The sequence below is a fragment of the Pezoporus flaviventris genome, unplaced genomic scaffold (assembly GCF_033815535.1).
Source record: "Pezoporus flaviventris isolate CSIRO_AGI_PZ_B2104156 unplaced genomic scaffold, CSIRO_AGI_Pfla_v1 ptg000063l, whole genome shotgun sequence".
NCBI lineage: Eukaryota > Metazoa > Chordata > Aves > Psittaciformes > Psittacidae > Pezoporus > Pezoporus flaviventris.
Genome location: NW_026892611.1, coordinates 7,086,067 through 7,328,058, shown reverse-complemented (window position 1 = coordinate 7,328,058; position 241,992 = coordinate 7,086,067). Strand labels below are relative to the sequence as shown.

The window sequence follows — 241,992 nt, the reverse complement described above, 5'->3', positions numbered from 1 at the left end:
CAGTGCGCAGCTATTAACTTGTATCGCCGTTGCTTCGTTTCCTGCGCGTGTTGCTTTTGTTTCGGAGTCAACTGGATCTGTGCCCAGTGGGTAAAACGTGGTTGAATGTGGAGACAGGCAGTGGCCAAGTAACAGTAAGATCGTGTTCTCAAGCCATGTGCACTGCATAGCTGACCCTCGACTGTGGGCATTGCTCCTCATCTTTGGTGCCAGCGTGCAACTGAAATGCCAGAATATTCTACACTGATCCAACAGCATCATTTGTTTCCCTGAAAGATCAAATCTCAAACACGTTTGCACGTACCGTGCACAGCGTTGCCTTACAGACAGAATTCTCTTCCGACATTGCCACTAAGTCATCTTTGAGAAGTTGTTTGCCTCGTCTTTGTTTCCTGTGAAAGCACAGCTAGGCCTGGGGCAGCCAGACTGCAGTTTTCTGGAGGCATCATGAAGCACAACCCATCCCATTTGACACAGCTCGGTGACAAGTGTGTATGACTTGACTACATAGCTAACGCACCGCTGCATTATGGGTGCTATCGATCACCTGGAGGAACTGTGAGGCAACAGTTATTACTTGCTGATCACATTTAGGATTAGCTGAGTTTCTGAGTGACAACAGAGATCAGACAGCAAACTACTACTGTGTGTTACATGTGGGAAATTGGCAATCTCATCTGTTGAGGGTTTGCCTATGCAGGAAGCTGCCTTACTGCCACCTTAGTTTAAAATCCAAGCACCTTCTGGTTTGGTTTGCAATCCCTTTTACATGCTTCTGAAAATACACAGACATTACAAGGACTTTGGTGCTCCTGTTTGCATTGTGATGGCACCGTACCAAGAGCAGTGCACCAGATGGGACAGACACAAAAAAAATCCACCCCCCCATCAGCCTCCCCAAAAACCAAAATACACATATAATCACTTCAGAATTAAATGTTCTCCATTTATTGAGCATCTAGTTTCAATCAGCATTTTCTAGGCATCACAGCAGGAAAGAACTTTAGCATGACAGCTGAGCAGCCCTTCTCATTTTTACAGAGGTCTTCCCTGATGTGCAAGGGGCAGCATGGAGACATATAAAAAAGGAATTAGGATGTCCATACTTGTTTGATGCTTATTAAAATTCCACGCTTTGCTTTCCCTTCTCCCCCAGTGATGCAGTGTTGTCTGGAAAGCAGGCCACAATGTGGTAAGAGGAAAAAACAGCACAAAAAACTCAACCATAATTACAAGCCTCCAGGGAACTACAAAGAGTATTGATGACCCAGTACACTGACAGCCTAAGTAAAGCAGTTGATACAAGACCTTGGTACAAGTGAAACTGAGTAAGAATGCTGGTTAACTTGCCGTTCAACAAGTATTCTAGTCTTACATGTACGTACAACATCTCTTCAGCGGTGTTCCTAACTTGAGGCTAAGCAGAAACTTCTGGTTGCATCAGTGACCATCACAGCCAGATGCCTTTCGTGTGTGGGGCAAGAGCAAACAAAAAGCCAACTGCATTCACAGAGAGGTCAGACAGGCCCTTTCCCTGCTAGAGGCTTTCTATAATGTGGGTGTTTAGCACCAGACTCCCAGCTCACTCCTTCCTTTAAACATCCAGCATCAGCCATACCTGCAAGCTTGTACATCTTAACAGTATCCCACAGAAACATTCCTTCCTTTGGGGTATGTGGGTCATGGAAATCACAAACCATCTGGGCAAGAAATGAGAAAAATAAAGCTTTAAACTATTTGGTGAAGTTTACAGATGAGCCTGTTGAGATACTCAGGAAGACAAAACAGAGAACACTGTTGAACTTGCTGAGAGCAGCAAGTTCTAGTTACCTTGAATTGCTGCCAAGTCTCTAGCTACACTGCGGAAAGGGAAAGGCAAAGGCAGGCAGCCCTGGTGGGAAGAAGTCCACTGCTAGGTTTAGGAAGAGAAGAGTAGCTTCTTCCCAGTATTTTGTTCAGGAAAAGAATGGCACTGTGCCAGGGGAATTCTACACAGTCCAAACTCTTAGATAAGTGAAGAAGGGGGAGCCAGCTGGTGGGAAAGAAACATCCTCACAAGCAGTTTCAGACAAGCACTCCAGCAGGAAATAACACCAGCTATTCTCTCTGGGCACTAACAGCGCTGAAGTACTGCACACAGCTGCCTGCCTACACGAGCAGGCTATCCAACTAAAAGCTAATTTAACTACGGATTTCTCAAGATAATTAGTTACCCTATACATAAATGTGAACATTAAACACATCTGTGTTTATCTACACTGCCTGTAGGAAGAATACCTTTACTTGTAAGTCATCTCATACTTACTAAATGGCTTTTTTTTTTATCCCCTATGGCTGTCTTGCCTCTAGTGACCATCATCTCCTTCCACCCCAGCCCACCCCTCAAGAAACCTGTAATACAGTACTGTGTAGAGCCTTTTAGTATTTCATGTTGCACAGCAACCTGAAATAAAGTCCAACCAGCTCACAAATTAGTGCTGAAGGCTTCTTACAAGCTGACTGTAACACTGTAACTCTTGTTTTATTAGTGGGTTATTCAGTGCTGTTAAAAGCTGTAGTAAACCTGTGACAGAGCAGAGAACAGTCAAGTAGTTGCAAGTTCATCTACAGAGTTTCTTTGGTAGAAAGGTATTTCAGGTAGGCTTGGAGAACTCCGATTAGCAGGTACTCTGGGATGGATGAGTATTTGCTCACTGAAGGGTAAAATATAGTTACAATAGGAAGAAAGGTGTGACTTTTGTTTGCTTTTTAATTACTCCAAGATGAAATACAGAATGTCACATTCAAAAGTGTTTGCTGACATTATGTTGTTGAAGATGGTCAGGTAAGTTGTGCTCCCACTGCAGTTACCTTTCCTATTCAGACACGCAAGACAGCCAGTTTGACACATTGTTATTGGAAAAAATTATATTTTGGAAGAACTCACTACAGAAGGTGACAGAATTCCAAAAAAATCAAATTACATGAAAATATACATCGCAATTTTCTTTGTACATTAGGTGAGGAAAACTCTGAAGTAGAAGGCAAAGAATATGAAGCGCCACAGAAGAGAGAAAAGGGAAAAGGAGGGAAGCTATTTTTGATACCAAACCCAGAAGTAGTTAGTTACTTGAAAAGCCTACAGATGTGCATGCTTGAACTCAACCTTGAGAAAAAACAAGCCTCCCATATGCACCTCCCGCCCCACAGACAGGCAATGAAAAAGGCAAAAAAGAAGAATTCACCCATAAAAAGCAGCTCATTCCTACCTTGGACTAACTTAGTCAACTGAACTTCCAAATAAAAGCGCTCAAGTGCCTTGGAAGTTAAAAATCCAGCAGGCTGCTCAAGGGTGCTCCATGGCCAGTTTATTGCTATACCCAAGTCAAGAAGTATGTGCAACTAGGTTTAAAAAGGGGGTGAGAAGGGGAGAAAAAAGCACCTTTGAGACTACAAAGGTCATCATAAAGATGACACAAGTAATTGATAGCAAATCCTTTCAGGGCTCAATTCGGACAATTCTCAGTTCTGACAGGGGGGAAATAAAAGTGAGCACATTTCTCAGGAAAAAAAAACAAAAAAAAACCAAACCCCAAAAAAAGAGATACTAAACTTGAATAAGCAAGAGATTTTAATTAAGCCTCAGTGGGTCAAAGGAAAATTAAAGTGGGGGAGGAAAAAAAAACAACACAAAACCCCAACTTTGTCCTAATCAGTTTTTGTCTGACATGCTTCACAAGGTGGTGTTGGTTTGTCTTTTAAACTGAGAGGAAACAATGAATAGGGAGAGAAAAACCTGCTAAAATCTTTAGAATTTACACGAATCTATTCCTAACTACAGACAGCATTATTTGGTACAATGTGTATTTGTGGATGTACATGAACAGTATATATATTATCCGGATCATGTTGTGCTATGTACACATCTTTACAATTCTTCCTGAAGGTTAAAGCAGTTCATTAGATTTCAAAATGCGTAATCATCTTGTGTTGGCACTTGTTAGGCTCTTGTCAGCATTGATAACTGGCATGTTTTATTGCAGCCCAGTTCCAGCCAGTGTTTGCCAACTTGTAACAACAGAAGTCCAGCAATAGGTGGGTAGAGTGCAGGAAAAAAAACAGTGCCATGTTTCTCAATTGGAGACCTACAAAGAAATCACAGGTATTAAAACCCCTCATCACCCTCAATTATCTTAAAAGATGTTTAATAGTGTTTCAGGCTCAAGGAAGATAATTACTCCTTGTTCAAGAAGTTTACATACCTCTAAAGAGAAGATGCATAAATCCATAATCACCTGAGAAAGACTCTAGTTAGCTCAGCATGCTGTGTATCCATGCTCAACTACCAGACTTTCAGGCTCCTCTTACTGGTGTTGCTTGTCAAGCACATGGTGTGCAAACACTTGATTATTTCCACATGGGGCTAAATGCTTGTAGATTTACCACTGAAACCTCTGTGCATCACTTACTGTGAATGATGGATGCTGCTTCAACAGCAGAGTGCTGTAGAAAATGGCACAGCAGTGCTTTATTAAGCAGTTAACATCACAGCTACCAAGTCAGACTGTACTGTTTTGAAACTAGTTATACAGCCCCTTCTCATCCAGTTCATCCCCCATCACTTAGGAGTCACCAGGACTTTGAAAAGCTTTTGCCTTCCAAAAAAGCAACACAGCCAATTACTTCAGTATTTGTCATGCGCATTGTTTCACCACGGCCGAGTTTAACATAGCAACAGAGCTGAGGTCAGCTGAGGATACGCTGGAGCGTTACTCACAGTAACTCCCTTTCTCCAAGACAGAAAAAAAAAACCCTATCAGCCACATTAACAGTTCTTACACTCTAGTTACAGGCAGCTGTACAAGACACTCAGTTCTCTTGCTTACTCTTTTGATCATTATTAAGCATTTTTCATGCTCTCTCTACACTGGAGAAATCTCTGTTCAATTACAGTGTTGCTGCAGAGAAGAGATACTGCAGTACTAGTCTGTCACAGATGGAGCCTTCCCCCAGCCCCCACAATTCTTACAAAAGCACAAGAAAGGAAGTATCTTCTGTACAACCCTGGTGAAGAAACGCTCACTAGCAGGAGCATTTAGTAAGGTGTTCTAGTTGTTCAGACAGCATAAACCCTTTAAAATAGATGCAGTGCCATCCCCCAAGTCTGTATGCTGAAGCTAACTGGCACATATGGTTTGGGGCTTCTCCAGCCAATGGGTCAGCATAGTTTATTTGCCGATCCAACCTTTAAGAAAAGGCAGCTTCAACATGAAGCTCTGTTTTACTTTGAAAAGCAGGAGTGGGAAATTATTAGCTACTTGAAGTTTTTCCTTAGCATACCAAGGTTAAAGTGACCAAAGGCCAGATATTTTAAAGGACATGTTTTAATACAGAGCTTTCTGCAAGAGCTTATTGTAAAGAAAAAGGTCCCATTAACATTAGGATGGGATTGCTCAAATAAGTACCTTGAGTCAGAAGCTCATTTTTAACAGGGTGGCAGAAAGTACAGCTCTCGGTCACAGCTCTCACGTCAGCTCTCAGGTTAAAACTTGTCCAGGCTCTCAGATATGCCACAGTTCAGCTTCAAGCATAATGTGACTGTTTTTCTGAAGCTGTTTCTACACCTTCCTCAATAAAACAACTTTTGGGGCTGATGAAAAGAACATCACCTTTCTTGATACTACTGATGGGTAAATACCTCACCTTGATCCTTTCTGATGTGCGAGCAGACTTTCTGTTAAAATTCCCAGATACCTGAAACAATCCTTTGTGAATGGTTCCTAACAACCTCAACAAAGTCTTGATTTAAAACCTTCCATGCAACATGCCAGCAACATCTTCAAGACACTCCACAGGTTTATATATGACCTTGAGATAGCAAGACAGGATGCTTTTAAGATTCAAATAAGTGTTCTTCACAATAATGAGCATGACAAAATGATTAGTCCCTTCTATTACAGCTCCAGTAATTCCTAGGAACTATTAACAAAGCAGGATAAATACTGATAAAGAGAATTTCAACTTCTGAACAGCATAAATGCAAGAGAACTAAAAAGGTTCCCCAATCTCAGCAGAAGGGGCTGTTCCTGCACTTGAAATTTCTTTTAGTCTTTATTTCATATCACATACAGCTGAAGAACTCCACTGAGACCATGCGACTGAAGAAAGAGGTCTGGGTGGTTTTTTGCCTTTGAAGGGAAAAAAAATTAGTTCAGCAACACTTGGGCAGGAAATCTTCAACTCAAGTAACTGACTTGTCTTTGAAATGTTACTTACCCTGAAAAAAGTGAAGCTACTAGCTGCTGAATAAGTGTCACTCAAAAGCAGTTTCTTGGCTTTTTCTTACACAGCGGGCAACTTTTCTTTTAAATTCTCCATTTCTGTCTTCTCTCCATTCTTTCTGCAATTGAATAGACAGCTTTCAGTTGCCAGGCCTGTAACAACATACAAGTTCTAGGAAGAGGCTTAGGTGTTTATATATTTTCAGCCATGGGCCATAGGCAACACCTGAATTTGCTTACAGTCAGAGATAGTCACTGCAAACCTGTGTCATCCAGGACATTTGGAAGCTTGCTCTGGGTTTCTATGCAAACTCCCCACAAGAGAGTGAACAGCCCTTCCCCCGGTATTTTAGGCATTCTCCAAGGCTAACCTGGTGGCTACCAATATTTCACAATGTCTAGGCTGAGATCTATTTACTTCAGTCTGCAAGTAGCAGCAAACTCAACCTGTAGACCACAAGCTGTTGTTAATGGGTTAGATAAAGTGTCTTTAATTGCAGTGATGAAAAAAGGTACATGGCTACCGTGGAGTCACACTGAGATTAAGACAGTTGCAACTCCCTCTCAATTTAGCCAGGCACTCCCGCGTAGAAATACAGGAGTCACAGTATTGAGAAGAGACACAGCAGTGTCCTTAGAAAGGAAACACCTCCTAGTTAGATATGGCTGCAAGATACTGGCTCCATGGGAAAAACCTGAATAGAATTCTCAGCACACTTCTGAGGATGTTGTCTGTGACAGGGATCTGATTTCAGAACGGCACAGATGAAGAACAGTGATAGAGATGAACAGGAAGACAGGCAAGAGGCAAGTCTGAATCCAGAGATGTGCACACTACAGGATCATGAAAACCCACAGGGAAAAGTGCAGCCCTTTTTCAGGTTTTTGGGCCAGCCTCATGACAAGCTCAGATGAAAGCACAGGAGCATCATACAACGTGACTAACGCTGACATGTTGAGTACTGCCTTGCAGTTAGGCAAGAAGTGGTGAGAAAACATGAAGAACACCTTATTTCATTTAGTAAGTTCTACAGTTCTTAGGTTTGGATAGAAGCAATATATTCTTACTGCAAGGGTGAGCAAAGGGGTCCCCATTGTTTGACCTGAAGCAACCGAGCACACAACAGCTTTTCACCCCCCTACTCGGAGGGAAGGTTGTAGCACATCCGAATGAGAGAACTGGGATAACTGACACATCCTAATGTTCACACCCCCAAGCTCATGTAGCCAGTCAGCACGTTGGAAAGCCCAGCATGTCTTACCTTCCCAGTGAAAACACAAATAAGGCCACTGATTAATTTGTTCTTTTTCAGCAATTCATCCACCAAGAATTTTGTTCCTTGGACTGGGACATGGGACAGCTTACACAACATGGCTTTGGGCCAAGAAAAGCATTGAATTTGTGCCCTCCTAGCTTCAATTATTAGGCTTTGTTCCCATTTTTTGTATTTGTAGTTCTATGAAGCAAGGGTTCAGAATTGAACAGCAAAGTTTCCTATTTTACAGCAATCTCTCCAAAACTCTCATTTTAGATCAACTGTTCTATCTGCTTCTCAATATTTGTTTATTCAGGCTCCTATCCCTCATTTTAACCCCACTCCAAGAGACAGTACTCCAAGATGTACAGTTCATTTTTCCAGGAAGCAGGTATATGCCCTGCTCCTATAATGCTGTGAACTACCTGTAACACTTTAATCTCTAGACTCACCTAAAACCAGACATTAATGAAAGCAGACAAAGTATCTTTTAGTAACTGCCAAATACTGTTGCTGCAGTAAGCTTGCCCATAGTAAACCAGATAGAAGACATCTTGATAGCAGCTCAGAATTCTTCATTAGACTGTTGAGTATGCTCTGGTTAATATAAAGGAGGCAACCTACAATCCAGAAGGAGATGCTACGCTGCTCAAGCGGCACACCGAGTTCCAAAGTTACTTGGAACATCTAATACCACAGTCAGAAAAATAGGTCCTAGCGTCCAAAATGATGCCTCAGTACTGTCTTCACTGTCTGATTTGGATTTAAGTTTTTGCTCTTTCAAACGGGGCTAGAAAATGCTGTTTTAAAGCAAACCTTTACCCTAAGGTTTAGGTACACAAATGCAGAGTTTTCCATCTAGTATCTCTGAGGCAAAAGTCCTCATTCCTGAAGTAGCTGACAGAATGGGGCAAAGATAAAAAAAAATATAAAAGCCTTGTGATACTAGGAAGGTGACAGGCATAGCTAAAAGTATAAGCTTTCTCCAGCCTTAGGTCAGTTACATTCAACATACATGAGCTTGTAAACTGAGGAATCCTAATTGTACTTTTAGCATTTCATTAATAACTTGCTCATTCCAGTGCTCTCAGGTTTGCCAGCAGAAAAAGTCCATGTTGTCCTGGGACAATACTTCCTCCAGAGCTGAAAGCCAGATGCCTGGGCAGGCTTTTCAAGGGCATTCTCAAAGCACAAACATATACAGTCAATCCTGCTGCTTTAACCCAGGAAGACTCCTGTAGAGGTGGATGCAAATGATTATACTGAGGGATCCCACCACATTTGCTTCTTCCATTCAAATCAGTAATCTGTTAACAGGTTATATCATTTCCAAAACACATTTTTTTGTGCATTATACTAATAACATGTTAAAAAAAAAGTTCCAGAATATGTTAACTTCTACAGCTAAACTTAATGGCAGTTGTAACACCTACGTGTATATATATCCCCAAGATTTTATAGCCAGCTTCCTTGAATTTCATAAGGGTGAAGGAGCTGAAGTTTATCCATTAAGTGTCTCTGTGCACAAGCTATTTACTATAAATAGAAGTATTATTGCATAGGAGAAAATCTACTGCCTATGGAATCTGACAGCTTTCCTTTGCAATCTCCAAGAGATTTCCCAGGTCTAACTAGTAACTGTGTTTCCCAACATGACTACTTTTCCCAACAAAAACATGTGCTAAGAGGTTTTTCCAGAAGTTACTGTACTGTTTGTCAAGCTAGAAGCAAAACTCCATTTCAAGTTTAGGTTTCTACACTGAAAACAATCGGCAGATCAAGGAAAATCTTACCGCTGCATCAACATTAGCAGGAGAATCACCATTGGGATCTGCCAGCATAGAAATAACACTAATCATTATAGTTTCCACTGTGTGAATGGGAAGCCAGCGTTCCTCAGGTTTTTCATAGCCATATTTGTCTTCTCCAGGCTCATGAAGAATTGAAATGCAGACATCACCATTCTTGTCAACTACAAAACAGAACAAGGCATATTTCAGTAATGAACAACACGCTGGCATTTCTTCAGGACAGTTATGGAACTGTTAGTCTTCACTCCAGCTTGTCTGGAAGCATGTTAGTGAAGACACTATGAAAAAGGAAAGTCACTAACTATTACAGAACTCCATCTGTAACAAACAGGGTTTGGTGGAAGTCTGTTATTACACCTGGACTTCTGGCAGAGAGGGCACATGGGGAGGAAGAACTTAATTCTCATCATACTGTGACTTTCAAGACTATTTAGACAGGCTTCCACTAAAGCTTTTTCTGTTCAGCAGACTAGAGAGGGACTTTTTTTCCACAGCAACAGCATCAGCTGGATATTACTGCAGTGTACTGGAATATAGTTTAAGCTGCTGGAATTAGAAACTGCCTACAAGTAGTCTGGTATTTCCAGAACTGAAACTAGCACAACATCAAAATATTCCTTCTGTCCCTTATGATGGGAGCACTGCGCTGGACTCCTCCCAGCTTTCAACATAAACAGCTTCAATAATGACTTTAGGAAGTGAAGGATATTCCTCTTCCCCAGTAAAAAACTTCCTCCATTCTATTTTACCTTCCCATCTATGTCCAGCAGTCCATAAGTGAATGAAGCATTAGGAAGAATCTTCACTGGAGGGACTGAAAGATGCTGTTATCTCCTTTCATGCTTCACCAGAGGAGGACAACCTTGGGCATTCTATACTGAACTGCCAAGCTCGTCACACTAAGCTGAAATATTTGAAGGTATAACAAAAGAGACAGCTATAGAAGGCAAATTTCTCCTCAGACTAGAATTTTGCACTTAGGAAAAAAAACACCAACCCTGAACAGTTAAACAAGAATGCAAGAAGCTACTGACAGGAGCTTCTGAAAATACTTTAGGAGCAGCCTCTTGGAGCAGCACTATTAAAAACTCTGTCATGGTTATTACTCCTTTATGAAGTGATGATGACGATGACAAAGTAAATGTAGTTTCCTATTTCTAACATGAACAGAAATGTATCCATTTGTCTTCATCACATTTGAGCTCTTAATTGCAAAAAAGAAATTGAAACTTTGACATTTCTTACCATTTGGATGCCAGATTTCCGTGATGAATTTCATTTTTGGCGGCCTCAGTGGATAGTCTTTTGGAAAAGTAAGATGAGCCTTGAAAACACCACCTTCACTGGGGAATCAAAAATATCTTAGTAGAGTTTCTTGTAAGCTGAAGATTGGAACTTAGTGATGTAAAAGCTCCGAGTTTACCCCTCACACAGCTTAACGTCATGTTGGTAATTAACAGTACCAACACTGCCATATGCAATACAGAGAGTTTCTAGATTGAGAAGAAACTTTCACAAGATACTGTCAGTTCCCCAACACTGTATCTTTTTTAGAACTGGGAGGATGTTCCAGAGGGGAAAAAGAAAAAAATTACCAAAAAGAAAATTAAAAACTGCAAAGGAATTCACCAGCTGGAATTACATTGTACAGCAAAAAAAATTACTGCCAGTAACTCCCTTCTCAAGTACAGCCCAGCAAATACCTGTTTGTTTTCCTTCTTTACACACCTCAGTCCCAATTCCTTGATGTCAATCTGCAGCAGTAAGCCTCAGTGACAAGTTACAGAAAGCTTTATAGTTGTGTTTACAGCGTTGTTTTGTAAAGACTTCAATGCTACCTTGTCAACACTAAGCTAAAGGGACTCGGACATGACAGTGAAGTGTTCTGCCCACTCAACTGGAAAACAATACTAAACAGGAGACATCCAGTTTTTACATGGATTTACAGGCACGTATTTAACTAAGGCAGCTGTTTGGTTTATTTTAAATAGCTACATTTCAGTACCCAGAATAGTCCCTTTTGAAAAATGTGAAGGGCTAACATTCCATGGAAAGCTTTGCAAATGGAACACTTGGCCAATGGAAGTACCGTAACATTTGCCCTGTTACTGTCATTGAAGGTTATAACGAAATTTGAAATTGTAAAGGCTGAAATGACAAAAACTAGAACATAACATCCAAAGAAGGTGGCACAAGATGTGCAATAAGACGATCTACTCCTCAGTAGCCACACAGACAAAAGAATTGGTGTAAGAAAGACAAAGTTGTTCAGTGCAGTTTGTCCCCCCTGTATTGTAAAGGAGCCAGTATCCAAAGGCCAGAGGCTACTGAGGAAACACCACCTTTTACCACCATTAACCAAAGATGTGCAATTCTAGCAAGTGTCTCAAAAAAACCCCAAACCACCCAAACCCAGAGAGCATTAGCTCTAAACAACCTGGCTCTCAAAATAAAGCAGCTGAGGGTATCTAAACCTGCAGCATTAATTTTCCACGAGTTTTAGAAAAGGCAGGCAGTCTCCAAAGAAACTTTAATCCTGGGAAGGGTTAGAATTCCAGAAACATTCACTATTCTAATTGTCATACTAGTCAAGGCAAAGGAGAGTTAGACTACATTTGATGATAGCCCCAAATTAATTTTCCTTTCAAAGTGAAATAGTTCTTTCCCTTTGCAAAGCAGTAGATCCTCCAGCTATTGGGCTGCACTGGCATCCCTGTCAACCCTCATCATCTACACATAAATACAGCTCTTCAATTGAATACACATTAGAAACCAGTTCATGAAGTACAGCTGTTAATTGACATTTGTGCCATTTTAAGCACTATTCCTGATCACAAGGGGTCTCTGTCAGAGTCTAAAGTCAAACTGAAGTTTGAGAACTCTGAACCACCTGATTGTGTTCAATTATACGTATTTCTGTCACCATAAAACAGACCAGGGAGGAGGATGCTGTATAATACTACCTTGAAACACAGCAACTATGAAGTGGAATAGAAGACAGCTTCTTATCTAAAAAGCCTCAAAACAAGTTCAGCACCTTAAGTGGGAAAAAAAAAAAGCTATTGCAATTTTTAAAATGTAAGAGGTTCAATTTGAAGCAGTATTTCTTTACTGACAGTATTTAGAAAATGGCCACGAGAATATAATAGAGCCACTAAAGACTGGTCAAAAGAGGTCAACAGAAGTTGAAGAATTCATCTCAGGCAAGACTTGAGAGTTATAATGTAGTGAGCTTGCTGAGAAGCAAAGTAATTCAATTACTGTGTTTAAGTACTTCAGAAATCTGCAGACAGAGATATACAGCTTCATGTTGGAACTAAAACTGACCTCAAGTAAATGCCACTAGGCTTTTTGTATTAGTAATTTACCACTGGAACAGTGTAATGAAGGAGAACAGAGCTCATCTTCAAGAGCTACACTTTCAACTGACCTCTTCCGGGCACCAAACCTTTTCCCAGGAGCTAGAGTAGATGATCATGTATAATCTCTATGATAAAGAAACTGCTCTCTCAATTAGCTAATTTTTTGGGGTGGGGGGCATGGTGGTGAGAGGGTTTAAGCCAAACGAAAACCCAAGACACTGCATATGCCAGAATGATTCAGGTACTCTGAATTTCTGTACACTTCAGGTACAACAGTATAAAAACATAGAAAACTTAAGGTCTTGTGTTCAAATGCCAATTAAAGAACCAGTCCTTAGAATAAGGAGAGAAGGTTTTTGAAGCCTGCTGTGCAAGGTTTGCTAACAATTCAACTTTGATCAGCACAGAAGTGCTCTAGGTCACATAGCAAAATCTATCTCAAACTGACAGGACTTGAGGCTAATTCTATGGTCTGATGCAGTTCCCCCAACTACATCCCCCTTGAACAGTTTCCTGCAATCACCAGCATGAAGTTGGAATGGTTTAGAAGTGTACTATCAGGTAAACCGAAGCTTCACAGCAATAACTGAAATCACTGGATTATACCTGCCTTACTTAAATACATAAGGCAACAGAAGCAGGATAGCCTATTCCATCTCATTTCTACACAAGCACAAAGGGATCAGTGTTACCTTTTCCCAGGGGAGCAAAGCAGTCCTATACAGCAAATGTAGCTATTTACAGGTATTTTACTAGCAACAGAACAGCATTACCTAACTTACATCAGTGTAAGATTTAGATTAACTTCTACCCACTCAGACCAAACTAGCACTAGTAAATCCAAGTTCACTTAAGTTTCTGTATAAGTATCAGTACTTACTATAGTGTATCTGGAGGACCAATAATAAGGACTTCCCATCGATAAAGATCATTGTCATCTATTAAGCCCGCTGAAAAGCCTTCCACTGGATTTTTGTTGAGCTCTGTGTAGGAAAAAGAATTTAAGAGTGACTTTAGGTGTCTATGATAAGCATTTGCTGGTTTTGATCATGCCTCTGTACTTGACAAAAAAAAAAAGACAAAAATAAACATGATTTTCAGCAATTTGGTACCTACTGAAGGACTTATGGCCTGGGCGAGTATCCTCAGCTCCCTACCACACACAACAGCATGCTGCCAGAGCAGAGACCCATAGCCTGATTCTGAAGCTATCCAAGTACACCATGAGCAGAAGGGCCAAAGTGACTCAGAGCTGTGGGACATGGTCTCCAAGATACCAACAGGTGGGGGTACAAGTCGAAAAACAGATTTCCTACTAACAAAAAAGCCATACTGCTTTGGAAGAACCCTGCAGAAGCCAGATCAAACTGAAGTCTATTTTGAACTCCAGAAAATGTTAACAGAAAAAACAAAATCACACTATCTTTTTATTTAAAACTAGCATCCCACTTCCCTTTTTTGAGAATCTGAAAGCATTTGAGACCAATGCATTCTGGAGATAATGATTTACTACATTCTGAACTACTAGAAGAGAACACTGAAGATAAAAACCCTGAACAGCGTAACAGCTTATTATTTTATTTCACAGCTTTATCTACTAGTGGTGAGCAATACAGGATTCTAAGTTTACAGGCTACTTCGTATAGTTACTGCCAGATAGAAGGCCTATCTGGAAATAGTTATGCAGAAGTCAGACCTAGGTGTAGACTCTACTGTAGAGTTTCTGTGTCCAGCCTGATTCAGGAAAAGGCATAAGATTCAGAAATAAGCCCTTGAGTTCTGCCTAAAATTCAACTGTGTAATATTCTTCAACACCTTTGGGTCAAAACCTAATGCAAATGCCATACTGATGCCAAATCAAAAATCTTGATCCAGCATTTCCAACAGTACAAACAAAGTCCTAATGGATCTTGGCTATTTAGGATACGGGAAGGGAAGAAAAAGTGATTCCTTCAAGTGGTCAGTAATTTCCAGATTAAATTAGGATTTTTTTCAATTTTGCTTTACAATTTCTACTGCACTTACTTTAGATTGTACAGCCCTCATTATATTCCACAGTACAGTTAGTCTCCATATTCCCTCTTTGCAAACCCAATAGCTGTATTCCATGTCGATTTCTAGGCACTGCAACAGACTGAAGTTCAAAGATCCTTAAAATGCCCTCAGGTATACGCAGAAGAACTCCTGGCAAGAACCTCATACCTTCATGGTAAAAGGCTACCTTTAAGTCCAAATTGGTTTGCCCAGTCACTGTTTGCCAGTTAAGGTCTTGACCCTTTAAAGCACAGTTAAAAAACTGCAAGAAGAATCAACTCAAGCCCTATACAGAAGGGTAAAAGCTTACACAGGGAAAATAAAGTGCTCAGCTCATATGAAGGACCAAGGTCCTGAAGAGGTAGAAAGCAGGAAGGACGACTTTGTGTGGCCACTGAGAATTCAGACTTAAATTCATCCACCAAGTGATTCAATGCTAAAACTGTAATAAATATATTGGAAGGGGTTTTCATAAAAGCTCCTCAGCAGGGGTTTAGTCAACACATGAGGTCAACCATTCACTCTCCAAGTTGCAGGACAAAGGCTTAGTTATTGAACCAAATCATGCTTTCTCAAGACAATGCTTGAGGCAAAAGACAGCATCACAGGCTCTTTAAGCAAGATGCAAGCTTCAAAACCAAGAACTACAGCATGGCCACACCTCACTAAGCAGACAAGTTTTCAGCCTCTGGCATCTATGAAACATTGTGGAAACAGCTGCATGAGTTTGAGTAACAGTTCTATTTAGTTTCAGGTTAAAGGGGCAGAGAAACCAGTCAAATGTCTCACACGGAGCAAGGCCTTCACCAGTCCCCTACTAGACACTCCTCCAGCATCAGACATTGAAAGTTCCTCTACATCAGTAGTTGAATCAACCTCCTTTTTCACACAGGATTAAAATATTGTATTAATTGTGCAGAAAAGCCATCTCTGTTCAGGATACTTCAGACATCCTTCTAGCTATTTATTAGCATTGTAATACAGAATAACCAGCATAACTACAGAAGTCAACCAGAAGAGTACGGATATCAGATTTGAATATCTCACCTTAATACATTCAAACTTGAATTTAAGCCTCCAAAACACGTTCCCTCATTTCTGTGTTCCACAGGGAGAAAAGGGTTTATGCGGAGTTCTGTGCACACTGAAGCTGCTCACATTTAGCTTCCTTATTGCTTCCCAGTTATCACTTCCCACTGATAAGAATGTAAAAAGCCTACCAGAAGTTGACTGAAAAAAAAATCAGCATACTTCTCCCTATCTAAATATACCACACTATTTTTGAGTCCAACACACACCATTTTCTTCTCTGTTTCTTGATCCGTGCTATTTCAATTTCCTTTTACATCTGTTTCAGCCTCCAATAACTTTTTTTATCTTCAAGTCCTTTGAACCATTTTTTATGTATTTGTTCCCACTGAAGGCCAGCTCTTACACTCTGACTCATACCTAAGATCTTGCAGCACTACATTGCAAGAGATCTTGTGAGAAAGAATAAGAGCATTGGATGCCAACTCTTGTAATGCAGACAATCTGTAAACTGTATGAAAGGGACAGCCATTGACAAAAATCTTCTGTTACAGCAGCTATGAAAATCTGCCTAGTGGATGTTACCTATAAGGCAAATTATGATGTTACTACTTTTACAGGAGGGTGGCATCAGTCTCTGCCTTGTAGAAGGTTCTCATTTTCCTTCCACAGTAGCAACACTGAAGCATAGTTCAAATACCTACTGCCTACAAGAATACTTTGAGGTAAAACAAGGGATATAAGTTCAGGCACCTCCTCCACTAAAGGTATGCTGAATTAAATTAAAATGAGCTTTCCATCTAGATTATCTATGCTAAACTTAACATCAGTTAATGGCTGGCTGGCAAACAAAAAAGAGAATCTCGGGGAAGTTTTGCACTGGGACATGAAAAACATCATCCTTGGCTGCTTTACCATGGACAGCTAAAAGCTGCTACTCATTAAAACTTGTAAACACTGAAGCCTAGGGTTTGCTCAGGTTTTTTCCCTGGATGTAACCAATGCCGCATATCAGAGAAGTTAACTAGTAGCATCACTTATCTCTTGCCTATCTCTTCACAAGCTGAGACTCATACAGCAGTGAAATCCATATACCAAAATCCCAAATGAAGAGGGCTGCCCCCACGGCATTGTGCTCAGCCCCCTAGGTCTGCTGCCCAGCACCAAAGGAGCCTCTGGCACACCGACACTGTGCTCAAGAACACCAGGCAACTGTTCTCTGTGTCTGTCAGGTCCCGCCAACTACAGCTGTTAACTACTCACAGCCCAAACAGAGCATTTCCCAGGCAAACACACAAATGACGGATATACTTTGTAAAGTAAAGGATTCAGTTCCCTCCTCCAGGCAGGGAGAGGTGCAACAAGCTCTTGGTGCAGGATCCTCTACAAAGCCTACAAATCCTAGGAAGAGCAGAGAAGTCAGATACCTATAAAGAACTGGATCCCTCCACTTACTTCTTCAATCCTGATTTTCTTTGAGATTTCTTGTTTAGCTAAAGATATGCTGTACTTTTTACACGGAAAAAAGTACATTAACACATTTCCACCCTGCCCATGCCTAATTAAGTGCAATTTACTTGCTTCTATTGTATATTACACTCTATGGCTTAGTATTTGCAAATTATTTTCTGAGTTTCTGACAGTTTAATGCAGTAGAGATTTTTATTCCCAGAGAAAAACAACAATCTTGCATTTAGTCTAGCAGCAGTTTCAGGTAGAGCCCTCCGCACCTCAGGCAGAGGCTGACAGCCAAAACAGTGCAAAGCTGGGCAGCTGCCAAGCACCAACTTACTGGGTACAGAATCCTCTGGCTGCTTATAAATTAGACATTCAGTTCCTTTAATTCCAGTCCTGAACCATTACCTGATTTGGGAGGTGAAGAAGACTAAAGGCCCATAATCTAACAAAGCTTTAAGTCCCAAACAGCCTTTAATATCCTATACCTACCCTCTTACAGGAGCTACCAACACAACACAGCACTCCTTCAGCAGTTTAGCTCTTACTAAAGCAGAACTAAGTTACCACTGCCTTAAACTTGAGCCAAGGCAGTACCATAAACTGTGCTTCCAGTTTCAGTGTTTAGTTTACACCAAGCTACTGATGTTCCCACACTCACTGCCTTTATGTAAGCCAAGAAACTTTCACCAATCCAGAAGCAAAACTGCGTCAACAAAATGACTAAGCAGAAAGAGTCCCATGGCCGCATGGAGCAGCTATGTACGGCATCTCAACTTTTCAGCTTGACTTTTCACCCACCCAGCCACTGCATAGGAACACTTCAGTGTATTTTAAGCAACATTACAGTACAAAGCTTTCAAAAATATAAGCTTCTGTGTTACTTTTAATAGCAGTCTCTTCAATAAGTTGACACAGTGGCTGAGTTGCGTGCTGCCAGTGGATTGAGCCCAGCACAAAACCAGAGACCAGAACATCCTAAGTCCTAGCTAAGACTTCTGGAGAAATTATCTACCCAACTCTCAGTGTCCAGAAAAAGCAGGCTGCAGCAGAGCTTTCCATTTGCTTGGTTTTTTTCGTGGTTGCTTTATGAGAGTCTCAGCGCTTAGCCACGAGCTTCTAACCACTGCATAAACTGGAATCCCTCATTCTAGACTCTTCCCCTCCATACCCCGATCTGTGACTTCCACATAGTTATGTTACTTAACTGAGATCAGTAATGATTTCCAAGACCTCCCTTTCTGCCTGCACACCCGGCTGTAAGTCTCTGATTCTAGATTAGAGCTGAGATAATGATAAAGTAACATGATATCCCTGTACAGATGTATTCCCAGAGCTCCCTTTATTATCTGCTTCCATCATGTTCTGGCTTGCTCCACAAGCTCATCCAAAAAGTTCAGACAAAACAGAGCACAAGATATGCACACACTCCTAATAGCCGCCTTGGCAGTGACAAATTAGATAGCAACTAGAACAGAACACCTCTAGCCACAGAAGGACACTAATTATTTTGTAGTGAGACAGGAGCAGTGAAAACAAACCTGCCTCAAGAAGGGATTCTATCAACCAGTTCAGTAGTAGCTTTAGATTAGACTCTTCACTGTAGCCCGGCAACTAATTTCCAGTGCTCCATGCTCACCCCATTGATAAGGGCAGCACTACAGGCTTTTACAGATGTGATTCTCCTCTCGCTACAGAGGATTTCTAGGGAGGGTTGAACAGTTAGCATTACCTGGCAAGTTGCTATCAGAAGTTACATCAATGCAGTGCTACACAGCTTTGTGTACTGCTGCATCAACATGCTTCGTTTGCCATCTCCTCAGCTATACCTGCATACCCTTTACAAGGATTTGCATAGTGAAGCAGGTTTTGGACGGATGGAAGACATGGCTGCTTCAGCTCTGCAAACAAGAGGACTGCAGCACTTGCCCAAAGGGGAGAGGCAGAAGCTCCTAAAACTGCTACTGGAGGTCTGTGGATTAAGGTGGTTGTTACCAGGGAAACTTGACTAGAGGTTGGGATTCTTTAACTAGTAAGGTGTCACATTATTCTAGGCATGAACTAAAAATAGTTTCTTGATTGTGTTAGTTCTGTAGTTCCATGTTCACATGAGTTGTGGCATACCTGAAGACAGACAATTGAAAGCTCAGGTTAGCTACTTAATTGAAAACTGACTGTTAACACCCTAACCAGAAGCTTGAAAGGTCTTTGGTACTGTCTTGCTTCTTACAGTCCCTTAAGCCCACAGCAGTGGTCACTGACAGACATTGTCAATGCTCCTTTAGACACTGATTTCAACATAAAGGTCTCAAAGCCAGCTCTCTCTTGCAGACCACAGATACCCAGCTACTGATTTGACCCAGTAACCCAGTTTACCTAGACCAGGATCTGTTCCCATGCACCATTTTACCTGAGAGTCAGAAAGACAAGCAAGAATGGGGATGACCTATTTTGAGACATTCGCTTTCTGCAGCAGTCTTCATGCCATAAAAGCCTTCTGTTTACACATACTCAAAGCAGTCCTTTTCCAACATCCCACACTTACCATACGCAGAAGGAAGGTCCTTCCCTGCTCCCTCCCCATTCGCTTGCCAGTAAGCAAATGCCTGAACCCAGTAACTAAAGAGCAGAGTACATTGGGCCTGTTAAGCCCCAAGTCTTCTCTCTGAAGTTGGAGGTGGTGTTCCAGTTACTATCCTGTCCAAATCTGCTTCCATAAAACACTGGAAATAGAAAACATACTGATGAAAACCTCTGCATTCTGTAATACTGTTTAAAGCTCTGGAAGAGTTACGCTGCCAGAATTAAGCTGCTCAGCAGTAAGTTTAGAATGTATATTCAAATTAGTATTGGTCATGTAATTTTGGTAGAAATTGAGAGATCCTGTTTCCTGAAGAGCCTTCTTTGGCTAGCCTGCTTGAAGCATGCTGTGTATCCCATCACACCACAGTCCAGCACAGTTACATCGCCCAAGTTAAAGTGGAGTTGAACAGGTCTGTCAAAAAAAAAAACAGAAACAAAAAAAAAAAAAACCAAAACCACTACCATTTCCAGCAATGTCTGAATTCTGGGGGTAATATGAGGAAGGGAAGAACTGGAATAGTTAAAAAGATTGGAAGAAGTCTGATTCATAAGTTCACATCTAAAAGGAAGCCAGTATCTCACCAGGAAGCATTCAGGGCCACATTGGTCTATCACACCCAGCGTAACAGAAACACCATCTTCATTTTCTCCTCAGTGTCTGATGCATGTTTCCACTCTTAAGGGTCAGACAAGTGTATGGTGGGTACACATATCTGCCTGTATTTGAGACTGTCACCCTCAGCAGCATTCAATAGGGACCTTATCAGGATAAGTGGTTTCTGAGACTATGATCATCTCATCCCAAAGCAATGTCAAAAACAGGTCAGATGAATCACACTCTCACCTACAAAGGAGCCTACAGAGCTTTCAATGTCTACTGCATGCAGCTGCTAGAATTTGGCAAGTCAAGTGTCATCCTAAGTGCCAGTCATATTAATGTAGTCAAGTTTAGCATGGACAGCAGGAAAGTTCATTAACTTGTCAACTTTATGAGTAAAGCTATAAAAACATTCCATCCAAGTATCTTCCAAGCAGTCATATGCTCACTAGTCACAAAACAGCACTCTGAACAGAACTAAGAGCTCTAGGATACTTTACATACAAGAATAGAACACGATTCCAGGAAATCCACTAGAAAGTCTCTACCACAACACTATGCCATGGGGAGATGTTAGCAGCTGAGGAGGTCAGCAGAAGCTTTCCTCATCGTATACGTAAGTTATTGTGCAAGCTGAGGACACTCTTCCAGCTTGTTTTTAATCTTGTTTGTAATATGAATAACAGGTTTGCATATCCTAATTTGAGCTACATTGTTATTCAGAGTTGTTTTAAGACATTTCTCTAAGTGACTCCTGACAGCATCACCTTTTAGGTCAGCACCAAGTGCAAGCCACCTAAAAAACAGCCAGCTTGACCTACTAGGTGTTGTAATAACTGCATGGAAATAGGTTTCCTTAACTAACATTTCACATACAGAAAATCTGTATATGAAAGCCTTTACAAAGGGTTTGTATCAAGAAGTCTAAACCTGTACAAGCACCACGAACATCCCTGCCTAGGAGAGCAGTTATTTTTATGGAATCCTATTTTATTAGATTTCTGTACTTAATGTTCTTACAAGGTCTGGATATCTGATCTCTGTTCTACCTGATATGCCTTGGACCTGGGAGTAGGCAGGAAAAGCAGGTATGAACATTTACACTTTCCAGGCTGTCTAAAGCTCAGACCCACAAGATTCCATAGAGTGATCTTGGCCAAACCAGTTCACTGACAGACATCCACACTGAAAACTGAAGCACAAAGCAGATGCAACATGGCAATAGCACAGGCCTGCATGTGAAGTGCTATCCAGATTCTGCTCCGATACGCTGGGACAAAAAGCAGACAGTGTGAGTGTCAAGAGTCTCTTCCCCTCTTCCTCACCCAAGCCACCTGCTCTTCTTTCTCCAGGCATCTTAGTTTGTTCTAGTATTTAGTTCATACTTCCAGAACAGCAGCCACCTTTCACTTCAGTTCTACTTCATTAGAACCCAGTCTCTACACTGGAAACAAAATGTTCTATTTCAGATCAAAACAGAGGTCATACTAAACATATTAGTGGAATAAAGTTTAGCAAAATGCTTATCTGAGGGAAACAAGTTTTACCTACAAAGTTCTCTTATTTTCCAAGTGTTTAGAACAGGCTTTTGGGGGAACTAAAAAAACCAAAACCTACCACCAAACCCAAAACCCAACAACTTGTACCAACCACAAAAGGGACTGAACAATCCTGTCTTAGTTGAATATGCACAGACTGTTCCAAGTCTCTGATTTTTTTTTTTTTTATTGCAAGAAAGAGCTACAGAAGAGTCAAGGCAGAATCAGTTATAATCACAACATGCGGCTTGAGTTGAAGAGAATTCACTCTACTTCATTTAGCTACGATTAGTTTCTCAAACCAAAGTAGTTTATAACAAATCAACAGATCCTCACAGTTTACACTTCTGGAGCAAATAACTCTTAATACAGAAGTTGGAATCGCTACCAATCACACAAGGCGAGACATTTCAATGGAATTTGTTTGATTTAACATTTCCATCTCAAATAAAGATGTTAATGAAGCAGGATTTCCTCTAATGAAGTATTTTCTCAGTAAGTATTAATTTTGCTCCTATCTCACAGGATCTCCAGCAGCATTCTCCCATTCCACTATTCTCTAACAGAACAGAAAAATCACTTTACTGTCAGCTATGTCTGTACTTTGGTGTAACTTACACTGCCTTGTTTGGAGGAGCAGAGAAGGAAAGAATTCCTAATTTATGATAAGCTTGGTTCCTTCCCTGAAGGATTAGTAAACTGACCTAGCCAGAGCCAACTGGCTGTGACTATAGCTGCCCCATCAAGGGGTAAGCTTATAAAGCAGGCTGATACTGCTTCATCCTGTTAAAACAACTGGTTGAGTCATCAAGGCCCTCCATTCCGAGGATCAGCTAAACCTCACTTCCCAAAACTGCCAGCATGCCTGAATTTTTCCTCTTGTGACTGCTGTCATAAATACTCTTCTTTGAAGAGGCACAGTTCAACTTATTTCTGCCAGAGGAACATTCAAAAAAAACTATTAAGTGCAGCTAGTAAAGTTTGCCACAAGTCACCTCCATTATGTTATTTGCAGTGCAACAGAAATTCAGGCTGCTGGTATTGCTCTAACTCTACACTATAGCAAAGTGTGTGTTTTAGCATGATATTATCTATAGTCAGCATGAGCAAGGAGCTTTGATGATTCTGTCAACACATACTCACAAGAAACAGAATTATCTAATCTGCTGTAATGGGGCCCTACACTGCAAGAGTGTGAAGGTGAGTGGTACACACATGCTGTATCTAAGCATCCCAAAAAGGCATGAGAGCAACAAAGATTGTTATCTAAAAATATAACGAGTCCTTTAAAAAAAGCAGGGTGGTTACAGCATTTTAAGTGGTAGTGAAGTCAAGTTTGACATGGCCAGGACCTTGGAGTCTTAACTATAGAGGATAACACAGAATATTACTGCCATACAAATCTCTCCAAGGAAGCTAACAGACAGACTAGCATCACCTTAATACCTCAGATCAGTGCCACTCAACTGATTATCTTGTAGACAAACCTAGTGTAAGCCAGGAAATAACCAGCACTCCAATGTAAACAAAGGTTTCTTTCACAACCAGCCACCCAAGAGAGACGCATCTCAGCTTTGATCTAGAAAGTGATCTTAATTCTATAATTCCCTCAGAATTTTCACTACTCAAATAATTTAAAAGCAAATCCTGTGTAATTGGCAGAAATTCAGCCCACTCAACATTACACTGCAAGACATTTTCCACACAAGTAAAAACCATTGAGCTGTCACATTAAGTATTTAATAGTTTTCTAACTTGTTAATTTAATTTTTAATTAAGACATTTTCAGTTTGAAATAGGAGCTGTGTCCACTCCAAACTGAAATAATGCCACATTTCTCCTGTTTTAGAGCAGTATTTGTGCAGGGTTTTCTGCATCCTAAGTTGGAGAATATTTACAACCCACTGCAACTGGGGCCAGCAAGGGCATGGCTATTGCCCTGGTTTCAGTGATCCATGTTTATGTTAAAGAGGACTTGCACTTCTGGTTCCACTGTGTGCTACCAATTTAACTGCGTCCTCCCTGCATGATTTTGCTGGTTGAACTAGACAAGTCTGCCTACTCTAACAAGTCTCTGTGTCAGCAAGGATTTGGCAAAGATGAAATAAAAGCAGTCAGAAATGGCTCAGTCTGCAACACCCTTGGGCTTGACAGCTCTGGAGAGTGGAAGAGAAGCATTACACTCAGTTGTCTCCTGCCTCTTTTTAAAGAGCACGAAGTTTTGGGGCAGTATAGAGAACACAGATTGTCCTCCCCCACCTCCCCTGGGGGATGAACTCTGCCAATCTAGTGCTGTACTGATCTGCATACTTGCAGTTGGTTTTGATTTCTTTTTTTGGGGGGTGGGGTGTGTGTGTGTCAGAAGCACTTCACTCTTCTAGTTTTTCCTGCACCTTACCCATAAGAAAAAATAGACAGGTCCCGACTTCTATTTCACATTACTACCAAGGCACAACAAAGTGTCTTTGTTCTTAAAAAAAAAACAACAAAAAAACACAGACATCTATAAGAACAAGCACTACACTGAATTTTAAGACACTTCCAAAAGCTGTTTGAGCTTACAATTAAGTTAATTTGAGACGGAATGGCCATTTATCTTTACAGATAGGCACAGAAAAGAACCTCCCTTCAGCTCCAGCTAGCCAGACTAGTACTCTAACTGGCTTTGGTAGTCAGAGATCCCCATTCACCACTTCCTTTAAACACTTAAACAAAAACTACCCGAAGTTTGGACTGTCATGATTTGAACTGTTCTTGTGCCTAAATGGGGGCAAGCAGGAGTCAATACAAGAACAGCTACTATAGTGATTCCCTGGTGATACAGCTCATTGTTTCATTAGAAAAGGCACTGAGAAGCTTAGTATTTGAGGGGTTGGGAGGGAGAACAACAACCCACATCTCACTTGGAAGTTGGATTTTGTGACTGTCATTGAATATCCCTTCTCTTAGAACATTACCAGCATCCACAACATGCCACTTAAGATGACAAGTGTGTGTATATATGGTGCTGTGATACTATTTACCTGCTCAAGTTACAATACAAGCCAGCTTGCTCAAGAGAAAAATGGAAGCCTGTCTTCATATGCTTATTGAAGCAACCTGGGATTATGTTGTAGAGTTTTGTTCTGCATTTGGGCAAGACCCCTGGTTTTAAGTCTCCCCAACAATGAAGAACTGCCAGTTAACCTTTACTTTAACAAAGTCTTCAAGACTTAAAATAATTCATTAAAGCGCCATGTGCCACAAACACTTATTTTCCCCATAACGTCTTTGTCAAGAAACAAAACATATGGGAGACAGAACAGGTATTCGTGCTGAGAACTACCGTTGTACAGTCCTTTCTCCTCCTGTCACTGTTCTTCCTCCTGGGATCGAAAAGAGCTATCCAAGTCCTCACTCATTAAAAAACTTTAATATTCCTCAACTGCTCCACCTTCATATAGGTTTTGGATTGCCCCTTCAACCTCCCTCCACTTCTGGATGTCTTGCTCCAAGTCCAACAGCTCCAACTGCAGATCCCTTGTGCTTGAGTAATGTTAATTTGACAACTGAGTGATCTAGAGCAATTTAAGGTAGTTTAGATCACATAACTCGTATCCACTGCCTGTTCATTGCCCTCCAAAACCCAACTATTAGGTTCAACCCAGTGACTCACCACACTTGACATAACACAAAAGCCGAATGTAGCAGAAGGGCTGAAGAATCAGCCTCACCAGGGGAAAGAATAAGTGTTGATTTTTGTTTTGAGGTAGAACAAGTAACGTGGGTGTAAACAAAGGGACACATGGGAGCAGCTGACTTGGAAGAATACAGCCAGTAGGGAAGAGGGATCAGACATCATCAAGCTCAGCCTCTGCATTGCAACTTTAAGCAACCTGCCATCAGAACAAGCAGTGTCAGTCTAGTTTCAACTCAGCCCAGATGTTACTTAGGTTATCATAAAGAAACTATTTTCTTTCTTAAGTCAGTTACTCCAGATGGCACTTTTGAAGTACTTCAGTATTCACCACACACAAGTAATGCACAGTCACTTTTAATATTGTTTCAATTTTGTTTCAAACACATATAAAAGGCTGCCAAAGGCACTGATAATACTTAAAACACAACACCAGCACCCCAAAAGAGATGCATGATACATGCAAATGGTTGCAGTACTTGAGTAAGCAGAGTTGAATCAGTAATAGGGGTAACTGGAAAAGCTTACCAGTTTTTACCCTTACAACAACATGAATCCTTCAGAAAAGAAGGATCAGAAAGGTAACTAGAAGTTAACCCCCAAATCTCACAGTCTAAAACTGTACTTACACACTCAAAGAGCATGTGCTTACAGAAGGTCTTAAGACCTCACAAGTTAAAAACCACACACACCAGAAAGCAACAACTAATACTTATTATCAATAGGCTTCAACTAAATGTCAAGCTTGCTTTCATGGAGCACAATTAATCAGTTAAAAGCGACATTCCAAACAGCCAAAGAACTATATTAGGTTACTAAATGCTCATTTTGATCGAGTTAAGAGAGTAACTGTTCTAAACTACTGCTTCCCTAGAGGGATCATTTATAGGAAAGAGAAGCTTTGCATCAACTCCAGCTCCTATATTAAGCCTACACCTAGTGTTATTAGCACATCCAAAGGTACAGCCACCTCACTGAATGTCAGTAGCAACTTCAGTAGTTACTAAGGCATTGAGGGTCATACTTATGGTCAGGAGCCCAGCCACTGTATGTGTTAGGTTCTTATTTTTTAAAAGAATGCCACCCTAAAGGGGTAAAAAAAAAAAAAATAAATCCCCTGCTAACAGTTAACTACGTTCAAGTGTCTCAAACCAATCATCAACTAAAACCTGGAGATAATGCTGAAAGTGCAACAAACATATTACTGTAGCTCGCTGTACCTGGTTATGCAACTTCACCCCCTTACTGCTAACAGTGTTCTCTTCCACCCTCACGCTTTCAAAGACGTTACTTCAGTCTCAGGCCAAATCCTCCTCCGGGGATTGCTGTGCCACACCGAAGCCCCGTCCCTTTGCACAGACACCCAGCACACCCCAGCCGGCGCTGTAACTGCCCCAGTCCGGTGCGCTCAGCACGCATTTCCTTATCGGGGTATGAGGCAATTTTTACGTAAGGGACGAAAAAGGCAATGGGATTCTCCCGAGGAGCCGGGCGGACCCGCGCGTGTTCTCGGGGGAGGGGGTTACTGTACCCCGGCTGGAGGCGGAGGCCGCGAGGCCATGTGCGTGCGGGGCGGGCCCTCCAGCACCCGCTGCCAGCTCCTTTCGCTTTAAATCTGGCAGCGAGCGACACATGGAGCCGCATTGTGCGCCCCGCGCATGCGCGCCGGGCCGGGCCGGGCCGGGCCCCCTCCGCGGCCCAGGCAGGGCCCGCGCTCGACCGGCGGCGCGGGGACAAAGGGAAGGGGCGGGAGACGGGAGCAGCGGTGCGGGGCTGAGCTGCGGGGCTGCTCCCCGCCGCGGGCCCGGCGCCCCGGTTCTTCCCGTCCCCGGGCCCAGTCTCTACAACTCCTCCTTCCCTGCACCCGTCCCGCCCTCTCGCCCCCGGCGGAGCCCCCTCGCTCCTCCCTGTAGACTGCCCCCCGCAGCACGCGGCGAGCAGCCCCTCTCGCCCTCCCCAGGGCGGGCCCTCCACCACCCCTCCCCTCCGCCCCGGTCCTGCCCGGTCCTCTCCCCACAGTCAGGGCCTGCAGAGCCCCCAGCTCTCCTCCTGACAACAAAGGGGGAAGCGGCCTCCCCCTCCCGGCCCGCCCTCCACGGCGCAGGGTACCGGAGGTGAGGGTGGGAGAGGGGAGGCGGGACGGGGGCACCTCAGGTCCTCACAGGAAGGTGAGCGGAGGGGGCGAGTCGCCCCGACCCCGAAGTACCTCTTCCAGGGGGGCTCCCTCGCTCCGTCCTCCGCCGCTTCTCTGTGCCTGACAAACACCCCCTCACACCAGAGGGCTCCCCGCACACAACCCCCGCACCGCGGGGAGCGAAGCCGAGGCTCCCGTCTACCTTGCCCGCGCCGGGCAGACAGGGCTGCAACAGCGGCGCGGGGCGGGAGGGGGGGCGGCAGGCGAGCCACGTCGTTGCCAAATTCCCACTTCCCTGCCGGGACGGGGGCAGCGAAGGAAACGCTTCCCCGCCATGCCGGCCCTCCGCACCCCTCCCCCCGGCTGCCCTGGCAGCGATCGCCGGCAGGCTCCCCCTCCCCCCCTCGGCCTAGTTCCCTCAGCTCCCGGCTGGGCAGCAGAGCGGCGGGGGGGCTGTAATCTCCCCTTCCCTCTCTCACACGCACCCCGCCGCCCGCCCGCACCCTCCCCGAGCCGGCGCCCCTTCCCCCATAACAGGCCCCGGTTCCTGAGAGCCCGGCCGGCCTCCGCTCCCCGACAAGGGATCGGCTCACCTCTCCCCGCCTCCCCGCTCCCGCCAGCCCGGGTACCTGCTAGTTGTCTCCGCAGTAGCAAGGCGGACTGGAGCTCCGTCATTCTCCCCCTCTCTGCCCGGGGAGGGAGTCCCAGCGGCGGCGGGGACGGCGCGGCTCCTGGTGCTGCGAGAGCCCGAGGCGGCGGCGAGTGGCCCTCAGCCCGCCCGCACCGCGCCCCCCGGGGGTCTGGCTCCGCGCCGGCCGCCGCCACAGCACGCAGGGTCCCTGGCAGGGGAGCGCGGCCGTGGCTCCGTGCCTCCCTTCTCCTCCTCCTCCTCAGCACCACCACCTCCTCCTCCCCCCGCCCGCCAGGAATTTCACTGCACTCCGGGCCGCGGCGCGCAGGCGCACTCCGGACCGGCCGCCGGCCCTTCCGCGCCGCCATCTTGAGAGGGCGGGGAAGGCGGGGGGGGAGCCTTCCTTCGGCCGCCATGCTGGGAAGGTCCCCTCTGCACTTCCCCCTTTTTAAAGCCTGCAGTGAGGGAAGAGAAGTCTATTAGGAGGAATGTCCTCAGGAGGGACATAGTGCGCCCTCCTCCACAGCGCGGTGGTTCTGCTGCCTGCCTCTGCTTGGCACCTCTGAGGGCAGAGGGGCTTCTCCTGAGGGACAGCTTGCTGCTCCCTGCGAGACGCGTCTTCCGTCAGCTGCCACTCTGTACAGTATTACACACAGGGCAGCCAGTAACAGAAGTTATCTGGGCATTGTCTCTCCTTAGAGTGCTGCTATTTCCACAGCCCTACAAAACACACCGTTTTCTTGAGGGGATAGAAAGAGCAGCTAAATAGCACAGGCTAAAAAAGAGTTGGCTGCTGGATAGGAGTTGCAAATGCAGGTTTGCTGCAAAATGTAAGAGATTGTGGGTGTGATGGGGATGTTTGTGTGAGGGGGAGCATGCCACTGTGGTGAAGATGTGCCCAGGAACGAGAAGGAGGTCTAAATGCTCAAGTCAAAGCCCTTCTTGTGCTTGTGAGGTAAGGGGGCTCTCCAGCAGTAGTTTATCCCGGAAGGACATAGGCTTGATTTTGCATCTCCACCAAAATCCTTCAGAATAGGAGCTTTTGGAAGGTGACTGCAAGTCACGACAGACACAGCTGACAGAGGTAAAAAGTTTATCCCAAAGAACTAAGTAAATGGTCAGGAAAGGACTGACAAAAATGCCAATTGTATATTCATGTGTTGACTGTGAAAAATATACTGTGATAAATAGGTGTGTGAGACTAAAATGAAAGGAATGGGCCAACTCTGCTCCTCTGCCATTGGCTTTGAGTATTCTGTTGGATTCTTTGATTTTACATTTTAATTCTCATGCAAAAACAGTTTCTGGCTAATTGGATGAACCATTATTGCCAGTGACATAAAGCAGAAAACACCCTGCCCTATTGCAGAAAGAAATGACTACAAAGGGATTTATCCTGTATTTGTTTGCCAAAATACTCAAATTTTCTACAGAAACAACCCCCTTTATTTTTTTCTACTACAAAGGGTTTATTTTGTTTGTGAACAACAAACTCAGCTTGCAATGAAGGAAAGAGATGATGAAGAAGAGAGATGGTTTTAGTTGGCAATGCTAAAGTCTTTTCCCATGCTGCAATTTGTAAGGCCTAATATAGTCTGAGAGTTTCATTACTGGGCTAGTACAATTAATCAGAATACTATTCTCAGATATGCTTGCAGTTCTGATTAAATCTGTCTTCTTCAATGATTAAACTAGGATGATACAAGACATACCACGGTGTACAATACTGTTACTGAAATCCATCTCATAAAGGGTGTTCTTAGCCAAAGAAAATCTCTGTAGACTTTCTTCTTTGTACGCTGACTCTAATTCCCAAATGTATTTTGTATTTGTATTTTGCATTGCTTCAGACAGGTTCATTCGATCTTAAAAAACAATCTATCCATTTTAACATAGAAGTCTATCATGTTCAAGTGCATTTTGTAAATTTACTATGCTAAGAGACAGTCACCCAGATTGGAATCGAGGCATGTTGATGGGAAGCGACACTATTGTGGATGGTATTTCTCTTTCAGGAATAAAAGGCAGGCTTTGTTCCCAATGTCAGTTAAGCCAGCACTAAATTAACTCACTCAACTTTCTGTACCTGATGTCAGTTCAAGCACGAGTACATGTTTCTGACAGCTCTATTAATAGAGGACCTAACTACAGCGCTGAAGACTGAAAGGTTATATGAAACAATTCTATTTCTATTACATTCTGTTAATCAAAATCATCCTGAATTGTTCACCGTTAGGTCACTCACTGGCAGTTATCTTAACAAGTGAAGTGTTTTATGATCTCCTATGGCTTGTGTATTATTTTCCTTGTAAGGAACATAAGAGGCTGTGGGTAGAGAAAGAAAGGATATGCTTTAAGCTGGCATGGATGACCTGGATTCCTTTATTCTAGCAGCAGATTCAACCCTAGTTTATAAGAGCAATACGTGTTTCATCATCGGAAGCACTAGCAACTTAAAGTACTTTAATCTTGCTCTGTCAAATCACCTTGTGTGCAGCTGCAAAATGTAGAATATGGCTCTGGTGGTGAGGGCAGGTGTGTGACCGAGACATACACTAGTTTTGTGTTACCTTACAGCCATAACGACTCTATGGAATCCTGTCATGAAAATGAAGCCATCGTGCCACAGCAGTGTGGAACTAGGTTGGCTCACAGTTCATGTTGCCTGTCCATAAACACAACATGCTATCTGAGAAGAGAGAAAAGCCTTTCCCAGGCTGGATGAACTGATCTGAAGTGTTCTGTTAATATCTACTTTTTGTAATTCCTATGCACTAACACCTCATCCTACTATTTGCTGAGGCAACAAGCAGTACATTTTAGGAAAAGATCTCGAGATAGGAGAGATTGTATTCTTAAATCTGTTTTACTGTGTCTGTGACACAGCCTCTCTGCAACTGTCTCTCCAATCTCTGCATTAAATGGAAGGGCAATAAGAATTTAGATTATTTTCTCTTCCCTGAGATATTTCTTGTATAATGCCTGTTTGGATGCTACATCCATTTGCTGTGGTCCTTACTGCATTAAACTTTTCCCTTGGCAAGGGTATATTATCATAATCATTCTTCTTGTGGTTAGAATAGGAAATCCTGGAAGTTTTCCTGTCACCTTAAAAAGGGTCAAGGTTTCACATTCAGCATCTTGCTTTTCTTGAATATGCTGTCTTTTCTTTGACTTTCTCCCTCAATTCCTCATTCACAACACGAATCACAGATTACACTAGTAGTTTCTGCTCAGTGGAGAGTCTTCCAGCTGGATTCACACCATTAGCAACATTTGCTCCCCTACTTTAACTTCTTGGCAAAAAAAAAAAAGCTGATGGTAAGATAGATATAGCTCCCTGCAACATGTTCTTCAATGTTAATCTGGTTTTACATGCTGGAGTCACTGAAAAGACATTTTAAATGGTAGCAGTGTGAGGTATCATTTTTTAGGATTAAAAAATGTTCCTGTTAGGCAAACAGGAACCATTTGTATACCCATTATAACATCTGCTGGCTTGAGTTTCTTGAAGTTTGTATCTAGCAAAAAAGCAACTTGTTTTCTTAAAGGTTAAACGCTAATTATTTTTAAGTATTTATATTCTGGAATCAAATTGTCATCAGGAAATAGTACCATTTTGTTATGCTGTGGTGTACCAGTCTACCCCCCTTATAGCTGCTTTTTTGCTGTGCGTTTGCTGATACCTTAGCTTGCTTTAAGGAGTCTCTCTTTGAATAAACCTTGACTGAGTTTGTTACTGAGTAGTAAAAAACAGATTACTTCTTCATATATTCTATGCAAAGGTATGCAAAGGTAACACTTGTACAGGACCATGGATATGTATCATAAAGGCAAATGCTCTGAAATTCCTTGTTAAGAGAGAATTTGGGGAAAAGAAGGCAGTGATTCACTGTACTTTTTCTTCAACTCATAGCTCCCTGCTGGCTTGAATAAGAATGTAACAAGGACTAAAAGCTGTTTTGTTTTCAGTTAGATGTGACCTATAAATAAAGTAGGAGACTAAACCTAGGCTGAGAACATCAGTCTGGGCACAGATATTTTGCCCAAGTTCAAGGCTACTCCTACATAACAGGTTCAAAAGTTTAACTGTTACTCAGATGTTTGGCTCATTTTTCAATGGGAAGGCTGGGGGTGGGGGGGAAAGAAGTGGAGTTTCCTGGAAAAAATCGACTGGTGAATCAGTAGCATGGCAAACAGAGAAACCCGGTATGGGAATGCTGCAGCTGCTATGATGCATCTCTTCAGAACATACCTGCACACAGAGTATGATGAAAATGTCTGTATTTACTTGTACTGTAACAATTTTTAGCTTCTCCAACTAAGATCAGAGTCCCACTGGGTTAACAGTAATCCATAACAATCTCCTGTAGAGGTAAGAATCTCCATTCTTCCCTTAGAGTCTAAGTAGTTAGCAGGGACATGTGTGGCAGTCCATGGTGCTAAAGATACCAGAGCAAGCTTGTACTGGATCCAGAAATAGGAGCTTGTCCTGTCTTCCACTGCTGATACATGAAACCACAATGGCTTTAATGTTCAAACCTCACCATGGATCTATCTCTCTGTTATTCCTTCATAAATCCAGCAGTATTCCACCTCAGTCACTGGCCACAGATAAAGGTTTTGTTTGTGGCAGGAAGTACAGAAAATGATTGCTTGAGCAAGGGTGAAGGCACATTGGCGAAGACTATGTTGTTCACTGGGGAGTGAGACCTAAACAAAGTGCTTTGACATGACTTTGGGTAAGATTTCTGGTACAAATCAACCTTGATAGGAATGGTCATGGTAAAACAGTCTCTGGAATTGCAGGAAATCCTTTCAGAGTCTGATGGAGTCAGGCTTTTGGTAGGAAGGCTCTATTTAAGACCTGGGTAACCCAGAATGACCTTGTTCTAAACTTTAATTGTACAAACTGAAACTATTACTTAAACAGATAGCATTCTCAGCTGGGAAATGGAGACTTTGCCTGGGCATTCATGTTAGGATCAGGGTAAAGTGCCTACCTAGAGGTGTTCACTTTACACAACACGGGCATAATTTCTTCCCTCATTATTAGTGAGGAATGAAAGCAGCAGAAATTCAAGTAAAGCTGAAAGGCTGGCTTGAATGCCAGAATAGTTATGGGAAGGGTTAAACTAAAATGGAAATTGCAGTTTTCTAGATCCTATTTCTAAAGAAGTGAGTGTGCAAAAGTTTTCCTTGATTAGCTATCCCAGAAATTTTATTTCATTTACAGGAGAAGGAGTATGTTTATCGTAGTTTATTCAGACTCCTACTGGTTAAAGGAAAGCACAGACAGTGCTGCTAACTGAAGTAAGGTAGTGAGAGCTTGGGTGGCAGAGGAGGAAGCTGTCCATATAAGCAAAACCCCAAATACTGAAGCGCCCAGCACTTTTGGTTGTGAGGGCAGTGCTGAAGAGATGAAGCAGAAAAGGGCTAAGACTGACCCCCATTGCAGCTTTTCTGAAATAGACCAGTTGCCTATTAGAAATGCAGAGACCAGTAGCACTAAGAGGATGCAGAGGAAGATGATAAAAAGCCTGAGACACATCCAGAGAAATACTCGACATGTCCATGGGCACGATCTGACATAATGCACAAGGTCTGGTGCCCAATACTTTGGAAAGGACAGGGCATTCTTTCCACAGGAAAACTGAGAGAATTAACCATGAGTTAAGATTCTTCAGTATTTTGAGAATTTTTATCAACAAGAAGCTTACCAGTAACGTGCCAGGGGCAATCAGTGTCCAATTCAAGACAGTTGACATCTTGCTCATTTTCCCAAACAAGGGTTTTGCTTTGGCTGCAAGAGACGTCCATGTGGTGTTTTTGTTGTTTCTTGATTGCAGAGATTTGGCTGTAGGATTACTGTTTTTTGAGTCTTTGGAGGAGGTGAGGATGGTTTTAATAGTGATGTCATTATGGCCTCTTGTGGGATTGATGGGTCCTCTGCTCCTCCCATTTGATCCCCTTGTGTCTCAGCCTGACCCATTACTTTGGCTTTCACTATGTCCTCGGCCCATTTCTTGGGTGTGAAACTTTGGGGTCGAAAGGTGTCTGAGTCGGTTTTGAAGGAGACTCTTTTGGCATCAAACCCATTGCATCTAAGGCCTGAGGTGGAAACATCACTCCCATTCCAATTCCCCCAGCATGCCTCAGGAACATGTTCATAAGTAACTTGCCTCCATCAGCTCTGGTTTCTGACATTGCCAGATGCTGTCCTTGTCCCATGATGTACAGAGACAAGGTATTGCTGTTCCCAAGGATGTACTCTCCCACAAATGATATCCTGTGTTTCGTTTCACACCTGTACAGTATTCCTGCCTTAAATAATTTATGTAGATATAATTAAACTATTTCCTGGTGACATTTTTCATGGCCCAGGTATTCATTAACTTTGACTCTCTCATTCACTGGAAAGTAAGAAATGCCCTTTGGTCAGCATCAAGCCAGGGTCAAATATTTCCAAGCTCTACTAGGAGCCTCCTGAGTAATGTTTAACGAAAAACCCATTTCAGTAATGTCAGGTACTTTGAATGAGGATTAAATGTACATCCCAATAATTGATATAACCCTGTCAATTTTCCTGAAGAATGTTTACCATTCTTATACCCTCCTAGGAGAAGGGGATTTTCTCCCACCTCTGCTAGGAGATGACCTAGAAGATGTCTGGCATGATCTCAGAGACGCTCAATGGGATGAGGATCCGTATACTGATTTACCTCTCCTGACCACTTTTCTGCAATAATTTTGTCCTCACTTTCCCACCTAAAACTAAACTCCCTTTGTGCACTGCCTTTCCTCTCTGGTGCCCACTCTAGGGCGTGCTGGAGCACAGCCCACAGAGTGCAAACATCTGGCCCCTGCTCCCACAGCCGAGAAGCCAGGACAGAAAGCTGCTGCTGGGCTTCTTCTATGCACAGTAAGCACAACAGTGCCATCAGCATTGCCCTTGCTCCTTGCTTTCCCACTTGAAACTAAACTCCATCTGTGTACTGCTGTTTTGCTGACAGACAGGGTATGCCACAAAGTGACCACACTCTATCTGTATAATATGCAGAGTTTATTAAACAAGCACACTGAAGCCAGTAAACGTATTAAAAACACGCACACTAATGTGAATTAGGTAAATATCTATATATATTGAATAAGTACAATAAGACCAATCAGAGATACGTGAGTACCGGAGAAAGTTAGCAATGTGTCAGATCATTACTGCATAGAAACAACAGAGAATAAGAAGAAATACATTACCAGTCACCACTGAATCATCACCCAGGCCCACACTTCCAGCTGGGAAGCCGTGTTGCAGCCGATGCCAGGAGTCTAAGGTAATTGGAAAGATTCTGATGCGGTGCACCCACCCACAGGTGAGGCTTCTCTCATGGCCACATGAAGGTCCCGCTTTTATACCCGTACCAAAACAACCGGCTTTAAGACAGCTCTCTAATCGTTTACTCGTGTTACCCTCCACACACCACCGAGCTCGTACACGGCCAAACCCGGCTGGACCATTCACACACGCACATGGCCCCGCTCCCTCCCGCGCAGCGCCAGGCCTCGCACGGACACCCGCCTCCCGCCGCTCCGGCCGTGCCGCAACACCTGCTGCCACGGCCCTCACCGGAGGAAAGCTCCCGCCTCAGCCCAGGGGACGCCGCTCCCCGCCGCCTCCGGCCACAGCGCACCGCTACCCTCCGGCCGGAGCTTGCAGCGGCGGGGATACGGAGGATGTGTAGAGGCGGTGACAGGGGAAGCAAGGCGAGGCGGATTCAGCCAATGAGAACACACCGCGGGGCGGCCCCGGCCAAACGGGTTGCAGCGCTGAGCGAACCCGGCCAATGGGGAGGCAGCGCGGGGCAGAGCAGAGCGCGCCGGCCCGGCCGCACGGCAGCCGCTGTTGCCGCCGTGTCCATTGTCAGCAGCACGCACGGGACCTGCGTGAGCATCCTCCTCTGCCCCCAGCTCTCACCAGAAAGACCTGAAGGGACATGAGGGCTGCACGTCTCAATGCAACACATTTATCTCCAGCAAGGGAAACCTAGATTACAGCAGGTGCTCGTGATGGGCTGTCCCCTAAGACCTCAAGAGAAGTCTGCGATGCCCTTATTAGCTATAAAGACCAAATCTTGCTCTGCCTGCATAAAAAAAAACAGATCAGTTCTGAGCACAGATTTCCTCTGTGTTTCCCTGCGTTTGATTTCCCTGTGTTTGATTCCTGGGCCAGGGCACAGGTGATGCTGCTTTCCAGCACCCTCTGCTTGACCCATCACTAAGTGTCCCCTCTGACTGAAGATGCTTCCCATGCTGCTGCAGCACAAAGAATTGCCTTGGCAACAGCAACCAGAGGAGTCTTTAAGCTGTCAAGCAGAGGTGGATGGGCTGAACAAAGCACCTGTGGTGCTCCCCAGTCTCAGGGATGGCAGCGGCATAATCTGTAGGGCTGGGAGAGGGCAGGTGGGGAAGCCGGGGGCAAGGCACAGGCAGGATGGGGCAGCCGCAGGCTGCACGTGCCAGAGCTCCTGCCCTTGCATGACCGTTTCCTTTCAGTCACCTGCAGCTCCCCCAGACTCTGCCCCCAAAAGGCTCCCTTGAGCAGCCCCCTCAAAGACCTCAGCCAGCCCCAGTGCTACAGCTGTGCCCACTGCATGGCAGCACTGGCCATGGGGAACAGGGAAAAAGGTGAGTGTAGGTGGGGCCCAGCTCTGTGCCGGATTGGATGGGCCACCGGTGCGGGCCTGCTCCGATGCCAGGCAGAGCTCATGCCAACACTTCCTCAGCTGAAAGAGAGGAGAGGAAACGCCGTGTGCCCATGGCGGAGAGGGTCCCGTGGCACAGCGCGAGATGTGGCCACGTGCGGCACCCTGTGTGGTTTGTGGTTCGGGTGGGCAGCGTGCAAGGAGCGTCCGTGGTGGTGGGAAGGGGCCGCTGGCCCGTGGAGCCCCAGCGGGCTCTTGTGACAGCTTCCCCATGGATCTCCTGGGGCCAAGCTGCTGCCCCAGGGCATCGCAGCCTTGTCCTCGGCTTAAGGCCCTGTCCCTGCCTCTGCCCTCCGGGATGGGCATCCAGAGAGGAGTGAGAAGGGACAACCCCCTTGGTGCAGGCCAAAGCCTCTGCTGGGAGCTGCTCCTGACTTGTCTCCTCCTGTAGCTGTCGAGAGCCCTGAGAAGTCCCCGAGCCCACCACCTTCAGGGGGGAAAGGAAGGCCACGCAGGAGGAGCATCTGCCTGCTGGTGCCTGGCAAGACCCACCCACTGGCGCTGTCTCACAGCCTCTTTTGCCCTTCTCTGGGGTAGAACGTGCTCAGTGCAACTCCTGCAGGGCGGGGGGCAGGCTGACCTGCCTGCCTCGGGGCAGGAGGTCTCGGCCTTGGCTGGGTGGGACATGAGGCTCTCCCCTGCCCCGGTGCGTGGTGGCTGTGCGTGACTGCTGCCCGCTGCTGGAGCAGGTAGTGGCCTGGGCAAGGCTGCCGTGCCCTCGGAGCCAAGCCGGGGCCAAAACGAATGGGGACCGGAGCTCTGCGGTGGCTGTGGCAGAACCACGGCTTCATGGGTCTGGCACAGGCCTGCTTGCACACCTCCTTCAGAGCGGCTCTGCCGGCTGCCCTCAGAAGGAACTAAGCTACTGCTCTCTCTTGGCAGTTCCCTGAGCTGAATCCCGAGCACCCCATTGTGGAGGAGATCCTAGAGAGGGAGAGGGAGGCAGCATGGCAGCACCCTCAATGGCTCTTGGGACCTAAGGCTGGTAAGGGCAGACTGGGAAGGCGAAGGGCACGGCAAGGAGGAGAAAGCCACAGCCTGGCCTGGCCTGGCAGGGCAGCGGGTGCCTGTGTAGCACAGGCTGAGGAAGCTCCTGGACCAGTGCTGCCGGGGCCTGGGCTCTGACGCTCTTAGAGACTGGTACAGTCCCTCCCAGCAGCCATCACCAGGGCTCCTCAGGCACCGGGCGCACACGGGCAGCGTCCATGACCACAGCATCGGTCACCCAGCCCAGGAGCGGGAGCGCGCCCGTGTTGCCAGGTGAGTCAGAGGGGCCGGGGCTTCTGCAGGAGGTGAAGGGCAGGGCTTTGTTTAGGCAGCGGCTTTGCTGCCGGACCTGGCTGAGCTTTGCCGTGCAAAGGGAAGGTGCTTCCCTCACTCGCTGCCCCAGTCCCCAGCCCTGGGGGGTGCAGGGGAATCTGAAACGCCGCTCCTTGCCCCCTCTCGAGGCACTGGATGCGTCGGCTCCTGCGGGTGCTGCCAGCTCCCTGCAGCCGGGCTCTGCCTCCTCTGCCGACCCCGGCTCACAGAGGTGTGCTGCTTTCCAGGAACTCCTGCGCCCTTCTGGGGCCAGCGCCCCTCAGGCCTTGCAGGAGACGCCGCTTCCTCCGGTAAGGACGGAGTTGGTGCTTCAGGCTTGAGGAGCTGGTGCGTTGCATTGTCCCCTTGGGTTGGGGGATGGCGGAAGGGCCAGGCTGTGCTGTAGGAGCCGGCTCGGGTGGTAGCTACTGGGCTCCAGGGATGGTGGTAACCTGCCATTCCCCCAGGAACAGGGATGGTGGTAACCCCGGTGCCAGCTCAGGGTGCGGCTGCACAGACCTGAGCAACATTTGTGCTTCCAGGTTCGTCCAGCCCTGCCTCTTCCAGCCGGTCAAGATCCAGGGACAGAGCCTGCAAGCGGCACGAGGCACGGAGCCATCATTTCTGCAATCAGTAATGGCCAGTGCTGCTGGCCTCACCCGCAGGGGCTCCGGTCCAGAGCAGCCCCGAGGCGGGACCGGAGTGGTGGGGCAAGGCCTCGTTTCTGCTGCCGGCAAGAAGCCGCGCTGGGTGGCAGCGCCTGGGGTGGGACAGGGGGAACTCTTCCTGCTGGAAGAGTCCCCCAGCCGAGGCTGATGAACCTCTGGGTGTCTGTGCAGCGTTTCCATCCTGGCTTTATTTTGCCGCGTGCCCTAACGTGCAAACTTCTGATGCAGCCCTGGCAGTCTCTGCCCTCCCTTCTCATCCCCTCTCTGCTGGTGCCCCCTCCCCCTGTCAGGGTGCTCTGGAGCCACTGCGGGAGTCCAGAGGGGATGGGGTCCTCCCCATCACCAAATCCAAATTGTTTCTCACTTGTGGCTCATCCCCACCCATTTGGGATTTACCAGCTCCCAGGAGCTGCGGTGCTCTCTGCCCTGGTGCTGTTCAGTGGGAGCGGGGCAGAGACTGCTGGAGCCAGAGGTCACCCGAGAGCTTCCCCCCCCGCCCGTGGGGTCCCCACCACCCCCAGGAGGGCTTCGCTGCCAGCTCTTTTACTCTGAGCCCTGTGATTGTGGGTGTTGGGTGCAGTCTGGATTACTGAAAAAAACACAAACACTGAAACATTCCTTAATGAAATCACACTTTGGTTTTATATTTGAGCTGTTACAGCATCTCCTTCCTTCTAAATTGCGATGTACACGGCTGTGACTAAACCTGTTCTGTTTGGGTTTTTTTCTTCCTGAAGGAGGAGGACCGTAGAGACACCGAGTGGCCTTTTGCACCACCAACGACAAAACGTCGTCGACTTTGATATTTGTTGAAGATTTTTATTGTTCTATGTTTATTCTACAGTTGTTCTAATATTCTTGCTATACTGTTGTTTTGTTCTCATACTGTAGTTGTTTTGTTGTTTTATTGTAGCTTTTTGTTGTTACACTGTTCTTTTGTTGTTATAACTATAATAGTGTTTTTTACCGTAATCTTACTATCATTTTTGCATGTTTTTACTGTCAATATAAAATTCCCACCCTGCCACCTAACCCTCATCCCCTGTTTTTATGTCCCCCACTTAAACAGACTGTGTTCACATCTGCCTTCCCTGTGTTTGATTCCCAGGCCAGGGCACAGATGCTGCTTTCCAGCACCCTCTGCTTGACCCAGCAGCAGCCTTTTCTCCATGATCTCCTCTTGCTGGGTTTAGGTGCCTGGACAGAGACCATTTCTGACCTGGCAGGGCAAACTTTCCCAAGAAGCTGCAAAGTTTAGCAGGGAAGAGGCTCTGGGTTATGAGGCCTTGGAGATCACTTGTCTTCCACACAGCTTTGACAAACCAGCATCTTCCAAGCTCCCAGCTGTACAACCTATGCTGAGGTTACCCAAAACACGAGAGTGGCTGGAGCTGTTTCAAGGAAAAGCCTTCCTCAGGAAACATTCTGCCCTCATCATCAATCTGCTTGCATCCCACCAAGTTGGGGAATGCACCAACAAGGAAGATGTTAGTGACAGCACAGCAGGATGCTCCACCTGGGGTGAAAGCATTCCTGAGCACAGACATCATTCCTGCACAGGCAATGAAGGAGAACCCCAAGCAGCTGCTTGCAGTGCACTGGCTGGAGCAATGCACAGGCAGAAAGGGACTGCCAGAGCCACAGTACAATTAAACTTTATATGGGGTGGTTGATTTAAAGTTTCCTGGGGTAAAAGCAGAAGCAGGACTGCTCCATCAACCCACCACCTATGTGACAAAGAGCACAAGAAACAGCTGTGACCTCTCCTCCTGGCAGTCAAGCTGCTGTATTCCAGACACTGTGACTCCAGCAAGAAAGCACTCCTGGTACAAGAGGAACAGAAGTCAGCCTCAACAAATGCAACCCCTAAGGGGTCAGTCCTGAGCAGCCAGAAGTGCTGCAAACATTACACAGAAAGGAACCTAAACCACTGCTCATCCTGCCTCTTTTATCCCAGCTAGTGCTTCACCCCTCCCCTGCTCCAGGGCATTTTAGGGTGGGGTTACAGATATTACTTGTGTTTGGGAACAGGTGTGTGTTTGGTGTCTGCTTAAATTCTTGCTGTGATCCTGCTACAGTCCTGGATTGTTCTGATCCTCAACATCTTGCTGTGAGTGGTTTGTTTCTCTGCTAGCAGCACATTGAATTCGGAGAAGGAGAAAAGGGGGGAGGCAGAATGGAGTCAGTAAAAACCCAGGGGGCTTGGGTTCTGTTTAGCTTTTCTTGATCAGATTAATCACTTTGATTTGCACCATCTTTATTTTGTACTTTGTATTTCTTTCTTACAAAGGCCTCTTAATGAACATAGAAAACATTCTATTGACATAAACCTCATTGTGAGGCAGAGAAAATTGTGGCTTTTTACAGTTTGGAAACCTGGGTGACTGCAGTTCTTGAAGCTTCTTAAACTCCTGTAACTGTTTCAGGCTTTGAAAAGGAGTTCTGAGCTTCTTAGGGATTTACAGATAATAATTTCCAGTAACATCTTTATTTGAAGTAAATGTACTAGCTAAGTTGACATTAATGCTCTTATTGGCAAGAGGGGTCACATTATTTAAGTATTACATTCTGCTATGTATATTTTTATCTTAACACAGTCATATGTAACAAGGGGGGAACATGATTAAAAGTAAGTATTGACTATTAATGAAAAGTACCTGAAAAGCTTTTTTGAAGTGTGGAGTAGAGACTTTTCTGGTTGCTGGCTCATAAGGACAAAGAAAAGTTCTTTCACTGATGCTGAACTTGTCTTAAGCAGAAGTAGCTGCAAAAGTCATCAGAATAACATTTTCTTACTAGCAGGCTGAGATTCTGTATTGTTTTATTGTAATGAAAGAGTGTGAAGTGTGCAAATGCCAGCAAAAAAGGCCAGATTTTGCTCATATACCTTTTAATTTTATTTAGAAGACCTTCTGAGGTCATCTTCAGACCAGGAGAAAATTACTGGTGGTATAAAGAGTGGGTGGAAGGAGCTTCTGAATGGAATGTATAGATAGAAGTGTAAGATGTGTCTACTTTTTAGTTTGGCATTGTTAAGTAATTAATAAATGTAAATGATTCCTATCCTGGTTTTATTAGTGTGGTTGCAGACTTTGTAAAGACTATTGTGTGTAAAACACAGCCTGAAGAACCAAGGGCTGAAGCCCCAAAACATCTTGTCCATTAACAAAAGTCAGATGTTCAGTATTACAGGAACACTGTGTAATTACAGAATTACACAGGAATTACAGAAACACTGCTTCAAAGTTTTATGTTCATTGTTTTCTCTCTCTCTTTTTAACGATTTGATGGTGCCATTTGCTTTAGAGCTGGGGACCTGAAGTCCCTTTGTTTTAACAAAGGAAATTCATAGCGGAGCAAGGGCTTTTTCCCAACTCTTTGTCTCCCAGATTATCAGTATTACTGAGGCTGGCATTCTCACACTTTACATTTTTTGGTCCATGTCCCTGGATTGTTTTGGTTTTGTTTCATCAGAAGCATACGTTTGACTGGCCAAGGGTTTTACAGACTCCTTTATCGCTGCCTGATTAAAATCAAACAGAAGATGCCCAGGGAAAGAGTGACTCTGGCTGCTTTCTGCATTTGTTCTCTTGTTGTTGGAGTGGAAGCTGCCCCCTTCCTAAGGTGGGTCCCTATCAGTGATAGTATGGATATATTTTAATCCCAATTTCCTATCTAAATTGCTTCATACCTGTAAGAACTTCCCAGTAACTGTCATAAACATCATCATCTTGGGGACAGGGTTAACTAAGAGCTTTGAAGTGTCTGAGCTTTTCTTTTTCTGTGCAGGACAACCAATTTGGGAAGTAAAGAAATTTTCAATACTAAATTAGGCTATTCTTAATTGAAATCTCTATTGATTCAAGTTTTTAGTTAACCCTAACCTTAGCATTCTTGGTTGTGATTAAAATACTATGTTCATTTACATATTCTTTCAGTCTGGAGTTAGCAAGCCTGGGAAGAAAAAGGCCCCCTAGGGAAAGGCCTCCAGTTTTGTGCTGCCAATACTTGGCTGTTTGGCATTACTTGTGACAAATGGCTCCTTATTTCTTATGCTGTCTTCTTAATTAAGTGGGCTCTGGTGTATAAAAGTGAAGATTGCAGTGGTCAACTAATGGTTCTGCTGGGGACGAATGTTTCACTGTGATAGAAAGGTCAAAACATAGGTTAAACAGACATTTAATTCCACAGTTTTCTTCCTGAATCCATGCATGTTTTCACAGCCCTTTTCTTCTGTAATTGTGGCAGGAGCATCTACAGCCTTAAAATGCAAGAACTGTAGTTATCAGATACACCAGCAAAAGTAAGCTTGAGCTAAAATAAAAAGATGTTAAAGGCAAAAGCAGTTCAATGGGTTAGCAAGATAGCACCGTTGATGTACAGTAACGACCTATAGTTAAGTCTGCTTTCGGCTGTGAATACCAAGCCTAGCAGTAGGTGTCAGGAGTGCCGAACATAAGCTGTGCCCCAAGAACTTAGCGGACATTTAGACTAGGAGAGGTTTACGCTATCCGGAGTGAGAGTTAAATCCTGATGAGCCGCCCTGTAGGGCGTTCCTTACAAGGTTTGAGATGAGTCTGGGCATCAAATATAGAACACATTCCTACAGAGGGGCCAGATCTCCTAGCTTCCGAGAAGAACAGAGATGAAAACCAATAGCGCAGCTTGGGCTGTTTCAGTTCTCATTGCTAACGAACCTCCGTGCGCAAGCAGCGCACATCTCTCAGTCTGCATCTCTCACACCCTGCTGCCGGGTTCTTTTCCCTGGCATTCCGCTGGGATGAGCCGGGAGCCGGAGCTCAGCGCACGCGGAGGCTCTGCCCGCTGCCGGTGTTTGAGCGCCCCCCAGCGGCGTGCCGCGGGAGCCGCCGGTTCCCCTTGGCTCTCGCTTTGGGGATGGAGTTAAAGGACAGCGCACGTTCGCCTTCCCCCCTGCAGAGCCCACTGTAATTGTTCAGCGGGATTTGAAAGATCCTTTTCAGACTTATTTATCCACCGTTGTGGGTGTAGGTAAGGTTTTTAATCTCTACAAAATCGTGCTCATTCTTTACTGTGAGTGCAGTCACCTCTTGACTTCATTGGTTTAATACACCAGTGGGGTGCATAGATAATGTGCTGTTTACTCAGTGAAGGTTCTATGGTCTATGGTAGAGCAAAAGGCAGTAGTGATAATATTAAATAGTAAAAATTGCTTCCTAATAGTAAGTTGGCACACTCTGAAATGTTTTCAGACTCTAGCTGACTTACCATGGAATCGTAGAACAGTTTGGGTTGGAAGAGACCTTCAAAACTCATGTAGTCCAACCCCCTTGCAAAGAGCAGGGACATCTTCAACTAGATCAGGTTGCACAGAATGACACCCAGCCTGGCCTTCAGTTTTCAGTTTAGTCTGAAGTGTGAAACACACTTCTTTAAAAGAAACCCCAGCCATAGACTCTTGTCTTCATGCATGAGTCACACACTGCAATCAGACCGCATTCCTATCAGCTGCCTATTAAGCTATTAGTTTTCTCTTAATTTTCACTTTAAACTTTCTAAACAGGGTCAAAAAAAACCAACTACCTTCTGAAGTTTTCAATCCACAAAATGGCTCAAAAGATGTGTGACCAGTTCTGTGTCTAAAAGAATGTTGAATATAATGGGAAAACCAATACTGGGAGAATCAAGTAAGAACACTTGTTCAAATTTGAGTGGCCCAAATAAAGACAAGGAATACAGGTATCTACACACCCTGAAAGAACAAGAATGACTTCCTGCATCCTCCTTTTTTCCCCTTTCAGGCCCCTTTTTGGGAAGAAAAGGAAAAAAATCCTGTTGCCCAATTCAGAACTGTGGAATGTGCACAGTTCCAGCAGGGATGAAGAAGGGTGGCTTTGTTTCCATCTCTTACTGTAACATTCTGGGTTGGTTTTTTTGTTAGATTTTTTTTTGTTTGGTATTCCCTCCATTCAAAGAAACCCAAACCAGCAAATAGTCTGGAGTAAAAGTCTTCTGCTGAAACTGCTGATTTGACCTAAAAACTCTGGACCTTGTTGGGAAGGATTTTGTTCTGGGGCAGGTCCTGGTCCATGCAAAGCAAGTGGTGGTGAAAGGAAGAAGTGACTGGTTGGGTGACAAGGACAAGGCTAGGGAGCTAAGTAGTGTGTGTAAGCAAATGACTGTCAAAGGTACCTTGTCTAGCAAAACTCTCTTCTCTAGAAAAGCCGTTTTTAGTTCTGGCAACTCACTGAGACATTAGTGAAGTTTATTACTTATTTTGCATATGCAGTTCCTGTGAGATCCTTGCAAAGTCATGCACTTCGAGATCTTGGATGCACAATGGAATATTTTGCTGCTGTTTACATTTACTTTTCCTTGTCCTCAGGGTACAGCACTTCAGTGCTTTTGCTTTTGCAAAAACACAGGACTGCAGCTTTTTTTCTCTGCAAAGTCCTTGTAAAATAGGAACTGAAGGACCATTTCCTTTCAGTTTTTAGTGGTTGGACTTCATAGCCGGAAATGACCGTAGTGATTGAAGTTCCTCAGAGCCCCAAACCAAAAGTGACTCATAGCTTGGTGTGCTAAGGAGATACTTCATCTATGGTAGCTTTCTGCACGGGGAAATATGCACAACCCCAGGGCACATGAAAGCACAAGCTTGCAGTCGCAGCCACCTCCTGAAGAGCAGAGTTACGGAGCTACTGCAGCACATGGGAGACAAGATCCAGTTGTGTCTGTGTCAAGGAAGAGTCTGGCAAAGAGAGGTTACCTGATAGCTGCTGTGCTGTGCTACACAAATTTAATCAACTTCATGGACTGGTTCCTTGTACCAGGTGAGAGCCTATTTTCTCCTAAGGAAAAAGAAACATAAGCTTTCAGCAGCTCTGTTTACACCATAGTCACACACATGTTCTAAAATAAGGGTGTGCTTTCTGTCTTTGATCTTTCTCGCTTACCTGCATTAGTCTTTTGGTCATACTTTGAATTAAATACCCAGTTATAAATCTAGGAAGACCAATGAATGATGGTTTAGTTTCTAATGGTTAGTAGAATGCTTATAAACATCTCATCTATTAAATGCTTAAGATGCACGTTTTTAAATCTTTGTCTCTTACAACCATACTTTAGCATAGAGAGCAACTGGTCTATTTTTGTGTCTGGATTCTGCAGAGATTTGGCTCTACTTTGGCTCTACTAGATTAGATATGGCATTCCTTTATGTGAGGAATAGAATCACAGAGTAGTTAGGGTTGGAAAGGACCTTAAGATCATCTGGTTCCAACCCCCCTGCCACAGGCAGGGACACCTCCCACTAAACCATGCCACCCAAGGCTTTGTCCAACCTGGCCTTGAACAGGCATGGAGCATTCACAACTTCCCTGGGCAACCCATTCTAGTACCTCACAGCCTTAGATAGAATAGTGATGCCAGTCTCCCTGTTAGAAGTACAAAACTATGTTGTCTTTGTGCAAGTTTGTTTAGAGGAAGCTTAACTTCCTCATGACCTGCCCGTGGTGTGATTTCTGCAATGAAGAGTGTAAAGGGGATGGAGATCCACTTCCTTAAGCGTCACTTACTAAATTTACACCTTGTTTTCTAATAAATAATATCCTTCTTCCAGAATGTGTTTTTTAGGTGTTTTAATTTTTTTGTTTGTTTTTAACCTAGCCATAACAGCAGGGCATTGCTCCTAGTAAACTGGTGGGGAATCTGAGTTTTCCTCCCATGGATGGGGCTTGGAGCAGGCTGCTCTAGTGGAAAGTGTCCCTGCCTGTGGCAGGGGGTTGGAACTTCATGAGCTTTAAGGTTTCTTCCAACCCAGACGAGTCTGGGGTTCTATGTAAATTGTGCTCTGTGTCAGTTCTTACGTTTAACATTACCCCTAAGCATGTACCATGCTTCCAGGGATCTGATTTGTAAATGAAGAGGAAACACTTGTTGAGAGCTTGCTGTATTTTACTTCCGTGTGGCCTGGAAATCATAAATGTTTCAAAACTTTGAAGAAAACCCAACGGATGGATTGTTAAATTTGGAATTAATATGTGGTGACAGTAGAGTAATTCATTATTTTTACTACTAAGACCATTCAGAAACTGAAGACTGAGTATATCTCTACATTGAGAGGCCGGTGGGTTTAGGAGTTTAAGCTTATTTTCTTTTGAATACTTCTTAACCACACATGTAAGAGGGAAGGAAACAAGTAGGAGTCCATGCTGAATGATACTACAGGACTGTTAGTGAGAAACATCAGTGTAGGAGTTCTGTTGTCAAGGGATTTTGTGAAGGGTAAGGGACAGGAGAGGATGAAAATACCTTCAAGCAACAACAGGCTTCCTGGGAGGAAGTCTTAAATGCAAGCAGTCGTGTGGCTCATTCCAAGCTTTGCAGTATTCTTTAGTTCCTGTACATGCTAAGAGCTTAGAGTTCTCAAGAAGGTTTGTGAAGTGCCTATGTTGATATGCTCAGTTCCTTGAATGAGGTACCTTCAGGGACAGGGACCTCACCCCAGAGCAGAGGTGGGGTAGTGCTGAAGCCTTGGCTGTCCATATGGATGAGCACACTGTTAAATGGAAGTGAACAGGGAAGTGAGGGAGAGGCTTGAGTATTTGTTAAAGAGTAAACTGGTGGCAGTTACGAACTTGTGGTTTCCGGGCAGATTTGCTCACAGGCTTTGAGACAGTTTGCATCAGTCTTCACACAGAAAACAAGCTACTTGTGGAGTTGAGTGCAGGAACCATGTAGGAGCAGAGTAGGGACCTCCTGCTGACACCCCCCTGCGCTCTGCTGTGTGCAGATCAGCTATAGGGAGCAAAGCAGACAATTTACACACAACTCGTTTCCTTCAGGAGTGGCTTCATCCTTTTAAGAAGTTTTGATTTTGACTATTTTTGGCAAAACTGAAGCTGCATGACAAGTTTCTTTTTTACATTATATTGTTCAATATCAGAGTAGAACTCTGCTTATTTACAGCAGTTTCTTCTGCTATTTTGTTTTTAGGATTATAGTGTAGACATGGAAGCTAGGGGAGGTGGTAGATCTGCACCCTTGCCATGATGTAGAGATGAAAATGACTGTTTTGTCTCACAGCATTCATGCATCCACTAGTGCCAGACCCATGGATCTTCCATCAGTTTGTTGCTTGTGTGACTCTCTTCTGAGAGACGTCTGGCTTTGGACATCTCTTCCAACCTTTTTCCACAGCTATTGAATGATTAGAAATCAAGATGGAGTTTCTGTCAGCCTTTTATCACCAATAGAAATGACTGCTCTTAGTGATGTTTCTCTGTCATTGTCACCACTAAATGTTACTGTGTAAATCCAGTTATCTATAGCTCATCCGATCTCTGCAAAATTGGCAGGGAAATACGAACAGAATTACGCAACTGGGACCACAGTGTGAATCCCAGTAGTATTTCCCTGGCTATGGGCTGATTCGGCCACTCTTGGCTAATGAAGGCTGTAGCCATTTGAATCCTGAATAATCCAACAAGCACCAATTTGAATACTGTATATACTGAAAATATTAACAGGTATTCTTAACAGAAGGATTTTCAATTCATCTTAACATTTGAAGGTTAATAGTAATGCTTTAGGATTAGCTGTATGACGATAGCTGGCTGCAAAACTTTGCTACTGTTTTGTTCCACTTGTGTCCATTAAGCTTTGAACTGGAAGTTGTTTCTGTGCTTATGTACTCATGCTACAAAAGAAACAGAACAGTTGTAATTGAAACAGTGGCTAAACTGACTCTTGTAAGACCTCCATAGTGGAAGATCATGACTTTTATCTCTAGTGGTAAGGATTTGTAATCCTCTGTGTGTCTGTGCTCATGGTTTACATCTATGTGCAGCAGCTCTTGCAAGCCCTGTTCTTGAAATAGAGCTTTGAGTTGGCAAATGAAGGGAATTACAAGGAATGAGCAGGATCATTCAGTCTTTGACTCTGTTGCAGGGATCCTGTTAGACATACAGAAATACTTCAAGCTCAGTGATGGGGATACAGGTCTGCTGCAAACAGGTAATAAAATCTCTTCAGTTTGGATAGTTTGCTTTGCCTTGCATCTGTGTGGCCTGTTCCTGAAACACAATCTACTTATTTCTTCCAGTTCCTGCTTGTGTGTGGTGTTGCTTGCTTCCACTTGTGGGTAGGCTGACTATAATGCAAACCTGAATGTCTTTGGTTCAGGGAAGACTGGAGTTGTGTACTTCAGGAATCCCACACTATGTGAATCATTAAAGATGAAGAAATTTCTCAAGAAATACAGAACTCGAGCAATTCCCATATGTTTCATTTTTGTGTGTATATATATATATATTGTAATCTACATTCATCTTTTTCTAAATATCGATCTACATACTTGTTCAAAAACTGAGCCTTTAACCTCTGCCCCCAAAATAACCTGAGTTTGTCTGAGGGGTGAGGAGTACATACAAGGAAGATAATTTGACCCATGTTGTCTTTGATCTTTCTTGGATTTCCAGTCTTCATCCTGTGTTACATGCTGGCTGCCCCTGTCTTTGGGTACCTTGGTGACCGGTACAATAGGAAAATCATCCTTGGAGCTGGTATTTTCTTCTGGTCTGGTGTCACATTAAGCAGTTCATTCATCAGTGAATTGGTAAGTTGCTTTTTTAGAGTCCTATGAAAATAATCTGTGTATGTCCTGCAGGAGTCAATAGTCTTTACCTAATTGCATTTGGAAAAGCTGTCAATGAGCACTTGTTCCCCATCTGAACTAGATGGACTTCGTGCAGGAAAGCTTAATGGGATGCTGGAGTTCAGCCTAGGCAACGAAGAACCCACCCATTACTGTTGCGGTTGATGGGATCTTAGTTATGTCCTGAATGTTTGTTGACCATGACCTTATAGTGTAGCAGCTTGTTCAACAGCCTTGTGTTCTATTGACCATATCCTGTCATTCCCTCTGGGTGTCCCTCTAAGGAATCAGTACTGTGTAGAAAGGAGAAAGGACAGCAGTGGGATGCTGTCCCAGTGCTGTGGGAAGCAGGTGTGAGTGGAGGGAATGCAGATATACAAAAGGCAGTTAATTATTATTTCTTCTGATACATTTGATTCACTAAATTGCATCTCTCTAACAGCAAATGTTCTTTCTTGCATGGGCATTTTTTGGACTGTGATGTGTCTTTTTCCCTACAGTATTACTGGATATTCTTTCTTTCACGAGGACTAGTTGGCATTGGCACGGCCAGTTATTCCACAATAGCACCTACCATCATTGCAGACCTGTTTGAGGAAGGAAAAAGGACCACAATGCTGTCTATCTTCTACCTCTTCATTCCGGTGGGAAGGTTGGTTTTCTTGCTGGTAACTGACCTTTGAAATTCTGTCTGACCACACCAGGCATTCAATATGCCTTGAGCCTTGATTAGATCTATTTTGATGTATATCTGGATTGGCTCTTGCAAAAGGATTTGTCCCTTGCTTAGCATGTTGAAATAGAGCTGGTTAGGCTTATTTCTGTGTTTACCTTGAAGAAAAATCAGGTTTTTTCCCCCCAACATTTTTTAGAGAGAATCTGAACTCTGAAAACCTGTGGGCTTTGAATAAACTATTGAATCAGCTCTAAAAGAAACTTGTGCCTGGGGGAAGGTAATTTATTTCTGGCTTTTGGAAGACAAAAGCTTCCAGATATTTGTTTACTTGACAAATTTGTCAAGAACCCCCCATTAAATCCTCCCAAGGCAGAATTGGCCCTTCCATCTCCTCTTTTAGTTAAACTGACAGTGTCTGATGAAGAGGAGAAGGGTTTTTCTATGCCTTGGACACATACTCTTTATTAAAGCAGGCAGCCAAGGCTGAGCCCAGAAGGCAGATTAAAATTAAGGGAATTCCTGTAGGGTTTTATTCATGTGGCTAGCACAGAAAAGAGCCAATAATGAACTGCTTTATGGGTTATCTGATCTGGGTTTGCAGTGTCATTCTGCAGAATATTTATTCCAAGGGGAACCTGGGACACTGCTGCCACCAGCTCAGGTCGCTTTGAGAAGGTTAAACTCCCTTTTTAATACTGGCTGGCAAGTAAATTGGCATAGAATCATAGAATAGTTAGGGTTGGAAAGGACCTTAAGATCATCTAGTTCCAACCCCCCTGCCCCCACACCTCACACTAAACCATGCCACCCAAGGTTCTTCCAACCTGGCCTTGAAGACCATAGACTATGAGTTGTTTCTGTTTATCTGTTCTGAAAACTCTCAGAGACTGCTTCTCTGTGCTCTCCTTAGCTGGCAAGACGTCATTTCAGCCAGCAAGAATTCCTTGGTGCCTACTGATGATTGATTCCTTTTTGTTGCTTACAGTGGCCTTGGCTATGTCCTAGCAGCTGGCATGGCAAGTCTCACTGGTGACTGGCACTGGGCCTTCAGGGTGAGTTACTCATTGTCACTTGTGGGGCTGAGCCGTTCACTGTAAAATCAGAATCATCTCTGGGGTTGGGATTACTTATGTTCATCATGTTAGAGGTGAAGAGTGGAAGGATCTTCTACTGTCTGACTGGTCATGAACTCGGTGTTTCAGAGTTCTTAGTCATGAATTTGGTGTTTTTCCTTGTGCCTGCAGGACAAAGGAAAAATTTTAGCCTAGTTTTTGCAGAATGGAGGAGGTAGGTTAAATTGTACAGCAGCCAGGGCAGGTGCTGATGTGCCTCTTACCTGAGGACACACTTGGAATGGCTGTCAGTGCATCAAGACCTCAAATAGAGGAATGTGAAAGTACCTTCTGTTCTTGTCATGTCATCATGATGTTTCTCCATAGAGAACACCTAGTGCTTTGGAAGTACTCTGTCAGATCCTCCAAAGTTATCTATAAAATGAATTAGCAGATACATGATGAAGGGGGAAGAATGTTTTCTGGAATAACAGTCTGAAGTTATGCAGATAACGCTGATGGCTGCATGACTGATTCTTGCACTTGTGGCTGGAATATTACAGTACAGTTTTCTTTGTTCACATGTTTTTCTCCTTGCTTGTGTCTACAGATAACTCCTTGCATGGGAGGTCTAGCGCTTGTTCTTCTGATTCTGCTGGTCCCTCACAGGACCCAGAGAAGGACAGCCGCACACAGAGCACTGAGCATCTCTGGCACAATACGAGTAGCAGCTGAGAAGCCAGGAGTACGCAGAACTGCCAAGACTACTTGGTGTCAGGATGTCGTCTCACTTGCCAAGAAGTAAGTGATTTTAGTAACAAACGTCCTCTCCATTGAAGAATGACCATTCCCTTATTAGAAATGTGGTCATCAAATCCCACTCAGCTCCTTTGTGTCGCATGTTGTGTAGAAGATGCTTGAAACAGCATCCGCTCTTTTACATGAATGCTACACAGGAGATCAAACATTTCTCGTGTCTGCTGTTTTCCTCTTTGGAGGGGGAAGGAGGCAGAGTTATGATGGGAGTGTGCTCCTGTTTAAATCCAGCTTTACTTTCTACTAAGTTTCCCCTTCCCTCTTCCTTTAACACATTAGGGTAAGCTAGACTGGTAAAAGTCCACCATTTGACTCTATGTGCCATTCTTAGTGCCTGAGGAAGGTTGGATCAGCATGCTTCAGGCAGTCTTTCTACGGTATTTGTGAGCCCGCTGTGCCTCTGATGAATAAGCTCAGGCTTTATAGGACTCTGATCTGGTTTATGGAGCTGTCGTAGGTGTGTTTTGAGCAGCTAACCTGTGGTTGGCAGATGGCCTCTTCCTTTCAACCATACAAAAATCAAAGTCAACATCAGCTGCCCTGCAGGACAAAGTCGAGTACAGACTGCAGCAGGTTTCCCTCTCCCGTTACCCTGCAGGCCGGGAAAGCCGTGGCCAGCGCCGGGCAGGGAGAGCTGGATCCGGTTTGGGAACAGCAGGTGCCGCTGTGCAGCTGCGCCAGACCCGGCTCTGCGCTGCCGGTGCCCGCAGGCTGCTCCCCGGGCTCCCCTTCAAACGCTTTTGGTTTAAACACTTGCTTTCCTGGGACCTTGGCTGTCTGCGGACTGTTCCTTAGGGGATTCTAATTGACAACTAGATTTGCAGCCTGTGTGCAGCCAGGAGTACACCAGAGATGCAGTCGCATCACAATCTGTAGGCAGTAAAGGCTGAAGTGAGTAAAAAATGAAGTTTCCTGAATCATAAATGAACGCTTCTGACAGTTCAACAACAAGACTACTGTCAAAGTTGCTCTTCCCCAAGGATGTTCCTTATAACCTCCAGCAATACAGTAAAAACAGATTTCAGTTTTTCTTTAGCGAAGGATTTCCAAAGCATTAGGACATGCTGCCAAAACCCAGATGGTTCCACTTCCAATCAAGTCCAAGAGCCCTTTATGTCAAGAAGATGAAGAATTAGGTTCACATCTTAATGAATCCACTAGTTTGGTGGTCACTTGGTGATTTGCAGCACCTTAGTTTTAAGATTTCATACTTCCCCACTGACCTCAAAGGGGACTTTCTCCTAAAGGACTGAGCAGAAAGAGGCCAGTAAAAAGTTAGTTGTCTCCTAGAGCAGGGCAGGAAAGAGGCAAGATTTGGGCAGTTTTGAAGAAGGAGAACTTTTGTCTGCTAAGTCGCTGTGCAGACTGAGAGTCTGGTTTCAGACTCAAGCAGAGTTAAGGAATGCTTCAGCTGCTGCGTCTGAACAGTTCGGAAAACCCAGATGTTATTCTCATTTGTACCAGTTACACAAACAAAAGCATCCTGAGGCATTTAGACCTGCACATAGAACACTTCCATTTACCTACTAAGCAGCTACATTCTTGCCCGCTCTCAGCTGCTGCAGTTCTGCTATCCAAAATTTCCCAGCAATTCTTTTAGCAAAAGTTGGCAATGAAATCTGCATGGTATTTAACATGAAATCAGTGGGTCATATTCCTCACTCTAATTAGGGTTTTCCTGTTCATAGATAAAGCGTCATCAAAGTTTGTATCTTCAAGGGAGTGCATTTTGATTATAAGAAGTCTAAATGAGTTAGGCTGTCCCTATTCCTCACACCCAGTTATTTCTAGTATCTCTCATTTTGTTCTTTGCCTTTCAGCTGGAGTTTTGTCTGGTCCTCGCTGGGTCTGACTGCCATGGCCTTTGTTACTGGAGCACTGGGAATGTGGGTACCGCTGTTTCTTTACAGGGCTCAGCTTGTCCAGGGCACTGTGTCACCGTGCCTCCAAGAGACATGCAATTCTTCTAACAGGTGAGGTGCACACAGCTGTGGAAACACACTTGGGAACACTGCACAGGGCTAAATCCCAGTTTATTTAAAGACAGAAGGCAGGATGTGACTGTGAACACTTCTTGTGAAGGCAGTTGGGTATGAATGTTGTACTACCTTCCTTTCAGGGATGCTGAGACACTCTGTTTGCTTGTTTACAATCACTCAATTAAGTGGAAAGATGCTGTCAGCCCTATTTAATAAAGTAGAAAGAAGCAGTAACAGGAACTCTTGTGTGAAAATAGGGGCAGCTCTAGCAAGGAGACTTCAGGTGACAGTGGACTGTGCACCGCAAGCTACTTAAACACCCATTTAACTGTGCTTAGGTTCTGTGTTTTGGTAACTTTCCTATTATGTTCTTGTTAGTGTGTGTTTACAACTCCTGCTGTGCTGGCCACAGTCATTGTGACTCCCAGCATAAAGCAGCTTGATGAATTTGATGTAGTATCACATCGCTACATCAAAACAGGATAATATGGTCTTGTGAGTAACTGCCAGCAGAGCTCTGCTCACAGATCAAGGAAGATTCATGAATAAGTATAAAGTTCAATGGGCAAAGGGGAATTCACAACAGGAGAGGACTTTAAAGTGATCATAACACATTTTTTTTTGAGATTCCTTTTCCTCAGCTAGGATGAGAATTTTTTTTCCTTACAATGTGTTATCCACAGTAGAAAAATGTATTTGGTCTTCCTCTTGAGTCTTCATGGCTACCCTCAATAATAGTGAGCACTGGGACACTTCTCTGTGCTGACTTCCTACCAGTGGCCTCCATACCTTTCTCCTGGTGGTATCCCTAATCTGTCTCTGCCTTCATAATGGATTTCCAAGAGCTAACTACTTACTACATTGTCTTTCCAGGTAAAGACAATTAAAGAGAAAAGCAGTAATCATACCTTGAGTGTGTCCTGTGGGAATGGTGTTCTTTTGCTTTTCTACAATGGAATAACCGACTCAACTCTAAAGTGGTTTCTGAGTTGCAGTGTAACCAGATGGATTGAGCAGTCATCCACAGCTCCTTCAATGAGAATGTAATCATCCTTGCACAGATGCCACCATTGGCATGTTACTTCATAGTGAATAATGCTGAGGCAGGGAGTGAACTCGGGAGTCTGACTCAGGGTAGGCAGAGAAGGGAAGCTGAACCGTTTAATCTGTTTGGCTGTTTCTGTTAACAGATACAGTTTAAATGCTTCCTTTGCTAAGCTGAAGTTGTTAGTCTATGTTTTGTTTTCTAATCCACCTTCTGAATTATTATTCCACATAGTGTTGCTAAAGCAGACATGGTCTTCATGGAACACCTGATAGTTTAACCTCATGTACTGCTTCTTTCAGGATGCTTTAAAAATAACCTTGGCATAAACTAGTGCCAGAAGCAGCATAAAGCTGGTTTTAGGCTGATATTCCAGGGGGATGTAAAGAAACACAGCATAAACAACCATGTCAGACCTGCAGCTCATGGTGCTGGATGAACTGAGCTGTGCAGTCCCAGACTGCTCAGGGATACTTTTAAGTACGTTTTCCCCTCTGGCTCTTCAGCAGTTGCAGCTTTGTTTAAGGATCAGGGCTGGGTCACTTAGGCTCCCCAGAAACACAAATTCGGATGGCACCAGGGCTGACTCGTGTCTCAATCCCTTCAAGGTGGATAAATAGGCAGTAGGAAGTTTTTATTCAGGTCTTTGTGCAGAGAGTTTGAAGAGATCGGACAGATAAGTGAGCATTTTCAGACCCTAAAGGATCCCGTTGGAGCTTTTCCCCAGGACTAGGCTTCTGTACCTTCCCACTTCCTGTCAATTGAGCTGTGCTTGGATTTAGTTTTGGCTGTTCCCTTTTCTTCCAGCTGTCGGTTTATTTCAGCTGCAGTTTATAACACATGAGTATTCTAAACAGAATGCCACAAATGCTTCAGTCAGCTAATGTCACCTTGGAACTTGCCTCTCCTGGGCAAACCTCTAAGACAAGTTCTCATGACAATCTATATATTCACTATCAAGCTGTAGTGAGTGATGGATCAGAATCCTGAAGAACAAATACGTTTAAAGTTTGTTATCTTGTATAGCAGTACTTCTTGTTTCTGATAGAATGACTGAATTCTTCCTTATCAGCCACAAAGACATTAAACAATAGATGCAATATAGTTTAAAGGAATAGATCACATCCTAGCTGGTTACTTTGCTTTGCAGTCAGAGAAAGCTTAGCACTCTGAAACATTTAGAAGCACTTGCACTCAGAACACAGCTCTCCTGTCCCCGTTTGCCTCGGGAGAATTACGATGCATGAAACAATCAGTGGCATTGCTGGTCTTGATGAAAGAGACTTGCTTTGTTGTTAGGATCTCATTTGGGACAGAGAAAAGCATCTGTGGAAGTCCTTTTGGAAGCTGAATCTTCAAAGCTATTCAAACAAATACTTCTAAAACATGAACTTGTCATTGTTGGAGAACATTTGCATTTGCAGACCCACAAAGCTGAGTGACATTTGTAATTCTGCATCTAGAAAATACTAGGTGGACCTCCCACTAGTTAGCTATTCCATACTCTTTGAACTCTTTTGGGAAGTGGTAGGTGTTTCCCATAGTCAGAGAAGTGAAGTGACTCATCTCAGCTGTGCTAACTAAAGGGTTGTAATTTAGATGTATATAATTCCACGTGATAGGATCTCTTCCAAGACAGCAGATTGTGATACAGAGTTGTTCCATCTGTGTTTTAGAGATGACTGAGTAGGTTGGTTCACAGGGTAACCAAGATGACTGTATCTCCTAAATCACTGGATGTCCAAGCCAGGTCATACCAAGAGTCCTCCTTGAGCCTAGGTGCATAACAGCTACTCTAGAATTGGAAAAATATCTGCTTCACAGGATAAAGCCTCAGTTGCAGAGGCATAGCTTCAACTGAGGCCTGGGATGAAATCCATTTAGAAGGAGTGGGAGGGTTAGATCATCAAATGGAATGAAATTCAAGTTCCCTTAAAGATTCCTCTGTAACTAAAGGTCTAAGCTAACACCATTTTTTTTCCCCCACAGTATGGTCTTACTGTGCTCAACAGCATCCTTTGCTTTGTCACCAGCCTGATATTTGGAGGCATCACCATTGGGACAGGAATGTTTGGCGTCATTGCTGGGGCAGAAGCAGCAAGAAGACTGAGGAAGATAAACAATAAAGCTGATCCTCTGATCTGTGCCACAAGCATGTTCATTTCTGCTCTGTGTCTCCACGTAGCTCTGATGGCGGCCAAGACGAGCATCCTCTCCGCTTTTGTAAGTGCCAGTATATGTGTCATTAGCAAAATGTCTTCTGGGATCCTGGGGGCAGGCAAAGCGTTGTAAACTGGCCTCAGGACCTACAGTCTGCCCACACTACAGAAGAGAGCAGTAAGCCTCTGTAGTTACCTGCAGGAAGCAAGAGTGTTCCTTATCCAAAATGCAGTTAGAGGAAGCCTCAGTCTTATGTTAATTTTTAATGCTATGTGCCTGATTTAGTATTCTTATTTATTTTTGCTCTCTGAATACTTAAAGACTAGTGTACTTGTGACTGTACAGTACGCACAGTTCTTGCTAAGAATAATTTAGCCATCCCCTTCAAAGCCCTAAATCACCAGCTGATCTTCAAAGTCAAGCTTCTGGCAATGCAAAGTGAAGTATAAATCACTTAATTTCTGTTCTCAGTAAAGGGAAAAACAAAAACTTGCTGGGAATGACAAATAGTTCCGAAAGATCCCTGTGAGGGGGAGCTGAATGTAAACCTTATTTTAACTATAATCTTGAAATAGCAAGGGAAAGACTCCAAGGTTTTTCCCTGTGACTCTATAGCTGCAATTACCGTGTTTAACATAAATAAGAGTGATCCAGGTAAAGTTAATTACAGTAATCAACAGTTCCCTGCAAAAAGGTACTTTGCAGGGTTTTTTGCTTCTAAGAATAACACTTACAGAGGTTTTCCTTTTGACTGCTCAGGAATGTCTATTCCTGTGGTAAAACACCTTTAGACCAAGGGAAAAAATGAATGGATTTGAATGTCTGATGCCAATGGCATCCTGGGGTGTATTAGAAGGGGGGTGGTTAGTAGGTTGAAAGAGGTCCTCCTTCCCCTCTACTCTGCCCTGGTGAGACCCCATCTGGAATATTGTGTCCAGTTCTGGGCCCCTCAGTTCAAGAAGGACAGGGAGCTGCTGGAGAGTCCAGCGCAGGGCAACGAAGATGATTAAGGGAGTGGAGCATCTCCCTTATGAGGAAAGACTGAGGGAGCTGGGTCTCTATAGTTTGGAGAAGAGGAGACTGAGGGGTGACCTTATTAGTGTCTATAAATATATAAAGGGGGAGTGTCACGAGGACGGAGCCAGGCTCTACTCAGTGGCAAACAATGATAGGACAAGGGGTAATGGGTACAAACTGGAACACAAGAGGTTCCACTTAAACTTGAGAAGAAACTTCTTCTCAGTGAGGGTGACGGAACACTGGAACAGGCTGCCCAGGGAGGTTGTGGAGTCTCCTTCCCTGGACACATTCAAAACCCGCCTGGACACATTCCTGTGTAACATTATCTAGGTGTTCCTGCTCCGGCAGGGGGATTGGACTAGATGATCTTTCGAGGTCCCTTCCAATCTCTAACATACTGTGATACTGTGTGTGCACAAAGCAAAATGTGGAATTGAAGATTACTGTTAGATTCAAGAGTGGAGATCCCAGTGCCAAAAGAATTAGCCGTTTTCTGCTGCTTCTCAGGTTCCTATGTAGTCCTGCTCTGAGTACATTGTTCAGTTCTTTTTTTGTCTTTAAAGTTGGAGAACAACAGTTGCGTTTGCCAGTGTTGGATGAGAAAATCAATATATTGGGTTTGAATTACCAAAATATGCCTTTTATTAGGAGTGATAAAAAGCAATTTGTTTAAAATGGTTCTCGCTTTGCAAACAGCATTCTGTTTTCAAGCAGGGTGTTATCTGGAAGGGAATTCTGAACTGGGACGTGTCTGAACTTCCTTAATTCAATTAATTCCTCAATTCTGAGCTTCCTTAAGTCTGTACCCATGGACAGACCAGTTGGTCTTTTAACCAGAGGCTTTGCCATTTTGTCCTTTGTGTGATGTGCTTGATTCAGGTGTTGCGAGACATAATGTCACCAATGTGCAGTGGTAATAAATTGTACATAATCTAAATGCCTGATTCTTGTAGCACTTTTACAACTACAGCTGTTTAACCATTGCCTTCTTTGGCACCAGCCATGTCTCTCCTTGCTTTCTAAACAAGACCTGACACTAGTCAGGCTGCTGTGAGAATTGGAGTGGCATGCCAGCTGGTGTGTCTAATCTGAAGGTCCCACTGAAACAAATGTTCCATTTGTGTAGGACACGAGCAGGAATCTGGCTCCCCAGTCCCTGTCTACTCAGTCTCACTAGTCACACACACAGTCAGTGTGTGTGTTCAGGCACACTGATGTTAGCAAACCTGTCTCCATCACTTCACTGCACAGAAGCTGCTGAAGCAAAAAAGCATCCGTGCATCAGTGTGCAATTACAGGGGGTTCTGTGTGGTGCTTTCCACTGGCTTGAGTGGATAATGAAAGGGAACAAGGCACGTTTAATCAGCTATGGCCAAAGCTGGAAGAAGTGTTTCAAAGCATGAGAATTCTCAAGTTAACATGGAAACATGGCAGGACTTCCAGCATTTCTGTTGGTGAGAGGCCATGAGATTCCTCTCCTCTTTCTGGACACCCAGTTCCTGATTTTAAAGACTACCTTTGAAAAGACAAGAGTAAAATTACCTGGCTGTGTTATCTCAGTCTAAATCTGTTCCTGTCTCCAAACCAAGATTAAAGATGTGCTCTCTGCAGTGCAGCAGGTGCTTTGGGAAGTCGTGACTGAACCCTGGGACTGGGTGGGTATTTGGTGTTGCGGTAAGTTAAACAGACTCATCTTTGATGGTGATGCTCTATCAGGGTGCAGACTTGGCCTGCAGCTTGCCTTCGAAGGAGGCATTCTGCAGCTGTTGTTTCTGCCTGGTATGGTTCTTTTTGAGGAGACAGGAATTGCTGACCACATATGCTCCAGCCATACTGATTGCCTGTTTTGTTGTTGAGGTGTGTGACTGTTCAAGCAGAATGTGTGTTTGACACTGGCAGTGATTGCAATCTAATTCTCCTCTTATTAGCTTTAGGTATGAATGTAAACTGTCGTGTACAAAGCAAAATCACCTTAAAATTTGTTCCGGTTGTGTCCTTTGGAGACCAACTTGTGTGGAGAGTGGTTGTATCTACTTCAAGACCAGCCAAGTGTTGTCTGTTGAAGTTGGGGATCCTAGTGAAGGTGACAGCAGTAAAATAGGTTTCACTCTTTCGCAGGTACAATCAGCAGATTGGAATGGACACACCACAAACATGATTGCACAGCTTTAATGGAAACATTTTCTATATTATTTTTTCAATATTTATTTAAAATAAGAGCTTGAGATGGCATGAGTAGTATTGAGAGATGGTAGGAACAGAAAGATAGACTTTAAATAGAGCATTCGTGTGTTGTTTTCCTGCCATCCTCAGCCCTTCTCCCTAATCAAGCACAGTGCTTGCAGGGTGCCTTCAACTGTTTTGGAGAAAAGAACATACAGCTCTCTCCTCTGTACTGATTGCAGTTGTTTTGCAGTTGGATGGCTTAGAATACCAGCTATTCAACCCTATTGCATTTCTTCTGCAGGGGAAAGTATAAAATTGATACTGGTTTTAGAAATAATACCTTGATACAATCTGTGGAATGATTTATTACCTTCCAAAACTGTCTGCATTAAATTTTTCTGGTGACCCTACAACTGCAGTCCTCACAAGACAAGCTAACAAAGTGGTGTCTCTAATGTTAACACAGTTCTGGATGGAATAAATAGCACAGTTCTGTCTGGGCTCTGAGGCCCATTTCTTATCATGGATAATTTTTCATTAATTCTTATTCCTTCAAACTTTAGATTCAAAACGTAACTTATTTCCCAAAGATGAATTTTACTTTCTTTTCTTGCACTGGGCATGACATGTTCTTGTTCTTAGGGGCTTGTGGAGAATAAATAACTTGGAAAACTGCTTAAAGAGAAAGGAAAACTGGAAACACTTTATAAAAGAGCTAAATATCACAAAATTACTATAAGGGAAATAGGCCAACCTCTCATTTGATGTATGAGGGCAGGTAGTCATTTATTATGTCGGTGGTGTCTAGGGACAATTTGGAAGTCTTCAGAACCTTCTGCTCTACCTGTTGTATTTGCATCTTGTTGCATCTGAAATGCCAGCCGGGATTTAAGTAGATCTCTTTGTCCTTTGTCTCCTTCCTGTTTCACTTTGAGCCACGCTATCTCTTGCTACGGCACAAGTGTCAGAATTTACACAAGTTCATGCCATTATTGCTGTATAGCAGGATTCAGCTGCACTGCTGCATTTGCCTAGAGTCCCTTGTGAGTACTGCTTCAGATGCTTCACAGGCTGTAATTCTGAGCTCAACAATAGCACATTGAACGTTTGTTTGTATGGAAACAGGGCAGGGTAAAGCAGGGCTAAAAGAAAGGAATGTCCTTGATGAATTTGGGCCTTCTGAGGTAGTTCAGAGAATATGAGCTTGAAATAAGAAGATGAAGGGCAAATGTTCTCTGGTGGCTGAAGGATTTGACATTGTTGGTCCTTACTGCCAGGTGGCTTGGCAAAAAGCAGAGCTGTGTGATACTGCAACCCATGCTAACAGACACATTTCATTCTGTGTTTGGCCCAGAGTTTCCTAATAAAAGGTGTGTCACTTGCTTTCCAGCTAAGGCTGGCATGTAGCATCCTTTCTGTGGTCTCTAGACTGTTATTGCAGCAGTCATGGAACTGCAGAAGAATGATTGCTTTCTGTCTCTTCAAAGGCAGCGTCTGCCAGAGTTGTACCAGTGGAAAGGCTGTGGTAGTGGAATGTGTGAATCCAAGAACTAAGACAGTAATGGAGTATATGAAACCAGTGATATTTCCTATAAAACTTGAAGAAAAGTAATCACGTATGGAGGAATAGGTTCAGCTGCACATTAGAAAATCTATGTAAAGCGTTTTGAAGGAAAATCTGGGTAATGGTCTATATTAAATATCTCTGGACTTCAAGGAACTTTTTCTCCAGACTGGTCTGGAGAAGAAAACCCATGAACAGTACAGGCAAAAAACACAGGAGAGGAATGGGTATCACAGGAAGCTGTACAACAGGTCTGGCTCTTAGAAGAGTGTAAACTACCCCTCTGAAAGCATCTGATGGTTTGCTACTGTGCTTTTTCATCAACCAGATACCACATCTTACCAAGACCATTCCAAATGAGATGCTGGCATCTCCTGTTACAATGGCTTGTATTTCCTAGGTGCTATCTGACTCTGGCCTGTGTCACTAAATAGATTGTGCTTTCTAGAGCTGTTCCAGCTTCATAGAGCAGCTTTGATGCTTTCCTCAGGTATTGATTAGTCTGCACAGCCTGCTCAAGTGGAAGTCCAGGGCTGGCTGAAAGGGTTAATCTTCTCTCCGACCCCAGCTGTAAGAACTGCTGGGGGCCCTGCCTCTTCCTGATGGCAGGATCTCCATCTATGCTGAATTAGGGAATTCCCACAGGGCACCAGGGCTTTGAGGCTCTGTCTCTGAAGGAGCCTTTAAGGGTACTTGCACTGGATGGAGGTGTTCTATTGGTTTCATTTGAAATCCAACCAAAGGGAGATCTTTGAGCATTTTTAAACCCTCTGCTGAATGTTTCTCTTTGTAGGCTTTTGCTTTCCTCTTCTTGGATTAGCACTTCAATATAGTTTATTTGGGAGGGTGCTATATGTTTTCTGTTTTGGCTCTTCTGCTGTGATTTGTGAGGAACACTTCTCTGGCTCTTCTCCCATTTTAAGGTGAAGTTAGTGTTTGTAAGTATAGGCAGAGACGTATGGAATTAGGTGGGTATGTACAACAGCTCATACACAGGTAAGCACAGTCAGTGAGCCTGCTTTCTGCTTCACAACAAAGAAGGTCAGTGCAGTGTGTATAGTCACTGCTTTCTTCTTTTTGCAGATCTTTATTGCATTTGGAGAGCTGTTTTTGTCTGTAAACTGGGCTGTTGTGACAGACATACTGTTGGTAAGTGCTTGTGAAACTATTTCCGTATATTTTGGGGTTTTCAGCTTTTATAACATAATATTGTTCATAACCCTGCATCTTGGTGGGCAGCAGGACCTCCAGCTTCTAGGAAGAAATGAACAAACTCTAAGTAAGCGTACCCGTACTGGTGTCCTGCTAACGTCAGGGATGTGATCTGTGCAATGAACTGTTGTGCCAAGATTCCAGTGACAATATTGATGGGGTGGTGCTGTAGTCCAAGATCATTGTAAGCCCAGAAAGGAGATGTACTGTTTCAGATGAAACTCGTACATCTATTACAATCTTCCATGTAAAAGGAAGTGAGAGTATATAGCACTGTCTAGTGACAAAAGGTACTAGTGAAGCACTACAGTCTGAAGCACTACAGTCACAGGCGTGACTTTGCCTTCTTGCTGTGAGCCTGTTTAGCCTCACACTTTGTAGCTTGAAGAACCTTTCCTTACATTCTGATTGAGATGAAGGAATGAAACAATTTCATGGTTCTCCAGCAAAGCACTGCTGATATTGCCCGTTGTGTTATGTTCTCAAGTTACTCTTCGGTGCTGCTCTCTACATGTCCATTTCCTGCACTCTGGAATTTCAGTGAAGGACGTTGCAGTCAGCATTGGTGAACTGGTTGCCTGCTGAAGCCACCAGCCAGCAGCAAGAGGGTTTTGTTTCTTCTTTGACTCTCAAAGAATGGTCACAAACAATTACCCTATGGGACGAAAGCTGTTCTTGAAGCAGTGACCAGGTGCAGAAAAACAGCCACTGCTCCAAACTGAAATGTTCTATGAGCTTCCGTTTCAGTTTGTTTTGAAATCACTGCATTTTCCCAACAGATCCAAATACTATTACAATTAACACTCTTTCTTTCCTCAGTTCAGACAACACTCATTCAAATTTCTCAATTCACTTTTCTTCAAACTCTTACATCTGCATTTTATTTCTCTCCTCTGTCATTGTTTAAGAGGAAGGCGACATCCCTGCGTTAGATACTGTTGATATGTGATGGGGAAAGGAAGGCAGGTGATTCCTGTCAGCACACCCCTTCAGTTCCTTGCTGAACCCAACTGCAAAGTCTGCAGGGAGCTTCGGTCACTTGAGTCTCAGCTTGCTTAGAGAATGCCTTATCATGCTACAGCCTGCAAGAAATCATTTGTGACTGTCATTGCCATGCCCCGGATCCATGTGAATCCAGGGAGGAGGAAGTTCTTGTCTCCTGAGAGACCAACAGCCCTCATTTGAATTCATTTTAGAATCTTTTGTGTTTAAGTACAAGTAAAATAGCAGCAAGTGGGGTGGTGGAGCAGAGCTCTGTAGTGGTGTGTTCCCACTGGAAGCAGACCCTGCCAGGGGTTTGTTTCGAGTTGGATCTCTTGAATTCTAAATGTTACTAAGTGTTTTATTGGGAAAATGATGGAACTCAGGTGAATCTCTAGATTTGTCTACTCAGTCAGTGGCAATCCTATTTGGGAGTTGTGTTTCATCCTGCTGAAAGTCCGTGGGTTCTGTGTATTGCTGCTATCGCATTGACTGAAGGGTGCTGTGGATAACAACAAAAATATCTTTTATGCCTTTTTTCCCATGTGAGCTTGCAGGGTTTCGGATAATGTGCCTGGGTTTGCTTGTACATGTTATTTTGACATGAAAATGAGTTTTCTTTCTTGCCACGTGGCACTACTAGCCAGACAATGTAGCTAAGAATTCATTTGTCCTGCAACCTGTGGAGCTGAAGGCAAAGCAAGATGCTGACTGAATGATAAGGACTTTCTTCCTTTGTGGCTATACATCAGGCTGCATTGCTTATAGCAACCTTTTTGCCTCTCAATCAGCTGTAAACATGAAGGCATCTGCTGTGCAGCTACACAATATGCAGTGAAGTGCTGTGGCTGCCTTGCTTACTGGGAGGCTATACTTGCAGTGTCCTTATGAAGCATGTTTACAGGACCTTGTCTTTTAGGGGTTTGGGGAAAGCATGATCAGTCTGAGGGCTTGTTACTAGAGTGGCTACACCTCAGATGGCAAGCAGCAAACTGCTGTCATCAAAGCACCATCAACTGCCTCTTGGTCTGACAGGCTGGGTCCCCTCCCTCTGTCTTCATGTGGTCTGCAAGGTCTCAGCCAACATTCCTTACAGCCATGGCAGCTCCTTCAGGTTCCAGGTACCCCCATTTCCCCCATGCGTGCTGATGCAGTGTCATAAGAGGCTCTTCTCAGAGGCTGAATCTCTTTATGAGTAGATCAGTATGGCTGCAAGGGTTACTGGCTTGAGGCTGCTGTTAGTTGCATGGCCAAGTGAACCCATACAAGCTGTTGCGAGTCTACAAAGGGAGGCAGGTTTTTCCTGCTTTATTGTCATTCCCCATCATGTGTTGCCTTCTTGAATGTTATTTTTATTCCCTAACAAAACATCCCAATCTCTTTTGCTCAGAATAACTTTTCTGTCTCCGAACTTTTAAACAGTGTTTGAATATGAAAGATATAAACCCAAATATATTCATCTCCAGGATGCTGGGCGTTTGTGAGATTCACTCTTGTTAACACACCTTCTCTCATGGGCTGTGCTTTGTTCCAGTATGTTGTGACACCCAGACGGCAGTCTACAGCTATTGCTCTGCAGATTTTGGTGAGCCATTTGCTGGGAGATGCAGGCAGCCCATATCTCATTGGCATTGTAAGTGAATTCCCTGCTTATTGAGCTTTCCTTACGGTAACACGTGGACAGACTGGAAGACAGACGCACACAGAATTGCAGGCACTTCCTGGTCCAAAACTAGATATTGCTCAAATTGATGGCCTTGATACTAGAATACAGAGACATTTTCTCTAAACATTTCTGCTTGCATGAGACTTCTGTTCCTGGCACACTGCAGGTATGTAGAATGTAATCCTATACATACAGGTGTGAGTAGTTCCACGTGGTGTGTAGAACCCCAACTGTCTTTGCAGACATTTATTTTTGCCAAGACAGTGTCATGGGTATTGTACTTGGATTTCAGCACTTTCTGCTAAGTTTTTGAGGTGTTTCATGGAATTAAACAAATACCATAAAGACAAAGAGTTTTGCTTCAAATCTTGAAGTTTGAAATCTTGCAATTGGTCAGTGGTCTCTTGGAAATCAGAACAAGAGTGACTGCAACAGTTGCCTTTTGATACTACTTGGCATTCAAAGCTCTGGTCTCAAATTACCTTCCCCTTGGATTCTGATATTGCTTGAGACCTGATTTCTCTGCCCTTCCTACATTTACCTAAAGACGAGGCTTCTGGACAAAGCATCCTAGAACTGTTTTCTCCTTTGGTTTTCGTTCCAGTGGATGGGATCTGTCAGTGCCATTTCCTTCCTTCATTATTTTTGATTCAGGACACATTACTCCGCACACAACAGCCAAGTGACCACTGACTGGAATTTTTCTGCTTTACTGGACATGGGAGAGGGAATCGTTGTTTAAAAGGGTGTTTTTTTAATATGGAAGTTGGTTTTAACAAGTTCACCTCAGGAATACTTGCTCTTTGTCCCATGCTCACAGTGCTAGGGTTAGGGCCAGACAGAAATACCTAAGTGAGCTGCAGCTCCAGCCAGCCAGGAGAGCCCCCTTGACCTCAGGTGGGTGAAAAATGGAGTCTCAGCTGTGTAATCTGCCTGGCAGAGAAGAGCCCTCCCTCCCCAGGAGATTCCTCCTCTGTCTCCCTTTCTTTTTGGCAAATGAAGAGGCCGCTTTGCTCTTTGATATGTATTAGGAAACTGTTGGCATGGATTTGCCTGTATGCACAGGGGAATGTAAAATCTGACATTCCTGTGTGATGAAAAATGGCTGAAATGATACATAAAAATGGGAGGGAGCTTAAAAGCTGAAGTACTACTGCATTGATTTATTTCTTCTGCCTGAAAGATTAAAGTGTTTGTATCTCCTGCCCACCGCTCTTTGCCATCTTTGAGGAGCAGGCAAAACCAGGGCTTGCTGCTCACGTGCTGCTGCATGCCCTGATAACTGTGCAGAACGCTTCTGATGCACACCTTGCGTGCACTTGCCTTAAGTAGCTACCCCAACAGTGTGAAGACAAAACCAAACTTATCCAGGTGAGATTAACCTCAGGCAACCTTGCGACTTTGCAAAGAACTGACACAAGAAATCCAGGAATAAACCTGCTGTCTGTCCAAGTGGGGTCCTGTGCAATGCACACAACGCTGTCTTCTGGAATGCTTCTGCCATGTCAGCTGGTGATTAAATGCCAAACCTTCTGCAGTCATGTTTTGCTGTTGTTTACTAAGGTGCTTCAGCTAACCCTTTAGCTTGAAAACTGCCTGGAGAGCCAGGGAATAGTCTTTTTCAGAGGCTGTTTTTCTTCCCTTTGTGCTTCAGCAATTTTCTTACTAAGCATTTTAAAATCAAATGCATTAGGTGTGTAGTTTGGCTGTTATGCTTGCTGTAGTCCCTAGGTACCCATTTACAGTTGATCTTGCTCTTATCTACCTAAACTGTCATCAATAATCATACTAAACCCAGCAAAGATTGAAGAGTCTCATATTTGTGTATTTCAAGTCTCATAGCATATTCGAGCCATCAAGAACAAATGTGGGAATAAAAATGACTGCATTCAACATTCATCCTTTTGTTTAGGCTTAAGGGTTACTGAGCTGTTTGAAATCAGCTTTTCTTTCTGTCTACAAAAACAAAGGCCATGTCTATCATTTATAGCTTTTACAACCTCGTGTTTCAGCCAGTGCAAAAAGCAGTTCCTGGTAGCTTTTTCTTCCCAGTTCCTCATCATGTCACTCCATGACTCCTCAAATGCCTTTTGGCTCAAAAGCAGACTCCACCCTTGTCTCAGTCATTTCCAGCTCTTCCCTTTATAATGAGTGTTGCTGCTTGTGCCTGTATTACGCTAACCCCCTGGTTCTACTCCTTTGATGCTGATTAGGGAGATAGAAAGTTAATGAGTTACATAAAGAAATGCTAAGGGTCATTGCCAAATGTCTGTCCTGTGCTAGTTATCTGGAGATGGGCTAGAAAACACTAAAATGAATTGGTGTTTATGAAACATTATAAACACTGGTTGCAGTATTTCCTACACTTGTGACTAGAGGCACTGGAAGGATAAAAGAACCTGAGATTCCCTGACCAAACGGAAGCCAGACAGCAGTGATGTACATTGGGATCTGGGTTTGCACACACTGGTATCAGACTTGTCATCCCTAGCTGCTTGGTTTTATGCTTTTCAAGGACCACACTGTTTAAACCAAGAGAAGATGATGGTGTTATCCCAGACTAATGTCAGCCTTGTTCACCCCCAGATCTCCAATGCAATCCAGGCCAAGAATGATTGCTCATCCCTGTGGAGTTTCCGGAGCATGCAGTACAGCTTCATTGTCTGTGCTTTTGTGGGTGTCTTTGGAGGAGCCTTTTTCCTCCTAACATCTTTATACATTGAAGAAGACCGTAAAGAAGCAGAGCAGCTTTGAGGTTTCTATGTCTCTATAACTTTTAAACCTGTATCTGATTGCTTTCCTGTTTGTACCTTAGCCACGATAATCAGCTCTGTAAAGTTAAAGCACAAATGTCTGCATTATGTTAATGCCACATTGGTTTCTATGAAAAATAAAGGAAAAATCTCTGTGAAATCTCAGATTAAACAAACCTCCTATATTGAGCAAAACACTGCAAGGACCAGGGAAGTGCTCTGAGTGACACCTTCAAAAGGCAGCAGTGTATGAAGGTCATAAAATAGCTTTACTGGAGTGCAGCATTACAGACTTAATGGAACGTGTGGTTCTTTTTCTACTGTGGTCTTCCTGAGCCCACTAGAACCAGTCAGTCCCAGCTCTCTGAATATTCCTCCCTCTTCCCTGAAAGAATCCATATTCAGAGTGTAAAAGACTTAAAGAAAACCTGTTGAATTGGACTGAACACTGTCCTCTATCACCTGTATTCTTACAGCTTCCTTCTGCTCCACCTTGGTTTTCTAGGTACCAGGAACGGACGCTGTCTTTGAAATGAAGATGACCTCTGGGACAAGATTTGTAAAGAAGAATAGAATGTCCTCCCCTTTCTCTTTCCTTTTTGCTTAATGAGACGCAGCTAGAGGAAAAATCCAAGTAGCAATTGCTCCATATGGCAGAAAATCCTGCATGCCGACTTTTTTTGGATGCTTTTGACTGTGAGTCAGAAATTGCTACTGCATTGGCATATGGCTACCCGCCCCCATCTGCAAAGCAGGCACGAGCGTGCTGGGGAGCTGGGAGCTGCAGAAGGCAGCGATAGAGCTGTCACAGGCATGACTCCTGACCCGGACAAGCCAGTGGTGTTCAAGGCAGAACGTCTTGTGGTGATTTGGAAGGGAGGCCTATGAGTTCTCAGGAGCATAAGATCTGCCTGTACAATGTGGAAAATACAGAGAGTACAAAAAGTGTTGCAGCTCTTTGAAATAAGAGCAGCAGAAACTGTCAAAGTCAGTGTCAGATTCCAGAGGGGAGGGATGTGATCGTATATGTAATATGTTGACAGCCTCTTTCTAATCCTTTGAGGTTCTCCAGCATATCCTCAGGCCTTGGGTAAGTATCTCCTCTTATGGATGAACAGTAGTATCTGTAACACCACTTAAATATAACCATGCATTTGAGATCTCATCTCTAAAGTGCAGAAGCCTTGGGATGTGGTATCTTTTATCACAGTATCGCACCAGGAGCCAGACAGGTTATGATTAGTGTAGTCAGCTTCCATTGTTTGATGTTCCCAGCAGCACCTTAAAGCCAAAGCTTGAGGAAGATATTAGCAAGTGAATTGTGAAGTGTTCTGAATCTTGGTGGGTTCTCCCAGTGAACCATAAAGATCGTACAGCACAATATTCCTGTCACAACTGTGAATGTCTGATGTCATTAAATGAGTGGAACTTAGCAACTGTAGGATTTTGTTTCTCCTTCTTTCCCCCTCATTTGAAGATTCTGAAACCCGACTTAAATCCAGGTAGTGAAATGTGGCCAGAGCTCATGCCAGGACGGGAAATAACAGAGCAGCTTTGTAGTGATGCTCAGTAAGAGTGTAAGACTCGTCTGAAAAAGGGAAGTTGGTGTTCTGAAGGGCTGAGCAACTTCTTCTGCTTGTAAAAACTGACCAAAGCCATTATACCACTGACTTTTTGGAAATTCATGTGGTGCCAGGGAGTCCGTGTCCAGCAAGGGATTTGTACTGTTGGATATGGACACATGAGCTTGTAGGGGTGCTAAGTGCTTGTCTTAACATTTTCCAGGCTATTTTTGGGGCTGGTAGCAATGCCTGGATTAAATCCTCTTGCTTATAGTCAGCAGAGCTGGTGAAATTGGTAGAATTTGTCTTCCAGCAAGGGGGAGAACAATTCTCTTTGCCTGGCTGTAAGATGAATTTGGGAGCACCAAAACCATTCTTCAAGGCCTCGACTCACTGCACACTTGAGGTCGGACTCACAGGAGCCTGGGGTTGAGCTGGGACACCAGTACTGTGCCACGTGTGTGTCTGAGATACGCACGTGGCTCTGGCACACAGCTGCTTTGTCAAGAAGTTGAATCCTAAGATGAGGTGAAGTTCACCAACAGAATATATTGTCCAGCAGCACCTTCACCATTTACAGTTACATCCCTCCATGCCTAGAACCTGGTGGAAGAGTTCTGACAAGTCCACATCAGTATTTGAGGCCATAACATTATTTGAATTCTATGATACTTGCTGGTGACAGCAGCACCAGATCCCTTAGCCTTTAATCAGGATTTCTCAGAAGCTATATGCAAGAGAACCACTGTGCTTTCAAGCTCTTGTACCCAGTATGTGATGTGCCTGTTATGTGCAGCCTAATTCCGAAATTGTCTGGGGATATTGGCGTTAGGTTATGATTTGGTTTTAGTAAAGAATTCCTTTCATAGGGTAACCTGATGCTATGAAAGGTGTTGAGGTTGGATTTACCAAGCTCAGAGGCTTAGTAACAGAACCAAAAGATTCTACCCCTGTTGCTAAACTCAAGAAATAAAGTTTGTGATTGCTAAAATCATTGACAGCTGCAAACCAGATGCCCCCAGCACCACAGCTGATTGCTTGAAACACAGGCAGACAGGCCAAGATCTTGAGCCTTGTGTTTCCCATCATTCAGCTATGGTAAGATTTAAGCAGCTTGCTAGCACTTCTCTATGGCTATGTTCATGATTTCCCTGCAAACAGATGATCTGTTTATCGCTTTTGTTAAGTCAGCATTAAAATATTCTTAACAAAAACAATAATCAGAAACTGTCTCTGGAATAGTGCAGAAACACACATTTGACATATGAGCAAGAGCTGCCAAATGGTGTTCTGTAGATATACATGAAGCCCGTGACAAACTCATTCCTACTCCTACTCTTATCTCCTTTGTGGAAGTCAGTGCCTAGATCTTAGCAGGATCATGCTGACTAGTTCAATTCCATCGTTTCAAATGCTTTTCCTTGTAATGTAAGGGGAGAGGGCTTTTACTTCTGTTATTTTTCTGCATTTTAGCTATGTCTCCTCCCTTTACAGGTGAGGCAAGCGGCTCTGTCCTCCACCACTTCCAGCAGACAAGGGGACAAAGAATTCCCTTGCTGAGGAGCTTACTATGCAATTCCCATTGAGTTATCTGAGGTTACTCAGGTTAACTAAAAGGATGGCTGAAAGAGACTGCTTGCAGAGGCTTTAGTGATAAAAATCAGATCACAAACATACTTTTCTAGGATATGATACTGCTTGAAGACTACCAAGCTTCCATCAGCCATCCTTTAGGTGAACTGTCTCTCGTCATTGCTAACACGACAACCAGACTGCTATGTTTACTACAAAAAGAACTGTATTTTTCATCAATCACCGCTTCCATGCTCATACCCACCTACCCTCTTCCATCACACCACAAGGCTGCCTTTCTGCAATGCTCTTAGAGTCCCCCCAGAGATGGGGAGTCCTTTTCTCTGCACTGTGATCCACATTTTATTCCACTACTGGATGCATTCAGAGTTATCCAGATGGGCTGAAGAAACAGTTTTTCACTTGGTTTTACTGAGGAAATATTCCCAGCAAGAACTCAGGTGTCCTGTTTCATTTCACATTCTCTTTTTGCTAAAGCACGGTCTGCTCCCAGCTCTGACACAGCAGTTCCAGTGACATCTGCTCAGTCTGGGTTCTCAGTACGCACAGAAAACACATTCAGTCACTGAAAATGTAAAGTGTAAAGGGAAAAAGCCATGAAGAACTTCACAGCTGCAGTATCTCCCAGACTAAAGATTAAATAGTGCTCGCAGACCTGCAGTTATTTAAGTGATGTTTTCATATTGCAGATGTATAGAGATATTCCTGGAAAAAGTGCCTACAACCAGGATTTCAAAGCTCAGGTGCCTAAGATGAAGCTCTTCTACCAAGAATCAAGTCTTTAAGTAAAGGGCCTGATTTTCTTGAGTGTTGAACACACGGCTGCTGAGCCCATCTTTGTCAGCAACAGAGGGGTTCAAGGCTCTTTCAAAACAGGAATGAAGAAAGGAAAAAAAGCCAGGCCACTTCCTAGGGCACGTTATGCTGGTATTCCATAGCCACCTTGAAGTCAGTGCTTTCAAAAATGGTTACTTTCAGCCTTTTGACATCAGTTTCAAGCCTGCTGCCCACCACATTAAATACTGAAACTGTACATGCATACATGATTGCATTCATTTCCCTTTCAATTCCATTTAAAAGCATTTTTCATAATACAGAAAAATATTAACTGTAGGAAAAAGCCACCGCAGTACAGGAGCAGATGAAGCCAGGTCTCAGTAGCTCAGTGTGAGCTGGACGGGTGGGATTTGCTCATCGTTACGGAGGCAGCAGGTTTCCCAAAGCCTGCTCTGGCTCCCTTGGCAGCACCTCGCCCACTGGGACTTGGGCACATTCCAAGCCTGCATACATCCAACAGTGCTCTTCCAAAGGCCCTTCCCGCAGTGGCATTTGACAACACTTCCATCAATCCCTTACAATTACAGCCACTTGAGTCCTGCAGGATACACAGTGGGTTTACATGCTAATAACAGAACTGGTATGAAAACATTACACATTGCAAGATCAATGCAATTCTGGCCAGCTCTACAGCCTTCAGACTTCATTTCTAATGGCCCTGGAAAGCCAGTGTTAAACTCATTTGTTCCGAGGCAGCATTCAACAGGGGGGTACGAATGTTGTTCTTTATCTTCAGGTAGACTTCTCTGCAGCTGGAGATGCCTCACTCTTCTGATGTCAGCTGAGGACAGGTGAAGGTGTTTGAGAAGAGCACACAGCAGACAGGTATCTCAGCCTACTGTAAGCACGTGTCTTTGCTTTTTCTCCCTCTTAAGCGCTGAAGTCATGGCTGTAGGAAATGAATTACAGTGGCCAGGAAGTTCTGAGGTTCCCAACTGAAGCTGTCAGCCGTGTAAAGGTGAGACCCATGAGCAGGCAGGGCTGGACAAGAGCTGGCCCTCAGCAAGGGTGTGTATCACACGGAGAGGGGACTGCAGGTGTGTGGAGGAAGCAGTTGGCAGAGAGGGAAGAAGTGAGGAGCAATAGGAACGAATAGGAGGAGCTGTAGGGGATGAGAAATGGCCCTGGTCATGAACTGATATCCAGCATCCCATTCAGCAACAGTGATGGTAAGATTTCAATGAAAGGTCCAAATAAATTTGTTCCTTTAAGAGATTTATTTTAATTCCTTATTAAATTAGGAGATAGATGTACATTTTCCCCTCTAGCCTACTGTTTTAATAGGATTACCTTTGGCATCACCACATGGGCTTTTTCACTCTTCATTGCAAATCTTCTATGTGAAGCTGCCCCAGCAGATCCAATCAGGTACATTTCATTGCTCAACAGTAGAGAGGAAATGAATTTTTCTGATGGGGGAAAGCACAGTGAATAGCTTGATGCTCCCTCCCCAATACCATCTGCAATCAGTTTTGTGCTGCAAATGAAGTCAATGTTTTCCTGGGTCAGAGGTGGCTAATTGTTCATAGCACTTTCATTTCCAGCCGTAGAGTCATCGCTTCTCTACCAATCATCATTCCAGCTCTATCTTGTGTTTGCTTTACTTTGCATTGCTCTTAGGTCTGCAACTTTAGCTGCTATCTAGACTTGTACTGTTCTTTGTTGTGTTTCCTGGGCTACTACCAGTAGTGCGCTCAGCTTCTGAAGAGACCCACAAGAGGACTTTGGCACCAGTGTGGTAGTTTCCTCCCATCTCACAAGATCTCGTCTGTTTAAAAGAATATATATATAATATATATATAAGGATATAACAGTTCACTTGTAACTAGCCAAAAGACCAGCTGAGCAGTATTTCACTAAGATGAATCAGTGTCATCTCTGGCTTTTTAATGGCAATAAAGCCCAGAGAAGTTACAGCTGGGATTTAAACCTGACTGTCCTAATGCTTAGGCCACTACACTCCCTGCTAGTGCTTAGTGCTTCTCTGTGATGAGTGTCCAGAGCTCCCATTGTTGCAGCAACCATGGATGGGTTTTACAGTGTCCTTTAGGCTTGTCCCCTGCAGTTTTGCCCTTGGATTTACAGCTCTGTTCCTAACGTAGATGAGAAGAGTAACTGAGTGTTACTGCAGCAAATTGACTGATGCATCAGTAGGGCTGGAATCCCAAAGGAACTTGTCATCCAGCCTTGCATTGTCAGGTGGTAGCAGAGTGCTCTTTGCACAGATCTGTTTAGATTTTAGGAGGGCTCCAAAGTAGATCTGATAATTAAAATGCTAATTAAAAACGTTCCCAATGGTATTCACTGATAGCGTTGCCAGAGCAGGTGAGATTTCAGTTACCTTGCTATTCCTTTCAGAACAACGTCCTGCAGTAAGATGAAGTACCTAAGCCATGCTTATTTCCTAGCATTTAAGTCCAGATCTCTTCTCTTTCATCCTTCTAGTAAGCTTGTTCTGACAAGTCTCATCATACAAGCCTGGGGAGCCTGAAGCCCATCAGCCTCACGGGGGGGTGAGTGAAGCCACGCGTCTTCCTCACGGATCGCTTTGTGAGACTGCCTCACCGCATTTACCTGCTGCCTTCACGCAGGGCAGAGTTGGGGAGAAGGCTGTTCTAAAGGCTTTAAAGTATCAGTGGGGGGAAGTGGACATACAGTAAACCCCAGTGTCTGAAGCTCATGTGATGTAAAACGAGCCAGGCTAATGGAGCTTCTCATGAAATCAATTCCTGTTGAATTCTACCTGGAATTGTGCACTGCTTCTTCCTTAGATCAGAGTAATTTGTATTCCTCTGATACTTCTGGGTAACAGTGAAGAATGTTATAATTGCTGTCTATACATCGTTTTCCTTCACTCCTTGTGATAAGCCCAGGCTGTGTTTGTCTTTCTAAGAGCATGACACCTGTGACACTCCTTTTGTAAGGGAGTGTAGTAAGTTTGGAGACAATTTAGGTCTGTTCCTGAAATCCCTGGGAGCTACCTGAAGACATGCTGAGTTTTCCAAAATCTTTTGTATCTTCAGCTGAGATTTGCTGCACTTGTGGCCAGCATTCCCATAGGATGGATGTACTGAGCAGGGTAGTCTGGAAAATGGGGTTGGGGGGGGAGGCAGGGGGAACTGAATCTTGCCTGTTGCTTCCAAGCAGTTGGAGCTTGGTAAGGGTACTCTTACTTGAGTGCTCAAAAGGGCATCTGTCTTTCCGTGACAGCAGAAGGGGTTTAGGGAACACAGAAAAATCTCTGTTGGCCACACACAGCTCCTGCTCCTAAAAAATGTAATCTGGGGAAAATCAGCTTTAGAAGTATTTTTGTAGAGCTTCAGTGGCAACAAGCCCATTTTCTGCATTACAGGATAAAGCACACGCTAAAGGACACGTGGTGATTACTTTCAGAAATAGATATAGTGACCTGAAGTAGAAAGGGAATTACGTGGGAGGGAGGAGGAAACATGAATGAAGGTTCCTCTCCATGGCTGGCTGGAGCGTGTCTCAGTCTGTCAAGAGCAAACCCTCTCACATGCAGGGAGACTTGGCAAAAGCAGCAGAGGGTTCACTGAACACCCTGGCTTCAAAAACAAGGGAGAGACTTGATGTGCTTTGCAGTGAGAAGAGGCAAAGGAAAGCCATACCCATCTGCTTTTAAAGAGAAGACACTAACCTTGGCCGTAAGGGAATGAAGGAGCTACACACTCCTAGCCCAGGGCAGTGTTACTTTAACACTGCTGTGTGAGTCTGTGTGCCTGTGTGTCTGCAGGGTAGGAATTACCCACCAGTGTGATAACGTCCTGGTGTAACTCCTGCCTAGCACTGCTGGAGCAGTGTACTGTGTACTGCGGAGCTCCTACTGAAAGGCAAACTCAGGGGCAGGGCTGCATTTACTACACCGCTTCTCCTTACAGCAGTCATTCAGAGTGCTGCTAGACCACGCTGTTAAATGTGTCATTTGGTTACATGTCACCTCGAAAAAGTTCCCTGAAAATTAATACTGTCACATTATGTTCGTGCAGCAGGATCCAGACGAGGGGTGTTAAACTGGTGCTAACATCAAACCACTTCAGAATCTTAATCTCTCCGATTTAGTAGGGGAGCAGCAGGAATGGGTTTTCAGCATTGGTCTTTGCAGGGAAACTGCTGAAACCACCAGTGTAGGTTTTGATACACAAATTACATATTCCACATACTTGTAAACCGTATCTTGGGCTGTGTGTTTTGCCCACATTTAGCGTGCTTTCATCAACCACTTCATGTTGCGCTTACATTACTCCAGTTATAAAACTTTATCAAACACACAGTCTTGCCCCATATTACCTTTGTGTTTTATACAAGGACATGGTGCTCACCCAGCCTTATTTTCTAGTTTACAGATACTCTATTGTTACAGGTGACTTTGGTTTTGCTGATTACTCTAATAGCAACCATGTGTTCTCTCTCATCTTAAATTAGACCTCTGCAAGCTTACTTCAGCCTTGCCCCAGGTGTGGGTATCTTTCTAAGCCTTGTAAGAACTTGGGGTGTTTTGCCAGGCTTCCCAGTTTTCTGCTTGTCTCTCTTAGCAGTAAATGATTTACTGTAAATGGCAAATACTTTAATGAAGCTTATGCTGCTCTTTTATGCTCAGGATATTGCTAACTAGAGTGTCTAGCTGCAGGTATGTGTTGGGAAGTTTAAGGCTGGTTTTCGTGTACCAAAACCAATTAAGTATTAGGAGAGATTCCCATATCTTTAGAGAAATGGGAAGTTAGGCAGATGTATGAGATAGAAGGTGTAAGAAGCAGTTTGGAACAAAGAAAGGTCCTGGGAGGCAAGAAAACTGAAGCATCCTTCAGGATAAGTATCTCTGTAGCAGAAAGAAGACTGCTGACTGACTGCAGAAGGGAGCCTTAGCAGTGGTGCTGGTAAGTGCTTGTTTAACTGTCCTTTGAATGAGTTGTTGGCCTGTGGCTGCTTCAAGTGGAATGCAAACCCTGAAGATGAAATGTGCAATTGTCTGTGGTGTATTTGTGAGGTGATCTTGCTGGGATGTATGCAAGACGAGTGCCCTGGTTCCTGCACAACCTTCATACCCAGCAGTGTTACTATATCAAATCACTTCTTCAGATGCCAGATTGTTTCTTATAATCTTTTCTTTTTTTCCCCTTAAACATCATGTGTGCTTATAACTCGTAATTACCTTAGTGAAGTGGGTCTGTTGCTTTAGTAAACAGATATGTGGATTTCCTATAAATCTACTCTTTTCCTGATACTCATCATTCTGGTATTTTAATGTTGTCATAGAACTCCTATGTGTTAGCCTAAATATTTCCACGTACACCTTTCAAACCCTCCTAGCTCTCCCCTGATAACCAATCCCTCGCATCCTTTTAATGGTATTTACAGCTTGTGTATTTACTTTGTCTGTGCTGCTATGGAACTGTCAAAGAGTTTTTGGTGGCAATCTTCCTTGCACTGCAGCTATCAAAACAGCCTGCCACTTTCCCATCTGCTCGGGAGCTTTCCTGTCACACACAGATCACTGTCAGGAGCCCGTGCTCAGGAATGAGGATATTGCCTGCAATCCTTGTCTGGCTGACAAGCCCCTCTTCTGTAACAGCTTGTTTAACTTGTGCTGTGAGTGACATGATCTAAATGAGGGTACCCCACCTTTTTCAAGGGCTGTATTATCTAATACCTGCCACTGCAGGAGCGGCTCTGCTGAGCACTGGGACTTCAGTAGCTTATAGGTCGGACCTATTTTGCTGTTTACAAGCCTTCTGCTGCCTGTGTTTCCACAAGAAGAGGTAGGAACCAAGCTACCAGGAGTGTAGCAGCTGCATTTGGCATCAGTGTTATGAAGATGTCTCTTCCGTTACCCTGAACACGTGCCAGGTGGTCAGTAGTGTGAAACACAGAATATTGAGCTCTCTGGAATATGACCTTTAAAGCATCTCTAACCTGGGTGTGTGTGTTTGGAGGGTGGTGTGCTTGTCCCTATCATCCCTGGAAAATCTGGGATCTTTAGAAGCATTAACAATCTGGAATTGCTGGAATGCTGACAGTGACATTGCCTTTGGTCTCACAGAAGAGCTGGGCTAAGTAGCCCTTCCTTTCACAAGTGTTTTCTTTCATGTTTATGGCTTCCAATGTGATGAAAAGTCCAGATACTCCTGAGCTTTTCTCCCGTTACTGGTAAACTTCTGCCTTCTTTCCAATCTGCGTGAGCCTCGGGGCTTTGCATGAGACTTTGATATTGCCTGTCAGGCCAATTGTCTAGCCCAGCTCCCCTCTTTGGGTGCTTCCTGCTCCCCAGCAGATGGTACTTGTTGGCCTCAGGCCTTTACCGAGTGCTTGTGCTCATGGCACGCAGGCTGCTTTCAGAGGGAGCAAGAGAGAGCTGTCCTGAAGGGAGCACAGTCACAGGTAACTGGAGCAGACAGCGCAGCAGGGAGCAGGCTGAAAGCTCAGGATGTGCTTTGGAGGGCTGCCGCTGAGTGATGCGCAGAGAGCACAGCCACGGGAGCACATCTCCTTCAAGCACGTTCACAGAGCAAAGTTAGGTGGAAATACCTCTTGGTGTGTCCTGACAGGGGCTTATCTGAGCTGCCTCCGCTCCCTCCTCTGTGGGAAGGGCTGCACCCCACTGCTGTGAACTCACCACCTATCACTGCTGGCCAGCAGACAAAATCGCTCTGTGCCGGGTGCCTCGATCTACATTGTGCCTTGCAATAGGAGAAAGGTGTGGCCTGGTACAAGGTAAATTCACTCATATCTAACGTGATCCGCTATCTGCCAAAAGAGAGCACACAGCTGAGTGCTTCACTCATCATTAGTAACACCTCAGGGACCTGGGGAGGCTTTGGCACCGCAATGATATAGTTGCATGCTGGGTACAGTGTTAGATCCAGTCTGGATTGCTGCACAAACATGTGCCTGTGCTGGGGTGTGAAATAAACTTGCTTTTGCTATGGAAGAGAGACGCAACTGCCTTTGAGAGTGCAAATCCTTCCAGGACCTGATGGTGTTCAGCCACTGGCTGTGGCTGGTACCCTCCGTCTGCAGCCATGGTGGAGTCCAGGGACTGAGAAGGGGATGGCAAGTGCAGAGGAGTCTGATTTATCTGTTCAGGCATACACCCAAACTAGTCATGCTTTTGCCTGCTCTGCAGTTCCACTGTGGAAGCATAGAATCATAGAATGCTATGGGTTGGAAGGGACCTTCAAAGGTCATCTAGTGATGAAGCAAAATGGATCAGAGACATCAGATGGCCTTTGTTGGCATCAAATTGAATAAAATATTGGATAAAATACCATGCTGAAAGTAACGATGCTGTGCAGATTTTGTTGTGCAAGTTTTCTGCTACTGCTGCTGCAGTTGAAATTTATTTCTCATTTTAAATGGTTCCCCACTACTGATGGGCTGGGTTTGACTCGGTTCTAGTGGTAAATTCTAGTTTTAAGTAGTCCCGTTGCCAGCAGCAGGGCCTGCTCTTCCCTGCCTGCATCTGAAGCAGTCCATGCTACACAATGGAGGCAGAACATGTCTGTAACTGGTACCAAGTAAGTGTGGCACACTGGGTGCCCCCCAAAGCTACCCTGTCACTGCCCTCCTCAACTGGGCAGGGGAGGGAAAACACAACAAAAGGCTCATGGGTTGACATAAGGGCAGGCAGAGATCCCTCGCCTTGGGGAAAATCAGTTTAATTTATTGTGAATCAAATCAAAGTGAGATACTGAGAAATAAACCCAAATTTTAACACACACCCCACCCCCTCACTTCTTTCTTCCTGGGAAGTGAATTAATGTCACGATTATTCTGATGGTGATGATGATGATGATGATTACTTGGCCACAGTAGTCTGGCAAAGTTCTGCCTTCCCTGGTCCAGCAAAGGGCTGCAGACGTTACGTATCAGACAGGCTTAGTCACGCACTGACAGCCATTCCTCCTGACACAGCTTTAGTTTAAACCCACAGAAAGGACCTTTCTCTCCTGACTAATGTCAAAGGCCTCCCCACCTCTATTTCTGTTTCCTTGTCCTCATCTCTCGCTCCCAGTAGCATTGGCGCATCTTCCTTTCTTGCTTTAGTGAGTTTTGACGATCTTGACCTACAAATGGCAAGGGGCAGAGAAACTCGGTCTTCCATTGCAAAACGTACCCCATTACTTCCTCATTTTTTTCCATTCAGACAGCAAAGCATTTTTCTTACCCCTGTGGCCTCATCTGTGTGTGTGGTGCAGCAGCTTCGTGCGGTTTAATCTCTCTTCAGCTTCTATTTTTTCCGATTTCTTCATTTTTATTGATTAGCTTGGGTAAGATTTGAAGCCTCGACTAGACTTGCCTGCAAAGGGGGTTTTCGTGAAGGCTGAGAAATCTAAACTCTAGGCTCCTTTTGGTGCTGGTTTATCTGAGTGAGTGACAGTTAAACTCACCTTCTGCCTTTGCTTCCCACAGGCTTTTCAGCTGGGGGTGGTGAATGCAGGGAGAGGCAGATCCTCTGCAGCACCGGGAATGGCATGAAAGCTCACATTTACCTGAGATGGGGAGAATCTATAGGAGTGGAGAGCGCTGCTGTTATCTCAACAGATGCCTCTTGAATTACCTGTGTGGTAGCTCAGTCGTTAAGTATAATATAAAAGCAATTTTTCTCACAGGGAGACATGGAACAGTCCTGCTGTGATTGTTCTAAAGGGAAAGATTTTTCGCTTCTGCTTATGATATCAGCATTCCCAAACGCCTCAGCAATATGCAGAGAGTGAAGGGAAAAATCAGTATTTTTTGGAAGATCTTCCTTGTGATTATTTATTCTGATGTGCTGCTCCTAGGTCACAGTGAAGTTGGCCCCAGAGCAATCGGGTATTCTCGTCACTCTAGACCATGTCGTCCAAGGCTTTGTCCAGCCTGGCCTTGAACACTGCCAGGGATGGGACATTTACCCTTCCTTCTGTTGAGAAAGATGTGTGTTTTCCTGCAGTTCATGGAGAAACTGATCCTGGAGCAGCTCGGAGTAGTGCTGAGAGGAATGCTGTGGGTGGTGCCTCAGCAGAGCACAGATGAGTGAGCATGATGCTCTAGAAGGCACAGGACTTGGTGATGACTTGAGCTGTCATCTGAGTCAGTGATACAGTGGGAAGCTACCCTGAGTTAGGGGTGGATGGTAAAGACACAAGTAGGTGCATTCAAATACAGGGAGCTTTAGCTGTTCTCTGTCATTCCTCTTATGTACAGGTGGCTTAACCCTGTTGTGCTGAGGATGTCAGACAGACCTAAGAAGGAATTGCAAGGGGCTGGTAGGATATAGAGTGTTGATACTGGGTAGTACTTGGTAGCTTAAAAAACTGTTGTCAGATGTGATTCCTAAGGATGTGTCCAGACTATAGTGTGCATTATCCCGGGGGACAGTTGCAATGAGGAATGCCACTGCTGTGCTCAGCACCAAATGCCTGCCCTGCTGTGCTCTTTCAAATGCACTGAGGAAGGAGTGAAACAGCTTGCAAACAGGTTTAGCTAAAAATGACAAAAGGGAAAAGGACAGCACTTTTAAAATACTAAAGGATTTTGCCATGAGACTTCCAGGTGAAAACCTGATTTCTGTGTACAAAAGTTTGTCAAGTTTGAAATGGAAAAAATGTCAGTCTTTAAGTTTTACGTATTACAAAGGCAAAGTAAAATACTTCACTTGGGCTGGAGAGATGCTCTTTGCACACAAGCAAAGAGCTTTTTCCTGTGCACTTCGCTTGCTTTCCCTAGAGCAAATCTGTCTCTCCACCTCCCCACAAGGCAGTTTCTCTCTCCCACCCCCTAAATTCAAATGTGCAATTCTGTTGTTGAAGAAGAAATCCTGTATCGGCTCATCCCTGGCCCACAGGACCTGAGGAAGTGAAGCAGTTTTCATGTCATGCTGGTGTATGGAATGGATCCTGCTGCCAGGGCAGGTTGTGGTCTTGTGTTAAGCCTCCCCTCCTACCTGCTCCCATGCCTGTTTTGACAAGAGCTCCATGCCATGCCTATACAGCCCAGCTTCTCCTGGAGCTTTTCCTTTGCTTTTCCTGATGCTGTGTGGAGGCACAGAGCTGGAATAGTTTCCCTTGCATTTACTATTGCATAATTTGAGGAATGTGTTGCCTTTCTGAATATTGCTGCCTAATGGAAGCTTCAGTGGTGGAATTACAGGGCTTGTTATTTATCAAGATCTTGGCAGTCCTGCATTTCTTTCCACCTTCAGGTAATTTTATTAATCATTCCTGTCCTGGATTGTTGCCATCACCTGGGTGGTTTTGTTCTCCTGTGAATTCTGCAGTTATTTGGAGGAAGAAGTGTTGCCAGAGGAGTTGGACTAACCCTGGTGTGACCCCCAAGACATTTATTTCCCAGGTTGCTGTGTTTTGAAGGTGCTGTCATGCTCCATTAAAATCCATTGCAGTTCTGGGAAATGAATGTCAAGTGCTGAGCCCAGATTCCAAAGAGTCTCTATGGCCTTGTCTAGACTGACTCAAAGAGGCAGTGTCTGCGCTAGATTGCTCAAATGCATTAGCAGAGGTAGAGCATACTTTAATGCATGTGTTAAAACGCACTTTTCCTTTGCTATGCTAACGTCCACAGCCAGCTACCATCCCATACAGTCCTAGTCTAGACAAGCTAATGTCCACAGATCTATGTGCCACAGGCAGTGGGGGAGCCCTGAAGGCCTGATGTGTTTGACTGGTCCTTTACCTCAAAAAGGGGACTTTTCATTTAAGCATAGAAATCCTTGTGGAGGCAAAACCTTTGCTGCAGGTAGCATCAGTGAGAGGAGGAGTGGGGTTGGTATTTGGCTTTAGCTGGTTACGTTGAGCTCTCATCAGCCTGTGCTGCTTCTCCAATACAAATTGGCACAGAAGTAGAAAAGATACCTCATTGCTCTGAAGGCAACGCTAAGGAGTAGTCTGTGAGTTGTCTAGACTACACTGAAAGATGTATTTAAAGCCCATTAGCTAAAGTGACTTTATTATCATATTAAAAAGGTGAAGCAGGCAGGATCATTTGTATTCTGTGGCTTTCTGACACTGGGGAATCTCAGGCTCTGCTGCTGTGCTGGAATGGCCAATAGTTCTGTACAGACTAAAGCAGTTGAGCATCTGGACTTCACCCATATCTTGGAGCAATCAAAGGATACAGAATCAGAGTGTGCACGTACCTCTTGCTTCTGAGCATCAGTTAATAAAGTAAATAGCTTTGTTCATTCCCTACCATTGTGGGATGTGAGGTCAACTGGCACTTTATGGCTTTAATGGCTTGTAAGCTTGCTTAATATGTTAGAATCGGTGGAACAGACTGTGTTTAAAATTCAAATAAACCATTTTCATATGAAATCTGTGTGGGATTTGGGCAGTGTCCAAATGAATGCATGGCACGTTTGAATACTGCCTAATTAGGCTTAACAAATCACTAAGAATTGGGCACTGGTGAGAGCTAAACCTATTAAAGAAACACAACAGCAGTTCATTTGACAGAAAATCACAAAAGAAGCCCTGCCACTTTCTATAGTGTTTTCCATGCACTGGGATTTTGAAATGCTGCTTAAAGATGCAGTGAGCTCTGGGATAAAGCATGGCTGAGATATGCCGAGCAGCAAGGTAAAGTCTGAGGAAGAAAACAGCAGAGTTAGTCCTGACTGACAAAGCACAAAGCTCAGGTCCACCTTTGCTGAAGGATTTGTTTTCCAGACAGTAGCAAGAGAAATGAGGTAGTTACTTAAGTGCTGGAGAGGCTCTCCTCTTGATGCTTTCAAGTGATCCCATGCATCCTTCCAGGGTATAGTGAACGTTTGATTCCATGCTATGCTAGGTTGTTTTAAACATCTGAAAGATGTGGTCCAAGGAGTTCCTGCTGGGTCTTCTAAGTGATTTTTACAATGCTTAAATGCTCTTCTAATAGGGAGTGCCCTGAAACAGGATGAAGTCTCACATGGAGAGACCAATGGAAAAAGACTTCAATAAAACTTCATTTTCTGATATTAAAATAGGTGGGTTTGAGTGCTGCTGTCAGACGTGTCTTGTACTCTGTGCAGGATGTGTCTGAGGCTGATTTACTCAGGCTTTCTTAGCAGCAGTCCTGTAGGAGGGGCTCTCTTTGGAGTTGTGCCACTCCACACTGTGGAAAGTTAGTTCTATGTCCAGGTAACCTCCCAGATGTGTTTCCAAGTTGAATGTTTCTGTGGTTTCATGCTGTGTCCCATGTGTCCAGCATTCGAGCAAGAGGAGGATAGCTGAACTGTACTGGAGCCAGGGAACCGGGTGTGTGACTTTGGCTGGAAAACAATGATGTGGGGTTCAGCCACACTTGAGCTGCAATGCTTCCAACAGAGCACTAGAATGAGGTGAGAGTAAAACGTATCTTGTGATATGTTGGGGGTGTTTCTGTTTCTTTGAATTATGATTTCTGCTTTTTGTCAGTTGATGTTGCTCTTAATTGTGGCATCCCTGGTGGACCATCACTGGCACAGGCAAGGATACGCTGTTGGCTATTATCATGTTTTGAGTGAAACAATCCCAAGAGAGACCCAGGGGAGTTCTGCTAAAGGATAACTGGGACTTCATTACACATGAACTCCAATATTCTTCACTAGTCTTGTGAGGATGCCACCGTGCCTGTGTAACCGGTATTTGCATCACTACAGATCATTACAGGGTGCCATGGGAATACAATCCCTTCTATGCTGGAGGAGCTTATGAAGCATAAGAACTAATGCAGGTGGTGGGATCCAAGCAAAAGCCAGAATTTTCACCAGACCAGTTCCATCTCTGAGGTAATCCTAAGGGGTGAACGTACCTGCTCAGCTCTTCTGCAAGAGAGGTTAATTTTGCCCCCCAAAAGGAGAACTATGGCGGGTTTGTCTCACCTAGGCACTATTCTGGTTATCTCACAATGAATTTATTTTGCCTGTATCTATCTACTGCTTTTCCTTAAGGCCTGTTAAATCTTTTGCCACCCTCATTTCCATGGGTAAATTACATGATGTAAAGAAGTGTTTTATTTGACACCAAAGTAGCCTTTCAGCTTCAGCACAGCCAAGTCGGCTGTATGTGTGCACTGGAAGGCATTACTGGACTGTAACATCAGAGATGTAGCAGAATCTCGCACTGAGGCACCTCAGGTTTTCTTTGCTAGTGGAAGGCACAAGGAACGTACAGTAAGAAGACATAAAACTTGGATTAGATTTGTTGAGTATTTCCCAGCAGGCTAAACACGATATATTACCAGTCTATACTGTCATCATAAAGTCAGGAACTGTCTTCAAGGGGTCAATGCATTTAAGCAGCATTTGCAGTAAGTGTTGTCATAAATACAAGCACGTTACGAACCAGTGTTCTTTTAGCTACTAGTCTCATTACTGATATGCACTGAGGCATTGATCCTCTGTTCGACTAAGGGTGCGCATCTCAGATGTACTTTCATTTGCTCTTAATATAAATGAGCCTATTTCAAGAGGGTAATTGTGGAGGTTTTGCTTGTTCCCTTCCACAGAGCTCAGAATTGGAGCAGTGAGATTTAGAGCAGTCTTGGAAAAGAAACGTCTTGATTGTATTTAGCTTTATGTACCTGGCGCTGCAGATGAGATGCTGCACGATGTGCAGATTGGGGTTTTCAGTTTTGCCTTGGGTAAATGTGCCTCAAGAGCGCACGTCAACGACGTGTGGGGGCCCCTGATGCCTTAATGAAAAGGAGATACTTGAGGATTAGGCAGGGCAAAATAGTTGGAGGATGAAAAGGATGGCTTTATAAATTCAAATTATGGAAGAGCAGCAGGACAGATAACAGTCAAGGTCATGAAGATGCAATGGAGGAATTTCATATATTATGTATGGAAATAGCTTGTAATGGTTTTGTTTGTAATGGTTTGTATGCAAATCAAAAGGTAATAGGAACAGAAAAAACTCGCTCATTTATAGAACTTGGCTTTAGAAACGCAGATACACTGGGGGAAAACCTGTGAGCTAAAGCAGATGTGATACTGCAGCATCCCTCAACTTACATCTCTCCCCAGATGCGCCGTCATGTGAAGGGCAGCTTTGGAAGACCTTTATGTGACCTCTTTGATAGTCAAACACACACTTACTATGGTTTCCACTCAAACCATTAGCTGTTTTGAAGCTGTAACTTCCCGTGGAGGACACCTCCATCCCTGATGGTAGAACATTGATTTCTGAGTGAACAAACACCATCGACTGGTTTCCCTGGCCCGATGGGGTGTCTCTCACCTGACAAAGAGGGTGAATTTGCAGTTTCCAGGCTTCGTTTTTATAAAGACACATTTAATCCACACTCTTCCTCATACCCAGCTGTCAAGGGATAGAACCTTTTTAGTGAGGCACTTTGGTTACATGCAGCTTGCCTAGCCAGAACCTGGATTTTAGTCAGTCTGCTGGGTATTTTTTCATAGCTGCAGCCCCTTTCTACTTGTTGGACAGTAGAAAGACTTCTAAGTGATCCTAGATCATGCTAAGCTATTAGGATAGCTATTCTTCAGAGGCTGAGGCAGAATTTATGTGTTCCTGCCATCTCCAGGTCAAATCCTGGAATTAAATGTGTAAATCAAGTGACCGTTGATTGCTGTCTTTGTTACAGCTGTGAAACTGTTCCAGTGTACGGTTCTGAATAAGAGAAGAATAAACTGCTCAACACATTCTCGCTGTAGGCTGCCACTTTCAAATGTGCGTGGCCAAAACCAGACACTTAGAGGTGGGCTTTGTGAGGATGCTGGACTCCTACTGCTCTGTGGCCAGTGAGAAGAGAACAAAATGGTCCAGTGTGAGTGTGTAAATCCTGTCATCCTTCCCTTCTAGACCAGCGTAGTCCAGTTCTTGGGTAAGAAAGATGTGCCCAGGCTGATACACCCCATCACCTCTGACCTGAGAGAAGCATCCATGCTCCCTCAAACCTTGTCCTGGTACTGTGCAGCAATCTAATAGTTACCACACAACTTAGCAAGCAGCGAAGTAGTGCTAGTTCTGCTGCTTGAGTTTTGCTGGGGAGTTCTGTTGGGTTTGGGGTGTTTTAAGCCTAATACCTTAAGCAGAACTAATGCTTCAGGAGTTCCAAAGGCCTCTGAGTATTGAAGTAGTGCAGCCGTTCTGTGATCTGAGATCTGTGAGTATATGTGGAAATGGAAGACCTGGGGAGGGGAAGCACAGCAGTAAAACACCAGTTAGCTTTTTCTCGAAATGGACAAGCCAATTTTGCCATGTTTCCATATAAAAGACAAATGTGGAATGCTTTTTCCCCTTTGTCCTGTAATCGATTGTTAAAGGTGCTATTAGGGATATTGTGTGCAGGGCTGCTCCTCAGCCAGTCTGGCAGGGCTATGTTGGGATGTCCAGCCTGAGGTGAATGGTGCCAGTTCTGCTGCCCCAGAAACGGCTGTGGCTCCCTCATCCTTTGCTGCAGATGGAGGTAAGCAATGCTGGCTCCCCTGGTAGTGCAGGCTGTTAACAGACCTGCACTAGTTTGGGAGTTGCCAGTGAGCTCTGTGAGGTGGAATCAACATGGACAGGCTTTCACTACCTGTGTGGGTTGGGAGCAGCTGTGACCGGTGTTACAGTACAGGTACCACCTGCACAGGACAAAGGGTTGGCCTCCAGCTGCCTTCTCCCTCGCAGCACGTGCAGGGGAGCTGTATCTGAAGGATACAGGATGCTGATTGCACTACAGGAAGTGTAAAGAGCCCTTGGGAGTATTCACTGTATTTACTCAACTATGTAATGCAATGTACACAGTGCTGTACATGCCTGATATCTTTCCCTTGCTTTATTTATTTTGACTGCTACAGCAAAGCTTTCGGGTGTCTGTTCACCCACCCCTCCTTTTCCTCTGTTAGTTTTTGCTCTAGAAGTATGTAAACCAGACCTCTCACTTCACTCAGTTTTCAGCACAGTATGAGCATTTGGCATCATGTCATCATGAAGACTTAGTAGTATTTCACATTAGTAAAGATACACATACAAACAACAGCATGCACATAAATATTGTGGTAAAGAATTACAGGAATGTAATTTTCTATATCTGCACAAGATAAGTAGCAAATGGATTTATATTTCTCTCCATGTACATAGTGAGCCAGAGCATATTTGTTTTATACCCATAGAAGTATGATAACAATGTGGGTGAAATGTACTACCCTTAATATTAAATAGATACTAAATCTCTAGGAGAATGAGATGCACACATGCACAATCCTGGAGACGTTCCTTCTCGGTTGTCACTTGCTCTTGCTCCCTGTTACAAGGAGCTCACTCAGGCTACACCTGGGGCTACTGAATTTCCCACTGTGTTCGGTGGCACTGTAAATCTAAGCTGTTTTCTTGCAAGTTGGTCCATGTTAATGTACCTCCTGCTGCTCCATGGCCAAGAGACCCTGGGTAAAATCCTCTCGGCGTCTTCAGAAATTAGGCTCATAACTCGGAAGAGGACTCAGTTGGGCAGCAGACGATCTGACAGTGAGCCTCCATCTAAATACTCACTAAAAGCCATCTTGAGCCAGTACTGATGAACACTAGGCACCCTTTTCATTTCTAGAATACAGGCTGTGATGCTCAGTTCAGATGTTTAGGGACAGTAGTGCAAAGAAATACAATAACCTTCCAACTGGACTAAATGGAGGTGGGGGAGTGTGACATCTTTAAGCCACTTGGCATCAGCATCTGTGAAAATCATCACTAATGCTGATTCCAATCACAGCAGGTTTCTTGCACTGACACAAAACGCTTTTGCTTCCTTTGTCTGGGTGCTGTGCAGTGGTGGTACACATCTGTCTGTCCATCTGGCTCAATATTCGAGGCCTTCAACAGCTCCCACAGGCTGAATTTGTCTCACAGCTGCAGGAGCAGTCATTCTCCTACGCTGTCAGCATGACATCTCCCATGGCTATTCAGTCACTGAGGCAGGGTTCATACAGCCAGCAAGGAAGCGTTCTGGCTTGGAGTCTGGCTTGCCTTGCACCCCTTGCAATGCCTCTGACAGCAGCGCATCAAGGACTTTGGCTGCAGGGCTGGTGTACTCCCAAAAGTGGAGCCAGGATAGCAGCATAGGTGGGTGCTTTTACCCTAACTTTGATTTAGCTGGAACCAATAACAGCTGAAAGGAGATTATTTGGATAGAGAAGCGGGTACAGAATTTGTGGCCATGCTTTAAGGCACAGCAGCTTTTAACTGCTTATAACTTAGTGGCAATAATGAAAAGAGTTCAGCCAGAGAAATCAAAGCAAGAGGTTCTTCTCTTTGCAATTTACTTAGCAGGAGAGTTGAAAACACTGAGGAGGCATCACAGCTTGGAAATCTTCAAGCTATTGTCAATGCAGCAAGTGATAACTGATGTGAAGGGCAATGATCTGCTTTGGAGATAGATGTACCTCATGCAAACGTAATACTTGCCTAGCCTGAGTGTACAAGAGCCATGCAAAGCTGATTTACTATGTGCAGGAGTTATTTCACATGAATCTTTGAGGTGTTGAATGTTGTTGCAGCTTTGTTTTCCTCTTGGGTACTGGGATTTAGGGATGAAGGTGGCCAGAGGAATTTGTTCTTCATTGCTGGGTATCCTGCACAACTATGTTCCTGCTTGCATAGACTTTGCTCCTTTGGAAATGTAAGGGGACAAGGCAGTTGATTGCTTCTCGTTACTGGTGCATTTGGCCTGGATTACAGGTGGAAATGAGTGTGGGATGCTTGAGCACACACCGTGTAGCCAAAGGGGCTGGATGCGTGGCCAGCAAAGCGCCATTAAACACGAGGAACTGGGCTCAGCACTTTGTGCATGGGCTCTTCAGCAACCTCTGCCTAGGAATACCCTGGACACTGCTGTTGCTGTGCTGACAGTGCCACGACAGACCCTTCAGTGGAGCACTGCTCACTTTCGCTCCGATTCAATCCGGGTTTTCCTCCCGGATGAGGCAAGGTTAGCAAGCCTGTTCCGGGGGCAGGGATAACTGAGCATTCCTTTCGGTAAACTGAAGGAATTTGGCAGCACAAAGACGTTTCTACAGATCTCAGCTCATTTTGAAACGAGTCCCTTGAATTGCTGGGGACAACTAGATATGTGTGTGTCCATGTGGTATGTAGGGAAGGATAACTGCAGAGAGAGTAGAGAGAGCACCGCTTCCCCGTATTACTTGTGGGGAGGACCAATTTTTAGTAGGCTTTTTTTCTAGATTTAAGAAAGAATTTCAGGAAGGGATTCCTCCCTGGGATTCATTTGACTTTTTTTTCCTTACATTTTGATTCTCCTCTGAAAACAGACTGTCGAAAGTCCACATATCCTTACTCAGCAAATTGCTTCCCTTTGAGCATCGAGAGGCAAAGTGTCTTAAGTCCTGCTGCTAAGTACTAATACGAAAAGAAGTAAGAGCAGCTCTGTTCTTCCATTGCACTTGGAGGTTTCATAAACTGCGCTTGAAGTCCAAAAGTTTTGGAGACCTCCCACTTTGGAGAACCCCGGTTCTGACACAGAAAAGCTATATCGGAATCCTCCTGCCTCTCAACTTTATGGCATACGTGGGCACTCCTCTCATTATGTTGGGAAGCTCACTTTCCTGTCAGTCAACGTCAGATAACTTGGACTTCATCAGTCCCTCAAAAGCCCCAGTTTGAATGGATAACTTTTGGCAGGAAACATGCCCCTAAATTGGAGGGGTTGAAAAAGCAGATAAATTCCAGTTTTATAAAGGTGTGGCTATGAGAGCCAAATCATGAGATGAAAAGATGCTTAACAGGAAACGTCAGTTATTGCCCTTGGGACCAGGCACAAAAGGAAGAACAGAGAACCTGCTATTGAATACAGAGGGCCACGTTTGCTGTTGGCAACGTTCTGCTGGGGCAGCTGTATTAATGGAGAAGAGAACAGGACCCTGTTACAGAAGTGAGCCGCAGGGGTGAATACTTCTGTCAGCTGTGTTCTGATGTTTCCCAGTGTTCAAAGCTGGTAAAAAGGCCCTGGCTGCATCACCCCCTCTTTCGGTAACTGGTCAGATCCGTGAGACTTTGCCTGGTGTCTTAGAGGATTTGCTTTTGCAAATCCCCTTTTGTGTGGGGACTGAGGTGGCATAAGCCTTTGTACAGTGTAAGTGGAGCAATGGAGCTCTCTGACATTCATACCTGCTGTTACTTACTGTGCACTGACCTTTACCTTGTAAGAGACCTCACTAAACCCCCCTGCAGATCTATATCATCGCATACTGAGGAAGTTCCATTGTATAGAACCAGAGAGCTGAAGGGATTTTTAAAGTTAGAGCCTGCATGTTTGGCTCATAATGGTCCATTTAAAAGCAAAGAACTGCAGAACAGTATAAGCTCAGAATCAACCCTAGGACTTCAATGGGGACAGATGTGTGAGAAGCACCAAAGCTGATGGATACATGTCAGCAAAAACACTCCTGTCTGTAGCTGTCAGGAGTAAGCCAGCTGAGACTGAAGTTCAGTGGCATGCAAAAGAAAGCCCTTATGAAGCTATAGAGAATGCTGTGCTCTCCTGACGGAGCAGAATGAATTGGGACAGAGATGTATTTATATCACTTACTATTTTATTTAGTGCACATACATATTTTAGCAAACCCCTTATTAGCTTCCAGAGCATGTATCTGTCAGGCTTGGATTTATGCCTGTAAGCAGCACTCCTGCTAGCCCCTGTGCTTCCTGTATAGCAAAAGGAGAGAGTTGCTGCCTTAGCCTTCAGGCAAAGACATCCCTTCAGGCATGTCTTCCCTTTCTACTCCTTTACTAATTCACTTCTGTTAAGTGCAGGGGTGTACTGCGAGCTGTGAAACCACACCTAAACCCAGTCTAGACCTGTAGCCTGCCAGGCAGCTTCTCTTCACTGACCTTTTCCCCCTGCAACTCAGGGGTGAGGGATTTGGAAGTCTGGGATGCTTGTGGCTGTTGAGGGTAAAGTATCGTTGTCCCCTATAAAAGCCAGTTGCATCCTCACCATGGCTTCCCACAAATGAAGGGCCCTGCAATACAAGCTGTGCTTTTTGGAGTTAAATGCATGCACACCGCTGCTTGCAGCTGGTTTTGAAAGAGCCTTCTCATTGTAAGCAGAGTTGTTTGAAACCAAACAGAAATCCGTAATGGACAGTAAACTTTACTCTTACCTTTCTGCATTATGATGTGAAAGTTTTGTGTGGTTTGAGGAAAAGCTGTTGTCTCTGTCACCAAGTATAAAAGGGTCATCAAAACAAAATGCCATGAGAAATATACTGCTCTACCAGCATCCCTTTGCAGATAGGATGTTTCTGGGTGAAGCTGTATAATGGCAGTACTTCCATTACTTCATGGGGTGAGAACAAGCTTGTAGACTTGGAGTGAAGGGAAGCCAGACTTGAATTGCCTTGTTGCTGTTCTCGACCAGGAAATTCATCTGTATCTTTCATCTCTCTTTCTTTAATAAACATACCAACTCTACTGGCTGCGTGTGGGTGCTTGGTCTGCCAGCTAAAGGCCAGGCATGCAGAGGGTAACTCTGCTCTAGGAACTCTCTGGCAGTAAGATTACATGTAGGAAGAAGCTTTTCCTATCTTTAGTTTGCATTTCTTTTTCAGAGTTCACCCTTGATGCCTCTTACTGGCCCTTACTGCTGCTTTGCTGGGGCACAGGAAGAGCCAGCACATAGACATGAGCAGCTCCATGGACTCCATCCAAAGCGTTAAAACAGAGCTGTCAAATGCACCCTGCCTGTGCTGGCAGCCTCCATGGCTGCTGCTCCATCTGGGACTGGGATATCCCAACCTTTTAGTTTCTTCTCCCTCCATTTGCATAGATCCAGTAACCCTGTTTCACCTCACACATTGTTTTCTATTATGTTTTTTCTGCTGGGCTAATTTCATCTAGAAAAGTGTCTCTCTGTGTGTCCTTGTAACCATGTCTCCATAGCACAGAAAAGCATGCCATGGGATTGAGTTCTGTCTCAAAGATATCCTTTCTTGATGATGATAACATCAGTCTGCACATCTCCCTGTAAATGTGAAGAAGTTCCCCTTGTGGAGAGGTTGTGGATTATGGCTTTTAGCAACAAAATGGAAGGGAAATCAGAAATACTTTATGAATAGGGAAACTTGTTGAAATACACCCACGATATGTTAATAACTGATGCTATGGTATGTCATCATGTGTTGATCCCGATCCTGTTAAGTAAGAGACACTAGGTCAGGGTACCTTGGGAATACAGGATCATTCTTTTCTTTCCTGTTCCACTCCTGCTTGCTCAGGACTGGAAGAAAGGGAGGGGAGAACAGAGAGGGACAGAATCCCAGATAGTTGCATGAACTGTGGAGAATAAAAGTCCAGTGTGTCTGGCACAAACAGAATTTCCCAGAATCAGATGGTAAAAGGATAAATGAGTGTGAATTGGCAGCATACCTACATTAACCCCAGACCCATGGAAACATGGGAAGGAGAAGCATCACTGTGTACCACTTTGAAGTGACCACAGGGAATCTCTTCATTTGCTGGATGATTTCCCAAATCCAGTCTTTGGGAGCCTTGCATGTAAATGAGCACTGCTGATCTAGTCCATTGCCTTCTGGTGTAAAGTGCTTACCTCTCCGGAGGATGTCTTAGCACCACCAATGTATGGATGGCTCTTCCCTCACTGGTTTTCTTTCTGGGAAAGTGCAGTGAAAAAGATTATTCCCTTCAAATTATTTACATCCCTTATGATTTCAGAGGGAATAGTAAGATTGCAATTAAATTTATCCTTGTTAGCATTAAACCCCAAAGCAATCACGTCAAAACAGATCTGAACAGGAACCCCACAGGAGTATGAAAAGCAAGAAAAGAGATTGCTTCTCCATTCTTAATTCTGGCTGTTGGTTTTGGTCTCCTACGTTTCTGTGCTGACGAGCTGCACGTGTTACATAGGCAGCAGTATCCCCGCAGTCTCCGCCTGGGAAACTCCTCGATGGGCTCGGTAGGCTCTCCTCCAAGATTCCTTTTTTATCAGGAGTTCTGCTGAGTTACGGAGGCACTTCGCTCCTTGCCCAGAGCACCAGAGGTACAGTCGCGATGCCAACGGGGACACCCACGTCGCTGGGTGTTTGTGAGGTGAAGTACCTCCAAGAGCATGAGCTGGACAGCAGCTGAGGCAATGGAGCCTCTGTGAATAACAGCAAGAAAATGAGGTCTAAAACCGCAGTGACCTGGGAGAAGCGGTGGTTTCCGCTCAGGCACGAATGACTGAGGCATGTGCTCCCATGGGGTGTATGTAGGAATCCCAGAGTCTTGGGGAACCTGCCTGACTTTTAAAGAATGAGGCCAGTGGGTGTCTTCTGGTAGACGTGAGGTTTGAATTAGAGTCTGGGGCTCTGGTAATGTGGAGCAGTGAAATGTTACTGGCAGCGTTAACTGATCTAATTCTGCAGATGCTTCTGGAAATCAAGATATGTGCTGGCTAGTAAAAGGCATACAGACCCACCTTAAATCTCTTGCAAAGGCTGCTGTTGTGAGGGGTGATGGAATCTTTCAGGTGTGGATGATGGATCCTGTGGTATTCAAGGTTAAACTGGTTATCCATTTCGGGTTAGGAGCCAATGTTGATGTCCCCGTTAACTGTTGCTGCTGGAGCTTGTGTTTCCCCCATAGCGCAGCAATTTGCTAGGGCTGTCAGGGTGCTGCTTAGTCCAAAGTGCTCTCTCGAGGACCAAAGACACTTGCAGTGACGTGACCTTTTCTGTGGTCCTCAGAACATGGCCTTGTTGTCAGATGTGGGGCCTGCCATGGAGGGGTGTGTGGCGTGAGTGCAGTGGGTTCCTCTGGACTGGGTGTGTAGTGGGTGGCTATCAGCCCTCATGGCAGGGGACTGGGTGCAGCACTTGGGCACTGTGTCAGCTGCTAAGTTGTGAGTGGCTCTAAGAGCGGTGCCGTTTCTGTCTGTCCCTCCCTCTAGCCAGGGATAGCAATAGAATTAACTGAGGTTACTTTAAAACCAAATCATTTTATTTGCCTCAAAGCAGTGTCTTGAGTAAAAAAAAAGCAAATAAAGAGAGCAGATGAGAAACCAAGAAAAACAAATCAATGCATGTGAAAATCTCACTCAGCCCTAAGTGTGAATCATCCTGTCCCTTTCCAAAGGCACATATGGCCAGGGCAGCCCTGCAGTAACAAACCAGGGCAGGAATAAGATGTTTTAGCAATAAAGTGGCTCTGGGTTTTCTGCATGTGATGCAAGGGGGGCTTGCCTGAGGGGCAGTGGGGACTGATGGGGATTTGGCAATTTCTGTCCGTTTGAATCCAAAAGCTAGGGAAAGTGAACTACAGAATGGTCACAACAGGAAGACAGAGCTGAAAAATGTCAGCTGGAAATGCCTGGAAGGATCTGACCTTGTTTCCACTCCTGCAAACCTGGGCTGAGGGTCAAGTTGTGTGGGAGAAACTTTAGCTTTTAGGGAAATAAGGAGCTGCTGCCCATATGGATGGGTCAGGCTGAAAGCAGCAATCAGAAGCTGAAAGCAGCAATCTCTTCTGGGAACATCCATGGGTGAAGGCAGACTAGGAAAAAAGCATTGTTGTAAAGCTATTTCTAACAGCAGGATTTCTGTGGGAAAGCTGGCATGTTCTGTATTCCTCCATGCACCCGACCCCTCTGCCTGATTCATTTTGTTACCTATCTGGTGTTAAATGATACCTGCCAAGTCCTATATGACACTTGGATGTTCTTTAGGTATGTGACTAATGTGCAGCTCAAAGCAAACTGAATGGCTGTTACATCAGCTTCTACCTGTCTCTTACTCTGCTATCAGGAAACACATTTTATAATGGAAGAGAATTTCTCCTTTCTATAAGGAACATCCTATGATGCAGGGACAGAGTTTGAAGAATGGTTGCAGAGAAAGTTAGGTGAAAGTTTTTGCTCTTTCTGTTCATAAATGTCCTCCTTCCTGCAAATGGTTTTATTCTTAGCACTTACTGACAAGCATGCAAAGGCTCCTGCTGCTATCCTAATGCTTTGGGCATTGCCTGTAAGGCCTCGGAAGGCAGCCTGGGATCTGTTTCTTGGCTGAAACTCCAGACTTGGAGCTGGGAAGGAGAGCAGGTCCTTGTAGTTAAAAATAACAGGGAAGACTGGCTTAGCCTCTTACTGAGCAATAAAACATCTTTTTCCAGGCTCCTTTGCCCACCTTTCTCTTGCTTTTTACTGCATCCTCAGTACAAGGAGATTATGGGTAATCCACTTCTAAGTCATTAGCAAATTATGAGGCATTGGCCACCTGGAACTAGTCCTGGTTTAGAAAAGGCAGAGTCTATTTCTGCCATAATCTTTCCAATATCCCTGCTCCTCTTGCAAGGACTGCTTTAGCTAGTGGAGCAATGAGTCTTTGCTAGTATTGGTAGAGGAGAGGAAGAAGAGGTGACTTTGGGTAACAGCATCCCATGTGGTGTTACCCCAAAACCCTGGTAAAGAAGGCTTGGCCTGCAAGAGTTTCTGCAGGGAGCAAGAGTTGCTCTTACAAGGGCAGTAACCCAGTTAGGGACCTTCTGGTGCTTCCAGTGTAGCAAGTTACATTTATCTTACCATTTTAACATTTTCCTTCCTTAGATCCAGAGAGCTTTAGGGTCGATAGCTGTTCATGCAAAAGACTGAGTGCCACTAGAGGTCTCAAGCTAAATATGTGTCTGAATACTAGTGTTTCATGTGACACTGACCTACATATTGTACTGAGTTTGAGTTCCACGTCCACTCATAATGCTTTTTCTAGATGCTTCTGTTTGCTCTGCCTGATCTGTTGTGATGCGTTGATCCAAAATAACGGATACCTACATATGTATATATGTATATATGTACAAGGCAGCTGCAAAAAAACCAGATTACACCACCTAAGTGACCACAGCAGGCATACAGGAAGCACTCCCAGGAGAGAAATGGCACTTCCCAGTGCATCCAGTACCATAAGGATAAGCATAAGGCACTTGCCATTTCCCAATTAGAAGAGGGTAAGTATCCTCTTTACTCTTTACCCTGAAATGAGGCTGCCAAGGGAACTGGATAGGAAATGGTGTATTTCATCAAAGTAGTACCCAAAGTAGGTTCCTGGGCTACTAGTTCCCATTCTGGCAGGGCCCATCTAGCACAGCTTCTGAGGTAGCAGCAGCAGTAGGAGCAGTTCCAGTATTCCTGTAAGGCTTATTGTGTGTGGTATCCCCAGCTCCTCACAATGCAGGCTGTCAAGGTCAGCTGTCAGGGTGAGGTGTTAGAATTCAACAGCCCAGTAAGGTCCCTCATCATCAATGAGTGAAATACATGGAGACAGCACAAGGAAAATTCGATTTGTAAACATGTTCAGCATTAATTATTTAGCATGTAGAGGCTGCTGTGCATTGGATCCCTTACAGAGCAGTGCAGTCACTCCCTGAATGGCCTCAAGACCAAGGCAATAGGAAAATAGTATACAGCTAAAAGCATGTTTTGGATATTTGCAAGTTATATGGATAGGCAGGCCAGGCTTCTTGCTTTGTCTGGGCTCTACCTGCAGTGGTAGATGTATAGGAAGGGATTTTTGTGATATAGAGATGAAATGGAAGAAGATGTTTTGGCCCAATTTATGATGGTGAAAGTTCCTGGCCTTCTGCTGGCATATCCATATTTATGGCATATAGCAGTTAGGGCTGAAGTGCAATGACTTTATAGTTTTCTTTACAAGCAGTGCATTGATTCAGTAAAGAAACTGGATATCAGCATGTTCTGGTTCAAGTCTTATGTCTTTATAAAGTATCTTATACACTTAATGCAGCAGCACCCTCCACCCCGAAAGCTCAGAACTAAAGCATGATGTGTTCTATCCGTTTACCCATGTGAGGATATTTTGCAGTCCATCACATCTGGGTTACAGGATATTTTACATGTTACAGGTTTTAACTGGCTACTGCTATGCTGATGTATGTCTTCGAGGAGACTGTCCCAAGTTCTGATGTCCCTGCATTACCTGGGGTTTGTTGGCACCTCCTGAATTCTTCCCCCTCCCATGTTTAGTCTGTAAGAAAAGCAGCCCAATTCCTTAGAAACCTGCATGTACTTAAGCTTTGGAAGGGCTAAACCAAGGTTATTTCCTCCAGAAAAACCCTTCTTTGCTTTCTGTAGAAACAGGCTTACAAATGGTAAACCCAAACTGGGCTTGTCCGGTTCAAAATCTACCAGTTCCAATTGTGATTTGGAGGCTGTTGGGGTTCAGTTTCTGTTCATGCACTTGTTCTTACTAAAGAGAGACTTCATTTTACTGGCCCAGAACTAGCATAATCACTTTTCACTTCAGCTCACTCAGTCTCCTGCTTCAGACAAAGCCAAAACCACTAGAGGTCAGGGGAAGAATGGACATTGGGAAGAGCGGAGGTAAGAACAGAATTTAGCAGGGAATCTCCCTTTTTTTTCCATGCCTAGGAAAACTCATCGAGGTGAATTTTGATAGCCTGGATTTTTAGAGAGTCCCCTGGGGAAAGCACAGGAGTGTTCCTGGCATTTGCCATCTTTATCCAGCCCTTTGCTTTGCTGCATACTTACAGTGAGACCTTCAGCAGGTCATCTAATTGCTCTGTGCCACGGACCCCATCTGTCGTGTGAGGGCTTCTCCTGCACATTGTTTTCCTGCTTCACGTGAAGCACCATGTGGCAGGGATTGTTCCTCACTGCATGTGGGAAAGGTGGTATCCCATCCGCTGGGGCCGATTGAAACGCAAATAGCTCACCACCTCTTGTATCTCCAAGCATTGCCTTCACCCAGACATGACTAACCTGGCCTGAAGTTCAGCCGGAGGTGAAGGCGGTCTGACATACAGGGAAGACGTTTACCAGATGTTATCTTCTATTTTTCCTCTTTCCATTTCCGATGTCCGCTTGGAGGATCTTGGTTCTATGCAGAGAGCTCGGTCTGCGCTTGCCACCCTCCCACGGGCTGGAGACGGGACTGGGGACCTTGGTCCTCACCCAGCCGCGCCCGTAGGTGAGCTGAGGGTGGCAGATGGTCCCTCACCCACCGGGAGAGGGAGCTGCCTGCCCTCGGAAGGAGCAGGCACGGTGATGTGGCTCAGGGGACCGCGGCACCTGGGCCGTGCCGTGTCCCACCGCTCCTGCCGAGGCACGGTTTGTCTCCTGCAGCAGGCTGTGAACGGCTCTTGCGCTGGTGTTTTCCAAGGCTGAGATAGTTTGTTCCCACCGTTGTCTTTAGAGCCAAGCAATGGGGCTCAAACACAAGTGACTGACGCTCTGCTTGCCTGCCTGGCTGGGATGGCCGCAACAAAATCAGCGGGTACAGGATACTGCAGGGGATTAGCTGTGGGAACCCTGTCGTTGTGGGCAAGGAATGCCAGCGTACACCAGGATATGCATTTAAATCGCTGCGACTGAGCCGCTGTAACCACAGCGTTCACAATACAACTGCTCTCAGACTGAGCCTTCTTCCTCTGTTTGTTCCATCACTTTCTAGAGGAAAGGTGGGCTAATGCAGGAAGCTCCTAGCTCTGGTGCAGGTTGAGCCCAGCCGTGCAGAGCAGCGTGTGGTTACACCCAGAGAAACCTCCCCAGGCTGAGCAAACTGCATCTTTGGCTCAGGTACAGTGCACGTTAGGGGCTGTGAAATGGAAGGCGAGCAAGTATCAGAGGGGATTTTGAGGTGGGTCATGTGTGCTGAGGATTTGGGATTCCTAATGCACCTGATCGCTCACACCGCTCTGCAAGAAACAAGAGTATTTCCTTGTTCCCACAAGGTCGGTTGATTACAGTACTCAAAGGCTTCTTCCCCCACTTCCCCCTGCTCTGTGGTAACAGGACTGTGACCTGTCCCCTGGGGCTGGAGGAAAATACTTCACATATTTGTCCTCATCACTGCTCCTTTGCTGTAACTGGGCCCTGGTGAGAGCTTATGGCAACAATGAGCTCCTTCCTAACTGCCTAGGACAGCACCTGTGAGTAGTATCTTCTGGGTTAGTGTGTAAGGGAAGGGCTCTGGCTGTTGTAGTACCAATGGTAAGCATGCTCTGAAAGACACGATTGCTACTCAGAGGAGTATTAGGCATGTGCGAATGATTGCACCCACAGCTTCAGTGTTAATGTTGCTCATTCTCCATCTGCTCCAAGGAAGATCTAGGAAAGCTGCCAGGAAGATGATTATAGTAGTAAATAATGTTTCTATTGAACCTTCCATCAGAGACTTGCAAAGTGGTTTGTAAGCCCTGCTGGAGTCCCGTGCCACTATGGAATGGGAGCACATCCTTGTGTGCATACATGTGAGAAGGCTTAACCCTGGGCAGCGCTGACCTGGTGGAGTCTCTATTTCCAGGCTTGCAGTATGAATTCATAAGGGAAGAGCATAGACAACTAGATGGATGCCTCAACCAGGCAATGCCAAGACACTGGCAGTGCTACCAGATCGCTCAGTGAGGTAAAAATCCCCCAGTGACAGAAACGTTGGCGTTCCTGGGCTTGTTGTACTTCAGAGGCCCACTGGGTGGGATGCTGCATCTTCCTGCACGTTCCACGGTGGTGGCACTCCTCCCTTCGGACCCCGGAGTAGCTGCCACCCTTAATATCCTGAGAGGTTACTGCTTCATCAAAAGCTTTGTGAGACTCTTCTGCAGTTTCTCTTATCAAACACCTTATATTAAAATACTCTAACTAGAACTCCTGGCTGCTTCTCTACTCCTGTATGTAAATCTGCAGCTGTGTAATGTTTTGCCCTTGCAACAACTATGTCTCACAGTGCTTTGTGACAAGAGCTTCCCCACAGAGCAGCCTGTGTAATCCTAGTGCCACAAGCAGCACATGGCACCCAAAGGTAAAGGATTTGGGGCCGCTCTGCTATGCAGACCCTGCCTCCCCCCTCGCATAGAAATAACCATTTTGATAAGGAACCAGCAAAGTAGAAGTAAAGATGTGGATGTGAAAGGTCTGGACTAAAACTGTGTTGTACCTGAAGGTAGAAGCGTGGGCTGGTGGCTGTGCCCTGCAAGCAGCACGTGGGTATTGTGCTTCATCCCAGCTCATGCAGCAGGTGGGACAGAGCGTGTGGGGAGCTGGGTCGGAGGGAATTCCCTTCTCTTCTAGACACGAGCAAGGGGAGACTGACAGAGGCTTGTCTGGAGGCTGTCACTGAACCTGTCAGGTGCTGGCTGCTGTATTTGACAGCCTTGTGATAGGTCTTGCAGTGCAATGAGCTCTAGTTGCTCCTTGAGGGCTGGCTCTCCTTCTCCCATTTTGTGCTGTTCACACTCCTGCTTTTAGGATCGTTTCAATAAGTAGGCTCATAGCTGGTGCTAAGTATATCTGTTTGTTTGAGACCTGACACATGATGGGTACACTCCTTCCCATTGTGGAAGACTAGACCTGGAGCTCTTTGCCGCTATTAAAGACTAGAAGGATGAGCCAGGCCCTTTCTGATGCGATCCTTTCTTTCCACATATCCAAAGCTAGATAGTGATCCTGGAACTTGTCCTCTAGCCTTGCATTTCCTCTGTAGGCATGTAAAATACCACTGGGATGGCTCCACAGCCATTATCGCTGGTTGGTGGTGACAGCTTTCCTACTCACTCATCAGAGCTTAGCAGAGAGTAACTCGCCGCTCACCGAGAGTCTTACTCGGACTGTCTGCATGTTTGGGTATCTCTACAACACTTCAAAAATGATTCCAGATATTGAGTTCCCCTTGGAAATGCTCCTGGATAAGGTAAAGACAGTGAGCATGAAGAGGTTGCACAGGTATAACCTATGGGTATTTGTGTGGGCCTTTCTTTTTAACGTGGGCTGTGAGCAAGTGAGCTGTCTGTGGGTTTCTCTGGGCAAAGCATGCACTCACTTGGCTAGCCTCATTTTTTTACCATCTTTCCACCTAAGTGGTATTTCTTTCTTATCTCTTCAAGGGGGCTTTACTTTTACTTGGTAACTGCAGAACGGAGGAAGAAAGGAAGCGGCTTGTCCAGGGGCAGCAATGGGGAGGGTCAGAACTGCCTCCATTTATCTGGTGAAACTTTTCCTGAGGCTGTGCCAAACCCACATCTCCAAGCTGCTTAGATGGAGCAGGGCATTCTTATGGCCTGGAGTCAGCTTGGGGTTTGCCTCCTATGAAACTAGTTTTTCTCACCCTCTTGGTGATAACTGACAAAAGCAAATCAGCTCCTGCCTGTGAGATCCAAACAAGCTATAAATCAACTCCCATGTTTGTGTGGGAGAAGGATGTCTTCAAGTGCTAGGAAGGAAAGCTGCCTTTTAAGAAGTCAGTTACTTAATGATGTTTTTATGGCACACTTCTCCATGGGGTGGAGGAGGAGAAGGGCAGGTCTATTCCCACGTTGTGGCTGCTCAGGTGTGAGAAAGTTCATTATATTTTACCACCCATTCCTCAGGGACTTCACCAAAAATCAAGGAGAACCCAGATGCTAAAAAATATTTCTATGGAATAGAAATATTTATCTGGACAAGAAAACCCACAGCACCTTCATGTGGTATCAAGGGCCAGCTCCACAAAAGCACTGTGGCTTACGTGTTGTGAAGGACTTCACGGTTCACCAGGTTGTGGTTTCTTTAGCGAGAAAGATCTGGCCGCGTTTTTCAACAGTAATATTTCCAAGGCCTTAGTTTTGCTTCTATAAGCGAAAGCTGAAGATTCAGATTCACTGAGCCTATTTTTCATAATGGTAGAAAACGTTTTGTGGGTGGGATCAACAGCGATAACAAAACAAGCTTTCGCAGCGCTAATTTTCTAGCTGCTGTTTGGCTGTGGCGCAAATCTAATGCTCCTGCAAGCACAACTGATGGTAGGCGCAGTGTTATTTGTGCTTTCTAGCGCAAAAGGTTGACTCTATGGTGTGATTTCGAACTTCTCCATCTTCCTTGCACCCAGATGTTGGCTGCGTTACTTCTCTGGAACGCATCTTCATTACCCAGAAAATTCCCAGCGTGACTCCCCTGTCTTGTGCTCATGACAAGATGCGCTGTAAGGAACCAGGAGGGGCCAGCATGGATAAAAGGTTTCATAGGGTGGTGCTAGAAGGTTTCCCTCTTTTATTAGAATCGTATCTGCATACAATCTTTGTAGTGTTATGAAAGAGCTGTATATTACTGGGAACTAGCATATGAAAACAAACCCCTCAGATAATAGACTGAAGAACAAATGCTATTAAAGGTAAGGTCAGATAGTCCTGGATATAATATCTAATAGATTTTTCTCATCAAAATGTGCCTGAATCAACAAGAGATGATGATGTGACTTCAATATGATTCTTGCAGGTGTTGAGGATAAGATAAGGAAGCTACTGAAAAACATTATCCTTACTTGGGTGATGGTAAATTGATTCTATTTAAATGAAATGAAAGGATAAACAACAGTAGGTTTGCGATTCAGATTTTCCCTTTCAAAGGGACAGCTGATTAGGGAAACAAATATAGTTGAATATGGAAAAGATTTGGAATTTCTTTGCCAGCTGTTGTACAAATACTACCAGGATCTCTCCTGAATACAGGACTCTCTCCTCTGGCATACTGAAAGAACTGCAATACAGCAGCAGAAAGTTCTGCCCTTTGAGAACAGAGTAGAGAAGAGGAGGCAAATCCAGGCACCATTGAAAGGAGGGTTGTGAGTAAGGATGTTCTTAACGATACATGTGATCTTGGTCAATATTCCTGCTGGTTACATTTATTGACAATTTAAAAATGTAATGGAATTGAAATGGATAAAATTCAGCAAGATAAAATGCATGGCTGTTAACCTACAGATCAACAAGCAAAACAACATGTAGGTGCAAGCAGGTGAGGGAGAAGAGTGAACATCAGGGCCAGTCAAAGGATGGATCTGACCTGTCAGATGAGGTAAATAACATTGCAGTTCTAGTAATCAGGGAAGGATAAAGGTATTGATGCATTGGACAAAGTAGGAATGAAATCTTACCTAGAGTTCTGCATCAGGTTCTCAGCTGTGAAACGAGTGCAGAAAAATGTTATTCATTTCCCAGTCATCCTAGGAAACTGTTTTGTGAGAAGGAAAGAGCCTACCCTGTGAGGGGCAGGATTGTTATCTATAAATACACTCCAGGAATGAATGGGAAGAGAAACGTACTTATACCAAAAGATAACGTTAGTCAAAGAGCAAAAGGGTATGACTGGGCCAGAAACAAACTTAGTCTGGAAACAAGATAGAGGTTTCTAATCCTCAGAACAGGGAGGCTTTAAAAGGGTCTCCAAACTGAAGCTGTGGGGAGAAGAAACTTATTTTAGAACGTGGAAGTCTAGAAGGCCTTTGCAGCCCTATGTTTTATGCACAGGATAATGCAGGTGCAACTGAACTAGTTGCTGTTGAAAGCACAAGGTGCCATCAGGAGATAATGTTTTTCAAGGTGACTGGATACTGAACTGCTGTTTTAGGAGCAGCACTAAGGTGGAGTCTGTCCATCTCCATTGGTGTTTACCAAATGCCACTCACCTCTGGGTTTTGGGAAAACTGGGCAACTTTCTGGCAGGTACGTACTTTGCTGCAGTGCCTTCAGATCTGCCTGGGAATCGATGCTGAGCATATGTATGCTGAAAGAACATGTGCCAGCCTCTCCCTTTACATTGCCGTCCCCTTGGAGTAGAAAACCTATTTCCTGATTCTACAACCAGGCTCTAATTCAATTAAAGGAACTGCTGATAGCAGTTTGTGCAGCTTATGAATGGCAGGAAAACGTGAGTTCCAGTTGCATTCAACCAGATCCTCTACTGCAAGACACAGACCTCACTTGCAAAGGTTTTCTTGTTAATGTTCTTTATGGTGATACTGGTGAACATGTGGAATCCATAAAATAACACTTAGGATACATCTGTGTGAATGTTGCTGCTTGAGTCATGTTAGGAAATGGTGCAGGTTGAAGACTTCTTCCTGTTGGAATGGGTTATTCCAGTATGCAGCCCAGCTCTCCTTACAGTGAAGAAGTCTGCCAATGAATGCTCAGTGCTCTGAAAGAAAGAGAGAAAAGAGACTGCCTGCAACCAAAGTTTTATAGTAAACTGGAATGTAGCAAGAATTGAGCTGTGGAGCCTTCATTACCTTTGCTGTGTCTGGGATTTGGTGCTTTGGAGGAAAGTAGGACTCTTGCAGACAGCCCTGAACAGCAGGACAGTGACAGAGTTTCCAGCGCTACACATGTAGACATAATATTACCGTCTTCCTTTTGCCTTGGCTTGCATGGTTATGTGACTGGATGTAAGTAATGCTGCACATGGGTCTTTCTGCAGGTTGCATTTCAGGATGAAGTAGTAGTTACGAGCAGTAGTTGTCCTGGTATATGTATCTTGGAAGAATGAGCTGCTAGGAAGAGTTGGAAACTGTAATTCCAAGAAGTTTTTTGTATTCTTCAGAGTTAAGCACTTAAGCAATTCCCTCTGGCTTTGTTCTGACTTTGTAATTCTCTGTTACTTAGTAAAGCTTTATAAAACTTGCCCTCTTGCCATGTATCAGTAGTGGTTCATTATGTTTTGCAGCAATGAGCATAGAAATAGAGAAGTGATAAGAACAGTTGTCATTCAGGCTCTTCAGTAGCACCAACTGCCACTGCAGTTAAAGCCTCTTTTTACTCTGCTTTGCACTTGCTCAGAAAGAAAATATCATCTGAAATTTGAAGACATTGAAAGAAAATATCATGCCCTAAATTTTATTCTTATTTATATATAAATGTGTATGTATATGCAGATATACATCTATATGCATATGTGTGTATACATTTGAGTTTGACTATATTTAAAAACAGATTATCAGAGCAGATGGGCGCTTCCCTGGCTGTTTAATCCGATAGCCTGGATGTTATAGCTATAGACATCTCTAAATCACTTCTTGCTTTTGAACTACAAAGGTTTTAGAAAAAGAACTAATTTTGACTTGAATAATTTTTGGTAAAGCAGAACTGCTACAATAGCTGGTGAATTATTAATTATTAATAAACATGCCTCTTGTATCTCCGTAGCTTCCCACTCTTGCTGTAATGGGCTCCACAGTGTTGTCACACAGGTGACTCTAAGAATTGGTTTTCCTATGTCTGTGTGCAAAAACCTGCAAATCAGCCCTCGGCCTAAAGATCTGAACTCATTTGTGCTTCTTGAATCTGTTGTTATAAACCATCATTTCCAGGCCCTTCATCTTTCTTGCAGCTGTTTCCTGCATGCTCTTCTATTTATCAACAGCCTTCTTGAGTGGTAGCCAACAAAACTGTACTTGCTGCATCAGAAGGAGACATGACACAAGTGAGAGGTGATATCACTTGCTTCCTCTCCCAGGTTCCTGCAGTGTTCACAGCCCTCCTCCCTACAGCAGTGCCCTGGGAACTCCTGTTCATTGCCTTTTCACCAGCCGCCTTTCCAAAGTGACTGCTGTCCAAAGATCCTTTGTCCTGTAAGACCTATGCTCTGTGTTCCTACATGTGAAAACATATTATTCCAACTTGTTAAACTGGCATTATTCCAAGCAGTAAGCTCTGCTGTCCTTACTAAGAGCTATAGCACTGGAACAAGGGTTGCTCTCTTCCTCGTCACTACCAATGCATTACAACAAACAGAGTTCAAGTTCCTGGGGGACTCCTTTGGAAATATGCTTAGTAATATATCCCTACCTGTAATTACATTTTGTGACTTGTTATATAGCCAGGTTGAATACACTTAATGTGGCATGGCGAGTCTAAAATGTTATGGGTCCCTAATGAACATGTCACACAGTACCAAGTTCAGTGTTGTGCAGAAGTCCAGTGACATTGCTGCCTTTCAGCAGGCAAGCAAAGTTTTGATACCATTAAAATAAAAATCAAATTAATTTGGCAAGTTCTACCTTTTAATAAAATCGTGTTCATTGGTACAAATTACATGATCCCTCTGTTTCTCTATTAATCGAGTCCCATGTCAGCCCTCACATTATTTTACCAGGACTGCTGCCAGGCTGGCAGACCTATACTGATGTTTATCAAATATTGGCACAACATGAGCATCCTTCCAGGCTCCTGGAAGTTCTCCCTGTTAACAGTTAGCAGCAGACCAGAGTGCCCTCATCCTGCTCTTTTGAGGTTCTCTGGAGGTCTGACTTCAGCTACTAAAGCATAGACACTTCTCAGACTGCAGCATAGCCTATTGTTGACAGCTCTCCCCATTTATCTAATGCTGAGGTGCTATACTGTCAACACTACTCTTCTGTTACAATAGACTTGAAAATGAAACTATTTCTTACAGAATATACCATATCCCTTTGCTTCATATCAACGTTTTATTTCTAGACTCCAATTTATGAAACCTTGCCCTTTTTATGGCACTAGTATGTTCCTCATAGCCTCTTTCTCAGTAAATGGGAGGCTGCCCAGATTGTTATCATTCTCTAACTTTCCTCTTGACTAATTGCATGCATGACTATTCCAGCTTTGTGAAAGAGTCCCTGTTAAAACACCAGCCACTAGACACTGGTCAGGTAACTCAGTGGCTGTTATCTGTTTGCAGACAGGAAGATGACCCAGGTGAAAGCAGAATCACAACAAACACTTGTTTTGGGATTAGTTCCTCTGATTAGGATGCAACCTTGCTTGAAATAAGGAATAGTAGTTGTTAATAATTTAGAGTTGCAGTTAACTTTGTAACTGGCAGCACGTGTCCCTTTACTCTCCATTTATCTCACTGGTTATTTTCCCTCTCTCCCTAAGCTCTCCATCCCATAAAAGATATACTGAAGTTCAAAGTTACCTCTCCACTCTTCCATGCTACTTTACCTAGGCGGAGGACTGAGATCCTCCTTCTTCCCCTTTCTGACATGTATAATTTGGATCTTCTTCAAACTGCTCTTCAATTCCCTGATCTTGACTATATTAAACTGTGATCCCTTCAAAGGATCTCTCTAGTACCTATAACCACCATTATTGAGCTCAGCTTTTCTAATTCTTGAGCAGTTCTTTGGCTTTGAAGAATGACTTTGCTTTTTTTTTTTGATGTTAATGGTATAGGATTTGCTGTGATACAAAGAGCTTTTAAATGTCCTTGGTCTCGACAAGCTAGGCAGGGAAATCCGCTAGTAAGGCAACCCCTGCATGTTCTGCTTGATCTCAAGTGGACCAGTCACCAGCGTGAGCTTTGGAGCTTGAAACTGTTGAACTGCTAAGAATAATAGCTGGTTCCTTCCATCCTAGATTTCAAATCCCGTCCCGTATAATTTTAGGCAATCATTCAGTCCAAGAATGAGTGCATCCCAATATCCCCATCCAGATGAGTGCATCCCAATATCCTATTATAAACCAAACGGTTTCACTGCAAGTGCTGAAAAGGCATGAAAATTACTAAGCGTGAAATAAAATAAACCCTCTTCCGAAAGCACAGGTTGGCCATTCAGGTGCTGAGGCTGTAGATGGTTTTTGCTTCAAGTAACCCTGATGTATTAACATAAATTGCATAAGGTTAGGAGACTGGGATTGTAATTCTGGGGACAGTGGACGCTCATCTGCTACTTTGAAGCTGGAATTTTCAAAGTTGCTCAAGGAAATCTGGTCTTGAAATGGAATGAGTTAAGTCAGCTTGACTGAGCAAATCCTGCAGTTAGAGCTACAGTTTCAGCCTCTTCCATTTTATGTGACCTCATCTTTTATCTGTCCTCATGTGGGCAAAACTGAACAGTGCAACTGTTTCTGTTAGTGTTGTTTTTGTAAGGATCCCCTTCTCATGGCTTGGGCCCTTTTGTAAGATGCCAGGAAGCTGTTTATAAATTGGGAACTTCTGGATCTGTCCTTATTGTTTTGGGATTCCTCTGCTCCCACATGGACCTGGCAGTCCCTTCTTAAAATGCTGGGGTAGTGCAAGAATGCTATTTCTGTAACTACCCATTCCACACTGTATTCTTAAATGCTAGTTAATCAGACCTCAAGTATTTGGCTGTTCTGAGAAGTGGGATGCTGACAGCAAACATGCATGTTATCATCTGCAGATCTGACTCCTCCAGTGGGCGGAGGCAGTGGTTCAGGCTCAACATCCTTCATTCAAACACTTGCCAAAAATGTTGCATACTTGTAATTGTAGTCCCCACTGGGAGCTGAGGTGAGACCACAAACTCCGTTTATTTGGAGCATTGAGACTCCTCTAAGTATAATGAAGGTCAGGGCTTTGGGAGATGGATCATTACATTCAACAGTCCTCAACATCAAAGGCCATTCACTAAGAAGTTGCGAGGACAGCAGTGGTAGCTCTGCTGTACCAGCTGCCTCTGGCTGCTGAGGCACTCTGCTGTGCTTGTAGCCTTTTGGTTTGGGGTTTGTGTGCGTGTTTTCTTGCTGGCTGTGGGGAGGGGAGGGTATTTTGGGGGTTGTTTGGAGGTTTTGGGGTGCTTGTTGCTGCTTCTTTTTTAGTTTTGGTTGATATGCGAAGATAAACACCAGGCAGGCTGGAGTGTTCTACAAGTGTCATAACTGAGAAAGTCACAAACTATTCAGGCACTTATAGGATTGTAGGGGAGGATGAGAGCAGCTGCTCATATTGTTGCAAAAGCTGTTTTCACAGAAATACAGCTTCTTCTGCATCCAATTTATGATTTCAAACACTACAGCATGACAGTCAGAAAAGAACTTGGCCTCAGCATGCCAGCTTCTGTTCATAGAGCTTTCCTTTGATTCACTGCCTCTTCCTCCATCACACGTCTGTTGAATTCAAGGAATTAAGACACCACTTTCAACACTGAGATTAAGCCTAATTTGACTTCTGAGAGATTTTAAAACTTCTATGTCTACAGCATCTCCCATAAGAAACCCCTGAGCTGGATGAGCTGTGTAGTATCAATTGTTAGTAACAGGTTAATTCAGCTAAGAAGCTTCTGAAGAAAGAAGCTTGAGATAGAGCAGGTATAATGGGAATGTAGGTGTGTAACTGTGGCGTTGCTCCGCAGAGCTGTTGTCCTTTTGAAGCCCAAGGATGGGCAGGGTTAGAGAGTGCTGTCATTGTCCTGTGTTTGGCTCTTGCAGTCTTGATGACCACCTGACATTACCTTTCATAAAATTTGATCAGGTTAAGACATATCTGGAGAACCTAAAATCTGGTGTTTGTGATCCTGTAGTATGGTGTCCTGTGGAGCTTGGTTTTCCTTAAGAGAGTGTGTGTCCCTGTGTTTGGGTCCTGATTTTGAACCAGATGGAGTGGTTGAGGCCACTTGGACAAGCCAGTGATGGCGTATGGGCTGAGGTGCCCATACCTGATGTGCCCAAGGCTATATTACTTCTCTGTGCTAAGGTTGTTGATTCTCTTATCTTTAGCTAATACCTGTTAGCTGGAACCTACAGATGGCCAGAGCTCATTCTGGAACAGAGAAAACATGCATAACCAGAAGCAGAAGGATGAGCTAAGTAACTTCAGACCTGCTTTTAATAGTATCTACACACCTTTTGGTAGTGTTCCAAGTGTGAGGGGGCTTCCTAGCTTTTAGACAGTACACAGTATCACTAGTACCTAGAAAGGTGCTCTCCATCTTCATCACCAGGGCTTTGAGAACACTGCAGTTCTGCAATCACCATTTCAAGATTAGGTTGGTGTTTTGCCCTTTCCTAGGGGCTATACTCCAGTCAATCTAGAGACTGAAGTGGGTGCATAAAACGTTGTGTGCTTGGTAAGTGGAGTAAGAACTCTCCTGTTCAGGGCAGGGACTTTAACCCCTCTAGCCTGACCTCCTGTATCATCCCATTACAGCCAGGTCTCTTATGGAGTGCACTAGCTCTTGTTTGAGTTCAATAATGCGCTTCCTAGAAAGGCAATCAGCTTGGATGCAAGGATGTAAAGGGATAGAGAACACATCCCTTCTTTAGCATTTTGATCTAGAGGATAATCACCCTGTAGCAAATGTGAACCAGATGATTCATTCTAATTCCAGCTCTCAGACATTGTTCTGGTTCTTGCTGTGCCTTTTCCCACTTGATTAGAGCTTAAAGAACTGTCGTTTTTCTCCCCATGATAGAACTTGCACACTGTAATAAAACTGCCTCCCAACAACCTGTAACAGCAAAATCCAGCAATGTCTCTAAGCTAGAATCTGTTCCTTTTAAGAGCTAGTAACCAGTGATTTTAGCAGTTCAGTCATATGAATCATCCTGTCAGTAAAGGCTATTCCATCAAATTTTTTCCAGTTCCCTCTGTTTTTCCTTTACATAAATCTCATGACATGGCTTCTGCTCTGCTTGTCTGCAAGTGAAGGTGTTAGGGTTGGCTGTAAGACCATGTAACTAACTGCCTAACCAACGCCTCTTTGTGCTGTGCCTGTAGATGTCTCTGAGCTCCAGCTCCTCTCTGTTAGAAGGAGGTTCTTGCAAGCCCCTTCAGCTTGGTCCTGCATTGCTCTGTGTCTGATGGCCATCAGAAGCCTGCCTGAAATTTGGAGCATATATGTTGACTTTTAATAGTAAATTGGTATTTGGGCTGGTTTCTCTTTTTCTGGGCATTTTCTGGATCTAGGGGATTTAAAGATGTTACTCCCCTGCTTTTTTAGGCAGTTATTTTAATGTGCTGTAAGCCACCTTGACTTCAGCATCAGCTGTGTTTGTGTGCTTGGTATTGGTTACAAATGAAATGAAATAAACGAAATTAAACTTCAGTTTCTTATGAAAATTGTACTTTCCTAATTGCTTTCAGGGGAACCATTTGATCCATAAAACTAAGGTCCTTAATTTTCTCTTACCTTATAATCTCATTAACATCTGAATGCTGTGCGCAAAGCCCAGGGGTAGCCCAAGCAGTGAAATAAAGAAGGTCAAATAGACTTTGGAGCAGACCATAGAAATCTGAGGGCTTCTGGATAGTTTGTCTGGTGTCTGTGTAACTCCTTGAACCTGTAGCTGTGTATAGTGCCTGATAGGTCTAAACTAAAGAATGCACCAGTTTTGCCCCCACTCCTGGGCAAGTTTTGTGGTCTTTGTGAAGTCATTTCACCCTTCCTTCATTTCCTCCTCCTTCCTTTCAATTCTATTCTTGTTTTGTTTTTCTTTTCTTTTTGGGCTATATAATATTCTGAGTGAGCACTGTCATTTGAGCACATTACATACCCCACTTGAATTCTGAGATCAGTGGCAATGTGAAGAAGTTTTGTTAGTATAACCTTTACCATACAGTCAGTCGCAGCTGAACTGCAGTTGCTGGTATGGAGAAAAAAGTTGTCCCCTGGACTTCAACAAGTCAAACAGAACATTATCCTATGTTAATCCAGATACCTTTCTATTACTGAAACTAGCTCTAGAACATGAGTGCAGACCTATTGTCAACATAAAAACATCACCACTATTTGGGAGTGTCGTGTGTCATTAGAAATTGTGTTTGCTCCTTTCCTCAGCATTGTGCTGCTCCAGGAGCACCGAATCTTGCGCTGACACACCAGGAAGTGCCCCTTTCTCTGCAGCATCCCGGGGGTTCCTTCTGCAGTGTATCACCAGATTCCTGCATATCCCGGCTCTGGTGTCACCGGGTGGGAGCTGTGTGGGAAGGGTGTGCCAAAGGCAGGTATGCTGAGAGCACACAGACCGCATTGTGCTGTGGGCAGCTCTGGCTTCCCTGGAGGTAGGTGACAGGGGTTTTGTTTAATTGCATGTCCCGGAGACAAAGGCTTTAATAATGATTCAGTTTCGATCAACAAACAGAGAAATGTGAAATCGTAACCCCCTGCTCTTGGACAAGCGCATGTTAGCTCTCTAGCAGACATCTTATTTCTGGTTTTAGTTAGCTTTTGTAGTTTTACTACAGGTACGACAGGCTGGAGCCACTCTGGTTTTGAACCACTTTTATCTCTTTGAAGACTCCTCCTTTTGAAATGAAATTTCTCCTGGCCTTTCTTAGCTCAAAGGTGTAACTTTATAAGGGAGTGGGATGAAACTCTTTTCGGGGGGGGGGGGGGGGAACTTTGGAGCAATTTTACTCTCTTTGAAGATGCACGTTGCTCCTGAAGCTACTTTTGTGCAGCAGGGAAAAACCGTCTGGGGCCGAGCAGGCAGCCGCGCTGTTGGCAGCGCAGTGTGTCCTTCCCCTCCACCACGCCATCGCCATTCCCTGGGCAGCATCTGTGACCAGAGCCAGTTCTGACGATAGGCAAAATTGGGTTGATTTGTTCACAGAACCAGATCTGCGGGCGGGCTTGTGTGTGGACGGGGTGGAGCTGGCTGCTTGAGACCAGGCAGCGCTGGTTGTGCAGCTACCCACGCCGCTCTGCTACCGCTGTGTGCCACCCACCGCCGGCGCGCGGCGCTGCAGAAGAGGGAAGCAGAAAGGGAGCTGATGGCTCGGCCCCACACGCCGGAGGGGCCGAGCGGGTGCGACCCGAGCCGCCGCGCAGAGGTGATCCCCTCCCGCCTCGGGCGCCATCGGGGCGGAGCGCGCTCGGGCGCTGAGGCGAGGAGAGGCGGGGCGGGGCGAGCAGGCGGAGCGCTGCGCGGGTCCCGCCCCGCCCGGCAGCTGTCAGAGGCGGCGGCGGCGGCCGCGGGCTGCGGCGCTGGGAGCGCTCCGCCGGTCGCTCCGCGGTTGCCTTCCCGCAGCCCATGATGTGCCTGGAAAGCGACGGCTCCTCCGGCAGCAGCCCGGGCTGCGGCGGGCGGCTGAGAGCCGGTGACGAAGAGGAGGAGGAGGACGGCGAGCGGGGCTGCTGCGGCCGGGGCGCTGAGGGCGAGGTGCAGACCCTGTCGGGCAGGATGAACCCGCCGGCTACCGGCAAGCACCCCGAGCGTGCGGCCGCCCTCCACAAAGCGCCGAGTCTCGGCCGGGCCCGGGTGGCGGCCGCCGGCATCCTCAGCGTGGGCAACGTGCTCAACTACCTGGACCGGTACACGGTGGCAGGTGAGGGCAGCGCTCGGCGGGGCGTCCCGACCCGTGAGGGGGTGCGGGCCCCGCGACGGCGGGAGCCATCCCCCCGCCTCAGGGACAGTCTGTGTCCGGGCGCGGAGCCGCCGCCGCCGCCGGAGTGCGGGGGGCACAGCGGGCTGGATGGGCTCCGCTTGGAGCGAGTCGTAGGGACGCGGTGTGGCCGGCTGCGGCTGGTGCCCATTGTGCAGACCCTCCGGTATTGTTCTCCAGTTTGTGTGAATTTTATGTAAAATCAAAGGAGGTGGCCTTTGTTTGTCAGGGCTCGATGGCGGAGTTAAGTGTTCGGTGGGCTCCTCGGAAAGGAGTGATGCTGGCAGGCGCAGACGTTACTTTATGTGATTTTCTGGGTGATGGAGAAACGCGCCTGATCTCATTGACTGGTGTAAACGCTGTGGGTGACAGGTGCAGCCGTTGTCTCTGACTAGTCTGCAGTGAAACGGGGGGGATGCGATCGCTTGTGTTTCCATGGGTGAAAATCCCACTGAAGCAAACCACCTCTGCTTTGTGTCTGCTGAGTCCCTCCAGCCTGAAAACCCAGGCTGTCCTTCAGCGCTTGGCCAAGGAGGGTCCCTTCTCTGCAGAACTCCCGAGCTGCCCGGGAGTTTCTGCAGGGATGCAGGAGGCAGCTGCATTGCACTTCACAAGGCACCTCTTTTCTTGAGGTAAACGCTTTAAAGCCCTGCGCTCCTTGACCAATATGTTTTCTCAGCTGTACCGTGTGAAAGGCACTATATGCCTGTGTGATTACTACTAGTAAGAAGCTTGACTCTGAAAGAAATGTGTGTTAGGACGTTTACTGTACAGTCCCTAGAGGGGACTCCTGATTTATTCTTGTCAGGCAATAACAGGAGGGAAGATGATGATTACTGAACTTTTGCTAATTAGAAATGAAGTAGGCTTCTTGGTATTCATCTGCCTCATGTAATTATAATATAATACATATTCTGTGTTTGGCAATACTGATAATTTTATCTTCAGAGCTTATAAAGAGGGTTTGTGCATGTATAAATTTTGCTCTATGCATATACATATTTTAATCACTAGGAATCAACGTGGTGTTAAACAAATCAGATATTTGCTTATACTACATTGAAATAATATATGTTTGTAGGGCAGTAATAGAGTGCAAAGGACATAAATCACTGACATACACTGTTGTCAGAGTAAGTTGGCCAGGTTGGCTTTGTTTTGTCTGCGGTAGCGAGACAGGAAGGATTAGAACCAAAATTTAGCTGACACTGTTGTGGCTTTTTTTGTTGTTATTTTTTAGACAGGGCTTGTTCCTTCAGGAGATGTAAAGGCCAGTATTGAGAAGGATTGAATGCTCGACGGGCAGTCAGTGTGTTACAGGAGGAAGCTTGAAGATGCAACGTTGATCTGTTGTTATTGAAGGAAATTGTAGTTTGCTCCCTCGCCCACAAAAAAGAATCTCTCTATTAGAGAATTATACTGCAAAGCAGCATTTTTCTTTAATGCATGGAAAGTTTCCTTTCCAGGGAGCTATCCCACCCCTGTGCACTATCTTCTGCACCTATTTCCTCTAGTACTTTCAGTAAGACCTTTATCATTTGATTATTATTTTTTTTTTCCTGAAAGAAGGCTTGGGATGCTCTGGTGAAGGGAGGGAGAAGCAGCATCATTTCTGGGAAGGCTGGAAAGTGTCTGACCAAGCAGGATAAAACCGCCTGCCTGCTAAGATGTAGTATTGCCAGTCCCAACTCTGGGATTGCCAGTGTATTTCTAGGATAAACTCTGGTTTCACAGTGCTCAATAACTGCCCTGTGGAACTTATCTGTTAGCATGCAGCTTGATATCAAAGGTGTAAGATCTCAGCCGTCAGACTTCCCTCTGGGGACAGAATCAAGTTTTGCATGATCTTGTTGTCTTCTGTCTATTGGTATTTATTTCTCAAACTTGGTGTTTTATAAAGTGCTAATCCAAACCAAGAAATAATTTTAATCCAGTCTTAATAGAAGAGTTGTGATAATAAAAATGTTGTGTTTTGAGCTCAAAACTGCCTTTATAATGTCTTCTCTAAAAGCAATCTTTGCTTTTATATTTTGAGGCTTTGTGCATACCACATACTTATGTGACGAGCACTTCCATATGAATCAAGCTAGCACTTTGAATATTCAGCTCATGTCTCAAGACAGGTAATAATTAGTGAATACAATTCTTCAGACCTTCAAAGTACATTTCAAATACGAATTGTTGCAGCAACTCCAATAAGGGAGTTTAACACTACCCACGTTATGGCAGGGCAAGTAGCATTAGAAGTTATGATTTACCTAAGGCCAGTGAAGTGTTGTGAGAACCGGAATTCATTTTGGGTTTCAGCTCTGTTTGAAACAAGTGGTAGAGGAGCAGCAGCACCGATGAAAACTGGTCCCTGAGGATTTGTGTCTCTAGGGTGATCAATCCTATGGGTTCTCTGACGTCAAATAAGATCTGACCTCTGTCATTAACTTTTCTCTTCTTGTCTTTCAAGCGTCTTTCCTCTACCCAACCATTTTTTAGGTTGTTTGGAGCTTGGGGACTTCTTCCTGCCGTCAAATTTAGTCAAAAGCAGGTCAGTGGACTCAAAAGTGATGAGCAGGCAGCTGACAGATGGACATAAGCAAACAGAGCATCTAGTAGTATGGGCACAATACTACAAGTACAGCTTCCATCTCACTTGAAAACTTAGTTGCAATCATTTTGGTTTTCATGGTCAGAAATCCAAGTATAAAAAGGGCAAGTATATATTTATGTATGTAAGTAGTATATGCAAGTAGATTTTTAGTATATATTTAGTCACTAGAAAAGAAAGCTCATACATGGAGTTTCTTTGTTGCAAGTGTAATTCTGTGGGTATCTTCCACTGTTTTCTAGCATAAGCACATGGAAGTCAGGTAACATGCATTCAGTCACACAGGAGATCATATGTAATAGAAAGAAGTAGGCTGACCGACCTCTCCTATAGCACATCTTGCTCCTAAAAGTAAAAAGCAAATGCTTTTGCTAAAAGTAAACAGTAAGTGTGGCATATTTCAGTGTATATACTCTGGATACAAAGACGTTGTATGTAATGGGTTGGTTTGGGGTAATCTTTTCTCAGGTGCAAAACCCAAGGAAGCAGCTGCCAGTCTTACTTAGTTTTGATTTAAGGACTTCCCAGTATGGACTAAATGAGTTTAGGATGGGTTGTGCCATTTGGTATCTGGGATATTCCATGACAGAACTTCTGAGATACGGGACACACACACAGCTTCACGCCTGACATACATTAACTTGCGGCTCTTTTGGGAACACAGTGATAAAACTGGGCCTCCACTGAGGACTGGCCTGCTTCTTATGGCTTAAAAATAAGTTTCTCCCAATACTTTAAAAGTTAAAAGCCTGCACAGGAGTAGTGGGTGTTTCAATATTGTCCTTATCTTTACGCAGAGCTGGAAATTCCCAGTGTGTATGAAGAATGTTGAAATATCTATTTTACTTTTTTGGGAGAAGCTGTCCCAAACAAAAAGTGGGAGTGCCTTTACTGTGGCTCTTCTAAAGAAAAGATTGAAAACTCTCTGCTGAACATTACCAACTTGAAGGGAAATGATCCTCTGCAATCTTCTTAATAGGTCTTTGATCATACTGAAAACAGTTGCCTGTGGAAAAAGCATTCTTTCAAGAGCTGTGATGTTTTTCTGCCGTTAAGAAAGCCAAGAGTAAGGAAAAGTAGCAGTAATGAAACCATCATACTTTGTAGATTACCTGTGAAACAACAGCAGCTCAGCCATCTGGTGATGCTGGGACATATCTTCTTCCTTAATGAAGTTTTGGGAAAAGTCATCTTACCTTCAGAAGCTTGGAATGTGGTTTCACAATTATGCCATGGATGACCTTTTACTATGCCTGCTGTTGACGATGGAAATAGTCTTGCTTCATCAGGGTGTCACCTCCACCTTCTAATTCAGACGCTACTTCCTGGCATTGCTGGAGTGCCTTTAATTTAATGGTAATGATTTAATTAAGCTGGAGGACTACCCAGCAAAGTAAGCGAGTCTTACTATGCCACTCCAGAAGGGGAAACAGAGTTGTGGAGTGTCGGCGATTTGCCTGTGGTAATATAGTTAGTGGCACAGTCCTGGCTGGTATTAGTTCATCCTTGAGGTTCTCTCCTCCTGTGATGCAGTCTGCCACAGGCTTTGCTCTGCTGTGTTTGTCCTGTAAATGTCTGTAACTTGCTAATAACCATATTTGTGTTAATTAGCCTCTCATTACAACACATAGTTGCAAATCAAATTCCATTCTTTGAAGATACATGCATGCAAATGATTATTGAAAGTTGAAAGTCTAGTTTAAAACTATGCAGTACAAGCTATAACTGAAGGGTTAGGAAAGGTTCAACACTAACTCTCCACTGCAAAGGTATTCAGGAGGTTATAAGCCAAAAATGCTTCTTTATATTTGTGAGCTCACATTTGTGATAGTAATATATTGCCTCATAGCACATTTCATACTGAATTATCTTCATGCAGTCTGAGATCTCACGTATGTAATGGGAATAGGGAGAGTCTCATACCCCCATTGTAAAAAGATTATATTCAGTGCTTATAGTTTCAGGGAGGAAACCATTAAGTGGCAGTGCAAGCTCTGTATTATTTGTCTCCTGTTGAGCTAATCTCAGCCTAGGACTCAGCTGTGGAAGCAGTGTAATGCTGGAAAACATTAGAACAGAATATTGGCAGAACCTACTTGAGGCACCAGTGCCACTAGCTTATGTGTGTGAGGATCTGCAGTAGTACACAATGTTTTGCTTGGACAGTAGGTACCTGTTGCTGCCTCAGAACCCAAGAAGTCCTCCACTGTGAGCAGAAGCCTCATGCACTTCCAAAGCAGGTGACACAAAGCCCTTGGCAGCACAGTGACAAGGACTGTGTAGGAACATCTATTTCTCAAACATTGTGTTTTCCCTGTGTGATGGGCTCTATTGCACAGTCAGCTGCTTCCTGTTTGCCAGTTCTTATGCGAGTTGGCAGGATTTGTTCCAGAGTATTTTACATTTCAAGTGAATTCTTATTATGTTTAATCATAGTATTATTTCTTCCTTGTGATGTAGGTTTGCCAGATAGTAACTATCTTTGTTATTATGTGCAGATTTTCCTGTTTGACTCTGAGATCCTCTTTCATGCATGTTGATTAATTTTTTTCCCCAAAGCATCCAAGTCATCACAGTCAGTGAATGTGGCTTTTATTACATAGAGTTAAGAACCTCATGAATATTAAGTATGTTCTTAAGAATAATGTGATGATCTTACTAGTCCCTTCATCTCTGAGACTCAGAAGATATGTGGAAAAGCTTCCCTGGAATTCTGTAATCATTCCTTCAGGAGTTTTCAAATACAATTCAAAGCTGCAATAGGGTTAAATTCCATCAGTCAACTTGGTTTTAGTTGTTCCTATTTATTATACATGTATTCCTTATTGCTTATTTGCTATATATCAGAAACAAATAAACTGCTGATCAGGTAGCATGATGGGCTACTAAGTTCTATAGATGTTGTTAAAAGCTGGTGACTTTGCCTCTAATATGAAAGCCCATTGTTTGGGCTTTCAAGTGCTGAGGAACTTGTGATTGGAAGGTGCTAGAATGTGTTGGCCTGAATCAAATGCAGCTCATAAAGGTCTTGTGGTTCCTTGTAACTGTTAATCAAGGTTCACAGTACCTATTGAAGAGATTCAGTGGGAAGGTAGAGTTTTACCTTACAGATAAAAATTAGGAAATTTGGAAATCAGAACTCTGCTGGGTTCTTTGTTTGCATCAACATTGCTTTACATATATTATAGACCAAGATGTTATTGTGCAGCTCCTACTGAATCAGATGGTGCACTCACGGTACCTGGAATCCATGTGTATCAAGAGATATCAGAAAGCTGTAGGCCATGGATGTGAGAGCCTGAAGGAGACAAGAGACAGTATTGGTTAGTGTAATAGGCCCTAGGAGATCAGCAGATATAACTTACTTGGTTAGTCACTAGTGACTGAAGAATGAGGAGGGATTTGAGGGAAGACAGTGGTAGCTTTCAGCAAGTATTTGCAGACAGGATCTATCAAACATGATGGGCATCACAGGAGAAAGCAGGAAGATGTCTGTTGGAAGTGGATGATGGAGGATGACACCTTTCTGCTGGTTGAGAGAGCTTCGTGGAAACTGGCAGTGTGGATGTAGGCTGATGAGTGTTCTAGGAACAAATAATGTATGTTCAAAATGAGTCCTGCAGGGGACCTGTGAAGTGCCTAAGGGGCCATGGAAGTTGATAGGACTTGAACAAAATGGGCTTGGGCTCAGAGCCCAGACAGGTATAAGTGAGGTGAACAGCTCCTGGTGGTTTCCAGAGAAGTGTGGGTACAGAACATAGCATGGAGCTTTCTTGAAAATTGCCATTTTTGTGAACTGCTCTGAAATTCTTGGTCTGGAAGAAGCAAACCTGAGAGAGGCAAAGGGAATATAAAACCCCAAACAATATATACCCCACACCACCAAACCCTTAGGTCTGAGCTCTTTAACTACCGGACCCTCGCTTTGGGTTTGGGACTATTACGGTAGTTCACTGCGCTGTTCATAACCTGGATGAGCACTTTACTTAGAACTGGCACACACAGTAGGCACATGCACGTTTGTTTTTCTGGTTTTTGACACATCTGTTTTCATTGTTATTTTGTGGGTGTTTCTGTCTTATGTAACTCGGCTATTTCTGTAGGGTTGCAGGGAAAGGAAGTGAAAGGGAGCGAACAGCAATTTCCATGCTTCTGGTTTTACAACAGTATAAATAATCAGGAGAGTGAGAATGTAAGGGATCCTGGATGGCTGAAGTGATGTAGAAGCCTTCACTTCTGAGGTCATTCCTTTGGACCTGCTGCCAGTCAAGAGTGGCTGAAGGTTTATGTTGGAAAGCTCTGGGATGAGCTGTTCAGGACCTTCTGGTGGTGTCTTTCCACTCTTCCTAGTGCTTGTGTTTCCTCCACACAAGATGTGGCTGGGAACCACCATGCCATCTCTCAACGTATAACAAGGCATTGAGTTCTTCTGTCAGGTTGATCTTTCTAGACGTTGATGAAGCATGTTATGAGAGCAGTGTTGCTGCTCCCACCTATTCTGTGCTTCTGGTTTTGAGGCAGTAAATCATCTTTCTCTATAAAGATGTTGATCTGCCACAACTGAAATCACAGAGCAGTTCCAGCTGAAGAGAAGGGAGGGAAATGCTAAAGAAAAACTCAGACTTAAGTTCAGGCTTCAGCAACTTGAACATACCAGGGTTATGTTATTGAACAGTATTATCTCCTATAACAGTATTATCTCCTATAGGCTTGCTTTTCTTAATACCTTTCCCGTGTCTGCCGGTGGTCAGCAACTGCAGCGGCTGAGCAGAACAGCAGAGGGAAAAGATCAGGGTTTTTATGAAGAAAAGCTGCAGGAGCAGCTTGGAGCTTGGCTGGCAGAATGAGAGAACCACATGCTGGAAGGAAAATCCCTTCAGCCTTGGCATGTGAGGGTTTTTTTTGTTTTAAGGCTGCATTGAACCAAAACTGCAGTAATCTGTTTTACTCCTTGTTCAGGCTTCTGCCAATAATTATGTAAATAACAACACAATTATTGGTTTCATAGCCTCCCATTTTATTTGTGTTAGAAACATGTCATTATTGTCTTAGACTGTGAGCCCTGTGTTCTTGGCAACATGCAAAACAAGAGTGGGTGAACTGACGGAGTCAACGTGACTTCTGTCTGTGTGAAGCCAGCAGGTCTTGCATTGAAAGTACCCAAAGGTTAACTTTGGTTGATATGGCTGTCCTATGACTTGATGATCTGCTCTCTCTGCATATTTTCGTTTCAGAGAAGTGATCCTTTGGGAAGAGTATGCCAACAAAGCAGTCCAGATCTGAAAGGAGGGGATGTCTTCCCTTGTTGATTTGCAATTTTCACCTCTCTCTCTCTGTGTTGTCTCTGTATTTTGTGACTTGTGCCTGTGTAGTAGCGATGACCTTGAATGTTTTGCATTTATACTGGCATATATTTGCTTTAGCACAGTTTTGCTACCAGCTGTGCAGTCTGGGAGGTTTATAAACCACTCTGTGCATTTGCTCTGTACTTGTCAGTGAGCGTTTTCTTTATTCACATTTTCACATTGCCTTTGCATTCTAGGGATGGATGCCCGTCCCTGACAGTGTTCAAGGCCAGGATGGACGGGACTTGGAGCGACCTGCTCTAGTGGAAGGTGTCCCTGCAGGTGGCAGGGGGTTGAAACTGGATGAGCTTTAAGGTCCCTTCGAATTCAAACCATTCCATGGTTTAGTGTTGGGTGGTTTTCTCCAACAGGCTTATACTTGTGAGCTTTATCCCAGCTAGACCCACTGCAGCTTGGCTGTCCTAAGCAGCACAAATGTAATAATTTGATGTGATATTAGCTGACCAAGTGGCACTATTATCCAGGCTATAGTAATCAAACAGGTTGGTGTATGAAATGTTGGTTATGGGACACTGAATCAGGGCAACTTAAGCACTTTGGGGCAGGGACCAATTTTGTGCAGTTCCAAGCATGCTGTCACTGCTAAATAATAATTAATGCAGAATTGCGACACTGTTAATAAATACTGTGTAAGTGAAGAAACAAACTGCAATAAGGAAAAATGATTTCTAATGCACCAATGTGCCTCATAAAGAGTGGTTGCATGTGTTTGTGTGTTAGTCTATTAGGACTCAAATACTGCTGCAGCTAATATTAAAGCATTTGTAATAATGTTGTTATTTCCGTCTAGCAGCCAGAAATGCTGCCTGATTTCAGGATAACAATATATTCAGGAAGCCAAATGCCCAAGGGCCCTGATGACTGACAGCTACAGTGCTCTGATTAAAACTGACAGCTCCTGAGCAGCTCTATCTTGGATGTGCTGGATCTTTCCTTGATGCGTTGGGTCTTGGGGAAGAGAAGGGGTAAAGGACCAAAAGCAACGTGATACGATAGTGTTAGGAGATGAGACTCTTTTTGTTTGCATTTTTTTGAGGAGTTTGTAACTCTGCAGAGCCAAACAAGGTACTTGTTTACTCGAGTAAGAGTGCTTGGAGGGGCAAACATTGATCTCTCCATTATGACTCTCCTATAACAAGACATGGAAATTACTAAGGTGCTCGTTTCTAGTCATTGATTTTTGACTTAGAACAACAGCGTGCTGAGGTTCCTGGGTTTTGGATGATCAATTCAGCTACAGTAAGAAGTGTGTGTGTTTTATTCCCAACTGGTGTTAAAGCAAGGGAGAGAACTTTTTTCTCTACATGAGAGGAATCCCAGCGATTTTGTTCGTCTGTGCTTGCACACAGACTGCACAGACAATTGAACAATCCCTAACAAAACCCCTTGGGTCACTAGTCAGAATGTGAGCTTGTTGGGTGCTGATTCTGGCTAAAGGTTGGGCACTTGCCCACTTGTACTCCACACAGTGAGTGTATTTTCTGCCCTTTCCTCCCTGCTTTCTCCCCAGCAGCATTTCCTAGCTGACAAGGTAATAACTACCTTTATTTCGTTTCTCCCCGTGTTCATTTAATCTACTTTTTATATGTATGCAGGTTCTGGATGCTCACGAGCTGTTCACAATGCTTCCCTGGCCCGCACTGCTGTGTGTTTGCCAGCTCCATGGTGTACTTTCATCTGCACAGAAGTGCTAGAAAAGCAATAAAATTAATGAGGTTTCTTCTCTTGTCTGTTTCATTATAGCAGGGTCTTGGTAGAACTGCTAAAACTTAGAGCAGCGTGGTATTTCCTTCAGAAAACATATATTCCTGTGTAGTCATTTTTTGCACCTCTTATACGTTGGCAAATTCCAGCTTGGCATAAATGGGTACTGCAGTTATTTTGTACGCTTTGACCAGTTTTGGAAGCTAGTGCACTGTTTTGTAGGTGCTTTAGCATCCATGAAATTGGGCAGATCTTTCACTATGTAACCAAGTTTTGGGTCATACTTAAGTAGCTGGTGTTGGGGGCACTGGAGAAGTGGGCTTCTTTCTGAACCTGGCAGTTTCAGAAGCTACAGATGCTGTGCAGGGAGAACAACTGTGCTTCGTGGAGCATATTTCTAGAGAAAACACACGTTGAGTCACCGCATAGTGAGTGCCCTTCCAGAGGTTCTTTGTCTCCTATCATGCTTCAGGAAAGCTCTTGGAAGCTAAAATGCTTTTCCAAGTAGGGTTAAAATTAGGTTTGTCCTTAAAGGTGTGCAAAGATGAATCTGCTATTAAAGCATATTTTTGGTAGCTATTCAAGGCACAGTGGGTGTACTTTAAGTTATTATAAAGCTACCAAAATTATCATGGTTTTGGGCTGTGGAGCAAGACAGATTGCAACAATAGCCGAGGAAGAGAGAAGTAAATCACTTTTTCTCTGTATTCTCATTTGGAAGTGACTTAAAATTAGTAATGCTTCTGTAGTCATACTATGCTCAAAAATATGTAACAGTATAAATGTCAAACTTGGTACATCATTGCAAGCTTACATTTGCCTCACAAGTGTACATTTAAATCGCTTGCATTGCTGAAAGCCACTTAACAAGAATAAATTAGCAGTAGAGCTGATGTTTGAATAAAAGCACGAGTTCTGTGAGTGCCTGGATAGAGGTTTTTTTCTGTAAGGACATGCAGTACAGTCTGAATTGGGATTTAACCTTGACCAAAATACTTAGTCAAGCTCTATTATACCTTCCCTTCACATTTTCAACGTGAATAGGAAATATGTTCATCACCGTTTAGGAATTACTGGACTTTGTAACCTGATGATATTTGGATTTATTCACTCAGACTTTATGCTGCTGAAGTACAAACTGCATCGATGATGAATGGGAGAGATTTCCTATGCGGTTGCTATCTGTAGCAAGAGATCTGTGTGCACAGAACAAGCCCAGCAGTGGGAGAGTTCAGTTTGTCTCCATAGTTGTGAATGTTCAGCCTCAGGTCTCAGCAGAGACTGTCAGAGAGCAACAGTTAGGATCAGTCGTGCTGTGGACATCACTTGTTAGTAGATTTAAATCACTGATCTGATAATGAAGCTGTTTGTAAATGGCATTAATCACACTTGTGCCTGGCAAACCCAGTATTTTTCAGCTCTTCAGTTTTCTTGGTAGATTAAAACACACAAAACTTCTTGCTTGCTTGAGTTTGGCTGCAGTGAAGGAAGCTGGTAAGAAGAAAATTTATTAGCAGCACAAGTTTTCTACCGTTTTGCTGTTTTCAGGGGTTTCTTCTGTTCTGCAGGAGTAAGGTTTGAGTTTTCTTTATATTTTTGTTTTATCAATGCCATTGACATAATGCAGAAGATCCCTGTCTGCAGTTTCTATTCAAACGTGGGCTCCAGTTGCCTCTGCTAGTGTTGAGGCGTAAAGACAGGAGACCTAAAATACAGATCTTAGTCATGCAGAAAGTTTCCATTTTTTAAAGAAATAGGTTTATAAGTATGGTTTTTCTGAACTGTATCCTCTCCTTTCTAATTATACACTTGAAATATTAGTATATAGAATTTTGCAAGTATAATTTAGACTCTGGCAGGTAGTGCCATGGCAATTTTAAGGTAGGCTTAAAAAAAATTGCACCTAAATATCCCAACAAGAGCAATTTTATACCTTAGTGATATTCTTGGGCTTAGTCTGGAGGACCTGATCCTAGACTCTCATGTTGGTTTTGTGTTTCTATTTTCCCCTTTCAACCCAGAATGCAATAGGGACTGGGTTGTCCTGTCTTTTAAAGGTATAATCCCTCTCTAAGGTTTCAAGGCTGGAGGGAAGCATGAGCACACTTTGGGTGCTTTTAGGTTGCATGTTCTGGTTAGAAAAGAGTCTCTCAGCAACTCTTAAAAAGACTGGTGGTGAAAGGCTTGGTAACTGCGAGAGTTACAGATGGAGCATCAGTCTGTGTGTGTGGTGCTGTGTTCACACAGAGTCCAGGCCTTCCCGCTCTGTGATGGATTTCTTTTCATGGATTAGTTTCCCTTTAAATCTGGGATAGCAGTTTTCCACTCAAAATTGCTATGTGGCATGTGGTTTGCTGAGGGAAAAGCAAGTAATTTCTTGTCTACCAGAGGATCATGCCATGTCAGCTGTCTGATCCCCCTGTAATTTTGCTGTGGACCACTGCTAGGTACCCCTGCTGCTGCGACTGCAGCTGCACGCGCCCTGTAAGTTTAGCATGGATGCTTAGATTGTCATCACTCTTTTATTTTCCTTTCCTTCTGTCCCTTCCCCAGGCTCTCATTGTGTGTAATCAAATTAAGGAGTGACACCAGCCCCAATGGAGAAGAGCTGCTCTGTTAGAAAGCTGTCCCTCTGGAATCTGCACACAGACCTCTTCATGTGCACCTGCCATTGCTGGCTGCTGCTGGGACCTCGTGTGCCAGCAGCCTGCACTGAGAAGTGCTCCCTGTTTCTCCTATCTCCATTAATAGTTTTAAGGACACTTAATACTTTGCTAGTCTCCTAAAGCTTGGCTTTGTCCATAAATACTGCATTATATTTTTACAGGGTCCAGCTGAAGAGTGCTTTGTAGTGAAAGCTAGAACAGGCTGTATTATGAGGTTTCTGTTAAATCTATAAAGACCGTCAGCAACACAGCTCACCAGTGATTGGTGCCAAGTGGTAACTGGGAGGATGCTGGCTCTTTCGAGACAGTAGCAGTCCCTTGTGGAGCACTGCAGACTTCTATTTGAAACCCACTGTAGGTTGGTAAAGCCTCTTTTGCTGTTTCTGTTCAGATTTTCTGGGCACTGTGCCTTCTCTGGGGTACAGGGCTGCTGCCCTTTCCCCAGGCAGGATGCTGTGTGCCAGGCACACGTGCCCCAGCAGCTGCACGTTCAGGAGGATCAAGAAAGTGAAGATCAACTGTGAAATAGCCACTGGGCTCTGAGGCTTGCCAGGTCTGCCTACTCTGCACAAGCCCTTCTACCATGCTTTTCACTGTCTGATGAGCCCCTTGGAGTCAAACCAACCCTTTTCCAATGTGAAAATTTGAAGCAGGACATTTCCTTATGTCATGAAGCCATCTCATTTAAATATTTTACACCTCAAAGTATTCACTTGTTTCAATCCAGAATTCTTTGGTTCCATCCTGGCTCTTTATTGACTCTCTATCATTGAAAATCATTCAAACAGCATTGGGCAGTGGAGCCTCCTGGGAACCCTACTTGGACTAAGCAGCTAACTGGGGCACTTGGCTGCCTTTGGGGTTCGATGCTGCTGCTCCCTCATTGTGAATAGCTTTCATGTGATGTTTTCGTTTGAGCAGTGGATGTTGCACATCTCAGTGGTGGGTGTTAGAGATAACTGTGCCCATGGAAGGGTGGGTCTCTGTGTCAGAAGTGGAGAACGGTGGTGGAACTGAACAGGGTGCAGCCTGCCTGTTGCTTCTGCTATTGCACTGTTAGGAACATTAATCTTTTAGCTACTAAATGTCTCTCGTTGGTGTTTGCTGAATGTAGTTACTAATATCCAAGCAAGCTCAAACAATGGAAAATATATGAAATATGAATCCATTCTTTGTGCTCGGGTGGGATCATTCATCTGGCTTTGGTGAGGAATGTTCACCTCACATTTCCGAACATTGTATTCAGCAGATGAGCTGTTTCCTCCTCATCCTTCAGGTTTTGGTTTCTCCTTTGGAAACCGGGGCTGAGTGGCCATGCTTAGGTGGGCTGTTAGAGTAATTATCAAATAGAACAGGCATGGCTTTAAAGGTGCTGTTGTGTGAGTTTACTGTTAGTGATTGGAGGGGGGTGGGAATTGGCTGGGTTCTTGTTTGTGTTTCCATAGTTCAGCCTATTGACATGCAGATGAGCAGCAGTCACAGTGGGAGAGAGCTGCCTATTCACTCTAGCAGTCTCCCCAGCTGGAGAGAAGAGTGAAGAATGCAAGGGAACCTCAAAAAACACCAAAGCTTACAGTAGACAGCCTCCAGTCAAGGGGCCTATTTGCAAAGGGTATGGATATTCTGATGTTGCTACGGAGTTTTATCCTTGCTGGGTCACTGTCACTGTTCAACAGCTGGAAGAAACCTCCTTGTACAGGGATGGGCTTCGTTTCACACATCCTAAGGTAATGAGAGTAAATTATGGGGAAGCTTCATTCCTCCACAGTTGCTCTCAGCCCAGTTTCATGGAAACTTTAACAACAAAACAAATACAAAACTTTTTTTTTTTTTAAATAAAACCCCCTTAAAAATAGAGCTAAGGTTAAAAGGAGACTGTGTCTAATTCTGTTAGCATTGTGGTCCTCATTTGTCGCTCCTGGTGACTTGAATTCCTCACAGATTGCTGGTTTCTCTGCAGATCTGTAATTCCCACATGCTGTAATTTTGCCCTTAGAAATGTTGGCCACTGTCAGCTCTCTGTTTCTGAGCTGGAATTTTGAATGTTTTAAACTCCTCAGTGTGGTCTTTTTCTGTTGAGCCCCAGCGGAGGCATTCGCCCCTGAAGGAGGATGGAGCAGAGGTTTGCTGTGCTGTGACAGAGAGCATTGACAAGGCAGAGGTGGTGAGCAGGGGGCTGGGGTGCAGAGCTGCCTCCTGGATGTGTGAAGAAGGTGCCTGGGTTGTGTGTTCACTGTACAGAGAAGTTTGTGTTGTTCAGCAGCAGTGTAACTGTTCAGAGGAGAACCGGGCTGGAGAACCAGAAGCTCTTCTAGGACACCTCAAAATGTGAGCTCACGAGCTGCTGCAGGAAAAATTCTGTTTGCCATGTAAAGTCCAAGAATCTCCCAAATAACGTGCTCTGGTCTTGAAGTCCTGTCAGCTGGTGGAAGGGTCAGTTATTGCTGTGAGCCTTTGGCTCGTTTGAATCAAAGCTACATGCTCAGAGTTCCAGCTAGCACCCAGTCTCTCATTTTAGGCCGTATGTTTAATTATGTCATGTCATGAACTGAAAGAACATATCATTTATTATAAAGTCTGAAAACTTGAAATGCTGAGATGAAAGGAGAGATGGATCTGAGTTGCACTTTCATCTGGTTTTCATCACGGTGCTGTTTTGTTGGGCTTGTTTTGTTTGTTTTGTTTTAGGACCCCTGAGAAATTAAACCTTATTCTTTGTTGTCTGCTTTTTACATCAATTTTATCCTCTGGGTATCCCCTGTTGTTGTTATAACTGTTTCTATGTGCACAGCCTTAAATGGATTTCTCAAGTAAGAGGACATGACAAGTAAATGCAATTAACTGAACTATTCAGATCTTCAAGGGCTTATGATGTAACCAGTGGATGGAGGTTGGTCTTGAAGTACAAAGATACTTTAAGCTCCAGATCTTTATACTTTTCTGCTCTGCTCTAAAACATAGTGGAGTTCTGCTGTTTACTGAAGTAGTCATGGGTGCTTCTTAAACAAATCTTAAATGCCTGGAGGAGACTTTTTGGTTATACACTAATCATAGAATGGTTTAGGTTGGAAGGGACCTTAAAGCTCATCCAGTTCCAACCCCATGCCATGGGCAGAGACACCTTCCATTAGACCAGGTTGCTCCAAGCCCTGTCCAACCTGGCCTTGAACACTGCCAGGGATGGGGCATTTACCCCTTCTCTGGGCAACCTGTAGCAGGGCCTCCTCACCCTCACAGGGAAGAGCTTCCTCTTTATATCTAACCTGAATAATGATGTATTATTTCCATTTGCAGTTAGGAATTGCAATTAAGGACACTCGTGCTGTGCTCTGTGCAGACAGGTAACAACACTGTCTGCTGGGGGACTGGAGCTCTCTGCTTATGGATCACCTTTGCCACACCTGTGGGCAACTCTTCTTCCACTGGCTTTTCCCTATGTATGATAGGATCACCCTTCAATTGGCAGCCCTCAACCAGTAAGGCTGGCCCAATATCGTTATCTCTGCTTCTGATCAAATTAATGGGGTTCTGTGTTGTTTAATATGAAGCAGAAGACTGGGCCTAAGCAGTTTGCAGGCTGCAGATGTGGTGCAGCAGTACTGCAGTGCACTTCTGTGCAGTCTCTGCTACAGCAAGAAGGCAAAACCACGTTCTGTAATTTTATGAAAGAAGAGTGTGTAATTTAAGCTAAAAGCTTTACTTGATAGGCTGCAAGCATTTATTTTTGAAATGTGCTGTGAAATGTTAGTAGTGGCTTTGTGGAAAAATGTTGGATTGTGAAGGAGGAATGTTTATTTTGGATTGAAAAGTTTCAGGAAGGAAATGATATTCATATCTTGATCAAAGTTGAATAATGTGAAGCTTACATAGAAAATAGCCTGGCTGAGGTATCTTCATGTTAGTGAGAATACAGGGTAGTTGCGGAGTGTTTATACTGTACAACTGAGATAAAGATTTTACTCCTTTATTTTCCTGTGTTAGAAAGGATAAATGGAAGGAGGACCAGAGAGTTCAAGCCAGGTTTTGGACAGTGCGCTGAAGTATTGCTGTTCCTATTACTGCAGAGTCCTAAGGTCCACGAGAGTACATCATATTGCAGGAGTCCCTGTGCTCTTTAACCCTGCTACATCCCTATAAGTGGTGCTGGAAGCAGGACAGCAGAGAGAAAGCAGACAGGGAGAAGGCTCCATTGTATAAGAGGACTTCAGCAGGAACATGTGAGAAACACAGACAGCCCATGTTCCACCCTGTGATCACCCTGCAGACCTCCTGCGTGCTCCTCCCTAGCTCTGCTTTCCTACCTTGCATAGCAGGATTGTCCAGCCTGTAAGAACTCCTCACAAATCACCAGTACTCCCAGGGGCCTGTAGGTTAGTTGTTCATTGTTAATATCATAATGTTGGGGATGATGCTGATGTCTGCCTTGAGTTTGGAAACAGAACAGCAACTAGAAGAGGTCGATCCTGAAACAGCTTCTCACAGAATCATAGACTGGTTTGGGTTGGAAGGGACCTTAAAGCTCACCCAGTTCCAACCCCTTCCACTAGACCAGGTTGCTCCTAGCCCCATCCAACCTAGAAGCAAAAGTGTATTTTCATTTACCCACTCCAGTTGTTTTCAAGCTGCTGGAACAACACTGATGCTTCCCTCTCTGCCTCCTGTTTGGCAAGGCCTTTCCAGTGTGGCAAAGCAGCATGCTCCTGAAAATGAAGGGGCAGTTCATTTGTGAATGAGTTCACTTGCATACCTAATTCCCTTTCACACCTCTTGTTTGCAGCTGATTGTTAGTGTGTGTTAAAACATGAAGCTTTCCCTGTGTTATGCTGAGAGTGAACTGTGTGAAAGGGATAAAGAGGGAAAGGGGTTTTAAGTAAAACCATGATGATGGATGGCATTTAAATACCTCTACTTTGTAGAAATTGATGATGTAATTCAGTGTCTCAGTATGAAGGACTCAAAGAGGAAATAGATGCAACTCAAAGCACTTTATGAGGTGAGGCTCTAGAGCTAGTCTGTATCTATCTGGAGCAGTGGAGGTGAGGATTAGGACATGCTGCTGCTGAAATAATGGGTCTGGTCATTTCTGAAGGCTTAGCTGACTATTTGCAGGCATTAGCAGTGTTAATTTTGTTTTATAAGGCAAATTAGTCATTGTTTTCTGCAGGGAGGAGAAAGTGAAGGAAAATCCCATTCCCTTTTTCCTCCTCTTTCCTTTGTAGGTGCTTTTGGTCCCCTCTGACTGTGGCCAAGGCCACACAAGTGGTTGCTTTGGCAGGTGACTTGGGGCGCAGCAGTAACCAGGGCAGGGCAGGGAGGTGGGAATCAGCAGCTGATAAGCAAAGAACTGGGACGCTGCTGATCAGATAAGAAAGATACAGCAATTAAATTCTCATGGGGGCAGAACCACAGCCATGTAATTTGTCCTTTACAAGGCCAGGTGGCCATAGTAGTATTTTGATAGCAAAGCAACAGGCAGAGGATTTTAGTTATTCCTAGCTTTAGAGGTGCAGGGTTTGTTTCGTGGCAGCAACATGAAAAAGAGGGTGTTGAGTTGGTCAAGATAGAGTCATCACGTTGTTTAGGTTGGAAAAGACCATTAAAATCACTGAGTTCAACTGTTGCACTGTCAAGGCTGCCACTAAACCGTGTCCCTCAGCACCACATCTACACATCTGTTAAGTCGCTTTAGGGATGGTGACTCCACCACTGCCCTGGGCAGCCTGTTCCAATGCTTGACAACCCTTTAGTCAAGACATTTTTCCTAATATCCAATCTAAACCTCCCCTGGTACAACTTGAGGCCTTTCCATCTTGTCCTGTGAGGATACCAGTCAGAGGGATGTGTTGTTTTCTTGCGTTGTCCTTATGTGTCCTTGTTATCTTTTGTCTGAGCAAGCTTTTTGTAGGAGGAATCATCATTGTTCTGTTTGCAAAAACTAAATCAAAGGGTGCTGGTGGTGTGCGATGGAAACTTTCACCCTACTATGAGTAATTGCCACCATAACAAGTAGGGCCTTTTGCATTTGCCATGAAACTTGGAAATATGAGTCGGTTTTTGTGTGTGATTGACTTGTATTCTGGGTTTGGAGCCTGGATTTTTGTGTGTTTGGGGGATTTGCTGCACAACCATAAGGTTAAAGGATTCAGTAACTGCAGCAACAGCTGTTTTAAGGAGAGTGCCAGATATCACAAGGATAAACAACCAGGAGATGGCAGTTCTTAAATCCTACTTGTTCAAAAGTTAGCACTGATTCTGGAAGCGCTTCCTCAAAAAGCATGAGGCCGTGTGTGTGCTGTTGTCAGGTGGGAACCTAAAACATGACAGATGTCTGCTGGTGGCTCCGAGATTTCCCTTCTGTGGAGCTTCTGCTTTCCTTGCTGAAGTGGGGAGGGTTCTTGTGACTCCATCTACCTTTGTTAACCTCCTTCCTTCAGCTCTACTTTCAAGTTCATAATCTTTACCCTGAATTAGCCCATTTCCCTAAAACTTGCTGTAAAAAGAATGTAAAAATTCTACGGTTCATATAGCAGGGAATGAAGAAATCTTTTGTATACGTATTTAAGTAGCTCTTGCCATTAGGTTTAAACTGTTCTGTTGATGCTGTTGCTCCACCACAGCAGAAATCTCACTCCAGCTGCGTATGTGAAGGGTGTAAGTAGCAGTACTAGCAGTTTTCCTCAAGAATTTCTTTACATCTGAATGGAGCACACACAAAACAAGGCAGCTGATCTGACAAGCAGACCTGCTGATGGCTCCAGGAAAACGGGTTTGTTTTTGTTTTCAAAGCAGTTTCTGCAGTTTTTCTCCACTTCTCTATTGCACAATTTAGCTGAATGGAGATGTATTATGCCTGTAGCACACAGCAGGATCCTTCTGTCTATAGATGTTTTATGCAGTCTTTTCTTTTTGCAGTATCCTAGGGTGATTTGCCTGAGGTGAATTTTCTCCTCAGCCCCCAAAAGTGGCATTAATGCAATATAAAACGTCGGAAATTATGCTAAAAAGAAGGTAGGAGTAGGACGGAGCGTATTTGCGTTTGACAAATGTCTTTGCCATTTCTAACACTTACATCTTCTAACATCTGAGTATCTGCAGTCCTCCTCTGGGTCCTTAGAGCATCAGAAGATGGGGAACAGCAGCTCATGACCTCACATACAAGGAGATGAATCATTGGTGTTCTCTGAAATTACAGGTATTTAAAAGTGATTGCAAGAGACTTCTCTTAGCCTGAGCCATTTCAGAAATCAAGTTGTATTTTCTTACCTGTAGCATACACTTGGTAGGAATAGGGGCAAGTAAAGAAAGAGGTTTGAAGTCAGTTCAAGATTGGGTAGGGTTGTGTGCCTTTTTAAGTAATGGTCGCATAAAAGTCAAACTACTGGCCATGTTTCTGAGCACAGAAGGAAAACCTGCTGTGTTTGGGTTCAGTTTTAGTGTGCATGGAGCAGCTCTGACTCCTCTGTGTCTGTTCCATCACAAAATGGGAGCAAACTGAGCAGGAGATGAAACTAAAATCAAAGGTACTGCATGGGGATTTGAGTTGGCATGAAAGGCAAGTTCTTAATTGAGGGAGGTGCAGTCCAGATGTTCTACCAGCAGAAAAACAAAGAGTTAAACTGATTTAGGGAACATTTTGTTCTGAATATATATCTGTATTTATATCTTACAGTTATAATAAGTACAACACTTGAGGATTTGATTGTACTTCCACGTGGAGATCTCTCTTGGTTAAAACAGTGTCTTGAGGAAAGGATAGATGGTACCTCTTTTCCAGCTCAACCTCTGTTGTGAATGGGTGACTGTGATCCTTGTGGCCATTAACAGGGGTATATACTGGGAGGCTGCTCATTTTCCATGTGTCTGTTCCATGACTGGGATTTCATGCGATGCTGCAGTGCTGTGATAGGTAGTAAAAAGCAGTAGTTATGTGATAGGCACTTCTCAGCAGTTTTATTCTCTGACTGTTGAAGAGCAACCAGCATTGTGACAGTTCCTCCACATTGCATCCATTTCTTTGAGGATTAGCAGGTCCTTCCAAGCATGCTGGGGGATTTCAAGCAAGGTGTTGGTAAGCCTCATTCCCTGGGCAGGTTGGAGTTCCAGACTTACCCATGCATTAGCACAGATGCTTCTTCTCCTGAGTAACTCCTGGTTTTCTATACATTTTTGTTCCTTATGGAATTTAAGGCTGTGGCTGTGGCCTGCAGGAGCCTGATGGAGTATGAACAGGACTTTCAAGGTGATCTGCTTCTGAGCTTTTGTTCCTTGTTAATTATTGTAATGTGATGAGCAGGTGGGTAGTGCAGTGAGCAGGAGCACCAAAAGCAGTCTTTCATATTCCTCAGAAATGCAGGGCAGGTAAAGAAAGCCTACTGGTTTGTTTCCTTTGCCAATCTACTTGCATTTGGTCCTTCCTCGCTTCCACTCCTCTTCAGTGCCGAACCAGCAGAGCACAGCAAGTGTACCCCTTTGCAGTGGTGCCCACATCTCTCTCAACTTGCCACAGAGAGAGGAAGAAATTGGACAGCATAGACGTAATTCTCTTTTGTTTGATTTCCTTCTTCTCATTGCTGCTGTCATGAACACAGGAAAATTACCTCTAGCAAAACACTTAAGAAGAGATATAATCTGCCAAGGGAATTTGGGCATACAGTACCTGCTTAAAATAACAATAAATTAGACAGTTGGATGCCATATTCTCAGTGCAGCTTTGAAAGTCTCTGGCTTGAAGTATAATTACAAATAAGATTTAAACTATGCTATTTATTTATACAAGCTGCTATGAGTCATGAATTGCATCTTTCTGAACTAATGAAAAGATTCATTTTCTCTTGTATTCATTTCCATCCCTCCCAATACCTTTTGGGGGAGATGTCTTACAAAGTAAATGACTTCTGGGACCCCATCTCAAAACCATTCCGTGACGGAGATCGGTGAGGAATGCTGCAGCTCCTTTGGTAAAGCGTGTACCTCCTGGGAACACCTGGAGTGCCTGTTCAGACCTGCATGGAGCTATCTGCTGGTGTTTGGGTGGCATTCGTGTCTGGCTGTTGGACTGACTTGAAAGCACCTTCACTAGCTTGGTGTTTGCCTTTCTTTGTGCTACGGTAGCTCACACATCTACTTTGTCAGGTTCTTGTGGATTTACCTACCATCTATATATGCTAAAACATGTTCAGCGGTGAGCTATAGCCATACTGGTGTGTTCTGCACTAACATCCAGAGCAAACTTCTCTTGCTTCAGCACTGAGGGGACTGATAGAGCACCTGCTGCCTACTGCTTCTGCTGCCTACTGCTTCTACAGCCCAGCTTCCCTGCAAATATCCTGCACACCATGTGGTTACTTGGAATCAAGTGTGATTTGAGCCAATGTCATGAGCAGATGGAATAAAGGCTTTGGGGCATGGCACGCTTATACAAGAGCTCAAGTCTGCTCTCCACCTGCAACATGTATACCCCACAGCAGAGTGCTTGACAGGGAATTTCTTTTATCTGAGAATCACTTTAGCTGATAGCACTGATTTTGGTGTTAGTTTACAGTACTTCCTGAAGCCTCATTTACTTTGAATTTACTGACCTCACATGCCCTTCACAATATTCTTGTGAGTTACTTTCAATAATCAGACAACATTGAGGGTTTTTTTTTTCCTGTTTGCCTCAGACTGGATGCTTTTTCAATTTCATCCCCTCTATATTATGCAGCATTCTAATGGGCATACAACCGAGGTGCTTTATTTTCTGCTCAACATCTAAATCAAGAATAAATGATCAAAAGGATTGACATGTCTCCTAAAAGAAGTGCCTTTAATACCAGTGACTGAAGTGCAGGACCAAAGAACATGTATTACAGTCCATATTGAGGACTGGGTTGCCTTTTAATTTCAAAATGGATCTTCTCTTTTTCTTCTCTGTGAGAAAGCATCTTCACAGGACCCCAACAGACTGTTTCTTCAAAGAAGCTCTGCCTTTTATGTTCTGTACAAGTTCAGTGGCTCAGCATTTTCTTCGTGACCCCATCTCTTCAACTGTTTAGATATTTCTCTGCAAAAGTAGAGTGTGGGTAGGGAGGGAAAGATAAATATTGTTTCCTTTATTTCCCTGATAGTCCCTCATGGACAGACCTGTGTCTGGTCTTGATTATCTCTGAAGATTTAACAGTTTTCCACTTCACACCTAAAACCATCCTGAGATAAGGAGTGAGAGCTGGGGACCAGGCCAAATGTCATGAAACTTCTTGTTATTAAACATCATTGCAAGAAATGTTGCTGGTTTTCACCAGAGTCATGTGGTGTTTTGTCTTCCTAAAAGACTGAAGATGTTGATTAACAGAAGTGAGACTTGTAACTGGCAAGGAATAGTGCATGTGTTTCCAAGTTTATAGGTACAGTGGAGTACTGCTGATGTGCTGCTGTGTAGAGAGGAAGAGCCACTATAGCCAGCTTCAGATCTAGAATATATGTAGTTTTTCTGAAAAAGAGAAGTTACTCTGGAATAAAATAAAAGAACTAAAGCAATTCCAGTAAATGAAGCCATAAATTGCAGTGGAAGCAGTTTCATTTGAACAGAGGGCACTCTGTACATCAGTCTCTCTTATTCTTTATTCCCCTCTCCCCTTACTGTGTTAATCCACACTTGAAGAAGGAAGACTTCTCAAAAGTACAATGCATCTTGAGGTTCCATGGAACTTGGAGCCAGGGAAAGGAGGGAGTCCCTGTAACAGGAGCTTCATGTTTATTAGATGGGAAAGAAACCACAGAGGCAAAAGATTCTGAACATCCGCCACCTCTGCAGAAGCTTGGAGAATGCTGTCTCAAGACAGAGAGCCATAGAAAACAGGGTTCATTAGTTAGATTTATACTTTTTGGTGTAAACTTGCTGTGAACTGGTGTGGGGTCTTGACAAGCTTTTCTTTGGAAAAGATGTGGGCTTCTCTGAGCTACATGCCGGGGTTAACTCTTGATCTCGTGCTTAGCTGGCTCCATGGTGCACTGGTCAGTAAGGAATCAATGCACAGGCCATGAGCAGAAGCTTAACAAATTGGAGCCTTTTAGTGTTTCTAGTGAAGGGGGAACCTCAAACTCCTCTTTTAGGCAGTGGTATTGCAGGCTGTGTCTTTTTTTTCTCTTCTACTGCATTGTTAATCATCACAAATGACAGTGGAGGTGACTTCCTGACAGCACTTGTATCAAAATCTGACTCTTGAGAAATGAAGGGTTCAGTACCACCTTATTTTATGAAAGACACAAAGCTTTCTGTGCAAGGTGAAGGGTTTTCTGTGTCGTGGAAAGGATGCACAATTACTGTTTTTATTTTTTCCCAGGTTCCTGTACGCATTTATTTTTTAAGCAATTCATTACTAAATGCCCCAGGGGGATAGTTCATGGAATTTGGTAACACTTTGAAATTCATGTAATGAAGTTAAGAGTTAGAACTGTATTTGTCACTGGCTGATGTTGAAGTGTGGAATCTGACACTCCGAGCATGATGCAGGAAGAATTGGGGCTTATCTTTGGCAAAGGAGGGAGTCTGCTTGGCTGGATAGAAGTCTAGGCTGAAGCTTGGGGAAGAAGTAGGGAACTTGGACCTCTTCCTGTGCTTCTCAATTGTGGGTGAGCGCAGATGTGTCACTTTGTGTCACTTTCCCCATATTTAAACCAGGTAATGGTACTGACCTAAAGGATAAATGCTCAGTACTTCCTAGATAAGATGTTTCTGTTCACACAACTCTGTTTAAAGTCCCGAGTGCTTGTTAATATCATTTCATTGCAACATTTCTCATGAGTGAGTTTGCTCCCTAGGGTGTCTTTATCCACAGGAAATGTTTCCTTTTCCTCAGTCCTAGTCTTTCCTTCAGAGTGGCCATGAATTTTTGATTCCTTATTTTGCCTTGCAACAGTTAAAAGCCAGGTGAGCCTGTCAGCTTTGTCATCTCACAGACACCAGTTACTGTGAAATCAGACCTTTGATCAAAGGCCTTTTCGGTTGCAGTATCAGAGGCTCCACAGCCTTTATCACCTACCCACAATCTGCAAATAAAGTTTGAACATGGAAAGTGGTTTAAATGGGTTTGCTTCACCAACACAGAAATAAAAGCTGCCCTAAATCAGAGAGACTCTCTCTCCTAATAATAGCAACAACAAAAACGTTCCTGTCTGTTTTTTATTTGGGATGCACATGTCTTATAATTAATCTTCCTTCTCCTAATTTCCCTTTCATCTGGGGCTCTTCTGCGCACTTCACAAGAACATAATAACCAAGCCCTGCTGTATCTGTGACACATTATTATTGTTATTATCTTCATTAGGTTAATGCAGACTCTGAAATTCTGCATGATCATATAACCTACAGAAGGTTAAATTGTGATCTAGTGTCAGAATTGGGAACAGAGCAGTCCTGGCTTTCAAACCTGGGTTCAATTCAGGTTTTGCTGTGTTTCTTAGGAGTGTGCATCACTGTTCTGTTACCATAGCCCTTGTCAAAGAGCTCCTATGGCAATGAGCTAGGCAAAACCCAAAAACGTTGCCGTGGAGGGTGTTTGAGCTTCAGAAATTGCTACAGTTCACACTGGATAAAACAGTCTATAAATAAAACAGGGCAAGCCCTGTTATGTGCTGTGAGGATTTCCTGGTATCGCTGTAGTCACATAGCTACACCAATGACCCCTTCCAGTTACAGAGAAGCCCTAGCTGTCATGCTGGTTTTAGTGCACTGTCTTCTCATCTAAGCACACACCCTCATTCAGGTATGGGCTTTTAGACACAGATTTTACTGCTGTATCAATCATGGAGCTATTGTAGAACGTGGTAAATTCTTTAATAGGTTGTATTTAAGAAGCTAGACTGATGCATTTAAATATCTCCTCTGATAACCTCAAAGCTGGTTTCTTTTCTCTTTTCCCTAATGGTGCTGTGGGTAAGCCCTGGCTTCCTTCACAAGGTTTTGTGCTCCACGCAGATCTTTGAGTACCTGTGTGCCTCACTAGAGTAATTGTACAAAGCCACTTCCCTTGCCACCTAGATTCATTTAAAGATGTGCTGCTCACAGTAACTGATGCAGCCATTGACAGTTGGGCACTAACCTCGATCACTTCCTAGCACAGCTTGACCAGGACCCAGAATAAAACAGAAATGCTTCATGCATTCCTATGGGAGGTACATACACACGTTATGTATGCACATGAACAGCGGAGGAGTATTGCATTGCTTTGTTACTGGGAGATACTGGTGTGGGCAATGACAGAAGGGCATTTCCACTCATACACAGAGTAAAAAATGCCTGTGATCAGAGGATCGCAGTGGATGCTCTAAGTAGTTATGGAGGAAAGCACAAGAGGGTTCCAGGAGCCCACGCTGGCAGTGTGGAGTCACAAGCCTCATCTGCAGGAAAAACGTCTGCCACAGGTCATGTGAGGGTGTGAAAACAGCTCCTCTAAACAGGACCTTTTGGTTTATTTACATCGTGTGTGTGGTAGGATTCTTGTGTAGGTCAGTGCCCTTGTGATGGGAAACCTCCCCAAGTGAGTACAAGAGTGGGGACAAGGAAGGAGGAAGGGTATATTTATTGGTACAAGAAGCTCCTGGTGCCCTCTGAATCATGAGGTGGGTAAGGAGACCCAGGAAGTCCTGGTTATGCTGCTCTAGAGAGAACAGATCAAATGGGGATGAAAGGAGTGAAAGAGTGGCCTTGGAGTAGTTTTATCCTCCTTTTTATGCAGGATGACAGACTCATAAAGCTACTTGCCATGTTCAGCAGCGGTGTCTGAGAGATGTTTAAAGCATATATTTAACAGTAAGGGCCATTCTGGGATTACTAAACTTAGGGTAGGTATTTGTATCTGCAGTCAAAACCTTTTTCAGCTCTGTCATGGTTTAACCCCAGCCAGCAACAAAGCCCCACGCAGCTGCTTGTTCACTCATTCCCCTCTGGTGGGATGGGGAGAGAATCGGAAGAGAAGCGAGAAAACTCAAGGGTTGAGATAAAGACAGTTTAACAGGTAAAGCAAAAGCCCTGCACAAGCAAAGCAGAACAAGGAATTCCTTCAGCATTTCTCATGGTCAGGCCGTTCAGGTTCAGCCATCCTCAGCACAGCCTCCATCATGTGTAATGGTGACTAGGGAAGACGAATGTCATCACTCCAGCATTCCCCCCTTCCCTCTTCTTCCCCCTGCTTTATATGCTGAGCATGATGTCATGTAGTCTGGGATATCCCTTGGTCAGCTGGGGTCAGCTTTCCCTGTGGAAGATAATGCTATAGGCAATTCCAGCTTTTCCTGCTTTTGCACTTAGAGCCTCATGATTCTATCCAGACCTAGGCTGCAGAGGGAGGTTTGTGTAGTGGACATGAACTAACATTGCAGAGATGTGCTCCTTTACCCCTGTGCTGACATGAAGTTGATCACCAGAAATCTCCCTTAGCCCAGGACCATGCCAGTAGATGTGTCATGCTTTGACTGAGAAACAGGGCACCTCTGCATCTGCATCACCCCTGCATTTATAAAACATTCTTTATAGTAAAAAAGGATAGGAAGCTCCTTACATTACATAGAAATATACCAGCGTGCCCTGGACAGCTTGTGATGTTCCAAAACAGCTTCGAGGCATTGCTAAGCAGAAGCAAATTGTAAATTAGAGATGAGATGCAGTCACTTGGAAGTTATGTCCAATCTGAGTATTTCTACAGATTTGATAGGAATCTTCTTAACTGGAGAAATTGGCTGTCATGTGCTGTAAGTCGTCACTGGTCACCCAGTTGTTCGCTCACATCTTCTGTGTCACAAAAGTGTGTGTGGCTATAAAAGAGGTAAAAAGTCCTCACTCACTGGAGCCTGTGACACTAGAAAACATAGAGGCTTTCTTGCCTTAGCTTCACAACCTTGAAATCTGTGGTGGTTTATTTCTCTCTAAAGAACTCTTTTAGTTTGACATTAGGAATTGAATCTTACTGCAGTGAAGTGTGATCTGTTGGCGTCTCCAGTGACACAGCTATTTGTGTGGAGAAGGTACAGCTGATGGCACAGGCTTTCTGCCTGGGCTTTGTGATCACAACCTGCCCCAAAATCTGTGTCAGAAGGTTCTCATGGTCTTTGTGATTGAGGCAGGCAACAAAGCGACCAGCCAGAGGTTATGCTGACAGGGAGTTAATTTGGGAACTGTTATTGTCATGTCACTCGTGCCATTAGTGCTCAGTTTAGTCCTGTCAAAATGTTTGCATGTACTTTGGTTGGTGCTAAGGCAAGTAATACCCACCTATTTGCTAAATAAGGTGATATCAAGCATTCAGTAGGATATGATAGTGTGCTTTGAACGCGTTTGATTAAAATATAAGTAAGATGATATAAAAGTAAAGGCATCAAATTGCTCTTTGAGAGCAAGAGCCTTGCTTTGTCTTGTGCAGAGGAGAACTGGTGACTCCTTCCTTCATTGGCTTTGTGTAGCCAGAAGGCCATGAGAGCAGGGTTGTGAAGGCCACTGCCACGTCTGTACCAAGCCAGCAAAAATCTCCCAGATCTCTCCCCAAAGAGATTTTGTAGATACTTCTTTTAATTTCCTTGCCGTTTGTGGCTCATGCCAGTTTCCTGACTCATTGTCACTCTGCTACGGTGATACGCTGAGTTTTCCAATAAGGAAAACAAGGGAGTGGTGAGTCACTGGCTGAATTCATGTGCACTTGATTTGCTCTATCATTATCTGTGCTGGTCTTATTTATTTTAATTAGTTCATATACAGGTCTCTGAGGTATTTTTCATTGCGTGAATTAGCTAGACTTGGTAGTCTTCTGCATAGATTAGAAAGCCAGAAGACAACCAGAGCTTTAGTGGCAGGCCCACTTCTTTCTGCTGTAGCAGAAGAGGAGTGTGTGGAGTAAGTGTAAGGAGGGGATGAATGGGGATCTTTGCATTTTCTAAGATTTGAATGAGTGAAATAATAGCATTCTTAGTTTTTGAGGCTCTCCTCTTGGATCTGAACATCTGTTAATGCTGCTGATTAGATCTAAACCGTCGCAGGAGCAGCCTTTTGCTTTAGTAAGGATTGTGTTTCACTTGGATTAGAGCAGAGGTGTTGCAGTGCAAAGTGTGCCTGGGTTTGTGCAAGTTAAACTAGGAAGAGGGTCTGAACTGGGCCCTGAGCTAGGGATGCTGGTGTGGGAGAAAGGTCTGGCCAGCTTCATCTGAAAGCTGCTAATGGTTCCCGTCATTTCAGATGACTAGTACAAACCTTAGCTGCTGTTTATGTTGCTGTTGGTTGTTTAAAGTTGTAACAGCTTCTGATTTTACCATTCCAGGTCAAGGAATCCTTCCAAGTCTCCATGAATAAATGTTTTTAAGTTCAGGTCTAGGTGCCAATTCATTTCAGCCTGTGCTTTGAGCTAAATCATGTCATTTCACTGAAGTCTTCCCTCAGCCTGTGGGAATTGCCAGGATGAAGGGAATAGGCCAAAACTGGAGTCTCAGTGTGAGATGAGGTGGGGGGAAATCAGGGATCTCGGTGTAGGGAGCTCTATGGTGGAGCTGGAAGGAGACCGGAGTGACCCTATGAGCTTTGTCTCAGATGTGTCCCATGGCACTTTGCAGTTTTACGGGTGAGAGCTGATTGCATTGGATCATAAATGGAAAATCTTCCATGTCTGGGAATTTATTTAAGCTGTTGGGCTCCTGCTGGCTCAGTATTCCATGTTCCCCATTTGACAAGGGCTTCCTTCCCAGCCATAGGCCTGGGAACAGGCCCACACTGTAATTATGGAGATGAAGGATTTGATGAGGGTGTGGTTTTGCCAGTGAGGCACCAGCGTTTGGCAGCCATGGCTGCGTTCACATTCCTGTTTGTTTTGATTGTGTTTTGAACCCGAGCAGGACTCGCTGTCCTGTGCTGCCTTCCCCAGACGCCCTGACCCTGTGCTAATGATGCCTTGTGTTAATTGATTCTACACCTGACGAACATTTTTCACCTCCTCCCACTCTTGCAGGCAATTTTGTGCTAAGATTTTGCATACAGCATTACAGTGGAGTTTGAGCTATGTTACAGGAACCATCATTTATTACTACCCAGCCCCTGCCAGAGAGAGAGAAGTTGGGTTTTAATCTGTTTTCTTCTCCAAGCCATTGGTTAATTTCATTCCTTATTTTTCTTTTCCTAATGCATAATAACTTGCCGTGCAGGTAAGCCAAGAGCCGTTGGGAATGACTGAACAGCTCAGATACATCCCCATGATAACATAATCATGATAAAACCATTGAATGGAGAAAGTGGGTGTGAGAGGTGGTGCCCATCTCTGAGGGTAACGCTGGGTTTGATTCAGAATAGGAATGTCAGTACAAAGCAGGCAGAAGGGTTTCTGTCATTTCCAAGCAGCGGGTACAGCACCTGCTTACCCCAGTGAAAGCCCACCGGGGGTAAGCAACAAGTCTGCTTGTATCAGAGCTACATATGCACACCCTTATGGGTTTGCTCTGCCTTTCAAACACAGTCTGCTGAGATGAGCCTGCACCCCATCACCTTTCTGCGTACTCAGGTAGCGTGAGGATCTGGGTGGCTGTGAAGGCTTTGAAATCCCACTTGCCTGCTCTGGGTGTTGTCAGTAGCTGTTTCATGGCCTGCAAATGGCTGCAGTGCTGGGCGCCAAGACCCTGGCTCAGTCTCATCCTTGGGTTGAACAGCTTTGCTCAAGGAAACCTCTTTCTAAACATGCCACTGTGGATGTTGGCAGTTTCTTTTCAGTGTTTTCTAGGTCACGAGTTTCTTGCATGCCGGGGTGAGGGATCTTAGGAAAGCCTTGTTTTGATTTGTCTACTTGCTGGTTTGGTTTTGTTTTTCGTTTTACTCCTGCAACGCTATTTCAAAACCAAAGGCTATTTCACCAGTGCACGTTGTCATGTCATGCAACAGTGGCAATCAGTTTTGCAGAAGGGAAGTCAATGTCTGTGTCCCAAGGAAGCTCTTGTCAACGTTTTTGAGCAAGACATCACCACTAATTTATTAGTATTTTTAAGAGCAGGCCTGCTTCTTTTTGCATGTAAGACGGGGAATGCTTTAATGGCAATCCAGAGAAGGCAGCACTGCGTTTTAGTTCTAGTCTTGCTAGTTCTGTATCAGTGGGAATTTATCTGGAGGGACAAATAGCAGAGCTACCATGGTGGTTTTCTGCAGCTGGGTATTTAAATAGGGTCCAAACGGTGAAGTTGGTGTTTAAGAGCCAGTGGGTGGCTGAGCTGAAGCCAGCTCATTTGAAGCTCAGGGAGCTGTGTGTGAAGTGCAGTCACACCTTGGGGTTGCAGTGCAGATACCATCACAGAGACCTCAGAATAAACTCCTTTCCACCTAATCTTTACCCGTGGCTCTGAACAGACAGGTGTGTGCACCACTCCTCTGCCTCCTTAATGCGTTATTTGAAGCAGGTTGAATATGGCTGCAGGCATGAGGAAGAGCCTGGTGGTAGGAAGGTGGCTTGTGCCTTCAGTGGCTAGCAGGTCAGGGGTTGGCTACCCTGCTAGTTACCTTCCCCTGAGGGAGCTGGTCCTGGAAGAAACAGGGAGCATAGCCTGGGAAGGAAATTCCTTGATAAGGAACCCAAGTAGGTAGCAGCGGGTAACAGAGGGAAAAGAGATCATAGAATAACTAGGGTTGGAAAGGACCTTAAGATCATCTAGTTCCAACCCCCCACAGGGTTTGCTCTGGCTCTTTGGGAGTAAAGAGTGTGAGTCTGGGTTGTCCTCCATCTCCTTTGAGGATTCCCCAAAGAGAGGTGCAAATCCAGGGCTGCAGTGGGGCAGTGGAGAGGGTGCTGGGGGCAGACATGACTGCGGTCAGTGCCCAGCCTGCAGCATGTAGAAAGTTGTGTGCTGGTTCTTTCCAAGCACCATAATTTTTTTCCCATTAAAAGATACCATTAAAAATGCATGTGCTCTTTAAGTAGTTCTGTTGGGCAGTGGTATTGCAGCATTTAATGAACGTGCCCTGGCATTAGTGATGCAAGCCTGGAAACCTGAGGCTTTGATTGTGTAGCTTTGCACCCTGTGCACAGGCTAACCCTATATTTGAAATCAAATCATGATGTTTCACTGAGTGGAAAATGGGGCTCTCCCAGAGAAGCGCTAATGTCTTTTTGCTTTGAAATAGTGAGTTCATTGTGGCTTAGCTTCTGAACACTGTTTCTTACCCTGGCGACTCTTTACTCCTATATACATATAGATGAAAAGCCCGTTTCATTTAAATATGAAAGATAACCAAGGCATTTTGCACACTAAATCTGCCGTGTAGTTTGGTAAATGATAGTTAACACAAGAAACACCTGTACTAAGATGACCTTCTGTTTAGAGCATCTTTTTACCCCATATCAGATGACCTTTCAGTCCTGTAGCTGTTGTTTTGTTATAGCTCTGGTCAGGAACACAGAGTCCACCTAGGCAAGCACCTACTTTCCTGTTTGAAGCCTGAACCACACATTTCCAGGAAAATTCCCCAAATCTCCCCTAAATAGAGTTAACTTAGGCTGTTAAATGTGGACCTGCATTCCAAAAGCCTCAGAATCAGGTCTTTTATATTCACTGTTTGTGAAATGGCAGTTAAAAATAGCAACGGTGCTCTGGATGCTGCGCTAAATCCTAGAAACCCTCTGACACTGTGAGTGGATGAGGTCAACTACGCTCCTCATCCCCATTTACTTGACATTCCCTCCCTATCTAACACTCCACACCCAAAGACCTTTTGTCCTCCAAATTGCTCTTAAAAGTACTCTTTGTGCCCAGTGTCCTCAAAAATCCTTGGTGGCTTTGTCAGGTCCTTAGACACTAGCTTGGCTGGCCTAGTAAAGTAACCTAGATAGGGCTGAAGTAAGTAGTCATTCTTCTGTCTGGGTTGACTGAAGTAACCAGTCATTACTCTGTCTGGGTTTCCCAGTAAGCCCTGTCTCTGTGCCCATCTTGATCAGCACTTCTGGCTAGGTGCTGCCTATGTTTCATCTCAAGCTCTGCATTAGCATTAACATTGCCTGGTTCAGCTAGGAAGATACCTTGGAAGGTTGGCACCGTGTTTCCTGTGTGTTTATTCAGTCCTGAAAATGCCAAATGTTCCTAAGAAATAATAGGTGATAGCACTAAGGAGTGCCATGTAGTCATGAACACATCCCAAATGGCTACCAGGCCTGCTGAGAGGCTGTCTTGGGAGCAGTGGTGCCTATTAGTTGCTCATAGCTATTTTGAGATCCTCCTGGAACACAGGTACAAGCTTTAATCCAAGGAAGACCTTGTCAGCCACATGTGGTGGCTTCTCTTTCTTGGGTTGCATCAGTTTTGTGAGACACCTGGGAGCACATCTGTGCAAGCAGCATGATCATCGTCTGGAGCCTGGCTCCAGCTCTTTCTGCCTTCCCATCATCTACAAGCAGAAGGGAAAGTCAAAAGCTCTATCATTTCCCTGTATTCTCTCCCCTAGTCTATCATTGCTTAATTGTATCCTTAAATCTTATTGAAGTTTGGGCTGAGTCATTGCTATGGTGAGGTGGAAACAAAGCTGAGCAAATATAAGAGGGCAGGAGTGTGTTCCCCTGTGAGCATGCTGAGCAGGAAAACTGCCACAGGAGAGAGAAACTCCTATCACTTCAGAGATGCGTTGCATCAGCTGCTTGCTGCTGCCTCTAATTTTAATGCTCTAAATCCCGTATCAAAACACTTGTAGACCAAAGAGAATATAAACTAGACTTGGAGTAGGAAAGCTGTGCCAATTAGACATGCAGATCTCCCTTAATCATCTGAGACCTGCTTCCAGGCTCACACAGGACTTGTAATTGTGGTTCTGTATTGTCCTGTTGCATTGACTATCCACAGAACCCACTTCCCTCTCCATCACCAGAATAAAGTTGGAGGCTTAATCCAAGGTGGCTGCACTTCAGTGTCCTAAATGTTATTTCATTTGTGGCTACAGTAGTTCAGGCTTGTAAAACACATTATGGTCCCTGGTGGAAAAAGCACTACAGAACTGTCAAGCCGTGGTCACTGGACAGATAATTTCTTTGTAATGAGCTGGAAGACCTCCTCTGCTTTACTGTGTAGCACTATTATAATTCCTTCGCTTGCTGTTCTGGTTTCTGATGCAAATCCCCCCCCCAAATCTTCTTTCTGAGGCTATGTTTTCCATCCCATCCCAGGCTCTTGCTCTTCGTAACTTTGGTGCTTTACTGTGCCTCTGACATGCTGGCATGGCTGGGAATACGCTGCTGTAGGCAGGGCAGGCACCTTTCAGGGTGGTGGAGGGAGCTCTAGGTGTGTATGTGTGTTCTATCATGGGATGAGAAGCACAGAATCCCAGTGTAGTTGGGACTGGAAGAGACCTGTGGAGATAATCTGGTCCAAGCGTGCTGCTCAGAGCATCTCCCTCCTCTGACAGCTTTAATAAGGCAGGGCTACAGCTCTTAATCCCCCTTTTCCCATCAGCAAATCAGTCCCTTTGGTATCCTGGGGTAGACGGTTGGATGTGCCATTTTGCTTCTTGCATAGGTGAGGTTCTGCTCTTGGCTTGCTCATGCCCCTTGAGCACTTGGTGGTTCAGAAGGCCTGAATCCTGCTTAGTGCTCACTTCAGCAGAGGTTTCTACCATGGAACCAACATCAAGGTAGTCTCTGCACCAACTTCAGAGTACGGTTTTCTATCAGTTGCCATCCTCTCTGGAGCATGGTACAGCTGCTGTGTTTTTGGATTCATTTTGTGCCCTTTGCTTATTTTCACTGGGCACCTCTGTCTTCTTTACCCTCTTCCTGTCAGGTATTGACACACATTGATAAGATTCACACCCTTCCCCACCCAGAGCCTTCTGGGGATTGTTGTAGGAGGTTGAACTAATGTTACTGGGCAGGCATTGGTGATCTAAAGCCCACCTGAATGCTGCCTTGTGTAAATGGTGATGTACAAGCAGTACAGAACAGAACAAATGAGCTTTCTTGCTTTTCCTTCTTTCTCTGTATCTGTTTTGTCTTTAGTACCTTTAATTTACATCTGTTTCCTTGGCATTTTCCCAGGTGTCTTCTGGGAATAGTTATCTCGAGGCCTTGTATCTCTTTGAGTTTGTCATTTAATGTGATCCTAGCAGACCCAAAAGCTAAGATATTTATGGTGCATGAGTTCAGGTTGCTGCTTGGTTGATCCCTGTGGCCTGCAGTGATGAGAAGAATCACTTTGGAAAAAGCCTCAGATCAGGCTTTGAACTGGAGGTGAACTTTTATAGATGCTCAGTAGAGCTGGAGAATGGGGGTTCTGGTGTTTTGAGGAATACAGTGGCCTAAATGACATTATATGGATGAATGTATTTGATACCCCAGTGCTAAATCCAGCTGAACATGTAAATACTACAAAACCTGCTCATTTTGCTTATGTCAATTGATATATCAGGAGCTCAGGGAAGAGGCAAGGTTGGTTTGGGTTCTGCTGGTAGTTACTTTAAACTAAAAGTGACACTTGGTCACTCACCTACCTTTACTAAGCTGTTTAAATGTATTTTCTACATTTTGTTTATTCTACAATTTATATTTTCTACAATTTGTTTTGGAAATGAGAACCCTACCTAAATGTGAAACTTCTATCATTGCTGCTATCGCTGTGTCATATCTCCTCCCAACGGAGATCTGTTAGAACTTGTCTTGGATTCAGTTTATCTTGTGGAACCATCTGAAGCACAGAATCAGTTTCTCTGTATGTCTGTAAAAGAAGAGGAGGAATCTGGATTCTGCAGAAAACAAACCAAAAGAGAACTTAAGTAGAAAGGGAAGACCAGTTGCTTATGCACCACGATTCAATTCCCAAACTCTTTGCATGATGCTGTATCAGCTTTTATTGTAGTAGCCCATTACATGGATAGAAAAGAAGCCAATGTGCAAACTTTAGACATTATGTGTCCAAACTAGTGGACTTTGAAGCTTTGCTCATGCTTCACAGAAGTTGTATGCTTTTCAAAGGCTGAAGGCACTGAGGTTCTTTTCTCTGTTTTCCTTGTAGGTGTGTTACTAGACATCCAGCAGCACTTTGGAGTCAAAGACAGTGGGGCTGGCTTGTTACAAACAGGTAAGAGGGTTTTTTTTTCTTGCTGGTTTTTGTAACCTTCCTCTTCTCAGAAGGGTGCTCTCAGATTTCTTCAGCTATGGCCCTTGGGTACATTGGCTGTGAAATATGCTCTTAGGAAGATGCATGAACATGAGGGGTTTTGCTGGTGGGCAGGAAATCAGGGCTCAGGATGGCCCAAAGGCAAGCCAACCTATTTATGACAACTACATTCAAATAGGAGTCGCTGCATCATCTATGTCAGAAAACTCATGATAAACCAACAGCAAGATCCTGTCCTCACTTCTAACTTTCTGTAGTTGATAAGAAGTGTGATGTATGGTGCCCTTCATGTGCTCTAGAGAGAATCTGCTGAATGTACAGTAATTGGGAGTACAATGCGGCATGGAAATGTAAAACTCATCAGGACAAGTACCTGAGGATGAGAACTGCAGGGCAGGCATTCATGCAGGCAATCACTGCATTCATGGAGCTCATGGATTAACAATATCCCTTTGATTTTGGTGCTGTTAGCTTCAGACATTTCTCTCCTTGTGTTTAAGATAGATTATTGCAATTGTGATGTCCTTTTAATGTAGGAGCCGTTTGAATGTTGCAGACACCTGCAGACAGCTGTACAACCCCTGGGCAAACCCCAGCTTACTGGCCTCTAGACCTGAGGTGATTTAGAGGAGTCCCTTTGTCAACAGACGGGATTGGATGACATTGAGGAGCAGTCTCATGTAGTTGTGACAGCGCACTTGGTGTTAATGGAGAGTTGAAAGGACTAGGCAGAGAGCAAATGCAGGTTCTTAGGGTAGAGAAGCCTGGTTTGGAAACTTCCTACAGATTTATTAGTTGAAGTCATAGATTTGTGGTGCTGTGGTTGTCTTGTCACTGTCATCTGTCTGAGGGAACCACACTGGATCAATTATATCTCTGAACAAAATTAGAATTCAACTAGGATTAGAAATAGTGTGCCAGAAAAACATTTTTTCCATGCTTTTTTCCTCATGCCATCACAGTGGATACCAAGCGCCTGTCAGGAGCTTGTCTGTGGAACTGTAGCCAACAATAAAGTGTATATAATCATTCATTCTTTATGATCACACCAGAGGTGAGAATGTTCTGAATGCACACTTGACCTTTGATTTCAAGCTATGTGAATCACTGCAGTGTCTCCTCCTTTTTATTTGCTGCAACCTGTGTTACAGCAGGGTCCTCATGTGTGGCTACAGTTTCTTGGTAATGCTGCAATACAAACACTTAACAACAGTTTGTATTAGAGCTTTAAAAATGCTCTCCTTGGTGGATGGCAGAGTTCAGCTAAGCTGATGTCTGCTGCATGTGTCCAGAACAGAAAGCTTGAGCTTTACAAGTGTTACTGAGTATAAAGAGCACAAATCAGTTAGGCCCAAAGTGGCCATGGTTGTCTGTCAGCCTCTTTTCTACAGCAATTAGTTGTATTTATTTATTGTACTCAGAGGAACAAGTCCTCAATGTATCATTAGACACAGAGTGCCTTCAAGAAAACATTCTGGTGGAAAATGACACTTGCCAAAGCATATATTTCACCTTCATTCCCCTCAGTGGATTAAAATCCTTTGCAGATGATTTACTGACAGCAAGTAAGAGCTGAGCTCCAACAGGGCATTTCATTTGTTAATTGCAAGAAATGTGATTTATTTCTTTAGCAAACATACAGGGCATCTGCAAACAGCATCACTGTGAGGTACCGCAAGATTGCTGCTGAGTCTGCTGAGGGTTTAGGAACGGGTAACTGTTGCTTTAAGAAAAGCAACACTTTCTCCTGGTTGGGTTTTTTTTGCTCATCTGCAAACTGAGGGCTTGATTTTGCTCCTACAATATGGATAATGATGCATTAATCCCAGTTGCGTCAGAGGAAAAGAGTGCTCACAAAATAAAACATCATTTCCCATAAGTAAGGGTAGGGGTACATAACTGGAAACTTATTAAATGTATTACTTCAGCTTATCAAGTTTCTGTGTTGGCAGCTGGCCCATGACACGTGTACCCTGAACCCTGGTGAAATAAAAGACACTGCCCTGAACCACTGTATAAATGCTACTTTTAATCTTTTGTCTGTTCTCTAAGCCTGACCTCTCTGGATGTGCAAATCTGGGGTAATGGATGCGGTGTAGAAGTGTTTGACCAAGGCTGCAGAAGAAGCCTGCAGTAGAGCTGGGACCAGGACTGATGTCTCCCAGACCTCTGCCTTAACCTTGAACAGTTCCTTTGCGAGCAGAGACAGAAATATCACTCCTCCCAAGAGATGGTCCTGAAAACTGACTGAATGATGCGAGACAAAAGGCTGCTCCTCCTCACTATGTCCTTTGAATAAAGAGTGGATTAGTCCTCAGGTTGTTAATCCTGCATTTAAATGAGTCCTAAATGAATTTACAATGTTAATGAGGAGTGAAATGTAGTATTCACTGGCAGTTCTTATCACTTATTCAACAGGCTTTAAAAAATAAGACAAATCAAGGCTGCACACAATTTTAGGCAAGAGATGGTGCTGCAAACTCAAACAGCAAGGGGAAAAGCAACCCACCAAAGGCAGTGGATGATCCTGCATTCAGACTATAACCCATTCTTTGCAGGCACAGCTGTCTCACTTCAAGCATTCAAAAGCCAATTCACACACTCTCAGCTTCTGCTGCTCTCTGAAAGCAAAGGTGACTGCTTTCTTAGGAATTGCAAAGACAGGATTTGAATTTTTGTCATCTTTTCTATCAATCCTGAGATACAAGCTGCTCTTTGCCCAGCAGATATAATGAAAGCTGGTTAGAGGGGCACTGTGACCTCCCAGTAAGGAAAAATCACAGGGACACTCCAGCCTCATCCATAATGGAAAGGAACAGAATGGGGCAGTCTCTGCAGCAAGGATCCTGTGACAGCAAAGGACACGCTGACAGGTCACAACTGCTGCTTGCTCAGTACTATTGTAGGGCAACAGACATATGTTAATTCCAGAACCTTGGTTTTCTCTGGATGATGCTATAATTCTGTGCTGATCTTGCTTTTTAAAGCACTACATATGCAGCTAGAACAATATTAGTTAAGCCCACTGAGCTGTCCTGCAGGTCTGCACCCGAGCTTGTGTCTTTCCCAGCTGGAGAAAGGATAACCCTGGCCAATCTCCAAAGGTGATAGAGCATCTCTTTGCCTGCTCGAGCTGTACAGCTGTAGTCAGTCAATACATTTATAAGCCAAGCCACACAAAAAGTGTTTCCCATGTGTGGAGTTATGTAGGAGCAGCAGTTTGGACTCGCCAAAACATCTGGCCTCTAAAACAACAATGACTGAGAAGATAAACAGCTGGATTTGTAGAACTGCTTCAAAATGAAGTTATCATTCCATATATACTCAGACCGAAGGAGCAGTGCCCAGGGCTGTGTTATGGTTTTCACTAGATTTCTTTTTCTCCTTCTTTCTTCAATTTTTGTGCTTTATTGCTCTGCCTGCTTTCCTTGCCCTTGGATTTATTTTGCTTTTGTGCCTCTTGTCAGTGGCTATTTAGCACACCAGAGCTCTAATAGTAATAGCGCCTGGCTTTCAATACAGTTTGTCTTCTGAAGATCTCAGGATGGTTTATATAGGGAGGCATAATGAGGCTTGCCCTTTTCTACAGATGGGGAAACCAAGAGAACCAGATGGGAGAAATGACCTGCCCAAAGTCACACAGCAGGTCTGAGGCAGACCCAGCACAAGAACTGTGGTCCAGCTCCTGAACATGCAGCAGTCAACTGGGTTGATGCTTAGACCCAGAGATTTGATCCTTGCTAATGGGCACCTTCATCTTCCAGCCTGGGCAGCTCAAGCTCAGAGGAACGCGCATAAACCAATTGGGGCTTCTGCAAGTGAAAACCATGTGAGGCATCAAATGGCAGGAATTCCATTGAAATGCAGAGGGGGAAAGTATCTGTCTTCAGAAGGTATAGGGATGTCATTAGAGGAAACCCTGGTAACCAGGTTTATACCATAAGGGCTGGAAGCAAGGAAATGTAAGGATCCGGAAGAACTCATTAAAGGTGAATAATCATAGATAACTGGGGCTCTGAAAGAACTTGTGTCTTCTCACGTGGAGAGAGGTGGGCATTCTCCCAAAGGCCTTTCAGCTTGTGTTTGCCAGGCAGCCTAGCAATGCCAGGTACTTTCTGAAGTCTAGTTCTGGGCTCCTTTTTCCTGGAAGGGTCAATTCCAATTAAAACTTCTGCTCAAATGAAAAGCAAAACCTTCACTTGAGTTCCTCTACCTCTTGAGCTGACCTAATGTAACCTTGTGCTACATTGCAACCTTGCAGAAGTGTTAGCAGCTCCGGTGTGCTCTAAGCATATGCAGTGCATAGGGAACTTGAAACAGTGGAGTGCAATGATGGGATAAATCACACTTGCTAAATTGAAGGGATTTCTTTCAACTCGCTTTGATTCCCATCATCTTGTCCCTGGCTCATAATGACAGCCTGTGCTCTAACATTCCTTCTTTATTCTGCACAGAGATCACCTGCTCTGGATGCCAACCTTGAACATATGTATGCTATAAGAGTTGCAGGTGCTGCATGTTTCTTTGCTACCATCTGCTTCTACCTGAATAGATCCTGTTTTGCCCCTCATCTGTGTTATGCATAACTGAATCAGATCTTCATCTTTTGCTTCCTACTGCACCTGCTAGAACAGAGGAACTCATATTCTGGACACTTTCTTGTTTAAAATTCATGGTTTTCCTTTTGAGTGAATGACTTCTTACACAAGAACACCTCCCCAGGCCCTGGTATCTCAGGTGCCCAACCCAAGCAGACAAGACAGAGTACTCTGTAGTTGCTGTTCTTGATTTACTGACTGCAAATGGTTTGGACCACCATGTCCTACCTAGAGCAGGTCATACTACTGTCATCTTCCCTTCTGCAAACCATGCTAAGCGTTCTTAAATCCAGGTTACTTCTCTGGCAATCTGTGACATGCCAGGACAAGGTGGAGCTCTTTCTTTGCCAGGAGACCCTTAAGCTGTATCAACAAGGAGCAAAACCTTTTTTCCCCATACCTGATTTTGTATCATGTTTTCTGAACTCCTCCAGCCATGTACAGCATGCTGCTGATCTAGGGGAGTTTGTGTAGGACAGCTCCAGCTTAAGCAATATAGATGAAGAAGCAGGGCTCTGCATGCAGTATTCCCTGGTTAATGTTGTGACAAGGGTAGGTCTTTTACTTATCAAGGTGGGGTAAGTTAAGATAGTCCAAGAGTCTGATTATTTCCTGCTGAAGTATTTTACAGGTTCCAATAGTCCTTTTTTCCTGTCTGCTAGAATGGTATCTGCTATGCTAAGAAGCCATGGCAGTGTGAGGGACTGATTCATACCAGCACTTAAGCCTATGTGGAAATCTCTCTGCAATCAAGAATGAAAGTACTTCCTTGAACAGTGAGCAGGTTACAGGAAGGTGTTTGTGCCCTTGTGCACCAAGGACCCATAAAACTGGTGTTTACGGTGTGCACTCCCACCAGACAGCCCTAGATTGCAAAGTAAATCACGTCTGGTGGGAGAGAAGATGCAGAGAAGGGAGGGAAGGTGTCCTGGTCTTCTGCTGATGGTGTCATGCTTTGCCTTCTTGTTGCACATGTGAGCAAGTGAATGCAGGCCACTAGAACAGGGCACCTCTCCAGACTGGCTTGTCTTCAGTAATATCTTGAGTTTATGAGACTGCATGGCAACTACCACAACATAACAGTTCATTTCCCATCCCGTCTTCCTGCTTTGAAGGAAGGTTTGTCCTAACTCTTTTCTACTGGGCAGGTACTCGGGCTGGTTGTTGCAAGAGAAAATTGCACTTGTGCTGCCTGTGGCAAGTCTGTTCTCTAAGTAGATATTGGCCTCTCTTCCCTCAGGCTGTAGTTCAAGCACCTCTTGCCAAGGTTGTGTTGGCTTCTGTAATTTATTATAATAATGAGGGGAAGGATTTCCCACAGATTTTGGAGAAGTGGTTATCCTTCCACCCAGAGCCCTAACAGCTTTTCACACAGCCTGTCCATCTTCCCCTGCACATGTTCCTCAAACCTCAGAACTTCATTCAGGCTCTTTATAGTGGAAGATGGGATTTTTTGTGGTATTGTGTAATGCTTTTAAACAACAGCTTCCTCTTAATACCAGCTATGCAATGTCACATAGAGGTATCTGCACTGTGTTTCGTGCTCATGTGGTTCAGAGGGGCAAGTCTTGCCACCTTTGCTTTTTTCAGTAGCGCCACATTGGTGTTGGAAGAGGGAGGTGAACAGTTGAGTTACATTAACTTTAATGCAATTATTAGACATCTAATGGCTACCACTTGCTGGAAGAGTGGTGTGTACTTATATTCAACACCTCATAAGTAGCTTACTTTTTTTTTCCTTGCTTCTGCAGTGACGCTAAAAGCTTTTGGTAGTAAATAGGAAACCTGCTTAGCTTTAATTCTTGCTTTTCACTGAGCCTGTAAGTTTTCAGTTAATTTTCAAGTATGGTGACCATAAGAGCGTTTGTATACGGTCTAAATCAGAAGGAGCCCTGTACGTCTTCTCTGTACCCTGCTCTAGGTCTATGCATACAGTTGTCACTAATTCCTATTGGGTGCAATTTAAAGGTGTTAGCCCAGAGTGGGAGAGGTGATTTTAAGGGAAGTTGGATCAGCCTTCTACAAACAGGGGGTGCAAAACCAGAACTAACTTTTATAGTACATTTTTCATATTTAATATGCTTCATCCCAGGGAAACCATAAGTGTTTTCTCTTAAAAGATTTATTTCAAGATGGCTTTAGTTTTCTCTTGCCTCCCACACCTGAAGCACTCTTATTTTCCTAGAGCACAAACCTCCAATTCTGCAGGGCACACAGTGTCTTGTGGAAAATGCAAGCAGCAATATTCATCCAGAGATGTGGGCTCAGGTGATGAAGAGGTCAGGTTTGGTCTGTGCCCACTGGGAGTTTTCAAAGTTAACAGTTAAAAATGGGAGTTGAGAGCATTGCTGTTGGAGGAGGTGTGACAGGCTGAGAGAGCTGAGAGAAAAGAAGGTTCTGGGAAGACCTTAGAGCAGCTCCTAGTGCCTAAAGGGGCTATAAGGGACTTTTGACAAAGGCCTGTAAGGACAGGACAAGGGGGAATGGTTTTAACCTCACAGAGGGGAGATTGAGATGAGCTGTTAGGCAGAAGCTCTTCCCTGTGAGTGTTCGAGGCCAGGTTGGACACAGGGGCTTGGAGCAAGCTGCTCTAGTGGAAGGTGTCCCTGGCCGTGGCAAGGTTGGAACTGGATGAGCTTTAAGGTCCCTTCCAACACAAACCACTCTGTGATTCTATGATGATTTGAGAGAGAGAGATCATTTGGATAAATCAAACAGTCTTGACAGAGTGTGAAGGAACTTGGAAGCACTGAAGACACTGTCCTGCAATGAAGCAAAGAGCTAGGTGTTAGTTGTAGTACAGCAGGTATCTAGTATGCTCTGGAAGTACCAGGGTGTTTTCACAGTAGTGAGAATGCTGGGATCCTAGACCAGTCTATGTGATTATTTTGCTTCTTTATTGTTCTCTCTCGAGTTCCAGATGGCTTTTCTTCCAAACCAGTGCTTCTCAAACTTTTTGGGCTGTGTACCAGACCGCTCTGCATCCTTACAATCACATTTTTATGGTGATTTATCATCAGACCACTATAAAAGTACCATTGCTGTGTGGCTGGCTGCAGAGAACTTGCTGTTACCTTGTGGAACGCAGTTTTGGGAACCATAGCCTTTAACCGTTCCAAGCTGCTGAAATAGCTGGTGTGTTCCAAGCAGGAGCAACTACATTCCAGTATGGGCTGCAGAGATTCCCATGTGTAGACCCACAGAGACTTGGGTTGGAGTGACTCATTTGGACACACAGATACCTGGCTTTGAAAATGAATTCCAGAGCATCAGTTACGTCAAAAGTGCACATTCCTCATGGTATTTGGTGCTGTTACCAGCCTGCAGAACTAGATTCCAGTTAACACAAGTAAGTCTCAGTTGCATGAATGGTGCATTGTTACAGCAATTCAAAAGAAGTTTCTCACTGCTCTCCCCTTCCCTTCAGTGTGTGCACACATTCCAAGGTTCTTCCCATATGCTGATGTAAGGTTATACAGCAAAGACCAGTCTTCTGCTCAGAGCCTGCGGGGAGCCTGGTTTTGGAGGGAAAATCTTACTGACCATAGTCCATTAGCCCAAGTCAAAGTAAGTTCTAACAAAAATCTAATATACATAGACATTTTTCTTGCTAAAATCCTCTTTAGTTGTTTTCAAGTTCATCAGGGACTGCAGCGATAGGACAAGCAGTGATGGGTTCAAACTTAAACAGGGGAACTTCAGGTTGGATACAAGGAAGAGGTTCTTTACTGTGAGGGTGCTGAGGCACCGGCACTGGTTCCCCAAAGAAGTGGTAAATGCCCCATCCCTGTCAGTGTTCAAGGCCGGGTTGGACAGAGCCTTGGGTGGCATGGTTTAGTGCGAGGAGTCCCTGCTCACAGCAGGAGGGTTGGAATTAGATGATCTTAGGGTCCTTTCCAACCCAAACCATTCTATGATTCATAGTCCAGAAACTAGACTCCATTGTTTAGGCCCCAGACAAATAAACTGCCGGCAACACCATGACAGGTTTTCCCCCAGGGTTCTGTTTTCAGCTGTGTAGGACTGCCCATAATGAAGCTCAGGTGGCTCCTTGGGACATTTATGATGGTGTGGCCTCTCAGGAGCGGAACGAAATAGGCCTTGAACACAAACCGACTTCAGATGGGCCAACTGGGCAGTCATCAGTCTCACCTTATATATTTATAGGCCTGATTGAAATGGGCTTTTTTAATGTTAACAATCCCTGGATTCAGCAAATCTGCCTTTTCTATTTTCCATTAATGTCACTGATGATGCATAAAGACATTGCATTTGCAAATCCTGTGCGCTGCAGCATTTATTCATTCCAGTATGTCACTCTCCAGTAGTACTCACTCTCCCAGAAAGAGAGTAGTCAGAAGAAACTCCAAGTGAGGGATTATCTAAAACAGGGTCCGGTCATGCACCATGGGTATTGAAACTGCTGTTAACCCTGGCATCTCTTACAGAGGTCATGTTCTTCCATCCACAAGTGCAAGGTTAGTTGCAATGCTCACTCCTGCAGCTGCAGTTCAACTTGGTATGGAAGTCGGCTTGCAACTTGCAAATGCACTTTGGGATGGCACTTTGTAAACCCATGAGGGTGATAATCTTCGAAATAAGTGTAAGACAGAAACCAGATTCATTCTCCTTTTCCTTTTCCAAACCATAGCAAATTAAACACTGGGATATGTCAGTATTTCAGCCATTTCTTTAAATGGATTTATCCCTTTTTGAAGGCCACTCAGCCACTCTGGAACACTTTGTCTAAATTGCCATTTGTAACAGCAAGAGGCAAAAGCATTTCTGAATGCTGCCAGCAAAAATGAACTAGCACATGATTCCTATGGAATAACACTGGCCATTTCTAGTTGAGAGTGGGGTTTCCTTACACACTCTGTGATCCCCTTTTATTGCAGGATGAAGAATGCTTGTCATTGCAGGTGTTTATTTGTGGCCTGCTGTTTGTTCAGCTCTCTTGTCCTATTAGTCAGGACCTAATTGCAAATTGCAGTCAATAGCAGTGTTTCTTTGTATTTACTTTGTGGTACAAAAGCCCATTGAAATGTTGTTGGCATAGAAAAAGTAGAGGGCTAAGCCTGTGGTTCTGTACCCTGGCAGAGACTTAAGTGTAGATGGACATTGTATGGAACGGGATAGGAAGTAGGAATTATTTACGACCCCTGTCCTGTGCACAGACCACTGCTGCTTAAATGATGCTGAGACTCCCTCTAAAGCATTCTGGACACTCGCTGCTGTGGGAGTTGAGGGAATTCTTTACTGTGAGGATGGTGAGACACTGGAATGGGTTGCCCAAAGAAGTAAATGCTCCATCCCTGGCAGCGCTCAAGGCCAGGCTGGACAGGGCTTTGAGCAACCTGGTCTGATGGAACGTGGCAGGTTGGAACTAGATGATCTTAAGGTTCCTTCCAACTCAAACCATTCTATGTTCTACGACTCTAATTCCAGATGCAGATGATGTTCCTAATGCCTCTGGCTCACTGGTGGATCTTGTTAGGGAGGTGGGGTTTGGTGGTTTTCCCTTGTAGGTTAGATGCCAGTCCCGAAGACAAGCATAGATGGCATTACCTGATGTCTAAGAGAAAGCAGCATGGCAACTGCTGCAGGGCTAGAACCTTGCTTTCTGCCAAAGACATGTCTGACCCACACTGCACTGTGTATCAGCCTAGGTCAGTGGTTCAGGGACTTACTTCCTGGCCCTTGCAGCTACTGGAGAATGGTGTTTGTCTAAACACACAGTGTCTGTGAATGCACAGGAGTAATAAACCAAATAAGACTTAGCTCAGGGTACAGAGTAAGTGTGAGTGCAACTGGTTCTTTGCTTGCATTTTAGAGAATTCATGACTCACAATGAAACTAGACAGCAAGTGCATTTACACACGACACTCTTGGCGAACACGTCTAGTCCAATTCAGTCAGCCAGCCCCTGAGTGTACTCGCATTCTGTCTTCACATGCCTGCCCTTCACTTCCCTCTTACAGGAATGGGTTTAAAGATAGTCTGTGTTATTGATTCTTTCCTTCCTAAAAATATGGGGTGTAATGTAGAAGCACATAAAGTGATCAACGTCTTGAAAAGGCTCAGGGATGTTTTCCTTCTGTTGTCTTCGGAATGCTGAAACAATCAGTGCAATCAGGTCAGCTTGCTGGAAAGCACTCCAGGAACTTAGCAGTGAGCAGTTGGCTTGTGGAAATGAATGACACAAGGGGCAAAGCTTGAAAGACCTCAGATCTTTGTGTGGATAACACATTATAATTCTTTGGAGGGCTTAAAACAGCCTCTGAGCAATTCAGCTGCCTGTGTGGGAATTTTGTGTACTTTCCTCGGAAGGATCTGATAACTGTCACTGTCACAGGCAGGATGCAAGGCTTACATGGTTTTCTGATCTGTTGCCATGGTTCTCATGGCTTTATGAAGTGGTCTCCTGAGGTTACATGAAAGATCTTTGATTGGGGGACTTGTTATTATTATTTATTCATTGCCAGTGCCTTAGGCAGAAAGATGGACATCGCTGTTAAGGAGAAACTGTGAGGTTCCATCGAGAGATGCTTTTCTCTCCTTCTGTGTTGCTACTTTGAACTGTAAACCCAGTCAGCACTACAGAAATTTCCTCTGTAAAATTAGTGTGGTTTTGGTACAGTCCCTAATGGGTGGTAGATACACAGCAAGGGCTGTCATTGCATCATTGCGTGGGACACTGCTGTATTTTACAGGCACCTCAATAAAGAGTAGGCAATTGAGCAGGACAATACTGAAATCCCTCTGCGACCAGCAGGCAGCTTTTAGGAGCAAGGGTTTGGTGGGCAGACTTACAAGATGTATGTGTTTCCTCCACAAATAAATGTGGAACTATTTATACCAAGCACTAACATCCCTGGGAGGTGGGGGAAGTTGGAGGAAAAACTTTGAGGAAAATAATCCCAGGCTGTTGGTTTAACATCAAACAAAAATAATTGCCAACAATTGCTTTTACATCCATCTCATCTGTGGACTTTAGCATATTCCTCTTCCATGGTGATTCCTCTTCCATGGTGATTCCTATTCCTAAAAAAGTGAATTGGCATAAGGCTGCAGACAGCAGGATTTTAAGAGCCACCCCCCTTGTTGATGCTGCCTGCATCTTAGAACAATTGACTGAGAATCAGATATTTCAGCTGTGCTCTTGACCGTCTCCAAATGAGAGGTACTGTATTTTCATCCCTTAGAATTCAGTTTAATCTGACAAACGTTTGCCTTCTTTCATGTACCTAGAGCCAGGCAGTTTACTGATCTGCTGTAAAAGCACTCTTGAAGATGTATGGCTTGAGTTGGGCAGGTAACAATTTTGCAGAAGAACAGGGTGAAAGGGGTTTGCTATCAAGCCACTTCTACTTGCATGTGTCCAAACACATGTGAATGTGTTTTCTTGTTCTCCTCTGTCCAGCCATCAGTGCTCTGCTCCTGCACTTCAGTGATAACACCAAGCAGGATCTGGAGTGCCCTGGAGGTCTGTCATTAACCCAAAGTGTTTCCTGTCCCTTTTCCATGTGTTGACATGCTTTCCCCAGCGATTTCAGGAACGTGAAAGCTGCGGCTATGTCTTCAGATTTAAATCCCACTAGGACAACTTTGGTGGATGTCATTGACAAACACTAAAAGCTTGAGAGCAAAGTCTCCTTTGGTCCCTCTGTCCTGGCTGGAGTAGGGAATGTTTTGAGGAGGTCGTCAGTGCTGTGGGAGTTGATAGTCCATTGCATAATTAAAATGAGATTATGGCCATTTTCCCTTCAAAAGAGGGAGCATGTGTTTTGCCAGGCCCACTGTAGATGGTACAACAGCCCCCTAAAGAACTGTAATAGTAATTAAAAAATAATCCATCAGTCCCACTGGCTGCCTGCAGAGAATGTCAGAGAAGCACCGCGTCCCCCTCCGTGTTCCCAAAGCAGAGCTGTGAGGATTTGCAAGGCTTTGATATAGCTTTTCCTTGCCTCTCTCAACATCCCTGCAGTTCCCACTGGGATAGCCCTCTGGGCTGACGGCTGCAACATCCCCCCTGAGCCAGTGTGCTGGTGAAAAGAGGTGGCTGAAGATCTCTTTCTGGCTGAGACTACTACCAAAACCCAGCTTCTGCGCTCCAGCCTTCCCCAAACCCCTCACCCTGTGATGGAACTGTAGCTGGGTGAGCTCTCCTGTGCCCTTGCTGTTGTATGGTGTCTTCATGAACTGTATGTGTGGTTACTGCAGGGCTTCTCCTGCTTGTAAATGCAACCAGCAGCTCTTAGGAGCTCATGTGTGGAGCTCAGCAACGCATTCCTACTGTGGAATACAAACCCAAACAAAGCCCTGGGATAAGAATACATCAGATGAACATATCTTTTAGCAAGTTTCCATCAGTGCTGTGGCACAAGCAGCTCTTGATTTCCCTCTGAAGGGGAAGCACTTCCTATTGTGTTGTTTTTCTCAGGAAGCTGCTTCTGTTGGTAAATTACGTGTTAGCAAAGAATTTAATAGCGACGCACTGACCTTTCAGAGTGTCTCCTCTCTCTCCTGTTTTCTGTTGCCACAGAAAGCAGGTTTGGGGATTGATTTCTCCTAATGCACGCTAGTTAAATATTTGAAATTAAAATGTTAGTTGAGGGAGGATGCAGGATTAGAGGCACAGTTGTAAAGAAGCATGGAAAATCTCATTTTAGGATGAAAACAGGCTTCCCTCTCTATCTCAAATTAGAAACAAGGAACATTACTTCTCTTTGTATGAGATACAAACGATCTATCGTTCTATTAAGAGAATAACAGATTGAAAGTATTTTATTGCTAGTTAAATCTAATTCCTGGCACTCAATGCAGATTTCAGGGATCAACGGATTTAGATTATTCTGCATTATCAGCTTTAGGCTGTCATTTCTTGGTGTTTAAGTGCACTCCGTGGTCGAAAAGCCTTTGTGGGCAAAGGTGCCCATGGTGTTCCTGCCCCTGGGGAACTGGGCTTGCTTCTGGTCTCCTGTCTCTGCTGCCTTACTGGGACTGGTCCTGCACGTGGATTGTGGCAATCCCAAACGCAAGCACAGGCTGGGTAGAGACTGGGTTGAGAGCAGCCCTGAGGAGAAGGACTTGGGTGTGTTGGTTGGCAAGAAGCTCCCCAGAACTGTGTGCACTTCTGGCATCCCCAAAATAAGAAGGGCATGGAGCTGTTGGAGCAAGTCCAGAGGAGGCCATGAGGATGATCAGGGGCTGGAACACCTCCTGTATGGAGACAGGCTGAGAAAGTTGGGGCTGTTCAGCCTGGAGAAGAGAAGGCTGCGTGGAGACCTCATAGCAGCCTTCCAGTATCTGAAGGGGGCTACAAGGATGCTGGAGAGAGGGACTCTTCATCAGGGACTGTAACAATAGGACAAAGGGTGATGGGTTCAAACTGAAACAGGGGCAGTTGAGGTTGGATATAAGGAATAAGTTCTTTACTGTGAGGGTGGTGATAAATACTCCATCCCTGGCAGTGTTCAAGGCCAGATAGGGCTTGGAGCAACCTCTCTAGTGGAAGGTGTCCCTGCCCATGGCAGGGGGCTGAAACTGGATGAGCTTTGAGGTCCCTTCCAACCCAAACCATTCTAGGAGTCTATGAAGGTTAGTTTTCAGTCCTCAACAGTCCCCTGATTTTGCTCCCCAGGTGGCCAGACAAGCTCACAAGGTGACACAAGGGAAAGTCTAACCATTTCTTGTAACAGATTCCATCTCTGTTTCCAAAGGCTTCTGTGAATGTGATTGTAATGTGTGTCTGGTATCACAATTGCAATGGGCAAAGACTTATCTTAAGTAGAGGAAAGGGATAGAATACAGTAAAGATCCTTTGAGTTTGTGGTTATTTAAGTAAGCCACCTTTCATCAAGCCCTGGGCACTTGGTGTAGGGATCCTCCTGACAGATACCCTGCTGGAGGCTGGTTTGTGATCAGAGCTATCGGATCTATGGCACATGTGCAGGATGCTCTGGAAAACCGCACAGAAAGGGAAAAGCAGGACTGCTGTTCTTCCTGATGCTGACTTCCACGAGTGTTAGAAGTGGTCACGGGCTGTTTCTACAACAGCAGCTAAGATTGGCTTAGGTGCATTTTAGTCATGTTGAGCCAAAACCAACCTTGTAGCAGTGTCACTGGTGATGCTGCAGTGGGGCGAAGCCGCTGACTCATTGCTGTACCTCTGGGATTTCCTGTTTAATTCCAGGTTGACCAGGATGGATACAAATCCATGCTAATTGGCTACTCACTTGATGAGGTTTCCCTCCAACAGATTGCACATCAGCAAACCGGCCCATGTCACGCACTGTGTGAGCACTGAGCTGCAGCCAGGAAGGATGATGTCCTCTTTCACCAACAGTTGTTAACCAACGGGCAGAGCCAGCTAAATTAAATGCAAAAGAAATGGCAGAAGGACAAAGCTACTGTTACCTGACTGGGTACTTCATTGCTTTACCCTGTGAGTGTGCATGTGCAGGGTCAAAGGCACTTGTGGGTTTAGAAACATGACTGAATTTTGTCCCTGCCCATGGCAGGGGTTGGAACCAGATGGTCTTTAGTGTCCTTTCCAACCCAAACTATTCTGTGCCTCTATGATTCTGTGATTTATTTCATTGTAAAAGATATTCAGTGAGGGCTGGCTGTCTGCTGGTCACCCAAAACCAACTCACTGCAGAGTCAGGCATGCACCAGTTTAGGCATCAGGGAAGCAGTGGACTGTAAACTGTACACTGGAACCGCTCCTTTGGATTGCTGCCTGCAGCACTGTTTTATGAAGTACATCTCTAGGAACACAGTAACTGGTTTATTGATGCTCAGGTTGCCCAAATTCCCTTAAAGCAGTGGTAATGTAATCACTGTAATTCCCAAAGTGAAAAGCAGAAGGTGAGTTTGGGTTTTTCCTCTTTTCTTTTTACATTATGTCGTCTGTGTAGAGCTGTTCAAAATTGAATCTTGTAGCAAGTTAGCTCCTGCTCCAAGTCAATTTGCTGGACACCCAGAGAGATGGAGCAGCACAGTAGAACGCCACCTTTGCCACTGTACATTTAAAGAATTTTGAAGTAGAGCATGAATGGAGTTGGATTTGGAAAATGGTTGTGAAGTAATAACTTGCTTTAGCAGTAAGCACGATAGGAATGGCTGAATCTTTAAATGCAGCTTTAATGACATAATATTGGAAATTAAGATTTAAGAAAGTGAAAAATGTTAATGCTGTTTTAGATTTTGCCTTTTTTCCCCTCTCCTTTACAACACTGATGGCCTGAGTCAGGAAACCAAGACTGATTTCAGAGTTTGAAATCTTAAAACAGTATTTGTGGGGGCAAGTCAGAGGATCATTGGTCTTTAGGGAGTGCTGGTATGTCATGGACCATAGGAGAAAGGACCAGAGAGTGATCAGTTTTATAGAGATACTGGCTTAGGTGCATAGAAAGTAGCCTGGAGACACCATTTGCCTTTCCTTTAAGTCTATGTGGAAGGCCAGGGTTTGTGTTCTCTGCACTGTGTTGTACCTAATCATTTCTGGGTCTCTCTCTGTCTTCTTGTTATACTGCCTGCAGACACGTCCAATCTCAGCTTGCCAGTAGTAGTGCCAGAGTCGGCAGTGGTCAGCTCCCTGGTTATAGTTACCTCTCACTGGTTGTCATCAAACTGCCCTATATCCTCTGAACAGTCCTTAAAATGAGCCCTTTAGAAGACCAGAATGACAGTAGTTCATGTCTTAGAGCTACTGCTTTACTCCCACTACTGAACATGCAGCAGTGCTTGCAGATGTACTTGTTGAGTTGAATGTCTCATGGTTTGGTTTGTATTTCAGTGATTTTGCCTGTAAGTCTGCCGTGTAAGGAACTGCCATGGCCACTGGCCTCTCATGTTTGCCAGTCTGGGGGCAGCAGCACTCGTGTAAAGGTTATTTCCCTTTTCAGCCTTTGCTTTTGTTAGAGTTATTTCTTGTAGCTGTTGTCTAGGCATTTGGGACTGGAGAGGAAGACTTCTCCATCCCTACGCAACAAAAGCAGAGTGAGTAAAATACCTCTTACATCTGTAGCATCCCATACTCACCATGGAATGGATCAATGATCCATTGATGCTATATATGGCAGTTTTGACAGCAATTACTTACATTTGACCACAGTGGTTTCTCTTTGCCCAGTACAGCTCCTCTCAAAGCTCAGGTGGCATTAGAGTGTTCTTGGACTGGTTTTCTAGCTATTCTTATATGATTTTATGTTTCCAAAGAGTGGATTTCCCAGCAATTCCCACTGAAGCAATTATTCTTGTTGGCTAAGGTGAGCAAAGCCAGCCTTCAGGATATCCTTTGCTGGGAATATAAGAGATAATTTGGGGAAGAATCTGGAGAGGAAAAGGGATGGAATTATCAATACTGGATTCTTCCCAAGGCTGCATCTTGTGTATTGTTGAGTCAGTCATGGCCTTGGCAGGCAAGCTGTGTTCAGACCATGTCTGTCTTCGTAAGTGGTGTTTTTGTAACTGGGTTCTGACTCTGTCACAGCAAATGAAATTGAGTGGTATCCTACAGCAGCTGCCTTCTCACTGTAGGTATGTATGGCAGCTCTGGGTGTATATAGTCATCCTAAACATGTTGTTTGTATTTTACATCAGTTTGCTCTAAGGAAAAACCTGGCATCTCATGGTGCAATGTGCTCCCTGCAGAGAAGACAAGATTGGAGCTTGGATACTGATGAGTAGCATCAGCAATAAGGGAAACACAATCTAGAGTGTCCTGCCAAACAGAGAGCTACCAGAGAAATGCAATGTGTGAGTAATTATGTCCACACCTTTTAAAGCACTGCTTTTCTCCTCATTAATTTGCTGAGGACACAAGCACACAAAGCATTTATGATATTCTCTATTTCATCTTGTACTGTGGGCTGTTCTTGGAGAGCGTTGCAGGCCACATCCAAGCCAAACAGTTGAATACTTGAGTCCAATTGATTTAGTGTGTTAAATGCTCCTCTGTTTGATGCTGTCAGTATATGACAGCTTTGCATGACATATGGAATGGATGGTGTGTTTCAAAGCTCCTCACACTTGTCAGAAACTTCTAGTCTGCATGATAGTCTGGAACCCAGTGATCTTGTGTTTTGCACTTGCCAAAGCGCAGCAACATGATCCGTCTGTTGGCTGTTGAATTAGAAATGAAGTAAAACAAAGTCCATGTGGAGAGTGATGTAACAGCGTGTACCTATGGCAGAGTTTGTGATACTGATGATGTAGAGGGTCTTATTTTGTACAAGCAATTGTATTGTAAGAACTCATCTTCATCAAAGCATGAATGTTTTCAATCCCAGGGCCTTGGGTTGTCCTGCAGTCAGGTATCGCTTTTACCTTGGCCATGTCACCATGCTGTGTCTGAGCTATCAGGTTCAGTGGCTAAGTAGCATGAAAGGAGCTTTGTTCTTGCTTAGCTTGTACAGTGCTATAAGGAAAAAAAATCCCTTTCCAGTGTAGTTGTAGACCAAAAATACCTCTAGCATGAGTATGGTCCTGTGAACAGGACACTGCTGAAGCTGAAGACCTGCACAGCTTCAAGATTTCTGTAGTTCATCTTGGGTAGGTCACTTTGCTGTGACTGAACTTCCTTCAGCCCTGAAGTAGAAATTAATGATGTTTAAGTTCCTTTCTGAATTGTCCCGGCCTCACTGTGATTAAATGTGCTGTGTATGTATGTGCTGAGTAGTATTATTAAAGCATAAAACTATAATGAAAATGGAAATAAAGAAGCATTGCAAAACCATGTCTTTGCAATGGAAGAGCTGATTGGGCTATTGGGAGAGTCGTTATTGACCACTGCAGGTAGATGGCAGCTGGTGCCATCAACAGCTTGAGAAACCCCTATACCCACAACCGAAAGTCCCTGGAGTAGAAGTCGCTCAACGACACCCCAGCAGGGCAGTGTCTCACGCGGCAACACCCATAAATTATCCCATCCAGAGCGGGCTGGGTGTTGAGGTGTTCTCATTGTTTGGAAATTTGTTGCTGGGGAAGTATTAACAACCTCCCAGCACATAGTTCTTTGCCATGGCTAAGTGGATTGCCAGTCCCTTGAGGCAGAGGCTGTCTCGGTTTGCCTTCTGCAGAGCCAAACACATTGTCAGCATTCAATTAGACAGGTATATATGGTTTCATGCTGACTCAGAGCTCAAAGATAGCCACTATATTTTTCTTGTTGAGCATCCCTGTGTAGAGAGTGAGTTATTTTTATCTGAACCTGAACCTTTCTGGCGTTATTTGTGTCAGGTAAAAATAAACCCTGTACTTGAAGTGAAAAATGAAAGAAGGGATCTTTTCTTGGAGGTGCCTGTCATCATATCAACCTTCCAGTAACAGAGGAAATTCAAGCTCTGCGTATGCCTTTGTCAGTGCCTTTCTTCTTGCTTATACTACGTGGATGACCTGCTGGCAGGAGAAGCAGGAGATGGAAAGGGCCGATCAGTCCACGTAAGAAAAGAGCAAGTGAAGACAGAGGGAACAATGTCTTTGGAATCAAGGGGTGGGAAGCTGATGGGTCAGAGCCGCTTCAGGGAACACTCGTAGAGTCAAGCTGGTAAATTTTTGTTTACAGGGAAAGAAGAGAACAATAAGAGCAATGAGGTCTGGTTCCAGTAGGCAGGAGCTTTTTGTGACTTAAAGTCTACAGTTTCTCTCTCATCTCCTTTGCTTCCACTCTCTGGGGGTTTACTTTTCCATGGCTACACAGACAGCTCCTGAGAGGAGCAGCAGTAAGCAGCAGCTCCCTGGCCACAATCCCTGAAAGATGACTGGCGGTACATGAAATGGGCAGCAGAGGAGGATGCTTTCCTGCTCTGGGGGCTGTTAGGGTGGGAAGTATAAGGTTTGATAGGGTTTTTTAGGCTGTACATTGTTGTAATTCCATCCATGCACGGAAAAGCTGGGCAGTGCTGGCTGCCTGTGCACCTGTACAGGGTGCGACAGGCATTCCGGGGCAGAAATAGCCACCCAGCCATCCTGTTTGGGCAATTAGACTCTTCCTGCATTCTCACCGCAGCCGGCATTTCAGCCACAAAAGGAGGCAGAAAGACAAATGGGATCTGCTGTTGAAAATACCTGTACTTAAAAGAACCTCCCTCCTGGGATGGCATTCATTATGTGTCTGTTATTCATCCTTGGCTCACATAATAATTTGCTCCTGCAGAAATGTATCTCAGCTCCACCCAGTGCTGGGACTGAGCCACCTTCTGCTGGCACAGCTGGAGATCACTTAGCAAGAGGAGTTAGCTGTATGGCATATATAATAGTGACTGACATAGCTACACCTGCGCACAACTGCTCCAAACACAGTCACTTCGAGCCATCCCAAATCCCAGTGGATCTCTAACTGAGCCCTGGCTTGCAAAGCACATCTCTTCAAGAGGTGAGGTGGTTTTAAGTGTAAATGGAAAGAGGAGCTGTTGATTGTTAAGAGGCAAATGAAATGCCAGCCTCTGTCACATGCCCTCCTAATGGAAAAGATTGGTGGCAGTGGGCTGAGCGGAGGCAGCAGCTGCTGTGGTGTCACTTGAGTATTAACTGGGTGAGTGCAAGGAGCAGAAATGCCGTGGAGGAGACTGGCATAAGCGCCCAGGCTCCGTTCCTGAAATGCATCCCTCTGCCTTATGCTTCAGCCGTCTTCCTCTACAGATCAATCCTGATTCTGCTGCCCCTCTCCAACTGAATATGCTGGCAGTGTTCTGAATTCTGGATGAGATCTCTTCTTTGTGGTGTTTAGTTGAGCAGAACCTCAACTAGAGGAACTCGGGTTTCCATCCTACCTGGTAACGTGCAATAGATTCATTCACCTCTGTTCTGCCAACCCAGTCTGGTGCTCAGGAGTCTCGTCCATCATTTGCAGGAGTAATTGTCAAAATTGATTCGTGGGAAATGCCTGTAACAGGCAGATCCTTTTGACAGACCAACACAGCCATCGTATTCTGCATTTATTTGAGTCACTCCATGCTCTGATGCATATTTGGGTCATAAATACTCTGATATAAATTGCATTTATTACAATGACAGCTGTGTTCCATTACCTATTATTTATTAGGTTCTGCTGTCCTTTCATTTTACACCTTGTGGAGCTGTCAAGTCAGCTCCTTACCGGTGACAAAGCGCACTGCTCAGTTCAGAAGCTTCCAAAAATAAATTCTCCAAAGGGATTTGAGTACCATCAGGATGTATGTTGTTGGAAAGGCACTGGACTGTCTCTTCTTGGTTTGTTTTATTGGAAAGAAGAGGTTTGTGCTTTTTGCCTGCTTTTGCCCATGTTGCAAAAGGAGACTTTGTGCTTGTGATCCAGAGGTGGCTGAAGCTGATAATTGATGTGAGTTTTGGATCACCCCCTCCTTGTCTCGGGGTTGAATTAGTCAGGTTATTTGGCATTTGAAATCGTGGCATGCTGACTTGGATGGTTCTGATTTTCACTCAGAAGCTTTTTTAGCTTCATGTCTTTTTACATCATAAAAATGGCAGAATATCTGATTCTGAGATGAAAGGATTTCAGTGTCCTTCAAAGGGTAAGGTCAAATTGCAATGGGCACACTGCTCTGTACGAGTCATTTTCTGCTTCTCATTCCCAATCCACAGTCACGTATCCTTTGTGCCAGGTTGCTGCACCAGATTTGCAAGGTGCTGAGCGCTTGGGTGTTAGTTCAGGAAAGCACTTAATCATGGAATTGATGACCTTAAAGAGCTTGGTATAAGCATGTGCTGAAGTGCCTTGCTGGACTGGGGCCAGGGCAGATGTACCTTTGCAGAGCAGAGATTTGTGAAGCATTCCTGGGCTACTAGAGCCGAGTTCACCAGATGAAGGGAGCTGGAGTGTGCTGCTGGGATGGGTGAGCGTGAGGTCTTTCTAAATGGGATGAGCCCCATAGACATGGGGCTGGTTTCTTGGTGACAGAGTGCTAAGTGGGGCCTCGGGGTAGCTGAGTAGTTTCTCTGTAAAACACAAGAGATAAAAACACTGGGTAAATGCTCATAGTTTTACTCAACAGGTTTTGTTTGAGCAAGGATTTGGAGATAGATGCAGGGACTGAGTGTTCTATCAATACAGTTTATGTGCTAGCATAAAACCACATTGTTCATGGCATTTGTATTGAAATATGTGTGCTATAATGTTGTGTGTGTTTCTTTTCATGTCTCAACACTTTTGTATTGTCTCTATTCATTTTACTCACAATGGAAAAGGAGCAAATCTGTAATTCCAGTCAAATATCACAGTGTAAAATTGATATACAAACAGTCATATGGCTCACAAAATACAGATGCAAATGGGTATGTATTATTTACAGAGCAGCTTTCACATCTTAATGTACTAAAAGAGAAGAGGCATTTAGAGAATTTCATAGTTCAACATTCTTTCGGCATATTTTTGAGCTATTGTATCTCATCATCCATGAAAAATTAATAATCTGGTTCTTAATCACCTTAATTTTATGCATGCATTCCAACCAAAGGGGGGTGTGTCCTCTGCTCTTGCCTTTTCATTCCTATTCTATTCCTCTCACCCCTTTTACACAATTAAAAGTAGAAGGTTGGGGTTAGACAATGCCAAAAGCCCACCCAAGAGCTACCTGATAACTACAGTCATAACTCTGTGACTGAAGAGGGATCTCCAGGTATTCTGGTGTCCCACCCAAATCCCTCTGCATTTGCTGAACCAAAGAAAGTAGAAGTCAAAAAGCTCCTACGACATGGCAGTAAAATCAATGTAGTTTCTCTCATCAAAATCTCTTGTGTGCAGTCAAAGCCAGGTGTAAATCAGCTGAATACCTGGCAGCTTCTGCCAAGTTCCAAATTAATCATGAATATGGTGTCAGTGCCTCGTTTCAGGTGATTTCAGTGGTGTCACTACCCAGATTCTTTTGAGCTAGGCTGAAGGAGTGAACTCCGAAGCTTAAGAGATTTCAGAGAGTTTATTCTATCAAGAGCCTCATTCCTACATGACAGAAGGTCTTGGGTTAATGCTTTGGGATTTGGGGGGGTGAAGCAAATGGAAAAGGTGAATTTGTAGCCTTTCAGCTAAGGATGTTCCTGGCCTGTTAGGGCTTTGTAGGTTAAAACTCTTAGTGGGATGGGTTTAAATACAGGTTCATTGCTGGTGAATGGACCTAACAAGGAGGCAGGAGTTGCCTAACTGTAGGGCTGGTGCCAGTAGGGCAGTATCAGTGTTTGCTGGTTTTCCCTCACTGTTTTATGGTTGCCTTAAAATACTGCTAGGAAGGATGAAAGCAGTTCAGTTTCTGTGCCCTGGATCTCTCTGGTCTCTGCTGCCATAGCCAACAAGGAGCCCTTACCTTGCTTTCTGTTTGCTTGAAACTCCTTCCAACCTCTACGTCACCTTCTCAGTGACATTCAGGCAAAAGCTCTTAACATATTCTGTCATGGTTTTGACCATCTGAGCTCACAGTGGACTTCGAGGGCTGGTGCTTTCAAATGTAATACAAGTTCAGTGGCACTGACTTCTGAAAGCCTTTCAGAATGTGCTGCTTTGTAAGTCAGGGCTGCAGGATGTCTGATTAAATGGAACTGCTCTCTAGGGGATTTGGCTTGCAGAAAATTAGTTTTCATGTTCTTGGCCTGATGTTTATTAAACGTTTCTTTCCTCCTTTGCAGTTTTCATCTGCAGTTTCATGGTTGCAGCCCCTATCTTTGGCTACCTCGGGGACCGTTTCAACAGAAAGGTCATTCTCAGCTGTGGCATCTTCTTCTGGTCAGCTGTCACTTTTTCAAGCTCCTTCATCACTGAACAGGTAAGATCTTTGCAGAGGCATCACAGTGTGCTCAAGGGGAGTGCATCCCTCTTGTGTGTATTTAACATATAGCATGTTGCATTATCTGACCTTTTGTGGGTGAAGTGTGAGCTGTGTAACTGTGTTTTCTTAACTGTGAAAGCTGCTATTCTGCGATTCATTTGGTTCATAAAAAAATACCAGGTGAAAAGCAAGAGCTTCTGTTGACATAAGGGCTTTGTTGTGAGAGAGATCATAATGAAACTTTAAAAGGCTTTGAAAAAGACTTGGGAAGAAAAAGAATCCATGGCTGTACAGTGGTTCTCTTGTCTTCTGATATCTAACAGAAGTCATTGGGGTTTGTTGGCAAGTCTGCTTGTGGAACGACAAATGCATCCATCAGTGGGTTTTTGAATATGCTGAGTTTCCTGCCCAACAAAGGCAGTGAAGGTGGATGATAGGATAAAGATCAGACACAGATTCAGCTCCTATAACACCATGGATGGATATGACTGGGGAACTCATGATGGAGTTGTCAGGCTCACTTAATTTTGTCAAGCAATGCACGGCATCCCTCACCTGCTTCCAGAGCAGCCACAAAACCCCACTTTGAGGACTCCTCATTGCATTCATTTTCTTGCATGTCAGAGAAAACTTGGAGGAAGTAATGATCTGACAGTTTCTAGAGAAAATTATATCCTCTTGTTTTAATCGTATTAGAGAGGAGGTTTAATTGCTGCAGGTGGCAGCATTCCTGGAGAGACAAATCACAGCTCCTGGCATCATCAGACTGATTTCCCCAAGGGAGGCAAGGGCATTCCTCATCCTCTCAGTCCAGCTGCGTTCCAGAGATTGCGGCATTGTGGTCACACCAAGGAATGACAACCAGGGCCTGAACCTCTCCTCCCTGCTCCCTCCTGCCCACCCACATGCTCTGCAGTTTCTAATAAAAGAGAATTTCCACCTGAAGGCAGTGGCAGTCACACATCTGTCTGCCTTCCATGTTGGGTTGATCGTTGCTGCGTTTCTAAAGGAAAATGCATATGGCCAAATGTAGAAGCCTTTAACTCAGTAAATTGGTCTGGTTTATAATTGGCAGGAAAGTGCCTTTTCCAGGGAAAAAAAGCATCTTCCATCCAAAACAAAGAGGCTTTTTTGGGTTTCTTTTTCATTGTGTCTATTTTTAATCTCGCCTAACTTTCTGCACAAGCAGCTGTGAGCAGAGCCCAAAGAGGGAAGCATTTCATGAAGGAACCAATTACCTGCTAAAAATCACTTCTCATGTTATGAACACACATTCATGCTCAGGTTCTCATCAATCTCTCTGCAATGGACCTAGTCCTGTAGTTGCAAGTAACACAATACTGGAACTGGATTGATGTGATCTGTGTTCTCAGAGTTGATTTTCAGTCTAAGGATTTGAGGCTTATTTGCTGAAGTAGTCATGGGATTATTAAGTATGGTCAGTATGCAGGAGCTCAAAGTGGAAGTGGAGTACTGTTACCCAAAGAAAGGGAGAATAATATTTATAAAACTGGATTATGTTTGGAATCCAAACACCAATATTTTGGAAGTCACAAGGGAGACAAGATCAAAATAGCCAGACCTGTGCTAACTGCTCCTGCACTGGCATGAGCACTGACTCTGGACCCAAACTACACACTTGGCCAAAACCCACCCCAGTGCTGAGGAAAATCCCCTGTCTTGATTTTACTGGGATCCACAACTCTGCCAGAAGACTTACTCTTAAGCCAGAGGTCTCATGCCCAGCTCTTGTTACCAGCTCCAGGATGAGATGGAGAATTCTGCAGCTGCTGTATGGATGTGTTCTACCCAGTGGCTGCAGCACTTGAGCCAGCTCATAAGAAAACCCACTATCTCACATACAATCCCTTTTGGAGCCCTGATCTCTAATTGGGAAGACATGCCACATTGAACAAGGTGAATTCCTGAAGTGCTAATGAAGAAAGGTCAGAGAAGAGCTGATGCAACTTTTTTCTTTATAGAGTGACTAACTGGATATTTTTCCTGATCTTTGCCTTCTAGGATTCACTTAAGGAGCAAAACACTGGCTCTTCTCTCAACATTTTTCTTTCTTTCTTTGAAGACAGTTTGTGTGTTTGTCAGGGAGGAAGGCTGGGAGCTGAAATAGCAAAAGCTCTTTGCTGGCACAAATAAAAGCAGTAGTAAGACTACTGTAAGTAGATGAGTACTCACAGCCAAGTCAACATGAAAACACAGGGCTAGAAGGAGCAAGTTGGCAGAGGCTGAGCCCATTGAAAAGCTCTACAGAAAATTCTTCTATGTGGCAGCAGCAAAAATACTGAACTAGGCGAGGAACAATAGCCAGGCAGTAGAAATAACAAACTGTGTCTTCAGGGATTGCCCTTCTTCAAACTCGAACAGTATCTAGCGCCTCATGCACACAGTCACTATGAGATTAAAGAGAGTACGCATCCACACAGTTCAAGTTTGGAGTGTAAATGGAAAGAGACAGTTTAACAAAGGCAGAGTGCAGCTATATTGCCGGTGGACTCTGAAGGCACCCCATTTGTAAAGGTTCTTGGCAGTGTGTTGGTAATATTAGTTTCTGTTTAAAATTTAGACCCTTAAAGGAAAACAATCCAAATGCTCTCACTACCCTTTAGACCCCAGGTTGGGCACCAAAAAGAATGTCATGGATTAACCCCAGCCAGCAGCTGAGCCCCATGCAGCCACTCACTCACTCCCCTCTGATGGGATGGGAAGAGAATCAGAAGGGTAAAAGTGAGGAAACTCATGGGTTGAGATAAAGGCAGTTTAACAGGGAAAGCAAAAGCCCTGCACAAGGAAAGTAGAATGAGTAATTCCTTCAGCACTTCCCATGGTCAGTTAGGCATCCCCAGCACAAGACTCCATCATGTGCAATGGTGACTTGGGAAGACAAATGTCATCACTCCAGGCATTCCCCCCTTCCCTCTTCTTCCCCCTGGTTTATATGCTCAGCATGATGCCATGTAGTCTGGGATACCCCTTGGGTCAGTTGAGATCAGCTGTCCCAGCTGTGTCCCCTTGGCTTCTTGTGCTCCCCCAGCCTCCTTACTGGTGGTGTGAGGCGAGGAGCAGAAATGGCCTTGACTTTGGGTAAGCACTGCTGAACAGTAAAGAAAGCATCTTTGTATTGTCAACAGCTTCCAGCAGAAATCCAGATCATAGCCCCACACTAGCTACTAAGAAGAAAATTAAATCTGTCAACCAGCACAAAAGGCTTGGAGCTCAATGAAGCAGTTCAACTAAGATACTATCTAAATGCTGTTTCATGCTCTTTGGCTTAAAAAGGCAGTGACTGAAAACCAGGGAATGAGATATATATGCCATGCAGAAATGTAGTTGCTAGAAAGTACTCCATTAAGGTTTGTAACCGCTTATTAAAATATCTGTAGTTAGTTATTACCAAGTATCTTGGGCTTTTAACATGGAATAATGACAGTCAAATAAACGAAGAATGAATCTCTCCTCTGCTAATAGCTGCTAAATAACTATATAATCAGCTGTCACAAGGAGAAAAGAAAATCTAACCAAAATTTAAGGAGAGCTCCAGAGTATATAGGAGGTAATAGTTATAGAAATCATAAGTTTAACTAAAGAAAATCATCAGAAGTAACAAAACCTGAGATAATAGCGAGGTCACTTTTTGCTCTGTCAAATAATGTGATTTGACAACTTAGGTAAATGCACAATTTCTCTATGGAAAAATAAGAAATGAGTCTTCTACTTTGCCTCAGGTACTTGCACATTTCTGCTCTAAAACATTGTTTAGCACTTACTAAACTAAAAGTTGCGTAAAATAATCCTTAACAAACTTGCTCATTAATGGAAAATTAAAGTTGATCCATATTTAGACGTGTCTCTAGATTAACTCTATTTAGAGAAACTTCAACAAAGTATGTCTATATCTTAATTTGTACTTTCTAAGTAAAAACGCCTCCTAGAAATGAGCTCCCTTTTTGCATGCCTTTTAATCGGTTCTGTACCTGTGGGTACACAGATTTTGATACTTTCATCTGCAAAGCCCTTTCTTGTGTCAGTTTTGGCCTTGGGCAAGCATTTGGAGACAACAGTTGCTGGTTGTTGGTTCATGCTGCATAATAATCAGCAAAAAAAAATGTAAGCTGCTGTGCAGTTAGAGTCGTATAACAAAGAAGTGCACTGAGCACACCATCTTCATGGATTTTCTTTACCAAGATGTGTTTCCATCCACACAAAAAGCTACATGTGTGTGTCTCTTCCTCTGCTTCAATATAAACTCTGCTTAATAAGTAGCCAGGTTTTTCTCTAGGTAGTATTTTGATGAGCTTTGTGTCCGAGTGCCTGGGTTGGGGCTGATCCTCTTGAGCTGGTTTATATTCCAGGATGTCATTGGGATGAGCCTGTAATCCCACTTGCACCATTTCTCTTTCTGAATAGTTTCACATGAAGCAGCTTGGTTATCAAGAGTGATCAGGCCACGTGGTGTGAGTGTTTGTTTTTGGCTACTTGGGTACCACATCTATCAGTCTTGGGAAATACTGTTATTTCCCATGTAAATATCTTGAATAAGGCATAGCTCTGTGTAGAAGAGATGCTGTTTTACAGATGAGCAAAATGTTCTGCTAAGTAGTTAGGCTCCACTAAGCTGGGAGACCAAGTGTAACTAATAATCAACCAGATCAGGCTGTGGTAATGTGGGTTTGCTGGGAGACATCAGAGCTGCAGATGGGAGAAAGTTTGGAAATGGAAAAGTAACTCATTAACAAGGTAAACCAGGAATGTGCTTTTGGATCCTCCAGTTCTTGGTAAATATTTCTGTTTGAATGTTGATCTACCTAAAACCTTTTTGCTCCCACTGCAAGTTAATCAGGATAGGTATTTCTGCTTGTGCTTCCCTCTCCTTTTGATTTATCTCTGTAAGAAGAAGCAGATAGTCCACTGTGGACTTGCAGTTAGCCTGCAGTGCTTGCTAAAGTCCTGTCTTTCAGTCTTGCCAGATATATACTTATTTCCAAAGCTTGTTTTTCAAGGAGTGATAAAAGAGAAGCAACAAATTATGTGCAGCATGGAACAAATGGTTAGCTGGGTTAATTTTAAAAACATAAACCAACCCCACCTCCCTGTACGGGATGATTCACTCCAAGGAAAAAAAAACTTTAGTCTTATATACTCTGACAGAAGTTGTATTATAAAACATACAGCTTCTGTTCCTTTGCCTCCACTGGGTAAGATAAATCCACAGTTTGAAAGCCAGAAACAAACAAAACTAGAAGCCCCAAGCCATCATTTTGTATGTAAAAAGGGTACTGTTGTATTTGAAGTCACCATGAATTACTGGAATGTGTACATCCCACTGTGCCAGCCTATTATTTTTTGATCAGACCTCTCTTTCAGACAGAAGGCAAAAGAGATTCTCCAGTGTGAAGGCTGCTGCACACACACTCGATCGCTTCCCTCACTTGTGATTGCAACAGCTTGTGTGGCTGGTACAGGAGTCTGTGTTGGAACTGACATGGGGTGTTCACAAGTGTTGCTGGCCCTGCTGTGTTTGCCAGCCTTTAATGTGGTACTCAAGCCCCACAGCTGAGCATATGCTGTTGACATTTGGATTGCTGCATGCTTGCCCTTTTGTTAGATGCTCAGGAAAAGTAGAGTCCACTGTGTCCTTTCTTAACACAGAGGAAGAGATTAGGGTGGGTAGTACACTACCGCAGTGTCGCTGTTCTGTCTGCCAGGGGTGTCAACACTCCAGTGACTAAGTGCTGCTGTGATGGCTGTGAATGTAATGCTGGTACAGTGCCCTGCTGCACTGCCTGGGAGCTGGAGCTACTCGTGCTTTGCCTCTGCTCTACCAAGACAAGACATGGCAATCTATACATGTTGTCTTCTCCCCAGCTATCTGGGCTCCCTCCTCACCACAGGAGAGCTGCTGTGAGGAATCAGTGGGTGCCAGGTGGAGATGCATGCCATGCTGGATTTAGTTGGCTCTGAGGTCCCAGAAGAGAGAGGGAAAGGCTGAGGGCTCTCATCTCTGTTTCATACTGTGCTTCTTTTCGTACTATAGATAATGTGAGGTATATTGTAGGGAAGAAATATGCTGTTGCTTATTCCTTCAGTAATGAAGCTATGGCTGAGCTGGGCATTTGTCAAGTCTGGTAAGGTCTTCAGCACAGTTGACCCCAAATACTTTGTGGGTAACTGCTCTTATGAGCAGCATCTCTTGCACAGACAAATGTAATGATTTGAACTCTTGAATCTGGGGTCCTCCTTCCCTCAGATTTTGCTGACCTAGGACAGAAGAGATGGGAAAAGACTGATATAGATGCAGCAAGACATATATAGATGCAGCAAGTTGCAGCTTGCTAAAATTGAGTGCAGAATTGCTCTCGTGCATTTGTCTCTGAGCTGCTTTATATTCTTTGTCCCTTTCTACTTGTCCCTCTTCCAAGGGAAACTATAAATGAAAAACAGGTTAGGGTGTTCTCAGAGCAGCAGCCCCCAAAAACCCAGTCGGTGAGAGGAGGAGGCTGTTCATAGGTGTTAGCAGAAATGGAAGTGGTGTACATTCTGCTCTGAGTGCTGTTTTCTCCCCTCCAGTATCCTCATCTCTGTATCTGTAAAGCATCTGGGAAGAGTTACTGGAAATAGGGCTGGTGATGGCTGCCAGGTGAGAGGCAGTGTAGTTCCACAGCTTACTCAGAAAGCTTATTCATGTGATGAGAAAAATGAACTTCAAGAAATTGTCCTAAGGAATATCTGCACCATACATTGCATTGCCTGTCTGCAGTGGGTCTGGAGCAGGGGCAGTTCTGCTGTCCCCTCCAGGACCGGAGAGCAATCAAGATAACACCTTCCCTAGGTCAGGTCAATCTGGCACCACGTCCTGTTATACTTCTCCAATCACCCCAGTCATGTACTGTTATGTTTATTAAGTGTGCCCCCTGCCTTCTGCTATCTACTCTTGAGTCATTAATGGGTCTGAAATCATTAAATACCTGAATCAAGCACTGTGGATGCCGAGAGAAGAAGAGATGTTTCTATTGCCGAGTGTCACGACTCACCTGAGCTGACGCGTGCTGCTGCAGAGGCTTCTCTTGCTGGTTCATTAAAATGAAGGCAGCAATTTGCACTGAAATGTCAGGGCTGCTCCTCAGAGCTCAGGCGTTTTCTAGAGCAGGTGGACAGAGGTTTGTGCTGGGAAAGGATCAAGAAATAGGCTTGAGGCTTAATGCTGATTTGCAGTGGGTCTCAGTGGGGGCTTCCTATAATTGCCTGCCCCTTTTTGAGTGACCTGTTGTTATCTGGGTTACTGTAGGATGTTAAAATCATTATCATAGGATCTGTGATTGTGGTTCTGATTCAGCTCCTCCTTTGGAAGTCTATGGGAACATTTTGTGTGTCTTTGTGGGAACTGAGGCAGACTCTACATCTTTTTAAATCAATATGCTTACCTTTGATGCTGTTTCTTCAGATCATGAAAATGCCTCAAGATAGCAGCTGGGGACCATGGTGCTGGCATGAAAGGTCTTTACAGGCCAAGGACCTTCACAGCTTTGTCCCATTTTTATGCAGAAACCTGAATTTATAGTCTCTAGGTTGCAGAGTAGGAAAGTTCAGCTGCTCTGTCAGTTAATGGATGGGTTGGAAGCAATGCCAGCCTCTAGCTCTCATCCCACCTGTCCTGCTTTTATTGTGCCTGAGCAGGAAATCTCACCTGGGTTGGTTATTTGCTGAGCAGGCAGAGGGAAGAAGGAGCACCTATTTTATTGCCAGGCTGTGCGTGTCTTAGAAGCATTCCTTCTTCTTGTGTTGTCTCTTAAAATGTGTATTCTGCTTGTCATGCTGCAGCAAAGGCCTAACCCCAGAGCATGCTGATGGAACACAAAGAGGATGTCTTACTGCTTCAGCCCTGTCTTACTGGAAGTCTCTACAGTGCTTTAGCATTATGCTTTATAAATAATTATTACAATAGCTTAAGCTCAGCCTCATTCAGAAAGGGAAAATACTTCTTACATGGACTGGGTTTGAATCAGCTGGGGGGAAACAAAAAAGGGGCTGAAAAAACAAGTAATGCTGCAGGTAAGTTTCCAAGCAAATGTTAAAACATAGAATAAGGAATTATAAAACTTCCTATCATCTCAATATGATCTTTGCAGTGGTTGTTGTGACCTGAGGAACACAAGCCATTCCCAATGCAACTCTGTGGTTGCCTGCTGTGCTTCAGTAGTGGAGAAGTCTGGCTTGGTCAGAGGAGGTCAAAAGGCAAAGCGAGTCACTACTGCTGTATGGCACCATAGGGTCCTGTTCCTTCAGAAATAAGTTTCCCAGGTAGTTGTGTATTGAGGGTATCAAGAGGATGCCAAGTTGGTGGTGTAAAACATGTCCTCCTTGCTGCTCTGGGATGTTCAAATACGGGTCTGGAGAAACATTACTGTTTAGGGGTGTAAGCTGATGTGGGCTTAGCATGGATGTAAATGAGGCAGCTTATGGCTTGTGCTCTTGAGGCTTGTGACTTGGGAAGAAGCACGATGCTTCAGGAGAGTTTGGTTAATGGCGCCTCACAGACAAAGAAAACAATTCATTCAACCCAGATTTAGGCTCATTAGGAGGCCTGGAAACAAATCGAAGCTTTGTATTAGGAGGGCCTTGGTGGTTCTTTAAGGTTGTCCTGAAAAACAGGATGCAGGAGAAAGTGTTACTCAGCCTCTGGCCTGTGTTCAGATGCAGAAGTGTGGATCTGAGCCTTTCTTTGGTTGAGCTCTTGGTTACCTGCTGAGACAAAAGCATCAGTTATACTATAGGAGTGTAAGTGCTTCTTCAGCGGCACACACAATCTGTGGCCTCCTGAATCATGAATAAAGGCTGAAACAAGGACCACCGTGTTCTGAGTAATGCACAAATAGTGTGAAGATGGGGAATGTCTTTCAGTATCAGGTGCTACATTAGTCTTTTGAAGTGTTGACATTTCTTTTAAATGCATAAAGTTCACATGCTATACTGCATTTGCAATTCAGATAGCACTGAATTAGGGTACTAATCTCAACCCCCTGTAATAGACTTTGAGCTGAAAGTCCCTGGGAATGGTGCTGATCATCATGTCTGAAAACATGATTGACAAAGACACATGAGAAGATAGTGACAAAACATGCAAATGCATTTAATATAGTTCAATAGGATTGTCATTTTGTCAAATAGGCTGGATTTAGACAATGAAATGAAGCTACAGCATGACAAAACCTTGCCAATTAGTAATGCTTCAGCCAGCAGTATAATAACTGCTCAGAGATGATCAGGAATAAGAAGCTGCTAGGAAGAGGGAATCAGTAGGTGTTTCTCTCTGGAAATCTGGTGTTAAAAAGGAGACATCTCTCAGATGTAGGTCAAACATACTGCAAGGTCAGCCTTTCTCACAGTACGTGGGTGCTTCTGCATCTTGATAGAGTCAGCAAGTCAGGGAAGTGTGAAAACAGAACGCAGGAAGAAAAAGCATTCAGAGTTTGGGGTCATTTGGATGGTTTTTCAGCAACGCTGCCCAAAAAGGCTGACCTGCTGGTGTATTCAAACTTCTAGCACATGCAAAGTCAATATGGGAGGATCGGTGGAACCAACAGCATAGGGAAAATTTCTGGGACTGTAACTTTGTGGTAATTTCATATTTAAACCGTGAGGCATTCCATTAAAATATGTCCTTCACGGACTCTCAGGACTTGTTCTGGCCTCAAAGCTGCATATAGCTAGGGCAAAACATTCGCACCCGGACGTCTCAGTTGGCTAATGCCTTTTTCAAAGGGTGCTGAGAGTCATAGTTTCTGCAGTTAAGAGACGGGAACATGGAGTTGTGCTCTCCAAGAACCAGAAATGTCTGTTGGATTTAATTAAATTTCAGTGTAAGAATCAATCCAAACCAAACAGTCTGTGAACCAAACCATTGGGTTCCTATGGTCAGACCTCACGCATCTCTATAAGCCATCACTGAAGGTGAAGATGTTCTTAGTGTTATGTACCAATGCCTGTAACTATCTGTTCTGGGAAACCTGGTGTCTATTTATAGCTGGGATGCTTGGATTCAGTCTTCACTTATGACTCATCTGTGGCTGGTACACAGCACCCTGTTCCTGTCTGCGAGCATCCTTTAGTTTTATGTACACCAGGCCACATTCCAGCTGTAACCAAGTCAAAACTTGTGTGTGTGTCAAGAGCTTTGCATTGTTTTCACAGTTGCAAAAACATTTTGTAGTTGTCCCAGTCCCTATTTTTGTGATGATGTTATGGTAGCCTTTGCACGTCTCAGGAAGAGAATGGTGCTAGCACCTGATGCCAGAGATATTTGTTACAAGTGCTGATAAGTGTGTCCCACCTGACAGATCTGAAACAAAAAGTAAACAGTTTGCTTCCAACCCAGAACTATTAAGGTTCTCAGGGGAACATTTTAGGAAGATACATTCTGGCCGAGCTGCCTGTAGTGGTATTGTAACACGGATAAATGACCACTATTGCAGCCATGCGAGATGCTACCGGCTCCTCTGTCTTACCCCAGAGCCACAAGGATGAAAAGAAGTGCTTTAACTCAATGTTCTAGCAGGCACTGGTAACATGGGGCTGTGTATGATCCCTGTGATGTATTTGAAAGCATCAGCGTTTTTCTTTAAGGTCTGTCTTGTAAGTCTCCGTGCACGTAACACTTCGCCACATTGTGTTCTGGTGAATATGAAAACTCATCCGGCACGTTCCTTCCAATGACATTCCAGACCCCTGTCATTAGTGTGATATTAGTGCCCAAGAGGGCAAATTGAGGAGAACATAAATCCCACCATTTGAGTGTCATGTAATATTTCTACCACAGGCAGGTCCCTCAGATGAAAACCCTTCAATGAGTAAGCTGAAAATGCTGCTTTGTCTTAACTGAGGCTGTTATCACGACCTGGTGGTGCTGCTTCATCACCCAGTGTCTTGTCACTACATTACCTAATTGGATGGAGAATGGCATTTGGGCTTGCTCTTTTCCCCCTTTGATTTGTGCTACCCAAAACCAACTGAAAAGCAATAGAAGAGTCTCTCAGGACTGCCACAGGCTTGCAGGGAGAGCACTGATGGGAACTTGAATTTCAGATGCTGCAATTTGAATGTCGAAAGGGTATTTCACATTCAAATTTGCAAGTAGCTAAGAAAATCTTGGCCCTGGTTTTCGTACTTGCAAAGCAAACAGCAGCTCCCTGCTCATCCTGGCAAGTGCCTTGGGAGACTTGGCCACTTCCAAGGTGGTTCTGGTTTTGATTTCCTCTCCAGAGTGCTTCACTTAAGAGCCTATCTGTAGGTATCCAGTTGCTAAACACTTTAGTTTCTGGTTGAAGGGTGTGATGAGTGAAGCAGGAGTATCTTGGAGACTTTATTATTTTTATGTACTAAATAATAATACAAATCTCATAAAACAGGGATGTTTTAATCAGCCAGAATCTTAAGTACATTTCCAAATCAGACTTTCCACATTCAATTAAGTGTGCATGAACAGCTCACCTGGGAGATCTAAAGCCATTACAAATACTAGAATCCAATCAAAGGGAAGGTGAGTGGACTTTGCTTCATCTCCCTTGCTCATGCCTAATTTTAAATATGTATTTTGTTCTCTTTCTACTTGCTGCAGTCTCTCTTCCCCTTGCAGGGCTCTGAATACCAGCTTAATTTTCCCAAAAGGGAGTTGTTCAAAGATGAGGTGCTCAGACCTGAGAATTGGTGGGATACTTAATGCATCCAAATGAGCTGAAGTTTTGAAGTGCTTGACATAGTGTAAATGGATGCTGTAGAATAATCAGACCTGCTTTAGAAGCTATACTGTAAATTCATCCTAATTCCAGAAGGTTTATATATTGACCCTTAAGCAAATGATTAATCAGGTGTACTAAGGTTTCAGTAACTAAGTAGCTTGCTATTAAATCCTGGTATGCTGTTGTGGTCTCGTCTGTAACATGTTTATAACCTCTAACCAGCACATAATAAGCATATGTGAATAAAACAAATGTCAATGTGTGAATACAATGTGTGAATACTTGAAGGAAGGCCCAGGGCATTTTCACTTCAGTGTTAGTGACCTGCCTGACAGAGTTCAGGGGAAGACCTTTGGGTAAGAGAAGCATCCTTAGTTGGACACAAATAGTTAAACTTGTATAACAGCCCGTGCCCAAGCAGGCTTAAGGGGAAAAGACTGGAGAAAAACCTGTTCAGGGTGAATGCCACAGAGACGTAGTAGGTGAGATGGTGTCTGCCCTCTGGGTTTAACTGAGGCTTTGAATAGCTTACGTTTGCTGCAGTGGCATTCTCATTCTAGAACTGTGCTTCTATCCCTAGAAAGTCTGTATGCTGCTTGGATGTGTAACATTGCCTGAGAGGAGGCAATAAAGTTGGAGCCAGACTCTTCTCAATGGTACCTAGTGAGAAGATGAGGCAATGGGCACAAACTACAGTGAAGGAAATTCCATTGAAACATAAGAGGAAACATCTTTACTATGAGGATGGTCAAACAGTGGAACAGGTTGTCCAGCAAGACTGTGAGTTTTCCATCCTTGGAGATACTCAAAACTCATCTGGAAATGGTCCTGAGCAACTCATTGTTGTTGATCCCACTTTTAACAGGGGACATGGACTAAACTATCTCTAGAAGTCCCTTCCAGACTCAACTATTCTCTGATCCTGTGACTTGCATGCAAAGGAGAAGAAAGAGTTTGAAAGTGGAGATGAAAGATGGACTTAGCCTCAAGAGTTCAGTTTGCAGGGAGGGACCTGTAGAATTTAAATAGAATCCAGCGGTGATAGAAGTTACAGGAAATGTTGTCTGCAGTAGGGACTTAAAAGGCAGCTGTGGTTGTCAAGAGGTGGGAATTGAAAAGTGGCTATGGGTAAGTGATGACACACACAAAGAGGGGAGAAAAGAGGAGTCTAAACACAATCACTCCTCTGCAGTGGGCACCAGTAACTGCAGTGAATCTCCCCCAGCTTCCCCTGTAGCATGACTCACGTCTGATAAGGGAAGAACATCTTGTTGGAGGTGAGAAGTTTATAGTTGTATTTATCAGGCAGGTAACTGTAGCATGAACTTGTAAGTGCACTTATATCTACAGAAAACAGATAAAATACTCATAGCTCACAGCACTGCAGCAGAGCTGACAGCTCATCAACCTGTCACCAACCAGACTCCACGCAAGCATGAGCCCTGGCTGGTCATTATGTGTGCCACCCAGAGATTAAACAGAATCAACTCCTTTTGGCTGGAGGAAATCCTGAAAACAATACTCGCTCACTCTATTAATGGGGAGAAAAGCACTGACTGCCAAACATCAAAGCAAACAGTTCTGCCCCCATGTTGTATTTTGATCTCTGTGCTGGCAATCCCCGTGGGGGATTAGGTAAGATTACTTGTAGATGAAGGTAGATACTCATCTTCCTTTGTTCCTGCGCAAAGATCTCCCAGACAGTAACACACCAAATGACCAAAATTTGGCATGAATATTCAATTACTTAAAAACCTGGGCTGGACTTGACAGGAAGACATGTTCTTCAGGACTGGCACAGAACCATTCACCAGTACCCCTCTAGCCCTTTACAATATTTATTCTCCTTTTATTAGTGGAAAGTTAGAACCATTCATGTTTTGAAAGGTAGGTTGTGGTCCAGATCTGGATTTGACACAGCATTCCTATCAAGCGTGTAGACCCAGGACTTGTAACAGCCAATGGACGGCCAGGTACCTTGCTTATGTATTCAAAATCTGCAAAGCTTTAGGGATGCACAGAGGTGGATGATGTATTTAGGCTTATCTGTTCTGCTGTAGCCTTTGCTATCCATACAGACACATAATTTAAAGTCATCTTGTCTTTCATGATATGTCAGCGTCCCTGTTTAGCCTGGAAACTTCCACCTTCTTCATTACTGGGAGAGCTAAGAGAACTGGAGTGTTGGGTGATTAAACGAATATGTCACATGCATTTGTAATATCATTCCATTGCTCAGCTCCTCTAGTGACTCTGCTAATGAGATGGAGTTTGAGCTGTGAGGAGCCAATGCTCTTAGTCACAATAACCGATACTCAGAAGCATGTTCCCAGTTCAGTTTGCATCATGGTTAATGGTGCACCTTTTGGTACCTGCAGTGAAGGGTGTGGTGTGTCCTCTTTAACCACTTAGATCCCTGCAAAGTACTGCTATGGTTGGGAAAACTTCATGGAGTGTGGTGTTTGCCTGGCCAGAAGATACAGGCTCTGCTCAGGAAAGGGAAATGCTTGCATGTGAGCGTAGCTGTCAAAAGGGACCACTGTTGTGCAGCCCTTAAACGCTCCTTTGAGCCCTGTGGATTTGACTTCGCTGAGCTGACTCCCGTGGTATATCGGGTTTATCTGTCTTCCGCTACCTAACTGATCACTTGTGACTGCTGTGGAGCTCTGAGCAGTGTCAGTGCAAGACTCTGCAACTGTAGAAATACAAGAGTATAACTGCAGTACAGTTTAACTAAGTTTGCTCTAGAAACACAGGGAAATTAAATCAGTTCCAGTGCTTTCTCCTTTATTGTCATGCCGCACATATGTACTTTGGGCTTTGTGTGGCAATCTTAGCTGTCCAGTGGCAAGAATGGCTTTCTATGCATCATCTTCACAAGGACGCGAGCCCTGATTCTACATCTTTGTTTATATCCTTGTTGCATAGTGTTTATAAAATAAAAGAAGGCAAACTTCAGCAGTGCAGAAATGGAATTCCATGGTCCTGAGTCCTCTTTTACAGAAGCTGAGTGCAGAATCTGTAGGAGGTTAAGTATCCTCATATAGGAATGGGTGCAGGTGCAGTTCCTGTAGCAGTGGGAAAGATCCTTCTTTTAGACCAGCAACACCAGTTCAAAACATGGCTTGCACTGGTGCTGTGCACACCCAGCACACACACTAGTGATTTGCACTAGGTTGACTCTGTGTGATCTCATCACTCCATGTGTTCCTCATGTGGAAGAAGAATGGATTCAGCTTCTTTTATGAGACCCTTACAAGCTACTCCACATTCAAATGCAAATACTTAATAACCAAAGCTTAAGGATCATATGAGTCTTTAGACAGTAAATCTGGTGGTTCAGAGTTGAACACATATTTGCCAGATTATAGGTTTATCACTAGCAGCTAATCTTCTAAGGAACTGTGGCTTAATTCCTTTTGTTAACTAATTAAAAAAAGAAAAAGAAGTTAAAGCTGTAATTAGACCCATTAAACCATGAATTACTCAATGGGCTATACAGCTAGGATAAATGTGTAATTAGGAGGTTTGTCCAAACATGATTAAAGCTAGTCATGTGTCCTAGGCCATCAAACATCTATGTGTGCATGAGACTGAGAGTAAAGTCAGTATGAAAATGTGAATACAAACCATGTTATACCTTGTAGGGACAATACATGCACTATTTTTTGGCATAGCAGAAATATTTAAATCAGGAATGGCTTTTTTTCAGATGAAAATTCTGTCAGGATTGTGTCCCAGCTTCTAGTGGGTAGTGGCATTGGCAACAGCAGTGAGACCAGGTCCATCTGACCCTATGGTCTATCACTGTTGTCACCTATGCTTTGCTGATACTTAAAGGATTTTAGAAGTTAATAGGTAGCGTATTTCTATTAGCAAGCAACACATTATCTGAGGTGTAAGGGTTTGTATCCCTTCCCAAACTCCTAGCTATTGTGGGGGATTGAATTTCTTTCTCGTTTGGGTTGTTATGCTTCAAATCACAAAGTAGTAAATTCTTTAGCTTTAGAGCTAGAGCATATTTTTCCTTCCATATGGTTAGGAGAGGGGAAGAAGAGGGCAGGTCCATTGCACTTTGCTACCTCACGTACATAGGAGTGCTATCTCTGTACACTAGTTTCTGGTGATGGCATTTCTTGAAGGAAAATTCCCAGGAATTGTTTATTTGTTGAAAAGAACCTTAGTTGCAAGCGCTGGCCCAGAGAAAAGGACACAGAATATTGGGGTTGCTGGGCTTAACCTGTGGAAAAGGAATAAGCTCAGGTGCTGAAAGCTGACTTGGATATTTGCAATGATCCTGCCAGAGTGAGATCTATTTGCACAGATGAACAAATTACAGAAGAGTTCAAAGTACAGTAGAAAGGAGTAAGCTGCTTTAATATATACCAATTTCAGTTTGGGGAACAGTGAAATTCAGTTACATCTTAGCTGCCTGTACTGCCTTTAAACACAGATAACGTAGAGAAGAATTTGGCTGGTGTCAGCCCTTTTTGTCTCACTGAACTGCTGAGAACTTCTGGTGGGGCAGAGAGGAAATAGCATTTGGGGGAAAGCCTACTGCAGAGGAAATGGTAGAAGTGTCCTGCTACAGCCATAGGGGAGAACGATGCTTCCTCTGTGTGGGTAATTTCTGACTTTCATAGAATCCCAAACTCGTTTGAATTGGAAAGGACCTTAAAGATCATCCGGTTCCAACCCCCTGCCTCGGGCAGGGACACCTTCCACTAGAGCAGCTTGCTCCAAGCCCCTGTGTCCAACCTGGCCTTGAACACTGCCAGGGATGGGGCAGCCACAGCTTCTCTGGGCACCCTGTGCCAGCGCCTCAGCACCCTCACAGGGAAGAGCTTCTGCCTGAGAGCTGATCTCAGTCTCCCCTCTGGCAGCTTGAAGCCATGCCCCCTTGTCCTGTCACAAGATGCCTTTTTAGAAAGTCCCTATCCAGATTTCTTGTAGGCTCTGTTGTCTATATTGCACGCAAAATGGTTTGGGGACCAGTTTCTAAGTGGTTTAAGGCATATCTGTCCTCCAAATGAGTAGTAGCAAGAGAATTTTGGAGTTGTTTTGGTGTTTGTGACTTTTTTTATTCCCATTTGGAAGATGAAAAGATTGGGCCTCTCTTGGAAAGGAGCACTTTGTGCCTCGAGGAGTTACCCATCTGTCCCTATGATGACAAGAAGTTTTGACTGACTGATTTGAGATGAAAGATTTTGGCTCCTACCTTACTGTAACAAAGGACTGCATGATTTTATTGTGTAGGTTCCAAAAGGATGCAGGCTAGCCAGAGATCCAGAAGAGATCTTTCAGCAGGAGAAGAAGCATTAGCTCTGTGATTGTAGATAGAGAACTCAAAACCTAAGCACAACATAGAAGCAACTATAAGTAATTCCTTAATATTCTTTTGGATTTGAGTATGTTTTGCCTAGTTGTTACTCTTAAATACTGCATTGTCCATAGTCTTTAACATATTATTTCACAAGGGCAATACCATTCATGTTTTTATGTAGATTATGCTTTTGTAAGACTGCTTTTATTGCCAACAGAACCCAGAATCTTATGACTTAAATATGGATACTGCTGCTTTCGAGAGCATAGTTTAAATATTAGATATTTGGAGTGTACGAGGATGGAACAAACCAGGGAGGAGGATTCAGGGAGGAACTGGGGAAGAATGCACATGTTAGTTGTTGCAGATGGTTTCATTGTACTGGGACTCTGATTCAGTGGTATTGATGAAACCAAGTCACTCTTTATCACAATAGGAAAACTTCAGTTTTCCCGCTTTACGCAAGGATTGTAAGAGGAACCTTATAACAGCATTATTTGGAGGAAATTTCTGTCCAGTGCATTCACTGGGGCTGTTGATGCTGGCTGGTGAGCACAACCTCGTGTCATTTTTATGTAGGTATTTCAAATTTGAGGAAGATCCAGTGCACTTGCAAACTTGTCATTCTACAGGTGTAACTAGCACTGTCTGCATACTCATTCCAGCTCTGGCAGATGACTGTTTTGCCTGTCACCCTCTCTGTGGTGGTGACAAGATCCAGATCTGAACCTCTTAAGGAACCAAAATCAGCCTCCAGTTCCCCTGTTTTCCAATTCTGCATGACTTCAGTCGTTCAGCACGTTAGAAATACTGTTCCTCGTTCCAAATGCATTGGTTACCTGTGCAGCAAACATTGTCAGCATGTTTCTGCAGTGGAGTGGTTTAGCATTGGGCAATTGGCATAAATTAAATGGTTTGAGTCACGGTATTGGCCTTTCTGCATACACCCACAGGTCTCTGTTACGTATGTGCAGCTTACGGGAGATAGACGAATGATAGCAGCACTGCAAACGCCCTGCCAGCAAACCAGGAACTTGTACACCCTCAGAAAATAGGTATCGGGGCAGAATTTACATCCAAATAAGAGGAAGTGAAGAGTGTGCAAAAGTATTTGTTTAGTGTGGCTACAGGAATCCTCAAGAAATTCCTTTCAACCAAGGGATTACAGTGAGGAAAACAAAGCAAACGCGTCAGGGGGGAGATTTTTGTCTGCTGATGGATGTGTTTATGACCGAGGCACGTGGCTTGATGGCTGCATGGCTTTTTCCATGTTTGTGGATGGGAGCTCTGTACTCTGGCTTAGTTTTGCTGTAGGGCAGAGAGTCAGGCACTTCCCTTTAACTCAACTTCTTCCCATCTGAAGAAGGTCGTAGCTTAAGCTGAGAGAGTCCGAGAACTTGATTGTGCTCACGTATCAGATATTTAGGCATCAAAGTATTGTGCCTTATACCTTCACACAGCAGCAGCCAGCAAACTGCAAGTGTAGTGAAAAAGGCTGGCTTGAAAAGCAGGTCCTTGCAGTTTACAGAGTGTTGGCTGAAAGAGGGAAATGGGAGAAGATGAAGAAAATTCTGTTAGATGAACAACTCCTTTTTGTTCGTTTTAGGCTGTCCTGTGCTGAATGCAAAGTCCATCTCTGTATTCTGTTGGACTGCCTTTTATTTAAAGAGGCTTTGGGGAGCTTAATGCCTCTTGTAGCCTATGCCTTTGCCTTATTCTGCTATGAGAGGGCCCAGGGACATGTTCAAGGAAAGTGGAGTAGCTTCTAATGAAGGAAAAAATGTAGAGTTTGGGGGATTTCAGGTTCACCTCTCACAGCTTTGGAGAGCCTTTAGGGTTTCACCAGTATTAACCTGCCCTTTGGTGTGCTGGGGAGGCTGGGACTGTGCTTTTCCTGGAGCCCAGAGCAGGATCTGTTGCACTCACCTGACTCTCTAAACCTCCCTCTGTCAGTGAAGCATTGCTTGGGCTTAAGAAGCGAGCTCCATCCTGAGAACAAACTGAGGGACTTCTGCCTGCATTAAAATGTCTCCTTGAGAGTCACTGATTAAACATGTAGTATTATTACTTTTCTTTCATGCCTATAAATCCTCACATAAAATATAATCCCTTTCCTCCCAGCACGAGACAAATGTCTGAGGTTTTAAAAGAGAAATGCATGCAAGGGGATCACTTTGCAGTCACAAGGGTTTAGATTTCCTTGTTTGCACAGAGTTTGCTGCTGTCCATCCTGAATCAGAACAGCCAAGGGGACACCCACTAATGTGTTTTATTTCTTTTCTCAGTATTTCTGGCTTCTTGTGCTGTCCCGAGGCTTGGTTGGCATTGGTGAAGCAAGTTACTCCACTATTGCACCCACCATCATAGGAGACCTGTTCACCAAAAACACACGGACCCTTATGCTGTCTGTTTTCTACTTTGCAATTCCTCTTGGCAGGTAAGTAAGTTGGCACAGATCTTGAGTTGCTGAGGATGATAGTTCTGTCTTTGGTTGGAATGGTTTAGACAGGAAAATATTGTGAGTGGTGACTAACTAGTTTCAGGAACTGAATTCTTTTCCTAGCCCTGTTACTGTTTCACGTGTGACTTTGGGGAATTAGTGGGAAGGATATTTTTTTCTTATAGCAGTGAGCTGAAAATGGAATCAAAATATTTTAGCTGACTTTTTTTTAGCATTATTAAATTATCATTTTGAATAATGTTATACTGGTTTAGTGAATCATTGCTTCAGTTCATGTGAGGTCTAGACCCTCTTCAGGCAATTTCTTTCAGGTTATCGTCAAATCCAGATCCCTTAAGATACTGAGCTGAGTTTTCAAAAGGGAGCAAACGGGTACCTGCTTCTATGTGCCAGTCTAAATATCAGAGGTTTCAAGAGGAGTGTGCTATACAGCACTCACAATTTGACATTTTGACTTGAAAAATTAATTTAAATCAAGCTCAGATTCTTTCCAACCTTGAATTTGACCAATCTGATTAAGTTTGGAAAATGCAGCTAAGCTAGTCTTAGGTGTCTTGGTAGTTGCAGTAGCTGTGGTCAGTCCAGTTTAGTGCTATTGCCACTGAAACAGCAATTAGGAGAAATAGTGAATCCTACTGTAGGCAATAAGGCTGAAGAAGCCATAATGATAATTCTTAAGACACTCAGTCTTAAAGCAAAGCAGTGGAAGAAAACCAAGCCCATAGATGTTTGACGAAAGCAAGAGACACTCAGATTTGGAGTAGTTGTTTCCTCAGGCACTTTCTTTCAGTTGAGTTCCCTTATCAGCCCAGTGCAATATCTGATTGCTGGGACAGGAGGGCATCTGTTGTTGTTATTATTCTTCATGTTATTATTTAAATAATAGCTGAGCCTCTATCATGAAGTTGTAGGCAGGGTGGGTTCCCATAGTTTCCATACTGATTCCAGAGCTGAACAACAACCTGTGCAGAAATGGCATCATGGGTTCATTTACAGCAGGGAAAACAAGGGCAGCAGTTTCATCCCCCACAACTCAGCAGAAACCTTCTGGTTTAGGGTGGTGAATTTTACAAGCTAGAGCACACATCCCTGAGATAAAAGTCACAAACAGCCCTTGGCTCTCGAGGACAAAGAGATAGCCAAGTCCTTAACTGGTGAATGGAATGTCTTCCGAAGAGGGCCAAGGATGACAGTTGTTTAGAATTCAGTGAACTATAGCTAGCAAGAAATGACAAATATTCGTCCTGTTGAGCCTGGTTCTGGAACTGAATTAACTCAATATCCAGCAGAGGTGTGGATCCATGGTTTCATTGTAGGGCTGCTCTGTGTAACAAGACCAGCTTTGGGGTAGTTATAGATGGAAAGCTTCACAACTGAGCAAACTGTTCAACAAGGGCATGTGATGGCTGAGTTTTGAACAAAGGACATTTATATTTGTTCAGTTCACTATGAGAAATGCATAGCTATGTTCACCTGGATCTACTCTCTTGTGAACCACCTTTTGTTACCACAGTGTGATTCTTAGCATGTGGGTGAAGGTCCTGGTGCTCCTTTATCTTGGATTTCCAAACTTCAGGTCTGATGTTCTCCCGTCAGACTGTCTTCCATTTTCTTATTGGTTTTTCTTACAAGCTTATGGAAAGTGGTCTTTTCATGAATAATTAGTACCAAGTGCTATTAAATGGCAAGAAAAAAATTAAATGATGGAATATGGTGTGTCCTTGAAGGGCACTTCTAAACTGAGAGCTGGAGCATAAAATTGCCAACTATTCATATTAGTGCACAGAAAGGCCTGATGTAAGAATTAAATTAGGAAATAAGTTCTTTTTGAGGCTTTGTTTCTATTCACTGCCGATTGAAAGGTCAGCGAAAACTTGAGATCAGGACCAAATTTCCATCAGTTTGAGCATTTTTAGATCAACAGTGCCGGGAAAAGTTATGCAGCCACCATCTGCTTCATCCCTCCTGTGTTTTTTCTGCAGGAGAAGAGAGCCAGGGACACACAACTGAGTGTGCCTCTTTATCTTGGTTTAAGAACAGTTGTGATCGTGGTGCCTTGTTGAAGCTCTGACTGACTCTCATCTTTGTATTTCTTGCAGTGGCTTGGGATACATCACTGGGTCAAGTGTGAAGCAGGTTGCTGGCGACTGGCACTGGGCATTGCGGGTAAGCCACTCTTAAAACATCTTAGTAACAGTTGCATGGGTAGATCAGTGATAGGAAGAATTCTGTCACACAATTCCTGTCATTAAATATAGAGGGTAAAGGATTGGAAATTACATCTATGAATATTAACTGCATAGCAGATGCATTCTCTAAGCAAATGGGAAAGGTATGTGGGTTTGGCCCATTGTAGTTGTGTTTTGCCCTGCCTGGGAGCAAGAATTTTCTGATCACTTTCTTATCAGTCAACCATGATTTCTTGATGGGGTTGGGAAGAAGAAGCATTGGCCTTAAATCAACTCCACAGTCTTTTAGTCCCTTGCTGTCAAGAAACTCTGAGAATGGCTTCCTGCTTTGAGGAAAAAACACTTTGTTCCAGTTTCCGCTTGTTTTTCTGCCCTGAGACAGTCAGTTTCCTTCTATTTTAACCTCTTGGGACCTTGATAAATGTGTTGAAAAGATAATACACTCCAATCGCATACACACAAACAGATCCTGCAGACAAAGATGTCTTGAAAGAGCTGAAAGGAAGTGGCCCAGCAGAACTGTTTTCTGACCTCTGGCATTGCCGGTGGCATGAGCCCCGTGAGGTGCATTCCCTGGCTCTGGCACTTGGGAAGACAACGCATCTCATGAAGTTCAAGCCAGCACCGTTTATAATGGCAGGTGATGAAATACATGGGTTCTCATCTCAAGCGAATGTGCCTTTCTGTGACACAAGGCTATTCCCTCACTGTCCACCAAGCATAAGCAGAGCCAGGAAAATCACCATGAACAGTTCATCTGCCCCTAAGAGAGCAGAGATCCGCAGATTCCAGATGTGAATCTGAAATGATAAGTTTAATATCCTCCAGCTTCACACAAAGAGAATGGCCACCTCATTCTGTAGCAGAAATACTTCAAGGGTAAAATTAACTTGTAGCAGAGGCAAGCACAAGGAGTAAGAAAACCCCAAAGCCCTTCCTCCTGTCAGTGGGCTGCAGTGGGGTTGATACATTGGAGCAAGTGTTCTTGTGTTTCTAGCTGTAAAACCCAAATGATTAATTTGTGCAAAGAAATCCTTACAAGCATCTTTTTCTTCAGATGAAGTCTCCATAGTTATCCTGAGAAATCCAGGCTATCTGCAAGGCCCCTTATGGAGTTATGATTTCCACTATAAATGACACATTGATGCATGACTCCCTGACTGTGCAAACTCATAGGAATCTGACAGCCTGCACACTTCTGTGATGGTTGCTTTGGACGGCATTGCTTAGGTCTTGTAGTCAAGCAGCACGCGTTGGAACTTCCAGACGTCAGTGTAAAGCAGCCTCTGTCCCTGTGGCAGTTACTCTGCTCTTGCAAGCTGTGATAGTGATGCCTCCCTCTGGGATCTCCGGTGGTCTCCAAATCCAGAAGTCACGAATAATCTGTACCTTAGTGGGCTGAAGAAGACCAAAGGGCACATTGGGAAGTGTCAGCTTTGTCTCTGGATCTAGCAGTAATGTTAACGTTTCATTGGAGCACTACTGAGTAGACACAGATACTGTCCTATTGGCGGATTAAGCCTTTAGATAAAAATCAAAGAGACTTTATAATCCATGGCCCAGCATTTACATGTGTCTTTACTAGTGCTGTATCTTGTGTTCAAGCATAATAAGGATACAGTATCAGGCTTCATTTATTCCTGGGTGAGGGATTTTCCTCACTTTCTTTTTGTCTTCCCTTCCCTAGAAGAATTCTGGGTTTGTCATCTTTGGCCATGAAGTGCTGCTCCGTGTGTAAAGACCATTCTCAGGTTATTATTAGAAGCATGTTTATTTTGGAATAGGAATTTATTTGTAAAATAGCATGTATAGAAGAGATGATAGTGTAGTGAAAATCCATGTTCCTGTTTTCCTAACAGAGCTATTTTCCATTCTGGCAGTGATGGCATTTCAGAGTCAAAACAAGAATCATGTCTGTAGCTTGCAAAACACAATGGGGTCTTGTATTTTTGTCTGGTATTTGGGAGGAAGGATTGGAAACTGGGAAACCTAACCCTTGAATGTGTAGTTTTCCTATCTCCTAGCCTGCATTTCCAATATTTCTTGGTCTGCTGTACACTGAGGTGATCCGAGAAAGCTGCCTGAAAATGGGAAGCCATTATAGGTTAGCTGGAAGAGGGATGCATGTCAAGCAAGGATTTTCAAAGCCAGCATGCTGTCTGCCTCTAGAAATCCTTCGCCTGGTTTCATTGCCTTTAAAAGGCTCCTGCACTCTCCCAGGATCTAGTTGGTCTCTTAGCCCAGCTGGGAGTAGGTTTCCAAAGAGGCAAACATCACTGAAGAACTGTATTTAGCTGAATCTTGGTGCTTCATTGACACAGGGAAATGGATGGTCTTAATCAGTGTTCTCAAAGCTGCATGCTTCCAGAGTGAGATAAGAGAGTCCAGGGAATGACAGGGAGGAAGGAAAGGAGCAGATGCCTCAGGTGCTTACAGATTCAGGCTAGCTGTAGAGAATCCAGTCACTGAAACACAACTAATGTAATCTACTTCTTACTGACTTTGTCAAAGCAAACCCTGCTGACTCCTGTGCTAATTCCCTCATCCTTTCTTGCAGGTATCTCCACTCCTGGGAATGATAACAGGGACACTCATCTTGATATTTGTACCTGCTGCTAAAAGAGGAAATGTTGAACAACTTGGAGGACAGCTGAAGGCTCGGACCTCATGGCTGAGAGACATGAAAGCTCTGATTAGAAAGTAAGAGCACTCCAATAAAAAACATGCTTTGCCTCTAGTGCTTAATTGGAGCATCCCATGGCCTGTACTACTTAGCACTGTGAGACTGGAAAGAGGCAATACGGAGGGGGTTCCAGGGAGCTTAGTCTGTGGATCTAGGAAAGAAAATGAGTTACATTTTCACGAGGTATCAACTGCAGTGACAGTGATGGAGTCCAACTTTTGCTCTAGCCTTTCCAAGATTGAGATCTAAGAGAGAGTCTGCTTTGTTTGGCTCATACTTCAGACAAATCAAAGCTTTGTAGTGTAGAAATTGCTGTGTTCCTCAATTGTTGCCCCACTGCTGTTCAGATGCTTAGATCTCTTTTATTTCCTTGAAAGAGAGACTTTGCTGAGGGGGAAAAGAGGGTTAAATGCCAGAGCCGTTTAAGAGGAGAAAATAACACAAAAGCTTGCACTACATGGCAAGTTTAAAAGTGTATGCTTATACAACCACATGTGACTGAATGCACGAGCACTGAATGTGCTTGAGTGCTTTTATATGTGCATAAAATACTGCATGCTCACAAGTATTTAAGTAGCTTACTTGAATCCAGATAGCTTGTCACTGAGTGTGCTAATATTTGCCCATGTGAATTCAGTGTTACGTAGGAATTCTGATGGGAAACCTGTGGTGTCCTTCATTTTTAGAATGCTTTCCTGGTATTGTCATCCAGTATCAAAGGACTATGAAAAGTGGTGATGGTTAATTTAACACTTTCTTTATATTACTTATTTTGGTGGTTTATTCAAGTAGTAATCATATGGTGGTGTGAATAGTGAGGGAGATGTGAAACTGGTCACCCAGGTAAACAGCTGCTATTACAGTGAAAACCCCGCAATTAACACATCATGTCTTAGTGGCCAAGTACTGATTGTCTTTTGAAATGGTCCCATGAAACAACGGTCTCTATGAAGCACCTCTGAAGTACATTATTATCAGTGGAGCATCACACATGAAGTATTCCATGCCTCTTATTCTCCATGAGTTCGTACCATGTATCATCTCTGCCCCTTGGGGCAAAGGGAGGTGGTCACTATGGGGGAACACTGTGTTTTGTCACTGAAGCATTGGCTCTTGTTGTGGGGCTCCTGCTTTTTCACTTCTCCCACTAAACCTTCTCTTGGGTTTGCCTCTTGTGCCTCCACAGCCGCAGCTACGTGTTCTCCTCATTGGCCACCTCAGCTGTGTCCTTTGCCACAGGGGCACTTGGCATGTGGATCCCTCTCTACCTTCACAGAGCACAGGTGGTGCAGAAGACAGCAGAGACCTGCAGCTCACAGCCCTGTGGCACCAAAGATAGGTGAGATTCATCCTCCACTGCTTTAAAGAGGGGAAAAGGGGGTGGGGGCTTGTTTACCACAGGAAACAGGCAAGTCCCATGGAGTCAGGTTACTAGAATGTCTGTAATTTCCTCTGGGTCTTTGAAACAATGATAGGAAATGCTGGGATTGTAAACGAGGTTTTATTTCTCTTCTTCATTGCATGAAGTCAAACCAGAAGCAATGACCTCAGCTCTGTCTTGGTTCCCAGGCTGCGGTGCAGTAGTTGAAAAGAGACTTTTGTCTTTGCCTTAGGGGATGTTTGGAGAGCTGAGGATTTGGTTTCTGAAGACCCACACTTATCTGGGATAGCAGCAGAATAAACTGGCAGGTTGGGTAGCCACAGTGGTGGCTACAATTCAGAGGTTGGACTGGTTCCTCTAAAGGCTGCAGGGACTAACCCTGAAGACTTTTGTTTCTGTGTGAGGAAGGACTTGACTCTGTTTCACTGCTCTGTATTCTACCGCATTTGCTGAGTTTGCTGAAGAATGGAGCAGAGATCCAGGACACTTTGCTTTGGAGTGCTTGATGTTATACGGTGGTTTGGCTTTTCAGTCCCAGTTATATAAAATCACTTGCAGCACAAAGCTATGAAAAGTAATTCATTGTTTAGTGCTTTACTGTAATGGCACAAACCATAAAATGCTAAAAAAGCACTTCTCCAGGTGAATGCAGATTGAAATATTGTCAGCTTTCTTTTCTAGCTTGTGAAAGAAAAATCACATTAGGCAAACCTTGCTCTAGCTGACACAGTCCCATCTCAAGTAAAGCAGTGGTTTGAAATACCATTAACTTGCAGTGTCCAGCGGGCAGCCTCAGTCTGTTCTGCAAACCTCCAGTGAGCAGAAAATACAGCTCCAGTCTGGCCGCCCATCTGCTGTTTACAAGGAGAACTTTTCCACTCCTTGATGACACCTATGTTTTGAGCTGCCCTGGAGCCACTGTAATGTACTTGCCAAAGACTTTGTAATCCAAGTCCTGCACATACAATACAGAGAATCCTTGACAGCTCCTGGCTTTTTACATTTAAATTAACAGTTTTCAAATGTGTAATCTAACAACAAAAGACGACTTTTTGAAGTGGTCTGAAATGGAGCTAGAAAGTCTGAGTATGTTGAAAGTCACTGGTATTTAGAGTCCTGTTAGGTTTCCTTTCCCTTAAGCTTCCTAATGCCTGTTCTGTCCATGATTTCCCCTCACATGATCAATGTGCAATTTACTACTTAGCTTTGTGCACACAAGTAGCTGTACAATGCACTTTATAGAAAGCTCAGCTCCACACAGAGAAGCAGTATGAGCCCTTTGCACCTCTTTGCATGTTGATCAATGCCTGTGTATGAGGCTGAGTTTCATATGCTGTGTTTTCTTAATTGCAGGGAAAGGGTGCTAAAATCACAAGCGCTCAGCAGGGGAGCTCATTTGTTTCAGTTTAAATTCACAAAGCCAATGTACAGGTTTCCATTCGTCACTTCACCCTAATAATTTGTACAAAGATCATGCCCATTTTGGCGAAATAAACCTCAAAAAATAACCCCCAACTGTCTCTCTTGTTTTTCTGTTTTCAATAGCTTGATCTTTGGAGCAATCACATGCTTCACTGGTTTCCTGGGTGTAATCACAGGGGCAGGGGCAACCAAATGGTGCCGGTTAAAAACCCAGCGAGCTGATCCTCTTGTCTGTGCTGTTGGCATGCTAGGATCAGCCATCTTCATCTGTCTGATCTTCGTGGCTGCCAAGAGCAGCATTGTGGGAGCCTATGTAAGTATAATCCTTTCCATATGCCAGTCTCACTCTTATTCTCTCTACAGAACTCCTTAGAAGACTCTGTGCTTTGTTCCCTGCAGGTCTTGCTTTTCCCCTTCTGAATGTCCTTCATTGTGCCCCTTGGAATTTTGGCACTATCTAGATGTGCCTGGAAGAAAAATGGTATCTCAACTGCTTATCCTTGCTTACTAACTGTCATCAGAATCAGAGCTGCGGTTTTAGTGCATGCATGGAAACCTACAGTTCCCCACCTTTGGGTTGTCCTATCTATCCCTCTATCCATCCCCCTATTGCTCTTGCCTAATGTTTTGGTACAAGAAAATTGTCTGCTTCACTTACAATGAGGGTACTGTAGCTGCTGTGGTACCAAGTTATAATTACAGTATAATTTATCTGTGGCCATGCTTTTGGCTACCATTAATTTCCGTAACTAGCTTGCTGCAGACCAATATTAATTACAATGTAATTCCGATTTGTCGTTATCTGTATTACCATAGCACCTGAAAGTCCTAGTCCATGGCCCAGGAACTCACAGTACTTGGAGCTGCACAAATGCAGATTGAGTGTTTTTAATCGAAGTATGTAAAAAGACATCAGATAGATCCAGACAAATGGACTGAAGGGAAAAGCAAAACCTCAAGTGTAATAATCCAGCCTCAGGCTAGAAGCTTGCTTTCAGTAGAGAGTAGAAACCCAGTACATTGAGCAGGTTCCAGGTTCCCCTTAAATGTACTAGAGAGAAGCCTGGGACCGGGGAGGAGTATTTGAAGGAAAGCATGAGGTGGTTGGAGTAGTAGGACAATTTCTGAAAGCCCACTTTAGTTTCTACAGAGGGTGGATGCTCCACCCAGCAAGGAGAATTCATTCACAGGTAACCAACCCATCTACTGCGGATCCTTGTTTCTCTGGATTTCTAGCACTAGCCTAGCCGTGGGTATTTTCTGAGTATTTCAATAGCTATCATGGGGCAACACAAGAAGAAAGAGTGAGAGTTTAAAAACATTAACTCAGAACCAGTGATGCCTACTCTGGCTATTTAGAAAGTGTCAGAAGGAGATTCTGTCCTCTGCTTTGTGGCATGGTGCAGAACTAACCTTTGATTCAGCAGAAAAATGATCACCTCAGACAGTCTGCAAGAGAGTCTTACTGGTTGGTGAAGCATTAACCCCCCTTTCATTGCCAGCCATCTCTGGGGGCAGAGACCTGTCACATCCCTTTACCTCTGTCAGCTAAACCTGTGATTTTCTCCTTTCCCAGACCTGATGACAGACATGTTCATTTGTGCTGTTTAGTCCCTTTCTAAGCTGGAAATACTGTTCTCAAAAATTTTGCAACACAAAGTGGGTTTTTGTCTCATTTTCATCTTTCTTTTTTTTATTTTAATAGCCATGTGACTATTCTGCATTGTTCAAACATATAAATATAGATGATATTATTAACCAATCTTAGAAACAATTTACTTTGTTATCCATGAGCAGTAAATCTAATAAAGAGTCAGTGATTTGCAGAGGAAGATATAGCTGCATATAGAGGAGGTATGAGGAACATAAGCCTGTTTGCTGATGCTGTTAGGCTGAAACATTATTTGTTGCAGGTAACACAGCCTCTCTGTAGCTCTAAATGTGCTCTCTCTGCTGCTGGAAGTCTGCTGCACAGAAAGGAGATTAAGTCTCATTAGTGTGCCAACTGGGAAATCAGAGCTCTGAACTCTATTTATAGATCCTACACGTGACAGTGGACAAGATATTTAACTTTGGTTTGCCTCTGCAAAACTGAGGATCCTTGAATTACAAAGGGTCAGGGTAGCTTAGATCTTTAATGTTTCTAAATAACCTGGAGTTAGATTATCTGTGATGCAAGCCCTTGTTTTTCCACGCCATTCAATGCTATTCCAAACTTACAGGCTTCCAGAATGTTTAATTCCCTTGTATTTCACTAGGAGACTTGCAAGGTTGCATGGTGTCTCATTATTCTCTATTGTAAGTCTCTTTGGTCCAAAATGAAGGAGACTGTTCTTTGATTCTGGAGCATCTAGATATGGTGAACAGTATATAACGGGCTGGGTTACTTTGCTTATCTCAAATTCCATGATCATAGCTTGTTCTGGAGAGAATACAATAAAACTGACGGGGTTTCTCATCTCAGTCTCCTTGACAGCTGTGTGCTGGCTTTCATCCTGAAACAGCATCCTTGAGTTCTGTATGACTGTGAAAGGCAAGAGCGATGTTCAGGTCTGTTCCACAGGGTGGGATTTGCAGACCTTCTGTTTAGTGACTGCCCTTAGACTTCTGTCATTGATCACACCACGCTAAAATGGAAGGGTTACTGGTTTTGGACCCCTCATTGGCTTAAAGCCTTAAAATTATCACTTCCAAGCATTTAGATGGGTCCCCATGAGATTGTGTGTTCTCACACTGAGCTGTGGTGGCCACCAGGTCACCATCTCCCTCCCTGCTTAGCAGCTGGGGGGGTTTAATATCAACTGCCTGTTCTCTTCCTCCCCTGAACACAGGTATTTTTTCTCCCCAGCTCAGTCCTGTCTTGCAGGTGGTTTTGGTCCCTGAGGGCAGCTGCTATTCCAGTTCTGCAGCAGCCACTCCTACCTGGAACAGGTAGACACACTTCTTTTTTCCATCCCGTCTTTTCATACTCCTCCTGTACATTACTGGCAGTGGTAGAAATAGCTGGAAAGGTGGAATAAAAGAGCACTGTATATCACTGAGCTGCCCAGACACTTGTATTTCTCTTTTACTATCTTGCTTGTCTGTACAGTGCAGTCAGTTCTTATTCTGTCTTCCGTGCAGCATGTGGATTTGTGCGTTGTAGTTCAGCTCCTTACAACAGCAATTTGCATATCTTTGGGTCCCAGTCTTTCTGAAATATGTACTCTGGTATTCAACTGGTTTTCAACCCTGTCTCTTGAAACCCATTAGCTGTATGGCATCACTGCATCACACTACTCAGATATTTCAACAGCAGATTTTACACTAGCTTAAATCTCCAAATGACTGGAGAGAGATGCCTTGCTTTGCCTTCCTTTTGACACTGTTCCAAGTTCCTGTTGTACCTCAATTTCAGCAGCTATTTCAATTCCTCAAAGACACTTTATGATCTTGCAGAAACAGCAAATCCCAGGGTAAAACCTTGCCATAGAGCTTTTACAGCATCTTAGTCTCAACTTGGGGACTCGAGTCATTGATACTGTCCAACAGTGAGGTGGAGTTAGGCTTGCCTCAAATTCAAGAGCATGTGTGGGTGTCTTACCCACCATTTCAGAGGGAAATACAACTAATGAAGATGTAGACAGATATGTACTTTGCAAATAGCCATGGAGGTTTATAACCTGCTTAGATCTTGCTGTAAAGGCTGCTGGTGTGACCCCTCTGAAACCTGCTTTATCATTTGGAGGAATTAGAATTTGCTAACTGATCATATAGACAGGAAGACTTGAGGGGGTGATAACTTCTGTCAGCTCATCACAAATGAGCAGATGGACATGTAATGGAGGTGGTGAGACATTGTACAACACAGCTGGATTCGGAAGAGGAGGTATCTGGAGAGCTGAAATCTCAGTGTAAAATGAGGCTTCTAAAAGTGTGGGAGGAGTCAAAGCTGTGACCATTTCAGGAGCTACTGATCTGTTCTGGAGGCTGCCCTATTTGCAGTAAGGATCCCTAGCGTCTCTCTTCAGCAGAAACGCCACATATCCTCAAATGGCCTTTGCAGCAGATGAACTCATTTGTATCAATTCCCATTAGCAGCTGAAGGACAGACTTTTAAAAAGGTATCTTTTGTCCTACTTTTGCTCCTCTTTCACCAGTATCCACACATTAATCATGTGTTTATGGGAGCGTGTCAGGTGAAGCACACGTTCCACAGTTCTGAACTGGTGTGCTCTGAAGCTGGTAGCATCCCAGTGATTTATTTTCAGGACTTGTGCTGAATTCCTGCAGAATGGAGCAAGTTCTGCTCGCTGTGTGCAACAATTCATGTGTCTTACGTGTATGTAATTCGCATGACCTTAAGGCAAACAGTTGCCTGTTTGCGACACTGTAGGAACAGGCAGGGCGTGTTGCTGCATTCAGAAGTGTGATTGCAGCTTTCCCAAGCTCAATTTAATCTATCCAGCGACAGAACCCCAGCAACAGGAGCTGCAAAGCTGCAGTAGGATGGATTCCAGAGCAGGTCCTGAGAGCCCACCTGGGGCTCTGATATGCCCTTGCTACATGACACGTGGTTTGAACTTCTGTCAGCACCTTGATGCATTGGAGCTGTGTTTCTTAGCTTGGCAGTTGTCGTTTCCACTGGGAGCCAAACTCAGGGTAGAGCAGTGGGAAAATGGGAAGAGGAGATTTCCTAGCTGACCGGCTGGGTTGTAATGACTGGCTCATACACCATCATGGAGGAAGCAGATCCAGTCACAAAAAGAGGGGATAGGGAAGGAGAATGTATGGGAAACAAAGATAGTTTTAGAAACAAATGGAGGAAGCTTTCTGTAGGTCAATGCATAAGGCTGACTAAATAGAGCAAACTATTCCTGGCAGTGACATGATGGTCTGAGGGGTTTATGCAATCTCAGCCACTTTGTGGGAAAGACAGTTTTGGTGGTCACACAGTGCCATAGCTGCCGTTCTTGCACTTCCTCCTCCATCTCCACAGACTCAAGAGTTGCATTTCACTGTAAGACACTGATATTGCAAAACCCATATAAATATGGGTCCTGTCTCGGTTGTACATATTGTTAATGTAATGCTTGAGTCATTATAGTGCCTATACCTATGTCCCCCTCAAAAAGGACAGCAACGTGCTACCAGGAGGGAAGGGAACTTGCATTTAGTGGGTGGTGAACCTCATATGTTTTGCTAAGGAGCCAAACACGTAACTTGATTTCTTCTGATGAAAATGACTGTGTTTTGGGGAGTTGTGGCCTTCTCACCTATTCTAACTGGTTTTTTGGAACAGAATGGTGGAAGTATGGAAGCCTGGGGCTGTCTCCTCTTGCTGGCTTTTCGTGTTCTTCTGTAAGCAAATGTGTCAGGTTTTTATGTAGCTGCTCTATAGATCATAACAGTTTGCACTAACGAAGTTGCAGGCCAACCCTGTAGAGAAAGTCTGTGGTTTTCTAATATTCAGGATAAACCACAACAGTAACAAGAAATACATTGTGTAGGTTTGAGACAAATAAGCAACAAAGGAAAGCTTGTGACAGGTTATTTTTCCTTTGAATGTCAAGTGAATAAATCTTCTCCTTTTTGTGTGTTTTGTTTTTTTTTTTACAACAGATTTGCATTTTTATCGGAGAAACTCTTCTGTTTTCAAACTGGGCTATCACAGCAGACATATTAATGGTGAGTGTACACTGGAACAGCAGCTTTCTCTTCTGGGGGCAGTTTGTCAGCTTGCAAGAACAACCTGAAGTTCCCCATTTCTTCCAAATGCCTTCTTCAGCCTACCCTATTTTTATTTATTTTTTACTTGCTGAGAAGGAAAGTGACAGTGAAAGAGATAAAGAAAAAAACTTTCTTCTTATCCTTAGCTCTGCACACCAGGGAGAGATGCCCAGAAAGGTCGGCATTACTGAATTAGAATAGCTTCCCCAGGTTCTAAGCATTTCTGCAAATCCCCACATGCAAAGAATGGGCCAGCACTTCCTAATGGTCAGCACGTTGGTGGATTTTGTTATCAATAACTCAGCTTTGTTCTGCAATAGGAAATCCTTCCCTCCCTCCCTCCCTCCTCTGGCAACAAAGGCAAGCATCTACCTCTCTCTTTGGCTTAACTCCAGCTAACCTACCATTCAACACATACACAATAGAAAACCACCTCTGGGAGAGGAGAGAGGAAAAGAAAGTATAAAGAATTTTTGGACTGTGTCCACCTTGTCCAAGAGGAAGCTGTCAGGGACTTTTCACCCCATGTCCTTCATTTTCCATTATTTCTCCACCATAGAGCTTTTTAAGTCTTTCAAATCAGCAAGCTGACCTCAGCAGCTAGATTTTCATATGAAATGGTCTGGAGCCTATCAAACAGCCTCTGTTGAAATCCCATGGTGAAGGAGGTGTTGCTTATTGTATGAAAAAGAAAGAAACTAAGGGACAGAACCATTACAGGGCTTGCCCAAGGTCTTTTGACAGCTTGTTTACAGAACTAAAAATATAACCAGCCTGGCATCAACAGAAAACTCCCTTGACTTGTATTAGTTTCTTATGCAAACATCAGTGAGAAACCAATCTGCCTCGGTATTCCTAGATGCAAAGATAATGGTGTTGATTTATTGATTCACCAGAGAGCTTCAAGCTTCTGCTGAAGTTCTGTTGATGATTCAAGTTCAAGGCTGTGTTTATGTTTTAAGGTAGCTCTGTAGTTGCCATAACTGAATTGCCTGATGAACTTTCAATCTCTGAACACTTTGGGAAGTGGGGTTGCTAATTCTGCTTCTCTCAGATGTGAATAAAGCACAGAGAAACAAAGGTCATCAGTGTACCTGAGGTGCATTAGGTAGCTTTTAATTACTAGGGTTTGCTCTTCATAACAGCTCAGCTGTAGTGTGATAGAGCTCTGCATGGCTGAATGGGTGGTTACTCTATGCTTAGGTGGGGTTTGCAGCTTGTGCTGAGTTCAAGGCTGCTCATGAGGTGGTTCTCAACATGTAGATGTGCAAACTACAGCTGTGTTGAGGAAGAACTTATGGTACAATATTCATAGTTGCTTGTTCCTGTCTACTGCCAGAGCTTCTTGTCACATCCTGCCTTTGACTGTGATGTTCCCAGGAGCTTTGCCAACTTTCCCTGGTCAGAATTAGCTGATGGGCTTAAATAGCAGGTCTTTTATATCCTCACTAGCATTGGCTGAAGCAGGTAAGGGCTTGGCCATGGAGCACATCTGAAATCCTCCAGCAGTGGCTCTCAAAGTCACCTCTGCTGCCAACACAGCACAGCTGGAGGGAGGGTACCAACTGGATGTGTTCAAGGTCCTCCAGAAGATCTGTGCCAGAGAAAGAGCTGAAACTTGACCTACCTGGTCTCAAGCTAAGCCCGAAAGACACTTCTCAACCAACTACTGTTATATCAAGTGTCCTAGGGATGCCATCGTTGTCCCATTTTAATTACTGAGATTTTCTGTGTTGGTTTCAATGTGACTTCAGTACCCTGTAGCTTTTTATAGGGTTTGCCATCTGTCTCACCAGCATCCTATAGAGCGTTGCATTTTGTAGGGATGCAGCTATTTATGTTGCTTTAGTGCAAAAGAATTGGGAGATTGGAAATAGCTGGAAATAATCCCTTAGTTCCAATTTCCAAAACATGGGAAAGAAACTAAAACCCTGTTAAAAATTGGAGTTTGGCGACTGATGCTAACACTTAAGCTTGTCTGTTAAGAAAATGAACTGAGTGTCCTATATAATGCCCAGCTTAATGCATTATCAGCATGAGCAGACCTCTAAAAGTGCTATACAAATACATGCAAACATCCACTTAGGTCAGTGCAAGCCTGTAAACAGCTGGCCTGAAGTGCATTCCTGTTACACAAGGGGTTTGAGAGGGGGTTCAGTCAGGCAATAGGTGAGAGCCAGGACTATAACCATGTTTGACAGGCAGCTTTGTAACAAGTCCTAGCCAGAGAAAGGTGTGGATATGCCTTAGCAAGATGCACTTTTAATGTTTGGCAAATTAATTTCTACTGATTACTATTTATTTGGTGTAATCAGAAGGGTGTCTGTTTTTGCCTGAGGCCAGTAAGGAGTTTAAAAGCATTATTAGCCTAAGCTTAACACCACTTTGATCCTATACATAAATATTACCCTGTTTTCAGGGATAAAAAGCTCTCAGTGCTGGCTGAACACTGCTCCTACTTATTGCATTATGCCAGAAGTGAGGCTTTTCGTAAACTGCATCCCAAATGATTTATCAGAGCTCTCCCAAGATTTGCAGATCTCATGACCGCTTAGGAACCCTATTGGGCAAGTTGGTAAGCATCTTGAGAGGGTTTGCAGCTTGAATTTCCTTGGCAAAGCAAGGATGATTGCTTATTATCTTCACGATTAATTATTGGCTCTTCCTACCTTTGCGCTTCCGTTGCATCTATTGCTCTTGCCAGTGGAATGGTCAGTGTGCAGCTCCTCAAGCTATCTGCAGGAGAAGGTGCTGAGTGTTTGATAAGCTGTCAGCACTGCAGAATGTTCTGCACTGCCTCAGATCTTAAGAGGTTGATATTTGTTCCAAATGCAGATTTGTACAAAGGAGGCCTTATCCTCCTGAGTACAACTCTGCATGTCTCCTCCCAGGCACATGCTCAGATGGTGCTTGGGGAAGGGGAGGATGTTTCTTCTGGAGCGTGCTAATTATGAAACGGATTTTATCTGCCAGCTTTGCAAATTGCCCTTAAAATTACCAGACCCCCAAAGTAGCATTAAAACTGCCTTGTAAGAGCCATAATGAATGAGTTTCAGTGCAACAGGAAACATTCTGAGGCATGCTGAGGGCTTGGGACTTTGTGGAATCCGGTCTTAGTGGTTTTTTTTATCCCAAAACTAAAGCTGATGGGCAGAGCCTTGGTGGCATTTCAGTGTAAGAGTCAGATCACAATAATCTTGGGTCTTTGCCATCCTCCAGTTTATGCAAGTCCTGACAGTCATGGAAAAAGGACCATGCATCTTTTTTAAATGGTCAGGAGCTGCCCTGGAGCAGCTGCTTTAATGCTGTACAGTCGAAGTCTTCTTTTAGGCTCATTTTCCCCTGCTTACCTTCCCTATAAATAAACAACAATTATTCATGTTGTGTCAAATACTGCCCTATTTTTACAGCTGAAGATAAATGGCATTTCCACAAGTTCTCGTTGTTGCTTGTATCTGTGTGCCTCCACGCACCAGTAATCCAAGTGCTGTGGTGTGGATTTTTAAGGCACGGGGAGGAGTGGTGCCTTTGAGTGAGGGTTCACAGACCTCTTCAAACACCCAGGAAGGATATACCAAGGGGTGTCTCTCAGTTCTTCTGTGGGCCAAGGGTTTGCAGGTGGATGTGTGCTGCTCCGCGCTGGCTGTGGTTTGGAGACCAGGTCAGCTTCCTTTGACTTCCTTTAAGTTTCTTTGTAGACTGCATCTGCCTAGCTTGAGTGAAGGGTCTCTCTCAGGCTGGTTTCTCTGGAGCACAGCCTTTGCCTTTTCTGAACAGTGGCTACAGCAGGGACACCTGGACTATCTCCAGGCTTTGACAGTGGCTCAACTGGCGTTAGCACGCGTTTTCTTTGCCTTTGGTGCTGCAAGAGGCCAGTTTGCAGTGTCCTGAAGGTTACTGTCCGACCCAGAAAGGGTAGAAAAGTGTTTTAGAGAGTAGAGTTTAGACATAAACATCATAAAATGGTTTGTGTTGGGAGGGACCTTAAAGCTCATCCAGTTCCAACCCCTGCCACGGGCAGGGACCCCTTCCACTAGAGCAGCTTGCTCCAAGCCCCTGTGTCCAACCTGGCCTTGAACACTGCCAGGGATGGGGCAGCCACAGCTTCTCTGGGCACCCTGTGCCAGCTCCTCAGCACCCTCACAGGGAAGAGCTTCTGCCTAAGAGCTCATCTCAGTCTCCCCTCTGGCAGGTTAAAGCCATTCCCCTTGGCCTGTCCCTATAGACCCTTGTAAAAACCAGAACTTACCTCTTTGGCATGTGGCCTCTGATGGAAGAGTGATCTCTCCTTGGCTTTCCTGGTTGACTTATTTCAGACCAACTCACTCTGATGGTTTCATTACAGGAAGGGAATGTCATCAGTAAACCATGGCATTTCCGAACCTCTATTTAAAGAACAGAGGTTTGCCAAAGCTGCTTGGTCAGCCTCTCTGCCCATCCTCTGTGCTGCCTGCCCCTGAACCTGGAGTCAGAGATGAGCCAGGACAATCCCATGGACTTCCTCCTCAGCTGCTGTGGCTCTTCCACCTCCATCTTCTGTGGGATGTTCATGGCCTGGTTTGAATTTAAGTCTATTTTGGTATCAAAATGCCCATTGAGAGCTGTAATTTACTGCTCTCTTCCTAGAACAGTAGATAGCGTTTGCTACCAGCTACTTCCTCTCCATCAGAATAAAATGCTTTTTAAGTAGGGATAGGGTGGATATTTTTTGGTGTTTCGGAGATGCTGTTTTAAGCCTTTTTTAGTTTCCAGTATCTTTTTAGAAGAGGAGGAAAAATGTCATGTTCATTTGCTTGCTTGGTTTGGGGTTGTGGAGGTGTTTGGAACTTGAATTCCAGAGTAAGTTGACTAAGTTTTGGTATTTTCTAGTGCCAAACCATACCAGTGCTTTCAACCATCAGTAACTTCTTTAACTAGGCACACTGAAATCTTGCTGCAAATTGTATTGATACTCGCAAACCTGTATGTCTGCTTAATACACGGACATGTAGAATTATGGCTGATATATGTGTGTATTCATGTGTATAAAGAAACACATATATGCACACACACATATGATGCAGGTGCCGTTCAAATTTCTTTCTCTAACTGGCACTAATTCACTACCACTCCCTGTAAATGGTAAGTTTTTAATAAATTTACCATTTCCTTTATTATTTTGCTAAGAGAATGGATAGAATCTAGAACCAGGCTTTCTTCTCCAGATTTGTTAGCATAAACTGCATAGAAATTAAACTATTTTAAGATTAAAATCCCGTTGTCGCAGATATACACAACTCTGAACTCTTGCATTAGGTAGAATTTCCCTTTATCTTTCTCAAACAGCTCTTGCAGAATACTTCTCCACTGCATCTGTGTGAGCTGGGGCCAGGTGGGAAGAAGGACAACAACTCACTCTTGATTTTACTTTGCTTTCATTTTCTTCTGTCTGATCTGTCCAGGTTGCACCCATTACCCTGCATCTTTGGGGAATGGTAGTGAATTGTGCAGCTCGTCTGCTGTTTCACAGTGTGACCTTCAGTACTTTTCTGTGTCTCTAATCAAGTCTAGACCTTATTTTCCTCTCGGGATTTCTGTGAGCCTTCGAATCTGTTTTGAGCTCCTGGATGCCAAAGGAGGACAGTGTCTAACATCCGTAGCCAGGTGACTGCTCTGGTTCTGATCATCTTCTCCTCGCCTGTTACACAACAGGAGTTTAACAGGGTACCCATTTAATATGTGGCATCAAAGTGCATTAGCACTGTGTGTTTGCAGCTTTGTCAAACCAGTAATGAAAGAACTGGCAGGTCATTCTGCAAGCACATGGTAAAACCCTAAGGAAAAGCATTTAATCTAATTTTGCCCATCACTGGTAATTGCCTCTGCTTGGAATGACATGATCATTCTAAACAGGCATCAGTTCTCTTCTAGTCTGGATCTTCTCAACACTGTTTTTTTTCTATCCTTTTCTTCATGGTTTTTTTTCATCCCTTTCCCTAAAAGAAAATGCTGAAGCATTGAAACAATGCTTCAGCTTCTGTGCCCTGAGGTACGCTGCCATTGAGCCATGAGTTCTCCCTACCCCGGTCAGCCAAGGTAAATGAATCTCCATGTATCTCTAGCTGGGGATATGCCAGTCCTGAAATGTCACATTTGATTAATAAATGATTTCAGGAAGGGATGGCAAGAATGAGCTGAAGTCTGGCAAGGCTAAAGAAAGACGAGAGGAAGCCCATCAGAGTGAAAGTGGACACATGATCTACAAATAGCTAAACCAGAGTAATTTCTGGTAGGGTAGATGGCTCTTCAGAGCAACAGGAAGAGGCGCAAGAAGATTCAGTGCTTTCAAGTGGCAACAAAGTTCACTTGGATTCAGAGACCTATTGAATTCCTCATTACTTACTGCCTTTAAATCAAGACAGGCTCAATTTGTAAACCAGGATATGTGGACTTGACACAGATATTCATAGCTAGCTTCTTTCCCAAGTTTTACGCAGGAGACAATTACTTTTTTCTGCTCCTAAATGTGTGTTATAAAATCAAGGTCATTCCATAGGACGAGGGGTTGCTCTCATCCCCTTCCATGGTTAGGGCTCTGTTTTCTGTGAGCTGTGGTCCTTTTAATAGGGAACTAACTTGTGTTTTGCACTGATCCTGTGTAGTCAGACTGATTCTGACCTGGCCAAGGGTATCATGTCCCACTGGAGTGGAGACCAAATTACAGTATCTTGTCTGTAGAAATATTCCTAATGTGTCTGCCACTTTTGCCAAGTGGAACAGCAGAGTTTTGATAATCGAGTGGCTCGAGATGGAATGGGAGGGGAGGATGCAAATTTTGTACTGATGTGAATTGCGTATGCTCCAAGAAACAAAATGACCTCTTTGTTATGGAAAACCCCACAAAATCCCAGGTTACAGCAAAAGCCTCTTTTGGAAGGCTGGTGGTGCTGAGCAAGTTACGTGCTGCAGGCAACCTCAGACTTCACTCTCCCCATCAGCCAAGCAAAATAGAGGCTGAGAAGCAACAGCAAAGTGTCTCGTGATCAAAGCTGTTGGTCAGACTCATGCATTCAGTGCTGCTGAAAGGAGTGCAGACCAGGCAGAGCTTCCTTCCCTCAGCACCAGCCATCAAGAGTGTTAGGAAGCTAGGAAGCGTAGCTCAGCTCCCCATTGCTTGAGCCACCCATAGACCGGACAGTGGCTTCATCTGCCAGCAGGGTCAGGGGGAGCTTGTTTACTTTGCCCTGACCAGGGTATAAACCTGAGCAACACAAGACAGTTGAACAGGTTCTTACTTCGGTTTCCTTATGCACTTGTTTTTCTTTCCCCTTTGCAGTATGTGGTCATTCCAACACGCCGTGCAACCGCAGTGGCCTTGCAGAGTTTCACTTCACACCTCCTGGGAGATGCTGGCAGTCCTTATCTGATTGGATTTGTAAGTGCTCACAGCAGGTTTTGGCAGGGTTGTTTGCCCATGTTTAGTTTTGTTTATTAACTGCTTATCTAAAATGCCAAGCTAAACCATGCAGGGGAAGGCAGGCCTGTGTTTACCAGCACAATGGGAAGCAACTTTTATCCATGCTTATGTTGTTGATGGGCTGCAATTTAAACCTGGAAGGACCACATAGGCACAAGAAGTGAGCTTCTAAATCTTTTTAGCCTAGGGCATTTGTAAAGCTTATAGACATGTAAAGGGAGAGTGGTTGCTTCTGTGGTGTGGACACAGGTCCATTCGAAATTGGATTGGAACACTCTTATGTGTGTATTTGACTCTTAATTTGGTCTCATAAACCAGATATCTATTTATGGGTAGGAACATGCAGCTGTTCTGACTGCTGATATTTTGAACCTGTTTTGTATGATAAGAAATGATGGGGTAAATCCACAGCAGGATGGGTGTGTATGTTTTGGATTATTAGTATCCCTTTCTGGCATGTATGCTTTGGGTTTTTATTAGTAGTATTCCTTTTTATAACTGGTGCAGTTATTGGCCTTGGTTTTAGTGGAGATCTGTCTTTTGGTGCCACTATCATCCCAGTGCAGAGCAAAACAAAAGACCCTGCTCCAAAAGCTAGCAATCAGAGAACATTCGGAGTTGGAAATACAAGGCTTGGAAAATTTAATGAGGAAAAGAAGTCTAAATGTCCCGGGATAATTTCTTTCTCTTGCACCCTTCTGTGGAGTTCAGCGCATTGAGTTTCAGAGAACACAGATCATCATTTGTAAAATATAGTAGCTTACATGTAAACCCAAAGTGGCACTGCTCATGTTGTGCTGGAGGTGCTACAGTTTTCCAGTGGTGTATCTGGTGTCTTCACTAGTCCCGTCACCTGAGAGGCAGAACTTTGATGTGCTCTTCCAGCTCAGTACTGCTGTGACACAGCTGCTGGGGGCTCTGGACCTATTTTTAAACAACACCCCCCATCATTTCTTGTCTATTCATTGCATGGATGCTGGTGTGTGTATCGACTCGTAATTGTTTATATATATTTAATTTTATATATTTTATATATATATTTAAATGTACATATTTATTCTTGAATGGCAGCTCCCAGAAGTGATACAGTTGCTCTGTAGCCCTCTTAAGTGTACAAAGGAGACAGATACAGATAAAGCTGAATGGACCAAAGAAATGAGAACTGTTTTAAGAGAATCAATATGTACAGTTTGGTTTACTCTTTGCTAACCTCAGTGTTCTGGGTACCCAGGAAGAAATGATCTTGGTTTAGGAATGATTTGAAAGTGGCAAGAACAAAGGAACCAGTGGAAGCAATGCTTTGTGCAGGGCAGGGGACATGGGGAATGGCAAGTAGGGGAATGAAAAGAGCAGAGCAGCATGCTCAGAAGGTGGGTGCCAGTGATGAGAGGCAGGTCTGAGGTGCCTCAGATGACCCCACTGCATTTCATTCTTTGTCATCCCGCATTAGAGGGCTGTCTGGGAGGAATGGTGAGGACCCTGAATGGTTGCAGTTAATCTTGAAAGTTGCCCAGGGATCTGTAGTGTCACAGGTCAAAAACTTCGGTTGTAGGAAACGATGTGCCTTGCCCTTCTGGTAGTCAGAGATCAAACAAGTTGTGAGTTACTTAAGGATGCCTGCCTGAAATATGCTTAACCTCAATTTAATGCCTGCCTTAGGCTTTCTTTAGACTGGGAAAATATTAATTATGATTTTGAATTATTCTAATGCTGTACATGTTGGGCAGTTCTCATTTGGGAGGAGGCTACTCAAGTTCAATCTCTGTGGCAGGAGAGCAGGAGTGAAGTGTTCATGCCACAGAAAGCACCATCATCCATCTCTGTAGCCTCTGGGCTGGCTGGGCTGACTCATGCTCCCAGCACTACAGTGATTGAAAGATCAGCTGCTTTCACATAACACAGAGAAACAAATAGTATTCAGAGTGAAAGGACAAACAGCCAACTTCTCCACCAGAGCTAAGACAAGCAATCACCTTGGTTGTTAAAACTTGCTGGTGTTTGTCATTGGAATTGTCTGGCTGTTGTGGGATGGAGACCTTTATACAGCACTGACAGCTCACTTGGGCAGGCTACAGAAGCAGCCTGAGTTATGATTAGTATTTTCAAGGCAGTCGGTGGAAACTAAGCTACCTGCTCCTGTTGGCTTTAAGGGAAATTTGGGAACCCAGTTCCCATAGTCCTTCTGGGAATCCCCATCCACTCACACTGCTGTTATTCCAGAGCCACCATGAAGCAGATCGAGAGAAGAGTGTAGGTCTTGAAAGAGAGAGGCAGAAGGCAGGATAAATTGGATGAGCTGCAATAACAGGCATGGTCCAAAGCAGTGAAACCCAGCTCCTGATGCCTCAGGGTTCACCTGAGATCCTGAGGATCCACCAGTTCTTCTGACTGCTTACAAAATGCACCTGAAGCTCCCTCCCTAACTGAGCAGTGTTTTGATCAAATATGGCTGGAATCTTGCCTAGTTTTGGTGAGTTCATGGTGAGATTCCCTCTAGCAGTGCTCTTAAGAAGGAATCAGCCGCCCGTGTCCTTGTAGGACTAAGCTGTCGCAGGCGGCTGGATACCAATAAATGCTTGTATTGATCTTATAATCCTCATGTAGAAGGTACATAACAGCTGCAGCCTCATGTGTGTGACTGCTCCCTCGCTCCCTGGTGTGCCACAGAGCTGAAGGTCAGATTCAGATTTTTCTTTAATCCTCCTAGTTCCAGTGCAGGTCAGCTCCTTGCAATCACCCAAAGCACCAAACACGTTAGTTTTTAAAAGCTAAGCGAGAAGAAGCATGTATGTATGGTTATTTTTCACGTCTCTTTAAATATTGATAACTTTTATCATGGTAAAAAGGCTTAAGACTGACTTACAAAGAAGTTCTACAAATGCAGTTTTAGGGTGGCAGCTATAATTTGCATAAGGTTTTGCTGCTTGCCAAGCACTGGGATCAATTACTATAACTCAGTGCTGCCTATTCATTCACAAATAAGACTAGGCATTGCTGGAGTACTTCATTAGATGAGACAGTTTTATTTCTAGATAACTGTATGTTTTTCAGGACCTTTGTGATAACCTGCAGAGTTTAAATAATTCCCATTTAATGACTTGGACTGTGATTTCCTGCTTTATCCTTGAGATAGTCAGTGAGAAATTTCACCTCTTCAGCGCATTACACCCAAGTACCTTTAGTACTTTTCTGTCTTTGAAAGGTCCCACTATGCAGACATGGTTGCTGAAGCACAGAACAGTTAAGAGAAATACCCCAAATTCTACCACTCACATTGAGTATCAGATAGAAGTCTTCTAACTGCTTTTCCTGTGCCTCAATACCTAGGCAACATTTCAGGCTTAGAAGAGCTGAGTGGAGGCAACCAGCAACAGAATGTGAAGTGCAGTTAACCCTTCTCAGGCTGTATCATAGCTTCAGCTGTTTGTATTATTAATTCTAGTTATATCTTTGTGGCCTTTCAGAATTAAGTAGTTGTGAGACATGCCAGTGAGCCTGCACCCATGCTCCTCTGTGCACATGCACATCTTCCCTCCTCATGGTTTATGTTGTTCCTTTGCACAAACAGCAGTCTCCTTCCACTCACTGATGTACTCTTGCTTCAGGAAAAGCAAGAGCAGGCAGTGATTTATTTCTTTTGAAGCTGTGCCTTGGCTCTTCTTTCCTTCCTTTCCTTCCTCCAAGTCTGTAATTTGTTTCCCATCTGAGCACAGCAGTGCTCTCCTCTTCCATCCTTGACTTGCTGTGATGAGAAATGGGCACGGACTCCAGCCTTTGTTCTCCCTACACGTGCCAGGGGAATTGCTGTTATGGGCACACACTGCCCTTGCTGCTCGGGTGCTGTCATCTCTCCTGTTAGCTCCCTGATTTATTAATTAATTTCTTCCTCATCTTCCCTGTGCAACCACCCATCAGGTCTAGGGATTGAAACCTGTCTGTACCTGCTTGTCACCTGGCAACATCAGTGTCTGAGGATGGTGTTTTAAAGTGCCACAGATCAGCTCTCCTCCACCAGCACCTCTTGATGGGCTAAAAGCTACTCCCTGTCCCCCACTGCTGGTGGTTCCCGCCTGGCCTGACCTTGGCTACTGCTGCTTCAGCTTTGCCTGAGGGACGTGACCTCCAGTTGCTCCTGCCAGGCAGCTGCAGGACAGGGTGGCACGGTCTGACAGCTAGGCTCTGTGAGAGGGGACCCAAATCACACTTCTGGGTGCTGAGGGTCATGCAAATAGCAGCATCACCTAAACTGAGGGGTCTCCTCTTGGCAGACCCCAGGACTGAATGCCGTGTTGGGTTGCAGTGCCAGGAATGGTGGCTCACCACAGCAGAGCTCACCAGTGTCTCAAGAGGCATCTCCTTTTTGAACAGCCTCCTTTAGAAAAAGGGGTCTGAGCATGAGGGACCTTGTAATTACCTGTAAGCAAATTTGAGCTGTTCTGGTTTGAAGGGTTTTGTGCTGCTCCTGGTATGACCTGGAAAAGAACGTGAGAATAAGCTTACCACTTTTTACCCTTCCTTTTTCTCCCTTCCCCAACTTTCTTATGTGAGTAGGTTCATAAACTAGATCTAATGAGCTACTTTAACAATGAGGATGCTAATGACCTTCCCTTAGCAAGCAGTTAGCAGAACAGTGTTAATTATGGCTGGTGCAGAGTATCAAGGAAAGCAGACCAACATTTATTAGGGGTAACTCAAGACTGGAGTAAATGTAGCATTTAAGATACCTCTATAATGAAAGTCATAACTGAAGGTGTAGATTTCACACCTTCTTGTCCCAGTTAGAAACAGCCTTTTTGTGGATTTGGTTTCAAAGGTGTTTACCCATCCAAGTAAATACGTATGTGTAGAAAGAAGTCCTATATGTAAAGACTTGCCTGCCTGAGGAAGTGGAATTAATGTATTATGGTTTAAAATTTGTATTCTATGGTTGAAAATGTTATGGCTACTTTAGTGTATATCTGTGCTTACAGTGCTTACTGTGGAATAATAGTTTTTCCAGTTTAGTTTGCTGGATTAAAACAGGCCACAGCCTGTTGGGGCTCAAATCCACCAGTGCCTGAATTAAAAGTGGAATGAAGTGTATCATTGTGATGTGATGCTGCAGTCTGGGTGTTTGTCCCTGTCTGGCCTGTGCAGCCGTTCCTCAAATATGGCCCATTATGTGCTTGCTAGTGATTACAAAGTACTGTCTCTTCTGCCAGAGCTGGCTGTGAGATGAACATGAGTTCAAAAAGGCAAGCATATCCTGTAACAACAATGTGCAAGTTGTTCTCCTAGCATCACTCTCTGCTTTATGGTCTGCCAGGGGGTATTCCAGTGCTGATGTGGGATTAAGGCTGCAATGGAGCTCTCTGTCTTGTTGCCTTTTGCAGCATGTTTGAGCAACCTGGTCTAGTGAAGGTGTCTGCTCGCAGCAGGGGGTTGAAACTAAATTTAAGATCCCTTCCAACCCAGACTGTTCTATGATTCTATGTTACATGTTCTAACATTTATAGTATATATGAGTGTGTATTGGCAGCATCTTCCATCACCTGATGGAGATAGCAGCTGAGATGTGGCACACATTTATGGTTCTTATCATTCTTTCTTTACCCAATGCCAGCTACTTGGCTGCTGTGCTGTAGCCCCATGGTATCACTCCTGCAGAGATCTTCCCCTGCATTCAGGCTGTGCATGACGCAGGCTGCAGTGGGCAAAATGGGACTTGCCCTTGCAGTCCAACATCTGATGCACATAGGTCAGGGAAACACTGAGGAAGAGAACCCCCGGCCCCTCATCCTTATTATCTCTTTCTTCAGGCAGTAACTTTTAAGTTGAGGATTTCTCTGGTCCGGGCTGAGCTGAGTAATTAAAAGCCTTTTTCATAGTGCAGGAAAGGCCAAATCTTTGACATGGCTGTCAGCTGTAAAAAAAAGAGGGGGAATTAAGCACCTGGAGACCAATCCACATAGGATTTATCTCATCATTGCAATGAGCTAACAAGCTGCCCACTTGTGATGACTCAGCAACAGACAAGGTTTAAGCCTGCGCTGAAAACCCGAATGACTTCCCATATACCAAACACTCTGTGCCAAGGGCTCACAGCCTGTCCAGACCTGCTGTGCACCTGCTTCCTGTGCCTCTGGTTATAAGTGCAGGTTCTCTGTAGTTTTGATAAACAGAGGTTTAAAGTATCTCGTTAAAGAAGGCCCACAAATCCAGAGCTCATCGTGGTGTCACTCAAGTGTTTCAAGCTCTGTCCCATCTGCTCTGTCACTCCTGTGCACTAAAATCTCATTAAATAAGTGGTTTCTTCCTCTGCGCTGCCAAGGACCCTGCACACTCCCAATGCAGAAGCAGTGCAGGAATCCCTGCTGCGGGTACTGCTGGGGCAGACTTGGGTACCGGTACCAGCACCAGGGCAGGATATTGATACTGTCACCAAGTATCAAATGAGTTTGTGATCACAGACAGGCACAATTAACAAGACGTTTTGCTTTTTTTTCCTCTCCAACATCCAAACATGCCAAGGTTCAAACTGAGTAATTTTAGACTTTGATTTCTTTTACCTTTCTGCAGTTTTCTGAATGAACATAATAAACTAGTCAGGTTTACTTCCTTTTTGTATAATGTGTTTCTCATGCCATTTAGCACAGTACAAATGCTTGTGCTCCCCCACAGCCTCAGTTTACTTTTACTTTACAAAATGCCTTATTTTTGTTTCTAGTCTTCGTTTGCATTCATGTTCGATGTAAAAAGAAATAAATCAAAGAAACCTTTCACATGCATCTCTGAATTCAGAGTGGGTGAACCCCAAACCACTGTGGTGTTACAGGGACCCTGAAAAGGAAAGAGCCAGGGAGAACCTGGCTTGTATCAAGCTGGTAATGATGCAAATCAGGTGTTTGTGCCAGACGCTGCAGTGCAAACATCATTTGTGTAGCAAGACTCGTGCCCAAGAGGCAGTGTCAGAAATGCAGAGAAATCAAGCAGCTGCAGAGGAATTGAGCTGTTTGACTCAGCAATGAGACAGGGGAGATGGAACGATCGTTTCAAAGATGTTGTCACTGTTACATTGTCTAATTAGTAAATCAGTTGGATTTAACCACTCATGCTGGTGAGGAGGGACAGGGACACAGAAGCAAGACGTCTTCCTAGGGCCTGATCTGTTGTTATATCAGGGACCTGTCTGGTGTTCCAGACCACACAGCACATGCTTCCCAGGGAAGGTAATGGAGTTTCCCTTTTTCTCTTCATTGTCTTCTGCACTCAGATTGAGACACAACCAGAGATTCTGGGCCTCTGGATCATGCCCACTGCAGCTGTATTGTTTGTCCTCCAGAAAGTGAGCCTTATCTCTAGCTGGACTCCATCCAGTTGGCTGCCACTGCCTGAATACAGGCCGTTTGTATTCTGTGGTAGAAGTGCCATGAGCTAAAGTTTATTTAGCAAAGTCATTCCTTTATTCTAAGATCTATTTTACACAGGGAGGGAAAAGACAATGTGAACTTTCGCAGCTAGGATGTTATCAAAGACTTCTGATTAGGCTGCAAAGCAGCAGTAGGATTTCCTCATTGATTTTCCACCCCCACATCTTGGATAAACGTTTGGAAGGTTTTTTGCCACCTACCAATTGGCAGAACAAAGAAAGGAATCCCACACACGGCGCCGGGTGGGAGAACTGGCACTGCTGTGCGTGCAACCCTCGCTTGTTCTTACTCATGATAGAAGACACCCAATATGATGCTAGGTTAGGTCTTGCCAAATCACAGTTAGACAAATCAGGATGTTGCCACTGCGAGGGGCCTGGAAAGTCAAAACCTGGCAATACAGAGCAGAGCATTTGGCAAATAGTATGTCATTCTTGGAGCCCAAGTCTGTAATTATGTCTTGTGCCCTCTTGAAAGGAGATGCCAAAGTTCTAGTCTTAGCAGGTGGCTTGTAACTGCATGGAACAAACCAAGAGGGAATAGTAGCTCCTAAGTTAACAGCAAAAACATAAATGTGGGTCCTGATAAAGTTCTAGAGATGAGATGCAGACATGGATGAGGGAAGACAGATGAGAAAGCCCAGCTGGCTTGGTGGGAAGAACTCTCTCGATGGGAGGAACACTGCTGCTTCTGCAGTGTGCTCTCACAGAGTATGGGGTTAAAACTGGAAAACACAGCAGATTCAATATTAACAAGATTTGTTGGTATAAAAGGTCAACGTGATGCTATGGAGGGAAGGTGTGGGGCGAGCTGCATTGGGAGCTCTATTTGTTGGAGACTTTGTTTTCAAAGCTGGTTTTAGCCTTTAATGTCATATCATCCATAAGAGAAAGCAGTTGGGAGCACATGCCTGGCTTTTCATCCTCTGCTGCTGATTTATCATGTCAATTTGTCGAGTGATTTATTGGCTGATCCTTTTGGAGGATAATTGTATCCATTTCCCAAAATGAGAAGTGGTTTAGAATTTCTGTATTTATTTCAGAATGGCCTCAGTTCTGGCTGTTGCACATAGAGGGGCTGATTCAGTGCCAGATTTTGGTCCATAATGAAGAACTGGGGAAATGTTGGGAATTAAGGTGTCTGGATCCAAGAGAGAATAAATCACCAGCTGATGTCCATGTCTCTGGGGGCAGTGCACGTTCTGCTAATTCCCTGTGGCTGCGTTTTCACATTCAAGTCGTGTTGCTATTTACTGATAAGTCTCTCAGACCAATCGCCTCTGTTACTTGCCTTCAGTCTAAGGACTTCAACCATCATTTCTCACAGAAGACTGGTTCATAACACTATTGTTTTTCCTTATGTGTGTTACTCCCTGTGACTAAAGTCCTCTGTGAGAGGTCAGGAACACTTCCTTAACTATATCCCAAGCACCGATATTTTCTTCTCCCCCTTTCTAGGGCAGGGAATGAAATGGAGAATTCTGGCTAAAACCCTTCAGTTCTTCCTATAGAGGCGCTCTTGCCCAGAGAAGCTGTGGCTGCCCCATCCCTGGCAGTGTTCAAGGAAACACTGAAGCAGCCCTGGTCTATGGAAGGTGTCCCTGCCCATGGCAGGGGGTTGGGAGTGGATGAGCTTCAAGGTCCCTTTCAACCCAAACCATTCCATGATTCCAGTGTTTATTCGCTTTTCTCTACTTGAGGATGCCCCATCCTGAAAGACTTCTCTGCTCTTTTGTGTGCAGTGGTTTCACCTCCAGCATCAGGCTGGCCACCGCTCCTTCCCTTCCCTCCCGCAGGAGCCAGGCTGAGCTGGAGGACAGATATTAAGGCACAGAGACCACCAGTGCTCCAGTCTCCCCACTGAGGCACACTCTGCAACCTGTCCATTGGACACCCCACAGGTGTTATCCTCCTGTGACCTCCTGTTGTGCTTGGCCTCTGCTGGAGCATCTCTTCACACACGTTTTACCTTCCAGGGGCTACAGCTGCAGGGCTGTGAATAGGTGATTTCTCCTGCCTGTGACATTTTCTCACTCGATTGTCAAGATTTAAGCCTGGAATGTCAGATTTTGCTTGTAGTTTGTGTCTGATGCCACCTCTTTCATTAGCAGTAGTATGGTGTCCTGGGTTCAGCTGCTTAAACCACACCAGTAGCACTTTAGAAGCTGCTGCAGAAGCTTTGCCTGTTTCTGGAACAGATTTGTGTGTGTAAACAGCAGCAGGGCTCTATGTTGCAAATTCCCTGCAGTCCCATGGTATAAACTGCCTCAACAAAAGGTCACAGACAAAACCAGAGCTGGACATTTAAATGCCCAATGCCTTGAGACCCACCCTACTGCTGGCACTGCTCTGCTGGATTTATGGAGAGTAAAGCTGTTTGCTGGGCTATAAATAATAAAACGTGATTCTTTTAGCTACAGTCATTAAATATTACTGAGTTTTAGCAAAAGCTTTTCATTATGAACTAAATCCTGCCAGTGCATCTCATTGCTCCTTCGTGTAAGCACAGACTTGCGTTCGCTTCGTATCATAATGGTTTCGGCTGTTGGAAGACGCAGGCTGCCTTACCCACAAACTTGGTGTGCGTGGTTCTTAGGTGTGAGCACAGCCCCTGTGCAACAGACCTGGTCTGAGCCTGGGGGCAGAGTCACATCTTGCACACAGTTACACTTCAAAGCAGCAAGCTGAGGTGGTTAGAAGAGGGAATAGGGCGCGTAACACAGACACGGGGATACAAATCCCCATGTTTGGGTTGTGTCTCTGAAAATCAGATGAAATCTCTGGGTTTCTTCTGTGAAAAACATTTTTCCCTTCCCACTCAATACACAGAAATGTAATTTAATACCTCCTTTTGCTGACAGGTAGGTGGGGTGTAGGAGTAAGCAGGACTTGACAGACACTGTGGAAGATGGATGTCTGTCTTCCTCACCCACTGAGCAATGCCTGCGTGGCCCTGCCGGCACCCTGTGGGGCTTGCTCAGTACAGCCAGGTTAGACACCCACAGATGCAGCCATGGAAGCAGCCAGGATGAAGATGGAGAGGGCTGTAGGAGGAGTAATAGATCAGGCCAGAAGAGTGACAGGGAGAGGAGAACCCTTGCCAAGCTGCTCACGGCATGGGCTGCCCAGGCTCCTGAGTGTCATGTGGAAGGCTGAAGCGTGCAAGGGACGTTCAGCTTTCACTGAACGCGCTGTTCCATTTTAAACTTCATGCATATGTTCAGTGGGTGGCTGGGTTGTTCAGGGAATCCTGTTCCCTTCACCATTATCGTGTCTCTTTTTCATCTGAGTGACTGATTTTTTTGCCTGTCTCTCCTAGATCTCAGACCTGATCCGACAAAGCACAAAGGAGTCCCCAGTCTGGGAGTTCCTCAGCCTGGGGTACGCACTCATGCTCTGCCCGTTTGTCGTTGTCCTGGGAGGGATGTTCTTCCTGGCCACAGCCCTCTTCTTCCTAAGTGACCGAGCCAAAGCTGAACAACAGTGAGTAACCTGGCAATTGCAGACGGGGAGATACCGCGCAGCCTGTTTTCTCTCTTGAACAATCTGCTTGTTCTCTTTGCCTGGCACTGGTCCTTCCAGATAAAGGATGTTGGGTTGTGTGTTCAGAACCTCAGCTCAGCAGAGTGCATGAGGCTGCACGAAGCACACGGGCTTGGGTCGTGCTGGCTGGGCATCCTTTACACGCTTCTGCTTTGGTGGATCTCGGTTGTTGGCCATATGGCCTGGAGGGGAGCACAGTAGTTGAGGTCACAGGCCGCTTTTACCCTTGCGTGAGCATGCTGCAGCCCAGACCATCTGTAGTGAGGGGTTGCTGCGTGCTGGAACCAATGGCCTGTCAGGTGAAGAGCCAGAGGTACTTTACAGAGCTGGGTGGTCAATGCTGAGCGCACGGTCCCACCTCAGCCCCTGTGCCTTGCTCACTACCCGAACACACAGGAGCATCAGGCAAGAAGGAAGCAAGCTGTGTGTGGGGACAGAGGTTCTCAAGGGTCGCTGTAACAAGCATAGTGTTTCCCAGTCCCTTTTTGCAGCTTGTAAAAAGAAAGCTACTGTTTTTCAGTAAAGAAACCGATTCGGACCACCTCACGGTTGGCAACTACAGTAATTCAGAAGACGCTTCCACATGACATACAAACTGCTGGGGTTAGTCTCTTTCTCATAATTGTCAAAAAATAAGAGTATCTATGTATAATGTCATGCTGAATATGTGGGTAGGTGACTAGTCTGATGTTGCAGTGCCTTTCTCCTGCTGGGGGAGTGGGAGACAATGCAGACGATAACAGCCTGTCCAAATTGTGCAGACAAAGAGAGTGGAGGATTCCTTGCTGTGCCGTAAGGAGAGAGGTCCTGGCACATCCTGTCACTAGACTTAGTACAACTAGGAGGAAAAGAAGGTGTTTGGAAGTTGACAGAAGTGAGTGAACAGTTTGGGTGATACTTGCTGGCTCACACTATCATATCAGATGGATGAAAGAGATTTCGAAGCAGTGCCACAGATGGTGCTGTGGCCCTGTAAGATCAGTTCCACCTGCCTCTTCCTAACACATAAATACCAGAGAAAGGAAGGAGTTTCTGCCTCCTGGTGCCTTTAGGTATATACGTTCCCCTTCTAATGAGTTGTTTAAATGTTGTTTAAATTATATATCTTGTCTGGAGGGCAAGTCCTGCACAGCTGAACTTCCGTGTGTCTTTCATGACTGACATGTACCTGGTTTGTTACCTGCATGTAAGGGCTTTATGTTGCAAGAAGGGAAATTGGGGTCAGGTGTTAGGAAGAACTTCCAAAGAGAAAAAAAGAGGTGAATGCTACAGTAGATCATTAGGAGAAGCATGAAAGCTGTCCTGTGTTTCCAAAGGTTACCCTGGCTCACTCTTGCAGCTTGAAGGTGGGAACTGCTCTCTGATTGCTTTCAGCCCTATTTCTGTAATGGTGCACATGATGTGTATACATGCAGATCTAAGCAGTGAACACCTGCAGACATGGCAAGAAGAACATAAGTTTCTAGGTGTTCAGGGTGTCTTTTTTTTTGCTGCAAGCAGCCAAAAGGTGTGTTTGGTGACAGGGCAGTGAATCAGGGCAGCAGATGAAATCCCCCTCGTGTACAAACTTGCACGGATAGAGAGGGAGAACAGTTGTCATAAATAACAGTTAACAAAATAATTTCTCTCAAATGACTCCCAGAGCAGTTTCCAAGATATGCCCACTCTCATGTTAAAAATACCCTGGCATCCTGCAGATTCCTGGAGGGTGCAGCTTAGATCAGTATCTTTACTAAGATACTCCCTGCCGTGTGCCGCAGTGTCTGTGCTGCTGATCGGGGCCCGCCTCCCGTTAGCTGATGGGTTCAGTGGTCTCCACAGAAGAATTCATGGGAGAGGGTTTGTTATTAGCTGCATGCTTGCCATGAGAGAAAAGGCAACAGAGCCCTTTGCTATTAGCAGCTTAAAACTCCACACTGGACTCCAAATCCAACGTCCAGCTCCCACCTATGTGACGGGCCATCTGCACTTGGCATTGTGCACCCTTGGCAAAGACTTCCAGCCTTCCCTTGCATCCTACCTATGGCTTGTCAGGTACAGGAGCATTCCTCTGTCAAGATGCCTTGTTTTCCCGCTGCAGTCAGTCATGCTGCTCAGACAACAGGACTTGGAAATGCGCTTTGCCAAAAGAAATCAATTAACCTGCAGGAATCACAAACGCTGGTGTCGCACGCCAGAGATTAAACCCATTCATCACCAGTTGGGTCAGGGCTCTCAGGGCAGATGTCACAGACCTCTCTAATGAACTAATATGGAAGCAAAGAAGTGGAACGCTGCTCTCCACAGCTCTGCCTATGGAAATGAAGCGTTCCCTGCTCCTGTGAAAAGCACTTTGGGGTTTTATTGCTAGGATTGTTCTGTTTGTTTGTTCCTTTGTTTAATGGTCTCTGGGCTTTTGCTTAGAGATAATTTCTTCTTCCAGGCAGGCCGGAGTATCAGGAGAGCAACCCCTTTCCTGTAAGGCTTCCTCTAGTTGCCACCACACTTCCTTTCAAAAACAGAATGTCCAGGCTTTCAGTGCCTCGTGACTTTTCTTCACGCTACTTCTATCATTGCCACAATTCCTGGCATATTTTGTAGGTTCCTATTTTAGCACAGGAATTCCAGTCACAAAGCTGCCCCTCTCACAAGAACTAAAATATTCTTTATACAGCAATTCTTTTTTCTTTTTAAAATCACAATTCTTTGATAACTATTTCCATGCTGCTTCAGAAGTCTGACAGCCTAAAGAGGCTTTTAGCAGGCCTAGCAGAGAACGCAGTACAGTACATCACATCGCTCTAATATAATCCAATGCTTTTTGGGGCAATTTTTATAATACAAATTTAATCCCACCCTTAAAAAGTGGTAAGAGAGAGAAAATGGTTAAGAAAGGTTTCTGCTGAAGCTCTTATGCACGAGTAATAATAACTACTCCAGTTCTTTTTTTAAACCACTCGACTACAGTTCCTGCTGCGATTTCACTTGTCTGTATCATTGTTCCTTTCCTGTTCTGTGCTACTGCAGTGGTGGGTTAAAGCAGTTGTATTTTATGTCCAAACATGGCTGTTGTCTGGACTGTATTTCTCTCTTACCTGCCTGATGGAAGTTTGCGAGACTCAACTATACATTGAGATCCTCTGGAAGATGAATGGACACAAACAGTCTGGCCATGGCAGAGCCCTACAGAAACAGATTCAAAAGCTGATGACCATCAAGATGTCTTTCACTTATAGAATCATAGAATGGTTTGGGTTGGAAGGGACCTTAAAGCTCATCCAGCTCCAACCCCTGCCATGGGCAGGGACACCTTCCACTAGAGCAGCTTGCTCCAAGCCCCTGTGTCCAACCTGGCCTTGAACACTGCCAGGGATGGGGCAGCCACAGCTTCTCTGGGCACCCTGTGCCAGCGCCTCAGCACCCTCACAGGGAAGAGCTTCTGCCTAACGTCTCATCTCAATCTCCCCTCTGGCAGGTTAATGCCATTCCCCTTTGTCCTGTCCCTACAGGCCCTTGTCCAAAGCCCCTCTCCAGGTTTCCTGTAGCCCCTTTAGGCACTGGAGCTGCTCTAAGGTCTGCCCTTAAGGAGCCTTCTCCAGGCTGAACAAGCTTGGCTCCAGAGCAGAGCTGCTTCTCCCCTTGCAGCATGTCCACGGCCTCTGGACTCCAACAGCTTCCCATCCTTCTTATGAAGCAGTGGCTTCACCAGGAATTGGGAAGAACATTCTCTATTATAAAAAAAGGCAAAAAAAAATCCCTTTTCCCAAGTTGTGGCACCTTTCGCGTGCCAGGGATATAAATCACTGATGTAATTAGTGTATAACATGATTCTTTCCTGGGCAGTCAGTGTCAGCATGAAGCATCTGGAGCTTTGCTGTGGGACGATGCTGTGTCTGTGCCCAGGCACAGGCCTGTGAGCGCACAAGTGCTCTGCAGCATCATGGGGTGATCCTGCAGTCCTGCCTCCAGGTGAGGAAACCCACACTCACCTGGGTTCTTCCCAAGAAACACCACCCTGTGCGGGTGTAGGACACTTTACCCCTCAAAGCATTATTTCTTTAAATATATATTTTTCTATTTAATCCCTGTTCTTACACCTGGAAACACGAAATTTTCTGGTTTTTTTTTTCCCTATATCCTTCCAGAGGTACATAAGGATGCTCTGGATGATACTTGTTCGGTCCCTCTCTGCATCCCACATGCTATACACTGGCTATTTTTGCCAAAGATACAGCAATGCAGATCAGGCAGCAGGATGCAACTGCAGCGTGTATCCCTGGTGCAGGCACGAACAGGACAAATAACTGATGGAGCTGGACAGAACAAAAGGATTTTACTTAACTAGGTGCCACTCAGCGCTCCAAGGAGACCTGCAAGCCTGAAGCGTTCACCCATTTGTTCACACAAGAATCGGGTTATTTAAACAGCTCTTGTAGGTTTTTCTTTTCTCCTGAAATTAAAATTAAACATTTAATAAGGCAAAAAAAATATTAACACCTTTGCTGAGGTGTGGAAACTTGCTGAGGAGCGGTGCGGATGAACAGTTCATCTGGGAAGTGGGGGGTACAAACATGAGAAAGAAAACACTCATTACAGACAAGCTAGTGCAAGCCACAGAAAGAGCCATCCCTCGTCCACACACCGTGGCTGCTGTCTTAACCAAGCCCTGCCGCAAATTAGATTACAGAAAAAATGAGAATAATCCATTTTCGGGCTGTCTTCTGCCTCCCGTCAGGCTTATTTTTAGCCTTTTCTAGAACTAGATATAAAATGATCTCCCTGTTCTCCTATTGCAGCAATTTGAAAGTGTCTGACCTTATTTTTGCTTTGCGGATTCTATTATGTGGGGCAGGGGAAGGACTCCCAGAGCTGTCAGCTCTCTCTTTCTGATTTTTCTGTGGCGGCTGTTAGAGACAGGAAGGAGCCATCAGATGACCCCGTGTTATTGCCACCAAAGGAGAGTCCCCTCCATTAGTAGTGTCACAGGTATTACACTGGCACACTAGAGGGCTGCAGAGCATGTGCCATTCTGGGGGTTGGCATCACTAAAAAGAGCATTTCTTCAATGAAATATTTGAAGATGTATTGCAAAGTTGGGGCTGTTCAGCCTGGAGAAGAGAGGCTGCGTGGAGACCTCATAGCAGCCTTCAGTATCTGAAGGGGGCCTATAGGGATGCTGGGGAGGGACTCTTCATTAGGGACTGTAGTGATAGGACAAGGGATAACGGGTTAAAACTTACACAGGGGAAGTTTAGATTGGATATAAGGAGGAAATTCTTTCCTGTTAGGGTGCTGAGGCATTGGAATGGGTTGCCCAGGGAAGTCGTGAATGCTCCATCCCTGGCAGTGTTCAAGGCCAGGTTGGACAGGGCCATGGGAGGTGTCCTTGCCCATGGCAGGGGGCTTGGAACCAGATGATCTTGAGGTCCTTTCCAACCCTAACTATTCTATGATTCTAAGGGAGATTTTAAAGAGGCTGGACACTTACCGTGGAGATACACCTCAGTGCTGCGTCAAAGCAGAGCTTGGATTTGAGGATTTCGCAGCCAGCAAGTGGATTTTAACACCACCCATAAAGGGATATTTGAGGAACACTTCACTCACTGCTGATATTTACCTATTTAGGGGAATAATGTGATTGCTTTGTTTAGTTTTTACTTTGCAAAAGAAGAACAATAATTAAACGTTGCCCACAATGATAGAAACTCACACTGCTTTCTTAGCCCAGGTAAGATATCCTTGGCCTTTGAAAGCCAACTTCCAGCAAAAAGCCTAGATGAGGATGCAGAGGATCTGTCACGATGGAAGGAAGCAAGGGCTGTGTTTTGAATATCTGAGGGTGGCATGATAAAGACCATGTGTCTGCAGATGGAATTATATAGTTATATGGAATTAAAGAGTTGAGAATATAAAGGGAAGAGGTGGTGAAAGTATAAGCAGTTCTATTAGTGGTGGAAAAAGCCTGTTTTTTTTTCTCTCTGTCCACTCCACTCACCATGGTTGTATCTCCATAAACAGAGCAAATACTGGGATGTAACAGCTTGGGACTGGATGAATTTTAAATGCTGGTTTGGTTCTTCAGTTGGGAGCTGCTGGTTTCATGCAGATGGAAAATATGGTCTCATATAGGAAAAAAACCACTGATTTGTTCTGCTGCTTTAGTCAACTTGCAGATTTCCTGCAGGTTAGGCAGGAAGATGCCAAAGGTCAGTTTGGTTGTTCACAGCCATTTGGAGCTCAATTGTGGTCCTTACTCAAAATGCTCATGGCATTTGAAATATGCTGTTCAAAGTTAATTGTTGGCAGCAGGAGCTTCACTTAAGTACAGGCAGGAGGACTGAGCCAGCTGGTGCTGGCAATGCTCTTGGAACTGCAAGCTGTGGAAGAGGCTGCAGGCAGAACTTCATGATTCTCTCAGCCCATCAATTCCCCACATGCACTGACCTTTTGAGGTTAATCTTCTGTGCCACCAAGAAAGGAAAACAATATTCCTAGACTATTCCTAGCTACTTAAGTGCTGTTCTGCAGCAAGAATGGAATTTCTCCATGTGCCTGAAGTTATAAGAAGGCAAAGTGTCCTTGTCCAAAAGCAGCACCAGATCAAGAACTGCTTGGAGTCCTGCTGCTGTCTTGGCTACTGACTCTGCTGCAAGCTTCAGGAAGCCAGATGCTGTCCCCAGAAACAGGACTGAAAGCACTTGCCCACAAGGTACAAGGGGCACTTAAATCATATGCTTACAGTGGATTCAATATGTCAATTTGCATTGTCATTGCAAAGGATAGTTCTTGGCAGGGAGGGACTTTATCAGGCCCTCCAAGAGGTATTTTAAACTCTTGCCAAGACCGTTTCTTTGCTAAGGCAGCCCTGGCACAGATAGGAAATCTGATCAGATTCCACACAGGTGACTGGAGCACTGAACAGAAGGCAGCTTTCCAAGCCAGAAACCCTTCCTGACACAAGGAAATAGAAGAAATCATGCAAAATTCAGCCTTGCTAGTCTGTTTCCTGCAGCCTGGAACAGTCACAAAGCATCTTACGAAGGTATTGACTTTTAGATGAGTGGATGACCTCTTCACGTGGAGGAATCTGCAAGGCAAGCTGTGACTGTAGGTGTGTTAGAGGAATTTATCTGTGGTTGGGTCTTTGGCCTGAACGCTGGGGGTCATTTTGTCCCCAGACAGAGACACTTCCAATTCTTCAGTAAGGAGTGTCCTAAGTGGTCTGGCTTGGTCATTCACTGAGTTGCTGCCAGACCACTACCAGATGCCAGACAGGGTTTGCCCAGACTGTTGCAGTGGAGCAAAATAGGACAGCTCCTCATACCTGGTAGCTTAGAGGCTGTTGAAAAGAGGGGTACCATAAGGCAGTTCTTGTGGAGAGGAAGAACTATGTTTGTAATCAAGTGGCATCAGGAAGTTCTACAGGATTTTCTGTTTAAAGATTTAATTAGATCATACCTGCTTTTTTGTCATGTTTTATCTCCTTTCTCATTCAATCATGCCAAGAAAAATCAAGACTTCCCCTTTCCCCCATTATTTCAGTTGATGTAAGAATATGATGAATATGATGTTACCAACATCTTCCATGGTGTTGAAATCCCACCACCTTAAATCTGTGCCCTTCAGTATCTGTCAGAATGATCCATTCAGAAGCAGACTTGGGTACAAAGCTTTGAGAGCTTCTGAAACCCACATCTTCCCTAACTTGGGGAGTCCACATGAGTGTCCCCTGCAGAGCTGTAAGGCAGGAGCTACCTCTGGAGTTCATTTTCTTCTGTGTCCTTGATACCCAAATGAGTGCTGTTGTCTGCTCATGGTCATACCTGTTCTCTTGCAGCTGCCTGGAAAAATAGAAGGAAAGGTTATTGATTTTTTTTCCCTGATGCCAGTTTCCTTCTGTGTCAAGAGCTGCTAAAGAGGAGATCTAGAAGCTGACCTATGTTTCTTCCTCTGGAGGCAAACATGCTCAGCACCTCGGTTAAATGAACAGATGGAAAAGACTAACACAGTGTGCACAGCTTTAAGGGTCTGTACTGAGTAGAGACAAAAAACTGTATTATTTGCTGTACATGATAATCATACTCCGTTGGCTAAACCTGGTGATGTGCAGGAAGAGAAGGGGATTTAAGCCAATTCATTTCTCTAGTACAGCTGGTGGAGCACCTGCCAGCACCAGCACAAAGCTCCCATCGGGCTGTGTCCATGAGAGCTGCTGCTCATTGCAGCCTCCTCCACCATTTCTGTCTCCAGAGGGAAGGGCAATTCCATGCCAGTGGCCACTGAGAGGGCTGCCCACAGCCCAGTCCTGTGTGAGCCTTGCAGTGGGTCAGGTTTCCACAAGCCCCAGGCTTCCTCTCCAGGTAAGAATGAGCGAGCATAAGCAGGCAGCAGAGCTACAGTAACCAGTGGTTTCCCACTCCAGCACAAGCTACTCCTGTGCCTAATTCTCTGTTAAATGTTGTTAGCATCCTTTTCCTTTAGCAAACTGACCTCAGCTCCACCAAACGGACCCTGCTCCTGGGAGGCTGGATGAACCTGTTATGATTATCAAAGCACCAGTGTGTAGACTATTTTTAGCTGAGCCAGTCCTGTCCCTGTACCACTCACTGAGATCTTTCTAGGTTGATGTATTATCATTGCTCACCTTACCTGCAGCTTCACTTTCAGTCATTGTTTTCAGCTGCAGCACACCAGGAGCCTTTTAAATCAAAGCACTGGGTTTCTGCAGCAACACGTTGTTAATCTTGAGCCTCTTGTCCCAAAGTTACTGACTTAACTATCAAAATAGCTTGAGTTCAGCTAAAAAAGGACATGCTTTCTGAAAGCAATCCTTGATTTGGCTGTTCTTACACCGTGCTCAGAAGGCAATAGGCTGTACTAAGGTTTCATGTTCTGCAGCTATTTTTTAGGGAGGAGATGGAGGCATGTAGCAGCTTGTTCAGCATCCTGGGAGAACTCTGTTGTAGAGTGGGGAACTGAAGCCATCTCCCTCCAACTGCAGGTAAAAATGGCAATTGTACCTAGTTCCTGGAGGACAGTACTGGCTAACATATTGACTGACATGTGCACTGCTTGATTAAAAACTCTGTATAATGAAGAGCACAAAAGGGACATGCTTGAACCAGTCTCCAGCCTGCTGGTTTTGCTCTTCTGACAGTGTCTGGCAGAAAGGTGGTGTGTTGTTGGGACCAGTATGTTACAAGTGTGGTAGAAAGCCAAGCTGGCAAAAAACTCTGCAGCAGATAAGGCAGCAGTGAGGCTTCTGCAGTGAGCAAAATGATATGAGAAAGCAGAATAGCCATGGATGACTTTGGTTTAAGGGCAGAAACCTGCGTAATCTCAGTGCCCGCATGTGCAGCCCTGTTGGCACTGTGCATTAGTAGGTGACACTTGGTGCATTTAACAGAATTTAAATCTAAGTCCTCAAGGGAAACGTGGCAAAATCCCAGTGAAATGCTGCTGTAAATCCCTATATGGTGAAATACCGGTGAGACAAAGCAGTAGGGTCTGAGCAGAGTATGAATAAGATGCAATAATGTGTTGGGTGTGATCTTACGGTGTTTCCTGGTCCTGTGTTACCTGTTTGTATTGCTGGCAGGCCAACTACAATAATCTTTATATCCTCTCGTAGCTGACTCTGGTTTTGGGGGTGTTGACAGTATGCAGCAGTGATGGAAAATAGGAGTGGGAAGATCTGTAAATCGTGTCCGTTTCCCTCCTGTGTTTACTGAAATGTTAATGTGTTTTGGCAACTGGCTTCAGCAAGGATTTATTTAAGGCAATTGATCCCTGCAGTAACAAGGTGGTGGATGAAGTGAGCCCAGTGCAACACACACTTTCCTGACATTTCTCCCTTTCTGAATCACAGCTGGTAAATCAGGAGGTGGTCGTTGTGCAAAGAGAGGACTTTGCTGTACCTGAACCCACTTTATGCTCCTCTGCCTTAGTGTTCTCCTTCTTCCTTCCCACTGCAACTGCACTTGTCCTCTTACGTGTGTCAGCAAGACCCCAGTGGGAGCATGACTTCTACCCTAGGATTTCAACTTATGTGATGCTTCTGTGCATTTGGAGACCAGGAAACCCAATACGAAAGCTACCCCAGCTCTCCTACTCCGTAACCCTTTTGTCCATTACCTGCAGGAATGCAGTGATGACAATACTGTGAGTTAACTTCATGTGCAAGTAACTTCCTCTGTTCATTTATCAGGCAATAACAGTCACTGTTACAGCTGAAAGTCATACAGGGTGGAGCTACAAATGAGAATCCTTAGCCTCTGGGGTTCAGACAGCAACATTCGATTTGAATGCTCCAGATGAGTTTCAGTAGCTGGATTTGCAGAATGCTGCACCAGGCTGGCTGCTAATCACCACTGACATGCAGGTGGAGCATGGCATTGCCTCTAATGCTTTGATGCAAAAAAAAATCCTCTTTAACTAGCTGTACTTGAAAAGGAGATTTGGTTTTCATAGATTTAAGGCCAGGAAGTCTCATTACCTTCAAGGATGTCTGTTCGTGCCCATGTTCCTCGCCTAAAATTCCTGATTTCAGTGTGTTCAGAAGACCTTTCAGAGAGGTTTAACCCCCCCAGACAAAATTCAGACAGGGAGGAATGTGCTGAAGGGTGCTCTTGGTGACTGCTATGCTGGAATCCCTCCCTGAAGCACTGCTTCAAACAGGCACTTTAATGGACAATGCGTCAGAAACAGAATTCTTTCCAGTGGCATGAAGGAAGGAGAAGGATCCTTAATCCCAGGCTAAGGCCAGCAATGTACCTGTACCTGCAGCCCCAATATTCTTGTCTGTGAATGAGCTCCCACTAGTCAAAAAATGAGTTATTTGCAGGCTAGAAGGCCCCCAACGAAGCATTTTAGTGTTGGTTGTAAAAGTTAAGTGATGTTAAGCACAGCAAGCTGGAAAAATTAGGACATTATTTCCTAATATGCTTCTCTGTTACAAAAGCCAGAGCCTGACTTGTTTAGGTAGCAAGAAACCAGGGCTTTTGGAAAGCTGTAGGATACAAAATGTGTGTGGACTGAAAAGGGACAGAGCATTTGGAGAATAATCTCTGCATAGTTCCTGAAATAGAGGATAGCTGACCTGTGAGGGATCCTGGCCATGCATCTGTTACCTTATATTAGTCTTCTTTTTCTTATGCAGTTCTCTAACAGGCTGTGAAATCAGATCCATTTTACATAGCATCAATATTTAACAGCTCTAGAGCATGTAGTTTAATATTAAACAGACAGTCTTATAAATACTTCAGAATTATAGATGCTGTCACACTACATGGAAATGGTTTGATAGGATCTAGGAGAAATATTTAGGTTTGACAGGAGAGGAAATGATGAGGTTAGAAGGAGTCAGCCACATCTTTAAACTGCTGGAGGAGCCCATGAAAACAACCAAAGAAGCTGTACAGCTCCTGTTCTTGAAAGGCAATTTGGGCAAGCTTCCTCCCCCTCAGGAAACAACGGAATGGTTCCCACCCCAGTCCCTCCAAGGAATGAAAATATTCAAAATCTTGAGAAAACACTGCAGGGAAAATAGAACAATTTAGGAGCCAGTGTTCAGTCAGCGCGTATCACCAAATCGGAAGCGGCAATCTACTCAGGGTGGGATTATCGCTATTAGAAAGGCAAGTGGGACTTAAACAGGGATTTGGATGCTCTTGAGCGTTGTTGGCTTAAGTCCACATACTACATTGTAGCACTTAAAGAGAATCTAGAATTAGGGGTTTCTCTTTAAAACATAGAGAATCAGAGTAGACCTGCATCATTGAAATGGGGCTGTGCATAAGCCAGTGACTGCTGTCGACAGCCCAGCGCTTCAGAGAGAATGAAGACTGCACCGTCCCACCTCTGGGAGACTATTTCAGTTCCTTCTTCTGCCAGCAGCTTCCCATGTGATCCCTGAAAGTCACTTCTCTCCCCAGCAGGTTCTCAAGTCGTGTAGGGTGTAATTTCCTGTGCAATCCTCTAAATGCAGTTCAGGATTAGCCCCTCCAGGCCTCTGCTCCCATCTGTAACCTAGAGATAAAGCAGGAGTTGAGAGAAATGTGTTAAAATGCAAAGAATAAGTAACTCTCATAACATGGGGACAGCATAAGTAAGTGCTTCTGTGGGAGGTCCATTTTATCCCACAGGAACCTGAACTATAAGTAATAGAAGAAGGAAGGTTGTGTGAATTTATGGTTCATCTGCCAGCGGTGCAGGTGGGTTCTCTGTGCTAAAGTAATGGCAAAACCTAACTTTTCCTGTACGTATTCTGTATCTTGTAAAAATGTGGGATGAATTACATGTTAAGGGACATGCCTGTCAAATATCTGGAGTTTTAGTATTCTATGATAGCGTCATAACATATCATAGTTTATTTCTTATTTCTAAAGCTGACTGTAGCATCGCAAGGTTAAATATGTTTTATCTTTCTGATGTGTGCTGATACTAAAGCACAGTTACAATGTTCAGTACAGTGAGATGGCCAGTGCAGCAGGGTTACCAAGAATGGTACAAAGAAACTTAGATCAGCCAGCTCCTGCAGCAAAACCATCTCAGTTTATAGCCCGGAAAGGCACAGAGGCTTCTGTGCATCTTGGAGGCAAACCTTCTGTGAGGTTGGTGTGAAGAGCTGTAGGCTGAGTGGAGCCGATTCCTGATGCAGAGATTTCTTGGAAGGTGTCCCCCAGTCACTGGTTAATTTTATCCTGGAACACGGGGCTGAATCCAGCATCATACTTCTTCAGCAAAAATGTCTCCTGGTCAGGAAGGAAGTCTGGCTTTAAGGAATCAGCGTTTTCCAAAGGAAAATGATGTTTCACTGAGAAGTTCCTACCTGGGAGGACCCCAGGCAGTGATGGCTCCTGTGATCTTCCTGTAAACCTGCCCAGCTTTTCACTGCTTCAGAAACAAGCTGCGCTTTTACCCATGATGGCAAAGTCCTGCTGCAGTCCGAAGTACTGCTGCTTCAGTGCATTTGTTACTTTAAGTTAGCACAGCCAACGGAATGAGAAGACTCTTTGGGACTCAGATTTATTCTCCAGTTGACCAAGTACAGCTGAGAGTACATTTGGGTAAAAGCATTCAAACATGCCAGGTTCTTCGGCGAGCTGGGGGATTCCAGTGTCGCTGTAAGAATCCAGGAGCTCCCACTGAGGTCAGGGAGCATCAGAGGGAGAAAACAAGGTCCAAAGGTCTTAGAGTCTGAGGGTGGCTTGTCATTCTTAGTGTCCACACAGCACCCTGCTGGGATTAACACTATCAAAGGCTCCCGTCCCTCAGTAATCGCAGTGTGGGGCAGAAGGGGTGAGCTGCTGCAGCGGGAAGGCTGGATTGCACAGGGCATGTGCTGCAGGGAATAGGAGCAGAGTGAAGGGCTGAACTCTGTAAATCATTGCCTTTTCCCTGGGTACCCCTTGGAGCTGCTCCCCTCAGATGGACGTGCAGGACAACACCTTGCCGAGGCCAGCTTCTGCCTGGTGCCACTGCAATCCCTGCTGGGCTCCATCCATCACTTGGGAGCAGCTGCCTGGCACAGCCGCAGGGATCCGGGAGCTGAAAAACTGGAAGCCAGCTCCCTTTTCCTTAGTGTCATTTTTACCAGTGGTGACTGTTTGCATTCGTGCTGTCAGGCTGGAGGCCACCATGCAGCAGCCACTGGATGAGCAATCTTGTTACTGGCTTAGGGAAACAATTGCTACAGCTGAATGCCTTTGGGACCTTCCCAAATCCTTGTCAATTAGTGTCAGCAATGGTACTTGGCATGTTCCAGCAATTGTCAGGATTGCCTCAGCTTTACACCCTTGTGCAGGACAGTTATTAATGTCCTCTCGATCTCTTTTGAAACAGGTAAGCAACAGCAACCTGGATTTAATAGGCTGGTGTGTTTTTAGGAGCCTGTTTCTTTGCTAATTGCAGCTCTCACATGTCACTTGTGTTTTCCCTTTACCAGGGTGAATCAACTTGTGATGCCACCAGCCTCTGTGAAAGTTTGAGACGGTGAGTGACCCAAACCAGCAATTTGCTTCCAGCTACCCCATCCTCTCCCAAACCCCTTGCAACAACACCCTTCTTCCCTTCTCAATTGGGAAGAATTTAACCTTAGACAGCCACCGTCTGCACCTTTGCTACCCTCAACCCACATGGGAGCAAATCAAGGACAGGGAATCCAGGGGTCAAGTGTCCTTTGTTGTATTGAGTTGTAGTGTGGTCGTCCAGGGCCAGAACTTAGCACATAGCTGGTGTTCCTAAAACCTGCTGCTGCCTTGCTCTGGGTCCAGCATCAGCTCACCATCAAATGACCATTCTTGTCACAGTCCACATTTTCTGCAAATAAAGGTTTTCTGGCATTGCACGTTGCTGCGAGGCCTGTCCCCACTGCACCCCCTGCTCCAGGGCAGTGAGCCAAGGGGAGGGTCCCATTCCCTCTGCCCTTTCTTCTCCCTTGGGTCTCTGCTATTCTTATCACTCCCCAGCAGTCACAGCACTGCAGCTCAGAGCTGACACAACTGATAAACACTTCCCAGCGTTTTACTGTAGCCAAAATTAATTAAAGCAAGTTTTTGAAGAGGAGCTTTTTTTCCCCATAAATTAAATGCATTGAAAGACTAAGCATATAATCAGAACTCAATAGCACACTTAAGAACGGCCTTTTGGGGGAAAAGACTTAATGTAATCTCTAGTACAGCAGATGTGTTACTTCTACATAGGGGAGTATGTTCTGTCGTAGGCTGAGGATTTGATAGGCCTGCCTGGGCTTTGCAGTCTCCGGGCTGGATGTGCACTCACACATTATTATTCACCAGCAGCTTTTAGACAAAGGTGTTTGTTGTTTGGTTGGGTTTTAATGCCTCAGAAAAGCCTGGCAGAAAACACGAGTTGGTGTTGCTGAGCCTTGCCTTGTACAACACTGAACACTTGGGGCTCTGCACACCAAGGTTTTTCACTGTACTTCTGTTTTGGTCCAGTTTTATACAGGTTGAAAGAAACCAGGCCACCATTCCAGGGAGTTCTGCTGTAACCCAGCAGTGACTGACTTTCAAGGTCAGGGGCAATTTCCTGCATAACATGGAGCACAGATCCCAGGAAATCCTGCAGTGAGAGAGCTGGTTATCCTTCCCACTTCATCTAGGAGAGCTGCTGGGCAATCAGATACACCACAGCATGCACCAGTGGGATCTCACCAGTCACTAGATGTGCTGACATTGCTCTTTAAAGCAAGGGTGGGAGAAAGCGCAGGTCTGCTCTGTCTTCTTGTTAGCAGCAAGACTGTGAGCTGGGCTCGCTGCTGGGGGTACCACAGAGCTGCAGTGCACGTGCTCACCATTACCAGTACCTTCCTGTGACTGTGATTCTACCCCATTCACCACCTTCATCTCTTCCCTGTTTACAGTTGCTAGTGAAGGAAATGCCATGTGGACTCCTGCTCCCATCACCACCCCAATCTTGAGCTCGAAGCCCTTCCATACTGGAAACCAGTGGATCCCTCAGCTTCACACCACCCTGGAAGGGTTCTCCAGCACCAAATCAATCCCACCACTGCAGCCTGCAGGGTCAGGCATCAGGACGTGAGCAGGGCAACCTGGAACACAAGAACTTCTTGAGCATAAGGACGTTCACAGGTTCCTCTGAGCACCAAAAGCAACTGGACCCCAAATGTGCTATCCAAGTGAGTGACTGTAGATTGTGTATATGGTTTTAGTTGTAGCCAACAAAGTCCACATTGTTTATAGGGCAACTTACGTCCTACTGAATGCTGCTGTTGTGTCAGCACCCAGAGACTGCACTAGTTGGGGACCTATTCTGTACATCACCTGTTCTTGAACACTGAAGGCTCAATTCAGATTATTATTTTTTATTTAAATATGTCATAAGATGCTTTATCTCTGCTGAAGACATTAGAAGACAGATATATATATATATATATTTAGATAAACAGTTTTTATTTAAACATTGAAAATCTGGTGCTGCCTGTGCAACCATACCAGACATGAATAACGTCCACAACTCTCCTCATCTCAGTGCCCTGGGATAAGGCCCTGCAAGGGCACCACAGGAAGATTTCCAGTGGGTGACTTACCTGTCACCCAAGGCTGAGCAATGGGACAGAGGAGAGAGTTTCACTGCACTGGGTGTGCTGGTGGTTGTTACAGAAAGGCCCAGAAGAAGTTTGGACTGAAACACACAGGGGCTCTAGAGTTTGCTCAATATGCTAAATTCAGCCTCGCCCAAGGACGTTCACAGGTTCTTAAAGTACCAAAATCCACCTGGCTGAATTGCTTTATCTAGGGCCTGGTAGTGCAATACTGCTGTGCCAGTGACACCCTGCTTTGTTTACGTGCATATCATACTACATGTATTGTTCATGCTAATACTCTACCACAAACAGTGCTTAGGCTGAATGCATGCCCAATCCCAGGAACAGTCCCAGGTTACTCTTACCGCAGGGTCACTTTTATCCTTATGAAGATGCAGCTGAGATCTTTAGTAGACAAGGTCAGTGCCTGAACTGTGTCAGTCTCAAAGGCAGAAGCGTGTCTCTGTAAGTCAAAGTGCCATTTCACTGCAGTCTTGTTTCCTGCATTTGGCCTCCACAAGCCGAATTGATGCTGTGTCAGGCTGATGCTGGGAAAGGCAGGTTGCAGGAGCGAGGCTTCCAGAGAAAGAGCATTGATTCAGGGAACTTCCCACTCCCTTTGTTCTGTTTAGATGTCTCCTGAAGGTTAGGTACTCCCCTTAGCACGGAGCTTGAGTAGGTAGCAGATGAATCAGCAAAGGAAATGCCACACTCAAGAGAGGATGTGAGTTCAGGCTGGAAGCTTGTTCCGAGACACAGGAAGGTACTGTCAGTACATCTGGGGTTTATCTCCCACTCCATTCCAGGGCGTGCTAGGTCCTGTAGTACAGCACTGTAGTAGAGATGATTGGTACCAAACTGGTTAATGCTCACCACAGAGCCAGTCTCTGCCCAGATGGGTCCTGGGGGTGACTCCTGTTACAACGTGAGCCCTTCCTCCTCCTCAAACTCCAATGGACTCTTCTGCAAAGGATGCTCTGTCACCTAAAATACCTGAACAAGAGCTTTAGGATTTGGCTAAACAACCAGAGCCAAACATTTTCCTCGAGTGCCTGGGCACCCTCTGGAGAGCAGCAAGCAGGTGCTAGAAATAATAAAGCAAAGCCAATCCACAACAATGCTTCATTTCCCACCTCATGCCAGTATTTACATTCCTAGGGGAAACACTCTGCAGTCTGGGAGCCAAACTCTTGGCTTTAAAGGCACACGAAGTTCTTATTC

The 241,992-nt window shown here is 44.3% G+C and overlaps 3 protein-coding genes and 2 long non-coding RNA genes across 9 annotated transcripts; 2 read left to right on the top strand and 3 right to left on the bottom strand.

The window, feature by feature from the left end:
- Positions 1-925: 925 nt before the first annotated feature.
- UBE2G1 (ubiquitin conjugating enzyme E2 G1) lies at positions 926-28,750 on the bottom strand. Of its 2 annotated transcripts, XR_009746421.1 has the most exons (7): positions 28,366-28,750; positions 13,570-13,672; positions 10,573-10,670; positions 9,310-9,488; positions 6,256-6,379; positions 6,109-6,167; positions 926-4,124 (listed from the first exon to the last, which is right to left on the bottom strand). XR_009746421.1 is itself a non-coding variant. In XM_061470377.1 (6 exons), exons 1-5 carry the CDS (start codon positions 28,733-28,735, stop codon positions 6,293-6,295), a joined length of 837 nt encoding a protein of 278 aa, XP_061326361.1. In that variant the 5' UTR covers positions 28,736-28,750; the 3' UTR covers positions 926-4,124; positions 6,256-6,292. The 2 variants fall into 2 exon arrangements, 1 of the variants encoding a protein (XP_061326361.1); XM_061470377.1 differs by lacking the exon at positions 6,109-6,167.
- LOC133278000 (uncharacterized) lies at positions 14,128-18,175 on the bottom strand. Its single transcript, XR_009746422.1, has 2 exons — positions 17,064-18,175; positions 14,128-16,337 (listed from the first exon to the last, which is right to left on the bottom strand). It is a non-coding gene; the product is annotated as an uncharacterized LOC133278000 (long non-coding RNA).
- Positions 28,751-45,583: 16,833 nt separating the features above from the next.
- LOC133277998 (protein spinster homolog 3-like) lies at positions 45,584-69,480 on the top strand. Its single transcript, XM_061470376.1, has 12 exons — positions 45,584-45,905; positions 49,024-49,089; positions 49,554-49,690; positions 50,230-50,381; positions 51,391-51,457; positions 52,068-52,258; positions 54,094-54,246; positions 57,331-57,520; positions 63,291-63,356; positions 65,935-66,033; positions 68,653-68,821; positions 69,325-69,480. The coding sequence occupies exons 1-11, from the start codon at positions 45,698-45,700 to the stop codon at positions 68,818-68,820; spliced, it is 1,497 nt and encodes a 498-aa protein (XP_061326360.1). The 5' UTR covers positions 45,584-45,697; the 3' UTR covers position 68,821; positions 69,325-69,480.
- A 44,698-nt stretch (positions 69,481-114,178) lies between these two features.
- SPNS2 (SPNS lysolipid transporter 2, sphingosine-1-phosphate) lies at positions 114,179-240,223 on the top strand. 4 transcript variants are annotated; one of them, XR_009746420.1, is made up of 14 exons: positions 114,179-114,565; positions 149,938-150,003; positions 173,262-173,398; positions 192,757-192,908; positions 195,032-195,098; positions 197,679-197,821; positions 198,991-199,143; positions 200,731-200,920; positions 206,209-206,274; positions 213,632-213,730; positions 224,500-224,663; positions 225,244-225,326; positions 238,648-238,694; positions 240,088-240,178. XR_009746420.1 is itself a non-coding variant. In XM_061470371.1 (14 exons), the coding sequence occupies exons 1-14, from the start codon at positions 114,271-114,273 to the stop codon at positions 240,092-240,094; spliced, it is 1,689 nt and encodes a 562-aa protein (XP_061326355.1). In that variant the 5' UTR covers positions 114,179-114,270; the 3' UTR covers positions 240,095-240,223. The 4 variants fall into 4 exon arrangements, 3 of the variants coding, with proteins under 3 accessions (XP_061326355.1, XP_061326357.1, XP_061326356.1); XM_061470371.1 differs by lacking the exon at positions 225,244-225,326 and adding an exon at positions 233,601-233,703 and having other exon boundaries at positions 240,088-240,223; XM_061470373.1 differs by lacking the exon at positions 225,244-225,326 and having other exon boundaries at positions 240,088-240,223.
- LOC133277757 (uncharacterized) lies at positions 120,927-139,392 on the bottom strand. Its single transcript, XR_009746324.1, has 3 exons — positions 139,305-139,392; positions 131,560-131,657; positions 120,927-121,804 (listed from the first exon to the last, which is right to left on the bottom strand). It is a non-coding gene; the product is annotated as an uncharacterized LOC133277757 (long non-coding RNA).
- Positions 240,224-241,992: the final 1,769 nt, after the last annotated feature.

Coding starts and splice junctions, on each gene's coding strand:
- SPNS2 (XM_061470371.1), top strand. CDS start 114,271: ATGATGTGCCTGGAAAGCGACGGCTCCTCCGGCAGCAGCCCGGGCTGC. Junction 173,399..192,756: donor GCTCCTTCATCACTGAACAG/GTAAGATCTTTG, acceptor TTCTTTTCTCAG/TATTTCTGGCTTCTTGTGCT. Junction 192,909..195,031: donor TTTGCAATTCCTCTTGGCAG/GTAAGTAAGTTG, acceptor TATTTCTTGCAG/TGGCTTGGGATACATCACTG.
- LOC133277998 (XM_061470376.1), top strand. CDS start 45,698: ATGCACAACCCCAGGGCACATGAAAGCACAAGCTTGCAGTCGCAGCCA. Junction 51,458..52,067: donor ACTGGCACTGGGCCTTCAGG/GTGAGTTACTCA, acceptor TTGTGTCTACAG/ATAACTCCTTGCATGGGAGG. Junction 57,521..63,290: donor CGAGCATCCTCTCCGCTTTT/GTAAGTGCCAGT, acceptor TTCTTTTTGCAG/ATCTTTATTGCATTTGGAGA.
- UBE2G1 (XM_061470377.1), bottom strand. CDS start 28,735: ATGGCGGCGCGGAAGGGCCGGCGGCCGGTCCGGAGTGCGCCTGCGCGC. Junction 9,489..10,572: donor GGAAATCTGGCATCCAAATG/GTAAGAAATGTC, acceptor TCTGTTTTGTAG/TTGACAAGAATGGTGATGTC. Junction 6,380..9,309: donor CTGCTAATGTTGATGCAGCG/GTAAGATTTTCC, acceptor ATTCAATTGCAG/AAAGAATGGAGAGAAGACAG.